This window comes from Bacillus rossius, chromosome 11, assembly GCF_032445375.1.
Source record: "Bacillus rossius redtenbacheri isolate Brsri chromosome 11, Brsri_v3, whole genome shotgun sequence".
NCBI lineage: Eukaryota > Metazoa > Arthropoda > Insecta > Phasmatodea > Bacillidae > Bacillus > Bacillus rossius.
In genome coordinates, this window is record NC_086338.1 from 12,316,723 (window position 1) to 12,605,080 (window position 288,358).

Consider the following 288,358-nt stretch of genomic DNA (forward strand, 5'->3'; position numbering starts at 1 on the left):
AAAGTATGGATGACGTCGCAGCTCTTCACGCAGTGACTTCACAGCTTTGACGCCAGAATGGGGATGAAAAATCGTAAAGTTGTTTTGTTTATCGATCATTGTCCGGCACATCCAGACATTCAGCTGAAAAATGGTGTTCTTGCCAGCTAACTGTACTAGCATCTTATTACCCCTGGATCAGGGTGTGTTTAATTTATTGAAACGGAAATTTCGCAAGATGCTTGTGAACGCGGTAATGAGGAAACTTGCTGCTGGGAAAACTGTCTGCAAGTGGAATGTATTGGAAGCTATTCAGGCTATGGCAGTTTCGTGGGAGATCACGCCGGCAGTGATAGCTGCGTGTTTCAGGCATGCAGGTTTCTGTGAATGTGAAACTGATGCTTCTACATCTGACGATGCATTGCCGGATGGTTCAGCAGATGAGCCCGGTGTTTGGCCTACCGTTGCTGAACAACTGCATGTGCCATACATGTTCCACGGATTTGCCACGGCTGATGATAATGTTGATGTGTGCGGGGAGTTGACGAGCTTGTCTCTTCTAATCAAAACGAAGTGGCGTCTTAAGATGATGACAATAATGACGACGAACCAAGTGACGTATCTGATCCATCGAAAACGTCAATGATGGAGGCACTTGACACAATCAGTCATTTTTATCAGCATACAAATACTTCGACGAAAGATTTGATGAACTTCCAAGAGGTCCAGTCGTTTATTTTGTCCGAAAGTCTAGTGAAATCAAGGCAAACGAAAATTGATTCGTTTTTTAAAAAGTGATTTTTAATTTTGTGTTATTTTCCAAGGGTCTGTATGAGTGATTATTTTTGTGTTACTGACCAATTGCCGGAATTTTTTTTTATATAATTTGTAGGGTTGTCCAACATAATAGAGATTTTTTAAAATTTTTTTTTTGTGTTTGACATTTTTCATAGGTGTAAACGTGAGTAATAATGTGACAAATTTTACTACATCTTTGAGTTTACATATTGTTAGTAAGTATTCAAAACTCCCCAAATATGCACCCGATATCATCAGCTTAGCAGACATGTCTCCAGCAAACCAGCTGCGGTCAAAGCGACAGGAAGCGGCCGGCATGACCTTGCGTGACCCCGCCCGCCCGTCTCCATGTAAAGAAACAGCTGTGCGTCTAGCCACCATGTGCGTGACGGCCTTATCACGACCACGCGGTCTCATATTTCGCAGTCGGAAAGTGCTGATATAGCTTAAAAATGTTATTTTAGTAAGTTTTATGTATATTTCCTTTACTTTTGTTGATAATTTCCATAGTAAAAATGCTACAAAAATAAGGTTTTTTTTTTTAAATTTTGGCTATAACTAAAATTCGCTATAACATAAACTTACGTTATAATGGACTTTTACTGTATAGGAAAAGTAATTAGAACAGAGTGTCACATGAAGAGTTACACACATGTGGTTAATCTTATAAACATTGAGACAATAAGTGCTCCAGAAAAAGAACTTTTGGGTGTGAGGAGTGCGGTAAGTCTGTAAGCATCATAAAATATACTACCTGAAAAAACTTGAAACTTACCAGACAAGTTGTTTTGATCCTTTTAATTGCCATAAGAAAAAAATTACAAAATCATTAAGGACTGGACATCTTACTTTTCAGAAAAAATCAATGAAATTCCAATGCTTGTGAAATCAGTTTCTGGGCAAAGAATTTGTGATGCATGTAGAGACAGAGTACAGAAACATCCATATTTTAAAAATGAATATGACCAAGAGGTGGATTCAGATAGTGACAGTAATCACAGTATTAGAAATTTACAAACATCAATTTCAAAAGAGGAGACATTAGAAACAATTAATACATCATTGGTAGGGACACCTGTTTGTGGTGAAAATTCTTGGTTGATTTCGTCAATTTTTTTTGCTGATTTCAGTGTTTTTTGTCAATTTTTATACCATTTTGTCACAAATTTTGCTAAATTTTAGATTGAGGAAAAAATTGTTAGCAAGAGTATTAAAACATAAGGCTTTTTTAATATAATAATACACTTACTGTACAATTTTCTCATCGAAAAAACCATAAATGATGCAACAAAAAAATTAAACACTAGTTTCTTAGTCAGAAAATGCTAACGTCATCATTAATTCCATGTTACAGGGCTTTAGGTTTACTCTCTTGTCACTCATTATGTTCCCATACATTGAGAAACTCCTTTCAGTATCTACGTTACTGATAGGAACCCACATTGATTTTAGTGCAGCATTAACAAAGTCAGGAAAATCACACTTGAGTGAAAGCAACATTTTAACTATATCAACATCTACATCATCTGTTTGGCATGCATTTACGGCAGTAAACACTCAGTTGGTGGAAGTTCACACAATATGGGTATATTTTTCATGGCTTCGTGAATTTCATGATTTTTCAAAGCCAATTTCAAAATATTTCTGGGATCATAAAGTTTACCAAGACATGAAACAAACTCCTTGGCACTATCGGACGCAATCAAATCATCCAATTTTTTAAGACACTTTTCTCCTACTAACTTTAACTGATATGTCAGTTGAGACTGACTGTGTTGGGATAAATTTGTAAGTAAATCTGATGTTTTTACGAAAAAGAACCCATCTTTCAGTATCTGAAAAATTTTTCTGAGGTCACAATAATGAGAGGAAAGGGTTGGTGCCATCGGAACACTAGAACTCTCGAAATACTCAAGTAACTTGCAACTTTTACGGCAATGTTCGACAAGAGCAACTGCTAGACAATGTATCTTTCCAACTTCACATGCAGTCAGATTTTTGAAGTACAGAACATTAGCACTTTCTTCCTCCTGTGATTGCAGATAATCACTTAGATACTCCACACTCAGAAACCAGGAATTCCACAGCGTAATCACAGGGATAGGAAAAAGTTTGGCTTTCTGTGGCTGATCTTCATACTTATTTCTTAAAAACTCCAAGTAGGCATGCTTCCTTTTACGTGTGTTCAGAAAGGCATGCTTTGCTTGACAGACACAGGTATTCAACTCAACCAGTACCACAAACCAATATTCCCCACCAAATTCAGTTTATGTGCCCAGCACTGTGTGTGCACTAACTTCTCAGAAACCAGAATTCTGATTGCCCCAATACACTTGGTCATGTAGCGTGCCGAATCTGATGTTATTGAAACGATGTTGCAATACCTGATTTCCAGTTTCTGCACATCAACAATGGCTTGTGAATATTCAGTAGCATTAGCATTATTTAAAATTATCACTCCCCCTACATAAAGTTTTTGAGCTGAAGCATCTCCACACCCTAACACTCTAATAAGCACCATGAAAACACACTGCCCTTTCTTGTCTGTGGTTTCATCACACAGAATGGAAACCCTCTGGTCTTTCACAGCTGCCTTGATTCGATCTTCTTCTTCTTTTATTATTTCGGGGACATAGCCCTCTCTCAGTCGCGTTGCTGTTGGTAGATCTCCGGCACCTACATCACATTTTAAAATATTGTACATATTGTGCAACTTTTTTTAGTGACTTGCATAAACGAAATAACTAGAAGCCCAACCACTATAGTACCTACACAATGTTGAAATGAGCAATACAATTATAGGGCAAAATCTCAACTTAAAAGGTTACACACTTTTTTTTTTAGAAGTAAATATCCCTACTGCAAATAGCTACTGGCATAAATAGAGGCAATAATATTGCACAATATAATTTTCTTAACTCTTTGATCAGCTATTTACAGACGCTCCACAAGTTACTGCCAAACACAAAAAAGTTATTTAAAAATATCTTTAAAAATCACGTCGACTTACCTTCAATGTACTTATTCATCCACTCTCTGAGACTAGGATGATCAATTTTTTCGAGCAGAATATTAGCCTCCATGAACGCTCGCGTCGTAGATAAAACAAATTCACGTTTATCGTGTTTTGCCTGTTTAACACCAACTACCTGTGCTAATGAAACTTGTCGTTTGTTGCCAGTAGATGACGATGCGGTTAACCTATCATAATTTTTTTTGTGCGCGACACTATTCTTAATGTGTTTGAGACACGTGTCTTTTCTTTCCCACTCGTTTCGTACATTACAGTATTTGCACACCAGTATTTTCTTTGCCTTATCAAAAATGTAAAAGCCGTCATCTGCAAATTCTCTTTCACGGTCATATATCGTTACAACCATTTTCAACGAACCTCGGGAAATACGTCTCACTTCAGTACCTCGCCGTTTGTTGACTAACAATCCCCCAAAAAAAATAAATGTATTGAAGTCTTTCGTCGCTTTAGCCAACTTGACGAAATTAAAAAGTCATGCGTAATATTGCATGTGATAATTTTAAATTGTTGAGTTATTTGCGTTAACGTATTGGACTACACTGGGTATGCGCTCTGTACAGCGCCAAAAATTGTTTTACCGTCAAATTTCATGGTCGCGCAGCTTAGAAGTGATGCGCACGGGGCCAGAGCAACTGAGTGCAAGTGTAACTGAACAAAAGAGCACTCACGCAGAGTGCCGATTTATCGAGTACGCACCGGTTTCGACTTTCAGGATCGATATATCAAAATAACGACGTAAATAAAAGAATGAATCCAGAAAAACGTTATTTTTTCGCGTATTTCACAAGATCTTTGTTGTTTTGTGAAGTTTATCATTTTTTGTGAGAAAAAGTGAATTTCTTAATTATTTCGTGATTTCGCGCCTCGCGAAAAACAGGTGTCCCTAATCATTGGCAGAATTAGGAGAGTCTCCATTGAAACTTCATTCCATTTCAGCAAACAGAAAAACCTGTATACGCAAAAAAAAAAAAGGGTGAGTCAGCATATTCCACTTTAAAAGTAAAGTTAGCAGAGTTATGGGAACAGAATTGTCTCCATCTGTTAAGGACATGAAAAAACTGCCAAAAGATATAGAACAAAAAGTAAATGATATGGATGTGCTTGTAGATTTACTTAAAGCAAAACTAGGAACTCCTATCACGCGGCGAGAAAAGATACAACTTTTAACGCTTGCTCCTGCTACATGGAGCAAGAAAAAAAGTCATGGAACAGTTCCATGTGAGTGAGTATGCTGTTCGTCAATCAAGAAACCTTCTGAAAGATAAAGGAATTAAGGCTTTACCCAAGCCAAGAAAAGGAAAAACACTAGATGAACACACACTTGAAACGGTGACAAACTTTTACCAAAGTGACAAATATTCGCGAATCATGCCAGGCAAAAAGGACACTGTTAATATGTCGAAAAATGTACATGCTCAATTAATACTTATAAATTTAAGTGAACTGTATTCTGCTATCAAATTTGAACATCCCAACATTAAAGTTGGTATTTCGAAATTCTGCATGTTGCACTCAAAATGGTGTGTTTTAGCAGGGTCTTCTGGCACACATTCTGTTTGTGTTTGCACAATCCATCAAAATGTAATTCTTCTGCTTCATGCTTGTCATATAGAAGAGACATACCAGGATTTGATTGGTTATTTAGTGTGTTCTAAAGATAACAGAGACTGCATGCTACGACACTGCTCTCAATGCCCATCAAATGAAATCTTGAATAGTTTTCTACTTGAAAAATTTGAGGAGTGGGGCCCTGAAGATGAAGTCTCATATAATTCATGGGTGCCGACAGACAGGACACAACAATGGAAATTCACAGTGACATTTGATGAATATGTAACAACTTTAATTGAAAAACTACAGATACTTGTGCCCCATGCATTTATAACTAAAGCCCAGGCAAAATTTTTAAAGAAATTTAAAGGGGGACTTGAACTGGATATACAGCTGTAATTCTTCTAGACATTAGTGAAAACTACACTTGTATCATTCAAGATGGAGCACAAGGATCTCACTGGACAAATGATAGTTGTTCACTACACCCAGTTGTACTTTACACACGTGTCCAACAATCAGAAGACCTACTCGTCTCAAGTACAGTAAAACCCTGTTAAGAAGTTTTTTGAGGGACTGGATGCTTAAAACTTCTTAACAGGGAAAAGTAATTTCCAACACAAAAATTGATTTTACTCAAATGACATGTACTGTATTCACACAAAAATACACTTACTATCATTGGCATGCTGGAATAACGGAATAATGAATGACATATTTTTTATCAGTAAATTGAATTATTAAAACTGTATTTAATTTAATAAGCACATTAAAATTAGTATTATCAAAACACTAGCAAAAAAGCAATAACTAACATTTATTGTTTTAAAAAATATACGCAAATAATTCAAAGAAAGTAATAGCTGGCGGTATATGGTTTACTTTCTTTTCGTCACGTGACTTGAATTGGAAAATTGGTGTACTGATGGAACAGCCTCTAGTCCCTGAGAATGCAAGCAGGTAATTGATCATGTGGCGTGCGGCACAGGTTTCGAAGATCGTTGGGGTTTCTCATTCGTCATTTAAGCCACGAATGGGGAAAATGTTCTGCAGGTGGTACAGCCTCTTAGTCCAAACAAACACAGGCATATGATTCGTCGAAATACACACAAGTAACAGCGTGTGAGGTGCGGCGCAGGTTTCGACGATCGTGCGCGTTTCTCATTCGTCACTCGAAACGGCGCACAGATAGAACAGCTTGTGGAGTGCAGCGCAGGGTTTTAGACGGTCTTGTTCTGTTCAAATTAACTACCGTATTGACCCGAATATAAGGCGACCTGCAGTTTCAGGAGGCTAAAGAAATGTAAAAATAATTTTGGTAGAACTTAATGTGAATATTCATTAGACATACGTTTTGTGTTGATAAATCCTTTTTGCATTTATGTATACCACATTTAACTTTCCGTTTCACTTAAGCTACGTATTACTATTTAGTAGTGTGTTAAACGTAACAAAGAATGCAGCTTGCCAGAACAAAACAAGTAGCTAGCTGCAATGGTGAAGCATACGGCCATGAATAACTTCGGTGACGTGACCGCGAATATTTGTCCATTTTACTCTCTGACAAAGTCTCTGTCCTATGAATTTTAAAGAGTAATCTATGATAATTATGTTGTTTGAAAGGTTTTTACATAAATAAAGAGTGGATTACTGTGAAATTATTAAAATAGCTTTTGAAGCAACATACCAAATTCCTGTGAATATGGTGTCTTCGTGCATGTTCGGAAATGTTTGTTTTACAACAAAGAAATATATTGTGGAAAGACAGTTGGCAGCCGTGAATATCCAAAAATTACATCGGAAATGTTCTTAACATTTTCTGTTTGTAAACGTAAACAATCGTTCTGAAAATAGCTGTGATATTTTAGTACAAATATCTCTGTTAAAAATCTGAAATTAAATTATCATAAATGTTAACACGCGATTGTACACAAAGTACAAATATGAATTGTGTAATAAAAGGTTGCCATTTTGAGATGCTTCAACATTCACATTTTTACTCAAGTACAAATATTTTAATTTTAAACTTTAAACAATTGTGAATTACTGCAATATTGGGTGGATTTATTGTTTTCCCCGTGTGAGGTAACGATGTTTTAGTTAATATAAAAAATCGTGAACATTTTGTTTAACAATGTTTCTACTGTAGCTTTCAGCTTGGAACTAATGTTAGCGGTGCTGACGTCTTGGGTGCGACAATAAGGCGTCTCCCAATTTTCGCATCTGTCGTTTATGTAAAAATGGCTGCCTAATATTCGGACCAATATGGTATTAAACGTTTGGAAATATGTAAATTTTTAAAATTAACCTTAAAAATTGTTTAAAAGCTTAAAGATAAAACTATATTATTTTATTTTTTCCCCACAAACGCTGAACGTTATATGCGGGAAGCATATATAAAGACAAACGTTATGAAAGGAAAATATGGAAGTGATCAAGGGAATAATTTTTTGAACTTAATAAACGGGAAAACGTGTTACGCGGGAACGTCTTAAGCGAGTTTTACTGTATCTGCATCTTGTTTGATGATTTGGAGCATGATGTAGCATTTGTGTATGAAACGCAAAAAATAATCACTCAGTATATAAAGAAAATGTTTCCAATAGTAAAAAATGTACTTTACTTTAATGATGGATGTGCTGCACAGTACAAAAACTGCAAAAACTTTCTCAATCTCTGCCACCACAGCCACGACTTTGCAGTAACTGTTTCATGGGCATTTTTTTGCTACTTAGTCATGGCAAATCACCTTGTGAAAACATATAATTCTGGATGGTTAAAAAAGAGACATTGTTAGAAACACGTCAGCAACTAAATGCAAGGTTCTTCACAGCAAAAAGAATTCAAGTTACATGCAACTTTCACCATTTCATCCCTGTTTCTGAAAGATCGATTGCAGAGCGAATCAGTTTTGATGAAGAATTCAGCACTATTTTCCATTTTACTGAAGAGCAGCTACCTGACACAGTCAAAATGACAGATATATCAACGAACTCATACACTGATGTATTTATGACTCCTACTGGTTTTTCGGCTTAAGTTATTTCAAAACATGAAGAGGAAGGTGACGTAAAAGTGAAATTCATGAACCCTTATGGCCCTGCACCATCGTTTCACCGGCCTCCACAGAATGACATCTGTCAAGTTCCTCTTTGCAACATCATTTGTTCTGTTAGTACTCCCATCACCAAGGGTTCTGGAAGAGTGTACTACTTCTCTTAAAATGAAGTTGATTTCATACAACACAAATACAAGAAGTCACGACAGTTCAAATGAAAAGTTCTTTTAAGAATTATTCCGTAAGTTTAAAAACTTTATTTTATAAGTTATTTTTCTTAATTGGCAACTAACAGTCTATATTTGCAATTTTTCTCCTCTCATTGAAAAAGGCCAATTTGCCTTTTTAAAGTTATTATCATAAAACTTTTCTTGCCATAAACTTTATTAATTTCACAACAGTTTGTAAAATTTAGTAGTCATGTACTATATCAATTTTAAAGTTTCTGTAATGAATTGAAAGTGTGAAGTTACTTCTTTTGCATTGAGATGCAATGTTTTGTGTATGTGTTAAATTATAAGATATAATTTATAGTTGAAATAGCTATATAAGCCATCAAATTACCATCATTTTTCTTTCACAATCTTGTAGATCATTTTTTAAGGTTCAATTTAAAAAAAAATGACTTGGTATTTTTTATGCCAGCTACAATAGTACCAACTCAATAAAACCAAGCAATTGTACTTAAAAATTTGTTTCTTAATTAAACATTAAATTTAATGTGTGTCAAGAGTTACGCAGGATTTATGAAACATTTTTTTCTGAAATCTACATACTTTGATTCATATGGGGAAAAAATTTCATAATGATATGCAAGTTAGACATAGAGCTACAAATTTTTTTCTATAACACAGTTTTGAAAAGTGGTGTCTTTAAACTGTCGCTTACATACAATTTACCAAAACTTTGGAAATTTTTATCTCGGAAACTATGTATCCTACAGCGAAAAAAATTTAGGTCGTTCAAAAACTTGATGGGTGGTCCAGTTAAAAAAAGTTTCAAGAAAATCTGAGTTGGTGGGTGTCATTCCACTGTCGTCCTGCCGATGTTGATGCGTGGCTGGGTGGTGTCTGAGGGCGGCAACTAACCTTTAATGGTGGTGGCTGCTGTGGGCTAGTTCACAGCACGAGACTCCTTTCTCTCGGTGGTCGTGACGTCGCCACGTGGCAGGCAGGAGTGGTTGGACCACACACACGACTAACTTGAAACGTTGTCGGTACGCACACTCACGCCGATTGCCGCTCTCCGCGAGTCGCACACGACTGCTCGCGCCGAGGGGTGAAGGTCAACTCGCGCGTCCTGGCAGGTCCAGTTAGGGCTAGAGTCGATCACCGGTCTCCATGACAATCGACCTACACCCGTTCGAGACACTTACCACCGACCACGAATGCCGACCAGTGAGGCACCGAGGTGGCATAACGACCTGTGCGAACCACCACACTAGAGTTGGGTGATCTGATATGGAATGACCATTTCAAAAAAATGTAATTCCATATATATATATATGTGTGTGTAAACATATATTTGTATGTATAGATTAACTATCTAATATAATTTCCAAAATGTAACATTAATTTAACAATAATTGAAAATATGTTCATAACAATAACTATCTGGCTGTAGAAGAATATGTTTCTCCCTTTGCTTTGTGGTTTTACAATAATAGATGTTTGCACTACAAAACTTTGCTGTAGTCTATTTGCACCATATTTCACTTTGCCAAAACAATTACGTTGAAGTTTAGAAATGAGTAAAGCTAAGGTGTTGGAGCAACAAATTTTGTTGCGAGCTTTAAGAGTTATATGGAGATTAGTCCAGTTATGACACATTTGCAAACAATATATTATATGTATTTCACATTATTTAATTTAATCACACTTGCAGCTTTAAAAATGTTATTATGAAATATGTCATACCTCTGCTCTGCATCTGTACGGACTGCCTGCTTTGGTATGGGCGTGAACAGGTATGGCAACTGTGGGTAACCACAGTCTCCTAGCAGCAGTCCCTGCACACGCCCATCTTAAATTTGGCTTTCACCCCACTGTTGTTAAATATTTGACTATCATGTGCGCTGCCAGGCCAGCGACATACGATATTGAATATTTCCATGGAAGCCCCGGCAACAACTTGCACATTAAGAGAAAAGTATCCTTTTCTATTCCTAAAGCATGTCTAAAAAACAGACAGTTTATTTCATTACATACATTAAAGTCAAGTAGCAAACACTATAATATTTATTCAAAATATTGATTTAAAATCTCAAAGTGTTCTTTATAGTTCTTTCATTCCCTGACGTGATTTGGACAACTATAAAATATACCAAAAAACATTAATTTTCACTAGTGTATTTAGTTATTTTTTTTAAGAACGTTCATATTTTTGACGAAAGTTTTTATTTTCATCACAAATTGTGTATTTCTTACGTGTAATTTATCGATTAAATGTTGTGTACTGTACAAAGTTAACACTGGATCCTAGTGAAAGCATTTTAACTAGGATGGATGCATAACCTAGATGCACACATTACAGGGGCAAAATGTAGATCTCTCTGAAACAAATAAATATCAATAATTATGTTTTGAATAGAAACATAACAAATTACAATTTCTTTGATATAGGCTAATATCAAAACTAGTCAGCAATTAATTTTCAGAAAACAAGTAAAATGCACCTTTAAACACTTTAAGTGCACAATTCACTTTGTAAGTAAATTAAAAGCAATAAAGGAACTCAAAGAATAAGCTAGAGAACATTTAAAGAATATCATAAACACTAATTGTTTTGAACTAACCATGTTTTTCTAGTTACTAGTAGTAAATACAATTGTGACAGCTATTTATATATGTGTATAAAGTATAAACATATACCAGAAAGTGCCACTCCCACTACTGGAATAATTTGGGTAAGGAACATTATGCTTTCCTGAGCAAAGATTGGAGCGTATGTCACACCTATCCACCAACAATTTGATTTTACTCTGAAGAACAGTCTGTTTTCAGAGAAAAACTTACAATTCCACTTTGTTTTTAAATATTTCCTCACATTTACATTTTCTTAAAATCATACTTTCAGAACATACCATTACACCTTTTGTACCTACACAAATATTAGTGTAAATGGTGAGATGAGTTGGTTACATTGGCCATGTCAACAAATCATGAATACAAGTGAACAGTTGGTTAGCTATGTTAACAATGCTATACGTTAGAAAGAATGTATAGTATGAGGTTTAAGTTCTGTATCACATATCCAAGTTTTTCCTTTGATCCTGATGGCAGGATCCTGTATACATTGATCCTTAGATAATTGAAGTTTGCTGATTTCAATTACTACGTCACTAGGTAATGGACAAAAAAAACACATGTCATGTAACAATTAATTATGAAATATTATATATATATATGTATATATATATATATATATAAGTGGATGGGATGAATCCACATTTTGGTCGAATCCTCAGTGTTTGTCATCGAATCTCGAATCCCAGTCCCACACTTAACTTCACCACATGTTATTAAAAAATATCACACATTTATTTTAAAAATTACATAGGCCTATGTATTAAAAAAATCACTTGTGTATTTATAAAATTATTTATTTTAAAAAAATTACTTATGTATTTATTAGGTTCAAATTTTTGTTTAAAAAGGTGAGCATATTTAACCCTCTTAGTGCCAGCCTCTGCTAGGATGGTAGTGCTAATAGTGCCAGGTCATTTTTAACTATATTGCATCTCTAGAGTTTAATTTTAATAACTTTTTAACCTTTACTGTTATAACTATGAAATTTTTTACTGTTTATAGATTAATGTTTTCTTCTGTCACTTTGCATGTTTAAACATAAAAATTTTCATCTTATTTTATTTTTGTTGTTTTTTAAATTAAAAAAAATAATTATTAAATTTTTTTTATGGATTGTAATGTGGATAGGGAGTAGTTTTGACAGTAATATTCTTTGGTTTGAATTTTTTTAAAAATATTTAATTGTTTTTCTATATGATAGTATAATAGTAATGTAATTTTTTCCAATATTTATTCTAATAATAATTTTTTGAAAAAAAAAAAAAACATTGCTTTTCTAACTGTGTACAATACAAATGAAATATTTTCTTAGCGTAACTCCAACTATAAAGTGTATTTTGAATCCTTATAATTTTTTAATAATTATAAGTCTGTTATTAATCTATTTAAAAAGTAAACGATTTAATTAAAAAATTATGCATTGCTATTGTATGTCTTTATACAAATTTAGGTGAAACTGACTTTCAAATTTTAGAAGAAAAATATTGTCTTGGTTTGATCAGCATTTTGCATTATCACATTTTTTTCAATTAAAAATAAAAAATTAATTGGTAGTTCATGATAACAACAACGATAAATCCATCACAACTATAGTCAAATACATATTCACTGGTCCTAGCAGCTGTGTTTACTAAAACAAACACCATGCAATCCTTTATGGCATTTTGCACAAACTGTCCTTGAACGCTTTCTTTTTCCTCCCTGACGTTTACTCGCTACACTGCAAACACAACATTCTTTTTCTTTCTTCAATGGCAGTTTCAGAATTCCTGATGACGCCACACTTTCGTTAGTGTCACCTGTTTGTTGGTGTTGCTGTTCTAGCCACTCTTTCCCGAGACTGTCCACTACAGCAGAGACGAACTCATATCTTGTCAGAATGTTACCATCTGTATTCATTTTGTACAAAATATAACTGTTGAGTACCATACGGCCAAATATATTGAAACATACTTTTTTCCAGTATTTCAATGACCTTCTTTCGTCGAGATAACAATACAGCATCATATCACTTGTGTCTATACCACCCATGTATTTATTGTATTTGTGAATGATTTCTGGTTTTTCACGCACTCTCTCTAGTCCGTGCCGTTTTTTAGTACACTGAACATCTTCTGTTTTTCCATTTGTTGATAGTAAAATTACTGGTTTTGTTTGAGATTTCTTTTCGCGATACGCCAATAACAGCAGTTCATTACTTTTGAAATACCTTTTCTCCCCAACCTGAAATTTATTTTGCCTGTGTGATTCGGCTGGTAGATGCTTCCTGTTCCGCCTAACAGTGCCAGTAAGGTAAGTACCTTCAGAATAGAGTTTCTGTGCAACTGGTACACTTGTAAAAAAATTATCAACAAAAATGTGATAACCTTTTCGTAGTAAATTCACACCTGATAATAGCTTCATTATCACAGTGTACCCAAGACCATATAGTTTTATGCTAGTCTTATCTAATTGATCTTTAGCACCACGGTATACATAAAATCCCATGCAGTAATTGACAGTACTGTCACATAGCATCCAAAATTTTATTCCCCATCTATGGTGGTGTTTGTTGGGAAGGTATTGAAGTAATGAAGTATGGCTCTTTGTTCCGACCAAACTTTCATCAATGCTCAGCATTTGGTATGGAGTGAAGTGGTGCTTAAAAACATTATTTGCGTGGTCAATAATTGGCTTGAATTTTCCTTCTGGATCATAGTTTGATTCGCCTGGTAGACCAAGGTTTTTGTTATCCGATAGGTGGAAAAATTTTAGAAGTAGTTGAAATCTATTGCGAGAAAACATTTTTCGAAACCATGGCATGCTGCGAGAAGGAACAGTAGACCAATATGAGGAAAGTGTAGGCATTTTTATGAGGCCCATATTTATTATACATGCTACAAATGCTTTCATTTCAACAACTGAAGTTTTTTTCCAAGAAATAGCTCTTGAACCTGTACATAATTTACCCTTGTTCTGTGATAAAAACTGCTGAGCATATCTATTGGTTTCCTTTACAAGAAGCTGTAGTAAGGAAAAAGTAAACATTTGCTGGAAATATGCTATGGGCTTCGAGTTTCGAGGGGGTAAATGTTTTGGTCCAGCATTTTCTAAAAACTGGGGTATGTTGTGTTTTGGTGGTGAAAAGTTTTCACAAGAAGACCAGATTATATTATTTACGTCAGTCTGTTCATTTTCATCCGACGAATCACTTGAACTATCGCCTGAATTCGTACGAAGTGATGCACCGGCTGGAATATAATTATCCGCAGCCACAGGAGTAAGTCTCGGTGTGTTTGAAGTAGATGGTAAATGCTCTTCATCAGTACTTGTATCGTTGTCGCTTGTTGTATCACTTTCACAAATATCACTATCGAGCGAATAAAAATAGTCGAGCATTTCTTTGTCATCTTTACCCGCAATGTAACTTCTTTTCCGAGACATTATTATGAAAACGAAAACAAAAGCCTTGATCGCACAAAGTTTCGCGGTAGTATTAGTTTGAAACAGAGTAACATCACTTTCCACTGAGAAATAGGCGGGAAAACGTGTTTACTATGACTACTACAATAATAATTTTCAACGCAGAATAACCAACGGTATAAAATCCTACGCAATTTGTAATATCCACAAAACTAGTAGTTACATATATCGTTTACATAAATGAACCATTGTTGTCACAACTTTGAAGAAAATACATTTGTAGAAATTTCTGGAAAACAGTTTCATGATATTTATAAAAGAATTAAAATAAAGAATTTACAAAAGAAACATTTTTTTTTCAAAAGGAAAAGTGTTTCTTTAGAATAAAAAATGCAGCAAAACGCGGTTTCTTACGCTGTGCGTCTCTGTTGTGAGAAAAAAGAACTAAATAGTAGGGCACATACGCTACCTGTTAACAGAAAAAGGAACTAGATAGTAGGACACTTCATTAGAGAATGGTAGAATGCGCTGCTAGTAACAAAAACCTGTCTTGAAAACGGAAAAAAAATCGGGCCGATTTTTCGGCCCTGGCAATTCTCGCACAACAAGGCAAGGCCGATTTATCGGACTTTGCCACTAAAAGGGTTAATCTCTGTGGATTTTTAAGTGTTTTTTCATGGCAATTGTAGTTCCAGTTTTTCCTCGTGATATTTTTACACCGCACAAGACACACACTGCTTTCGTCTTGTCAGTTTTGTCAAGAAGGAAATGCTGCCACACATCTGACATGTGCGATGGTCAATGGAATTTTCAAATGAACCGAAATCTGAAATATCACATCACTTGTCTATAATAAAATACTAAACGCCTATTTTGTGGCATTCAGCATGAACGTAAACATTAAATACTCCTTGCTAAAAAAATGTTGAAAATAATGAAACTTTACAACATGACGTACATGCTCTTTCAAGTACGTTCAATTCAACCAATCCTACACGCCGCTTGGCGGGCTCTTCCCTCTATGTTCAACCAATCATTTGCTCGCTGTTCTAACTAAATAACGTTCCCCCACATTTATAGTGGCCATCTTGTGAAACATTAACAGCACGCCGCGCGGGCCACTTTACTTTCTGGCGTCAGCGCAATTATTTACTTTCAAGCCAAAATCTGTAGATTACTAATAAATGCAATGATGGCTTAATAGTATTAGTTAATTACGGGCATTCCTCACAGTTAATCAAAGCATCATTTTACAACTGGAAATAGTTAACAAAACAACCATGATCTGATTGGCAGTTGGGTTGGTTTTATTGACAGCAAAAGAGAAAAGTTAGGATTAGAAGCACCTGTTATGTTCGCACATTTAAATATCATACTTAGTTTAATTTATATATTTTTAGATGTAAAGTTATAAGAATAACTTCTGTGTCAAATGTACAGCCCCGAAACAACCGTGGAGCAGCGATCCAAAGAGGGTTTATTGAGTGACAGTTTGATTAAATTTATTATTATGAAGTTATCATATTTGGATTGTTAACACAACTATCTTGTCTGAACAAACTTTTCTGAAATTTGGTTTTGTGAATACATACAGTGTTTTGTTCCATCCTGTAACTACACACTATGTTCAGATGTCTAGTCCATGTTATATAACTTGGGAAAGTTTCTACATTTTTAAATTGTTTAATTCAATTTATGATTTCAGATGAGCCTACCATGGTTTCATAGGCCTCTTAGGGAAACTCTCCATGTAAAAAAAAGAGTTAACGCATTGGGCACTGTACCTCTTGAGACCTGTCTCAAAGGTGATGTGGAAACCAGTGCAAAGCCCAGAAGAAAAGGAGTTCCAGTGGATCATGGAGAAAACTTGTGAGTAACTGTAAGTTTTTACCTTGTGTATAGTTTTCGATTTGTTTACTATGTTCAGTAAGTTTAAAATGTTTAAAATGTTTATTTTTCTTAGCCCTAAAATGTTTCAACCTAGGTTATATTCATTTCTATTTCGTTTTCAATTTCAAGTACATATACACCAGTAATGTGGTTGAAATTACATGTTGTCTAATATATATTTATCTTGGTGGTACTGCCATGTAAAGTAAAACCAAGGGCCCATAAGTGTGTGTTTATATTTTGATTTGTTTACTATGTTCAGCAAGTTTTCAGTGTTTGTTTTTCTTAGCCTTAAAATCTTTAGACCTTAGTTAAATTTATTAATATTTGGTTTCCAATTTCAAGTATACACCTAAATAAAGAACATTCGCTCACCAATAATGTGGTTGAAATTACATGTTGTCTGATACACATTATTATAATACATGTTATATACATATCATATACTCTTTGGTGGTACTGCCATCAAAAGAAACCAAGGGCACATAAGAAATAGGTCATGTTTTTTAAAGCATTACATACATTTGATTGATGTTACGAGTAATTGGACAAATGTTAATCTGAAAAATGTCATTACAAAAATTTCTCATATCTGTACATGGTAAGTTTAAATAATAAGTGTGTATGTACATGTTGTATTGGTATGTTTGTGCTTATAGATATGTATTATAATAAATTGCTTATCTGTGCGATTTTACTCAGTTTCTTAATATAATTTCAATTATATTTACTGTGGTAACACAGTTCTTCTTGCATAACTTCAAGTGTTATTTACAGTATGATGGCAGCATTGCAACATAATTTCCATATTTAATTACTATTGCCAAATGTGGAAAGTCCAAAAGCTAAAATGTATTTCTATATGGACTGGAAAGGTAAAGAGGTGGGGGCAGTGTTCATAAAATATATTTTCTCATTAATTTTATCAATGCAATGTTGTCGTTAGAATAAGGTTTATGCCCCACCTTCATGTAACACCTTGGATCTGCATTTACAAATGCAAATCATATTTCTTATACTTTGGCTTCATTAGAAATGCTGTGTGAGGGCAATATGATGCATCCTGTTGGCTTATGTTTGATTGCTTCATGAACACTGAATGATCCTTTGACATAACTATGAATTAAATACCTTTCTTCACTTCTGTAAATATGTGTGTTAAATGCTAAATGCAGTGGAAGCCCAATTGCAAGTGTACTATTAAATTCTAAAAACAAAAAAGCTACTTACCTACTATAGGCGTGTGGGTTCAAAAAAAAGTGGTTCTAAGTTTAGTATTATTTCAATTTAATTCTTTTTTTTATTTTACTAAACTTATTGTAATTTCCAACTAGGTCGGCCATGGAACGTGTTGCTGATGTTAACTGATCCAACTATATCATCACACATTCCCCAAGTTCCTATCAAAAAGTTATTTTTTATTATTAGGTTTTGTATTTGTTTTATTTTTAAGTAATAGTAGTTCCATGCCTTTTACGTTTGTTATAGGTCACATTGTAAACTAAAGATGGAGAAAAAATAAGCGAAGAGTTACTGATGAAGCCTATGGTCTTTTATATATTTTAGTAAAAAATTCATTTTGGCTGTCTATAGAGTTTTCTTTAAAATCTGGAGAGATCCTCCAGAAAAATATCATTTGGAACGCATATGCTACTTGCACAAGAGATTTTGATTATTCACATGTTTATTGAATGGTAATAAACAATAGGGTGAATTATGGCTGGATGTTTATTCACCATTTAGGTCATTGGAAACTGTGTAGGGAGATGTAATGACAATAGATGAATGTGTGGGAAAAAATGTAAGTACGAGAGAAACCTACCAGCACACAGATAAGACAAACACGTTTTAGGGATGAAAATGTCTTGGTATCCCTTAGAAGTGTCGAAATTCTAGGCCTATACAGTCAAACGTCATTAATACAAAATTGAAGGGACCATAATATAGTCACTTTGCAATAACGAGGTTTGTATTAACAAAACTATGACAAATGTTGATCACAATATTTACATGAATTCTAAATCAAATTTAAATGATGTTAACTGAAATATTTGTATTAACCATCCTATATTACAGGAAATTTTTTACCCATGGCACAAAAACCACATTGTATTACACAATATTCATTATATCTTAAAACGGTATAACTCCCAAGTAATTTATGGGGACTGTGAAAACACTTTGTATTAATGAGCGTTGTATTAACAGGGTTTGTATTAATGTTTCACTCTATTGATACAAAATGGCCTATTTATAGGTTGTGTTCACTGGAAAAACTAATGAATATTGTTAATTATGCAGTGGCCATTTCTGACTGATAAATTGCATCAGCACCGCAGCCGCACCTTTTTAGCTTTGAAGTGTATCACGGCGGATAAACACACTTTCCACTTTATTAGGTCCAACTCCTGTCAGGGGAACCCTATCATGCAACTGGCGGGATGCCTCCAAGATTCAAGTGAACATTCCGAGCACCTTGCCGCTGAAGCAGCAGCCAATCACATGGTGCAGTTCAGAAACTTTGACGAAATAATTTAAAATTTTTTTTTATACAGCACATGCAGAGCTGCCAACCTCAAATCACACCCATCAGTAATGGCAATTAGGTATATGAAAAAAGTACGCGTAAATCATGCACGATAAATTTTTTCTGGGGCATTATAACACACTCTCAAGATAAAACAAGGACAATAATATGCAAAAGAAAAAGAAAAATATGAATACAATGCAAATTAATGAATAAAAAAAATCTATTTGAACAATACAATCATCTGAATATGTAAGAAATATTAATAATTTTACTGGATATTTTGAATCTTCAATTCAAAGTATTCAAAGTTAAACTTTAAAGCAACTGTCTTTTTATTTGCTTTTTTTATCCTGGTTGGACAAGAAATGTCATGTAAACAAACAAGAGAAACACAAGGACTTGTAAACAATAACTGCGTTCGTTACTTTCGTTTCTTCAGATGTAGCAAAAAAACGAAGATATAGATTTATTGCTCGTCACGGCTTTAAAATGTTCTGAATGTTTCTTTGATTCAATATGCCGTCTACAGTCATCCCTTCCACCATGTGCAATCAAAAAGTCACACGAGCATACATTACAAAACTGTGGCGTTCCAAAAATTTGAAAACGACAAGCATGGCCATTCTTTTAAATATTTAAGTCGAAAGTTCTGAATACTTGCGTGTTTTTTTCCCCCCAGATACACATTATTCTGTCACACGCTTTATTTCTAAAACCGGCACTGAAGAACACAACACTATCGAAAAACATAAAAAAATTTCATGTCTGTAGACACGACAAAAACACTATGATGAAAAAAATGGCTTTCAAGAAATAAATTAACACAACACAGGTTAGCCAAAGTACCGTACAAAAATTATCGTGATTTAAGTAGCCTTCAAACGATAAGTCCGAGAATATGTACTAGTTGTATCGTACAACGGACGTAATACCATCCCATTATTATTTGAAAACACGAGAATTAATTTACTTATTTCGACAGTACATTGTACATGCGCACACTTACTAGCTCCGTTATTTGTGCAACCAAGCGATGTATTCAAACTGCGTTCACGAAACAAGCACAGCAGAAACGGAATTTTCTCCGTTACCATGCAGCACAAAGCCTCGTTTCCGTAATAAACCAGCGATGTTCCGTAATTCCGTAATTCAGGGTTAAAATCCGTAATAATTACGGAAAATCCGTAATGGTTGGCAGCTCTGCACATGGTTAGTAAAATCATTCATAAAAGTCTTGCAAATTGTAATTTAACTTAACCCAAACACTTTCACAGTTTAAACCGTCTGTATATAGGCATACACTGCCTGTACCATTACAGTGTTTTATCTCATGGTTATATTAATTACCTCAAAAATATATTCTGTTCAAATCATATGAATGGTTGGGTAAGCTACATTAGAATTTCAGTAAAATCTGGTGGACGGTTAATTGGGCTAATAATAATAAGATTCAATGTACATAGCCCAAACAGCCACACAATTGTTTTTAAAGGTTATTGTGAACCTCAAGATACCATCCACAATATGTATTTTTAAGTTATTTTAGACTACTGGCAGTTAATTGTGAAAACGGATGGTTGGGTATTGTTAGACACACAAAAAATATGAAAATATTTAAACGGTTATTTAGGAATTACCTGTAAGTATTTAACCTAATCTAGTACACAGTTAAAACAGTAAACTTGCTTAGATAATCTTGCTATACATTTTTACATGTTGGTGGAAACATTCTTGATACAGGTAAATAAATATTTGATTTTTTTTATACCAAATTGTTATTGTCCTGAATTAGTATACATGGCACCACAAATTGCACAAGCCCCCCCTCATCCCTTTCATTGTGCAATGAGCAAAGCATTAGTAATCAAGTGTTATTTTTAATTTTTATAAATTCATGAATATTGAATGCAGACATGCTTTGAAAATAACTGATAGGTTGGTAACATCAGCTAAATAATACTTCACATTGCTGTTGGATCTTTTTAATCCATGTAAAAAAAAGTGAATTTTTTTCGCATCTAGGTTTCAAATAACTCTTACTTTTTTTTATTAGTTGCCTTTTTCCCAGTTGCAGTTCATTCCAAAATTTATGTTTTTAATGTTCTGTTTCGGCCCTGAACTTATTTCACAAAATGTGTTTGACACATATGTAGTTAATTATTTAAGACAAATAAAAAATAAGCATTTATACATACCTGTTAAAATATTTTACATATGGTACCAGTAATTTCTGAGCTTGGCAGCTTTTAGGACACAATATAAATAGTTATAATTGTTAGGTCTGCTACATTAATAATATGCAACAGCTTTATTAAACTGGTAATTTATCTATGATTAATTTTTCTTAACAAATCTATACAACCTTACGCTTTATTTTAAATAAGTACAATATTTCCAGTACTGCATACATACAATATATCCAGAAACTTAGCAAATAAGTGCAGTTTACATTAACGGAAAAAAATTAACCGGTACAAACCATTGTCGTGACTTGCTGAAACATACATACTTCAAGAAAAATGCATTGGTTTCGTCACCTTATGAGGCAGGTCTAAATGAGTGTATAAAGGCATTTTTCTTACATACAATGTTTATTTAACATCTATATAATTACAAACCTTATTGTTAAACTTTTAACAAGATTTCAAGTGTTGGTTGTATAATGACAGTTACAATCACAATCACATTTGGTTAGCAATATTTAAAATACTGTAAACTAGTTTAAAGGTATCATTTCACACATTTTATTTTGTCTCTCTTTTAATTGCTAAATTTGTAGCTAGTTGTAAAGTAATGGGAGGTCATGAAGGAAAATGTTTAACACAAATAAAAGTATTCACTGATATGACTTGTACATTTATTTTTGCCTTTGCAAAGACTGACAATTGCCAATAATAAAATTTATATAACAATAATAAATAAATACTAGCAGCAAAGAAGAATTCTCAATCAAATTGGTTTACCTCTTAGGCACAATTTTACTAAAGGTTTTCTGATGAAATCTTGCTGCTTGCAATGGATAGTACAATTTACTCCAAAGGCTTCTCTAGGAAATTCACTGCTGCTTGTGGTAGTCTTCTAATTATCAAAACACTGTTTCGAAAAATTAAAACATTGAAATACCTACCAGTCCTGGGTACAGAGCAACAGCATCTCGACTAAGTTATTCCCACACTTGTAGACCTCACATGACTCGTCTTGCCTCTTAATATATGCTTTCACATCACTGTACATACACTGAACTAAAACTAGTATAAAAGCTAAAAACAACTTTAAGCGACTTTGGCAAAATAAACAGTCACTTGAAATAAAAACGTCAAATGTCCATAATTTTCATAAAACATGTTGCAAATGCCCAGATACTTCTCTGAAGACTAAACAGCCGTTAATTACATGGAACTAGAAAATATAACTATGCATTTTCGATTATGAAAACCTAATGCAGTAAACTTTCGATAGTCTTCCATCCAGTGGTCCAAAATACTAGATGAGTGGGAGAAGCACTCTGCACGGCCAAGAAATTAGTGGGGGCATTCGCCGCTGTCATGGCTTATTCCGAAGTACAGCAGAATTTGGCATTGTTCACAGTCAATTTACTTTTGGCCTGTCATTTTATTATGCTCCAGATAAACAAAATTTATGTCAACTTACATGTGTTTCTACTCACTAATTTTGTGTTTTGTGATTGCAGGAGGTACTGCCTGATAATCAGACATCTTAAATATCCCTGACGTGCCATATTATCAGCAGTATATTAAGACTGTTCCATGCTTAGGCAATCCTGTTTTAATACGTATGAGCATTAACACAATTACTATTTTTAAGTGCCTTACACACGTTACTTTAACATGAAGACATTAATTAGTAGCTTAAACATAAAAAAAACTTACCATTTTTCTCCATGATCCACTGGAACTCCTTTTCTTCTGGGCTTTGCACTGGTTTCCACATCACCTTTGAGACAGCTCAAGAGGTACAGTGCCCAATGCGTTAACTCTTTATTTTTACATGGAGAGTTTCCCCAAGAGGCCTATGAAACCATGCCAAGAAAAATTAAATTGATATTATACTTTAACTAGTATATTTAAAGAACTATATCAATATCAGTTTTCAGTTTTTGCATTTTCTGAAGATGTTCTTCCTGCCTGTGTTTCATGCACTGCACGTGAAGTTCTTCTGGGTTAGCTTCAGCGCTACGAAGTTGTTGCAACTTCAACTCGTGCAGTTCATCTTCACAAGCAGCCTTTCTGGCTGCCCTCACTTGCAGCCTGAGGTGAAGTTCTTGAAGGTTTTGTATCTTCACATCACCCTTTTCAGCGGCTTCGACTCTGGCGAGGCGGCGCTGAAGCTCACAGCCAATTGCACCATCACGACCGAAGGAAGGAACAGTTGATGGGGCACACTTGCGTCTTACACATGCCGGCCTTGTCTGTGACGTTGATGGCGACGAACAGGATGCTGCAGGCATTTCTACGACAACTTCACATGTGCCCACATCTGGCGCAGGAATGCTGTTGGCAAAATAGTCATGATCATTTGAAGCTATTTCTGATATCTTCTTTGATTCAGGTGAGATGACCATGTCAGAGTCTCCAGTATTATGCAAAAATTGTTGTACACCAGCTAGTGCCACCTCCAATTCTGGGTCAGTTAGGGTGTCTTTAATGAAAGGACCTCCTCCGGTGGTCATGCGCTGCCTGGTGTAGGCAGCCAAAATGCGCTTCCGTTTGGCCTTTTCATTTTCCCAACATTTTTTGAGTTGAGGACCTGATCACTGAAAAACAACATAATACTATAATCAGTGGAATGAAGCAGTAAATCCCACCATATAAAAAGTAAACAAAGTAGCATTATTTAGTCACTAGTAGATCCACAAATCAAACAACTGTTAAATCATGTTCAAATCATTTTCAAATGTTCAAATTTAATAAATGTTAAATCATGTTCAGAGTGGGGTGAAATAATAACAGAAAAGGGTGGGTTCAACCATTCTCTATATACATACTTAAATCTCCTAAACTTTAAATTTAAGAGTACTTTCACAATTCAAACTTAGTAATAAGACCTTTGTTGAAGTAATAGGTAAACAAATTACCTATGCCTATTATACCATGATTACTACACATTAAAACATGTCTAAGTATAAACAGTGCACAATTTAATGTCCTTTAGGTAAACAGCAAATCTATAGGGAAGGCATTTTCTTACAATATTGTAATAATTTTAAAATAATTTATTTCACATCCTGACCTGTTTTCCAATTATACCCAAAGAGTGCTTTGCAATACTTGAAGTAATTTAAGAGTACATTTAAATTAATATAAAATATTGAGAATGATTGCTTATGTTAGCTATGAAACCTATAGAATAACTATATACAGTAGGTTGGACTAGCAACATTAAAAACACTCAATAATTATTTGGACATAGCTTAGGTAGTATACTTTTCCACCGTGTGGAAGGTTGGTTTTCTACATTATAAATACTATAAAATTTGAAGAACTATTGGTTAGGTTAGGTTAGCTACATTCATAACCCTACTAGTAAGTTACTTTGACTATTTAATTGCGATACTTTCAGTATGCACAAGTAATAAAAGATCATGGCACTTCAAGACACGCATACAATAGGCGTAATAAATAACCTAATATATAAACTTTTTTTTACATACCTTCAAAACTTCGCCAAACGAATTGAAACGTTTAGCAATTTCCTCCCACGCCTTCTTCTTGGTAGCAATGGTCGAAAAATCAGTTTTCTTGTTTTCTTCATTTGAAAACTCCTCAACTAACGAAAAAAGGATTGACTTCTCTCCGACTGAAAATCGATCACCAATTTTCTTACAAACAGAACCAGTACCAGTATCCATCGTAACATTCAATTCAAAAGAAAGAGAAATGACTGAAATGACAATGCTTTAGTACCGGAAATAGCCGACGTCATTGTTTTACACGATTCCTATTGGTCGGACTTCGTGACGTTTTGTTGACGTCATGGCATTCGGTTAAACTCGACAAGTTTCATTATCTAGTGGGCTCTCACACTAGATACCATTTAATCCCAGCCCGGCTGACACTAGAATATTTTCAACATACGAAATCAAGTGTTAGTGGGCACTACCACTCGAGGAAGTGCTAGTGGCCACTAGGTTTCTAGTGGCATTTGTGCATTCGGCCCAATGTGAAAGTAATTTTCTTATTAGTGAAAATTTTGAGATGTGATTTAAACTTATAAAATTGCTGTAACCTGAATTATATCTGTTTACAGGATTTAGAATAACCAAACTGTAGCGGAGAAATGTTTTATTTGGACGTCTCTGAGGATGTTGAAACCCATTGGCTGAAGGTAAGAACATACAGTTATCCTATTTAGTATAATCATGGACTCATCCCCTCGAAACTCTTTTATGTAAACCTTATAGTTTTAAATAACAATGAGTATGTTTCACGTCATAAAAAATTAAGTAGAGATAGGCAACATTTCTTGTAAATAATGTTTTGGCTTATACTATTTTCTTAACAACCATCATGTAATGCAACACATTTAAATTCCCCTATAATGCTACAGTAATGCAGTCCTTTTAAAAACTATGATCACTGGGCATAATCTATACTATAATAAAACAGTAGTTTTTTTCTGTCTGTCTGTCTGTTTGTACGCGGTGTTCTACAAAACTACTATACGAATTTTAATGGGGTTTTCAAGTTAACTTGAGCGTAGCAGAGAAAGAAATATAAACTTTATTTCATCAAAATTGGCTCAAGGAAAGAAAAGAAATCTTAATTTTATGACATACAATATAATCATTATAAGAAGCCATTAAGTTTTGCTATTGTAAGGAACTAAGTAGAGAGTAGGAAAAAATAAAGATCCTGACAGTTAGTAGTGTCGCCATATTTGTTTCAATTTTCAATACCCTTTTTGTATATTACAATTTAAATTGCAGAAAGAAATCATGTTTCATAGACACATAAATAGTGAGTGTGTGTCAGTTTTCTCCTTGGGGCGAACCCGTCCGCTTGATTTAATAAACAGCTTTTATCATTGAATGATTTCATGATTTAATTCATGAAAATCTGCTCTAAAAAAAAAAAAGTTAGTTTTATAGACATTCAATAAGTGTCTCTCTCGCTCTCTCTCTGAAAATCAATCTATGAATCGTTACAAATTTATTTCCTTTATTCATATCAGGATCTTTGTTTGTTGTGATTGCGTGTTTTTCTGGGAATTGTTACAATATGTAAGATTGTGTTTAGTTGCAAGTTTATGTTTTATTATTGTGTGATTTTTCGGGTTGGTTTCCATCTCTTTAAGCTGCCAGCAAAGATAAGAAATCATAGCTGAAAGGGTATGAGCACGTAAAGTAGGTGTCATTATTTAATTAATAATATAATATATAAATCCTACTATAATAATTAAATTGGAAAGTGTGTTTGTCTGTTTGTGCAACAGAGCAACAGATCGACATGATTTTTTTTGCATATCGATAGTTTAAGGGCCGGAGAGACATAGACTAGATATAATTATGAAATTCCATCTCTGAAGGAGTGAAATGGTGGTAATTTAAGTTTGATAATAGAAAATCATAGGAGGTAGTTCATAAACACACAAACAGTGATTTTGTGCCATTTATCTATGTCCGCCACACGGTCATACATTAAAGTCGGGCAACTACCTTTCCTTCTCCTTGGCGAAACCCATTCGTTAAGTGAAGCTCGCGGCTGCAAGCGAACTTAAGGCACTAATAACAGTTTAGTTTATAATTCGTAAATTGATGGCATTGCCTTTAATTTCTAGCATTCTATTGTTTGGTGCGTCCATCATGTCCTGCTTATATGTCCTTCCCAAAAAACGAAGCTAAAGATTGGCGTCCTGGTTTTACTGATGCGAAGCCTTAATGCACCGAGATTGTGCAATCGATAATACTTCGCAATAAAAATTTCTCGATTTTCAAATGTATGTCTTAGGTCTTGAAACATGATAGTATTGATGTTCCTTATATTGTGATGTTTAGCCCGGGCAACGCCGGGTACTTCAGCTAGTTAAAAATAAATTCAAAATAATAATTGCTTATAACATTTGAATTAGTGATGGGTCAATTCCTGTTTTTTCCCGGTTCTCCGTTCGGTACCGGTTCTTAAAAATCGGTTCTCGGTTCTCGGTTCCTCGGTTCTGACTTAAAAAAATAAAATAAATATTATTCACACATTATTTATGAGGTGTTTTAAGTAATAAACTTTTTACTGTTTTGGCTACAAAAAAGCACTAAAAAGCATGTGTCCATACTTACATCTTCAACAATTTACTGTTTATAACACTGAAAATAATAATTTGTTTGTATTGTTCTGTCCTCAATGTTTTTTATTGTATGCTTACAAAGAAATGCATTGGCATAATGATTCAGTCTTTAAAGAGGCTATCAAAGCAAATTAAAAGGTTTAGTATAGTTTTCAAGCTACAGTAAACACTACAACCTTAATAAAACTAAAATTTACTATATTAATTAAACCCTACTTTAAAACATAAGAATAAAAAGAAAAAGTTACAATAATGTAAATAAATACAATGATGGTGAACTTTCAAAGAATTAGAATATTAAATTGTCCATCAAACTTATTGCCTACATTGAATTCAGTATGTTTGCACAGTCAACAGTAAATTACTGCCACACTTCTGATGCCATTTCTTACACAATTTGCTCTATTTGGCCAGAATAATTATACTTTACAAGTGTCAACAAGCATTTTGTAACTTCCCCCTTCAAAAAAATCCGGTATGTCTAAATGAGAAAGTTACTAGCCATTACACTAGATGGCTGCAGATGCAGTGAACTTACATTCCAAAGCACTGCACAAAAAAATGCATAAAATTTTATAACACCGAACATTATTACGGAAAATTTTTAATCAATCCTTAATTATATTAAACAAATATTCTGTGGAATTTGCAATACACCAGTCACCCTTACTTACGTGTCAACGACTCAATTAACTGCCTATTTTTAAAAACAAATTGAAACAAACATGGCGTCTTTCTGTTCTCACATCTCTGCTGAGGCACGTCATAGAGTTGCACACCTCTATGAACTACATCTATGGCACCTTCAACTGTTATGTTTTGATTGTAAAACGTACTTTGTTTACAGATGTGGCGAGAACATTAAATATTTTCACATGTTATTTATTTTATAGTTAGAGATGAATATTATTCCACGGAAGTCCAAAAAAATAATTCATATGTGGTTTGGACGTGAGTTGAGCCATTTCATGCTACAGTTAAGTTATAGTGAAGGACTATTTTCGTAAAGGGTTTTGCTATACTGCCGGTACCGGTACCGGTACCGGCACCGACATTTTAGCTGCGGTTCTCGGTGCCGGTTAAAATGCTGAGAACCGTAGGAACCGAGAACCGAGAACCGGTACCGACCCATCCCTAATTTGAATACATAATTTTCAGAATAAATATAATTGCAATTCTTAAGTTAAAGTGGTACTATTTGATTGGTAAACCACACTGACCCCTCTCCCCTCTTTTAATAATTTGCATATATGCAAGATACAACCCATTACTCATTAAAAAAAAAATCGTAAACTGCATGTTTTAATGTTGCCGATTCAATTTACTGCTTTACTTACATAAGTAAATATAGCTGTAACAAAGTAATTGAAATTAGCTTTGATGGGGACAGAGGGACTACTGTTTAATTTGACCAAGGTAGATTTTATTGTTTATTTTTTTACTTTTGGAATGATTGAGAAGTATTGTTTTCCTTGCAAATTTAAATTCCCAGGTTTAGTCATAAGTGTTCATTGTAAACTTTGGCTAGATGAAATTGTAAATCTTTAATTAATTTATCGCAACACACATGAATTATTAATGAAAGATAAGTTTGGCATCACAATGGAACATTTCTGGAAAACTAGACATGAAGTGGGGTTGATGTAGTCAATAAGCTCTTCTTTAAAACTATATAAACCATGTTTCAAATAAACCTAGGTTATTATAGAAACATTACAAATACAGTAACTTTTTTTTCACATGCTAGTAAGCTATCTGCAGTTAAGTATAACAGAACATTTGTTGATAGATTCAGAAAAGATATCAGGTTTGTTGTGCACATTCCTTTGTAACCACTTTTTTTAACTATTGTTTTTTCTTATGTACAGCCCTAAAGAATATTTTACTGTCACATAATTAAATGTAGGTAAAAAATAATAAAAAAAAATACTGTTTTACTGCTAAAATGACAAGACAGAGTGGTCATAAAAAGACTACCCCTCTCCACCATACCTGACAAACTACTCCAACAGCTGCAAGACGACGGATACCCCGTGTCGTCCGTGCTCCCCCTCAGAATGCCCCCGTCGCCGACCCCAAGCCCTTCCTGGTTGCCACCAACCACCAGGGAGAGGCCAACCAGCTCATCGCCATCAAGAAACTTGGTGGCTGGGTCGTGAAGGTGGAGCGGTACCGCGGGTCCGGCAGGGTCCCGCAGTCCTACCACTGCCAGCTGCCCGGCCACAACTCTGCCAGATGCGACCGTGCCCTCCGCTGCTTCAAGTGTGCGGGGGAGCACTGGTAGCGCGACTGCACCCTCCCCCCCCCCCTCCCTGAGGCGAGGAAGTGCTGCCTCTGCGATGGCCCCCGCATCGCCACCTCCCCTGACTGCCCCAACCTTATCGCCTTCCATCGCCGCCACCCCCCACGCACACCCGACACCACCCCTACTGCCACCACTGCCCCGCCACCTGACACCACCTCCCAGCACACCTTTCCTGCCATGAAGGGCAACGTGTGGGCAAGGCCAATCAACACCACCCAACCCAGTGCCCCACCAAACCCCACACCGACCCTGACACCACCTCCCTCGGCGTCAACGTCCGAGACATCCTCAACCTTTTCCGCACCTACCTACCCGTCATCCGCCGCACCATGACAGCCCTCTCCCGTGCCCGCACCCCAGCTGACAAAATCGAAGTCATCATACAAGCCATCCTGTCCCTCTTCGATGACTCAACACCCTCCCGTTAAATTCCTCATCTGGAACTCCTCCCGCCTTCCCAAGCTTCCTGACCTCCTCTTCCTGATCCAAACCCACTCCCCAGATGCTGTGTTCCTCTTGGAAACCTGGCTCACCCCCACAGACCAGCTCCACATACCAGGGTACACTGCCCACCCAGTGGTCTCAACAGGTCCCTATTTACCCTAACAGTTCCTAAAAGTCCCCTTTTTAGACTAATGGTCCCTAAAGGTCTCTTTTTTCCCAGTCCAATTAGAATTGGTTTAAATATCCCAGGTAAACACATCAAAAATAATAAATCTATTTTTAAACCGCTTACAAAAGTTTATAGTTAAAGGTGGTAATGTTATTTTTTCTTTAATTTTTGAAGCATTTTCCTGTGGATGTGAAGTATATCTGCAGCCAATGACTGATAATATAGGCAACCTTTGCAATTCAGGTACTGCACATTTATTTATTCTTATTTATTAACTTTTTGTAGACTTATCCATGTATAATTGTATGCTATTGTCAATTGAAAAAAGTTTTACATCCCTAATGAAGCATAACTGAAGGGGCAATCATGCCGCTGCATTCAATAACACAGACAGTTGAAGCATTTCTTTTCAGCTGTTGGCATTGTGAAGCCTGAATCTGACTTGTATTGTTGACACAGATTGTTTTGCGAAACATAGATGTTGATTCTACAGTGACACCCGATATGTAGCCATCAGTTGTGTTTTAGTATTACATAGTTTCATATGGTGTGCTGATTTTTTTTCCTCTTTTTTGGGGTAAATGGGGAAGTGTCATTTTCAAAGTGGCTGGTTGAATAAACAGGACTTTAGTGGATATCTTGTGTCTCAGTGGGCCAGAAAAAGTGATGAAAATTACTTCTTGTGCATTGTGTGTTCTAAAACAGTCAGTATACAGCAACATGCTGAAGGAACAAAACACAAACACAACTGTGTCGATAAGCTACAGTCAACCACAATATTTCTGTGCTCTTCCAGTGGTAAATCTAGTGGAACAATTCAAATTTATAATATTCAAGATTCTGCACGTATTGCTGAACTCACATGGGCACTCAAAGTTGTGTCCTCAAAATATGCTGCTTCTTCTTGCAGTGATTGTAGCGACATTTTTAGGCAAATGTTTCTCAGCTCTGGAGCTGTACCAGAAGGCTTATCACTTTCTCCAACTAAACTCAGTTACATTCTGACTGATGCTTTGGGTCCTTACTTTTACTATGAAATGCTCCGTGAAGCACGGTTATCTTTTTACTCTTTACAGTATGATGAAACTACAAACAGTCCTGGTAAAAAATAACTGCAAGCCAGAGTAAGATTTTGGTCAGAAAAATGTAACAGAATTGTCTTATCATCAATTGGAAACATTTTTCATGACATATGCAAAAGCTTAAGATTTGAAAGAAAATATTTTGAAAGCATCACACAATGCAAATCTTCCACTATCAGACTTGCCAACTTTTAAAATTCTCAAATAGTACAATAAGCAAAAATGTTTAAAAAGTGCGTAAAATGCTCGCGGGAGTTTTGGAACAAGTATCTGTAAAAACTGATGTCCTTATAGAGATGTTATCAAACCTTTTATGGCATCATGACCTGTTGAGCACCGTCTTAATGGCATACAAAATATGTGCATTCAAATAAATAAATATTCTGGAAGAAAAAAAAAAGAGGAACTGTGACAAGTTAAAACTTAAACATACTAAGATATACAACTCAAGTCACACTTACCTTAATTTCCCAGAAGTGTTAAAACTTATAATGGTGTTTGGTTGAATATTAAGTGGATTCTTAGTTAAAGTCAAACAATTTTAAACACATATTTAGAGTTTTAAATTTCCTAACAGTCCATAAAAGTAGCACACACTCACAATACCACTTTAAAAAACTGGATAAAATCACTGCTTCTTCAGAGAAGCTGCAGTAGCTTTCTTCGCTTTCTGTAAAAAGTCATCAGAAAATTTCTGTTCATAACAAACACCTGATTTGTTGCATTTCATAACCAGCAAACTTTCTAGAGATTTGTCTGAAAGCTGAGGTCTGAACTTAGTTCTGTTCTTGGTCACGAGACTGAATACCCGCTCACACTCAGCATTGCTATGAGGAACACTCAACACTGAGAGCATTACTTTTGCTAATCTGTCATATTTTGGCAGTCCATCAGCACCCACAACAGAACTTAATTTAACCCACTTTGCATCAATTCTGTCTTCCTTATTTATGATGGAAGATACATCTTCTAGCTGAAGTGAAATAAATTGTTTTTGTAGCTCGTCAATTGCACAGTCATTACTCTCATTTTCTTTTACAGGCAATATAAAGGAAAATTTTTCCAGGAAAAAATTTATGTCAGAAAATGAAGCCCTTTCAATCCTGTCAACATCTACAACTTCTGCTTTTTGCAACACTTCTTCGTTTAGAGGAAACTTATGTAACATATAGTCACAGGCAATTATCAAATACTTTTTAACTGAAGTGAAAAAAATAATTTTGTCAGCTTCACTCAACATGTCAACAACCCTTGAAGTTTGACAACCAACTACTATTTCTGAATTTTCTAGCTGGTTTCCAGGCAAGTGATACTTTAGTTCATGAAATTGTTTGTTCTTGATTGCTACTGGTTTGACAAATTTGGATAAGAGTTCCTGAAGAAGTCCACAAAGTAATTTCCTGACAACATGTATTTGAGGAGTCGCTGACTGCAAAATGACATTTACTTTATCAAAAGAAGGTGTCACATGAAGCAAAAAATAACATATGGCTTTGTTCAATGGTGAGGATAAAAACATTAATATTTTTTCTTCCCTTGTGATATTTGAATTTATGTTTTTTAAGCTCTGCTTAGCATTACCTGGTGAAGAATCAGTCAAACTTTCCTTGTCTGAATCCAACTTTCTTTTCTTTCCAAATGAAGTCGAAATGTCTTGTGTTTCACGTTTTTTTGCACACAGGCCAGATTTTGATCTTGAAGCTTCAGTTGATTTGGACTTAATTTCCTTCTCATTATCAGGCTTCCTTACATCAGAACTGCATAGACCTACTGTTTTACTGGAAGTGGCAACTAGAAATGGCGAAACTTGTGTTGAAGACGTGGGGATTTTGGGTGCAGCACTAGTACTTTGTTTAGGAATTTTATATGTTTGAAGAGATGAATCACTCTTCTGAACAGTAACCTCATCTTTAAAAACACTTAATAAAGGATCCCACTGATCCACAAAACGAAGAAGACCTTTTCCAAGAGACAACCACCTAGTGCATACGTGTTTAAGAATCTTTCGTGCTTCTTTGTTATGCAACATCTGAAATTTCTGCAGTTTTTCTTTTCTTTTTGAACTTTTTTCAAGATAGTAGTAGACATCTATCAAAATGTCATGGACATTACAAGGGAGGCCAGCAGCTGCCTTCTCCGCTGCCAAATTAATCAGATGACAGGGACACCCAACTACAATAAGCGCTTCTTGTTTTTCCCTTAACACAGAAGCTGCACCATTTTTGCTTCCCAGCATAACTGGAGCATTATCTGCAGAAAATGCAAGTAAGTGTGTTAAAGGGACATTCAAATGTTCCAATTCTGAAATTACTAGGTTACCAATATTTCGGCCAGTGGCATCCCCCTTTAAAACTGGCAACGAAAGCAATTTGGACACTACAGACTTCAAATGTTCATCGTAAAATGTAATTACCAAAGGATATAATTTAGAATTTGAATCATTACTGCCGTCTGTTGCTATCGAAAATGGTACAGACTGCAACAAAGAAATAATATCCTCGGTGGCAGATGCAGCCATTTCTTGCATAATAGCTGTCGACTTAGTTCTACCACAACCGTATCTCTTGGCGGTCTCAGAATTTGGGAACATTTTCCTAAAGAGTGGGCCGGCATGGTCAGAAACACTTAACGGAATGTTATGTTCCACAAGAAAACTTGTGAAAAGACATTCAGCATTTATCACAGCACTGTCAGATTTTTCATTCCTAGCAAAGTAGTCAAGAAATTTTGAACTCGTCTCCTTACTCATAATATTCGAAACATGTTTTGCACATTTTAAGTGAGCATTTATATCACTTCTGCCACCATGTCCGATATTTATGTCACACCTACAAATCGAACAAAACGCGAAGTTTATTCCTTTTCCAGATTTAATCATACACGGAAAATCTTTCGCGTAAACGTCAAGGAAAACTTGCATATACTGTTTTTTCAACTTGGGAGGCATTTCCCACCTGAAGCGTCGTCAACTATCAACAATATTATTACATGAAGGAAATTAAATCTTCGCGGGCGGAGAGCGAAAGTGTGAGCACAAAAATGTAAACCAGATTTAGATACACTGCACAAAAGAACTTTCTACATGAGTTGGCAAAGAAAATATGCATATAAAACCTTAACGATCAACAAAGGCACGCACTGCGAGACGCCATGTTGTTTACACTGACCTGTGCGCGCACAACTGTCGCTGCATACAGCTATCTAAACAAAAGACGGCCGGCCACACAAACGTATTCGTAGTATGTTAATTATCCAAAACTTACCAGTATATTTTCTATTTGTGAAAATATTTGTATTGGTTGGCGGCGAAAAGGGTATGGCGTGACTAACAGTAAATCACAAAAAAAAAAAAAATTGCCAGTAAGCCTAAACATGACACATGAGCGCGAGCAACTAACGTTTCATTTTTCACCAACATACACTACAAAATGCAAAAAATCCGGAAGATTTCCATACGTCCCCGTAAACCGTACAAGTAAGTCGTTTTCCGTACATTGTACGGGAAAATCGTACAAGTTGGCAAGTCTGCACTATCCAGTCTAGTGTCTGTGTCAAGTTATGGGCCAAATTTCATTAAAAAAGTTTTTCGTCTTTTCAATGAAGAGGTCTTGAGCACAAGAAACAAAGGGCTAGTGGACATAGGAACCTGTACAATTCATACAGTTCACAACAGTTTTCTGAAGGGTGTTGGGAAATTAAGAAGCAATTCCTCTGATTTGATAATATCTGTGTACAACTACTTCAATGATTGGCCAGCAAGATGGAAGGACTACGCAAATATTCAGGAAAAAGTTGGTGTCCCATCCCAACGCTTCATAAAGTATGTAACCAGCTATTGGCTTACATTAGAAATGGCAGTAAACCGTTTACTTGAACAGTGGCCTGCTGTAATTGAATATTTCCTGAAATGTAGTCCATCAAAAAAAGAACAATGCAAAATGAATTCTGTAAACTACAAGAGAATTGTAGAAAATCTGAAAAGGAATACCATGAAATGTAAAATAATTTTCACTGTTTCAAGTGCATACATGTTCACAAATTTCACTTAATTTTTTTCTCAGAAAGAGGAGCCATTGACACACCCAGTACACAAAGAAGTGAAAGAACTTTTAGTTTGAATTGCCGGGAGAATTTGTAAGAAAGGTGCTGTTAAAGTCTTTTCTTCAAATGTAGAACAAAACCTGTTTGAAAAAATGTATTTATTTCTTGCTACAGAAGTTGTTATTGATGAAGATTTACACAAAGAAGTATATGAAATTGTCTGAAAAAGAACGAGCATTGTTTATGGTAGATGTTCAAAAACATTATCTGGCTGCGGGAAGTTATCTGTTAGGATTCTTGGCAACAAAACTGTGACGTACCTAAGATGTATGAATCTTAGGGTGAAAAAAGCAAGTTCAGATATGATGTTAGCAAATCGGGAACTATATTGCCAGTTAATATTAGAACTAATGTTCTTTTTGATGTAGATGAACCAGAAGAAAATAGGGTTGATACATTCTGGGCACATTTCTCAAAGAAAAAAAATTTATAGTGGGAAGCTTAAGTATCCGTCTCTAGCAAAATTTATCAAAGATGCCCTCGGTTTGTATCATGGTAGGGCTGATGTTGAGAGAGATTTTTCCCTTTCTGGTGAAATATTATTAGAGAAAAGTAGGGGTGTGCGGGAATAGGTTTTTGTACTGCGGGAAATTTTCGGGAAAAATAAATTATTCCCGCGGGAAACGGGACGGGATCGGGAAAATTAAAAAAAAAAAGCAAATTTTTAATTATAATATGAGAAGATGGCCATTTAAACGTTTCTTGCAAAGTTAGTTTTTTTTTGCTGCTATTTCTTTTGTCTGCTTCACTTGCCCTTTTTTCAGCGGCGACTTCATATTTTTTAGCATCCTCAAATTCTTTTTTTATAGCCAGACGTGCTACCATGCTCGTATCTCAAAACTTTTTTCACACGAGACACACTTTGCCAGGGATTTACTGTCAGACGTTCAAAATACATCCAAACACTTTTAGGTTTACAAGTAACAAGCTGATCGGTTGCGACATCCATTATTTGTAGGTTGCTAGTTTGTTTTAATATAGGAACAGATACTTTGCACAAGCCTTAATAACGTAACGTCAGCCGACAAAGCCCACCAAACTAAACAGTAAACAACTATTTTTTTCTCCCAAAGCAAAATCATAGATGTTTAGATACTCGTGAGCAGTGGTGTAAAACTACGTGATTTCATATTTTTCAAAGTGCCAATACAGTTCTCTACATCGCCACTGCTATCAAGTAATGAGAACGGTTACGCTTCGTTAAGAAACGCAAGTCTAGTATTTCTTATATCTTTGGCGAAAAGATTGGATTGAACATGTGTTTTGTTTGTGTCTAAGGACAGTGGTTTTAGGTTAAGTATTCGATGGTGATGGCAATAACGTTATATAACTGACTATTCACGTATCTTGCAAATTTGTACCATTGAAGAAATATATTTATGAACGCATACAATATTTATGGTACTCCATGTACGTTTTTTATATTCCAATTAGATATGTGTAAACGATTATCATAACTCACTGCACACCATAGCTTTCACTGCACACCATAGCTGTCGCTACGATCGGCATACCTTTAAAAGATGTTTTGCGTTTAAATAGTACGGAAACCCTTCATAAATGTACGAATCCATAAATAATATTGTTGTAAAAATAGTTTGAATTGATAGAAAACATTTTCACATGATTAGTAAACATTTGTAAATTTTTAAAAAATTTCCTGAAAAATTCAGGAGTAATAAAATTCCCACCCGGCATTTAGGGAAGCCTATTTTCCCGACTTTTTTCCCCGAAGCGTCGAGATCCCGCACACCCCTAGAGAAAAGATCTCACATGAAATAAAGAATGCTCAATGCAAGGCTAAATGTAGCAGCTGGTCTGAAAATTTACCATATCAATGAACCTGTGTGTGTACCAATTACCAAAAAAATTGATTTCTTTAGCTAGCATCGCTTACAAGGGCTATCAGAAAGATATTGAAAATGAAAAACGTATAAGAGAAGAGAAAAAGAAGAAAGCAGATGAAGTAGAAAGTGCTGAAAATGCTAAACGAAAAGAGGCTGAAGCAGAAAAGAAAAAAGTTTGCATTCTGGAGGATAAGCTTTAAAAAATTAAAGAAGGATGTAGGTGAACAAGATAAAATTGCACTTAAATTGCTTGATGACTTTAATGTTAGACTTAAAAAAGCACTTGCAAAAGGTGACAATGGAAGCAAAATTAACTCAGTCTATGATAGATGCTGGAATTAGCTCTAACTTGGAACGAAAAGAAAAGGAAGTCTTCTGTTCTGTTTGGTGGACAAAGTTGGTAAAATGAAAGATACAATGATTACAAGATTTTTCCAACCAAAAACATAATGCAATTGCTGGCTTTGGTATACATTTTTTTGTTAAATGTTACTTTAAATCTATATTGTAATTAAAAGATTACTATATAATATAAGAGAATAATGATTACTTATTAGTGTTTGTGTATGGGGAATTGAAAGTTGGTAAAATATTTCAATAAATGTTGGTTACTTTTCTTGATTTGCTTATGATAGAGTTGTTTAAAAAGTGTGTGGTATTTCAATAAATGCTATTTTTTTTATTTGTCGATAAGAAATTTGTTTGAAAGCTGTGTAACATTTTGACTGTTGTTTACTTATTGATTTGTCTAAAAGTGATTTATTTAAATGCTATGGTAGTATATTGGTTTACACCCTTACTTTTGGCATCCATCTTATGTCACAATACCTATTAAAATAATGTAAATTGTTTTGAAATGGACTGATTGGAAAAAAAAAAGTACTACGGTTGATCTACTTTTTATTTTGTTACATGTTAGTTCCTGATTTAAAAAAGTTGTTTCCACAATTAATGAAAAAAAGCTTTAATGTTAAGAGTAAAACCGTCAAATAAAATTTTATGTATGTGTACATTCCTTTTTTTAATTCAGTGACAAAATGAAGTGTCCCTAATATATTTGCTTAAGTAGTTGAGACCACTGCGCCCACCGTGACGGGAGGGGCGGTGGAGTGGCACTCCTGCTCCACTCACGCATTTCCCACCACCGCCGACACATCCACACCTCCCCTGCGACTGAGGCGGTCGCCGTGAGACTACATGGTGGCCCCTATGCCCTCAACTCCTCCGGACCTCCCACCTCTCCCTCCACGCCCCACCAACTACCACCTTTTACCCAGCTCAACAGAACCGGCACCCAAGCATCATTGACTTCGCCCTCTCATCACCTCCGTCACCTCAGACCACATCCCAGTCATAAGCTCTACACTACTTCCCCCACACTGACCCCCCAAAGGCTGACTGGCTAGCCTTTCGCACCACCCTCTCCCACTCCCTCGACCAGACAGTCTCCTTCAACTCCCCTGCCCATATTGACGCCCACACCACCACTCTCACCCAGGCCATATCGGCAGCTGCCCACTCCCACATCCCCATGGCTCTCCCCCGATCACTCATCATCCCCTTCCCCCCACACATACGTGAGGCCATGTCCCTGAGAAACCGCTTCCCCGCGTGCTGGCAGGCCACCAGATTCCCGATCGGCAGGAGAATCTACATCCTGCTGGAGAATCTACATCCTGCTGCGGGGCTGGTGCCGTCGGTTGGCAGCGGAGTGAAAGGCTCAACAGGAGACAAAGCGCCTCACAGCCCCCTCCTCATCCACGGGCTCTCTCTGGGCCTACCTCAGATGACTGAAAGCCACCACACCCATCATCACTACAACAGGAGTGGCAGAAACTGCCCAGGAGAGATCTGAGGCAGTGGCTGCCTACCTCCAAACCACCTTCACACCCGCTACCAACACCTCTCTGTCCCACCACACCACACTCCCCATCCTACGAGAGACTCCACCATTCCCCCTGTTCACCTCAAAGGAGCTGCAGTCCATTATCTCCCACTTCCGACTCAACGCAGACCCGGGCTCTGACTCCATTCCGACCGCACTACTGCGCTACCTACCTCGCAAAGCCCTAGTTCTCCTCACCAAAATCACTAATGCCATGTTTCTCCTCTGCCACTTCCCAGCTGCACACATGAATGTGAGTGTCTCCCTACAGTAAATTGAACATAAACTGCTATTTAAAATGCTCATTTTTCCCTTGTATTAAGGAAACAAACATGGCGTAGTAGTGTGTGCACCAGTGTGGCTAACTGCCGCGGCGGCCATTCTGCGGAGGTAATCTCTGCTGCGACCAACAGCCTGTGTTTTTCTTCTATATAAACTATTTTCGAGACTTAACTGTGCGCGATATTGACTGGGTGCTGAAACATTTTTGTTTATTAAATACGTATCTTATTCTTACCGTATTATTCAGCTTATCAAAAACTAGATACACTTAATTAATAATAATCAAAGTTCAAAAAAAATTTAATTTTTTGTCTTAAGTCTGAATTTTCACTAGTGTCAAGTAATTTATTCCTATGCCCGCCTTTTTAATTTTTCAGTGCTTGGTTAAGTTGTGTAATGGTTTTTGTCATGAAAAATTACCGCGCATAAATACAGAGTTCGCCGGCATCCCCCCAGGTGCGCTGCGCACGCGCCGCGCCCGAGAAAGAGTGCGCGCACTGCTTGGTGCAAATACACCAATAACTATTCTGTAAATTCTTCATTTTTACTTTTCGTAGCAACATTTTATTGACTTTTCAAGATGAAGAACAGCGAGGAGTATCCCTCACTTCCCTCTTAACCGCCACACTACCAAAATATGCTCAAATCACATAAATGCCCTTAACAGCAGCAAAACTAGCATCGCTCTTGGCACTGTTTCACCAACCAGCCATGACAATACAAACACAATTCCGCACCCTGTGACCCAGAATGAGAACCTGAAGTTGCAAACAACATGTGTTAAAACGTGTCGGAACTTCGCCAACTGGACGGTCTGATTCCGTTATATTGCCTCCCGACGACTCTCACATTCACGACTACAACAGTGAGCAGTTCCCCGATGTTCAGTTCCTGAGCACCACCCCGAACAACGACCACCACCAACTACACCAACAACAGCATCAAAAACCCCAAAACAAACAACAACGACCACCACCAACTACACCAACAACAGCATCAAAAACCCCAAAACAAACAACAACAACAACAACAAATCCTAACCCTACTGGACCTCCCCCTTGGGCCACCACCACCAGACCACCACGCACCACCGCCACCTCGAGACATCGTAATGGCAGATGGCTTCATCAGGCACCAGAAGGCCATCAAATGCACCCGGAAGGAGTCACTGGGCTCAACATCATCAATCTCCTCTAGCATCACCACCAGCAACTGCTTTGCCGACAACCTACAACTTGACGCAGCCGACCCGAATGACACACTCTCCCGACGACAAAAGAAGAACCTCCACAACCACAACACCAACAACAACAAAAGCAAACGGTAAAAAAGGACCAACAACAGGCCTCTACCTCCTCTGCCCCTGCCCGATCCTACAATAACCCTCCACAGTCCAAAATGCCACCCATCTCCTGCATCGTCCCAGCCCACGCTCAACCATTCCTCACTGCAGCCCGACTACAGAAAAAAATGACTATCACCCTCACCAGCACAGAAAATACATCCAAAATACATCCTTCTACACTTCCAATGTTCACGACCTCATGACATTTTTCAACTCCCTCAAACAATGAGGCTACCAGCAATTCACCGGACGATGCCCTGACGAGAAATGTGACAGGGTAGTCATCAAACGACTGTCCCTAGCAACCACTGCCGAAGAAGTCAAGGACCAACTGCTCCACGATGGCTACCCTGTCGCACGGGGACCTCCCTGAGGATGGGCCCTGATGCGGACACCAAGCCCTTCCTGGTGTCCACCAACACAACGGGGGAGGCAACCCAACTCCTGAAACTGAAGAACCTTGGCGGCCAAGGTGGAGAAGTACCGTGGTTCTGTAAGAGTTCCTCAGTGCTATCGCTGCCAGCTCCTCGGCCACCCCTCCAGCAGGTGCGAACGCAATATCCAGTGTGCTGGGGAGCACTGGTCCCGGGAGTGCTGGTCCTGACCAAAGAAAATGCTGCCTCTGCCAGGGGGCCCACATTGCCACCTCACCCGAATGCCCGACTCTCATTGCATACATGAAACGCCACCCACCCCACCCCACCCCACCACTGCTCCTACCCCTCCCAACCTCACCTCAGCCCGGTCCTTTCGCCCCCTCAAGGGAAATGCCTGGACCCGACCCCCTACCCCCACCCCTCCCTCCACTAAACAACACACCCCAACCCCCAACAACTCCTCCAACACTGCCCCCACCGATGCGACTTCCTTCACCGAAATCTTCCACACCATTATCACCTGGATAAAATGCTACTTACCCATAATCCGCCGCAGCATGACTGCTCTCTCCCAAGCTCCCACCAAAACTGAAAAGTTCAAAATCCTCCTCCAAGCCCCGTGTGCTGATTACGAACACCATCGACAACTTGCGTTATTCTTCACGCGGCAAGGAAACACGTATCGCATTAGGTGATTACGATCCACCTTGCGATATGCGTTTCGTTATTTTCCACGGTAACGCTAACCTGCGATACGAATCCATGACGTCAGAGGGCAAGCAATATTTGAAAACTTAACATGTTTCTCAAACAGCCTCTTTCTTCAGTCAAATATAACTATTTAATTACACTGAGTACTAAATAACTATGTTTAGTAAGCTTATTTCTTAAAGCATGTAAATGCTTACCTGACACATTTCTTAAAGGTTTGGTTGAAAATTTAGCGCACACGTTGTGGCTAACCCTATGTGTTTACATGCGAGCATCATCAATAAATAAGTTTAATATTAAAAAACAAATGGAGGCATGTGTGAGGTAAGTGTTTTAATTTATTAGTGTTAGTAAATTGAAATAATTCAATAAAATAATGAATGCAACCAAGGAAGTATTTGGTTAAATTCAGTGTACTATTGTAAGATATAACCTTAAATTTAAAACACTAGCGAATGTGACCACATTTAAATTTATTTAGAGTTAAATTAGTCGCTTAAAGTGTTTGCATTCGTAGGAAAAATGGTTTGTGTATCCTAATACTTATGTGTAAATACTGTGAATTGTAGAATAATATTGCAATTGTGAACAAAGTTAACCTAAGCAGGGTTTTACAATTAGTTTCTAAATTATTTTCTACGAGAAAATTATAGCTGGCAAATATTTTTGCTCTTCTGAAATAAGTCTTTCAATTCTGTAAATGGCACATCTGTTTTCAATATCAGTATATATAAAGGCCCTGCTACAATTGACTTGTCCCTTGGTCCGTCATGGCAGTTTGGCCCATGCTCTCATGAAAATGTGCTGCCACAACAGTCATGTCCCAAGTTGTCAAAATGTAAACATGTCAAATACTACCACTAGATTGCAGTAGTTTTGGGAGACATTTTAATGTTACTTTTTTATATTCTTGAAGTGTTGTGGCCGTTTATTATATGAGAGGCCACAAAAAAAAATCCCGGAAAAAATTAATGTTTTGTAAGCAATGAGCATATTATAATCAAAGGTGTTCCGGTAAACCTACATAAGAAATAAAATTACATCTGAATTAGCTATTTATTGTTATAAACCTAACACAAAGGCATTCTAACACAGAATAAACCCCGAGGAAGATGTATTTTTGGCACATTTAATTATGTTCGTGGTTTCTGCATTCTTCTACTTGAAATTTGGGAGACGCAGACAACGGGTCTGGGCCCACCCCCTTAAATTTAACAGCACTTATTAATATCTCGTCCACCTCGTCCGTAGTTATTTCCATTTTAGCTTCACAGAAGTCAATTCACAAACAATTCACAAAAATGACTTTGTTTTTGTATACTATACCACTACTATTTTCCAGTGCGCCTATGTATTTACATTTTTTTTTCATTTCATCGATGTTTGTTTACTTATTGTTCGCATGATTTTAAAGTTCTTTTTCATCTTCCATCATGGGACACATAAATAAGGGACAAAATTATAAAAGTTCGCCAGCTGCATGGGATACGGTGGGATAGGGACGAAGGGACAAGAAACATGACATCACAGGGTCACGTGGACCAATCGGTAAGTAGTGTCCAACGGACATTTGCATGGGACAAGTCAATTGTAGCAGGGCCTTAAGGCCCTGGCAGAATGAACAGTGCTGATGGCTGCTAGCTGCTGATTGGTGGCAGAATCAGCCAATGAAACGGGCAAATGCGATGCTGATGGCAGATCCCAAATTCACTAGGCACATCACGGCCGATGGCTGATGGACAGATTGCCGCATCAGCGGTAGAATCGGCAGTCATGTTGTAATTTCGTCTGTCAGTTGTTTGTTTACAAACTTTGACGCTCGTGTTATCTACTATGATGAAAAAAATCACGTGGACCTTTGTCAACAATTCGAGATTTTTGTTTCTGTTTTAATTCGCTTTAATATAGAATAAAATAACTGTCTAATTCCTTTTACTTACAAGTTTTTCTTATAATAATTTGTTTCATGTCAGTTTTACATGTGTACTTCAGTTTGAATTAATATAACGGGAGGGAATTCTCATAAGAGTAGGTCTTTCAAATTGATAATAATATTTGCGGAATTATATTTAATAAAAGGTTGCGCAAAATAAAATCATTATCGTAAAAATATTAATAGCCTTTGTTTTTGCACAATGGATTTTCAAAATATTGATGATGAGGAATCAGAACTTGCCATTGCCGTTATAGTTATGGGATATGTACTGTTGTCGTATGCTGCCTTGCAACACATGCGGCCCAGCCGCAGATATTGGGTTCACCCAATTAATAGGAAAAGGGACGATGAAGGAGAGTTCGCTACAGGATAGGCCGAACAAGTGCTCGCAAAATTATTTTGGAGACTTGTAGTGCAATATGGGACATGCTTTCAGGAGAATTTAAGATCCCTGCCAGTAAAGAGGAATGGAGGAAAATTGCTGTCAACTTTTGGGAACTATGGAACTTCCCAAACTGCATCGGCGCAATAGACGGCAAACACATTGCTATAAAAGCTCCTTATAACTGTGGCAGTGAATACTATTGTTATAAGGGTTTTAATAGCATTGTTTTGATGGCAGCCTGTGATGCAAGATACCAATTTACTTGGGTGGATGTAGGTGATATAGGTAAGAAAATAAAATGGTTTACAGACAAAAAGTTATAACACATAGTATTAAAGATTCTGTAGTGAAAAGTCACAGCATTTAATAATTCTGATGTAATGTATCAATGGTAGTGTGTAACTACACTTTTCATTGTAATAAAGGATGGCCAGATGACATTATTTACTACAGCCTTTTTTGTTTAAGTGCTTCACTGCGGAACATGAGACACCAAAAATGTTTGTTATTTATTTTAGCCAAACATCCAGCTAAATGTCTGCTCTTCACATAAAATAATTACTGTAATTATTTCTGTGTGTGATTATAGTGTTTCAAACAATTTTTAAAATTAGAATTGTTTTAAAAAAACATTTGTGATATTGTAGGTTTAACTACAAATCAGCTGAAACCAGACACACAGAAACATTTAATTATTGCAAAGTGCAGTTTCAAATACACTAACACAGATATAATGTTGATTTGACAACATATGTTATGCATGCCATTAATTAAAATTGTGAATATATTTCCATGACAGAAATATGTTCAGATAATGTAGGTGCTGCAATGTCAGTTATACTGAAGTGATTTTAATTTTATTACAAATCAGTCAGTCAAATAAAGGTGTGTTTTATATAGATTAGCTGCTGTTATCAAACTTACAAATATATATATTATTTTTATTCACCATATAACTTGATGAAATATGTATATGTGTTATTTCTAGGCTTGCACCCCAACTTTTTATTCCCAGACATATGAGGGGGCTTGAAATCTACAAAATTTAATTAATAATGTTATTGTCAAGTAGACATTTTTTCTGAGCATTTTGCTGACACCAACTCATTAAGTCTTTTGTATTGTTATTTCAGGTTCGAAAAGTGATGGCGGGATTTTTTCTGAGAGCAGCTTTGGTAAAGCTCTCATGCAGGAAAAACTTGATCTGCCAGAAGCATGTCTGCCAGGTACTGACTACAGTATGCCACACTGGTTTGTGGCTGATGAAGCATTCCCCTTGAAGGAAAATATAATGCGTCCATATCCTGGCAGTGAACTGCATGATCACAAAAAAATTTTCAATTACCGGCTGTCTCGTGCTAGACGGACAATTGAAAATGCTTTTGGAATCCTGGCAGCACGATGGCATATTTATCAGGGTAAATTCTCTGGTGCTCCTGAAACTGTCGAGAAACTTGTGTTAGCAACATTTTGCTTGCACAACTTCATAATGGCTTCAAACCAACAAGGTATTGCCCTGATAAATTTGTTGACCATGAAGAAAATGGATGTGAAGTACCTGGGGGTTGGCGAGAACTAGTACATAAAATGCCACATCATAATTTAGGGCGGTTGGGTTCCAACAACCCAACGCGTGCAGTTGCTGCTGTGAGAGACTTAGTATCGAACTACCTGATGGAAGAAGGTGAAGTTTCATGGCAATATGACCATATTAACAAAGGATGGTCATCAACCAGTTAATCTGGTAATGTCCCTGCATTTGACCATGTAATATTAAATCAATACAGGTTTATGTTTTTCATGTGACACTTAAGGTTGGTCCATGTTATTGATTATTTTAAGACCGTTACAGCTATAATAACCTGTATGGAGATTGTATATGCTAGGGAAATATTTGTAACCTTTAAGAAAGTTAGGTAAAAAATAGCCTGAGATTCATTTAAGATTATTTTTAATTTTAGTACTACTAGCATGTCATTAAATCGTAATGTTTTTGTAAGAAATTGAGGTACCATACTTGGCATATAAACTTTTTTTATACTATGGTGCTACATACATTACTTTATGAAGGTATAAATGTTCTTACAGTCCCATTACATTATACAGTTTATTCATAACCAACACCGTTGTAATAATATGCATTGAAATGAGTGAAACACAAGACTAATGCTGCCTTTGACAATATTATATTACTATAACCATAGTTTCAATAATATTTTAATTAAATTTTTTGTGGTTGTGTGGTTAGGCAAACTGTAATAGTTCAAGATGATAAAACCCTTGAATAGCAGAGACTATACTCTGGAAATCTTTAAGGCTACTGGAACAGCACAAAGTAGTTTAAAAACTGAATGATGGTTATCCTCCATCATAGTTTTCCTTGAGGTGCTGAAGGGGATCCTATGAGAAATGTTATTACTAATGTTAGTATTATTACCATTGTAAAAATATAATTACTTCAGCTTCCCTGTGTTCATTGCTAGTTAATAAATGTTAATGTGGCTCTTAGTGAAGTAACATATTATATATGCTGTACTGTTATGTGTTGCACATATGTATCTATTGAAGTCTACAGGATTAAAAGAAAAAAAGTGACGATTTCATGTGTGCTTATGCAAAACCTGATCCGAAACTTTACATAAACACACACCACACAAGAAAAGACACTAGTCTCTGTCTATGTATGACTGAACCATAGTCAAAATTCTGTCTCTTAGTTCATTTTCGTACACTGGATTAACTAAAGACAAGAGCTGAACTAAGTATTGTGCGAAAGCATTACGCCTTGCTTCTTCTGGTGTGGGTGGAGGTTTCATGAACCGCTTAGTCAGCTCACCCAACGCATTCATGCCTGTCACAAATGCCATCTCTACAGTGTCTCTTTTTCTGTTGTTCATGTCAGCAGGAGGGTTTATCTGCCTGCGTGGAGTTACAGGGCTGACCCTTGGCACTGCAGTTGCACTGAAAACTCCATCACTTGGCCCTGTGCTACTGACTGCAGGACCTTTCCCTTTTCCAGATCCTGAAGCAACATCCACTTCAGGGTCTCTTACACTACTAGATCCTGTATGTCAATGACCTGAGCACCATGTGACTCTGAAGTGGAAGCTACTTGAGAATGACTTATGCGGCTAGGTCCTGCAGTAGAACACAGTGCCAGTGAATCATTCAGTACTGCTGCTGCCGCTGACATGGCAGTCACCTCTCGCACAATACATATTTGCGGTGCAGGGGGAGACTGAAGTGTGACTGCAGGTGTTACTGGCTGAGATAGGCCTAATTCAGGTCTCTGTTTCGAAGATGCAGCCAGAATAAGACACATTTTCTTCGTCGGTGGTGCACATACTGAGCACTGGCTGTCTGCCTGCACCTCCTCCAACACTGGTGTGTCCCACAAGCTAGTACTTGTGCTTTGCTTTGTAACTTTTTGTGGGTCATTCTCCTCTGGAAAATTACTTGTAGTTCTATAAAAACCACAGTATCATTACTTTGAGCCACACTAGTGCATTGCTGCCACATGGTTCATTTTAATTCAAACAGTTACCTATTTTTTACATTCCAATATTTTAGATACCACAGCATCTTTTTGTACAATGGTGGGTAGCTAGGATCTTCTGGTGCTCCTGCCCCTGAGTGAGACTGTGACAGCTTCCTTTTATGGAAGCGCAGGAAATTATCCCTGGCAACTCGCCACTGCTTTTGTGCTTCATCACCTGACAAACATTTCATACCCAATAGAGTTAAAGCTTAACAGATTTTACAGGGTGTCTAGGGAAATGATCAGAAAAAATTCCTGTACAATTCCTGTACATTCCTGTACATGTCAAAAATGAAAAGAATACATGTAAATCATACGCGATAAAATTTTACCCCAAAATCATGATAGTACATGCAAAATTGAACAAATGCAATAAATTACTAAATTACTACTGTATGTAATGAGAAAAAGCATTTTAACAAAATGATCATCTAAAGATGCTATAAACATCAAAGACATATGCAGGCCTACCTTCTCACTGGAAATGTTGGAACTTCAAATTCATTATTAAAACATTGGAATTTTTCATTTGTCCTGGTTCGATAGTAATTGTCTTGCAGCTTGTTTGGTCCATAGTCACACTAGTACAAAACTGTGAGAAGTTTAACTGTATAGTGTCATGCAATACACAGCCCTATACTATTTTTTAAGATCTTTCACCTTCTCATCGATGGCAGATACTGCACGCTGTACATCCTCAAGCAACATGAGTTTCTTCGCCTCAAGCTGTTTGATCTCAGTAGCTGCACGTTTTCTTTCTTCCGCTAGCTTGAAAATTTTCTTATTTGCACACTGCTGCTCTGCAAGTGCCTCACTGTACATGGAATAAGCATTCCTCACTGCATGAATCATGGCTTTAGGAATGTCTAGCTTCATCAGTCCACCCGGCTCATTACTAACAAAATCAAAAATACGACGCTGGGCTATGAGTGATGGTTCTTTCAGATTTTCGACTAAAATTTCTTTGTTCACTGAAAATCCTCGTTCGATGTTAGCACTGCGGTGAGACAAAATTAAAAGTAGTTTGACTACTTTAAAGAGGTTCTCATATTCCTTCTTTCCTTCTATAAGCTGCACCCAGAAGGTATCCAAGCGAGTTTCAGACTTAGAGTAGGTTTTCATTTCTTCAATGACATTTGATTGCGAGCAAAGAAACCTGTACTCTCTATCAGCCCTTTCAACAGTGCTAGCTGGCAGAAGATTGGCCGTAAGGAGGTGGTCAAGAGCAGTAGTAAGTTGTTTTACACAACTATCTTTGGAAGAAATATGATAAGGGTTCAAAAAAGTAAGAGCCTTGGTAAGAGAATACTTCAGAGGAGACTTCAGCAACAGGTTACTCACAAAAAATTGCAGGACATTCCGACACTCTTTTCTGAAAATTAAAATATCTTTCTCAGAGGCATTCTTACACTTCCTTAGTGCTGCACGGGTACTGTAACCAAGCTCAACATGTTTCACATCCTTGAGATTTACAAAAGTCTTATCTGCATTCTGTTTGAAAACATCAATTTTGTGAAGAGGAGTTTTCTCAATAATCTCGGTTTTCACAATTCTTTTCATAGCAGTCATTACAATAAATGTCAAACTATCGAAAAGAAATGGTGCCATTGGAGAATCAGACTGGAATTCTACCAAAAATGGTTCAACGTCACTTGCCAGTGCCTCAAAGAAAGCTATTTTCGCTTGCAGGAGTTTGTCTTGCAGGGCTTTACATACAACAGAAAAGCTATTACAAGATGGTTCCTTTGCTGTGGTTTTGACTATGTTGACATATTTTTCAACAAGTGGCAATATTTCCATTGCTCTCCTCGCTACTTTGCCATTTTCAATCCAACGAATTGAGCAAACCCTCAAAGGAAACACGTGTGAGTTTGAAGCCTCTGTATAGTCTCCTCGTCGACTTGGAGCCTCTTTAAACAAATTGTAAAGGGCTCTAAGAAACTCAATTATCTCCCAACCAGATTTCTTGATGCCTGTCTTAAAGGCATTGTGCACTGTGTGTAAACCACAAGAACCAATATCTAGTAACTGTGGGGATTCTGGGTCAGATCTGCTGTCTTGCTGTAAAAGCCTAAGTACTTTGAAATTTACGTTAGGACCATCCATTGATAATTGGATAATCTTCATCATGTCAAATCCTTCCAAGCCAGTTTTCATGGCTTGTAAGAGATCTTCAGCTGTAGCGTGATTCAAAAAGATGGATGTTACATACCTACACATAACTTTATTTACATTTGAGTCCCAAATTCTGACAGACAAGTCCATCTGTTGTTTCTGTGCAATTTTGTTCACACTCTCATCAAAACCCAACACGAAATGTTTACACTCTTTCAAAACACTTTTCAACTTATCATAAAAATAAGGAGCAAGTCCATAAACTATGACATATGAAATTTTTATCTTTTTGAAGTTTCATATTGTTTGCAACACGATCGTTGGGAAACATTCGCTTGAACATGTTTACGCTACTAGCAGCGCTGCGTAAGGAGTTATGATTCATCACCGTTTCAAGACACCACAAAGCTTCGGCACGAGTCACATCGTCTTTAAGAAGAAAATTATCCAAACAGCGGGTTGTAGAAGCAGATTTCGGGATTAACGAATCTTCAGCAGGTAGATTCATACTCGCACCAGGAATAATAGCAGCTGACGAAGGTTGAATTACAGATGAAGATGGTAAAGGTGAAGGTTCAGATGCTTTAGATGTTTCAGGGGCAGATGTAGTAGCCCAAATTTGAATTGGCGCTGTCTTATCTACACTACTCACATTTTTCTTATGCTTGTTTCCACTGGCATGGCTTGTAAGAGCTGTTCTTCCCATGGAAGTAATGGAAAAAGTAGTCCCACAGACTGCACACCTAGCAGAGTGACGATCATCCTTGATGTCTTCAACCCAAGGGAATTCTACTTTCCAATCCGTTTGAAACAAAATTTTCCCTCTCACCCGACGAGCCATTTCAAGTCCCTAAAAATTATAAAATTACTATTAGGTAACTTCAATTTTTCATTACCATATTTACTCGTGTGAATGCTTCATACTATGTCTCTAACAAATATGTAGTGTAATCTTTATTCTTTTTGGCCAAAATGTTAATATCTGTAGCAGGTATTGTCAGGTATACAGTAAACCCTATATATCTCAGACCTCGATGTCCCAGACATCGGGTGACGGACAAAAAAATGTTTCAACAAACCACATAATATTGCAAGATAGTAAATTTTATATAATTTCTGGAAGCTACAAGGCACGAAAATTGCAAAGTTGTGTTTACAATTTGTACAAAAGAAATACAGTATGTTTACCCAGGAACGGGACAAGCGCACGCACGTGATAGCTATTTTCTCCCGCCTATTATCACTATTTCAATTTATTACGTTTATCAATGAGGCTATCAATAAAAGAATTATGTTCACAAAATTACTGACTAGTGAAATGTATGTGCGCACGCAGTTTGATGGAGTACTGTGCCTTCCAGAGTAAACAAAAGAACATTAAAAATTTTCTCTCTAAAATATTTTAAGTTTAGAATGGGGCGTTTACACGGGTAAATAAGGTAACTTATTTGTTGGAAAAGTATTTAATTTTGCTTAGGCATAGGGATACGACCTTTGCAAGGAAACTGAACGCCAAACAACGCAAAGAAATGTGTTTTGTCAATGCATACATTATTATATAGAGACCTGAAAAAAGAGTGGTTATTTTTTCTTAAAAGCGGTGTTATTTTTCGCAAAATTTGCAACAAAAAGCGAGGTTATTTTTCTTTTATTTGCAATTTTATTTGACTGCATATAATTAAAAAAAACTGAACCGAAACCAAATGTTTAAATAAGATTTTACAGAGATTCTGTTTTGTAATTGGTTTACCTTTTAAATTTAAAACTTAAGAGTATAAAAATTCAAACAGAATATGTTTGAATTTACTTATCAAAAGACAGCAACCTTCCCGGACATTTTAAAGGAGGTTATGAAAATCAGCAGCGGTTAAAATAGGCATACGTAACGCTGTTTCGATGCACAACGTGTAGTTTTTCAGCTAAGCTTGGTACGTGACGATATCGGGTGGTTTTGGTGTTGTATTCTGAGATGGGAAAGACGTGAAAATGCACAAATTCATGCAAAATTCGTAGAAATTCGTGAAAAAGTCTGAAAAAATTATGAAATCGCTTTTAACTTCAAAACATTACAACTCGCGTTATTTTTCGAGTTTATCGCGATCGCGATTTTTTCAGGTCTCTAATTATTAGCAACAAATTCCGCCACCTCTGAATGCAAATATTCCACTTTGGAAAATTAAAGCAGTACTTACGTTTTACTGTAAATACTTAATAATCCACATACACGCATTGCAACGAAACACAAACACTGGATAGCGGAAAACGGCGGCAGAATGCTGTTAGACGGCGCCAGACGTCTGAACGAGAGATTGTGAACTGGTGTGTGTGCGTGCGCTCGCGTGGGTGAGTCACACAAGCAGTGTTGCCAAGTCTATCGCGCTGTCTCCGGGCGCCGCATGGACCTGTGAAGACTCGCGTCCCACTTAAAACTTATTGATAGTTTTTAACGGTATTTGTTGGTCAGCGATGATGATCCAGAAATGAAATGCAGCATAACACGTTTTAATAAAACTTTGTTTTTATCCCCGGATTTATGAAAAATTCCTGTTACAATTCCCGGATTTTTCCTGGCAGTTATAATTTCCGTACAATTCCCGGCTTTCCCGGTTTTCCCGGTCACTAGACACCTTGTAGTACCGCCTGTATACAATTCTTAAACGTAACTTGTATTAAATAACGAGATTAGTTGTATTTCTTTGAAATCATTATTTGTTAAAAGGGCTGAACTCCCACGTTATTTGTTAAAAGGGCTCATGTCCTAGGTGAAAATGAGGCTATAAATATATTTTAATGTTTGGAATATAATGCCCTACACCGAGACAAATTTTTAATACCAATAAAAACAATCACAGATGAGTTTATTAGCTGCAAAAGTGTTTTATTGTCTCTCCTGAAAAATGTATGTTTCTGGACATCTGCCTTTTTAACAAGCAGTTATTCAATTATGCAGCACTAGGAAATCTTTAAACTGTTATAATTAGAGAACAGTTTAACTTAGAATACTGAAATTTGTGGCATTTTGTTTAGTTTTGTATGGCATTTCATAAAATATATAACACACCATGGTTACATGAAACTGTTATTTCCTCTAAAATTTCAAAAAAAGATTTTTATAAAACTCAAAAACAGAATTTTCAATTATTTTTAAAAAAAAATTTTTTTTTTTTTAAAAAAAAATATTTTTTTCATAATTTTATTGACTACCTATGTACCAAATTCAATATGGTATTCCAATGGTATCTTACCAAAATTATTTTTTTGTTTATGTCAGGGTGCACATCAATTACTGAAGAAAAAATTGAATGACAGTTAGGATGATAAATACTTTACGTGGACTTTTAACAATTTGTTTTGTATTAAATGGTCACTTTTAATGATCGTTATATCCAACTTAAACTTGAAGTGGGAATTTTTTTCATGCTGTGAGGGATTTTTTGATAGTCTCAAGGAAATTATTCCTTGAAGCCTGGCATCACTGCCTGTTCTGCCATATTGTGTTTAGGGAGAGAAAAAATTGTGTTTATGGATGTTTATCAAGTGCTTGCATTAACTCATCTGTTATGAAGCTTTAGACAAAGATTTGTTGTAGTGATTTTTTTAATTGTGATTGTTTTTTGGGTAAACAATATTGAAATTTTTTGTTGAGTAAACAATATTGAGAGGTTATGTTTTTTTAATACTTGAGTGTAGTTAATTGTGCTCATTCATTTCAGTAAGGAATGATCATTGGAGTTACCATGGATAAAAAGTGGTCCAAATACTGTTTTAATCCTTTAAAAAAGAATGGACATTGGATTTCCAAAGACTTGAGAAATGTTACTTTATGGATGACTTCCTTAGGTTATGGTATTGAAGATGTTATGAAAATTTGTACTTCCTGCCGCTTACTGTTAGGCATGGGGTGGAATCTCTTATAGCAGCAGCTTATATAGAAATTTTAGTACTGTTCACACCTGCCAGAGTGTTTTCAAGAAGTAGTGTTTGTTTACTTCTTCTTCCCACACTTGTAAAAATTTAGCAATGGGTGCAATTTGCAAAAATTTGTTGGAATGCTGAACACGTGAAGTGTATTAGTTTGACGATTTTGATTTTGTTTTCGCACACAGTTTTTTTGTTTGGAGTGTTGTATTTTTTTACAAGTAGTGTAAGAAAATAATAATGGTGCGAAGGAGACCTTGTTGTGTACCCTTGTGTAGTGACACAATTTCTGTGCGCCACCGTTTTCCACTTAAAAACGTAGATGTTTTTGATGTGTGGATTCAGAGAATAAATCCAAAACTGCAAGGCCTTGAGAGGAAAAAGGTTTATGATACCTATCTTGTATGCGACCAACATTTTAACGAGCAGTGCAATAATGCTGGTTCAAAGAGTCTCAAAATTTACTCTTTGCCGACACATCTTCCAGGTGAGTGAATTCTGTAAAAACTTACATTATGTTATTCTTCAGTCTTTAGAATTGTAAATTGTAATATTTGTCTAAAATTTATGTTTTAATGAATCCCACAGGGTCACATTTTATCGTGGTATCCGATCCCCCCACCTTCTCCATCCTTATAACCTCCTCGAACATTGTGTAATTATCAGAAGTAAACCCAAATCAATTGATGTTAGTGATATTATCAGCACCTGGAATGGTCCATACTGCTCCAGTATTGTTTTGATTTGCTTATTACAATAATTATTTGGTGTAGATGTCTAATTTTAGCCCCTTCGTAGTCTGCAGTCTGAAGTATGTATTCACAAGCAGTTTATAGAAAAATGTTGCAGTGAATGAAGTTATCATTGACTATCATGATTTCTTCATTGTCATCATAAAACTAAGAAATCTAGCTTATATCATCCCTTAAAATAAACCAAATTAACTGGTACATAGGCCAACAATTACACTTAGGCCCATTAGTACCAAAAACTGATATTTGTTTTTTATAGGATTTATTATCTTATAATTCTTTTGCATTTTCTAATGAATTAATTAAAATGTGATTTGATTATATTACCTAGGCCCTAATATAAAGCAACAATTTTTATATTAGGTAAAGTAATTTGAACACATGTTACTTATAATACTGTTATACCTTGATTACAGGGTATTTATCTAGTTTTACCCCTCCACCATAAAAATAAAGATAAAAATCTGAAACAATTTATATTTAGTACTAAAAAAATTCCTCCATTTATAGCTAATGGCGCACATACGAAATTTCGACCCGATTTGGAAAAATCACTGTTGATATGAAAGTTTACAGTACCTGTTTGGTAAGGTGCCAACGGACATTAATTGCTATTGTTTCTAAGTCTGTGAGTGTGGTTTTTGAGTAATTACGTAAAAAAATAAATTAAGTAAAAAAATTGATTTATGTATAACATAAATTACGTCAGGTTTCGCACTATCGCGGGAAAAGCGTCAGCGCTACGCTCCGCCCCACCGCTAAAAAATATAAGCATCATGTATAACACACGATCAAGTACACAGGATAATTTTATGAGGCTCTTAAATGATAAAATAGACAGAAAATGTTATGTGAATAAAAATGTAAACAAATGACAACATGGTGACTACCGCATCAATGCTCATGCTTAATAAGTTGTGGTATTTTTATGTCCCTTTTTAAGGAAGAGTGGCCAAACTAGATAAATACTGAATTGAGAAAATAGGCAAGCACTATATTATTATTGATAAATTACCAACAATGACTTTATTGGACTTATTTTATTTTACAGTTAAGTTAATAATTATTTGCTTGAACACAAATGCTTTCAGCAAGTTAAAAAGTAAAATATATTTCTAGAAGAAATGTGGGAAAAGGAATTGATATGGCTCATAGAAACCAAGAAAACTGAAAATAATTTTAGCTAATTTGAAAGATATAGGCTAGCTACTCTTTATTCTTGAAAGTTTGTGCACCAACACTTTAAAATTAATTTTATTTTGCAACCCTCTTGTAGGTACGGTAGTCTTAATTTGTAAACCAAAATTTTTGACTTATATACTGTGCCTATGTATGTTAAAAATAGACTTATGAATAACTGTTGAACAGAATGAATGTAACACATGTAGGTACAATTTGTTACATAATTCATGAAGACCAAATTATGGCCTAACTTATTTGAAAAAACTTTACCACAGTATGCTTAAGTAGTTGTGTGTGTTTTCTACTGCTTGTGAACTGGCACATTTAGTAAGTGTAAATTCTCCTGGCATTTTCAATATCATATCTTTGAATTTGATTTCAGAATTCCATGAAAAGTCTGTGAAGGAAAATTCATTCCTCTATCCAATTGATATCACAGGTAGGTTATTTTGAATACACCTTAATGGTACCTACATATTTTTTGTAATATTTGTAATGTGTAGGCCTAGATTGTCTTGAAACTGCAGTTATTTGTATGTACATATTTTATATCTTTGTTAGATATTTAAAATGACTATCCTGTTTTAATGTAAAATGAAAGTTTATTTTTTTTACTGACTTTGAAAATGTTATAGAGAAGTATCGGAATCCTAAGTTCTTTTATAAAGTTTTAAATTTAAAATGATGGAATAGTTATACTTGAATAGCTTACGTCCTAAGTTATATATATAGTGTGTGTGTATATATGTATAAAACTTAACAGTATGGAGGGATAGTTAGTTAGGTAATGGCTTTTTTTTTTGAGACAGAATTGTCAAGGAACAAAGAGCATAAGTACCTAATGTGCCGTTTCATGTTTCGGCACTCGTAGAATAGTAAAAATATTTTTGTTTTCTCTACCTAATAATTATTTTATATTGAGTCTTATAATGTTTACTTGTGTTTAATTACATTTTAAACTTAATTTAGTTTTTTTATTTAATTTTATTAATGATATTTATTTTAAATTTTGATTCATATTCCATTAAGGACACAATTCTATTTTTTGTTTGGCTTCAGTCAAAACCTTCCATTTGTTCGCCGGATGTTCTGTGCTAGCCTAAGAGTTTTTAGTAACACCCGCCTGTCCGCCGTGTCCCGGCGTGCTGCCCACGTGATTGTCAGCAGTTGCTTGCAGTTTCTCCTCGCTTCTTCACGTGATTTCATATAAAAAATCTGTACTCTAGACCATTTTTTTTTCTGGAGCATTTTTTTTAGTACCGTCCACGCAACCTGGTGGCAGTTCGGTAAGCTTCTGATGCTCCATTGTTTTAAAATTACTTACCCGCTTCGTCCGTTGTTCTCGGCATTCGCCAAGATGGCTCCAGTCAGTGATGGTGGTTGATTAATGTACTTTTTCGCACCATAGTTTTTTTTTGTAGACATCTCACGTAGAAGTGGTGTTTTTATTTACAGGGTTCTTACAGGAACTTACAATTAACTTTCAAGGACTTTCCAAGGACTTTTCAAGGACTGTACAATAATTTTTCAAGGACCACAGTAAAAATAAATTATATTAGCTACATCAAATTTTTACTTAAGTAAGTCAAATTAAGTTTAGTTTCGCAACATTTCTATTTCTGCTTTTGTATTTTTAGTATGTTAAGTATGTTTTTCTACTAAATTTAATCCCTACCTAAAAACCTACGTAACATTCACACAATACCTTAGTGATTTTTATATTCTTCTAACTTCTCACATAACTGTCTGTTTACTTCAGCAAGGGATGCAGATTTTTCTTTGAAGGCTGTTGGACTTTGACACCATGGTTAAACTACCGGTTGCTTCCGCCTGTTCAGAGAACCTATCAGCTGATTTTGTGAGTTCACAAATATCTGCTTCGATTCTTTGTTTCTTGGTCTTGAGTTCATCTATTTCATCTGTGATATTTTTTCGTTTTAACTTCTGCTGTTCTGTTTCTTTCTTGCGCCTTTTCTCTTCCAAAAAGCTTTGCCATTTTTGGCGTGCGCTTGCTGCTGAAGCTATCAGATCATTTGTAATGTTTACATTTGAGACACCACCAACAGATGTAACATGCTGACAAATGATTCTCTGCGAAATTACTGTACGGTCATGCATGTTTTCTACTTCAATTTGCCTGTTAACTGAGAAACCTCTCTCAACAGAGGCTTGTCCATGTGACAAAATCAGCAGCATTTTCATCACACACCATAATCCTACGTAGTTGGAACTAGAGTTTGCACTACCAAATAACAATGAATCCAAACGGTCAGCTTCAGGTTTGAAATTTCGAAACTGTGATGACGAACCAAACTCCAGAATAAAATCTTTGTAAGCTGAAAGTAATGCATCGCAGTCTGTTTCTTCAACTCGCCCTGCATCTACCAAAATTTTCAATACTAATGAAAACCGGGTAGTGCAAATTTTTTGGTCATTCATTTCTCTAGGGTCCAAACAACTGAGGTTCCTAACAACAGAATATTGTAAAGGACACTTGTTCAACAACTTTTTCACAATTTCCAAGAGAAAATCACGACATTCCATTCTTGTGAACCAAATCTTTTACTCTATTTTCTGCAGCAAATCCTAAATAGACTTTGGTTGCTGGCAAATGGTTTTCTTTCTTTGCAACTTCAACTCTGACAAGTTTGCCACAAGAATTTGCATTCTTCATAATATCATCTTTGATAAACCTTTCCATTAGGCTTCGCAGCAATTTCAACATATCTTTCCCTAAAAATGGCAGAACTGGCTTATCAGTTTGATATGCTATCAAAAATGGTTCCACTTCTTTGGCAATTGACTGAAATACTAGCAGTTTTACAGGCGTGAGTGGGTCAGCTGCCGCTTCTTTGATGGCCATGAAAGATTTGGTGTTGGGGTTGGGAACATTTTTGTCTGTTACAGACTTTACATACTTGAGCATATGAGGCCACATTTCAATAGCACGAGCTGCAACTATCGAATTCTCTATCCACCTAACAGCACAAAATTTTAAAGGAAAAAGAGTACTACTAGTCACATTCACATAATCTTCCCTCCTAGCTGGAGAGTCCTTAAAAAGATAATACATACTTGACAAAATTCTCTCCACATCCCAGGTAGATGAAACTGATCCATACTTAAATGCACCATGAAGTATGTGTAACCCACAACTGCCAGTTTGTATCACTGTTTTATTTGTGTCTTTCTTCAGTTGATCACAAACCATGTCGTAAAATTTCCAATTGACATTTGGACCATCCATGGAGAGCTGTAGTAAAGGCATGCTAGGAAGAAAAATTTCAGAACTGAGTTTTTCATACGAACTAAACATGTCTTCTGCAGTTGCATGTCCCAAGAAACTAGAGTGCATATAGCATGAGACAACTTTGTCGGTATCCCAATATCTAATATGGTAATCCAATTGCTTCTGATGAAGTTTTCGGTTAACACTCTCGTCAAAAAGCAGAACATACGAATCCTCCTTTCGAATTTTTTCCATGAGTAAGGACCTAAAATAAGGTGCTATCCCAAAACAACACATATAGGCACACTTTGTTTCTCCCAACGAAAAGCCTTTGGCAACACTGCTATCAGGAAACATTTGTCTGAACAAGGGCCCAATATCCTCACAGGACTTGTATGAAAAATGGTTACTGCATACTTTAAGGGCCCACAGAATTTCTGCTTTTAAAGTGTCCTGGCCATTAATAAAAGAACTAATCAGGCCTACCTGCTGATCTTGAGAATTCTGGATATCTGGTTTCACGACTGCTAAACTTGTAGATTGGCCATCTTGTGAAGGCTGTTTACCACCGAGATATACTTGTATTCCAAGTTTTGGCTTCTCACTTGCCAGAGCGACATGTTTCTTCCCACCCATATGACTCGTTAACGCCGATACACCCATGTTACTGATATCGAAAACACATTTGGCTTTATTTCTGTCAGTCGTTTTTTGTAGCCATTTACTGAATTTTGGGTTACGTAACCACAAATCGTTAAAAGTACAGTTTCCAGGCATTTTGAGAAAAAATGTTAACAGTATCTCTCAAGTTGCATAGGTACATAAAAACACCAAAAGCACTATCAAACACGTTGAAGGAAAATAATAAGAGAAAGTGTGAAAAAATGTAGTTTTTACATACGACAGCCGCAAAAATTAAATCAAAATGCAAACAAATAGGCTATTTGATGCAAATATCAAAGCCGGCAAAAAAATCTTTTTGCAACTCGTAGGAAGTATAAACTAAAAACGAAGTCGGAACTGATATTAAAACATTTCTAGAAATAACACTTTTCCCTTTCCAATCACTCCGACAATGCCATACAATTACAGAAGCATGTAAATCCGGAAAAAGTACAAAGCAAAACCACCATCTTGCATCTAACTTCTTTTGTTTGTACCACATTTACCATACTATACCATATTTATCCTGCATATTTTAAAAATCGATACCACAACTACCACGCGATACCACATTTACTCTTGTGTACCAAACTATATCCAATAACACAGTTACGCAAAGCATTATTACGCACCATAACCGATAAATGTCGTTGCCAATAGAACACGAGAAATTCCCAAATCCATTTTTTTTTTTCACGAAAATTCACTCGGTTATTGTCTGTTCACGTCAAGCAAATTATATTCTAGAAATAAGAAACAAATTATGGTTTTGTATTCCTAAGCTAGGATTTTAACGATGGGAAACTAACTGGAATATTATGTTACCTGAAAATTCAAGGACTTTCCAAGGACTGGATTGAATTCAAGGACTTTTCAAGACCTTTTAAGGACATGGTAAAAGTTCCAGGACATTCCAGGACCGTACGAACCCTGTATTTAGTTTTACAAGATGACGTGAAGTTCAATGTAAATTTCTTCAGCCTCCGATTTCGGTAAGTCACGAGAAAGCATGAGAGAGAGTGAGAGTATTTTTTGTTGTTGCCTTTTTTGATTTAATTTTTGTTTCTCTGCAACCTTATGTTGCAGGAGGTTAACGTTTTGGATCCTCTTCAAGTTCTTTACGTTTTGGGTTATTCTTTAACCTATCTTCTAAAATTATGAATTGAATCTACGTCCTGTCGGCCCGGGAAGCACGGTTCTGCGCCGGCTGCTGTACAAGTTTTCGTCTTGAACATGTCATGGATATTTCTCATCTTCAGCTAAGTCCGTTCCTCTTTTTAGTGAAGTTTTATTATTGCTTTTCGTCCAAACGTTTCGTCACCTAACGCTTACAAATGAAAAAGACTTTCGTCGCCTAATGTTGGGCAAAAGATTTTAATTACGTAATGTTTCCAAAAAGACTTTAATTACTTAAATGAAGTAATTTTGTATAATGTTTTGTTTTGTTCCTGAAGAAGTTTTTAATCTACATTTAAAGTTATAGACTCAATTAGTAAAATATTAATTATGGATATAACATTATTTTTAAATCTGTTATAAAAAATAAATAACTAATATAAAGTATTTTTTAACATTATTAGCCTGTAATTTGGGTGCACCCTAGGTTTACTATTGATAACAAACATTCCATTTTAATGATAATTTTATGACTTTTGTTTACCTCTTCAGATGAGTCATTGTTTTTTTGTTTAGCTTTAAATGTATTTTCTAACTAAATATATCACCACTTATAGATGAAGATACGTATGTTGTTGTCATTTACTAAACTAAGTTTCTCTGGACTTACGTAATTATAATTGATGAGGTGTATTCTGTTGTGAGGCTGGTTTACCCTGACACGTTTCCAGTCAAACATTTTACTTACATTCAAAATCAACTAAATAATAATAAAAAACAACCAGTTGTCACACTAACTTTAAAAACACATTTGTAATGATATTGTGAATATTTACCACTATTGTTCACTAGGCCTATGCATATCATTTACATGCATGTTTCACAACATTTTAAATTTTGGTTTGTTTGTAAGGATGTTTGGACGCATACACTGAAAGTTGCTTATTTGTGAATGTTTCACTTAACAAGTCAGTCGTACAAGTTATTTGACCCATTTTAATATGATGAGCCCCGTTTCGTGCCTCGTATGGCAATGATAATAAGCATTTATAAGAAGCTGGTTCTATGAATGGTTAGTGTGTATTTTGTATGAAGCAGCCTTTCAGAATATACTTAATTGAAATGATAAAAATAATTTTTCCATATTCTCAAGCCTGCCTCACACAGTACCTACCGTATTCCTTACAATATTCAGTAAACTAGTAAGTAAACTAGCATACAATGTTGTACTGTGTGCGGCGGCCTTAAGTTGATGCACGTGATAAATTGTAATGTTGATGTTGTTGTATTACAGCTGGGATAATTGCAAAGGCCAACAACAACAGCAGGACTTGCACAGTTGGAATTGAAGAAAGTTGTGATGGCATACAACTGCTGGAGCCATGCAGTTAATTATCTGTGCGTGAGGATTGTCAAGGTGTGATGAGTTAATTAAACTTTACTACAAAACATAGTGTTGTAGTTTTAGCTTTCCTGCACTTATGTGATACATTTTATTGCAATATTACTTATTGTTTTGCAGTAGAAACAAGAGCAGAAGAAAATATCAGTATGCCTGTAATTCGAGTTGAGGAAATGTTGGATGGCATACAACTATTGGAGTCGTGTAGTTCACCAGCTGTGCGTGAGGATGTCAAAAGTACAGGATTCAGTGAGGAGCCTTCAAAGGAGCTGGTGATCGACCAGAGTTTAATTTAAATGTGATATAGCTAACCTCATGAGTATTTATAACTGCCTTAAGTTGTCTTTTTTCTTCTTTTTTTCCCAGTATTGTATAGTGTAAACACAGTTACAACCCGTGTTATGTACATTACATTTTCAAACTGCCCAGCAAACACATACATAAGTACTATTCCTCAAAGCATTTCATAACATTTGTTCCAGTGAAGTAATATTCACATCAGATTGCTCCATGTTTACTTACACTTTTTCCTTAATTTCAGGTTTTCTGGCAATGAAATTATTGCCTTTACCATTTTAATAACTAATGTTGTCTTGTTTTTATTAAAGTATTTTCACACTACATGTATGCGTAAGTTATAATATAAATTTGCAGTGGTATAGACGTATACAGTAAAATCTTATATAAAAAAACTCTATATTACAAAAACCTCACTATAACCAAATGTGTGTTTGGACCATTCAAAATGGCATATTAAACAAGGTATTTTATAACTATGTGCTTTCCTTAGTTTTCAAAGCTGTATTTCAGAAAAATCTATTGTTTTATAAAACAATACCTACAGCAAATATTAAAAAGAAAATGTTATGTTACTTGGGTGTGCCACACATTTTTGTCTTAATCAATTTATCTAAGTTATTATTATAGCATGCATTTATAAAATAAGTCGTTTACCTATAAGTCTATTACCAGTGAAATGTTTTCAGCAATTTATATAGGATTTAGCAAACAATGTTACAACAGCATTGATAATTTACAGTACGAGTACTTTTGCATTTTTATGTACAGTGATAGGTTAACAAAGTTGAGAAGCTAAATGTGATGCGTAATCTATAAAGAATGGCATAATTCATAGAAATTTGAAACGTAACATAAACAGTTTGGAACTCATAAGCAAATCAGTGTTGTAAATCACACAACACACATTAATTGTGCTCTAAGTGACAACCCAATTTGTAAGAAGCTAAATATTTTCATTTCAACCACAACTTGGTAATTTATAAAGATAGTTTAAAGCACAGCTGGCACTCAAACAAATTTAATTGTAAAGTAATGAAATTATATATCTTAAAAAATTATTGCACCTTCCAACTAAAAAAAACAAATTTGGTAATTATTTATTGTACATAGGGTTTTATTTACTTAACCAAGGCAAATTGTATTGATGTAGATACTTTTTACTTTTATGTTTCAGATGTTGAGCACACTGTTTGCAAATCTTTGTTGAAAAATGTCAGTGTAACTCGGCAAAAAGTACTGACTCCTAAAGCTCGTAGGCTATACCAAGATGCAATTAAACTAAGACACAATAAGGCAGTATTGGCTGGGAGGGTCAAAAACTATAGAACAAGAGTAAAGCTTGCTGAGAAATTTGCTACTTCAAAAATGTTTGACTACATTGCAAACAGAGTTAATGATGTCACGTATCGTTTTTTCTTGTCGCAGCTGAAATCACAAAAAGTGATTCCCAAAGGTAGAAGGTTTACATTAGATGATAAACTTCTTGCCCTTGCACTGTCAAAGCAGAGTAATAAGGGCTACAGGTTGTTATCAAAGTACTTCGCTTTGCCATCCAAGAGAACATTGACAAAAGTTCTGGGAAATTTCCATTTTGATCCTGGTGTCAATGTGCATGTAATGGAGCAATTAAAGAAAGCTGTGGCAAGACTTACTCCGAAGGACAGATATTGCACTCTTGTATTTGACAAGCTGAGTCTTCAGCCTAACATACACTAATGAGAATGGTGATGTTATTATAGGATTTCAAGATTTTGGCAATGGAGAACGGAAACCAGTGTTTGCAGACCATGCATTAGTTTTTATGGTACGTGGCCTTAAAAAACATTGGAAACAGCCTATTGCATTTGCATTCATTGAAGGTTCAACCAAGACCACTGACCTAGTTCGCTGTATTAAAGATGTTGTCACAGCTGTTCAACAGACTGGGCTTAAAGTTGTTGGCACCATCTGTGACCAAGGTATGTCAAACCAAGCTGCCATAAATTACCTTCTAAAAGAAAGTGATGAGATGTGCAAGAGGAAAGGCATAGAAAATCATAATTCAGGAGTGGTAATTAATGGAGAAGAGATAATTCCCTTATTTGATCCTCCACATCTTTTAAAGGGGATAAGAAACAATTTGCTCACCAAAGATACGCTCAAATTAGTCCTTGCTCAAAGCTTACATGTATGTTTTCTGTCGTTTTGTACTAAACGATGTCCCTGGTTCACTATGCTCACAATCTTTAGAGTCTTGCTCGTATCCATCCTCCTCCAACACCCTCTCCAAAGAATCGAGGACGTCATCAACCTCGAATGTGTCTTCTGAGTCGGAATCCGCTACTAAATCGGGAATGTTTTCACATGCTGTCCCATTGCAGTAAAGACACATCACCGAGCACTTTAAGCCAATTTTACGACATCCACATGCTCCTGCACACCCTTTTTTACATTTACAGGATATTGATTTTAAAATGATGTCGGGGGCTGGTTCTGACGTAGTGCGAATAGCATCGAGCCCATGTTTCGTTTTCTGCCAGCCATATTTCTCAGGATCTTTTTCACTATCACACCACATCGCGATTTGGTGGTATGTTCGCAGATAGTGTTATCTTGCAGCATCTCTTGTGGGTGGAAGGGACGCAAGATTAAATTTGTTCTTGGCCACAGATTTCACAAAAGATTTGAAGCGTAGTGAATCCAATGTGTCCTCTGCAGACGATCCACCATACAGTGCCAATAAGAATGTTTTACCAGCTGCGGCGAGAGCCTCTACATCTGCTTCTATGTCTTTGAAGGTTGCTGCAGTGTGAAGCAACGATTCGTTTTTTCCCAAGAGACTGAGGAACTTCAATTTACCTTGATTAAATAGAGCAGAGGTGGTATCACAACCACTGATTGCATGTAAAAACAAAATATTCTTAGCCACATCTTCGTTATATTTCAGGCTTCGTGTCGAATAAAGTGTTTCTACACTTTTGCCAATTGCCAGTTTCAGCAAAAAAATATTTGAATGATTTCTCGCCTTTGCAGTTAAGAGAACCAACAAATCTATATCTGCTCCGACAACAAAAACACGTGTAAATGTTGACGACGTGTCGATGGCGGTCTGAATGATGAGCACATCCGCATCTTCTACTGCCTGCTTCACTGTGAAATTATTTTCTTCAAACTTTGTAACCAACATTGAAATTAAATTCCTTTAGTTAGCATCGCTCGCCAAAAATTTTTCTTGTGAGACAGGCGGAATCATATCTTCACCAAAAATTATATCAGTAGACATATGTGCTCTGGAGCGTCGACATATTTCTGCACTCTTTGTATTACGGCTAGCAGCGTTCGCTGGATAACCGTCAAAGACTACAACTGTACTAGGACCAAAGTGTCTTTGGACATATTGCACGTAGTACATGCATATTGTGCCATACGAATCGTTGCGATGCCATACCACTCGATGCAACAAGAAGCCGCCATCCAATACATGCAAGCTGTCATTCAGTTGTACAGGTTTGTCCACTGGACTAAATGCTCTAAACAGTGACGATTTTGTTCCTTTTCGCATACCATCCTCATTAAATAATGATAGAGGGAATGGTGCAAGTTCATATTTGAAATAATTTTTCAATTCTTCATCACTTTTTTTGGCGATACAGATTCTTTGAAACAACAGCAGTGGATTGATGAAAATAGGAATGTTATCTACTTTGATACTGCTATTTGCTGCTCCCAACGAAAGTACTACATCTTATAGGCTTGAATTTTAAGGAGCCAAAATTGTTGCCAACAGTCTTTGTGACAGCCACAGCACCAATTTCTCGGGCCATATGGCAATTTAATGTTCCAACACCAACGATGCCACTGTTGATGGAGAGTAAACTGTCGACTTGCGGAAACGGATTATGTTGTGACAACCATTCTGTAATCTTTATCACATCGTTCCTGTCACGTTGCATATGTGTTGGGCGCATATCAACATGCTGCTCTGTTGTTCCTGTTCGGATGTTGCTGAATTCTTCTATTTCTTCACAGACATTATGCAGATAGGGCATCCCTAGTGTCCACATGGTTAATACACTGTCCGTCATACCGCGTCCATGTGTCAGACCACCAATGCTCTTCATGGTGCGCATTAGTGTCTGTTCTATGGTCATATCCGACCAAATGCCGGACCAAAATTTATCTGACCGCCTGATGGTGAAATGGCCTTTCTTTGTAAAGAGCTCGTATTCAGCCGGATCCATTTTTTCTTCCAGTGCGAACATATCCTGCAAGTACAGATGACTTGACTTTGCATAAAGGAAGTGGCCGAAAGCATGGAAGTAAGGCAGCATTTGTTGCATAGTCTCTAAATGAAGCTGCCAATTTCCCATATGTTCCGCTTCAATAAACTGTTTTAGTAATGAAACCATGTGTAAGTATTGCACCCAAAGCTTTGCCTTTCTTATATTTAGCCGTATGTTTCTTAAAACCACATGTAAAAACTACCGCACGCATTGTCTACAGGTCAAGTGAATCTTGTTTTCAACAATGGAAGTCCGAAGCAATGGTGCGCGGAGTTAATGCGCATTAAAAAACGCGGAACTCAACTCGTCCTCGGGGGTGGGGTGGAAAAGAGTTGGTAGAAGTAAGAGGTTATTTATTTCTTTATTGCATGAAACGTTTTTTCGTACGCTATTGGGCGGGAAATTGGTGAAACGTAGCTTGTAAATACTGATTTTCTACAGTTTATAACCACTCACTTGATGTTTTGGCCCTGTAACTCGGAAACTTTAGGTCTGACGAAAACAACGCTTAGAAGTAATTTTGTAGAAAATGTTATCTTCTTTGTTTTTTATCTTAAACATTTTTCTCTAAAATCTTCAGGAAATAAGTTATTTGCCAAAAATCTAATTTGGGCACCATTTTTTCAAGATGGCGGCGGACGCAGCGGTCGCAAACTTAAGGTTATATACAGGACACCCAAGTCTTCAATCCTGCCAATTTTCAAAACTCCTCAACCTTTTGCACCAGAATACCTTTTTTATGTCTATAATGAGTGGACTATTGGGAGAAAGGTCAGCAAGTAGCTTTGTGGAGGCATGTTCTCCAACTTTACGAAGTAGACAGTCGTCATCATCGAGATGACTTGAGAGCATGCCCGAAACTAACGGAAGAGCATGTTGTGCTTGCAAAAATCAAGAAAATGAAAGTGAAGAATTGCACACAGGTCTTCAGTCAACGATTGTCGTCTACAATGCGGCTGCTTGCAGAGTGGGTTACGTACTTACATTCTATCCCTCAATATTCATTTGTTGTTCATGTAATCAGAACAGTGTGATAAAAATTCTTTAAAGAACTGCAGCAGATTGTATTGTTAAGTGTTACAGATACATAGTTAAACTTCAGTATAAAGAACACAAAGAAACCCAAATTTTTATTTCTAGAGAAAATTTTAATTGATTGCACATATGCCTTAATTTTCATATTTTGGTTCTACAATTAATACTTAAAAGTTATACACTGTTAAACAGCTTATGCCTTGATAACTAATTTTTTTGGAAATAACCGCAGTAATTACATTTTCTAAAAATAATTTACAATATTAATGAAAGTGGTCAATAAACAAATAACTTTTTATTTCTGACTGTGTTGTAATTACTCCCAAAATCTTCCCACAATGAAAAAAAAAAAAACATTTGGTGAGAAGGGGTAGTACCTTCAATCTGAAAATTGAAGCAATGAAATAAAACTGATGTGAGATTGAAGTTCTCATAAGTGATTGCAAGATCTTACTCTGCCAAATCCCTATGTCATCCACATACAGCATTTTCTAAAACTTGCAATACCATTGTAAAAGTTATTACTTCTGAGTTACCAAAAATCTGTTATCAGCCAGGTGTCAGACAGAAGATATTGGCCAAGATTCTGAATTCTGACACAAGATTAATATCATGTTCTATACACAATCTTCATGAGTGTGTGGCAGACATTGTTAAATTTTATGTACATCAGTGGTGCAACAACATCAATCGGCTGTTAAAGGGAAAATTTATTCCAAAAGTGTTTACAGTAGAACCCCTGTCATACACTTTTCAACGGAGGGCACAAAACTGGTGTATGATGCAAGAAAGTGTATGAAAAGGGAATGGCAATAATAATTTTTTTTTTTCAAACTAGCATACAAGCACAATGTCAGATTAAACTTAAATACATAATGTGTAAATAATTGCATTATATGAAAGATATGAATTCATAATTATATATACATATAATAAAACCACCAGAAATGTAAAATACAGTCCATAATCAAGTAAAGCCGACATGAGAAACAGTGGCCTTACAAAATGTTATGAAGTCCTTTCTTGGAGGGCAGGAAAAGTCACCAAGCCTAAATTAGAAATTAAAAAAAATTAGGCTATTGTAAAAAGAAAATCAGAAATTTATGCATGTTTGTTTCTTTTTACAAACAACTTTATGCAACAGAACAATTTTCAATAATATATTTAACTTGAGAAACGTAAAATACAAAACACTCCGATCGTAAGAAAACAATAACAAACGGGTATATTCAGTTCAAAGATTAATGAATGCACAAATTATGAGATCCGTGCCTTGGTAAAGCGCGTGCACCATTTTCATAATTATTGCTAGTTCGCGCCACTAGTCTCGCTTGGTGCTGGCCATAGATGCTACTAGCGAAGTGCACAGTCTTCCTGATACTATCAATATCTATGGTGGGATAAAGTTATTTTCTTACGTTTGCAAATGTAAACAATGAGCGTTTTTCAAAATAAAAGCATTAAACGTAGTTTATCAGGAGGAATATAACAAAAAAATTGTGAATTTTGGGCTTTTCCGCTTCGTAAAAACGTATGAAACGGGAAATTAATGATTTTATAAGTGTATGTTCCGGGAAAGTAAACCATTGTAAACATAGTACTTTCGGCGGGACCAAAATTAATCGGCGTATGACACGGGAAAATGTATGAAACGGGAACGTATCATCGAGGTTCTACTGTACTGATCCTGTAAAGAAAGCAGCATATTAAAAATACTTGAAATCTCGTTCTGGAAAAAGTGTAGGTAAATAATGTACATATTGTAGGTTCTTGGTGTACAATTCTTGTTTCTCCTCACATTTTTAAATTTATGTTAACATCATGACTTGGGTGAAAATATTATTTTTGTCTGAAAAGCATTCATTTCATACACACACTAAAATTTCAATTGCTTTAATTAATATAATGGTTATGAATAAAATTTTTATAAAATTGTTTGCACAGCATTTTGTTTACATAGATTATAGAAAATTGATGTTATAAATCAGACTACAGCATTTACGTTTAGAATTGTAGTATTAATTAGCATTTATCAAGTTATTAAATATAAAAAACAAATCTTTTACTGTATCAAAAAATTAACATTCAGCATTCAGCCAGTTTTTTCCCTAATTATTTGTTCTTAATAAGTAACATTGTACACTTTGTTTACATATGTACATACCTTTGTTTGATTACGGAAACATAATATAAATGTAATTAATATACACATATTCAGCAAATGTGAAACCAGTTATTTTTCATACGCACTGTTAAATCACAGCTCGTAATGTTTGCAGTTTATTAATTTACTGCTATTTTTGATGAGACTGATCTAAAAAAATTCTGTTATCTTTTTTGTCTCCCGATTTTGTATGTAATACTACAATTGATAGCAGCAACATGCATTTCAACAGTCACTACTGATGAAAAATGTGTGCTGCTTTGAAAGCGTAGTACCAATTTGATTCAAGAATGTACCCTTAAATGCTCGTTCTTGTCACAAGTTATTCCCATTTACGTGTTAAACAAATAATTCCTTCATTAAGTTTGTATAAAATTTAAAATAAACACACAAATAAAGGAAAAATAAAACTTTCTTTTTCCACAAGTTAGTGTAGGTTACAGTTACTGACCTCATATTGCAAAATGTTTTTGGTATGTGCAGACCTTTTGTGTTGCAAGTCATTTCTGTGTGACAGTAACATTTATCTGCTTTTAGGCCTAATTGTTTCCCTTTGTAACATTTCATCACACCTATATAGTTAATACTTTTCCATCATTTCTCTAGATTGAAAATGGTAAAACAATGGTTTCATCACCCTAATGTTATAGATCCATTATGTAAATTGTGGTTTGGTTTTATTCATTGGGAATATTTATATTCCCCCTCAAACAACTCCTTCAGTTTGCACATCATACTTTGAAGCCCTTGAAGATAAGTTTGTGAATTCTGATGTCTCTTTAATAATGTAATGTTGCAAGATTCCTGCCCTCCTAACTAAATGTTTTTCTTTTAAACTATTTTCATTAAGGTAAATATTTCTTAAAAAAGTCTCGCTAAGCATATTTGACCGTTTTTATGTATTTTAGGGTTGATATTTGTACTTGCTGTGTGTTTTAAGAATATACTTTGTATTTTAACAGACATTTTCAATCATTACTATTTTTTATGTAATTATTCACAAATAAGCCGTTGTACTGGATATTTGCCTGTTTTGGCCTACTTTTTCAGGTTTTTCTAAATAAGTTTAATTTTGTAAAGTAATTTGTATTATGATTGCTGTTACATAAGGTTCTAGAACAATGGATTTGGTGTGGGATGTATTAGAGATAGGCATAAGAGGCCTGTAAGTGCGAGTGAGAACAAAACAGTGATTCCCCGGTAACAGAGACAAAAGCTGGGATTCACCACTGGTCGTGGGAACTGAGTGATAACTGCTGTCTCACGGTGTGAGAGAGAGAACGAGAATGTAAAGTCCCTGGCTCTGGGTATATAAAACTGTTTTCAATGTATGTCGCATATACCTATTGGCTTGTGATTTGTAGTGTGAATGAAGCTTGTGTGTGATTGGTCGGTGACGTCATGTGACTAACCTCCCTGCGTGAAGGACACAGTGCCATGATCTCACCAGTCATCTGTCGATCGCTGCACCAGGAGGGCGCGTTCGGTGGCTTCTCACGAAACATGTAAAAATTGTGGAATAGAAAACTTAACGTCGGTAGCTAGAGCCATGCCGTTTAATCATTTGTTGTATTGCAACTTTTTGGACATTTTTTAAATTAGGAATTGCGGCTACCGACGCCGGTGTCTGGCTCGTGGCGAAATTCATTTTCTCTGGGGGCGGCCATGTCTGAGGCCGCACTGATTTCGTTTACTTACAGTGTGCTTGTAATATCACGTTCTCGTATACCACCGCTTATGTTGCTTTGCCCAAGGTGTCGTGGCGTTACCGTCATATTAAATCTTATTCACGCAACGTAATACCAGTTGCTCATCGCTGGGATGCAAATTCTCCTATCACCGAGTAGTTCCGCGGCCGGCGGTCAAACACACACTCCCTCGCTGCAAACAGCTGGCCGTCGCCTCCCCTGCTGACGTCACCCCCCTCCTCTACTACCACCCCTCACTCCGCTAGATCGTTCTGGTTATTTCTTGCAAGTCCCACTCCAGAATAAGAGTACTAAGCGTAAATTAAAACAAATATACGATTAAAAAGTTACAATAAATAAATAGTAATCTACACCATTAAATAATATAAACACATAAATAATGTTATAAAAAAATTAACTCATCTTAAAATAAACTTTACGCAATATAAAGGTAATAATAATAACCAAGACGACTGAGGCCGCCACAAGTGGCCTCAACCACCCCGACAAAAAAAAATTAAGAAAAATATAGATAACTTCCTTGAGCCCTTTAACACTTTAAAGCCCAAGCCCGAGTATGTATCGGGCCTAGGTTAAGTAATGAACGGCCCAAGCCCGAGGCACGCTCGGGCTTACACATTTAAATGAACTGATTTGAACTGCCGAATGATTATCGAGCAAAAGCTTTTCGTACTTTTTCTTGGGTCTCTACTGTATATCTTCTTTATATAAGTGCTGCTATCTGTTGGAATTGTAGGAACTTATTGGCCGTAACATATTCCATTTCTTCGTAACTCGTTTTTCTTTCTGTACTAATGCGTTTTGTTCGCTACTGCTATCTGGTATTCCTTTTTGTAACTAAATAGCGGGTGTTTTTTTACTTGCGCTGTAAAATGATTTTCCCGCGAATTTTAGTTTTATTGGCAAGTGGCGGAATATTTCTGTGATGAAAAATGGATGAATATAATAGTGGAGATAAGACAGTTGAATTTATTTACGATTCTGCTTCGGATGGCGAAGTGGAAGAGGACGATTCAGATGCAGACCCAGATTTTCATTCTAGCAGCACTGATGAAGGTAAGATAAATTATTTGTTTCATTTCTGCTCTGTAAAGAGTGTAAGCATTTGTACAAAATGTTATTTGTTTAGGAATTGTACGAAATGAGTTCTCAAAAGTTAGTAAGTAAATAATTTGCATCATATAAAATAAATGTAATGTAATAAAATAATTCCAGCAACATAGCTGAACTCTCAATTTTTTTCTCTGATGCAGTGTCATAGCGTTTGAGCCTATGCCAATATACGCTATGTAATTGGTATTTTGGAAGAAACAATTATTTCACATTATTATAATTACTACAATTTTGTTTCAAGCCTTGATTGAATTAGTGTTAGGAATAATTATTATTTTCCAAAAGCAATATTTCTTTATTCATATCTTTACTTTAGGCTACATTTATAAAATAAATAACTCCTGCCGATAATTTCTGTTGTAGAAAATGAAAACGACACCATTGTTCACCCGGATATTCCAGGCACATCTGGCACAAACCGGAGTAAAAGAAATCGCAGTAAAGAACCAGGAATGGTCACTGATGCTGAGTTGGGGTGGTCACCTATTGATACTCCCCCACCACTGCCATCATTTCAGGAACACAGTGGTGTCTCAGCACCCCTTGACTGCTTTTTGATTTTCTTTCCAGCACCCGTAGTAAAACTAATCAAACACGAGACAAACAAGTATGCAGCTTCAATTGTTGAAAGACAAAGACGTGCAAATAAATTGAAGAAAAATAGCATGTGGAGTTCTTGGGTACCAGCGAAACTGCAAGAAATATATTTATTTTTTGCCATCGTAATTCATATGTGTCTCGTCAAAAAGCCAAGACTACGAGACTACTGGTCAAAATCTGCATTCATATCCACACAGTTTGCACCATCCATCATGAGCTGCAACCGTTTTAGTTCTATTTTGGCAAATCTTCACATAAATGACAATAGAACTTGTGTACCCCGGAACGAAGTTGGCCATGATCCCTTACACAAAATTCGGCCTTATTTTGATCACCTTTGTACAGCCTTCTCGTCCAGTTTCATTCTGTATGCCAACCTTACAGTGGATGAAGGCATGTGTGGATTTAGAGGACGCATCATATTCCGCGTGTACATGAAAAACAAACCTGAAAAATATGGTATCAAATTATTTGTGGTATGTGATTCATCAACAGGCTATGTGCTAAAAATGGAAGTCTACACTGGGAAAGGTGCTGCAGATAATAGCATTCTTGAACTTTTGAAAAGAATATTAGCTGATTATTTTGACAAGGGATACACTGTCTATATGGATAGATTTTACAGTTCGCCTGTTGTTTTTGACTATCTCTGGCAACGTAAAACTAAAGCTGTAGGCACATGCATGCCAAATCGCAAAGAACTGCCAAAAGATGCTATTGTAAGGAAAAAAATAAAGAAACAAGAAATGGTTTATATGAGAAGAAATCATCTCCTTTGTATAAAATGGAAAGTCACGAGAGATGTTTTAGTTTTGTCAACAGCTCATCAAGCAACATGCACTGAGAAAGTTGTTCAAACAAAGGAAGGCCAACAGACTAAATCAAAGCCCGATGCCATACTGGACTACAATCTTCACAAAACTGGAGTAGACAGAAATGATCAGCTAATAGAATATTACCCATTCAAGCGAAAACAGCTAAAGTGGTGGGAAAAATTGTTGTTCCACCTCTTTGTAATGTCTATTGTGAATGCTTTCATCTTGTTCAAGGAGACACGAAGAGCAGACGACAAAAAGTGCTCCCATCTTGCAACATTCATGCAAGAGTTGGGAGAAGAATTGGTCAAAAAAGGTGGAGCGGAAAATGAAAATGAAGATGTGGGCAGTGCTTCGAACGCAAACAGGCTTACAGGAAGGCACTTCCCTGACAATATTCCTCCTACAGAAAAAAAATCTCAGCCGACACGGATTTGTAAAGTCTGTTAAGAAAAAGGAAAAGCAGAAACAGGAAAAGCAACACGAAGAGAAACATGCTGATGGTGGTCTCAGTGTCAAGTGGCATTGTGTATCCCAGGTTGCTTTAGGCTATACCACACTAAGGGAAATTATGTGAAATAAAAAAAAAAACATGTCTTTTTGGACACGTGAAATTCAGAAGGCATGCAAACAGATGTTGGATCATAGCATGTGTTTTATTATCATCATTCTCGAAGTGTGTTTTGCTGTAAACAGTATTTATAACCCTCCAAGCAGTAATTGATTTTTTTATTGATAGTATCAGTGTTTGAGAGTTTTATTCCACTATATAAATATGTGTTTTTTACAGTGTAGAAAATTACATGTAAAATAATTGTATTTGGTGTGAATTTGATACACTCAAATAGTATTCATTACCCTACAAGTAGTAACTGATAAGGTTTCATATCGAGAACAAAATGTTTCTAGATTATAATATAGTTATGTAAATACATTTTTACAGTGTACAAATTTATGATACATAAAAAATTATTATTTTTTTTTAAAATTATTATACTTGATCTAAACAGTGTTTGCAATTCGCTAGGCAATTATTTATTTTTATTTTAGAAAGTATCAATTCTAAAGCATTTGATATCTGATATCATTTTCTTACAGTGTAAAAAAATGGCCAATGTAAAATATTTATGTAAGATTAAATTTTTTACAATGTAATAACTGTCTAATTCATATTTATAAGAAAAAGATGTAAATACATTGATATAAATAATTTATTTTATTCTTATATAATAATGTCTGAGTTTTCTATAAATACATAAAAAAGCACTTTTTCAAAATAAAATAAAAATATTTTACTATCAAAATTCGAGATAAATTCCTTTTTTTATGAAGTATATAGTCTCAAAGATTTGATAGCTGTAAAGATATTTCAATTCTTTCTCAAAATAAAATTTTAAAATTTTAATGAAAATAACAAAAACTGGCTGGGATGTCAGGCCAAAACAATAACATGATAGCTGGGCTTGAAAGTGTTAACTATCAGGTCCGCGACACGTAAAGCCACCCAAAGAAACACAACTAGAAATACTCGCAAACAGTAAGTAGACTCGAAAGCACAAAGAAAGGGCAAAAAGCACGACCTACAGCCAAAGTCTCAAAAAAGTTTTACATCACCCAAAAAAAACTAAATTCAACTTTAAACGAGAAAAATACTAAATAAATTGATTATTACAAAATAAGAACTTACAGTTTATAAAATCTGGAATTACATTAAAAGCTCCAAAGCTACGATCCTAAAGGGTACTAACTTCCAAAAAACCCATTCGGAAAACAAACCCTTTTAAACAAGAGCTGTAGCAATCCAAAAAATCTTATCAAAAATATACGTATATAAAATGGCTAATGCAAATATAAATGCAAAAGGCAAAACGTATCCTAAACATTACATACTAAAAATCTAAAATTTTAAAACACCAAAAAAGGATAACAATAAGCTTATGCTACATAGTTCCTTAACTTATTAAAGCAAACATTACAATGTAGATCCTTTAACAATTAAAGATACAGCGAGACTCCATTAACCATCTAAAGGCAGTTAAGTGAGATTGTGAACAAACTTGATCAAAATTAAGCTGTCCAACACAAGTTCATCATAATTCCTCTGGTACGTTCCTTTTCCTATCCGCCTTTGCCTTATAACAAAACTTTTCTACGTGGCCTTTTTTTTCACAATAATTACACTTAAACATACTATTGCCGCTATTCGGACAATTTACCTTATAATGCCCTTCCAATTCACATTTAAAACAAATCTTTTTATTACCCCTAGGGCCATTCGATTTACCCTGCACCCTTTCTACTTTATTATCCTTAAAGTTCCCTGAATCACGCCGGGCTTGCCACACATTTTCCACTTCTATAGCCCAGGTAAACAAATCCCTTACTTTTGTAGGCCTCTGTACAAATGAGCATTCCCTTCTTTTGCTGGCGTACATATTTTCAAGAATTATTTCTATTAATTCTTTATCAGTAAGCCCGGTCCCAAATACTCTATTCACGGATAATATACGTTCAACAAATACCCCTGTGTTTTCTTCCTCCCCTTGAAAACGGTACACTTTCTCTTAGATCAGTTTTTCCCTTAATCTACGAGGGAAAAGATTCTCCCACAAACTGGACTTAGTGTGCTCCCAATCCATACAATTTTCTAAACAACGAACCATTATCTGTGTAGCTACGCCTCCACACTTTCCTACTAAACACCTTAACAAGTCCTTATCTTGGTCAAAAATACCCAATTCCCTCACTTTTTCCGTTTCCACACAAAACTCAATCAACTACCCAGCGTCTCCTCTTATAATTTTCGGGATATTGTTTACGTATTCTACCAGTTGATTTTTTTCAATTTGATTCACCCAACCCATTTTTTCACTGATTGACCCACTAATCCCCAGTACATCCTCCTCTCGACCTTCGGGAAGTTGCACACGTAATTTACTTTTCAAATGGGTTGAAAAAATTTTCCTGAGCCCGTCAATGTCCAGTTCCTCGGCCGCTACTAAACCTGCCGCTCGAATATTAGCCAACAATTCAGCTTTGCCTAAATTATATAACCAGCTTACGGCCATAGCTAGGCTGATCATTTCAAGGATACTCAGAAGCACTATCACAGTAAGGACCAACAACAAGACTGCTGAAGCAGAGTTGCGCACTTGTGGCCAACAGCCCTTATACCGGGGTAGTTGCACATGTCCGCACTCGCCACGCCAGTCCCGTATACGCGTCACCACTGCCATACTGATATTGAAAGTGTAGTAAAATTAAATTCAGCAGACGCGCATGGACTGGTGAAACATTTGGCCAGTGCGCAAAATAAACCATTGGCATACTAAATTTACCGACAGTCCTGCATAACCTATTGTGATAGTTATAATAATGAATTACCAAAAATAAGATGCTCAAAATTAAGTACTGTAAAAGGGTAAAGGGATCTAAAAGGTTAATTCGAGATATCATTTAAATTGCTATAATTGAATCAACGCATGGAGCGACATTTGTATACAGACACTCTTACACTAAACTTAATTATATTCCAAAGTCCCACAGAGTCTATTACGGAGGAGGGGGGGGGGGAAAAACGAAATAGTAACGTCCTTCAGTCTAGATAATTCAACCAGCAATTCCCGTCGCCGCACTCTGTTTTTTCAAACACGTCTTTCGTAAGTCATACCAGCCGGGCAAAAGGTACAAAATCCAGTTCTCGCACTTACTTGTTACTGAAGCATACCTCTGTAGTCGGTGGCTGTCGGGGTCGGGTGTAAACCCCACTCACTTTTTAGCGCCTCTTGCATCGCGCTGCATTGGTGGCCCGTGCACTAGGCCCACAATATCACATTCTCGTATACCACCGCTTATGTTGCTTTGCCCAAGGTGTCGTGGCATTACCGTCATATTAAATCTTATTCACACAACGTAATACCAGTTGCTCATCGCTGGGATGCAAATTCTCCTATCACCGAGTAGTTCCGCGGCCGGCGGTCAAACACACACTCCCTCGCTGCAAACAGCTGGCCGTCGCCTCCCCTGCTGACGTCACCCCCCTCCTCTACTACCACCCCTCACTCCGCTAGATCGTTCTGGTTATTTCTTGCAAGTCCCACTCCAGAATAAGAGTACTAAGCGTAAATTAAAACAAATATACGATTAAAAAGTTACATTTTTAAAAGATTTGTGCAATGGGAGTGCATGACTTGATGTAAGTTTTTGGACATACGCCATTGCTAAGAACTTTTTCTGTTGAAGAACTTTTCAACAGAAAAAGTTCTTAGCAATGGCGTATGTCCAAAAACTTACATCAAGTAAAAAGTTACAATAAATAAATATTAACGTACACCATTAAATAATATAAACACATAAATAATGTTATAAAAAAATTAACTCATCTTAAAATAAACTTTACGCAAAATAAAGGTAATAATAATAACCAAGACGACTGAGGCCGCCACAAGTGGCCTCAACAGTAAAATGTTACTGAAGGACTTAATCTACGTTATTTTTCGTTAATTCTCATCGCCCGAGCTGCGAGCAATTTTGACAGGCGGATGTACGAATGGAATGAGTGAGAAAAATTTTGAAAGTGTTTGGATTCGTCGGTGCAATATTCTATTTTGAAAATTAAAACGAAAACTACAATTGGCGTGTAACATCTTTTTATTTTTGTATATAACAAACCGTTATAATAATAATTTGTGATTTTAATGTTCCAGGCATTGACTGGTCTCAACTGCATACCCAAAATATAGTTCAATCAAATATTAATTTGAAAGTCAAATCATTAATCACAATTGCAATCTCATAGAATTATATGTACCTACTAATATTAAAAAGGCTACAAAATATCCACTATGGTATTCTAACCAGCTAATAAAATCTCTTAATAAGAAATTGCACTATCATAAATTATATAAACGAAATCTGAATCCGTTTTACTATTCATTATTCTCAGATTACCGCAAGGAAACTAAATCACTTCTGTGTAGGGAAAAAACAAACTGGCTTTGTAATATTAACAATAAAATTAAGCAAAATCCTAAATTTTTTTGGAATTATGTTAAAATAATTAGAAAGGGTTATAGTCAGCATCCATCAATTAAAATTAATGACTCAATTACGGATAATAATAATTTAATTGCGAATTGCTTTGCTGAATATTTTTCAAGTGTCCATGTAACATACAAAAAAAAAAAAAATCAATATATTTCCCCTTGTAGTTCATACAATATCCCTATGTCTAATATCTTGATTAGTCTAGTCCTATGAAGTATAAAAACCTTAAAATCTATATTGTCCACAGGACCTGATAACATACCAAATTTTATTATCAAAGGTTGCTCCTTAATCCTTGCTCCTCTCTTACAGCATATATATAATGTCAGTATTGTAAATAGTATCTACCCCGACAAATGGAAAATTGCCAAGGTTATTCCTGTAGACAAAAGGGCAAAACTTCTATTGTTTCAAATTACAGCCCTATATCCCTTTTAAATGGTTTGGCCAACATATTTGATAAAATAATATTTAAACGCTTAGCGTTTAATGAAAATAATAGATTGTCCGATTCACAGCATTGTAAAGAAAAACCTTTCGCTCATGTGCGAACTCTTTTTTATCAGTTTGTCTTTGGCGCAATATAAACAAAGCCTACTAAATATTGTGACATTTAATTAAATGAAAAGTGAGAGTGTGTTATGATTATTGTGAACAATATACTTTCTTGAAGAGAATATTATCTAAGTTTGTAAAAATATGAAAAAAAAAACCCAAAATAAGGGCTTTAAATGTTGTTTCTTTCATTAAATAGAGAAAAACAATTACGTCTTAGTTTCATTTTAACAATTAACCAATAATGAAACATTATTATAAAACAACATTTTCTGCAAATATTTCACGGAACATGGAAAAATTGTGGTTTGATTTTGCTGTGAAACTAACAGCAGATGGGAAATCAAACACCATATGCATAACCTCAATAGCTACACCTGATGGGCAGATTTTTGAAATTCCACTCAAACACCAACCTGCAAATATACACCAAGCAGTTACAAATACTCCAAACTATGCCAAGGTCAGTAAATCATTAAATAAAAGACATCAAACACAGAAAATATGGATAAGTTTGACAGATGATATATCAAAAACATATTTGGATAGAGAGCAAAACTTACAGTTTTAGGGTTTCTACCTGGAAGAAATTGAGGAAATAAATAATAGTTTTAAAAAAATCTAAATAACACGCTTTATTTAGAAAAGCAAACTAAAAAAGTAGAAAATAAATTTTAATAAATTTGAATTAAGAATAGTGTAAAAAATTTAATACATTTAAATTAATAACAGTGTATATAATAAGAAAAAAATGTATTTTATTTAAAAAAAAGTGGGGTGCATGGTGTCAATAGTTATAAATATTTTATTTACATATACGAGTAAAAGGATTATATTTCGAAAATATCTTAAAAAGCACCCCACACTTTTTTTTAATAAAATACATTTTTTCTTATAAACACTATTATTCATTTATATTTTTAATAAAAAAATTTACACTATTCTTCATTCAAATTTATTAAAATTTATTTTCTATTTTTTAGTTTTTTTTAAAACTATTATTTCAGTTTACTTAGAATTATAAACGTGCTACAGTTCAAAATATATATTTTTGTGTAACATTAATGTTCATGCATGATCCAGTAATTTAATTTGAATTTCCCGCCACCAAAGCTAAAGCAATTCTATTTGAATTTCCTGCCACCTGCGCATAGCGCTTTGGTTCTGTTCACACCCGCTAGGAGCGCTGAAAACAGTGTATTTGCTATCTAACATGGAATATACCCTTCTATACTTCCCTCTGTATTCTGTGCTGTTAGGTTAGGAAAAACATAGTGTCTCTAATGAAACTGAAAACATTGAATTAGGCATTGTTGAAGATGACACTGAAAAACAAAGTTGTAGTCAAGGTGAAACGAATCATACATGGATGTTGAAACAGGTCTGCATTATTTAAATGCATCTTTAACCTCTATTGGAGAGTCACCTGTTTTAAAAAGTAAATGTAAAAGTCACAAAAGATACTGCAAAGAAAACTGTGAAAAAACAAAATGCAAGATTGATGAAAGTTTTTCTAAAAATGTGGGAAAAGTGAAGGAATGTAATTGCGAAGGGTCTCAAACAGAAATTATAGATCAGCTGAAAGAAAAATTTACAACTGCAAGTAAAAGTGAAAGATTACAAATTTTAACAATTTTACCCAAAAAATGGTCTTGTACCAAAATTGAAAGCAAGTTTGGTGTAAGCAATTACACTGCACGAAAAGCAAAACAACTATTATAAGTGAAAGGGGTTTTGTCTACACCAGATCCCAAACCTGGGAAAATCTTGTCACAAGAAAAAGCAACACTAGTAAAGGAATTCTATTGCAGTCATGATGTTAGTAGGCAAATGCCTGGTTTGAAAGATTATGTCTCAATGGGAAAATATGCTAATGGAAAACCTATTCACGTGAAGCGTCAGGATCGCCACTTCATTTGAAAACCGCCCGTCAGTGCAGGTATCGGCACGTCTTCTCCCTCCTAGTGAGTGCTTGCTTGCTCCTCGCCCCCCTCATCCAGTCGGCGCATGCGCGCTTGTCTCTTCTAGCTTGTCTGGTCTCGTCTTAGTCTCTTTCGAGAGCTCGAGTAGTTTTGTAATACAGCATGTAGTCAGTCAGTTAGGCTTAAAATTGTACGACGTGCACAATCTCGGGGGTAAGAAAATGTAAGTTGGAGTGAGGCGGTGGCCCTTGCCATAATGTAAGGGTTTGTAAATTTTTGTCTATTTTGGTTAAATTCCCTTTCGATCGCCACCTAGAAAATTACGTTTGGATTTAATTTAACATAACTTAATTTAACTTCACTTTGTTGGTAACTGTTCTCCCCTGAGACGTCGACGTACATAAAACGTAACTTTATTAAACTGTTTTAAAAATGTAACTTACGTCTGTAACACAATGTAACACACATTTTGTAGTAGGTTTCCCCTTCATATTGACAAGGTTGTAATTTTGCTGCTTTCAATGCGTCTACCTTGTGACGCCCCCTTTTGATGGCCCGTAATGGGACCGCGCAATGTTACTTGTAACACTAGACTGTTCTCTATTTTTGTGGCCTTGAATATGGCTCCTTCTCTTGAGTGAGTGAGATTGTGGGGGCGCGTCTGCAGCTACGGCCATTAGCACCCACAGATTTGTATGTTGTAAGCAGAACAAAGAACGACAGTTAAAATTGCCCCACAGGGGAAATGACAGGTAAACAGATAAGAACTGGTAAAAAGTCCCCACAGGATAATAATAAACAACATTCAAATAAAAACAGTTAAAAAGTCCCACGAAGGGAAAGACGATCAAATACAAAAGTTTAAAAAGTCCCGACAGGGGTTAGAACAACAATCAAATAAAAACCTTAAAATGCCCCTACAGAGGGAGTAACAATGACCAATGAAAAGGTTAAAAAAAAATCACCACAGTTAAATAGCTCCATAAAATAAAACCAGTTAAAAGACCCCACAGGGGAAATGTCAACAAACAAGTAAAAACAATTAAAAACAGAGACATAGCTACACAAGCAGTATGTTCAGAGAAAAGGTGACAAGAAGTAAAATTACATGGACATCACAACACCGAGCAATCCTGAAAGCGTAACAGGAAGGTTAAAAGTAGAGCGGGCCTAGTGATAATGCGGGCACTCCAGAAGGATGTGGCGTACAGTCAGGGAAATGCCGCAGTGGTCACACTCTGACGGTGGTTCCCCCTGCAGTAGATACCGGTGAGTAAGGCTGGTGTGGCCTATTCGCAGTCTGGTCATGATCGTGTCCTCCCTGCGAGTGAGATGGTCGGCGAAGCAATGGCGGCGAGGTGTCTCGCAGACGGAGCGGAGCTTGTTGTTCAGAGGGAGAGAATGCCACTCCCTCTGCCAGGCAGTCCAAACAATCTCCCGGGCAGCCAACAAAACATCGCATACAGGGACACGGTGTATGCTAGGTGGAAGTCCACAAGCTTCCTTTGCTGCTCGATCTGCGTCTTCATTGCCAGGTATGCCTACATGCCCAGGTACCCACGGGAACTCAACCCGAGTACCCCTGAGTTCCACGTTGCGCAATTTCTGGCGAATCAGGGGAAGAGCAGGGTGCGAAGTCGAGCCAGAATGGAGGGCTGACATTGCGCTCATAGAGTCGGAGCACACCAGATACCGACGGTGTGTGCCTCCACCGATATAACCCAGGGCCTTTAAAATGGCATAGAGTTCGGACGTTAGGACACTACAAGTAGGGTGTAGCCCAAACAAATCACTCTCCTGGCCGGAAATAAAAGAACACCCGACATTTCTGTCCGAGTGGGACCCGTTTGTGTACAGGCAGTAAAATCCACAGAATTTGTCACACATAAGGTCTTGAAAAATTGCTTTGTACACAAAGGGTGGTGTAGATGGCTTTGCCCATGTTGGACAGGTGGTAGCATGTTATGCAGAAGCGCAGTGTTTACCCAAGCGGCGTGTGCTCGAACACACGCTGGCCTGGTAACACGTGGTTTCGCTGCATACAGTGCTAAACAAGGGGGGTGCAGAAACGACATATGGTGGGGATGTGAGGGGTCTGAACGGACACGCGCTCCATACGAGAGTAGCAGGAGGTCTCGCCTATACTGCAGTGGCAGTTCACCAGCTTCCGCATGGAGGCTCACGACCGGGCTGGTACGGAATGCACCGGTAGCGATGCGGATACCAGCATGGTGAACACTCGCCAACTGCTTTAACACAGACGGCCCTGCCACAGAGTATGCCACACATCTGTAGTCGAGCTTACTCCGGATCAGAGCGTGATATAAACGAAGCAAGGTCATTCTGTCCGTGCCCCAATCTTGACTACTCACCAATTTAAGGAGGTTGAGCCCTTTGTCACAACGAACTTACAGGTCCTTAATGTGAGGCAACTAAGTCAGTTTGTGATCAAACATGAGTCCCAGAAATTTAACCATATTAGGGACCGGTAGTACTGAGCCATATAGTTGAACCGCAGGGGCAGGGAAGAGACTGTGCTTTTGGGAGAAATGCGTCACCTGAGTCTCGGCAGGCGAAAACCTGTAGCCTTTAGAGTCCGCCCAGCTCTCCAGCCGCTGCACCGCAAGCTGGATTTGTCGCTCAGCCATAGCGAACGTGGCTGAGCGGCAAAAGATGGCCAAATCATCCACGTACAAAGCGCATTGCACTGGAGGGCGGACGGCAGATACAATGCTGTTGATGGCCACTGCAAAGATGGTGACGCTCAGTACACTTCCCTGTGGGACACCGTTCTCCTGTACGTACACACGGGAGAGAGTAGTGCCATTACGAACCTGAAAGAAACGATGTTGCATGAAATGTGAGATAAAAAGAGGGAGATAGCCTCGAAGGACACTAAACCACCATGTTGTGTCGTAAGCCTTTTCAGGGTCAAAGAAGACAGCGATAGCGTGCTGTCTGTGAAGGAAGGTGTCCTGTACCACTGCTTCCAAGCCAACAAGGTGGTCGATAGTCGAGCGATTATGCCTCAAGCCACATTGGAGAGGTGAGAGGAGCCGCCACGCCTCAAGGTAATACACCAGGCGGTAATTAGCTATTCTCTCCATGGTCTTCCATATGCAACTGGTAAGTGAGATAGGGCGGTAGTTGGATGCCTCAGATTTGTCCTTTCCTGGCTTTAAAATAGATACCAAAATCGATTTACATCAGGCGGAGGGGAAAGTCCCGGATATCCAAATGTTATTAAATAATTGTAATAAAGCAGCCTTTCCTGTATCCAACATATTCTTCAACATTGAGTAATGTACGCCGTCTGGGCCGGCCGATGACTGCCTCGAGTGAGACAGTGCCTTCACCATCTCTGTGAGCGTGAATGGGAGGTTATAGTCTTCCTCGCTAGAGGAGCGGAAGTCCACTCAGGCACCCTCGTGACAAGCTTTGAGGTTCTGGAAGGCGAGAGGATACAGTGCACTGTTCGAGACTTCGGAATAGGCATGGCTGAGTTGGTTGGCTATGTCCAATTCATTTAGCACAAGGGTACCATATATTCGGTGATAAGGGATGTAGGTGGAAGTATTGTGTCCATTTAGCTTCCGAATAGTGGCCCAAATGTGCTGACTTGTGGAATATACATTTAATTGTGAAATAAACTCTCTCCAGGAATCGCGTCTGCTCTCACGAATGGTACTTCGTGCTCGTGCCCTGCAAATGCAGAATTCTTCCAAGCGCTGTTGTGTCGGTCGGGCTGTAAACCGTCGGAGTGCTCGCCGTCTGGCACGGATAGCATCACGACACTGGTCATTCCACCAGGGTGTGCGACGCCGACCGGTGGGCGAAGATTTAGGGATGGAGATCTCTCCCGCAGATACCAACATTATGGTGAATTGCTCCACCGCCATGTCTACATCTGGATGGAGGGTGGTGGGCACATGGAGGTTATCGCGGAATCTTTCCCAGTCCGCTTTTTTAATCACCCATCGAAACGTAAGGTGTGGTGAGTGATTTGTCAGGGTCTCCAGAAAGATCGGGTAGTGATCACATCCACGAAGGTCGTTGTGAACAGACCAATCAAAATGAGTGATTAAAGCAGGACTATAGAAGGACAAGTCAATGTAGGAAGAAGAGCCAGTGTGAGAGGTAAAATGAGTAGCAGAACCGGTGTTTAACACACCCAGTTTGCTACCAGTCAAGATTCCCTCGATCAAACGGCCTCTGCCGACCCTACGCGAGGAGCCCCACAGCTCATTGTGTGCATTGAAATCACCAACAACAATGAACGGTGGTGGTAGCTGCGAGAGAAGATCTTCAAATTCAGCACGACGTAAGCTTTGGGTGGGGGGTATGTACACGCCGCGGACCATGATAAAGGTGCCAATGTAGCTGCGAACCGCCACTGCCTGAATTGGGGAACGGAGAGGAATTGCTTCATGAAATGTTGTGTCCCGTGCAACGATACTCACGCCACCGCATGCTTGGTCAGCCTGCAGGTAGTCCGCGCGATAGAATGTATGCCCTCTAATAGAGGCTGAGTCAGTAGGACGGAAATGAGTCTCCTGAAAGCAGGTAAGCAAGGGTGTGCGCGAGGCGAGAAGCAGGTGCAGTTCAGCGAGGTTGCAGAAGTACCCTCTTCAGTTCCATTGGAGAAGAGTCATAAACATATTGAAGGGGGGTGGGAGGTTACTTATTTGATTTCATTTTCCCCTTATGTCTGTTGAGTACTGGTTTAAATGCATTTGATTCAGTGTCCGTCTCCTCAAAAGGGATGTCGTCAGATACCATCACTGTCTCAACTTCAGCAGTCGAAGGGGTAGGTTGGCGGGATGGTGAGCAGCGGGTCGCCTCCCATTCACCTGCACTGGTACCGGCTGAAGTGGGAGAAGTTGAAACCAGGGTTCGACTTTAACGCCTGTCCGCCTGTCCGAGACAGGCAAATTTCTGTCCGGACAGGTATATAACGAAATGTGCCTGTCCGGGGGGACAGGTTACTATTAAATTTCAATGTAACATTCAGTAGTCCACACAAGTCCGTCAGGAGTACCGTATTTACCCGCATAAGGGTCAAGGGTCGCACATTTCATGCCGATTTATTGAGTAATAAAATATGGTGCGATCCTTCCGGGAGTTTTTTAAAGCGCAGTTATTCTACTCCGTGTTCTTTTCCCCTCCCTTTCTCTTCTACGACTTCCACCGGCGCGGCGCTAGCAAGGCTGTTGTAGAAGGGGGAGATGGGGAAATCTAAAAATAAACCAGCCAGAGAGGCAAAAGAGTGTGTGCGTGTGCGTGCGTGCGGCCATGTGGCAGTGATAACTGGTTTTCCCTCCCTTCCTGCTTCCCTCCCTCCGTAAAGCTCTCTCTTCCTCCCGTCACAAATTCTTCACATGCCTTTGTTCTCATTCATTTCACGTGTGAACTGGCACCCTAAACAATTAATGTGTCTATCTTGACAGGTGTTTATGACGTAAAGGCGCTCAATATTTTAATATTATACATAAGAGTTGTTTGTGCAGCAATGTGGCGATTTGTAAGTGGCGCTTCAAAGCCGCCGGAAAAAAAACTGAAAACTGACGACGACAAGAAAGACTACGATAATCAATATGATAAAAAAGTGCGGGCACGTGAGTTTATTCAGAACTGGTGTACAGAATTTCAATGGGTTCAGTATGATAATGCTCAGAAAAAAAAGTACTGCAAAGTCTGTGAAGTGTATCCCAAACTAGCATTCAAGTCGGCATTGGTAAAAGGATGTTCAAGTTTTCGTAAAGAAAACTTCACGTCCCATGCAGCAAGTAGTTGTCACAGGCAGTGTCAAGAATTACAAAATGTGCAAATGTCCACACCAAGTACATCTATGGCAGAAAAGGCTTTGCAGAGCATAAATAAAGAGGCACTAGCAGAAATGCAGTGGCAAAACATGGATGACCGTTTAAAGACTTTAAGTGGCAATGTGCACTTGATAAACAGAAAGGCCTCGATGTAGGCAATACTTACCTTACAGACAAAAAGTGTAAAGAGTTCATGAGTGTAATTGCTGAAACTGAATTGAAATCATTAAAAAATAATTTGAAAAGTGCAAATAATTTTTCTGTGATGTGTGACGAGTCGACCGACAGTGCTGTGCTTGAGCAGGTCATTGTGTATGTGAGGTACGCACTGGAAGGGGAGATCCATACTGACTTTGTAGCAGTCAGGCATGTCGACAGGCCTAATGCTACTCAGATATTTGAGTGCATTTTAACAGTTTTACATGCATATTGTGGTTATGACAGTGTGAACATGAAAAAACACTTAGTAGGCTTTGCCAGTGATGGTGCAGCTGTAATGAGAGGTTTACGTAATGGTGTACAAGCGAAATTGAAAGAAAACATGCAACCAAATTTAGTTGCTGTTCACTGCATGGCTCACTGTTTGGAGCTTGCTGTAAAATCAGCACTCGTCCAACTACCACTACATTCTAAAATTGACATTTTCTTGAGAAAGGTTTATTCATTTTACCATCACAGCCCAGTTCATCGCAGTCTTCTAAAGAATTCCTGCGAAACACTTAAGATCAAGTTTTACGCGCCCACAAGAGTTGGAGGAACTCGTTGGATTCCACACTTGAAATCATGTGTCACAAATGTAATCAAAATAATTCCTGCTCTTCACTTGACTGCAACAAATCTACTGCAAGACTCCAAATGTGATGCATCCACCAATTCAACATGCAAATTAGTTAAAGAATCGGTACAGTACCTGCCTTTCTTTTGTGACATACTCTGTTCATTGAGTTACTTATCACAGTCTTTCCAGGTCTCAGGTTTGACAATAGCAGAGACAAATTCCACCATACAAGAGACTATTTGCATGTTGCAGAAACTGATTATCAGTGAAGGTTTTCATTTACGTTCTTGGAGAAAATCGATGGAACCGGACGGTAGAAAGCTGAAAGGTATTGCTTTACATTCCTCAAACAAGACTGATGCTATAAATATCATTATTAGATGTCTGGAATCTCGACTCACAGATAAAGACACTGAAATGTCTGAATTACTTGTTGCAACCAATATTTTCAATGTCAAAACATGGCCTTCTAATAACGAACAACACTTTGGTGACACATCCATCATTAAGATGTTACATTTTTTTTCAAGATCCCTTGTGAACATTAATGTTCAGTGTTAAATGGTGGAGCCAGACTGGACAGCTCTGAAAATTGTTGTTTACCAGGATTGTACTCCTGTGTACAAAGCCAGTTGGAGGGAAATAAACACAAGACACAAGAACAAATTTGTTAATATTCTTTCACTCGTGGATCTTGTGTTGTCTCTACCTGCTCACAATGCAGATTGTGAAAGAGGATTTTCTTTGATGAAGTCTACCAAAACGGACTGGCGCAACAAACTTAATGATGATACATTATCATCACTGATGCGTATCCAGATAAAATCAAGTAGTGTCTGTGATTTTGATCCTACCCCAGCTATTGAGCGTAGCTAGGCTGCAGCAAAATGAGGAAGAGGCATCTGATGACAGTTCATCTGATAGTAGTTTAGACACATTAAACCAGTGATTTAGTGCATAATACTTAAATCAATATTTAAAACTCTATTATTAATATTAAAATAGTGTAAAACTGACTTGTTTTGAGTACAGTGATGTTCTTAAGCATATACGTATCAAGTTTATAACCAGTAATTTTTTTAACGTAAGCTGGACAGGTGGAATTAGTTACGGACAGGTAAGTGTCCAACTATACCGGTCCGTTGGACAGTCCAGTTAAATCCTTAAAATCTATCCCTGGTTGAAACCTTTGCGTTTCCAACCCGCTTTGGTTGAGACTTTCCTGTTGTAGGCTTTGTGATGGTCCGCTTGTCCTGATAAGTAGACAGGTCGCACTATGTGCTGACTGTTGCTGTCCTAGCGTTCGGGGGAGGAGTAGTCTTTGGTGAAACTTTCAGTGATCGGTCTGTGTTCCCACGTCTTAAGTTTGTTGGAACGCGTCTTTCGTCAGTGGGCGGGAGGCCACTACCTTGTTAAACGGCACTGATGGCCGGGGGCCACGAAGTGTCTGAAACTTCTTATGTGCATCGAAAAAAAGTGATCTTTTCTTCCACTCGCAGCTTTTGGATGGCCTGTTCGTCTTGGAAGACTGGGCTTCCGTGATGGCAGTTGACACAACTCAGTGTTTTGCTGCATTGAGGCGAGTCAGAAGGATGCTGTGGTTCAGAGCACTTCGGGCAAACCGCAGGGTTCCTGCAATGGGCGGAAGAGTGACCGTATTTCTGGCAGTTGTAGCAGCGGAGCAGAGACGGAACAAACTGTTGAACCCTTACATTCAGGTAGCCTACCTTTAAGGTAGGAGGGAGGTCCCGGATACCGAATGTAAGGATAAGAGTAGCCGTAGGAGACAGAACACCATCAGATTTTTTAAATACTCTGTGAACATGGACTACATACTGGGGTGTCAATTCGTTCAATAGTTCTGTATCAGGTACATCAAGAAGGTCTGGTGTGACACAAACGTGTGTGCCTGTCTATGACTATTACAACTGCGTTTGACACAGCAAACACGTCATAGTTACTTATATTTGAGTAATTACAGATGATATTACGGTGTAGTGTGTTAAATGGCTGGCAAAGTATGGTGGTTGGCTGTACTCGTGTACGGTGCTCGTATATTATTTATTATTATTAATTGTATTTGTACTTTGTATACATTTGTATAATATATTACTTTCTGAGACGTACACGAACCGGCATTGACAAGGAGGACACAATTACAAATCAGCCTGCAGATACAGAAACTGATAGAAATAGTGAGAACGAGGTTCGCGCCATAGAGGAAGCTGAAACCTCTGATTCCGGTGCCGTGACAGGAGGTAACCACACTAACGCAATTACCATGGAGGATTTGATGTGTGCAGCAAATACGATTACCAAACAGTCCCGTCAGCAGGCTCGACAGCAGGCAGAGCAGGTTAAGTTACTATCTGAGGAGGTAAATAGACAGTCGGTTACAAGCGAAACAATTATCAGAGGAGCTTTCCCAGAATATCTCAAAAGAACTCACTAGGGTACAAACTGAACAAGCCAAAATGCAGTCCGAATTGGTAGAAATAGTCGAACTTAAAATAACTGACATAACTAGTTACGTAAGTAAGAGTTACACAAGCTGAATTACACGATATTCGTGAGTCAGTAACAGGAAAATTTGCCGAACTAGATTCACAAATCACAGAATTGCAACAAAAAGTCGAAGCTGCCGAATCCACATCGATCCAAACCGCAAAAATAACTGCGGAAACACAAATTAATTATTACGTACACATCGTAGACGAGCAATTTGCACATATAAATATAAATTTGTGTCAGCACAAGGCTGCTACTTCCGACGACTTTAAAACCGTGTCACGGAAAATTAATTATTTGGAAAACTGTGTATAACGCATCTCGTTGCACGAAACAGGTGTACCAACTGACATCGAGTCTGCGGCCGAGCCATCGCCCGTAGAACGACACACGATTGTGACGTCACGTCCGGACATGCCAACGCACGACACGCAACACGTGATCGCCAGCACATCCCCAGACCAACCATACGTGGTAATGGATGCTGCCACAGCACTAAATCACCTGTCAAGACACTGGTTCGAGGAGATGCCTGTTTTTTCCGCTAAATCAGTAGAAAATCCCCAGAAGTTTTTGAAGGCGTTCACAGAATATGCGGCGCGTTTTAAACTGACTGATGCGGAAAATTTACGTAGTCTAAAAACATGTCTCAAAAGCACAGCTTTCTATTGGTGGGAAGTTCACCAATCCTCCGTCAACTCATTTGCCCAGTTCAGTGAATTATTCTTACAACAATACTGGAGCATGAAAATCCAGGGAAACCTGCGTGCGCACCTACACGGGGAAATATATGACGTTAGAAGAAATAGATCGTTAGAAGCACATATCAGTGATATGTTCGAGCGTACACGGTACCTCGACATCAGTATGAGCGATGATGAGTTTATTGCCATGATTTTGGGTCAACTCCCGATGCGTTACCAACTGCATCTGACAGGGCGTAACTTTGATGGCATCTCCGATTTTCGTGAGCAGCTCCTAGCCTATGACCGACTAGATCGTCAGAACCACAACACCAACTTGCGCGACGAAACAGAGCGGACACAAAATAATAAACAACCACCCATTTATCAGCCGTGGAATCAAAAACGGAATCATAACTCCTACGATAGTAAAAATCGTAAATCACCACAGATGAACACGCTTATTTGTCGCAACAAGGCAGAACATAGACAAAATAGCTGGTACCAAGGCCAGGGCAGCGACAATTTATACCATAGAGGATGGAGGTATAAGAAGTACGGTCGATCGAAATACAACCAGTCTTGGGGAAACAGCTGTAACCAAAAATATTTGTAAAGGGAAAAACATGACAGTAATTCCACGCCTAGGAAAGAGTGGGGTGGCGCTTAACAACCAAGTACTCATTCCTCCCCGCCTAGACGGCCACTCTGGTCGCCGCGCTACAGGGAAGAGTGAAATTCCCTGAGGCATTCCGACTATCATCACGATGACTCTGCGCCAGCATATTTTGAAGGTCAGCAAAGTGACAAGTCGACTTATCAGAATAGCCCACGCGATCGACAGCCACACAAAAAAAATCCACTAACATATCACAAGTCAACCTACTGCAAAGTGACACCACTTGTAATGGTGCTATACAATTTCCCCACATGAAAACCTAACGGCTCAACGTTCGGAGGCCATACCCGCATCCCTGATACCAACTATACGACGAAACACATACGACGAAGAACCGAGAGAATTGAGTGCCAAGTCTAGAGCACAGATAGAAGAATTAGTTCGAGCTAGGTTACATTTAGCCGCGGAGAAACGTCTCAAACACCAAAGAAAGAAGAGAATTACAAAATTAAATATAGGCGACCTCGTATTACGAAGGACCAACCCTATCAGTAAGTTATGGGAGAACGTAACAAAGAAGTTATTCCTCTTGTACGAAGGACCATATGTTGTGTGCGAGCAAATCAACGAGAATTGCTATAAACTCAGGGAGAAAGACAGCGAGAGAATCGTGGGTCCATTCAATATGACGCAGCTGCGGTTGTATAAGAATCTCGAAAACTAAGGACGTCAGTACGCAAATGATTTTTGAGTATTTGAATATTCCGAGCATCCAGTAGTCAGTACTTACAGCAGTAACACTGTTTGGCATAATTTTAACGAGTCAAACTCAATCTTGAAGAGTAGATTAATATGATGTCGCAACGCTAAATCGATTCCGCATCCTATGGCTAACTATTTTATTGTTCACGGGAGGTGATACCTGTGAATTATGTAAGTGCGCACAGCACGTATCGACAATTTGAGTCCACTGAGCTGGAGCGCCAGTGTAGACATTGTGATTGTTCTGTTGATATATATATATATATATTTTGTCACAACCATGCTGTGTGGTGGTGTGATTTGCATCATTTTAGAATGGAGTTATGAATATTCTTAGACGATGCGCAAGCTTGAGTGATGCCACATGTTTTAAAATGAATTTGGAATTTTTTTTGAAAAATTTAATTTTTTCGCCATTTTCTGCTATTAGTCTACGTCTTGGAAGCGCCGGAGCTACGAAGAGAAATCATCCGAGCTACTTGGATGTATAGGTCCTGAGATGTTTTACGTCGAAAGAAGTAACTGTTGTTTGACTCAGCGAGGCACGTCATTGTTACAATCCTTGAGATTAAGGCTGATACAGTATTACACTATCTGCAGTTGACTCATGATAGCACATATGCTCTAACATCTGTTGTCCTTCAACGTCGCCATCCCTATATACTTACTTCGATTTTCTTTTCTTGGCACATAAAGTTCTAACATATAGGTATAATTCTAAGTCTATCTGTATTCGCAATATCCCTTGACATACACATTTATCAGAAGTTGTTTGAAATATATTACCTTACTTCATTAACACACATTGCTAGCACACATAATGCTGTTTAACAATTTTTCATTAATGGTGCACCCTTGATTCAATGTTAGGATGTATCCACCTGTGATTAGGCATATTAGGAATACAGTTTAGCCAGTAACCTAAGCCAGTACATTGAATAAGAGGAACCTAATGACACTTTAAGAGGTGAAGTGATTCTTCGAGTAACTGTACAGCGATGAGTGACATTAGACACCCGAACAACGAAGATTTGAAAGTGAAACGACACTACATCTTAGATTCATATATTGCTGTATAATTGCTGTTCAACACGAATATGTTTCTTCATACTTGTTCAAGTTAATGTATATGTATACTCATTATTTTAACTCAAGATCTCAATCAGTCAAAAAGACATTGAACGTTTTGAATAAGAGAATCGACTGATCATTGTAATTGAGTGTATGAAATGTTTGTTAGTTTTATTCTTTCTTCTATTGTACATAATATGTCAAATCTTAACGTCATGCATAATTTTCAGCCATAATTCAGTGCTTTATGTGCGTATGTTGTTGAAGTGATATTAATTTATAGTATTTCTATCACGTGCACTATGAGTATCACATGGACTTGGAAAGACTTTGTTACACGACAACACTGTGATTGCATGAGAGAGATTCCATTTTGTTAGTGTTATTTGTTATTAAGTTAAAAGGTCATTATGATAATTAAGGATTAATTAGTCATAACCTTTCGAGGGGGCTCTGTAAACAGTCAACCGTTTACAGGTTAATTTCATTATCTCATGTTTATTGTAAATTAATTATTATATTTAAATATGTATTTGTATTATAAGTTGTACCAGCAATCATACTAATATGGAAAGCTAAGGCCAGACAGTATGTTTAGTTTTTGGAAATTGCAGCAGTTTAATAATTTATTGTCTTCATTTTATTATTCTTTGGATGCCTATTCCTTTTTCTGAAAGCTTTACATGAGTTAGACACAGGTTTAATTACCGTACATTGGATTCTACTACAACTGCTGAGTATTTATTCCTGCTAGTTGCGACCTCGCTGGTTGCTACAACAATCCTGGGAAGTTGAGGTGGAAAAGGAAGGAATAGGAGGATTCTAAGACGCCATGTTCGAGAGAAGACGAGCAATGTGTGTTAATGAAGTAAGGTAATATATTTCAGACAACTTCTGATAAATGTGTATGTCAAGGGATTAGTGCGAATACAGATAGACTTAGAATTATAACTATGTGTTAAAATAGGTCCGGTGTGACGCGAACATGTGTGCCTGTCTATGATTATTACAACTGCGTTTGACACAGCTAACACGTCACAGTTACTTATATTTAAGTAATTACAGATGATATTACGGTGTAGTGTATGTTAAGGGTAATGTATGTTAAATGGCTGGCAAAGTATGGTGGTTTGCTGTACTCGTGTACGATTATTACCAAAACTGATAACATTTAATAATTAAAGCAATATAAATTATTAAATCTATATAATTGATATAATTGCAACACATATCTATGTACAACACTTGAAGTGAAAATTATTGATCTGAATAAGTTTGACTAGAAAGATTGTTGTACCAGCTTTTAAATAACCTACCAAATATAGATAGCCAGACATTAATGGATTCGGTCCAGTTTCGATACCACACCGTCATTTATGAATTATCAAAGTTTGCAACTACCAGTACTAGCTCAATTTGTGGTAGGGCAGGTTCTTCGGCCATTCAGGACTCCTGGGTAGATCGGTGGATGGTCGCAGGAACTTGTAGAAAGGGGCGCTGCTATAGAGTTCTAATCCACTAGGACTGCCGTAGGCTACGATTCATCGACTGGATCGGCGACACCAAAATGGTCCTGAAAAACGTGGTACAAGGAAAGTTCTCACCACGAGATGGCAGGAATCAGATGTAGAAGTCGCGATGCTGAAAGCACTCGCGAAACGCCTCGTATATCGTGTTAAGGCGTATACCCTGTATTCTGAGGTAGATGAACTCAGAATTCTCCTATCTGAATACTCCGTTTACACTGTAGTATCTAACTATCTTAGCGGACACATTCTTCTTGTTTCCTTTGCGGGCACCAGGTTTTTGGCGATACATCGCAAGGGAAACATCTTCTCTCGAACATGGCGTCTTAGAATTCTCTCCATTCCTTTCTTTTCAACCTCCACTTCCCCCGGATTGTTGTAGCAACCAGCGAGCTCGCAACTAGCAGGAAGAAATACTCAGCAGTTGTAGTAATAATCCAATGTACGGTAATTAAACCTGTGTTTAACTCATGTAAAGCTTGCAGAAAAAGGAATAGGCGTCCAAAGAATAATTAAATGAAGACAATAAATTATTAAACTGCTGCAATTTCCAAAGACTAAACTTACTGGCTGGCCTTACCTATCCATATTAGTGTAATTGCTGGTACAACTTATAATACAAATACATATTTAAATATAATAATTATTTTACAATAAACATGAGATAATGAAATCAACCTGCAAACGGTTGACTGTTTACAGAGCCCCCTCGAAAGGTTATGACTAATTAATCCTTAATTATCATAATGACCTTTTAACTTAATAACAAATAACACTAACAAAATGGAATCTCTCTCATGCAATCACAGTGTTGTCGTGTAACAAAGTCTTTCCAAGTCCATGTGATACTCATAGTGCACGTGATAGAAATACTATAAATTAATATCACTTCAACAACATACGCACATAAAGCACTGAATTATGGCTGAAAATTATGCATGACGTTAAGATTTGACATATTATGTACAATAGAAGAAAGAATAAAACTAACAAACATTTCATACACTCAATTACAATGATCAGTCGATTCTCTTATTCAAAACGTTCAATGTCTTTTTGACTGATTGAGATCTTGAGTTAAAATAATGAGTATACATATACATTAACTTGAACAAGTATGAAGAAACATATTCGTGTTGAACGAAGTCGTTAGGGCTTCAAAAAAAAAAATGATCTTCTCGTGTTCGAGTTTACACAGCAATATATGAATCTATGATGGAGTGTCGTTTCAATTTGGAATCTTCGTTGTTCGGGTGTCTAATGTCACTCATCGCTGTACAGTTACTCGAAGAATCACTTCACCACTTAAAGTGTCATTCAGTTTCTCTTATTCAATGCACTGGCTTAGGTTACTGGCTAATCCGTATCCCTAATTATAGGTGGATACAACCTAACATTGAATCAAGTGTACACCATTAATGAAAATTTTTTAAACAGCATTATGTGTGCTAGCAATGTGTTTTAATGAAATAAGGTAATATATTTCAGATAACTTCTGATAAATGTGTATGTCAAGGGATATTGCGAATACAGATAGACTTAGAATTATACCTATATGTTAGAACTTTATGTGCCAAGAAAAGAAAATCGAAGTAAGTATATAGGGATGGCGACGTTGAAGGACAACAGATGTTAGAGCATATGTGCTATCATGAGTCAACTGCAGATAGTGTAATACTGTATCAGCCTTAATCTCAAGGATTATAACAATGACGTGCCTCGCTTAGTCAAACAACAGTTACGTCTTTCGACGTAAAACATCTCAGGACCTATACATCCAAGTAGCTCGGATGATTTCTCTTCGTAGCTCCGGCGCTTCCAAGACGTAGACTAATAGCAGAAAATGGCGAAAAATTTAAATTTTTCAAAAAAAATTCAAAATTCATTTTAAAACATGTGGCATCGCTCAAGCTTGCGCATCGGCTAAGAATATTCATAACTCCATTCTTAATTGAAGTAAATCACACCACCACACAGCATGATTGTGACAATATATATATATAGACAGAACAATCACAATGTCTACACTGGCGCTCCAGCTCAGTGGACTCAAATCGTCGATACGTGCTCTGCGCACTTACATAATTCACTGGTATCACCTCCCGTGAACAATAAAATAGTTAGCCATAGGATGCGGAATCGTTTTAGCGTTGTGACATCATATTAATTTACTCTTCAAAGTAGAGTACGAATCGTTAAAATTATGCCAAACAATGTTACTGTTGTAAGTACTGTCTACTAGATGCTCGGAATATTCAAATACTCAAAAATCATTTGCGTACTGACGTCCTTATTTTTCGAGATTCTTATACAACCGCAGCTGCGTCAAATTGAATGGACCCACGATTCTCTCGCTGTCTTTCTCCCTGAGTTTATAGCAATTCTCGTTGATTTGCTCGCACACAACATATGGTCCTTCGTACAAGAGGAATAACTTCTTTGTTACGTTCTCCCATAACTTACTGATAGGGTTGGTCCTTCGTAATGCGAGGTCGCCTATATTTAATTTTGTAATTCTCTTCTTTCTTTGGTGTTTGAGACGTTTCTCCGCGGCTAAATGTAACCTAGCTCGAACTAATTCTTCTATCTGTGCTCTAGACTCTGCACTCAATTCTCCCGGTTCTTCGTCGTATAAGTTTCGTCGTATAGTTGGTATAATGGATGCGGGTATGGCTTCCGAACACTGAGCCATTAGGTTTTCATGTGGGGAAATTGTATAGCACCATTACAAGTGGTGTCACTTTGCAGTAGGTTAACTTGTGATATGTTAGTGGATTTTTCTTTGTGTGGCTGTCGATCGCGTGTGCTATTCTGATAAGTCGACTTGTCACTTTGCTGACCTTCATAATATGCTGGCGCAGAGTCATCGTGATGATAGTCGGAATGCCTTGGTGAATTTCACTCTTCCCTGTAGCGCGGCGACCAGAGTGGCCGTCTAGGCGGGGAGGAATGAGTATTTCGTTGTTTACCGCCGCCCCACTCTTTCATAGGCGTGGAATTACCATCATTTTTTCCTTTTCCGAATATTTTTGGTTACAGCTGTTTCCCCAAGACTGGTTGTATTTCGATCGACCGTATTTCTTATACCTCCATCCTCTATGGTATGAATTGTCGCTGCCCTGGCCTTGGTACCAGCTATTTTGTCTATGTTCTGCCTTGTTGTTGCGACAAATAAGCGTGTTCATCTGTGGTGATTTACGATTTTTATTATCGTAGGAGTTATGATTCCGTTTTTGATTCCACGGCTGATAAATGGGTGGTTGTTTAGTATTTTGTGTACTCTCTGTTTCGTCGCGCAAGTTGGTGTTGTGGTTCTGACGATCTAGTCAGTCATAGGCTAGGAGTTGCTAACGAAAATCGGAGATGCTATCAAAGTTACGCCCTGTCAGATGCAGTTGGTAACGCATCGGGAGTTGACCCAAAATCATGGCAATAAACTCATCATCGCTCATACTGATGTCGAGGTACCGTGTACACTCGAACATATCACTGAGATGTGCTTCTAACGATCTATTTCTTCTAACGTCATATTTTTCCCCGTGTAGCTGTGCACGCAGGTTTCCCTGGATTTTCATGCTCCAGTATTGTTGTAAGAATAATTCACTGAACTGGGCAAATGAGTTGACGGAGGATTGGTGAACTTCCCACCAATAAAAAGCTGTGCTTTTGAGACATGTTTTAAGACAACGTAATTTTTCCGAGTCAGTCAGTTTAAAACGCACCGCATATTCTGTGAACGCCTTCAAAAACTTCTGGGGATTTTCTACTGATTTAGCGGAAAAAACAGGCATCTCCTCGAACCAGTGTTTTGACGGGTGATTTAGTACTGTGGCAGCATCCATTACCACGATTGGTTGGTCTGGGGATGTGCTGGCGATCACGTGTTGCGTGTCGTGCGTTGGCATGTCCGGAATTGACGTCACAATCGTGTGTCGTTCTACGGGCGATGGCTCGGCCGCAGACTCGATGTCAGTTGGTAAACCTGTTTCGTGCATTATGCGTTGTACACAGTTTTCCAAATAATTAATTTTCCGTGACACGGTTTTAAAGTCGTCGGAAGTAGCAGCCTTGTGCTGACGCAAATTGATATTTATATGTGAAAATTGCTCGTCTACGATGTGTACGTAATAATTAATTTGTGTTTCCGCAGTTATTTTTGCGGTTTCGATCGATGTGGATTCGGCAGCTTTGACTTTTTGTTGCAATTCTGTGATTTGTGAATCTAGTTCGGCAAATTTTCCTGTTACTGACTCACGAATATCGTGTAATTCAGCTTGTGTAACTCTTACTTACGTAACTAGTTGTTGAGTTATGTCAGTTATTATAAGTTCGACTATTTCTACCAATTCGGACTGCATTTTGGCTTGTTCAGTTTGTACCCTAGTGAGTTCTTTTGAGATATTCTGGGAAAGCTCCTCTGATAATTGTTTCGCTTGTAACCGACTGTCTATTTACCTCCTCAGATAGTAACTTAACCTGCTCTGCCTGCTGTCGAGCCTGCTGACGGGACTGTTTGGTAATCGTATTTACGGCACTCATCAAATCCTCCATGGTAATTGCGTTAGTGTGGTTACCTCCTGTCACGGCACCGGAATCAGAGGTTTCAGCTTCCTCTATGGTGCGAACCTCGTTCTCACTATTTCTATCACTTTCTGTATCTGCAGGCGGATTTGTAATTGTGTCCTCCTTGTCAATGCCGGTTCGTGTACGTCTCAGAAAGTAATTACCTTCATCGGCGGACATCTTGTTGTAGCGGTGGACGTACTAGCAACAACAATCTACACAAAGCACTATCAGTGCAGTTGGAAATCCTGCGACCGACGATCCCTCGTTGGCGGGCCCCACTGTTGGTCGACAGTTTTTCTGTGACGCGAACGTCTGTGCCTGTCTATGACTATTACAACTGCGTTTGACACAGCTAACACTTCACAGTTACTTATATTTGAGTAATTACAGATGATATTACGGTGTAGTGTATGTTAAATGACTGGCAAAGTATGGTGGTTGGCTGTACTCGTGTACGATTAATACCAAAACTGATAACATTTAATAATTAAAGCAATATAAATTATTAAATGTATATAATTGATATAATTGCAACACATAGATGTGTACAACACTTGAACTGAAAATTATTGATCTGAATAAGTTTGACTAGAAAGATTAGGTTCAGATTATCCTAACGTTGTACCAGCTTTTAAATAACCTACCAAATACAGATAGCGAGACATGAATGGATTCGGGTCCAGTTTGGATACTACAACGTCATTAATGAATTATCAAGGTTTGCAACTACCGGTACTAGCTCAATTTGTGGTAGGGCAGGTTCTTCGGCCATTCAGGACTCCTGGGTAGATTGGTGGATGGTCGCAGGAACTTGTAGAAAGGGGCGCTGCAATAGAGTTCTAATCCACTATGACTGCCGTAGGCTACGATTCATCGACTGGATCGGCGACACCAAAATGGTCCTGAAAAACGTGGTACAAGGAAAGTTCTCACCACGAGATGGCAGGAATCAGATGTAGAAGTCGCGATGCTGAAAGCACTCGCGAAACGCCTCGTATGTCGTGTTAAGGCGTATACCCTGTATTCTGAGGTAGATGAACTCAGAATTCTCCTATCTGAATACTCCGTTTACACTGTAGTATCTAACTATCTTAGCGGACACATTCTTCTTGTTTCCTTTGCGGGCACCAGGTTTTTGGCGATACATCGCAAGGGAAACATCTTCTCTCGAACATGGCGTCTTAGAATTCTCTCCATTCCTTTCTTTTCAACCTCCACTTCCCCCGGATTGTTGTAGCAACCAGCGAGCTCGCAACTAGCAGGAAGAAATACTCAGCAGTTGTAGTAAAATCCAATGTACGGTAATTAAACCTGTGTTTAACTCATGTAAAGCTTGCAGAAAAAGGAATAGGCGTCCAAAGAATAATTAAATGAAGACAATAAATTATTAAACTGCTGCAATTTCCAAAGACTAAACATACTGGCTGGCCTTACCTATCCATATTAGTGTGATTGCTGGTACAACTTATAATACAAATATATATTTAAATATAATAATTAATTTACAATAAACATGAGATAATGAAATCAACCTGTAAAGGGTTGACTGTTTACACCGGACCTTAAATGACGCCCTTGCACGTGTTCAGCTACACGTGGGGCTTGACCTCAACGGGGAACCTGACGGTGGCCCTGTTTGTCATCGCAAGCATCCCACGCGTCTGGGCGGCATTTGATGTCTCCAACAGGATGTACTTTCGGTCATTAATCTATTTGCAGTCTTTGACGGAACCACCAGCTGCACCATCAACCACTCTCTGTAGTTCAAAGGGGGACACCTTTAGAAACGTGTGCCCCTCGAGACCCTGGATAACCAAAAAACGAGGGGTGGGTAGCTTTACAGCGGTCGAGGTGGATTTTCCCGTGTCGCTGTCCGAAGAATCGCTTGTGTCGGCTTTCCGTAGTCTTTTGTTGTGGCTGTTTAGGGTGCCACCCTGAGTGCCTTTAGAAGCCATGGTGAGAGTCCCCCCTAATAGGACTGTCGGACATCAGCCTGCCATTCGGGGGGAAGAAGAATAGAAGCCGGCAGTTGGAATACCCCACGGTTTGTGCCGTTGGGAGGGGGACCAACTTCCCACAGGCCTAAGCTGTACATAGGAGCAGCTCCCTTCACCGCTATTCACTGTGAATCACGGGCCCTGTAGCACATTAGCATGTGCACCGGGCCAAACCAGGGACAAGTCGTACATCCGGGGCGAGGCCGGTTTTATTCCCCTACCTGGGAAAACCTCCCAGGCTCCCCACTATAGAGGTCACCCTAGGTGCCATTTCAGGAGACTTGTGGTTGATTACACCGGCCGCCCCTGCACAGCGGTAACACGTCGCCCCAGCAGGTATGGCTGTGGGGGCAGGTCGGCCCCACAGACCCCCCCGCCAGGGCGGCACCAGTGGTCTACGTGAGTGTACATGTGCATGGATACGGGCTCCGCACCTAAACTTGCCTGCTGGGACAGTGAGAAGGGTTCACTAAACCGTCACAAGCAAACACGTGTGGTCACACAAGTTGGAGGCAGCACTCAAGTGCGAGGAGAGGCCCTCATTAGGAAGGAATACATCGCCCTGGCCTGAGACGATGCCGAGGAATGAAAAGGTACGACGGGACCTGGTGAGGTGAAAAGAGAAAGATGACGAGATAGAGAAGAAGAAAAAGGAATCATGAAGTGAAGATCCGAACACATTGCAGGTCCCGAACGCATCCTGATTAGCTGCCTCGTACGACAAGCACGGGTCGGCTGTGGTGATATTCGATTCCGTACACCACACGGGGCTCCTTCACTTGAAATGTTTGCTGTGTGTTAAGCACTTTAATAGATTTTGTGGACCATATTGGTTGTTGTTAATTAAGTAATCAATTTGTTTTTTTTTGGCCTAATTAAAACTTTATTAATGTTGAATTTTTGTTGTGTAACAAATACCTATCCTCAATCCTTGCCATGCTATGACTTCCCACCCCGCCCTTATGCTTATAGGCATTACAACTGCGCAACTCTGCTGAGGATTGAGTTTAACGTGTATTTGTTCTTTTTTGCATGCACCATGGGGACTCCGGCAACCGGGTGGATATACCGTTTGCGGAGAGACGACCTAATCCAGGTCCTAACCGAGGAAGCTGTTCCGTTCGAGGAGGACGCAACTGTGGCTACCCTTCGTGGGTTGCTTGTTCAGCATGTGCGAGGCGCCTGGGAATCGTCAGAAGAGGTACCGTCTCGGCAAGTCCCCACCCCCGCTAATCCTGTTTCATATAATTCTAGATTTAATGAAAAGGCTTTCTTTGCTAATTTGAAACTTCTCCCTCGTCTTGATTGTTGTGATTTTTTGATTGCGGCTGCACGCTTAGCTGGGTTAAAACTAGTTTGTGAGGCGGAGCTTCTGAAAGCTCTGTTAAACCTCTGTGGCGCGGCGTTTTTGCCACTGCTCACTGACGCCATAAGCCGGAATTTAACTTTCGCGCAGTTCAAGACGTCTGTGTTACAGATCGCCTCTCCACCACGTGTTTTGGAAATGTGTAAACGTGAGCTAGTATTCAGGTTTCAGAAGCCTGATGAGCCCTTATTACAGTTCATTCATTCCGTTGCGGCCTATGCCGAGGTGCTGGAGTTGAATCTCCCTGAGGCTGAATTAACACAAGCTATAGTAGGCAACGTTTCACCGCTGGTGTTACAGTATAGCGCTATGCTTAGCCCCCCTTCCAGTCTGAGTGCTCTCTGCAAGTGGAGCTCAGACGTGGAGAATAGATTGTTGGCTGTTAAGAAGTATCAGAAGGATTTTCCTTCCATGCCTACGCCAGCTAGCTTTGCTTTGAATTCTAAAATTAAATCTCCTAGTTTTCAGCCCACTTTGCATGTCAGTTCTGAACCTGCTCGCGCTGTGCGCGCAACGCGACACGTTGAGGCCGCGGCGAGTCTTGCCGGCAGACGCACAGTCGGCAAATGCGTCCGGCCCATTCTCTAATCGTCCCAGGTGTGCCAACTGCTGTACATTCGGCCACCCGGTGTCTGAGTGCACGCAGCTTCCGTGAGCCGCGAACAGCGAAAATGTTTCCGTTGTAAACGCACAGGGCATTACAAAAATCAATGTCCGGGAAACGGGCCTTGACCAGGCGTGCGAGTGGTCGCCACGGTCGTCGCATGAGGAAAGCCGCTCATCATTTGTACAATAATTTTGTACATGTTCGTCTGTTTGGCTAAATTGTTCCGGCCTTAATAGATTCTGGTGCTACCCGTTCATTTATTAGCTCTGAATTGTTCGATGCATGTTGCATCAAATCTCCGCATTTGCTAAGCCGTGTAAGTGCCGGCTCTGACGTAAAAATTTGTGTCGCCAACGGCGTGATTGTTACGTCAGACGTTGATGTGGAACTTCACTTCAAAATCGCGGGTTTTTCCTGGAATTGGCGATTTAATGTTGTTGCCGGGTTATGTCACCCGCTCATTTTAGGATTAGATTTTCTGGGGAAAACGCGATGTTTGTTAGATGTCGCTAATCAGGAACTAGTATTTGGCTTTCATCCTTCAAAGAAAATTAAACTCATTCATCAGGACTTTCATCAGGACTCCACTTCTGTCATGTCGTGCGCCGACAATTCTGACATCATCAATAGGGACGCGGATATAGCTAACGTCATGAATATGTATTCTGATGTAATTACCAGCCGGATAGGTAGGTGCGATGTCATGCCCTATAAATTCTATCTTAAGGACACGACTCCCGTCAGGGCAAAGGGACATAAAATTTCACCGCCTAAATTGCAAAAATTGAAAAATATCATTGATCGTCTCTTAGATGCAGGAGTTATTGCTCCCTCTGTTTCCGATTTTAGTTCGCCGTCCTTGTTAGTCCCTAAGAAGGAGGCTGGTGATTTTAGGCTGGTTCATAACTATAAAGAACTCAATGATAAGATTAAAGAGGACAGCTACGAGTTTCCAACCGTAGAGAGCGCCCTCCAACATCTAGGGAATGACGCCATATTTATCGTTATTGATTTGAATGCTAGTTTCCACCAGTATCTCTTGCATCCGGACTGTCGCAAATATACTGCATTTTCTACCCCTTCGGGGCAATTTCAATTCAATCGAGTGCCTATAGGTGTGTCTTTTGGTAGCCAGGCGATAAGCCGAGTGCTAGATCACATTCTCGGTGACTTGAAATATAAATCAGTATTTAATTACATTGACGATATTATCATCTACAGTGCTAATCTGGAGCAGCATAAACAACATTTGTGTCCGTTGTTTGACCGCCTCAGAGCCACTAATTTAATGGCAAATCCCGATAAGATTCACTTGGGAAAATATTACAGTAGAGCATCCTGTATCCGTAATTCTACTTATCGGAATTTCTACTATCCGGATGTTTTCCGAGAGTTAAAAAAAATTTACAAAATTTAAAAAAATAGATATATTTTTAAATGAATTATAATATATATTAATATATATTATTCCCACGGAAGTAAATACAGATTGTTTGCGCAGTTCATGCCCCGTCTAGTCAGTCAGGGTGCACTTGATTTTATAAACACTCAGCGAGTTATGATGGAAGCCAAGGCTTACGGTCTCGCGACTGCAGTGCACGGGCGTCGAGCGCATATCAGGAATTGGCGGCAGCAGCCCCGCCTACACGTGAGCGCGCCGTGATAACGCGTTGTAGGGGAGGGGGAGTGGTGTATTGTGTGCGTTCAATGTCAGTCTTGCTTGTGGTGCGCGATCGCTAGTATGTACGTTCCTGCAGACACGTGATGTTTTCAAAACATAAACTTCCTGGTGATGAGGAAAAGAGTAGTAAGCGAAGGAAAAAAGTTCTTACCATTAAAGAAAAGGTTGAGATTCTCAAGAAACTATATGGTGGGTCTTCTGTTAAAAATCTCAGCCAATCGTATGATGTCGGCATTTCGACGATTTACGACATAAAGAAACAAAAGAATGAACTGTGTAAATTTTATTCGGACAGTGATACGAAGAGAGAAATTAAAAACAGAAAAACAAGGTCTGCATGGTTAAATGTAGCGACCTTGATAATGCTCTTTATCAATGGTTTCGTTTGCGGCGAAGTGAAGGTGTTAGCATTTATGGACAGATGCTGATAGAACAGGCAAAAATGTTTCATGCCGAACTGAATCTAACATTCGATTGTGACTATTCGTTAGGGTGGCTTCATAAATTCAAAAAATGCCATGGAATTTCGTTTTTCAAAGTTAGCGGTGAAAAGCTTTCTGCAGATACAGCGGCGGCGGAAAAGTTATTTGTTGAGTTCGCAGAATATGTGTTGGACAACAACTTAACAGCAGACCAAGTTTACAATGCGGACGAGACTGCCTCGAAGCACGCTGTGCACTGCAGATAATCCTCACAGCGGGATGAAAGATTCTAAAGACAGATTGACCGTGCTTGGTTGTTCAAATGCTGCCGGTACCCACAAGCTGAAGCTACTCGTAATTGGCAAAAGCTTGCGCCCAAGGGCGCTAAAAGGTGTTAAAGTGTTACCCGTTGAATACCGAGCTACAAAAACCGCGTGGATAACATCTGCAATAACCACAGAATGGTTTGACAGTTTTGTGCGCCAGAGCCGGCAACACTGTAACAAGATAGGCTTAGACCCGCACTGCAAGATTGTCCTTGTGCTAGACAACTGCTCCGCGCATCCTGTATCTGAAACTCTAGACAGGGATAATGTTTCTGTCATGTATTTGCCCCCTAACTGCACTGCACTAATCCAACCGCAAGATCAGGGAATATTACGCTCCCTAAAATGTCGTTATCGCACGGAGTTCATGAAGCACTTTTTATCTGATCTGAATGGCTGCAAAACGATCTCAGAAATTAAAAAGGAATACACCATAAAGGATGTCATATGGTCACTAGCTCGTGCATGGGAAGGTATGCCTGCGTCAACATTTCACAAGGCATGGTTTAAATTGTGGCCGACTTTGGTTTATCGTGACGAGGTTCATGACAAGGGAAATGAAGCCGACTTCAAAGGTTTTGAACAAAAAAACGTGAACGAACTGCTGGAGTATGCCAAGAACATAACAAATCCAGAACTAGAAGACTTACAATTGCAAGAACAAAACATTGTGGAATGGTTTTGTGTTGATGATAATGTTCCCGTTGTGCATCACTTTTCAGATAAGGAGATATTAGACTTTGTTAAGTGTAACAAAGACGACGGAAACAATGAAAGCAGTAGCGATGAAGATGAACCACAGGAGAAAATCTCGCAAGATGAGTGCCTTCACCACATTGAACGATTAATAGCTGGCCTAGAGCAACGAAGTTATATCAACAACCAGCAAATTATGCATTTGTATATGCTTCAAAAACAGCTGACTGAAGAGAAGCACAAACGTGTGCAGCAACAACGCATTAGTGACATGTTCAAAAAAGCTCCTGTTTCCACACCTGCTTCAACTACGAGTGAGAACATTGACGATCCAACACCTGGCACCAGTGGCACAAACGTAAACAGTTACGTTCAGAGTGACAGTGACAGTGATTAACTTTAACTTCTCCTGTCTTTCACAATGTGTGACGATTTAGGTAATTTGTTGTTTAGCTTTTTAAATTTAAATTAATGCGACTGTTAAACAATGTTTCTTACACACAGACAAGTGGGGCCGTATACAGTGATTATTTCAATGCAGTTTATCTAAGTTCTAGGACATAATTTTTTATTCGCGGGACATGTGTAGCCTACAGTGAGTCATGGTAAGTGTTTTTTTATTTGTAATGTACCGTACCTAACTGTACCATGTGTTATTATTTTATATTTTATTTATGCGACATAAGGATACACCAAATCACTGTACAAACTGTATGTAAATTACGTAATTGTAACACAATTCATTGAATGTCAAACGTCTCGCCTACGTCTGCTTGCTTCGCGCGGACATCATGGTACAGTCACGTAGCTGTAGCTTGCTTCTAGGCAAGGTCTGATAAGTGTGCCCGTGGCAAGGTCACACCACCGGATGTAGCTGTCATCACATTACCCCCACCCCCCTTGCCGTCGTCCTTATCTACAGCTACAGGATGTTCACAAACTTCGGGAGCAATTTTTTTTTTCAATTAGGGGACTTTATAGTGAATTTCTACTTTCCGGAATTTTCTACTATCCGGAATAGTCTAAGTCCCGACCATTCCGGATACAGGGTGATCTACTGTACGTGAGATTTTTAGGTTACATCATTTCTAAAGGTAAATTTATCATGGATCCCGATTCAGTTTCCCCTATTGTAAATTTCCCTCCTCCTAGGAACGTACGAGGAGTTCAAAGATTTCTTGGCATGACGGGATATTACGCTCGTTTCATTCCCGATTACGCTGCGGTCTGTAGTCCGCTTAATAAGCTGTGTAAAAAGAATGTTGTTTTCGAGTGGGGTGACGCTCAACGGAAAGCCTTTGACAGCCTTAAAGCTTTGGTGCCTTCTCCTCATGTCTTAGTTCTACCTGATTTTCAACGCAGGTTCGCACTCCAGGTAGATGCGTCAATCATCGCTGTAGGTGCCGTCCTTGGGCATATTGAAAACGATAGGTTACGCCCTATCGCCTATGCCAGTAGAACACTCACAGACGGGGAACGATGTCTGGGTACATACGAGAAGGAAGCCTTAGCATGCTTGTTTGGCGTCGAGAAGTTCGCGTCTTATCTTGATTGTTTCGAATTTGATTTATTCACGGACAATCAGGCGCTCAGCTGGCTCTTTAACCATCCGAACCAGCTCGGTACGCTCGGGCGCTGGGTGTTGAGATTGTCTCACTTTAAATTTAAATTACATCACATTAAAGGTAGTGACAACGTAGTGGCTGATGCGCTTTCGCGAATGTTTTCCCCGGATGAGTTTGACACACGTGTTTCGTCTGTGGCTGAAACAAAGCCGATTTGTGCCGCTGTTTGTAAAGTATTTCCCGAGTAATTTCTTAGCATTCAGCAATGTCAGCAGGAGGATCCGTTGTGTATTAAAATCCGTAAGGATTTGAGTGCTGGTAAAGCCGTGCCTTACATTGAGGAACTGGGTGTAGTGTATTATATCGGGACATCCGGTAGGCAAAAGAAGGCTGTTGTTCCTGCCTCCCTTCGTCCTATTGTGTTGAAATATTTTCACGACTCCTTGTTTGGTGCGCACTTAAGCATCAACAAAACTTTTCGTCGAAGTAGCGCGCATTTAGCCTGGCCTGAATTGCGAGCTGATGTTCAAAAACACGTGCGATCTTATCGAGATTGTCAAGTCTCAAAGCCCCCGCTGTGTGCCAAAGTCTGCTTGTATTGCGCTGATGCTCCTGTTGCCCCCTGGCATGTGCTTCACATTGACATTTTTGGTCCTCTACGTTCAAAAATGTTTGCTGTGTGTTAAGCACTTTAATAGCTTTTGTGGACCATATTGGTTGTTGTTAATTAAGTAATCAATTTGTTTTTTTTGGCCTAATTAAAACTTTATTAATGTTGAATACCGTTGTTGTGTAACAAATACCTATCCTCAATCCTTGCCATGCTATGGCCTCCCACCCCGCCTTTATGCTTATAGGCATTACACACGTTCAAAAAAGGTTAATATTATCAAACTTGAGAGAAGTGCATTGCTTATCAAACACCCAGAGTTAAAAATTGGTTTCTCCAAATTTGCAGAACTGAGACCCAAGAACTGTGTAATAGCTGGTGCCAGTGGCACACATTGCGTATGTGTTTGCACTGCGCACCAAAACGTAAAATTAATGATTGTGGGTAGAAACTTGCATCAAATTACACTAACTGGGTTGGAAAATTCACTGAAAACGTATCAAGAATGTCTGTCACAAATAATGTGCAACCACCAAGTCAACTGTGCTTCCTTGATGAATGTGATTACTGTCCAATAATTAATGATTTTAAAGAAGCATTAATTACTGTCCAATAATTAATGATTTTAAAGAAGCATTAATAGGTTGTCTCGAGGAAGATATGATTGAGAACATTAGTTATAAAAAATGGGTAACAGTTGATTGTTGTTCTTTTGAAACATTACGTAAACCAAACAATGAATTTGTTGAGGAATTTTGTACCCAGTTAGTACACCTGAAGAAACATGACTTCATTGCAAAACAGCAATCACAATTTTTTGCTGAGAAGAAATCTTCATTGAGAGAAAATGAAGATGTGATAACATGCGACTTCGCAGAAAACTATTCGTTTGTTCTGCAAGATGAAGCTCAAGGGTTCCATTGGAACAACTCCATGGCTACTGTCCATCCATTTGTGGTGTACTACAAGAATACAGACATTGAAACAGAAAAACGAAGTTTTTCTTCATAAAAGTTTTGTATTTATTTCAGATTGTTTAGCCCATAACACAGTCTTTGTTCATGTCTTTCAAAAAAAAGTTATTGGCTTCTTGAAAAGTTTTCTGCCCAATTTAACAAAGTTGTAGTATTTCTCTGATGGCGCAGCTGCACAATATAAAAACAGAAAGAACTTTTCAAACCTGTGTCTCCAAGGTGAAGATTTTGATGGACTCAAGGCTGAATGGCATTATTACACAACCTCTCATGGCAAAGGAGTGTGTGATGGAGTAGCGGGTACAGTTAAGATTTTTGCAGCCAAGGCCAGTCTTCAAAATCCAACAGACAACCACATATTGACACCATTTCAACTTTTTCAGTGGGGAATAAGAAACATACCCTCAGTGACTTTTTTCTATGTGGCAAATGAAGAGTATGTTCAAGAAGAAAAATTGCTGAAAATTAGATTTGAAGAATCAACAGCTGTAGTAGGAAATCAAAAATTCCATGCATGTATTCCTCTTGCAACAGATACACTTGAGGCAAAAATCTATTCATATTCTGACAAATCTGAAGTGCACAAAGTTCAAATTAGTCCTGTTGTTGAAGATGTACCATTTGAAGATATAGTAGGTTTTGTTGCATGCACCTATGATAAACAATGGTGGATGACGTGTCTTCTTTCAAAAAATCAAGTTGAAGAAGAAGTTACTGTTTCTTTTCTTCATTCAAGTGGTCCTTCGTTTTTATTTATGTACCCAGGAGAGGACATTTTGACAGTACCGAAAAACTATATTCTTTGTAAAATTAATCCAATAACAGCCACAGGTAGAACTTACAGTGTCCTCAACAGGAGATGACTACAGCTTCACAGATTCTGTCTAAAAAGATAAATCTCTTATACTAATAATTCAAGAACAGTAACTAAAGTATTGTCTAAGTGATGATGATGATGATGATGACTGTAACTGACCGAAGACCATCATTGGTCAGGATCTCCAACCACTGAGCCAAGTGACTTTGTGTAAGTGACAGAAGACAAATTTTGTGAGATGTAACCATATAACATTTTTTTCTGTTATCTATATTGAGGGAAGTGTTATCAGTTTAGGCATACAACTGGTCTACTAACATAAAAATGTTTTACAACATTTAAGTACCGGTACATAAAGGGTAGCGTACTCACAGGCTGATACTTCCCAATAGAAACACAAACAGGGGGACAAAAACACATATTCAGTTTCAATGGCTTAGCACAGCTTCATCGAGCTGCAAGTTTAGGCCTTAAGTATGCCTGCATATTCTAGTATACCTAAATGAAGCTGGCGTAAGCCAGAAAACGTCGCAACCATGATTTCGCACAAAAAATGTGTCGTCCTGTTTTGTTCCTGTTTGGAAGTGTGAATACATACTCCTGCCCTTTATGTACTTTAATATTGGTAGCCTATCAGCCTGATATTTTATCATGAAGTATTGATAATTAATTTTGAAGACGGTAGTAGATGTATATTTTAACATAATGGTATCTCAACTGTTTTCAAATCATGCCAGTAATTTAAGTGATTTTCTTTGTTACAAAAGTTTACCTACATTAACACAGACAACATTTTTTTTTAGTAAGGTACCATTGGAATACCATAATGAAATTTAGTATATAGGTAATCAATAAAAGAATGAAAAAATTAATTTTTTTTTCAAAAAAATTGAAAATTCCATTTTTGAGTTTTATAAAATAATTTTTTTTTGAAACTTTTGAAGTAAAAACAGGTTTAATGTAACCATGTTGTCTTATATATTTCATGAAATGCCATACAAAACTAAACAAAATGCCACAAATTTCAGTACTCTTAAGTTTAACAGTTTTCTAACTAGAACAGTTTAAAGATTTCCTTGTGCTGCCGAATTTATAAGTTTTTTGGAATTTCATAAATTCATAACTCAAAAACCAACATTACTAAAAAAATACAATTTCACATTTTTCTTCTACTTAGCTAATACTAACACTGTGCCAAAAATAAAGGAAATGCTAACACATCAAGTTTTTTCCAATGGTTGATTTGACATGGATTGTCCCCTAATGAACCAGTTGTAGAATTTATAAATTCCAAGGCTTCGTATGCTGAGGCGCTTGAACTAGGTCTTGCTGAGCCTGACCTTGTACAAACAATATTAAGTAATATTTCACCCTTGGTATTGCAACATTGTGCCATGCTTCCCCCTCCTTCTACCTTGGATGCATTACGCAGGTGGGGTGGCGAAGTTGAGGACCGTCTCTTAGCCACAAAAATGTAGCTAGGGAAACGGTGCCTTGTTGACGGCATGCAAGTAGGGGTCTGATCGTAGACGTAACCTTAGCAGAGTTGCGAGAGAAGGGAGGGCAAGGGTAGCCATTTTGTCAAAAGATAAGTAGTAATGTTGAATTAAAAATGGGATGGCCTGCATCACGTTATTGTTATTAATTTTTTTTTGTTATTTATGTGTTATTTATTAATTTATTAGTGTTTATTTATTTGTGAACTGAGGGTATATGTTAGTAAATAAACTTGTGCCTGAATTGTTTAACTATGTTTTATTTCAGTTCGTGAATCTTCCCTTACCCTACCTGTATAGGTAGGAGACTAGGTCTCGGGTACCTCATGATAGTGCTCTATTTTTTTTTTTCTACCCCCAATGCTATAATCATGTTTTACGTTAGGGATTTGCCGGAGGCCCTGTGGAGCCTCGTAACAAGTGGTGTGAGGCTTGGGGCAAGTCTTATGTAGGGTTTGTATTTTAAAAATTGATATTTCTTTAGTACAGGATGGAAAGAAGAATGTGGCAAGCTGAGTTATTATTTTATTAGTTACGTTTTGTATTTTTGTGTAATAATGTCCGTGTTGTTTGTCACACTTTAAAATTACTTAATTTTTCTCTTACAGCAGCTGGTATTAGGAGGTCCGAATTTAACAAAGTGTCTGCATGTTTTTTTTTTAGGATGAACAAGCTACCTGATTAATTATAATATTATTAATTAAGTGCATGTAATTAAAATTTTGTTTTGTTATTTTAATTAAGTTGGAATTTTTTAGGTTTAAACATAGGGCATTTGTTGTAATCAGGCACAGAGACACATTACCTTACCAGTTATTAAGTGACTTTAAATTTTATTTAACTTGTTGATTTTAATTAATAGGCTGAATTTATTTTTGTTTGGACTGGGAACCGTCATTAATTCTTTTTATGGTTTCACCTGCAGGTGCTAAATAACAGTAAACATTAGGGACTTAGAGATGATTTAAGTTTTAAATTACAAAATTTTAAGGGTTGAGGTATGTCGCAGAGGTTCACCTTAAGCGTATGTGAGGATGATAAAGCATAAATACTGGAAGTAATAGGAAACTATAGCTCTGATGAAGAACCTTTAGTCAAATTACAAGATAAAATACGATCATTACAGTTAGGGAATAGTTGTGTAGAGGTTGAAAACATGGAGGCAGGAAAATTCTTCGTAGACCCTGGTCATTTTTGGGGGAAACAGTGTGAAAATGTGGAAGAGTGTCTAAAGCAATTCAGGAGAGCAGCCAAGGTTAATGGATAGAATAAACAGAAATGCATTTCCTATTTACCAACCTTCCTTAGGGGACCTGCGGGACGTTGGTACGATAGATATGAGAAAACGTTAGAAAATCTTAACAAAAATTGAGGAGCTTGCCACTGCTTTGAAGGCAGCTTTTGCACGAGTAGGACAGGTCGAAGACTTGGAATTACAACTCCGGTCAAGGATACAAGGTAGGGAGAAACCCTTTGAGGCTTTTGTTTATGATGTCTTACATTTGTACAATAGGCTTGACTCAAACATGTCTAAAGCCAACAAGTTTAGGTACTTGTTAAGAGGACTACGTTTTGATATTGTTAGGGAACCTTAGAAACATTGAGGCAGGGCTGTACTATGCCAAGAGGCATGATAGGGAACAAGAAAGCAACAGTAAACCAGAACATGTTCCTATTAGGAACATTAGGGACACAAATAACACTAATAATGCTATACTAGAAAGCACCTTACTTGAATTTGGGAAACAGCTAACCCAGTTACGAGAGGACATGAAAACACTGTGTGTTCAACCAAAACCGCAGGGGGGTTTTAAGCCTAGGGAAGAACATAGACAGAGTGTAACCAGAAACTTTTTTCCACCAAACAATCAGTTCAGGAGTAACACCTACAAAAACCCAACACCATGCTCGGGCCCTAGACCCAGCAGACCCCTGATGGACGACCCATCTGTTTCTATTGTAATAAACCAGGACACATGAGGAGAGAGTGCCCATCTCTACTCAGTAATCAGAAACAGGGAAACTAGACTGGACGGGGTACATTCGGGGTGTCCACCCGTTCTGGGAAAACAAAATGTCCCTTTGCAAGCGTGATGGGGTGTTGAGCCTCACAACAAAAATTTTTGGGACAGAAATCCCAGTGTTTATTGATAGTGGTGCCGTTGTATCACTGTTAGAAAATCGGTTGATGCTAACAAAATATTGGAGGCCGGCAGAGCCCAGAATGTTCTCGGGAGTGTCGGGACAACTTCACCACTTAAAACACATGAGTCGATTACACTTTGGACTAGGTGGGTTTAGGTATTCTCACCCTGTGGGTCTTGTGGAGACCCCAATAAAAGGGCTTGAGGTCTAATGCCGTGAATTGTTTCTTTATTTTTTTTATTGAATTTTGACCAGTTATTCCCAACAAACTCTAATGTAATGGCTTTTCATTGTTGGTGCCTTCTTTATCTCCTGGCAACAACTGTTACATTGCAGGTACTTTATGTTTGTATCTTAATCCAGTCTTTCTTAATTTATTACATGTGCTGTCATATTGACAAATTATTGTCTACTTAAAAATTAGTTTGAAGGCATTTAAAAACTGTTGACTGCAAGACATTGGTTAATATTACATTAAATCACAGCAATCAATCAATCAATCAATCAATCCATCTATTTCTTTCCGTTTATTGCTGTTATATTTATTTCTGGAAGTTGATTTTAAAACATCTAATTTTTTTTTCCCCGCTCGATATGCGACAGTGGGGTTCACACTAGGAGGGGAATGTGTAATGAGCAGTGCGAGAGTGTTTTGCTTGTAGACTGCCACGGGTGCATTTAATTAATTAATTAATTTGTACTCTTGCAATTGGGCTTCCACCCGGTGGCAAGGGTAACTCCCTCTCAACTTAAACTTCTTTACTCCCTGGGCCTCCTCCCTCCCTTCCCCTTTAATACTCTCTCCTCAAGATCATTCCACTTCCGTCCCGTTCTCACCAGCAATGAAATGAAAACAGAGTAAAAACTATGGCACTTTATTGACCTATCATACACACGCCTGTCCAACCAATGGCTGAGTCTGTTGTCGAACTATCATTTCACGTTAAGTCTATTACTAGAGACCCCGAAAAATGGTGAAGCGCGAAATTCACGAAATAACGCGAAAATTTGATACTTTAAACGAATTTTGCGAATTTCCTTTGATTTTGACATAGTCGCGAAATTCACGAATTTTCGCGCGAAATTCACGCTTTTTCGCACAAAATAATGTCCTTATGTTGTAAGTTCTATTTATTTACGCCATCATAAACATAGTCGTGAAATAAACATAGACTGAAAGACTTGTGCCGTGATATTATCTTCGTTTTGACACGTTACTAAAATTCACGTATTTTTATTACTCTGTTTACAAACAGTAAATATTGCCATCGCAAATGAAAACAAAATGTAAAAATTGTCAACAATCAATATGTGCGCACCACCAACATTACAAATTGACTCCACAGTTTTCGTGTTTTGAATAATGGTCGTTTCTGCCGCAAGGCGCACTGGTGTTGATTTTTCTAACCTAATTTAATCGCATCGAGCTAAGATGGCAGTCATTTTTGCGTGCACATATCTATGAGTGTTTACAACTACCGTCCACATTTTGTAAGTTTTGTGATACAATTGAATTTGTGGCTAAGATGCCGAAAACTTCGACAATGTTTGATCGCGAAAGAGAGATAAAATTGGATGATTTTATATTTTTGATCAGCGGGACAAAATTATGATGTGAAAGTTCTGCAACGTGCGGGTTGATTGTACACGCAAAGACACGTGCAAAAAGCATGTGGAAAATGACACACACAAAACAAAACAAAAAAGACAATTATTTTGTCAAGCATTCTACCGTGTCTAAACAAATCTCAATAGGCGACAGCGTGAATAAAGCAAACAAGCTTGAAAGTGCAGAAAACAAGAATTTTTTTTCTGATTTTGTTAATATGATTCTGTAAGTTAACATTCCTTTGGAAAAAGCTGATCATCCAGCTATGAGGGAATGGTGTAACACCCATGTTGAAGGTTAGCCTTATTTATTTAGAAATGTTTTCCCCCTCTAATAAAAGTTCATAAGCATATGTAGGCCTACAATATTATCGATTACCTTTACTTAAAATAAATATGCAAGTACCTCAGATTAACAAACACATAAATAGGATGGATTGCATTGTGAAATGGTGAGCACACCACAATATATTTTTGACTGATTGATTGATGGTTTGACTCTGTAATCCAGCAGTACCTAATCTAGAAAAGGTTAGGTTAGGTTTGGCTAAGAATTGTTTTGAATAAATTAACCCATTAATATTTTCAGCGATAACCTTATAAATGCTACCTATTTATAAGTATATTGTAAGTTATGTATACATTTTAGGGGCAGGGGATTTGCCATCATCAGCCAACACTCTTAGAGAAACTTATGTCCCAAAAATTGGCCAGGCAAATAAGGAAGCAGTAAGGCTATGAGGTTTTTTTTACACCGCCAATGGCATAATTTTTTCACAATTTTTTGGGGTCTCTACTGATTGCTTGTTTTTACACCGATTTTTTGCACCGCTTGCTAATTTTTACACCGTTTTTTTTGCACCGCAATGAGCCAGTTTTATTTACCATTTTCTGGGGTCCTTATCTATTACTCTGACGTTATGCACGGACAGGCTAGAGATAATAAATTCATGTTCACCTGCTGAGGCACCTAGTATGAATAACCTAACTGTTGCAATCCATTCGTGAATGTTTCACAGACAACTTCCATCTCCACATACCCAACTATGTTTTCCGTTTTATTTTATATACATTCCTTTAATTAATTCTCTATCTTACTGTTCTTATATGCCATGTTTACAATCTATTTCTAATTACTGCGCGTTTTGCCAAAATAAAAACAAACTTCCGAAGATGGCCGAAGGTTAACCCTTCGGGCTTCATCGCGATGTTCCTCAACCTTTGTACATTGTAGGCTTCCCATTTTGGGATATGACTTTTTGAGTAAATACGGTGCTGTCATTTCGTGTATTGGAGATAGAAATTTGTCTCTGACTTTGAACCATCCTGATTTGAGTCTCCCCACACGAGGTGCAGAGGTGAGGGAAGACAAAGGCCGTTATCGGGACAAAGGTAAACAGATGGGGCAAAAACAAGTAGATTCGTCCCCCTTCCCTAGTAAAGGCAATCAGCAAGCGATTTCAATGGAACAACTTAACTTAACCCAAATTTAGCCAGAGTAAATAGTGAGGGTAGGTAATGTGTCGGTGTCAGAACACTTGCGCTTAGATGCTCGAACACACCAGTTGGTACCAGTTTATTTCAAGGGAGGGGACCTACCTGATGAAGTTTTGCTTGAGCCTAAAGAGAATGTGTACAGTATATTTTCAGTGTTAGTTCCTCACAGTATTGTAAATCAGAAACAACACATTCACATATGGATCACGAAAACCGCACATCATCCAGTAGTCTTGCATCCTGGGATGAAATTAGGGCACTTGCATGAATTTAAGGGCATCCCCCTCTACATCTGAAGTCAGTAACATTTTACAAGTCAGGGAGAAAAAACCAATTTGACCTGACCCAATTGGATATTAACCCTAATTTACCTCCTGACCAAAAAAAAAAAAAAGCTAACACAACTGTTGTACAAGTACAGGGGCTGTTTTAGTTGGAATCCCACACAAATAGGACACACTAAAGAGGAAGTTCTCTTCCTTGACACAGGGAATAGTCCTCCTACTTCTTCTGTGCCCTACCGCGTGTCTCCAGGAGAACACGAAATAATTAACAAAATTGTGCAAGAACACATAGACAAAAAGATAGCTCTGCCATGTGACACCAGCTGGTGTTCCCCTGTTGTGTTAGTACGAAAAAAGGATAATGATTTCCGCATGTGTGTTGATTACCGCCGGTTTAATGTAGCGCTTAAAGATGATAAGTATCCCCTACCTAGGATAGATGATTTCTTAAGCCGCCTCACAGGAGCACGATATTTCACTCGCCTCGACATGAATGCTGGGTATCACCAGTTGAAAGTAGCTGAAAAGGATAAGGAGAAAACTGCTTTTGTAAATTCTGATGGAACTTATTGTTTTGAAACTTTGCCCTTTCGTCTGAAAACTGCAACTTCTATTTTCCAGAGATACATGGATAAAACTTTAGCAGGATTAAAGTCTAGTTTATCTCAATGACATCCTTGTGGTAGGAAATTCATTTAACCAGCATTTGGGCAGACTTGAATTAGTTTTGAAAAGAATACAAGATGCCAACTTTACTTTAAAACCTTTTAAGTGTACCTTTAGGACATGTAGTTAACAGCGAAGGCATTAAGCCACATCCTGGAAATATTTGTGCTGTTAGGGATTTTCCCCAACCTAAGGACCAATAGGGGGTTATGAGTTTCTTAGGACTTGCTTCGTTATATGGTAAATTCATTCCAAATTTTTCTCAAGTTGCGAAATCTTTGTCCTCTTTATTAAAGAAAAATTAGAAATTCATCTGGGGACCGGAACCGGAAAAAGCATTCCAAACTTTGAAAGACAAATTAACCACAGCGCCTGTTTTGGCCCATTTCCAGGAGAAATTACCCATTGAAGTACACACTGAGGCAAGTACAGTGGGTACCCTGTTGCAACGAGTCGATGGAAAGTTACAACCCATAGCCTATGCTAGTCATACTTTGACAGCAGCAGAAACCTGATACCCTATAACCCACCTGGAATGACTAGCTTTGATTTATGCTCTTGACCAGTTTCGATCATACATCTACATCAAACCTTTTAAGATCGTCACTGACCACCCTAGCCTGTGTTATCTTGATAGGTTAATATTCAATGCGCATAGTGCAGGGAGATTAACAAGACGGGCCTTGAAACTCATGGAGTATGACTACACTGTTTGTTATAGTAGTGGTAAAGCACATGGTCATGTTGATAGCCTGAGTCGTAATGCTGTGAATGAGGGAACCTTAAGTGATGAAGCTAAGTCCTTGAAATTACCGATATTTGTTTTGCAGGATATTGATTTAGCCCAATTACAACAATCTGACCCTAGTCTTGTACCTTTGATCAATGAAATTAAAAAACCTTCTTGACTCTAAGTCCTTGAAATTACCGATATTTGTTTTGCAGGATGTTGATTTAGCCCAATTACAACAATCTGACCCTAGTCTTGTACCGTTGATCAATGAAATTAAAAACCCTTCTGGACTCAACAGTAATCTTAGCAGACAAATCAAAAATTTATCTTTGATTGATGATGTGTTGAACAAAAATAATTCCAACTCGGTTGGTAAAGAAAAGCTGTTAGTGGTACCTGATAATCTGAAAGCTGAGGTTTTGAGTGAATGTCATGATAACCCTATCTTTGGAGGACACCTAGGCGCACCGCGCACTATAGATAAAATCACCCGTTGGTATTATTGGACCAACATGATTAAAGAAATTCAGGCATACGTACGTAGTTGTAGGGACTGTCAAGGGAAGAAGGGGGTACCTCAAAAGAAAGCTGGGCTACTTCAACCCTTACATGTTTGTAAGCCCTTTGAATTCATTGGAGTTGACATTCTAGGCCCTTTTCCCAGGACGATGTCAGGAAATTAGTATGTGTTAGTTGCAATAGACTATGGTACTAGGTGGGCTGAAACGAAAGCCGCCCCTACTGGCAATGCTACAGAGGTAGCTAAATTTTTATTGGAACAGATTATTTGTTGTCATTCTGTACCCAACTCTATCCTTACCGATAGAGGAAAGGTTTTCCGTTCAAAAATTGTCAAGGAGCTGTTTAGATTAATGGACATACAGACTTTAATGACCTCTGGTTATCGCCCTAACACTAATGGTCTTTGTGAACGTTTAAATGGTACCCTAGCCATGATGATGTCTCAGTATGTGTCTAGTTCGCAGAAAAATTGGGATGAGTATTTGCCTTTGGTAACTTTCGCCTACAATTCGTCGAAGCAAGAAACCCTTAATTTTAACCCTTTTGTTCTGATCTATGGTGAAAATTGGGCGGGCGCGAAATCGGTTATTTATGGTGTTTATAATCGTTTCCGAGATTGTGTGCTGTGCTTAACTCAATCCACAGGACACCAGTTCGCCGCACAAATGAAAGTGAGTGTTTTCACCATGTAATTTACTTGTAATTAGCTTTCCAGAATGTACATTTTTCGTGTTCCGAACATAAAAAACATGGCGACTCTCCTTCCCTGTCGCTAGACGACAGTCTAGACACAGGAGAGCAACTTTTTAGTCCGCCTAGCTACTACACCGAAATTGGCCATGTTGCTTTCAGTGTATATTTAATTAATTATTTCTGACTATTCCCAGAGACTTGTGCTCGCGAACTCTTTCATATTATATATTATCTTTATCGTTTTTTAGGTGCCATTTCATGTATTTCATTCAGTTTTAAGTATTCAGACAATAATTCAATATAATATTAATAGTTTTTAACTCAAATTCAGGACAAATTCGGCGAAAAATTGTTTTATTGTTTATTATATGGTATTTAATTTTCTCAGTGTTTTCAAATGACTATCAGCCAATAATTAATCGTTAACATGTTTTATTTCTTATAGATTTAATTTTTTAGTTCGCACAATGTATCTTTTGGAACACTGGTCATAGAAATTTCTTCCAACATGGAAAAACACGGTAACGACTGGGAGGACTTCCCGTCGTTACCGACACTCATGTGTACGCCGCCAAAAAAGACATAAGGACGGCCAAAAACCAACAGTGACGTATCTGACACCAGTGACAGTGCTCCCCCAAACGAAAATAGTGTGCAGACATACCAGGCTCAGAGAGACAACAATCCACGCCCTAACTCGCCTATCGAGGTCACTTCCAGACAACAAACTGCACGCGTCAAAGTGTCTGAACTCCGCAGACTCGACGGCCTCATCCCGACGTCATGCCTACCAACAACCCTAACAAACACCACTATCACCACGTCCAGTCTGAATAGTGGCCCCATATTCAGCTTTTCATCCACCACTGCCACACTACACCAACCACCACCACCAACACCACCACCCTCTCTGATTGACCTGCCACTTGGGCCGTCCACCGCACTCCATGACCACCCGGCTGAACTGGACAACATAGCAACTCCACCACAGGGGCAAGAAAATGCCACCGACATCAACATGAATGACGGTTTCATTGTTCCAAGCGAAAAGGCAAAACCACCAAACGTCGCCGCACGGAATCCAACAGCTCAGAATCATCCATCACAATCAACAACAGGTTTTCCTCCACACTCAGCTTGGATGTCGAGGAACCTGAAACCACCACATTCAACTCATCTGCTCCCCCTCCTCAGCCACAACGCCAAGCCAACAAACCACACCACACAGTACCTCTCGACCACCAACAGCCAAGCTCCTCACGGACTCCTGCCCCTCCACCACCACCCTCACAACCAACCAATTCCCGTATGCCACCCATCTCCTGCATCGTCGCTCCCTAAACAAGACCATTCCAACGTTCTACCCTCGGAGATCAACCTAAGCCACGTGCCGTTGCACTCCGTAATGTTGCATGTACTCAACTTTGTGATTTTTGCAAATAATTTCTTTGTTATGTAAGTTTTGTATTTTAATCATATCTAAATGTAAATTGTGAGAAATGTGAAACCTATTTATAATTTAAAGTGAAGTGCTTCAAGATATTCATACACCAAAAGGAAAAAACATTAATTTAAAGGACTTTATAAAACATACATTTTTGTTTTAAAAACTCATATTTAATTACCTTAATCTTTTCATTTACTTGAGATGTATTAGTGAACATTTTGGAACTAAACCTGTATTGTTTTAATTTTTGCTCACCAGGTTTGACATCTTATGTCAATATCTATGGTGTAGCTTCTTAAGGAGATGATCTATTTGCCTTCCTTCTTCTTCCTAATCGTTGTGTCAATATCTATGGTGTAGCTTCTTAAGGAGATTATCTATTTGCCTTCTTCTTCTTCCTAATCGGTCAGCCATTATGTAATCATCTTTGTTAAATATTTCTGTTTTAATCCGTTGGATTATGCGGTGAATTGACTGCAGCCTACCGCCTTTTGGGTGAGGTAGCAGAGCTGGTGGTTTTGGCATTTTATTTTGTTGTGTTTTTTCAAGTTTAAATATTTTTCTTACCATGGATTAATTATAGTTTTTTTTGGAGTAAATTAACGAATTTTAAGACAAGTTTTTATAGTTTTAACCTTTAAATAATGTTTTATATTTCAGTATTTTCTTTTGGTAATCTAAAAATAATTTCATATCTATAATCTTGAAGAATTGTTTTAACGATTTAATTTAATGGTAATTATCTTTTGATAATCTTTTTGTGGCAATCTATTATTATTATTATTTTTAAGTTTTTTCCTAATAAGGTTTTTTATGAAGTTAGTTTTGTCCAAGAGATTTCTTTATTTGATATTTTGCTCTTGTTGGTTTTAATCGTGAAGTTTTTATTTTCTGTTTTGAAGGTGTTTGTCTTCAGTGACATTAAATCAGTAAGAGTTTTAAACTTTGGTCGTTAAAGTGTGCGTCTTTCATAATATAAACAAATTTGCTGTTTTAAGTTCCTGACTATATTTTATCAGTGTGGTTATTGGTCCTGTTGTTTACACTAGTTGTGTTGTCTTTACCCATGTTGTTTACACTAGTTGTGTTGTCTTTACCCATGTTGTTTACAGGTTATCTTGGGTAGGTTATTCATTATTCTTTTTAAGTATCATTTGTGGCCTTCAGTTAGTTAGGTCATTGTCAAGGAACTACAGCCTAACTATCTGTCCAACTGTTGGCATGTTTTGTTATTTGGGTCTTTGACTTAGTTGATTGTGGACTGATCACCCACATGTCCTAGTCTTTGAGTCCCTCGTAACTTTCGTACTTGAATCATTAATAAATATAAAACCATGGTACTAGTAAGTAAGAATGTTGCAATTTTTTTTAAATATTATTTCTTGGGATAAAGTACGTATAAGGGTGATATTTTATAGCTTGGTTAAATTTAGGTACCGTCAGTTGGGGTAACATTGGCCCTTTGAGGGTAACTTTGGCCCAAGACACAAAAAATGTTAAACCATGTTACAACTCTTCCAAATATTTATTAGATGTGATGATACATATGTTATGTAATAGACAGCAGCACTAGGTCGAATAATTAGCACATTTTTGAGCAGTTTATAATTCTGCCACTGCAGCAGCACTAGTTTCTCTAAATGATCAGCTGTTAGTGTAAATATAAGGTCTTCCTACTTCAAATTCTGCAAAGTGCGAATAATACACTAGAAGTTTGGTGAGTACTGCCTGTTATTCCTTTATTACAGAAGAAACACACAATAATTAACACATATTTCATGTATTATTTGAATTGTTATAATATGTTGGTATTTATCTGGGTGTGTTTTTCTTATAGGTTATGGGGTAACTTTGGCCCAAGTGTTTGTAAGTTAACTTCAGTGGTGTTTATGTTATTGGATGTTTTGGGTGTTTTATGTTTGTAATGTAGTATGAAAATTTATCATTGCAGACATAAACGAGAACTGTGGCCTAATGCATATATGTTTTTTTTTTGTATTTCATAGGGATAATGCCCAGGACTTACAATAGAAAACTGGGAACCAGATCTTATGCAAATTACACTGATGACAAATTACAAGAATGTTTAGAAGCTATTCGTTCTGAACATATGTCTCAACGTGTTGCAGCAGCACATTATGGAATTCCAAGATCTACTGTCAAACATAAGTTGGGTGGCAAACATACAGCAAAGGTAGGCCGTGCATGGTTGTTTACCAATGAAGAAGAACTTGCTTTTGAACATCATCTCATCAAATTGTGTGATTTTAGATTTCCAGTCACTGCATTAGATTTCCGTCTATCTATCAAAGGTTATTTAGACAAAAAGGGAGTCATTATTTCTATGTTTAAAGGCAATCTTCCAGGATATGAGTAGGTAAAATCGTTTTTGAAACGCCATCCTGCCCTCTCAGTTCGAACATTAAAAAAATCAGAGCACAAGTGAATGAAGCTGATATTCACGTTTATATGGATAATCTAGCCAGTGTCATAAAGGATGTTCCACCAAGTCATATTTGGAACTACGACGAAACTAATTTAAGTGACGATCCAGGCAATAAGAAAGTCATTTGCAAACGAGGGGCTAAATATATTGAAAACATATGAAACTTTAGTAAAAGCTCCACGTCTATCATGATTTGTGGCAATGCTGTGGGGAAAACCTTGGCACCGTACATTGTCTACAAAGCTGAGCACATTTGGTCAACTTGGACTGAAAATGGTCCAGAAAAAGCCCGTTATAATCGGACCAAAAGTGGGTGGTTCGATGGAACTACATTTTAAGATTGGTTCGAATCACAATTCCTTCCTGAATTAAGGAATGAAGATGGACCGGTTGTCATGATTGGTGACAATCTGTCCTCTCACATTAACATGAGAGTTTTACAGTTGTGTGAAGACAAAAACATCAGATTTGTGTGTCTACCCCCAAACAAAACTCATCTCACACAGCCGTTAGATGTAGCATTTTTTGGGCCAATGAAAAGACTTTGGCGGGAGATCTTAAGAAAATGGAAAGAATCCAAGTCAAGTTCTAAGTTTCCTACCATCCCAAAAGATCTATTTCCATCTTATGAATGGCTTTAATGAGAAAAATAAACAAAATATAGTCTCTGGCTTTGAAAAATTTGGGATTTGCCCTTTCAACAGGCAAAAGCTTGTTGATAGATTGCCTAATAAGCTGACAAATGTGGATGTAAGCATTGTTGGAGAGGCCTTTTTAGAGCAACTGGAGAACAAGCGAGCTGAGTTTGTACCTTCCTGTAGCACTTCTAAAAAAAAGGAGGAAGAAGTTAGAGGTGCCTGCTGGGAAAAGCATTTCTGTCAAAGACCTTGCAGTACCAGTAGCTCGAGCTGAACCTGGACCATCTTCAAAAACCAAAACAACTCGAAAGAGGCAAAGGAAGGATTTATATCCAAGTTCCAGTTCCTCGGAAGAAAGCAGTTGTGACGAAGTACAGTCGTTATCAGATGGCTTGAATGAATATATTTCTGACAATGAAGTTTCAACAAATATAACGACAGGTAGTGCGACTGAAAAGTTAGACATAAATAACTGTGATGTGGACAATTTTGTGGCTGTACTCTACAATGGAGACAAATACCCAGGAATAATCACCAGCATTACACCAGAAGGGCCAGTTGTTGACTGTATGGAAAAGGGACTAAAGTTATGGCGTTGGCCTACGAAAAAAGATTCACAAATGTATCACTGGAACGATGTGTTGACGATGCTCAAGCCACCTAAAAAAATTTCAAAACGAAACCAATTTTCTGTCCCTGAACTTGACTGTTTTGTTTAATGACATGAAATGTTACTGTAGAATAGGTTATGAGTGATTTAATGATCTTAATTTTAAGTTAATATGTTTAATTTATGTTTATGAAACTTTTTTATTTACATTATATTTTTATTAGCTCATAAATATGACAAACAAGTGTTATTATGTCATATAAATGTTTGTCACAATTGAGCTATACTATATATGGACGGTGTTTTGCAAAAATGAGTTAACCCACAAAAGTGAAAAAAATGAGTTATTGACATAGCTGCGTTGAGAAAATGCCATTCTTTAAGAAGCACAAATGATTTAAGCAACATTCTGTATTGCTGTGCCATCTAGCGGCGCAAATGTCAACCCACTGCCACGATACCGGCCATTGTGTATTAAGCAAGAACCAGTTAACCCTCCTGCTCAAGCTTGTGCAAGTGAAGTGGTGTTTGCTGTTAAACTAAAATCGTTCAACCCATTACGCAAATGTTACAGCACTATAATTGGATAATGGTGGTTGTAGTATTACACAATACATCGCAGTGTGTAGATTTAATTGTTTTTTGGTGAAGGCTGATTATTTTCAAGGTGAGTACTATCACCGAATGTACATGTGCTGTTCTAGGTTAGGTCTATCTTTAGCAAGTGAAGGCTGTGCATGGTTTAAAAACACAATGTGTATAATGTATCTTTTCTGCACTCAATGGTGCAATGTTTAATTATAAATTAAAAGTAAACTTTAGGTGTAATAAAAATAGGTTCCAAGTGACAGTGGCTTAACTCGTTTTTACATAATGTTGTATCCATTGTGTTTGTGGTTTAACTCATACTGGAATAATTATATTTACATTATAATGACACAACGAATTGATTTGTAAAACCACTATGCCTTACTTAAACTGGAAAATCGTTGCATAACAAAAATCATTGCAAGAAAAAGAAAGTTTTCTGTAATAGTAGCATCTCCTATCATAGTCTTCAACCACATATTTTGGAGTAATATACTATGTTTAACGGTTTACAAAATATTTCTGTATTTCAGTCAAAGTAAATATATATGCACATTACTTATAATAGTTAATGAAATTAAACATTTATCATTATTATGTTGGGAATTCGGGATAGCACTTCTCTTCAATGTAAAAACCTAATACAGGCAGTCCTCTACTTTCACGCCTTTATCTTTAAGACTGTCTGTATACTGTATTACAGCTGCTATGCTCTCCACATAAACATATAGCTAAAAGAATAATATATTTACTATTGTGTTAAGAACGTAATATGTTGGTAGTAATTATTAAAATGATTTGTAATGAGAACTGTATTTCATTTCAGATGTCAAGAGGGCAATACTTGGTGGAGCAGGCTTTATAGCTTCTGGAAACAAGTAAACATCTGAAAGTGAATTTGAGAGATAGAGAATTTATGGGACCAAAAGTTGGACAGTCAGTGTTAGATGAGCAGGGACAAAAGACAGTAGAAATAAATCCAGTTCCTGGTAATAAGCAGGATAAAGAAATAGTGGTTGAGGACATGGAGGATATGGTGATTATAGGAACTAGAGGAAAAGACAATGGGGTAAAACACAGCCGTGACTTCATTTCTGATACAGATGATCTTGAATCTTCAGGATCTGATTTTGTTCCAGCTGAATCAGAGAGCAGTACCACAGATAATGAAGAAACTCTGCTCTCGGAAGGCCGACCATCACGTGAAAGGAAACGAAAGCATCTCAACCAGTCAAGAAAAGACAGAAAAAAACGATCTGATAGGAACGAAAAACATTTCAATTGTAGAGGCCAGAAGGTTGCTCCTAAAGAATTTAATGCTGCATTTCACTGTTGTTGCAAACGAAAATGCACACATATTGTACCTGTTGAAGAACGCAGAAGGGCCTTCAATCAGTTCTGGAAAGCAGGGTCATTTTCTGGTCGATGTGGTATTATTAACATTCATGTTACCGAAGTCGAAAAGAAACGAACATACACGAAAAACAAAACGTCAAAGAGGTCGAAAACAAGAAAATATTATTTTGGTAAAACTGAAGTGTGCAAAATTGCTTTTCTAAAAACCCTACAAATCAACCAAAACCGTGTTGATGTAGCCTTGCAAAAAAGAAAAAATATGGATGTTATCTCAGATTTAAGGGGTACAAAGAGTGGTGGTAAGAATAAGCATTCCGAAGAGAAAGTCAAGGAAGTTGTACAGCATATTGATTCCTTTCCCAGATATGTTTCTCATTATTGTCGAGCTGACACTGATGCCAAGTTTCTTAGTGAGGATTTAAATCTGAGTACAATGTATGAATTGTACAAAAGTACATGTAATGATCCAGTAAGTCTGTCATCATATAAATTCCTATTCTACAGCAAGTTTAATTTAAGATTTAAATCTCCGAAAAAAGATACATGTCTGAAGTGTGATACATACATGACACTTAGTAAAACCTATGAAGGTGATAACTTACTTGAGCTGAATAGACTACATGAAGCCCATTTACAAGCAGCGAAAGATTTAAGATGTGAAATGAACAAAAACTTAAAGGAAGCACAGACGAGTAAAGAAGTCGAAACCTTAACGTTCGACCTACAGAAAACACATCCACTCCCAAAGTTGCCAACAAATATTTTATATTACAAACGTCAGCTCAATGTATACAATCTTGGCATTCATGTAGGGAGCACAGGGAAAGGAATATTCAATGTATGGCTGGAACATGAAGCTGGCCGTGGGACACAGGAGATAGGATCGTGTCTTATGAAATATATAAAAGAGAACATTCAGCCACCCACGAAGAAACTTATTCTATGGTGTGACTCGTGTGGGGGACAGAATCGTAGCATAAGGCTTGTACTTCTGCTTATCTATACACTACAGAATCATGTATCATTGGAATCTATCACAATGCGATTCTTGCTGTCGGGCCATAGCTTCCTACCAAACGACTCAGAATTTGGAGATGTGGAATGTGCTCTTAAAATACAACAACGACTGTATACAGATACTGACTACATGAATGTCATGAAATCCTGTAGGAAGAAGAAAAAGTTCACTGTCAACAGATTGAACAAAGATGACATGTATTCAGTAAGCACTTTGGAAGCTGTTATCACTAATCGTAAGATTGATGTAAATAGACAAAAAGTAAGTTGGCTTTCTACCCATGAAATCCATTTGAAGAAAGAAGAACCAACTATGCTGTACATGAAACAAAGCATAGCTCAGGAAGATCCACAAAAAGTTAATATCACGAACAACAGGAAAGGACGAAGGGCATCATTGCAGGGTGTACAATTGCATCATTTGTGGCCAAATGGAAAGGAGTTGTCAAAAGAAAAGATTAAGGATTTGAAAGATGTTCTAAAATTAGTTCCAAAAGATGCACAGAGTTTTTATAACTTTTTGAAGAATGTACAACAAGGAAACTTTGTGGATGACATTGAGGGTTTTGGCAATGACATGAGCTTTGGTAATGGTGATGATATTGGAGATGCAGAAACATATACATCTGCCGAGTAATTTCCAAGACTTCCTATGATGTACTTTTTAAAATAATGTAGCATTTTTTCCTGTTTTGGATGGGATTTTTCATTTTCATTAAAATGTTTGCCTATAACAAACTACTGAACATTTTGACTTTCCTTTGATAATGTTTGTGTTTGAAAGACTATGCCATTACCGTCATTATTACAAGATGTAACACGTATATTTTATTATTAATGTCAGTTATTTAATTTTTAATGGCATGGAAATGTATTAAATTTTAAGTTTCATAATACATTATTATAATAAAATGTGCAGTGGTGGCTTAACATGTTTCCATAATATTCATGATACCTATAATGATGTTAAGCAAAAACCAGTCAACCCTGTTTTTTTATGCCCTCTGTTTGTAACATATTGACATTCACATTGAAAACACGTGTAAAATGTTATACTATGTCCATACTTTGTGAAAATATAGTTAGAAATGTCTAGCCATGTGTTCATGATTTGAGAGATAGGGTTAAACTTTGAACTCAATTTACTCAAATCTATATATTGGTGGGTTGACCTGTTTTTGCATAACACCGTCCATATATTGGTCTAAAATTAGCCCAAACTATTTTGTACCTTGTTAACCATGGATTTATTGCCATGGGCCAAAGTTACCCCAAGTGAGGGCAACATTAGCCCAAAATTTAAAAAATTTCTAGTTGTTATAAATATTTAATTAAATTGTTGACCATCAATGCAAAATATACACTTTTTCATAGTAAAAACGAAAAAAAATATTGTGGGCAAATTCTTTCTAAGCATTTTGTAATTATTACTCGGAGCATACATAAATGTCAAAAAGTGGGCCATTGTTACCCCAACTGACGGTATGTAGAAGTATGGGTATGTATTTAATATTCTTTCAAGACGAGTCATTTTGTTGTGGTCTTCATGTGTTTTTCGTGCTCTTCGTTGCAAGTAATTTAATGTTTGGTGTGTATTTTGGGAGTTGTGATTTGGTGTTCTTGTTAAGAGCATTATATTGCTGAATTTTTATATATCGTTTAGGTCTTGAATTTTAATATTCTCATGTGGTGTTAGTATGATCAACTACAGTGTTAAGGAAGGTATTTAACGATCAGGATCTTAGTGACCAGTATTGGGTGTGTGTCCTGTTGTTTTGCCTTGGGTTGTGTAGTTGAATGTCGGCCCTCTCCACATTTTGGTTTACCCTTGGATTTTGGCACCTCCCAGTTTTTTTTAAGCCGACGGGCATTTTGTTTGAGGTTTCGTCCCTCTTTGTTGTAGCATACGCTGGCTGTCACCATTCTGTCGTGTTTTGTTTCTTCAACTACACACAGATTTATTCTTTAATATATATATATACATTTTTAAAACTTTTGATATTTCTATCAAATATTGATATTTTGCATTCTCGTGCACTTAAGTTTTAAAGATTACCATAGAAAAAATATTTTTTGAAGAGAGTGGGTTGTGCTTTAAGGGGGAGTGTGTGCCGTTGCACTCCGTAACATTGCATGTACTCAACCTGTTGTCAGGATTTTTTTTTTGCAAACTGGACGTCATGTAGGCTCAATTTTGTGATTTTTGAAAATAATTTCTTTGTTATGTAAGTTTTGTATTTTAATCATATCTAAATGTAAATTGTGAGAAATGTGAAACCTATTTATAATTTAAAGTGAAGTGCTTCAAGATATTCATACAACAAAAGGAAAAACATTAATTTAAAGGACTTTATAAAAAATACATTTTTGTTTTAAACACTAATATTTAATTACCTTAATCATTTTTTATTTACTTGAGATGTATTAGTAATAATTTTGGAACTAAACCTGTATTGTTTTCATTTTTGCACACCAAGTTTGACGTCTTGTGTCAATGGTGTAGCTTCTTAAGGAGATGATCTATTTGCCTCCTTCTTCTTCCTAATCGCTCAGCCATTATTATATCATCTTCGTTAAATATTTATGTTTTAATCCGCTGGATTATGCGGTGAATTGACTGCCGCCTACCGCCTTTTGGGTGAGTTTTCTTTCTTGATTCCCCAGGAATCATGTTTTTTATTTATGTGTGGCCGATGTCTTAATTTTGGTGAATTTTTTGTTAATTCCTTTAGCGGTCCTTGTGAGTGGCGTGAGACATCCGGGCCATGCTTGATAAGTCCACTAAGTACGGGACGGGAGTGAGTCTTTTCTCCTCCGCTATTGGCATCAGGATGCAGCCTACTAAATAAGGAAAGTTTTCTTTTTCATCTTTCGGCTTCCAGCATATTTCGGATCTATCGCGTAGAAAAATAATAAAGTGAAAGGAACATTCCGTCACTTCATTTAATGAATAAAGTACATTTTAGTTATTAACCTGAAAAATATTTTTTGTTTTTGTAATTGCCACTGTGGTACCCCAGCCATGTGCTTTTTGTCTTTTAAAGTGTTGTAATAGTACGGGGCCCCAAGCTTGCAAGTTAAATTTAATGTTTTGTGAAACGGAATACTCATATGTTTGTAAGTTAAGTATGAGCATGATATTATTCAAACTATTCAAATTATTTAAATAAGAATAAATGGCCTAAACCAAAATAAAAAGGTATTATTTCATGTTAATTCAATTCCTTTCATAATTTAATGAATATTTGAGGTGTTCTGTTGGTTGTAAGAGCCACGTGATGAGCCAGTTGGTGTATTCTCTCTACTTGTGTACCTCTACACATACAAAGCAGTGCCATTGAGCCTAAGGTCCTGGAGCTTCCCTGTTGTGTCCCCCCCCACGAAGTTACCGTATTTACTCACATATAGGTCGCGGCAATTTTACCAGATTTGATGGGGAAAAAATTAAGTGCGACCTATATGTGTAGAAAAATTTTTAAATTTTTTTTTTTGCAATACAGTAGAATCCGCCGATGCGACCCACCTCTGATGCGTCCATTCCGTTTATACGACCGTTTTTTGAGAAACCGTGAAAAATTTGAGCAGAGAAAGTCGAAAATTTGGGTAAAATCGGCTGAAAAACAAGTCTGTTACACTTTGTTGGGCGCTATGTGTTCATGTTTATCTTGGCGAGAGCTGTACTGTAAGCAGGCAGGCATAGAAAAGATGGCTAAAAATAAATACCACCCCTATAGACTGTCCACGCGGCAGTGTCTAGCCGAGCTCGGCGCGTCCACTATCGCACGAAAAGCCACTGTGGTAGCTTCTGCGAGAGCATAAGAAACTCGTCCGGCCAGGCTGGCGGTAGCGGCGGCTTGACGTCATATGTGATGTGACGTGACGCTTACCTCTCCCATCCCCTGCTAATTCTTCAAGGCTCATCCCTCCCAGAGCCACAAACCATGTAAAAACACCCCCCCCCCCCCCTTTTTCCAACTAATTTTTCAACTCGGTAAAATAAATATTTTTATGGGCTTATACGACTGTCCTTCGCCGTTAATAAATACTTTATAAGTTATTATGATACAATTTGTTTATTAGTCACACAGCAGTTTCTGCTGAAAAATCACTAATACCTCGAAATTTTATTGAATAGAAAAATTTAGCAGGGCTGTAAATATATTTATTTTACTGCATAGTTACTTTTCAATCTGCATTCAAACGTGTTTTTTTTTCTTTTTTTTTTTTTCGCTGTGAAGGGTCGTGGAAAAGATAATTGCTTGAGCTGTCAAAATAAACATCGCTGACGGCAAGGGCGGGAGCGCATCCTGTCAGGTCTGTCGCTGTGATTATCTACTCCAAAAATATGTCACAGCATTTCAGGATAGCATTGTTTTTATATCTTTCGTTTATAGCCGAATGTTTTCCACCTGATCCACATAAGTTCCTTCGCCACGTTTTGAACGAAAACAACAACCAGCCGGCTTGCATAGCCGAACTCGCGCAACGTGAATTCACTTAGCGTGAGTATTTATCGGAACCCATAACAAAAACCGCTGTAGATATAAAAAATCATATTAGGCCTTTTTTATTCATAATTAAATTTACTACAACTTTTATTCTGTGCATTTTTTCAATACAAAGCACTGTTTTCGAGTTATAGTCTACAATTAAGACATTTTAAGAAGTCAGGAATCTAACTTAACTTCAATTTTCTATATTCGGTTATTACGAGTACTTGTTACAACAATTTATCACGCCATTATCAGCTCTCGTAGTAGGTACCCATTAACACTTTCCTGCACGGCGCACCGGCCGTTCGCGTCATTAAATTACCGGTGCAACCTAAATGGGGGGAATCTTAAATACCAAATTCAAGACCTCAAATTATGGGTGCAAACTAAATGCGAGTAAATACGGTAACCTAAACGACTGAACAGCCAACAAGTAGATGAGGACGAGAGTCTGGAGTTGCACAGTCGCTGGAAGGATGCGCTTCGCCAAGCAGTTGAAAATTTGAAGAAACAGCAACAGGTAGACAAACTCAGGTATGATAAACATACACCAGTTGTAAGTTACAAAATTGGACAGGAGTGTAAGTATTTACCCCTATCCGTAAATATGGACATTCCGAGAAGCTTATTCATCGCTGGTTTGGACCCTTTGTAGTGGAGAACAAGTTGTCGGATAACCTGTATCGACTGAAGAAGAGTCGCAGTGGGAAAGATGTTTTTGAGGTGACTAATGTGGAACGTATGAAATCCTTTTATCCATCCTGAGTTTTTTTGTGGTTATTCGGTTGACTCCAAATCTAACCTGACCGTAATGACGTAAGTGTGTGTCTAGATTTTATGTTTGTTTAATTTATTTATTGCAGGTTATGTTCCAGTGTCTCGTTACTAGTACGATGTGTCTAAGCTGATATCAGAGGATCGATTATGCTATATTTTGTTTTGTTTAATAAAAGGCTGTAACTAGTAAAGGACTATGTTTCAGTAAGGCTCTCAGAAGATACTTAAGTTCAAGTGAAAAAGCGACTGATCCTTTGTAACTTGAAGGAATTGTATGCAGAATACCGAACCCGATATGGATCTGAAATAGGATTTTCTAAATTTTGTGAGCTTAGGCCAAAATCGTGCATTACAGTTAGTGCATCCGGGACACAGTTTGTGTATGTCCCATTCATCAAAATGTGAAGCTAATGCTGCAAGCCACTCCCATTAAAGATGACTACAAGTGCCTCATAAGTAAGACAGTTTGCAGCTTGGATTCAAAAGATTGCATGCTTCATCGTTGTGAAGAATGTCCACAGACTGAAGAATTGGTAAAATATTTACAAAAGTGTTTTGAAGACAATGACCGTGAAGACACAATTCTATACAAGGGGTGGGTGCACACTGATAGGGATACATTGGAATCCAAACAGGACACTATTGAAGATTTCATTGAAGCCTTAGTCAGCAAAATTTTGAAACTTTCTTCCCATCACTACATTGCTAAATTTCAAAGTCACCACCTTAAAGCCACAAAAGAAAATTTGAAACCTGGTGAATTAGTTATATTGATGGATTTTGCCGAAAATTATTCCTTTATTGTACAAGATGTAGTTCAAGGTTTTCATTGAGAAAACAGCCAAGCTATATTGCATCCCTTTGTAGTGTACTACAAGAATGCCAACCAATTGCAAAGCATCAGCTTTTCTATTATCAGTGATCGCCTGCAGCATGACACAATCGCTGTGCATGTATTTTTATGCAAGCTAATAGAGTATCTAAAGAACATTGTTGGTGAAATAGTGCACATATACTACTTCAGGGATCAAGTGCTTTTTTATTTCCAAAGAAGAAATTGAAGCAGTTTCCTTACAACAAGAACAAAGGTTTAAAGACTACCGTACAGTAGCAGGAACAAGGTAAAAACCTCACTTTGTACCCATTAATGAAGCTACAATTCGTGTTAGCAGAGTTTCAAATGATTCCTCTTCATTTTTAGCCCATTTGAACCCATCTGCTGTAGTCAACCCACCAACCCTATCAATTGCAAGTCTTCAGACTGGCCAATATGTTGCCTGTATTTATGAAAACAAATGGTGGATTGGCAACATTTGTGAAATTTCACTTGTTCTTATCAACTTCATGCATCCTTATGGAATTGCAAGATCATTTTACTGGCTTCCTAGAAGAGACACCTGCTGGATACCAGAACAGCATATTATTGCCAATGCTACAGCAATGATGCTGTCAAGCATTGAAGATAAATTCCAATCAATTGAAAAACAATAATTACGTCCGCGTTTTCCCATTGGTCATTTCATTATTCTTTACTTGAACAGTGCATCACTCTGGCTTGGCAACCATTAACCCACCACTGGCTTGGGATCCATGGCAAGAAACCCCTGGTGGGCTTGGGAAATCCCATGGTAAAGAGACCCACCCGTGGCTGGCCTTGCCTGGCTATCGGGCGTGACCCCTAGGCGATGAGGATATCAATTCATGCTTTCATTTGACGTCGTACCGACCATGGCCGTTAAGCCCTTGCTTCGCACCGCCAGTACCGTATCCCGTTTTCGGAGCGCACCCCTAGCCCAGCCGGAATGAGTCAAGCGAGCGCCCCGGGCGTGACCTCAATTAACTGAATTAAACATCAGGACACGAAACCCGGGGGCTCGACTACGGAAAACAATTCCTAAACGAGGCATTAAGACAAAATTAATTAATCACAAGCAGTGAGCAAGTGCGTCGTAGAGACTCTGTGCGTGCGCGGCACGCACGGAACAGAAAGCAAACCTCGTTACTAGCCGCAGCGGCTACTGGCCTGTGATATTGGTCTAGCCAAACTAAGGGAATTAAAACCCAAACAGTGCACGTTGAGACAATTTATAGTTAAATTTACAGTTGCCAACTTGGTGCCGCTTTTTAAATTAGTAAATCAATTAAAACAACTGCTAAGCCTTAGACAACTATTTACCAGGTGCTAAGTTTTAATCAAGCACCTGGAGTATGTTTTTTACTCATCATATAATAAATTAGGTTATTATAAGTTTTTCGCGCCGACTCACAAAAGAGGTGAGAGTTGCCTCCTTTGTGAAGCGGCCATCTTTCAGCAGTCTCCAACCACTCCGCGCCGGGAACAGTCGTGTGTCCGTGGGCAGCATTCAAGTTAGTTTCACTGATCATTTTTATTCTGCACTATACCTTCATAACTAAATACTTTTATTAATTCACCGCTGCCCACGTCGACTCGGCGCGTAATTTGCGGAACCGGGCCTATCCCAACTGTCTTCATTGTGATACCGCGCTGCGTATCGGATCACTGAACTTACTGTACTGGCTGACTCCAGCGAGAGTATTTTAATTAAGGACGCCGTGCATATGCCTGCCGGCTGCACTCACGTAAAAGTTTCTCTTAACTTAGGAGCCCTCTCATCGAGCCCCTCCTGCACCCGTTAACTTTCGGCGCTGGCCGTCTCCAGCGAACATTGACCCACGTCCCGCGAGACTGCCGCAGTAATCATTTCAGTGTCGCGTAGTGTTGTGTTTTTGATCGTTTTGTAACTGTAATTGTGTAACCGCTAGATGCTGCCAAGTGTTGGTGATAGTTTTTGTAGCGGGACTGAACTGCGGAGCGAACGTGTAGAGCGTACCGTGTATCCCCGCGGACCCCCGGTGAAGCTCTAAAATTAAATGTAATTCTCACAAACTTGGGTACAATCATTTCCATAGTCTTCTGTCCTCCACACAGCCGAGCGGCCTTCACAGCCAAGGGAAAACCATTCAGGTTAGATTTCAAGCCGTGTACCTGGCGGGGCATGCAGGGGGCAGAGTACCCACGACCCGACATCAACGGCCTAGCAGCCCGCTAGCCTGGCACCCCTCCGGACAACAACAGCATCGCGACGCCCGTAGCGCCCGTCAGGTACCCCCCGGGCCTTTCACAGAGGTTGGGTGATGGCACATTGAGAGAGGCATATCGTTTGGAGCATGAACTGGTAGTGGCTCAGCCACCATGGACCAACGCAAGCATTTAATGTTTATAGTATAAACTATTTCCCTTCACGTCTAGACAATTATTACGTGATAATTATAAAAAAATAGTTTGCTTATGCTTTTATATTAAAATTTGCTTGTATATTAATACCTCATCATTTTAAGGAGTACAAATAATTTAAGAGGTTGAAAATTCACTATCTTTGATGCTGATTTTGTCGCAGCGTTCTATGTCAGGGGCAATTTTTAAAGTAAATTTTCTTACCTTAAACATTGAGACACAAAGATGAAACAAGATGATTCTTAAAGCAAAAAAGCTGCTCTTGCCAGAAAGAACTCAATCAGAGAAGATAGTTTTGTGCTATGTCGGCTATGCTCGGCTAAGTCGGTAGTTAAATGTTCTTTTTTCAATGTCGTCAGCTAACTCATTACCAGGATATGGCCTCATTACGTGTGTTTGTAAGGGAAATGCTTCATCTGCAATGATAACGTCAGGTAAGACTACCTCTGTTCCTGGAATGAATTTTTCCGGAGGTATGTTCAGTTTGTTTTTTTGCAGCTTCTTGCCCCCACGTCACTGTTCCTGCCTAAAGATCCAACATCCACTAACACAAACTTATAATGAGCATTAACCAGAGCAAGAAACACAATTGAGAATGTTTTTTTATAGTTGTAGAACAGAGATCCACTATTGGGTGGTTTGTCAAGAAGAACATGCTTGCCATCCATAGCTCCAATACAGTTGGGAAAATTCCATCTTGTTCTGAATTTTTCTTCAATTTTTTCCCACATAACTTTGTCTGATTCAGGCATAAAATGAGGTTGCATAGAAGACCACATGGCCTTACATACCTCGTATACAATTTTTCTTACAGTTGTCTCACCTAGCCGATAGCTAAATGCAATCGTTCTAAAGGTGTCACCAGTAGAGAGGAACCTGAAAACAATGTTTTCAATGAGAATATTGAACTGACTCTGAAAATTAATTTACTTATTAATTAACCTTTTATAATATCAGCAAAAAAAATTGATCAAAAAATATGGATCGGAATGTTATAACTATTTAGTTTGTTCAGTTGGTGAATGGGGTGAACAGAGTAGGCAAAGTTGTTAAGGGTGCCCACTTGTTATGATCCTCCGTATAGCTGACTTAGAATTATGTATACATTTATTATAAAACAATGAATTGTAAGAAACAACATTTTAATTTTGGTTGCATGCTGTAAAATGTATTACTTGTTATCAGAATTTTTTTATTTGCAGCTGAACAATGCAAGCAGAAGTGGAAATCATTGCGGGAATGCTATAGAAAGGCTCTGAAGAAAAGGGAAACCAAATCTGGCCAAGCACACAAAAAAATTAAACCCTGGCGTTTGGAATTACAGATGGAATTCGTAAGACTATTTTTTAATATTCAAAGAGAACAGGAAAGTAACATTTCTGACGAAGAAACTGTAATTGAGAGGGAAGAGAAGTCTCAAGAACAAGTGAGTGATACCCCAAATGAGAATAATGCAAAAAGTTCAGAAACTGAAGGAAGTATGTCTACTGAAGATGTGGGATCAGCCGTTGGCATGGACCAAAAGCAAATTATCAAGGAATCTGAGCAGGCCACAAACAGTGAGAAGCGAAGTCCCAAATCATTAAATAAAAGACCTACTAATGGGGGATCAGTTTATGTCGGCTGGAAGAAAACTTAAACTATGACCCCTACAGCTGCTGTATTTCAAGAATATGCCAATTTCAAAAAACAACAAGCAAATAACATGTCTATTCAAGCAGGCATGCCTCATGCGGATCATTTAACTAAATACTTCCAAGGAGTAGAAGAAACTGTAAGGACTCTTCCAAAGGAAATACAAATTAGAGTAAGTCTAAAATTTCAAATATTATTCATGCTGCAGAGCTGGAAGCAATTACTCGGCCATCCGCTCCACTACAAAACATTGACTATACTCAGCAACGCCCAGCTACGTCATCAATTTCTGTGCCACCCGCTTCTCAAACACAACTTTTTGATATTCCCCAGCAAAATTCAACATCCTTTCTTCAGATTGGAGATTATGAGAGAACTCAAGAAGAGGCACAATGTTCAGCAAACCAAATTTCTCCTGGATCAAGAAATTTTTCTTCATCTAACATCTCAAGCCCAGCAGCATCTACGTTCCAAATGTCACCTGTGGATTATGACGATAACAATATCAACCAGGACTTGTGAAATATCCTTTGTGGACCATGTGTACTATCTTTGAAGAAGTTGGTGATATTTTTTAACTTTAAGTGTTCATTAAATTAATCAATTAAACTATACTGAAGTGTCATCTCCTACATATTACTATTATTCAAAAACTAAGTATTTTTACTGTGTTATTACTGTATTTTTCTTTTTGATTACAGTTTTATTTTATTTTATATCTGAACATGCACAAATTTGGTAACAGGTGGTAGTGTAGAGCCCAAGTGTGCTGTGCAGAGCTCGCAAAGGACCTATTTTACAAACTATAGGCTGAAATATAAACTATATGAAATATATTGATAAGTCCCTTTTTGAAGGCTTTAGTATCATTAAATAATTTATAAACACTTATGTTGGTTGTTTACTTGTAGTAAAAGGCAGGATATGGAGGTAGGTGCGAAATGTGGAAAAGAATAGGCTAGAGTAGACAAGTGGAGTGGGCGATTAGAGCAGGAAGAAGAGTTAAGCCTAGGCAAGAATTATATTAAAACTTACCTCAAACAAACAGCCAGTCTTTCTTCGGGTAATACCGTTCGTCTAAATGTAGTGTTTTGTTTCTCTATCACAGGTCTAAGCATATCAAGAAGCTCAAAGAATTTTTCCGGAGACATTCGAAACTATTGGAAAAACTTCCGCTTATCTTTAAGTAAATCGGAAAACAGGTGGTGGAATTCCCCGTATATTTCACTCTTCTTGTTAATCGGGTAAACCCACATCATCCTCTGTCTCTTCTCTTCCTCTTCCGATTCCAGTAAACAATATAGAAACATATCTTCCTCCTCAGAACTGCTCATGACTTTGAAATTAAATAGTAAACTAAACCTGAAAACCAACAAAACAACTAAACGGAAGAAAAACTAGCCCCTTGGTACTCCTGTACTGTAGGTCACCACTGAAGGCACTGAGTGCGCGGAATCAGAAAACTGCATCTATAGTGTGCGACCCCCTCCAGAACCAACGGAAATTTTCGCAAGGCTGCGCGGCGCGGCGCGCTGTAGTGTGCGATGAGCTTTAAGTATGTCTAAGCTTGTGGGAGATTTACTGTTAGGTCTTATATGATATATAACACAGTTGACCTTACTACAGGCTTGCTCGCGTATATCTAGGTTGTCCTCATCCCAGTTCGAGACCCAGTTATGACCGAAGATGCAGACCTCCAGCTGGAACTGGCCATCAGCTGTCACGAAGAACACGCAACTGAAACCAGGCATTACCTCTGTGTACTCAGCAGACGGATCAAAAGACATTTTGACCACAGTACACGAGTACTGGGTGAGATATGAGATTCAATTAGCTACTTCATTGCCGTTGTCCTCAAATTTATATCACAGTACAGCATTTCAATATGGCTGCTGGACATGTTATTAATTTGTCAATGTTTAATTTTCAAAATATTCTTTTACTGTAAAAATTAAATGCAATCAATAAATTTAATATGATGAGAGTATTTATTTCCATGCATGACAACATTTATCTGGGAATATAGATTTATATTTTGTATACTTAATTATCCTTTGCACGTACTATGCATCCAGTGTGTGTACTTTAAACTTGTGTGTCATTTGCGTATCTATATGATTTAGAAGCTAACGGAGCAGATGCATTAGTTCTTGTTTTTCTAAGGTGTTTAATGTAGTGAATTTAATATTTTCAAGCAGGAATCGTACTTTATAAATTCATTTTTTTCTTACAGCGATGTTCTTTGTAGAATATATTCTATGCTTTGGAAGAGACTTTCACTGCAGTGTGTGTTAGGACAGGAGTAATCGCCGTTTTGGGAGGGGGGGGGGGAGTCATGTCTCGCCAAGCCACTCAGGGTATTTGTTAAATGTTGTTTGTGACATTCCTGGGCTAATGGAATGTTGTTTGGGATGTTCCTAGGATTTATTTCCATAACCACCGCACCAGCTACAGAATTGCGACTGGCAGCCTGTATTTAACAGAATTATGGTTTGGTTCGACTAGTCTCTACCCGCGCTCCTGTCACCATGACTTCATCCAGCGACAGCGAAATGGACGATAGTAGGGAGTGATCCCGCAGCCCTCTGCATCGAAGAACACTTCCTTCTTCAGAACCTAGTCTAATTTCTTCCCTGGACAGAGAGGCTGAAAATGATGCAGTTTGAACTGCCATTCTGCTACTCAGCAGTGGTAGTGATGATGACGATGATGACGATGACGATGATGATGATTATGTTGACATGGATAATTATACGGAAGATGAGTGGGATGCTTATTTACAATATTTGTTTGCGGAGATAGATGATGAACGGATGGGGAGAGATTCCCACCGCGGCTTGCCCTTCCTTCCTGTGAGACAATGTCCTTCAAATATATCCCAACCAAAACTCCTCACCACCCTTGCCGAAAAGTCCCACTATGTTGTTCACCATGTAAACCTCAAACAGGCCCTTTCCCACGGACTCCGCAAAACCAAGGTGCACAGAGTCCTACAGTTCCAGCAGTCACCTTGGCTGAAACCATATATTGACCTGAACACCGTAAAATGTCAGGCAGCACAGAATGACTTTGAGCGGGACTTTTTCAAGCTGTGTAACAACTCTTGCTTCGGGAAACTTATGGAGAGTCTTCGCAAGTGACAGAAGATGGAGCTGGATGTCCAGTGATGAACGTCTGCGGAAACTTGTTGCACGCCCCACATTCAAGGATCGTACAGTTTACGACAGTCTGGCGTTGGTTCGTCTATCTAAAGATGAGATTTTACTCAACAAACCGATATATGCAGGTTTCGCAGTTCTCAATCTGTTGAAGAGTCTAATGTACGACTTTCACTATGGTACCATGAAGCCCAAGTACCAGGACAACATTGAATTGGCTTACATGGATTCTGATAGCTTTATATATCTCATCCGGACAGTCAATTTCTACCAGGATCTCCAGAACGACCCCAATCTTCTGCGGAAGTTCGACATGAGTGGCTACCCCCTGGTCATGCACTACACTCGACTGCAATGCCAATGCCAAGGTTGTTGGCAAGTTTAAAGATGAGTGTAGTGGGAGGCCCATGGCCGAGTTTGTTGGGCTACGTGCCAAGCTGTACGCCTTACGGTGTGCGGGGGTAGTTACTAAGAGAGCGAAGGGAATCCAGAAGTGTGTTGCCAAGAAGACCATCACCTTTGACAACTATCTGAGGGCTCTTCGGCAGGAAGCGAGGCTGCGTGTCCAGGTTCACACCATCCGTTCACGACAACATGAAGTGTTTTCAGAGTGTACGAACAAGCTGGCACTGACATGGACCGATGACAAACGTATCATCATGAACGGTGGCATCCACACGCTGCCCTATGGCTGTACTGGCTAAAAAGCGATGCTACGATTGTACTAATGTACTTTTTTGGGCATAATATGTAAGGCCTTATCTTCCCGACCTCTTTGCTGTCATCTTTTTGTTGTTTTTCCCTCAATGTTTGCACATATTTACCCTCCCCATGTGTGTTCTTATGGGAATTGTTTTAATTTTTGGCTTTGGGTGGGGGGAGGAGGTGGTTAACACAGCCAGGCATGGCACTTGGAATAATGTAATCGGATGAATGGTTTGTTTGTTACAAACAAATGAAAAGATATGCCCTTGCATTACTCTTCTGGTACCATGCTTGCCCAGTGCCAAGTCAGGGTAAAATGGCAGAGGCATAATTTCTAAGTAGTGTCGAGATGAAGTATAGCGGTTCAAAACTGGCTCCAATCGCTTCCAACTGCTTCCAATTGCTCCACACAACACTATTCAAAACACCCATATTTTATAAATACTCGATCATCAAACCTAAACATATAAAGGCATATATCAATAAATAACAAACATAGTTTAGAATATGGCTACAGGTTCCAAACTTATCTCGACTTGCCTCAACTGGTTACACATTGCATAACACTTGAAGGTTTATAAATTCAAACTTGGCGCCATCCGGCGACAATGTCTTGAATTAAAGATGGCCGACAGTGGCGCCATCCGGTAGCGACTTTATGAATTAAAGATGGAATATGAACGTAGCGCCCCTAGCGGACAACTTGTCAACTATTTTTTGAATTTACCGCGCGACACTAACGGCATCTTCCAGCAAACTTGAGAACCAAGATGGCGGCATGTGATACTAGCGACACCTGTCTGCAGACTCCCTAACTAATATTTGAATTTGGCGCGCAATACTAGCGACATCTACCAGCCAACTTGGGAAACAAGATGGCGCCACCCTATGCCAACTATTTTTTTTTTTCAATTTCAAATGTGGCGTGCTTAGGTATGCATTAAGGAAGGCAAAAACCCTTCCTCACAAACTTGCCGCCAGAACGTAGCATTTATACACTATTTGCTTCCCTATATCACATCTGGTCTCGTGATCCTGTGGACAGAGTATCTGCCTATCACCACGCGAATTCGAGGTCGATCCCACACCACACCCAACAAATAAATTTAAAAAAAATAATAATAATTCCTGCTGCTACCTGGCGGCGATCATCATATCTATATGACGTCACAAGATGGCGGCCACCAGCAGACGAAACAAGATGGTGGCTGATGTTTACATTGAATTTCGAAAAGTTAAAGTTCGAAAAAAAAATTTGTATCTAAGATGGTAGCCGCGACGAAAAGTGCAACGGTGACGTCACAATTCGAAGTTGGTGGAAATTTTAAAATACAAAATGGCGGATGGATTAGCATAGATTAGCATAGATTGGCATGGATTAGCATACAAATTAGCATAGATTGGCATGGATTGTCAAGGTCAAAGGTCACGATGACATCATCCAAGATGGCCGCTGGATTCGCAATCCTCCGCCTGTCCTTGAATCGGCTAATACTATCTACTAAATAGCATTTACATAGTAATAAATTTAGATTCTAAATGTGTTTTGGAGGAATAAAAACAATTTATCATTTGAATATATTTTACAAGGGGCTGTATATCAATTTCGTTTACATAAATTTTTCTTTCGTACTTTTATTAGTGAATATTATATGCCGAAATTAAAGAAAATTATTATTTTCGTAGAAAGAATGTTTATTAGTTGGTAAATGAGTGGTGGCAGTCCTTGTAACAGCTGAGTCATCATCAGTGTGTCCTATATCATGTTGAAGGGATGCTCTCCTGAAGGGGTAATACTAAAATTAAATTACTTGCAAACATGTAAGCTTGTCTCTTCACAGAATTCTGTTGGAGTTTACTCTAAAAGATTATCTCGTGGTATTTTCTCGTATGATATTTTCTCCCTCTTCGAAATGTTATTTGTGGAAGTTTAGAAATACTGTCTGATGGAGGTGGTGTCATTTTACTGATTACAAAAGTTTATAAATTTCTTTGTTGCTAATAATGTATTTAGACTGGGAACTTTGTTTATGATGTGTGCGTAGGATTTAATGTGTACCTGCTGTATAGTATATATAAAAGTTTGGACTGATGAAAATTAGTTTCATCTGATCACGAGTAATTTGTACAGTAGGTATGACTTCGCACCACGGGCCGCCTACGGATGAGTTCAGAGACAGATCTGCGCTGGTACGTACTGTTCATTCTCAAGGAGATGCAGAAGAAGGTGTTCAACCTATGTTGCTGCGGCCCTTAGTGGCAGTGGTGCGGCCGTTTGTGGTGCATCCTCCTCCTCCGGCTGTAATCAATGTAATTGATGATGATGGTGATGGTGATGGTGACGATGAAGAAGAGGGTAATGTGCTACAGGTCGTAAGGGATTTATCAAAGTCGTCAGATACTGTGCTAACAACGTTACTTCACCGAATGCAGTTTGTGCTAGAAGAACTAGGCCGCTTAAATGTAGTAATGCAGCGAGAGTTATATTAGAGAAAAAATAAAAATCTAAAGTATTAATGGAATTTCATTTATACTTAGTGGTGGCTCCATATTTACCGTGTCTTTTAATGTATAGTAGTTAGTGATGGTCAAGATATTTTTTTTAAATTAGTTTGTCGTGAAGTGTGATACATGTTTTTAAAATAATTGTTGGCTTTATATATATATCCGTACATCGTCTTTCCTTTTTAAAATTTTACGTAAACAAAAGTGGTGCTGTGTCAGTGATTTTGTATTAAATTATTTGGGGCTTGTAACTTGGCTTAGTGAAAAGGGTTTAAGTTTAGTTTAGCAGCACTATTTCGTTGACAAATAATTGGTTAGAATCATTTACTATAGTTGGTGATGGAGTGTGTTCTTATAATGATAATAATAAAATACCTATGAACAGTTTCTGAATATGAGGTTAGTGCGACTTTTATTGTTATGAGTTTTTCATAGGATGAATTATTTGAATACTTTTTTAATCTAGATACTTTAATAAAAAAATTTGAATTAATAAATATCTAAAGCTTAATGGTTTCAATAATAATCGAATGTGTTCTAAAAGAAAAATTATCCGTGTGGGGCTTGACTGCATCGTTTGTGTGTGTGTATAAAAATAAAATATTTATTTTGGAAATGCCTATAACAGACTTAAAGTAATGTTTGGTAAAACACTGCTTCTGTTAAGTTCGCCTTTTGTAGATATTTTATAGGTAGGTACTTATACCAATGAATTTATATTCCTTTATGTGAAGGGGTTCATGGATATTAAACTATTTAATTTGTGTAATGTGAAATAGAAATGTTGCTTGATAAATTGGTATGAAGTTTAGAGTATGTAGGTATGGAGAATAATTGGTAGTATCATATAGTTCAGGCGATGAAGGTTCTTTGATGCACTATAATAAAAGTTAATATGAATGTTTTGGTCATAGGTCTTGTGGATTGGTGTTAATGCTTTGTTGATTATTTTAGTTTTGAGCATGTCCATAATAATAAGAATCGATATAGTTGATATTTGAGTAAAGTTAGGTGTGATTTATGTATGTATGTATGCTACGATCCCTCCTGATATTTGTATTAATACGCAATGGTCCCTCCTCCTCATATTTGTATTTGTATGTAATGACTTAGCTTGTGTGTACCCTACTCATATTTGTATTCATATGTAATGACTCGACCAGAATGTCAGATCGGACTTCGTTCATATCTAAAGTATTATGATCAGTTGGTTTTTAAGATTGAAGACGCTACATTAGTATGTAAATGTTGGTCCAGGGACTGGAGTAGGAGTGTGGTGTGTGGTTTGTGGTTTGTGACGTCACGGCGGTCATCTTGGATGGTTGTGACCTTGACCTTTGACCTTGACGGCCATATTGGACCGCCATTATTGATTTGGGCTCCATTTTGTTTTATGACGTATCGCCGCCATGTTGTTTTACGATCACAGCCATTTTGTATTCTGGAACATTCCGCCGTTTTGAATTATGACGTCACCGTTGAAATTTCTGTTACGTCCGCCATATTTAAAATATTTATTGATTATCTGATTTTAAAAAAAAATTTAAAATTTATAAAAAAAAATAATTACTAAAATTTTAATCTTTTTTTTTATATACTAGACTTACAATGTAAAGTTCTCAGTTCGAACCCGACGAGTGCAAAAAATAAAAATGGCCACAGGTTCCTTCCCCCAAGGTGGCTGCTGCCAGACTGACTCCCACCAGTTTAACCATTCACATATATGAACTTACCACCTCCCCCCCCTCAACCGCCAGCGCCCCCCCCCCCCCCCCACGAATTTTTTTTCATGGAATTTTCCCCCACACCTAAATATTTGTTTCTCATAATTTTCCATCAACCCCCTTTTTAAATTTATTATTATTTTTATTTTTTATCCTAATAACCACCACCTACTACTACTCTAGTTGTTCACCCTCCCTCCCTCGCTCTCTTTACCGTCATTTAAAACCCTACCACCTTCACCCCTAATTTGTTTAAGGGCATATTACCGTCTGTTGGGGGCTGTTAAACCTACAGTTTGCCTCAGTTCCTCCTCCTCCGTCAACGCCAAGTACCTACATTGTGCCGCGGAGATGGATTTTTTTTTTCCAAATAATTATCATCATGGTTAGCTTGCTGAAATGCACAAATTCATTGGGGAAATAATTACGGGATACGAAGGAATGTCTTTTGAACAAATTCGACAATCACTAACTGCAACCATCTTAAGTACTCTTGAAGCATTTCTCGGAAGCAAGGAATTCATTCTGTATCTACACCACCACATCCTGTGTATGTTGGAGGCAGGAGCAGCAGCAACAAGAACAAGACTCTGGAATCGAAAAGTGAGGCACCATCGTCGCAGCATCATCAACATGTTGACGACGAAGGCGGCGGGTAACCGCGTCGACGAGGGTCGTCGGAGCCCATCGATGTCGCCATCGTCCGACACATTTTGGACATCTTTCGCAGAGGGAAAGTGGCAGCCGCACGTCCCAAACGAGGAGGTCTCAGCCGTCGTGACGCGACAGCTGCCCCGGAGATCGTCAACGTGGTTCGCCCAGAGGACATCTATCAGGTACCCAGACTTTGTCGATGACGACGAAGATGTCACCACATGGTGCTGGGACCTCTGTCCGGATCCACTCCCTCACAAGACTGAAAAGTGTGCCTTGTTCGACATCGGCCAAGAAAACTATTCCTTCGTACGATCAGGACAGCAGTGGGTTCAATATAAAGTGTTTTATTACGGTACCACGGCCGACGTGTTTGCCACGGACTTGCGTACTTTCAATAGTGTCGTGACGACACGCACTTTAGGCTTCAATGGGATTCCAAGGACCCCTTCGGTACCGTGAAACCTATAATTGCATTTGACTGTATGAACCCAAATTGTGTAATTAAACTATGCCATCCGTATGCGTGTTTTCCGTGTTCGATTGATGAACTAAAGACATCGACAATCAGTAATCATAAATTTTCTACAGTGAACAGTGCGGTGGACTAAAACATTGTCGATACATGTACCACGTTGATTTAGGTTATTGTTCAAAGTTTGAGACACCTTGCTGTCGTGAACGTGTGAAGCTAACTTTAACGTGGCAATGCATATTCATAGGCAATGCAAAAATTAACCATCATATATTTTATAAATATTTTTTGGTGATGTATATATTTGTTTCAATGTATCTTTTTAATCAAAACGTAAATGAAAAATAGCCAAGTTCAAAATATCCTTGTCATCATTCCACGAATCAAACTCAGGTCCATGGAAGAGCCAACGAATTAGGGCCTTTCCATTCTTACGTCGCAACACTTTTTCCACGAGAAAAGTGTCTGGGAAATTAGTTTTCATGATCTCTTCTCCATAAAACGCCCCTGTTATACGTTTCCCCTTCAGATCCTCGAGAAAATAAGTACGTGGATACGTATTGTTTATTCTATATACACGAAAAATTTCACTAGTCAAATTCCCCTTTTAAGGTCTGTGAATAGTTGCGAGACTTTTCGAAATTCACACAATGTCACCGATATTCGCTTTTTTCTTTCGTGAATCTAGTATATTCGTCATGGAGTACACAATTCGAAGCAGTCTATTGTCCTTTACATCCTTCAGCTTGAGTTTCGTTGTAGAATGCACAGTAGAAGTGTATTCTCGTACTAGTTTCAGAAGTAAACCCAGCCACTTGTAATTACAATTGGCAGTGAACAGAGTATACAGTTTATTCTTCATCGTACGAATCACATGTTCTGCTTTGATGCTTTGACACCACTTTGATGCTTTGACGTAGAATAATGTGTAATGTCAAACTTTTTCATCAAAGCCTTTAATGATGCATTGTAGAATTCTTTCCCGTAGTCCGTCTGCAGTAATGAAGGTCTTAGTTTTTGTTTCAAAATATTAGCCATGAAAAATTACCTGTCTCTAACACCGAACGACCTGAGTGCGACCAAAATCGCAGGTTTTGCAATGGAACCCGATTTCAAAATTCCCATCTATGAATCTGGAAAATTCGAAGTTAGCATACCGTTTTCGATGCTTCTCGGCTTCGCGGAGGATTACAAGAAAATATTAATTCAAGCCCGACAATAACTTGTGTTAATTCTAGCGACATCACACCTGAATGCTGACATGGGAGCACCCGGAAACGACCCCAGCCAGTCGCAGTCACCGTCACGAGCACCGAGTGGTTTGTTCCGCACATAACCGTCAGCACAAAAGAAAGGCTCAGACTTTTAAGTTACGGCAAAAAGGACAAGACGGTCGAAATTGCTTTCAGGAGCTGGAATCTCGTAGCAAGCCCCTTACTGACTCAGAATAGATGCAATCACTGGGTCGTCAAGACGTCGAGCAGTACAGAAAAACCTAGATATATAATATTAGCTTTGCAGACAGGCAGACAAATGAACTTGAAAGCCGACAGATCGATGTTTGACAACTGTTTTATGGAAAATGTTAAATTATTTTTAAATAGCGAAAGTTACCCGTACATAGACATTAACATTGATTTTGAAAATGGCGGTATTTCCTTGCCGTATCACATGTACACGCAGTTCCAATCTTCGTACCACGGACGAGAATCGCACCCAATCCTGAGTCCAGACACATACAAATAATTGGCTCCGCTAATCGTATTTGATGTGAGCAAAGAAGATGAATTGATTTGCAGTTCTATGATTGATTGTTGATTGGAAATTTCCACGAAATCTGACGTACCGTCACTCACAACGGCGTTCTGTCTAATCCTACACGATAGAGTATTTAATTACGATGCGATTACGCCTCGTGTTATCATTACTCAAGGCCGCAGGAACCGGCAGAGGACGTGCTTCGTGTTATCATTGCTTACAGATGGGACGTACCTGTAGACTGGCCTCTGGTCTTTAACCGACAAGCCATTATAAACATGCAAAAAAAAATCACACACTTGATATGATCATAATTTTATTTTGCAATTATGTTAATTACTCTTGTGATTTCGTTTTGCAATATGTGCGGTGCAACTATATATAATTATAAAACAAAAACACTGAGTCTTGTATTTAAGTTTTGGTTTAAAAAACAAACAAAAAAAGCTGTTGTATATGTATATATTTATATACACGAAAGTGAGACACAAGTATTATAATTTAATTATAATCATATCTTAAATGTCTATATGGAACTAATAACACTAGTATAATTTACTTCCATCAGCTAAAACTTGTATCCTCCTCCACAAAATCAAGCGATAATGTTAAATGATGATCTAGGGAATGTAAATCTAAAACAAAATCATATTGATTTGTTGCAGACTACTAGTATAAAGTGTGTGTGCTGTGTGTTCATTATGTTTCCTGTGTGTGTCCATAGCATGTGTACTGTGTGACCATTTAAAAATATAATTCTAAACCACTAATCATTTCAAAATGAAAAAAAAATTCAATCACAAATTATGTGCGAGAGAAAAAAAAAAGAATTAACTGATGTCAACTTATACAAGCATATTTGTGTTTTAACCTTATATTCACAAACAAGCATTTGTTGATGTACACTACATTGATCATATGGATAATAATTATCATTATGCACGTATAAGCAAAATGGTTCAGCAAGGTAAACAACAACAAAAAAGCACACAAACCAAGAACCAGAGGTAATGGTGGAAACTGCTATAGAAAACTTAAAAATCTTTCAAAACACACAATTTACTAATCAATATAAGGATACGTTTATTAACTTCGGATATTACTATAACATTTAAAGTTTCTGATCTTGGTGTTATTTCACCCCACCAGCCCCCTCCATGTCGCTCGCCGGACCGTGGGACAGTGCACTGAGGGCAGAGACCTGATGTCCGCTTCAAGGTCACGTGTGTCGGTCGCCACGTGCTAGCAATATATTACAATATTACAAATAACTATTAATATTTTTAACTATAAAGATATAAACAAATAGTTTATTCTAAGTATAAAGTTATAACGAATTAATTTTTACAAGAGAAAATAAATTTTTTTACAGGTATAGTCATAAAGAATTAATTTTCCAAGTATAAATATGAAAATAAATTTTTTTTACATGTATAAAGTTATAAAGAATTAATTTTTCCAAGTATAAAGATGAACTGTTATAATATTTTTTTCCAAGTATAAAGATGAACTGATTTTTTTTTTCCAAGTATAAACATGAAGAGTTATAAAGAATATTTTTAAAAACATTGTGTATAGTGACCTGGGAATTTATTATTATGATAAAACACAAACATTTAAATTTTTTTTCCATTTTATTTTAACTTTTTTTTCTCTCTACGTAATCATACATACATATAAACATTACTCATACATTAGTTTTAGCCCCAATTCCCCCTCCCCCTACCAAGTACCTTCTTCATGACGAGTAGATGTAAATTAGTTTTTTTATATTCATTTGTTTAACAAGTTTTTTTTAAAAGGTACGTCAACAACACAAACATTATAAAGATTTTTTTTAAATTAGTTTTGTAAAGATACATTGAATAAATCTATTGATTAAAAGTTTTTTAAAATTATACATTGAAAAAATTTACAACAGTAAAAACATTAAAAAAAATTTTTAATTAGAATTTCTTATAAAGATACATTAAAAAAGTGTATTCATTAAAAAGTTTTTTTTTCAAAAACAAAATAATTATAAAGAACTTTGCTATTTTTCATTTATGTTTTGATTAAAAAGATACATTGAAACAAAAATATACAACATCAAAAAAATATTTATAAAATATATGATGGTTAATTTTTGCATTGACGGAAATTGCAACGGTGACGTCATATCTCAAAATGGCGGAATGTTCCAGAATACGAAATGGCTGTGATCGTAAAACAACATGGCGACGATGGCATCATAAATTAAAATAGCGCCCAAATCAAAAATGGCGGTCCAATATGGCTGCCAAGGTCAAGGTCACAACCATCCAATATGGCCACCGTGAAATCACTATCCAAGATGGCGGTCGACACCACAAACCACACTCCGACTCTAGTCCCCGGACCGACATTTACATACTACTTACATGGATTTATCCTGTGGCTGAGTAGAGATAGGTTCTCATTTTTGTATGGTAGGATGTTACTGGTTATGTCTGTAAATGGTATTTGACTCAAAATTATTTACTGCACGAAACATTCAAAGAATGAAAGAAAATACATAATTAAATGTTTAATTTAAAGAGTTTGTAAGCAGATGAATGTTGGGTACTGCGGGCTGAGGAATAGGAATGTATGTTATGGTTTGTAGATTTAAAACTGTTTTTTGACTGGTGTTCATGTTGGATTGTTGGGTGGACCTAGTACATATTTAATATGGTGTAGTTAATGTTTGCGTATGTAAATATTTATGGAATTATATTAAGTAGTATTATGGTAGTATTAAATTCTGGCTACTTTAGAACAATGGCTAGAGAGGTGGTAATTGACTGCTTATATAATGAGACGCACTGCTACATATCATTATGTAAGTAGGTTAGGTTGGAATGGTAACTATACGAATATACACCGGATAATATTACACAAATATGTTTGCTTAAGACTGTGATTTGAAATAGTACTAATGATTTATAGTTTCACGTAGATATAGTGGCTGGGAGTTTTGAAATTAAATGAGGCGTGGATAGTCCTACACAGATATTAATATTTAAGAGGATGCTAGGCATTTTATTAATAATAGATCATGGCAGCTGGATGAGATATATTTCCCAACTAGAAGCCAAATTATGAAAAAATTTGCAGAAAAAATGGGGAGTATGCAAGGACAGCAGCTGGCAGCTGAACTGCGATGCGCAGTAGCACTGGAAAAGTGTGCTGCTGCAATGAGCGGCAGCAATTTGGTACAAATAAGAATTGCAGAATCTCTGGACAAGTTGCTTGTATTGTTTATATTGGGAGACAGTTCTTAGTTAAATTTAATGTTTAAAATAAAATGATGAAAATAAAATGATGTTAAGCAAACACTGTTTTTTATTTCTAATTTTAAAATAGTAAATATACTCCATTTTATTATGCTATATAAATTTAGCACTAGTATAAACAACATTTTATAAAGCAGTCACAATTGAAAATTTATTTAATCAAAAGGTGGTGAAAATAGTTTTCGAACATCAAGTTTTTTAAGTTCAACCTGGATAATGTACATAAAGCAAATGTTTGCTGTTTTTTTTTTGTACTGGACAGGTGAAGTCATTTTCATCCATAAGTGATCAAAGGTGCAGTTTTGGGCCCTAGGTTTTTTTTGTAACAAGATACTCGAAGTGTTAAAAGCTCTTATAATTTGTTATTCTATACAAAACTCATTCATTGAACAAACATGTTAGCCTGATAAATGTTTCCATCTTTATTACCTATTTTGATGAGGAAGGAAAAAAATAAGAAGGAAAAAAAGCAGTGTATTATTTGTGAGTTTTACAATTTTAATAATACATTTTAAAAATGAAACACAGGAGCAGAACTATTTATCCTCTATCAGTGTATTATCATTTGGATTATGTAATCATACAGCGCTCAGATATTTCGAGCATTTTTAGCTTGGTATTTCATGTAAAAAAGATTTAACTTAAAATCAATCAAACCATCACAAAATTCAAGTTAATTGTAAGGCTCTGGAAAAATTCACCAATTAATATGAAATTAGCATTTTAAATAAAACTTAATTATAACATACTTAATTTAAGTAAAGTAAGTATTAAAACACACACATAATTAACTCTTAAGTTTTGTAAAATAAAATCCAATTTTTTCATAACTTGCTACATCAAAACCTTGTAAAAAAATTAAAACTTATCTTATTTAAAAAATTGCTGTTCAACATGCTACAAACTAACATGTTATCTTATTTAAAAAATTGCTGTTCAACATGCTACAAACTAACATATTGTTGTGAGTTTAATTCCTAGAATACAAACATTAACTGGATAATTGGGTAGGTCCCATATTTTTTTGTTACTCAGGACACACGTCATGTCACTGAAATTCTACAAGACAGCGTTGTCTTCCTCTAAGTGTGGAAAGATATAATCTTGCACAGCAATTTTGAAAACTGTCAAAAATATGTAGGATGTTATGAAGGATATATTTACAAATTAAATTTAATAGTAATTTAGCTTAAAAAAATAATATGTTTGGAAAATTAACTAAAATAGCAATTTTGTTGTAAATTAGCTAAAATAGCATCTTAAGTGTTTACAGTACTTTTATGTTGTCTATCCAACACAACCATTTTAAAGGTAAACTACTTAAAAGATCACAATGCTGTTTAATACAATCATCATGTTTAAGGAGAGAAAATCAAATATAGAGTTTTCATCAAGTTATTTGTTTTATGAATTAGCCTGACTCGTTAAGGCTAAGATCCTTAGTTTTGCAGCCTCCAAGAAAATTATTTCTGCCATGAATATCGTAGTAGATAAAAAAATATATAAACGGCAGAATTGTAAACAAAACTTTAAATTTTGTAAATATGATGATTAAAATTTTCTCAAAAAATGCTTTCTTATTTAATTTTAATTTTGAAATTTTCAAAACTAAATATTAGGTATATATTTAAACGGTACATGCCCGTTACTTTGCACACAACTTAAAGAAGGTACAATGAACAATTCTGCCGTATAATTTTTTTAATACAACGTACAGAATTTAAATAATCTGAGTACAAAATATTGTGATTTAACTGTCACTTGCCGCACATGAAAGGAACGAGTTCAACAGTTTGCCGCTAGAGCTCCGATTAGTTCCGAGTTTACTCACTAGATGCCTCGAATATCGCAGGAGTTCAGGCGGGAATATTACCGCTTTGAAACGGTCAAAACACAACACTAGTATCATCAATAGTAATCAATGAATTGAAAACCGTCGCACGTTGTCGAAAATTTCTATAGATATATTTGTCAGCTTCTCAGTGATGTAAATTATAATTAATATGCTTCACTTGTCGTGACAAATTTATTCATAGAATATTTTTGATTTAAAATCATCTTACTACAATTACTGAATTGTTTTAGTAGATAGAGATTTATTATAATAGTTGGGTGCCTTAAAAAAACTTATTTTGTAAATATTAAAGTGCTAAATATGATATCTAACCTGTTTCGTTTACGGGCATCTACGTGAACGTCGCAAATTACATTACAACATTATTTCACATATTATCTTAGAGACTTCATTATGTATTTTGATATGACTCTTTACCGTAACACATGAATGAATCCTGCAATCACGGTGTATTAAAATAATAGCAAAATGGTTTCATATAATAATATAACTTCCAAAATCAATTTAAATTATTATTTATACTTCTATTCAAGAAGACAAATATATAATGTTAAAGATTTTATTAGATTATTTCAATAATTATTGTAAAAAAATTGATTTGCAAAATGACAATGCTTTTGTATAAATTTATTTAATTATTTTTCTTTAGTTATAATTTATTTAATTATGTTTCTTTAATTATATTTGTACCTCGACTTTAGCTCTGGTAGTATGGGCTATACCTCTGGGTGTAATGTTACATAAATGAGTTATGATCAAAATATTATTAGATGTTTAAAAAAAATTAGTAACTGAAGGACCAGCCGCCTATGGCAACTTCCTCCCGTAATGATTTAGTTATGTATATAACAATACAAAAATAAGGGACAATCTCTCGATGCTGTCGTTCGAGTATGGTTAACTAAAGGTCGTTTAAAATTACCTTTGGTTATTAACAATGGATTTTTCACTACCCAAGCATTTATTGTATCACTAACCTTGAGCATTTTCGTTAGTTACACAAGTTCGTTAAAAACGCAAATACAAGGCAGTGGCGATTCTTTTTTTTTTTTCTTCTGGGGTCATGTAAAATTATGTTTTAAAACAAATATTGGCCAAAAAGAATTATATATTTTTCAATTTAACTTCCGCCACATTATTTGCAACTATAAATGATCATAGAAACATAAGTTCCACGTGCGCGCACACACGCATATGTATACATGTAAATACTTTTGAACAAGTGAAATGAGGAGTTTTAGCAAATAAACATTCAGGTAATTTTCCAAAATACAATTTTAAAGACCTTTATACTGTGTTCTTACATTTGCAGTTAGATCTATTTAAATTCTTTGGCAAATATTACAATTTAAAAACTTTTTTAAGTATGTCCCGTAATTTTTTTAGGTAATTTTATTTGTGTTTCAAGAAACCGAAGACCTTGCTGAAGTAAAATTATTATGTATATAAAATGTGTTTAAATGGGTGTGTAATACTTCGATGAAATTGATACAGAATTATATGAAATAAAATTCTATTGTTTTACCAGCCTTTGAGCTATCTAGTTTGCGTGAAATTGTTATAATTAAACTTTAGGGCCTAAATTTTGAATTGCTCGAATATGCAAAAAGTAGTTCCCTCGCTCACATACTGGCCAATACAAATTCCAACCCACTGCCAAAAGGGCTGGAAACTTGAAATTTGGGTCGCAGCCTCAATGAAGAAATTTGGGAAAGTACCAATTTTTATTTTATAATTATTAAAAAAATAAAATTAAGAAATAGGCACGCACATTTAAAATCGGTGTAAACCTTCTTTCGGAAGAACGTTGTTGCAGAAATTATTGTTTACTTCTCATGCTTGTACAAATTGAACAGTACTGTAAATGTATTTGATGACATAAGCAATAATAAGTTATTAGCTGATATTGAATACAATCAATTTTTTTTGTGACTAAAAAAAATAAGGTTCTCTGCTTGGCGAGTGATAAAATTATACTAATGTCAAAAATATGTTATCGGGATAAATAAATGAAGTTATTTTATACCACTGATTCACTACCCATAAAATCAAACTGCAAAGTCTTTGCAACTGGTATCTCACACAAGAAATATAAAACATATTCGTGTTTCGTTTTGTATAAAAATAAAACAAATCATATAATATCGGGAGACAGCCTTGAAAATCGTGCATATCACCAACATGGCCAATCAGACTCATAGTAATGTTTATGATGGCAATATTTTCGTGGTAGTTTTACGTTCAAAATTAATACAAAACCAAATCAGCAATCCTTGTATGATAATTTATAATACTACAAAAAATCTTCCATTTCCTTCGAATTGTATTGAGCACTAAAATATTGATTTACTTTTGGCCCAGATTTTATTTGAAGATACTCTGTACAGTTCCGCTTGTTTGCATTGTTTATTTATCAGGTTTAAATCATGGCCAAATTAATTGAACTGTAACACAAATTATTTATATATGTGTGTCTGGGTTGGAATCAGTATGATGTACTGAAAAACTATGTCCTATCAGTGTAATGAATGGTTGTACCCTTATAAGCGTTGAATATTTATGAAAATTTTATTTCTTTGGATTTTAAAGCCGCAGACTTGTATTTTATTTATTTCATTTAGACAACAACATGCGTCCGTGTTTTCTACATGGCACGCTCTGTAATATTTTGAATGTTATAGTAATTTTGGCTTTTTAAAATCTGTGATTTATGTGCAGTAGAGTAATTTGTAATTTTTTATAATTTCTTTTCATATTTTTAATGATCCATTTGCTAATAGTATATATACTTCTCCATTTATTATAATAAACACATATTACATTATTGTAATTCGTTCAGAATGGGTATCACAAGACTACAAAAACTATTCTCCTGCATAAGAAAGGTGATAATACCAGTAAAGAAAATTGTCGTCCGAAAGCAATTACGTCTTATATCTAGGGACACCTGTATTTCGTGAATACATTTCGTGTCAAGGTATTTTACAAAACACTGAAGATTTTTCTTGTAATTATTGGCTGTGGTCGGTGAAGGCTGTTTTCCCGCACTTGACGGGGCCAATGAGGACGTAGTTACCGTACTGCTGCACGCCCGCAATTCGCCAAACCTCTAAGGAAAAAGCTACAGTTATGTGTGAAATAGCCTGACACGAGATGTATTCGCGAAATACAGGTGTCCTTAGTTATATTGAAAAATATTTGATCATTGTATGATAATTTTAAGTATGAAAAGTACAACATACTTTCAAATTTAATACATGGTTTTACATCAACTCTAAGTACTAAAACACATACTGCTTATTTTCTACAAAATAAATCTATACACGGCAACTGATTATAAATCAATTGAGTTTTTTTTATAAAGCATCTAAGGCCTTGATTGTTTAAATATATTGTTGGATAAATTAACTAAACTAGGAATACTATCAAATGCACAAAAATAGAAGAGTTTGATCTTAATGATATAAAGCATAATCTATCTATTTAGCACAGCCTGAATAATTCATTCCCCATTGTCAAGACTAAAATTAAAAAAACCGCGAAAGAAGCAGTATAGAATAACTATCTTATTATCTTTGCGGGTGACTCAAACATCATACAAACAAAACGAAATATTCTTAAACGCAAGAAAGCATATTTTAAACACTGTAAATAACTTAGATTTTAAATCAAAGGATAATTATCAGTCTGTAAAGTTTAGTTAACGATGAGTTGGAAACAGAACATCAAACATATATCATAGGTGTTACTGCCAACAGAGAACTCTCACAAACAATACAATTCCTTTCTGCGCAACCTGCACGCTCCGGTACCTTCTGTAAAAACAAATATATGTAAAACTTTTCCGGAAGTCGTACCATGGTAACGACTGAAATATGAAGCCTTACTTCTAAATCTACTTAGCTAGAGAGCAAATTGTATTACATTATTTTCATAAAATCAACACCTACATACGAACAGAACTAAGCTCTTTCATTAATATTTTTAGTTACGTGATATTTTTTTTTAGTTATAAAGGAATCCAACTTGAACAGTAAAAAAGAAAGGCTTTTAATGAACAAACAAACTAAGTCATTATAGATAACTGTTCAAACCATTTAAGATTCATCCTGTTACATTTTTTTTTATATTTATATACATCTAATGTATAAACAAATCTGAAAAAAAGGCAATAAATTCAGATTGACTTTATTATCGAACTAGAATAAAACACAAAATTCACTTGCAGAGAACCAACAAATATATTGCGTAAGTGTTTCTGCAATGGAATTAAACTTTAAAATTGCCTTTATTATTTCAAAAAAATAATTTAAAACTCCAAGCAAATGTAAGAACACGTCTTCTAGATATAATGGAAGATTATAATGCCGTGTCCGAATTCGCCTGAAGAATATACTTGTAGATACTTTGGAAGTGACTTCGCAAGGCTGTCAAAAATGGACGTGAAGTATGCTATGCAATACGCAAGTAAATGAATCTGTGTAATTCTTGCGTACTTCCAGTTGAAAATACGTTTTCATTTGAAAAATGTTTGGTCATTTTTATGTATCAATTAAATAATTTAAGAGGTCGTAAAATAAATATTTATTTTGTATTTGACTGGTGTTAATAAATAAAATGACAAAATTAATTTATGGATGTTTAAAACGAAGTTTCAACAAACACATGTACATATTTAGCCTACCGATCGTTACTACAAAACAAAAGTACAACAATAATGTAAGTTGCCGTAAATTCACGTGACAGCGATAAAGTGTTAAAAAAAAGGACTAAATTCACATGCGTTTAAAAATAAAATCTAAAAATCTTTTTTTAATGGCTAAATATTGAACCTATCCGGATTCGTTAAAGGCAAGTGAAGACGCAAGGTTGCAAACATGTAACGGTGGTCAACGTTTAACTGTTTGTGTAATACTATACGCACACACCTGTGACAAAATGCGTAAAAAAAAATAAAATTTGTAGAAGCGCAAAACCTTTGTTGTACACATACACAGTTAATTTTTTTTTTACGGGGGCAGGAAAACTACATTACTGGCCAACTTATTTGAATGTAGTGGTTAGCTGTGAACGAGCGTTCTTGCAAAAGGGATCAAATCTGATAGTTTTGGCCACATAATCAACGCAGTAAAACATACAATTTGTATATCGTATATGTGTAGTGCACCAAATTAATGTTTATTATAATTACCTTGGTTTGCACTCGGTTACGTACGGGTTTCTAACTGAAATGTATTAAAAATAGTAATATTTATTCTCTTGCGCTTTGTTGAGGATTGAGTATTCTTGGGTGGGTGTGAGGGACATGGACAGAGTGGCAAAGGGATTGGAAATCTAATACTCGCCGAGGCAGAGTACACCCTTCCCCCACCCCCCTCTCCCTGACCGGTCGTAAATATGATTCCCCGCTGGGCGATAAGAATTCTGAGAACAGCGTCCTCTTTCCCACCCCCCTTCCTTTTCCACCGCGTCGCTACATCGTTCAACCGTACTGCCAGTGCGCTCTGTTGAGGACGTAGATAACTACGCGTGTCTTTGCCTGCTCGCGAGAAACTCAGGATCTTAGCCTTAACAATTACCACAGTTAACACCCCAATTGTGCTAACATATAAATGAATGAGCATAATACTTTAGATTAACAATTATTTACCTAATGATACACCCGTATAACATTCTGACATTAAAAAAAATGTGTTATTAATATAACATAGGGCAGCTACCAATAAAGTGTTACTCAAAGGGATTGTGTCTAACAGAATTTATTCTCTCTTCAACTATTTCTCCTGTTTTAAGAGAATATATTAAGCTATACTATAAAAATCTGCAAATTGCTTTCTGAAACTAGATAAATACATAATTTCCGTCTACAAGCATACCGTTATAACACATACACATGTTGAGCAAATACGTAAACACAAAATATACTCCAACATTCTACTTTAATTTATAGCTGTGTTAACCACGTATTGTGCGTGTACATGAAATTGCTTTTTAGGATAGGATTAATGTAATTAGCTATAACGACACTGCGTTCAAATGTCTATCAAATTTTTTCTCACTTTAACTGTCTCTAAACAACAACAACAAAATGAATGCCAACACAATAAAAATTAAATTTTATGTGAAAAAAAAAAATGAAGAGAAGCTGCAAGTTAAAAAAATGTTTATGAGGCAATAACAACAACACAAACTGTAACCTAAAACAATTGTTTTGTGTTTCGCTTCATTGCTTTATATCTTACTCTAATATAATTAAAACTAAAGTATGACAATATATTTTCGTATTCAGATATCAGAAGGATATTATTTTAAAAATAAATTATATCACATACCTTATGAGCTTCGTATCGCCAACTGATATACTCGCGGAATATAACGAAGTTAAATTGCGATAAATACCGTCTGAAACGTGTGCTCGTACTCACAAATTGCGGTATATACCGTCACAACGTCATCAATATTCAGTTTTTAACGAAAAATGTTGTGTTCGTAATCACGTCGCTTCTTCGTGCCTTATTCTCCACAATCTTCATTGTTCACCGCAAATCATAACGCAAAGTGTGTGCTCGTAATCAACTAGCAGGCATCTAAAGGCCAGGAGGATCGACAAGGCGGGGCTAAGGGCCCTCAAGGAGACACGACCAGTCACCTCCAGGGCATCCCTCGGTGGAGAAAAGTCCCCGAACTGATCAGGCCATTCCCGCCTACTCCTCCCCGGAACCTTCACTAAAGAGGACAACCAGTCAGCCAGGCAACCCCTCTCCAATCACCAGGCAGGAAACACAAATTGTAAACAAAGGGCGTCTCTACTATCCGGAGCTGCCGCGCTGCGCGACATTTTCTTGTAGCAACGTATGTAGATCCACTGCCCGCTGGTTGAATGAATCTAACATGTTTACTGTCTATTGCTCCTATGCAGTTCGGGAAATTGGCATGACTCTCAAAACCATCAGCAATTTTGAGCCATTCTTCATGAGTCAATTGTGGAAAACAGGTTTCATGTAGATGCCGCCAAAGTTTTTCACAGACATCTCTGACAATCTTCACAGCAGTAGTTTGCCCACATCGGAAAGTGTAGAGTAGATTCATGAAAGAGCATCCAGTAGCAAGATATCCGAAAGAAAGAAAGAAAATATATAGGTTATGCATACATGTCTGGTAGTGTTCATCTTGAGAGTGGTAATCTCATTTTAGTATGAAAAACGTTTTTTTTTTAATGTTTTAATTTACTGATTACAAAACATTTGAAAACGTTGGTAAATTGTACGCAATGCGTCTTAACTGTACGCCTTGAAACATTTTTACGTGCAACATCTCGGCTCTCGGTGTATGGCATTTGTTAGGAGTAATTTCGTGAATGGAACGTAAATGTGTTATTACTGTACTGCGGCACATGACGTCAACCAAAGTTTATAAAGCCAAACAAAATGAAACCATAAAGTAATAACCGACTAATGAATTTTAACAATATGCGAAGTATTCAAATTAAATTACTTATCGAAAAAACAGGTCTAAAGCTAGGTTTCATCAAGTATTTTGAACTTTTATGGGAACAGTTTTATTATACAGATTAATTAGAATTTCTGTCTGCAATATAATGATTCAATATTTGAAGTAGCTGCTCTGGCAGCGAATTCTAGCTGAGGATGCGGAAAAAATGTGTGGTTTGTGTCAAGAAACGTTGACAAAACCTTTATCACGCTCAGCATTATTACAAAGAATTATACCTTAAAATATCATTACCGAGATTCGTATTATAAATATAGGCCTATTTGCAATGTGGGAACACATGAATTTGCTCGTTACCGAGTTTAGATGTTACACATCTCTGGCATGTACTATAATACTCCATTGTTTTTTTCCAGCTATCGACCTACAAAGAAGATGGAAAAGTTTGAGAGATTCATTTAGAAGAGAATTGGCCAAAAGTAAAAAAGACCAAGTCAGGCTCTTCAGCAGAAACTGGGCGCAAGGAATATATTTATTTTAACCCTTAACTTGGCGGTGTATCTGTGGAGATACATTAAGAATTTTTTTTTTTTAATATTGGTTTTGATATATTCTATGTACAAGTCAGCATTAAATATTGGCAGACATTTTTTGTTTTGCTTTTTGTTATTGCTAGACATATACAGTTGGTAGCAGTGTTTCTTTAGCAACAATTTTTTATAGTTGCACAAGATGGCGGCTGATGGTGGTACTCCTTCAACATCTCAGGTAAGATTTGTGTTTATATATTATTTTAGTGCAGTTTATTTGAATTTTCTTGTATTGGTTAGGTTTTAGTAGAGTTGCATGCATGAAAATAACATATGTGTGAACTGTAACAAATGTTATGAAAAATTCCAGAAGCGATTGCAATATTAGTATCTCAGAGGATACAATGCCAAGAAATCAACAAGTTTATGATGTGTCCTACAGGATACAATGCCAGCTTGTTAGAAAACTTTGGTTGTATCTCAGGAGATACTTTGCTAGTTTATTGTCATAGTACTGTGTATATTTTTCAACAATTGCATGCAAAAATAAGCATCAGTAAAGTTATGTAAGTTTGGTTTTATTTCATACCTGTTCGAGTATATTTTCAGTGGTACACACAAATATATGTAATTATTTAAGAAGTTTATTGTACTTGTAATATTTGATGCAGTTTTTTCATGAAGTTATCTTGTAACATTTATTTTTTTACAACATATGTGTAACAATATGAATGTTTACACAATTCATCCCTGGTGCATGCAAGATACTACCTGGCCAAGTAAACTGGGAAACTGGGAAAAATGTAAACTACTCAGTCAGGTACTTCTCTCCCTTCCTCTTGTCGAGAATCCTCCCATACTCCCACTTCATCCCCAACAGAAAAGCTACACTAGCATTTTTGTCAGACCCTCCCTGGCTTTGTTAACTTGGTCATGTAGTATTAATTAAGTCTATAATAAAATAATGCTTAATGCCAAATACGTTCTTTTGCAGAATTCACTGTAGTCTTGCATTTTATATTGTTTCATACATTTGTTTCTCATTGTAAAATTCTGTATGTTAGTGCACAGTAAACTAACAACTTATTTTAATTTTTTTTTTTCAGAACGGCAATGCATTTCTTCCAAGAACTAGACGAATAATGGCACTGGCGCAGAACTACACTGTCGAAAACAAAGAAGATGCTGTCATTCTGGTTCCAAACCCAGGTGTTGATTCAGGTGACAGCAGTGATGATGAAGATGCATCGCCTGTGGTACACATCAGTCATGAAGAAGATTTTGTAATGTATTCAGCAAAAATTATCTAGAAAATATTGGTGCCTTTGAAGAATTAGGTGAAGTTGTTGGTGTTCGTGCAAATGAAACTCTGTCAGTTTCTGATACAACACATGAAGATAAGTCATTTAGTATAAGTGCAGGTGTTGTTGATGCACCATGTTCATCTGACTTACATGGTGCACATTCTGAACAGACATCAGAAAATTGTTCTGAAGTAACCAGAAAAAAAAATGGAGCAAGAAAAAGGGCAAAATTAACTGACTATTCATGGACACAAGAAGAATTTTTGTATTCAGTTACATTGCCCAGTGATAATTTTTCAACCCCTGATAACAACCAATCTCCTCTACAGTATTTTACTAAGTGTTTTAGTGAAGAGCTAGTGGAACTTATTGTAAATAATACCAACATTTACTCACAGCAACAAACTGGCATATTGCGAAAGCGACCATGCCGGGGGGCGAGGTTGAGGAACCACCCCAAAAGAAAATCAAGACCAAATCAGACAACCTTAAAAACAACAAGATCGAAACCAAGCCAGCTGCTCAAGGTGATGCTGGCAACCAAGCTGCTGCTGAGCATGCTGCGCTTGATGCTGCGGGACCGCCTGCAGCTGCCGCTAGTGGGGATCCACCTGCGGCGCCACCTTAAGATTAGAAGCACGACAAGGCGTTGTTCATCTGGCTAGTGACAACAACCAAAGCCTTACAAGCCTTCGCTTCACGAGTCGGCCAATGATGATAAATATATATATATACTGAGGCCACCCAATCACAGTACATGACTTGCTCTGTCTGTGATTGACCGGAGCGGCGAACTACACACCCCACCAACAACATCTGGTGGGGTCAGCTCGAAATATTTTACAAATAAAGAAGAAATCAAAGCTTTCTTAGGAATAGAAATTTTAATGGGCATTGTCAAATTACCAGCATATACAGACTACTGGTCACAGAAATTGAGATACGCGCCCATAGCAGATATAATGTCACTGAAACGATACCAGTTACTGAGGAGAAGTATCCACTTTGCAGATAACACACAGACAAACAATGATCGTTATTTCAAAGTAAGACCAGTGTTGGAGATGGTGCGTCAGTGTTGCCTGAAAGTGGAACATGAGAGTAGGTTTTCCATTGACGAGATGATGATCCCCTATAAGGGCACGAGAGCTGGATCAAGGCGTCAATACATCAAGAGTAAGCCCAAAAAGTGGGGTTTCAAGGTGTTTGTTCGCTGTGGAGTGTCTGGTATTGTGTACGATTTCATTATCTATGGTGGACAAGACACTTTCAGTGGATACACGTTTACAGATTCTGAAGAAGTACATGGCCTAAGTGGAAAAGTAGTTCATGCTTTGTGTCAAAATATCCCTGACCCTTCTTGTTCGGTTGTGTATTTTGATAACTTTTTCTGTTCACCCGATTTAGTCCGATACTTACGAGAAGAGAAAGGGATTTTCTCACTCGGAACTCTTCGCACTAACAGATTAAGAAATTGTGAGTTGAAATCTGACAAGGAATTATCAAAGAATGGGAGAGGGAGTTTTTGCCAAATGGTCGACAATGACAAAAAAGTAGTGATAGTAAAATGGATTGACAATAAATCAGTGATTTTGTGTAGTTCATATGTTGACAGCTATCCAACAAGTTCTGTCAAAAGGTTTGATAAAACCACTCGCCAAAAGAAAGAAACTTCTTGCCCACAAATAGTGAAACACTATAATCAACACATGGGCGGTGTTGATTTGGCTGACATGCTGATAGCATTATACAGAACAGGCTTAAAATCGCATCGTTGGTACATTGCGATTTATTCGCAGCTTCTAGACATTTGTGTGAACAATGCATGGCTGCTTTATAGATGAGAAATAACGATCAATGAGGGAGTAGTTGCAACTATGAGCCTGAAAGATTTTAGGTGTTCAATTGCCCAGGGGCTGCTGCTGAAGAACCGTAAAAGAGGTCGGCCTTCCTTGGAGGAAATCAGACCGCCACCCAGGAAGATAAATGCTCCAGTGGTTCCTCGGCCTTGCACAGATGTCAGACACGATGAAATGGGACATTTTCCTACTTTTTCAAAGAAAGGTAGATGCCGCTACTGCACTAACGGACAGACTTCAGTGATTTGCTTAAAGTGCAACGTCAGGCTGTGTTTTGTAGAGAAAAGAAACTGCTTCTTAGGTTTTCACTCAAAGCAATAACAATTTTGCGATTATGTGGTTTATAAAATAAGCATTATATTTTGTGCATGTTAAAATTTTAGGCACCATACCTTTAGTAATATTCAATGAGATACCTTACTATTTAAATGTGTTAAATAAATATTGTATATTGAAAAAAATTTAAATATAAATCAACAAACATGACATTGTAAGAATGATGAATGTTCTAACAAGACTTGGCATTGTATCCTAGAAGACACAACAGTAGATTTTTACCAACTTGGCACTGTATCTCTGTAGATACAATCAAATATATCCCGAAAAAAATATGGCAAAAATATTGTGTATGTTTAAATGTAATCATTATTTGGCAAAAATTCATTTGTCTCTCTTACAAAATTTTTTCCTTTAAATATTTAATGTTTGCCAATTTAAGGGTTAAGCAGATGAGTTTCCTGCTGTCAGTATGTGAAACCAAGCCACGGGAACCAGAAGATGAAATGTCTGTTGGCCAAAAAGTGGATGGAACAAGTGAAGATTATAGGCATTGTTCTACTATTCCTGCTTCGAAGAGGAAGCAATCATGCATGCGCTTCAGAAGAACAACTCTTACGCACACTTTCACAGAGTTTACAAAAGAAGACAGCACAGACAGAAAATTTTTACAGTGACAGACCTTTTTACTGAGCCTTCTGCCTCACTTGAAAGCACTCCCAAATGATGCCAAGCTGGATTTTCAGTTAGAAATCATGCATACTCTAAAAAAGTACAAACAGGCTACATCTTCATATCCCCACTCCAACCCAAGTAAACCTTCATAGAGCATGATAACTCCGCATGCTCTTCCTCTCCAACATATAGGTCTTCATGCAACAACAACTGGGCGACCTCAAGCTCCAGCCATTCCAATCAACAAAAACTCATTTAGTTCACCAGTGATCAAACAGCACGTTCTGCCGCCACAACCCATTTTCAGCAATTTCGACCACCATCAGCAGTAGCATCCCAAGCAGAGTCTGATGATTCAAATATATGTGAAGACTTTTTTTTTTAATTAACTTTTGCAATAACTGCTATAAATAATAAAATTTTCAAAATTTTTTTTTATGCAACGATCACTACATTTATTGTTGTGTTTTAAGTATTAATTTTTGATTGAAAAATTAAGTTTGTTTATTCAATAACTAGTTCTTTATGGTTTTAATAATAATAATTTATATAACTGTACGAATGTACACTATTGAAACTAGGTACAATGGATATTTAATTTTTAAAAAGACTTAGGCTATAGTTTTTAAGTTTTCCTAGTCTCTTAAAATAAATAAAAGTATTCAGAAAAAATATTAAAGCCCACATTAGTGTGATTACAAGTCTCTCCTCGGCAGGTATGCTTCTTCTCATATTGGTGTCAACCTTCTCGATATGAACTCTGAGCAAGGCAAGAAGCTGTGCAAAAGATTCTTGTCTCATTCGAAAATAGTTGAAAAACTTTTAAGTGTCTTCTTGAAGCGCACTCATAACAGTATAGAACTGTCCGTTAGCCAGCCGTTCCGATGTTATAGGGTGCATCCATAGTGATCGCTGTTGCCTACGACGACGCCGACACCTTATGAGGAGAACAATGAGAAGAGCTTCCTCGTCGGAGTCCATGACCAGACTACATTATTTCTCTGTGGCGCTTCTCTGCAGCTTTGTCATTCACACGGGCCGAGTGGCGCCACACGGTGGCTCGTGTGCGTGGGCCCTAAGGGTGTCTGCAAGGACCCGCGCAGCCCCTTCACACGTGAACATCTGCGCTGTAGAGTCTACCACATATCACACCCAATTCCAAGGTGTCCAGACAGCCACTTTAGAGTTTAAGGCTGGTTCACTCCAAAACCACTCTATCAGTCTTCCACATAGGTTGTAGATATCCATGTTTTTATTGATTTTAAGAATCCCTTCGAGCTTACTAGAAGATGTGTACGAAGTCGTTTGTGGATTTTATTAATTAAATAAGTATCAATATACTTCGTCACTTGAATTTCTTGAGAATAAAAACCACCCTTAACTTCATTACCATCCAGGTCAGACAAGTATGTTCTAGGGTAAGTGTTGTGTATTTTTATCTCCTTAAAAATCTCGTGGGAGCAATTTACGAATAACCTTTTGCAAATAAATTCTTATTTCTTGAGATCCGTACATGATCTCCCACACTAGCTTTATGTCGCCTGTGATCTATCTTTTTCACAACATTGTAAACTGTTTTAAGAAGAACCTCACCTCGTTGGGGCCATGCCGCTAGTCCTATGAAATCTGCCATTGTATATTGCCATAACTTTTGGTAAGAGCGGTAGCCATTTATAGTTTCCCTGAGCGAACATTTCCATAAATAAAAGTCATTTTAAACTTCTAATGAAGCGTTCAACGACTGAGGCCTTCAGCTTGCTGTTGGTTGAATAATGGATAATTCCGTTATCTTTCCTCATGTCTGAAATCTTCTGTTATAAAATTCAGTACCGCAGTCTGAGCACACGTGAGTAAAACCTCCAGAGTCCTTTAGAATACATTTCATAGCTAAAGCCACAAGTTCCGCAGTTTTCTTCAATACCTGAGCCGTGTAAGCCCACTTGGAGTAAACATCAATCGCAACCAATTATCAAGTCCGCCATTTTTTTTCTGGCCTCGGCCAAAGTGACACCCTCAGCCCCGGGTGCACCACGACTTGCTACCCGGTCTATGGCCCACAAGGGGTAGTGTCACCACCTGCCCACAGATGGCAGGCAATATATTAAATGAACTTAATAACTCACCTATGAACAACTAGGGCGAGGTTAAATGACATGTACATAGTGATCGGATTATAATAAATTGTATAGTTAAATGTAATGCTTACACATAGGTGTGTGAAGGATATATGTTAAATCTCTGTATAGACAACCATGATGGAAGTGTAGACTTTGTGTATATGTATTCGGGGTCAACCAGACCTGGGGCCTGTTGCACAATGAACTACAAGTTAATAATATTACTGAAATGATAAATCTTTAGCCTTTTACTTTTTTCGCCTTTTACTAAAGATTAAAAAGACTTTAAATATTTTCAGCTTCAAGTTCATGTTTTGCGAGTTATTGTCCCGAGAATCACCGCGAATACAGACCGAGTTCGCGATGCCGCCACCAGGGCCGCGCGCGCGCTGCCGACTCGCGCGCCTCTCTCGGCCGCCTCGCGAACTGAGCGCGATTTAATGGTAAACCAAAACTGTGTGTAAAACCAAAAACAAAAAATTGTGTATCTATTATTTTCTTACTGTTATCTTGCTCGATGTAATCAAATACTTTATTTTCCTTAGTATAAAGTGTAATATGTATTTCGTGTGGCATAGACTTACCCCACAAAGCGCCCACCTTTATTTTTATTTTTAAATTTATTTTAAATTTTTTAATTTTTAAATTTAACTGTATTCTTATTGATAGCCACATCTCAAGATGGACAGCAACAGTGCACTCGATGAGGACTTCCCGTCGCTGCCCAACCTGGCTGCCTCACCCCTAAAAAAGACGTACACCCGACAAAAAGTGAACCCAACCACAGAAACAAAAAACGCTCACGCCACTGTGTTACACTTCACTGCCGACCCCACCGAAACCTTCTCGCGCCCAGTGACGCCCACCGATGCACCACTAAAACCACAAACGGCATGTGTAAAAGTATCCGAGCTCCGCCGACTGGACGGACTGATCCCGATATCCAGCCTGCCTCTATCTCTTACCACAACCACACTTACGACCACCACTGTCAGCAGTACACCAATAATGTGTACTGTAGGGACCACTCCGAACACCGGCCAACAACAAAAAGATCAACAACAGGAACAACAACACCACCTCACGCAACAACAAACACCTGACCCACACGAACTCGGACACCAACAGCAACAACAAGAACTACAACGGCGCCAACTCTCCCAACAACAACACGTACAACAGCAAATACACTTGCAACAACAGGAACTCCGACAAAAACAAGAACTACAACAACAGCAGCAACAACAACAAATTCCTGCCCTGATGGACCTTCCCCAATCGCCACCACCCCCTGCCTCCTTGCACCAGATCGACATGGACTCAACAGGGTTCAAGATCCCAAAGAAGACCAGCAAACGCCGCCGCACCAACTCCATCGCATCAGACTCATCACTCCCCACCAGTAACAGATTTGCCTCCACCCTCAGCCTGGACGACATGGGCGACGACTCCACACCACCACCGACAAAGACAGCACTGAAAACGAAAACCAAGACGAAATGGACCCCCCTCCCCACCTCCTCCTGGGTGATGCTGCCGACGAAGATGCCACCGCCGATGTCAGGGGGGCCGACGGCTAACATCGGTGGCCAGCACCTCTTACAGTAATGCACTGCGGGACAAACCATCTACACCACTGCCCACCCCCACAAGTACCGCTGACCATGTGACCCGGCCGCCAACCTTCAGGCCAGACCCGAGCCAAACGGGCCCGGCCTCACCTACAGCTCTTCATCCCCAGCACCACCAACCAACAATAAAATGCCATACATCACCACCAGCCCCCAAGGACTCTTTTGTTGGAAGGGGCCCAGTGCCGTGTAACTCATTGTAAATATGTTTTGTTTTGTTTCACTGTTTATTGTTATCAGATATTTCCTTCCATGTACATATTTTGTATTCACTCTTTTTAAAATAAAGAGTCATTTTTTGGTGGGGGGGGGGGCCCATTTAAAAAAAAAAAAAAAAAACTAAAGATTCTATGGTTCCGAGTGGTCGCGCCTAATTTCGCTATTTTCGTGGTTTTAGGTCGTGTTCGGTCGCGAAACATGTGTGCCGATAATCGCTGAAATCTTCATCACCTCTGGAAATGAATGTGAGTGTTTTCCTATTATAATTAACTCTAAAAACACTATTTACTTTGTACATTTTTCGCGCTAAATAATGTCAACAATAATCGCCATGTAGCAAAACTGTGTAGAGAGAGTGGTTTTGGCGATAGCCCTGGAGAGGTAGATTTCCGCCATGTTTGTTTCAATTTAAATTAAATAATTATTTCTGACTATTCTAAAAATGACTTATGCTCGCGAACTCTTCTGTTATAAATTGTCTTTATGTTTTTTAAGTGCCTTTTTCATGTTTTTCTTCAGTATTAAAGTATCAGACAATAATTTAATATAATATTAATAGTTTTTATTCCAAATTGAGGACAAATTCGACGAAAAAGAAATTGTTTTATGGTTTGTTTCATGTGATTTAATTTTCTCAGTGTTCAAATGACAATAAATAATCGTTAATATGTTTCTTTTCTTATTCTTATGGATTTAAGTATTTCTTTAGTGTGCACAACGTCTCGTTTAAAACACTGATAGTAGAATTTCGTACAACATGGACAATCAAGGCGGAGGAATTCCCGTCGTTGCCAACACTAACGTGTACGCCGCCGAAAAAGACTTATGGACGGCCGAAATCTAACTCCAACATGACTAGAAACAGCGACAGTGCTCCTCAAAACAATGTACCGACAACGCAGGCTCCAGGAGACAATCATCCATGCCCTGACTTGCCTACTGATGTAACTTCCCGACAGCAAAATGTGTGCGTGAAGGTGTCGGAACTCCGAAGACTCGACTTCATGCTTCCCAACAACCCTGACAACCACGACCATCACCACGTCCTGCCTGAATAGTGGCCCCATATTTAGCTTCTCATCCACCACTGCCACTGTTCAGCAACCACCAACACCACCACCCTCACTGATGGACCTGCCACTGGAACCGCCCACTGCACTCCATGACCACCCGGCTGGACTGCACAATGTAACAATTCCACCTCAGGAGAGAGAACAGGCCACCGACATAACCATGAACGATGGATTCATTGTTCCCAAAAGAAAATCAAAAACCACCAAACGTCGCCGCACTGATTCCAGCAGCACAACATCATCAATCACCATCAACAACAGGTTTTCCTCCACACTCAGCCTGGATGTGGAGGAACCTGAAATCACCACATCAAACTCTGCCCCCCCTCCTCAACCACAACGCCAAGCCCACAAGCCACGCCACACAATACCTCCTGATCAACAACAACCGAGCACCTCAAAGACCCCTGTCCCCCCTCCACCCTCAAAACCAACCAACTCACGCATGCCACCCATCTCCTGCATCATTGCTCCCTCAGCCAGGCCATTCCTCACCGTGGCCAAGCTACAAACAGAACTATTCGGCCCCCTCACCCTCTCCAGCTTGAGGGACAAAACATCATTCCACACTAGTAACAATAGAGACCACCTTTACCTGTTTCAAAAGCTGGCCGCACTGGGCTACCAGCCCTTCACTAGCCTCCACCCCGACGAAAAGGCAGACAGAGTTGTCATCAAACGGCTGCCCCTCTCCACCACTCCTGATGAGGTGAAGGAAAAGCTCGTCCACGACGGATACCCGGTATCATCGGTTGTCCCACTACGTATGGCACCCGATGCAGACTCCAAACCGTACCTGATCACCACCCATCACACCGGGGAAGCTGCGCAGCTCCTCAACATGCGGAACCTTGGCGGCTGGGTCGTCAAGGTGGAAAAGTACCGTGGGTCCGGCCGGGTCCCGCAATGCTACAGATGTCAATTGCCTGGACACCCCTCCTACCGATGTGAACGAGACCTGCGCTGCTTCAAGTGTGCAGGGCCACACTGTTCGCGCGAATGTTCCGCCGGCCCCGACAAGAAGAAGTGCTGCAACTGCGGCGCCGCCCACATCACCGACCACACCCACCTGCCCCACCCTGGTGTCGTACCTGCGACGTCACCCACAGTACCAAGAACCCACTCCACCACCCCAAGTGCAGACAACACCAGACACCAATTCACGACGCACGTTCCCACCACTGACAACCAATGCCTGGACTAAAGCTCCCCACACTGCTCCTCCATCAGCTCCTCCATCTGCACCCCCACCACCTCCAAATCCTAACCACAGCAACTCTGAACCGACACCATTCGTGAAATAGTCACATTTGTCTCCACCTACCTCCCACTCATTCGCCGCACCTTCACAGCGCTATCCCGGGCCCGCACCAGCACAGAGAAATTTGAAGTCATCCTCCAAGCTGTGCTATCCTTCTTTGATGGTCCCACACCCTCCCCTTAAAATAATCATCTGGAACTCCTTCTCCCTCCTCCCTAAGCTCCCAGACCTATTGCACCTGCTCTAAAACCACTCCCCCGATGCCACATTCATCTCCGAAACCTGGCTCATCCCCACTGACCAACTCCAGATCCCCGGCTATGCTATCCACCGCAACGACCGCGATGGTCGGGGTGGTGGGGTGGCACTGCTGCTCCGCTTCCACATATCCCACCACCGCTGTCACATCCAAACCTCCCCTGCGACTGAGGCGGTCGCTGTGCGACTCCATGGAGGCCCCTACGCCCTCACCCTGGTTTCCCTCTACCTCCCACCACAACACCCCTTCCCCACCGCGGACATAGTGGCCCTCGGCAGGCTGGACGCCCACGTTGTGCTTGCCGGGGACTTCAATGCCTCGCACCCATCCTGGGACTGCGTGACTGCCAACAGGTGGGGCAGCTTCCTCCGACAGCTCCTCAGGACCTCCCACCTATCGCTCCATCATCCCCCCACCCCCACCTTCTATCCAGCCCAACACAACCGACACCCCAGCACCATTGACTTCGCCCTATCCTCGGCCCTCCCCCTCATCAATGACCTCCGCACCATCACCTCTGGCACCTCCGACCACATTCCTGTCACCGGCTCTGTGCACTATCACCCCCACTCCAACCCACATCTCCCCCGATTCGACTTTTCGAAAGCCGACTGGTTCGCCTTTCAGAACACCCTGTCTGACTCCCTCGACCTCACACTTCCCTTCAACTCCCCAGCCGATATTGACACCAACACCACCACTCTCGCCCAAGCAATATCGGCCGCAGCCCAGTCTCACATTCCACTCGTCCCACCCCGTTCCCTCATCACCCCCTTCCCACAGCATACGTGACGCTCTGTCCCTCCGAAACCGCTTCCGTGCGCGCTGGCAGGATGGCAGGTCCCCGCACTGCAGAAGGATATACCTCCTGCTGCGGGCCTGGTGCCGCCGGTTGACCGCGGGGTGGAAGGCTCGGCAAGAGACACAGCGCCTCGCCTCCCTCTCCACCACCACAGGCTCCCTCTGGTCATACCTCAGACGCCTGAAGGCAGCCCCGACCACCATCCCACCCATCACCACCTCCACCGGGATGGCGGAAACCGCCCAGGAAAGATCCGAAGCGGTGACCGCCTTCCTCCAGACAACCTTCGCCTCAGCCACCAATGCCTCCCTGTCCTCCGAGTCCTCGGATGACGAGGCACCACACCTCTCGCAACATGCCACCCTCCCCCTCCTTCCAGATCTACCACCCTTCCCCTTGGTCACACCCAGGAAGCTCCAAACAACCATTCAACACCTGCGCCTTGCATCCGCACCTGGTTCTGACTCCATCCCCACACCCCTGCTACGCAACCTCCCCCGCAAAGCCACAGTCTTCCTCACCAAACTCATCAATGCAATGTTCCTCCACTGTCACTTCCCCGCCCCTTGGAAGACAGCCATCATCTGTCCCATTCCCAAGCCCAATAAACCACCCTCACTCCCCTCCTCCTACCGCCCCATCTCTCTGCTACCCATCCTCTCCAAAGTAGCAGAGAAGACCATCCTCAATGTCTCCTCCCCATCATCATCACCCACAACCTCCTCCCCAACCACCAGTATGGCTTCCGCCCACACCACTCAACCACTCATGCCATCGCTCGTGTGGAGCTCCTGGTGGTCCAAGGATTCTCCAGGCGGCAACACACGGGCATGGTACTCCTAGACCTGGCCCGGGCCTTTGACTCGATGCCCCATGCCCAGCTCATCCAACGACTTTCTGCCACACAGATTCCTCCCCACCTCACTCGCCTCCTCTGCTCGTTCCTGGAGGATCGCTCCTTCCGGGTCCGAGTGGAAGGAACACTCTCCAACCCAAGACCCATCTCTGCGGGCGTCCCCCAGGGAGCCATACTGAGCCCACTCCTCTTCACGCTCCACATCGCAGACCTCACTCCCCCTCCCGGAACGTACCTGGTCCAGTACGCGGATGATACATGCCTCCTAGCCTCCTTAGTCAACGAACAACTGCTCGGAGATCGCCTCAGTCGCGGTTTAACCTCCCTTAACACACAGTTCCTTTCACACGGCATCGCCCTCAGCCATGCCAAAACCGAGTCCATCCTGTTCTCCCGCTTCACTACCGATCTCATCGAGGGCGCCGACGACGAAGATGCCGCTGCCGTAGCCGGAGGGGCCGGCGGATGAATGCGTGGACCAGCACTCCGACAAGAAAAGCACTGCGGGACAGATCACTCACGGTACCAACCAGCTCCACCCTGACGCCCGTCAGCAGGATTCCGCCACCGACTACTGAAGGTTGGCCCCTCGCCAAGGGGGGCCCACCCCCGCCTCCAGGAACGATCTTCCAGACCTCCACCCCCGTGGCCCATCAAAAAAATTGATTAACTTCCAAGGACTCAATGAGTTGGAAGGAGTTTTACCGTGTACTTAATGAAATAATTGTAAATACCATGTATATGTTATCTGTGTCAAATGTTACCCTTCATGTGTGTACCTTACCAACTGATCCTATTAAAGGACGGGATTTTTTTGGCAGGGTGGACCCCCTGAGATTGTGTGCTGTGCTTAACTCAATCCACAGGACACCAGTTCACCGCACAAATGAAAGTGAGTGTTTTCACCATTTAATTTACTTGTAATTAGCTCTCCAAAATGTACATTTTTCGTCTTCCGAACATAAACAACATGGCGACTCTCCTTCCCTGTCGCTAGAGGACAGTCTAGACACAGGAGTGCAACTTTTTAGTCCGCCTAGCAATTACACCGAAATCGGCCATGTTTCTTTCAGTGTATATTTAATTAATGATTTCTGACTATTCCCAGAGACTTGTGCTCGCGAACTCTTTCATATTATATATTATCTTTATCGTTTTTTAGGTGCCATTTCATGTATTTGATTCAGTTTTAAGTATTCAGACAATAATTCAATATAATATTAATAGTTTTTAACTGAAATTCAGGACAAATTCTGCAAAAAATTGTTTTATTGTTTATTATATGGTATTTAATTTTCTCAGTGTTTTCAAATGACTATCAGCAAATAATTAATCGTTAACATGTTTTATTTCTTATGGATTTAATTTTTTAGTGCGCACAATGTATCTATTGTAACACTGGTCATAGAAATTTCTTCCAACATGGAAAAACACAGAAACGATTGGGAGGATTTCCCGTCGTTGCCGACACTCATGTATACGCCGCCAAAAAAGACATATGGACGGCCAAAAACCAACAGCGACGGAACTGGCACCAGTGACAGTGCTCCCCCAAACGAAAATAGTGTGCAGACATACCAGGCTCAGAGAGACAACAATCAACGCCCTAACTCGCCTATCGAGGTCACTTCCAGACAACAAACTGCATGCGTCAAAGTGTCTGAACTCCGCACACTCGACGGCCTCATCCCGACGTCATGCCTACCAACAACTTTAACAACCACCACCATCACCACATCCAGTCTGAATAGTGGCCCCATATTTAGCTTTTCATCCACCACTGCCACACTACACCAACCACCACCACCACCCTCACTGATGGACCTGCCACTTGGGCCGTCCACCGCACTCCATGACCACCCGGCTGAACTGGACAACGTAATAACACCACCTCAGAGGCAATAAAATGCCACCGATGTCACCATGAATGACGGATTCATTGTCCCCAAGCGAAAAGGCAAAACCACCAAACGTCGCCGCACGGAATCCATCAGCTCAGAATCATCCACCACAATCAACAAGAGTATTTTCCTCCACACTCAGCTTGGATGTCGAGGAACCTGAAACCACCACTTTCAACTCATCTGCTCCCCCTCCTCAGCCACAACGCCAAGCCAACAAACCAAGCTGCACAGTACCTCTCTACCACCAAACAGCCAAGCTTCTTATGGACTCCAGCCCCTCCACCACCACCCTCACAACCAACCAATTCCCGTATGCCACCCATCTCCTGCATCGTCGCTCCCTCAACAAGACCATTGGTCACCGTAGCCAAGCTACAATCTGAGCTCACTGGCCCCCTCACCCTCTCTACGATGAGAGATAAGACCTCATTTCACACCAGCTATTCGAGAGATCACCAATACTTGTACCAAAACCTTGCCTCACTGGGCTACCAGCCCTTCACCAGCCTCCGCCCCGAAGAAAAGTCTGACCGGGTGGTTATAAAACGCCTGCCTCTCTCCACCACACCTGATGAGGTGAAAGAGCAACTGAACCATGATGGCTACCCTGTGTCGTCGGTAATACCGCTACGCATGGCACCCGACGCGGACACGAAACCATACCTCATCACGACCAACCACACCGGGGAGGCTGCACAGCTCCTTGGCATGCGCAAACTTGGCGGCTGGGTCGTCAGGGTGGAGAAATACGGTGTGTCCGGGAGGGTCCTGCAATGTTAACGGTGTCAGACACCTGGACACCCCTCCTTCCGGTGTGAACATGCCCTGCGCTGCTTCAAGTGCGCGGGGCCACACTAGTCCCGGGAATGCAATGCCGGCCCCGAGCAGAGGAAGTGCTGCCTCTGTGGGGGCCCTCACATCGCCACCTCACCTAACTGCCCCAACCTGATTGCATACACCAAACGCCAACTGACGCACCTGTTCCCACCCCAAGTGCCTCAACCACCCAACACCTCATCTGCTCGCTCCTTCCCTCCCATCAAGGGAAATGCCTGGTCCAAACCTCCCACAATCACAAACCCACCCCTCCCACCACCAAGGTCCACCAATCCACCAACAATTTACTCCACCACCACCAGCACTGAACAAACCTCCCTCACCAACACCATTCATGAAATCATTTCCTTTATCAAATCAGCCCTACCCACAATCCGCCACACCATGACAGGACTCTCCAATGCCACCACTCCCGCAGAAAAGTTAGAGGTCCTACTCCAAGCATTGTTGTCCTTTGAATGAATCCCCCCCTCCCCGCAAACTCATCATCTGGAACTCCTTCTCCCTCCTTCCCAAGCTCCATGACCTCCTTCACCTCCTGGAAAACAGCCATCGGCTGTCCCATTCCAAAGCCCAACAAACCACCTACTCTCCCCTCATCATACCGACCAATATTCCTCCTCCCTCTTTCTCACCAAGGTCGCTGAAAAGGCCATCCTACAGCGTCTCCTCCCCACCATCACGACCCAACACCACATACCTAACCACCAGTTCGGCTTCTACCCCCACCATTCCACCTCCCACGCCATTGCCCGGGTGCTCCTGGTGGTGCAGGGCTTTGCCAGGAGACAACACACGGGCATGGTGCTCATTGACCTGGCCCGAGCCTTCGACTCGGCCCCGCACGCACAACTCATTTGCCGTCTCAAAGCCACTGAAATCCCCCCTCACCTGACCGGCCTCCTCTGCTCCTTCCTGGAGGATAGATCCTTCCAGGTAAGAGTGGAGGGTGTCCTCTCCAATCCATGACCCATCCAAGCCGGCGTCCCCCAAGGAGCCATCCTGAGTCCCTTAGGCTGCGTGTACACATTGCGTTGGTCGACGTCCGTTGCTGCGGTGCGGTGACGGAGAAAAGGAGTAAACACGTAGATATCAGTGTGGCTGTTCCCACACTCGCCGTTGCGTGTTTTTACCGGCCGTTGGGGATTTCCTACCGGCGACTGTCGCGGTGCCAACGTCCACCGCACCGTGATGCGTGGGGGTAGGACACAAACAAACAGACGGATCTGTTCCCACAGTACACGTTCAACGGCCTGCGTCGATACAACTGCCTGCAATTTATTTTTGTCTGCTATGGATTGTGACAAGTTGATAGCATTGGTTCAAGATAATCCTCCACTTTGGGACAAAACTGACGAGTTTTTTAAAGACTTAACAGTTAAAGAGAAGTGTTGGTTGACAGTGGCAGGAGAACTGGTTGATAATTGGGAACAACTGTCTCAATCGGAGAAAAGAACAAAAGGTAAGAAAAACACACTATTTGTATTGTCGTAAATGTTATTATTAGGCCTATATATGTTACAGCATAATTATGTGATATTGTTACAATTGTTTCTTTAATGTATCGTATTTGCAATGAGTACATTTTGTTAATTATTTAACACACACAGATAATTCAGGAAACAGTGTTTGGAACAAACATTACGACGAACAAACTGCATCATTAGACACATTGTGTGGAGTCCATAAAAGGCATTTAGAACATATAGGGCTTTTGGAAAGGGACTGCTCCTGGTCCCATAAAATAATCAGCAAAAAAGTCCCTAACGCCTACACCTTGATCATAAGCATTACGTCCGAAATCACTGACATCCACGAACGTATGTGATTCGGAGTCCTCACAATTAACACCGTCTCATTTGCGCACAAAATTATGCAGGACGCAAGACGCTTTTACTACTTTGTCAATATTGTCAGGATGCAACAGTATTGGGGTGTGCAAAACACGCCATTTATTAGCGAGCACCCCGAATGCGCATTCCACGTATCTTCTGCAGCGACATAACCTGTAATTAAAAACCCTTTTACGGGCATCGAGATTACGCTGTGGGTAGGGGCGAAGAAGATTTGTATGAAGTCTGAATGTTTCATCACCAACCATGACAAAAGGCTGTGGTTTAAAATAGGAGTTTGGCAAACATTTTGCAGGTGGTAAATTCAATGTACCTGAAAACAACTTTTTACCAAGAACAGTATCTCTAAAAACTGTTGAATCTCCTTCTTGTCCATATGCCCCTACGTATATAGCAACAAAGCGTAAATCAGCATCCGCAACTGCCATCAGCACGACTGAGAAGTATTTTTTATAATTAAAGTACTTCGACCCCGATCTGCAAGGTTTAATACACCGTATGTGTTTCCCATCTACCGCACCTGCACAGTTGGGAAAATTAGTCTTCCTGTAGAAATTGTCAGCGATCTCGATCCACTGCTGCACGGTTGGTTCGGGCATTTCCGTGCATTGCAAACAATCCCAGGTTACTTGGCAAGTTTCGGCGACAACTTTAGAAATAGTTGTTTTCCCAACTAAGTATTCAAGTTGTAGGGAAGCGTAGGTGCTTCCAGTCGCCAGGTACCTGCAACAAATATAACGAAATGACTGTAACGTCACATTGAAAAATTTAATTCGTTACAAATCTCTGACACGAAACAATCAGTACGTTAGTTATCTTTATTAGTTGTAGTTCTTAATGGTATCATAATACACACTGTTGACCGAACAATCCTAAATGTTTACGGTTACTGTCCATACTATAGAGGATGCACTACGAACAATGGTTAATTGAAACAATACAATATTTATATGAATACTGGCAATCAAAAATATAGAGCTGATTCAACCATGTGCTTCCTTCACATGTTTCACAAAAATTGTGAGTGTTTTTTTTTCCCCTTTTGTTGCAGTTACCGAAATCAAAAACAAGTGGCGAAATATAAGAGACAATTTCGTCCGCTCTATCAATGCAGAAAAAAGCGGAGCACCGGGAGGGAAGAAAAGGAAATATGTATTTGCCGATGCTCTTCAGTTTTTGCTTAATTCTCTTCAGAAAAGGAGGTAAGTTGAACTATTGCTACGAAATATAAAATTGTAATGATTATTAAGAGGCTCGCCTTCCTAGAACATAACAGTGCAGTAATTCGTATTTCGTATTATCGGATGTTTTCAAAAGTAATTTATATAATACAGATTAAAGTTTACTGTACTACTGCACGTCTCTCGAAAGCTTCGGTATTGTTACAGTTTTTCACCAGGAAAAGACAGTTTTAGAGGCGCAGCTTGCCATTTAAGTACTTAACGAATTAAAATACTTAATGAATTACAGTTAGCTTGCCATTGAAATACTGTATGAAACCACTCAACGAAAATGCTTCAATGTTTTGTCAAATAAGTGCAACAATAAAATCCCGTACAAAACATGGATTACGAAAACACTACACGCAAACAGAGCTCCGCGCTTAGAGGCTATGAAACTGTTGTTGGCACATATGCCAGTACCACCTTTAACTCCGAACTACTTTTTGGCTTAATACAGCGGACGTATCCCTACGAAGGCGGTCCCCTCAATATCTATACGTCAATTTTATTTTATAACTTGTGCTATGCTTTTATTTTCAGAACTACCGGTAACATGACAGAAGACGAGCTGGGCGAACAAGACCAAGACACGCCAACAGAAATCGGCAACCAAGAAACATCAAACGTATCACCAAGCACATCCACTTCTGCCTCCTCATCGTCCGTTCATCGAGAAGAAACTTTCAAACACCGCCGGCCGCAACAAAATACAATAATGACGAAATTTCAAACAGAACTTCTAAACAAACTTAACCAGCCCGAAGATACAAGTGACCCAGATAAAATGTATCTCCTTTCACTGCTTCCCATGTACAAATCGTTAAGTGATATTGAAAAACTCAGGTTTCAACAACACATTATAAATTTCATGATTTCAGTTAAGGAAAAAACAGCGCCTACTGCCCATCCAACATTCCAAACTAGCCATCAGCACACCTTCAACTTGTCCTGACCCTCGACGACATATGAAAGGGCTGCACACGTCGCAACCGCCCCTCCATCACAACAGCTCACCTTTCAGCTTCACCCTTTTCAAAATCCCGTAGCCTCAAGCAGCCAACATGACACTTCACCTGAGTACCGACCCTCACCATCATACAGTGTTTCGGAACCTACACCATCGCCTGATTTCATGTCCCATCATAGCAGTGCAGATATCTGAAATAATCCTTGCAGCTGTAATGTGCAAAATTGTTCACAATCACTTAAATATTAATAAAGTTTGTTACCTACCTTAGTGTTATTGAAAGTCTTTCTTCAGGAGTTAATGGGTTTCTCCAACATGTATCCATCTTGGTAATTTGAGGTCGCACGATTTCCAAAAGTTCGTCAAATGATTTGACTGACATTCTGTAGTAACTAAAAAATTTATCTTCGTGCTTCCTAACTTCTTCAAAAAACGATCTGAACCTGTTAGAAGATGCTCTCTCTTTGTTGTACGGATGCACCCAGTATTTTCTTTTGTTTCGAGGTTTGTCTAGCAAACTTAGACTCTCCGCCAAGCACACTACTCTTACACGCTCCATGACTTACGATCGAATGCAAGCACAACGCTACCGCTGTATGTGGGAACACGAGTACAGATCAACGTCCGTTGGTTTCACCGCAGAAACGGACGTCGACCAACGCAATGTGTACACGCAGCCTTACTCTGCACCCTCCACATTGCCGACCTCACCCCCCCTCCATGCACCAACCAAGTCCAATATGCGGACGACACCCGTCTACTGGCCTCGTCCATCTCTGAGCGGATACTTGGGGACTGCCTCAGCCGCGGCCTCACCTCCCTGAACACCCAGTTCCTGGCTCACGGCATCGGAATCAACCACACCAAAACAGACTCCATCCTCTTCTCCCGCTACCACCCGCGCCAAGACCATCCCCCAAGAATTCTCAACCACCCCATCCCCTGGTCACCCACAGTCCGCTACCTGAGCATCACATTGGACGCCTCCTTCACCTTCCTACCACACCTCAACACAGTCACAACTAAAGCCCGTGCTGTCATGGGGCAACTTGCCCCAGTCCTACGACCAACCTCAGGCACCTCCCTCCACAATCGAGTCACCGTCTACCGATTCCACGTCATCCCCCGCCCCACATGGGCCCACTCCTCCTGCTTCAATATCCGACCCATCACCCGAGCATACTTCCTAGGCACAAGACTTGGCTCCTTGGACTACCCCGTGCCACCCTCCGACCAGATCTCCTACAACAAACCCAACTCCCTCACATCAATGAAATCATCCGCAAAACCACCACCAAATTCCTTCGCAAATGTTCAACAAGCACAAACTCCCTCTTCCGACTCTCCGCCAAACCCCCCCCCCCCCCCCCCCCCCCCCCCCACACCCCTTGACGACCCTCTTCACGACAGACCACCTACAAGAAGAGGCCTCCACAGACGAAGATGACGCCGCCGGAGGGGCCGGCGGATGACACCGGGGACCAGCTCACCCACAAGATGCACTGCGGGACTAAGGACACCACGGTGCCCCCCATCTCCACCTGACGACCCCAACTCATCCATCGATCCGGACACCGGCCAGCAGAGCAGGCCTAGGCCAAAAGGGCCTGCTCACACCCCCCCAGTAATGAAACAATCACCAAACATCACCATCATCACACCACACTAATCATCGGCACCCTAGGACCTAGTCGTCGGGAGGGGCCTCGCCTTGTATATATTGAATTGTAAATATTTTTCTTGTATTATGTACTTACTCATCAAGTGTCACCCTTCATGTATGTAACTTTTTTATGGACTCAAAGTTGAGCCGAATTTTTTGCTGGGGTGGACCCCTGGGGGGGGGGGGGGGGTACCCCATTTAAAAAAAAAAACTAAAGACTTTGTTTTTAGAATTGGGCTCATGCAGGAATCACGGTATACGGTGATAATATTTCGTTTTCGGGTGTTATTCGCGTATGAGATGAAGCCTGGACATCTCCTTCAGCTGCACACATGGATGTGAGTGTTTTAATCAATTAATTCACTCATAAAATGCTTTTTAGTGAAGTTGACTTTTGCTATTAATAACCTCTAAAACAAGAATGGGATAGCTTGTGCATCAGTGTGGCCAACTGCGGCAGCGGCCACTTCATGTGGGTATGGGCTGCTCCCACTAACAGACTATTATTTCCTAAATAATCTATAAACACTCTTGTGTGCTGAACTGCGAACGTTTGGGAAGCCTAAATTTGTCAATTGTCATTTATTTAATTATTTATTTAGTACATTAACATTACTTTGTGTCGTGGATTCGTGGATTATGGGCAAATTTATATTACAAAAATAACAGTTCCAAACCTTTATTTAATTTTTTTTTCAAAAACATTAAATAATATTTTACTTAATAATAATGTGTTCTATCAGTTTATTTTAATTTAATTTAATGTTGTGTGCCACAAACTTCATAAAGTGCTTAGTTTTATTGTTTGTTAGTTTTGTTCATGCAAAATTACCGCGAATAAGAAGACTAGTTCACTGGCGTCACTCCAGGCGTGTTGCGAGCGTGCAGCCGAAGAGTGTATGCTGCTTGCTACGTGTGTATATAGCAAGAACATTTCTTGTAAAAAACATTTTTAATTTTTTTCTATACTAGTGCAGTGTTTAAACAATGGAAACCTCTGGTATAAATTCTGAAGAAAACCCCTCACTACCTAACCTGGCCGCATCACCCGAAAAACGAACATACAGCCGACAAAAACCGAAAAATACCACTAATACCACTGAAACGAGCATCGTTCATGCCACAGTATCACCAGCGAACCCAGACCATACAGAAACACTCTCTCTCCCAGTGACGCCCACTAAGGCTCCTTGAAAGACTCAATCGACATGTATAAAGGTTTCGGAACCTCGACGACTGGATGGGTTGATCCCAACATCCTGTCTACCACGACAGCCAGCATCGCGCCAATGAGCTATAGTGTGCACACATTCCCGAACAGTCAGCAACACCAACTGCAACAACAAACTGAACTTTGACACCAACAACTACAACTACAAAAACTACAACTCCACCTGCAAATACTGGAACAGCAACAACATGAACTCAGACAGCAACAGCAACACGAACTACAACTCCTGCTCCAGCAACAACACCACCACCAGCCACACTAACATCAAACTCAACAACAGATCCCTGCCCTACTGGACCTCCCCCTGGGGGCACCACCACCAGCTCACCAGGCACCGCCGCGTGACGTAGTCATGGCGGATGGCTTCATAAGGCCCAAGAAGGCCATCAAATGTGCCCGGAGGACGTCGTTGGGTTCCACATCATCTGTCGCCTCCACCATCGCCACCAGAAACCGCTTCGCCGACATCCTGCAACTGGACGCAGACGATGCTAGACGCAGACGACGCTAGACGACGCTAATGACACCCCCACTCTCCCGACAAAAGCACGACCGCAACAACCACAACACCAACAACGGAGGCAGACAGTCAGAAAGGACCATCAACATGCCTCCACTTCCTCGGCCCCCGCCCCATCTCACAACCGCCCCCCCCACCTACAGCCCAGAATGCCAACCCATCTCCTGCATTGTCCCAGCCCACGCACAACCATTCCTGACTGCCGCCCGACTGCAAAAACATTTGACTGTCACCCTCACCATCACCAGTATCAAAGACAAGACATCATTTTACACCTCCAACACTCATGCCCACACAACAATGTTCAATTCACAAATTCAACGAGGCCACCAACATTTCACTGGACGACGCCCTGAAGAAAAATGTGACAGGGTAGTCATCAAATGACTACCACTTGCGACCACTGCCGACGAACTGAAGAACAGCTAACTGCTCCACGATGGCTACCATGTCTCGACGGTGACCCCCCCTAGGATGGGCCCTGACGCGGACACCAAGCCCTTTCTGGTGTCCACCAACAAAACAGGGGAAGCACCCCAACTCCTCCAACTGAGAAACCTTGGCGGCTGGGTGGTCAGGGTGAAGTACCGTAGATCCGGGAGGTTCCGCAGTGCTATTGCTGCCAGACCCCCGGCCACCCCTCCAGACTGTGCGAGCGGACTGTCCGGTGCTTCAAGTGCGCTGGGGAGCACTGGTCCTGGGAGTGCATCGCCGGCCCCGACCAGAGAAGATGCTGCCTCTGCAAGGGGGCCCACATCGCCACCTCACCTGAATGCCCCACTATCGCATACACAAAACGCCACACACTCCACTCCGCACCACCGCTGACAGCCCCCTCACCTCCACTGCACCCCCGCTCCACCCAACATCACCTCAGCCCGGTCCTTTCCCCCCCAAGGGAAATGCCTGGACTCAAACTTATACCACCACCACACCACACCTCACTCCAACAGGCAACACCCCCCGGCCCCCACCAACAAGACCTCCCCCCCCCCCACAGCCTCCACCGACGCTTCTTCCCTCACCGAAACCTTCCACACCACCATCTCCTGGATAAAGAGCTATCTACCCATCATCCGCCGCACCATGACTGCTTACTCCCAAGCCCCCGCCAAAACTGAAAAATTCGAAATCCTCCTCCAAGCCCTGCTCTTGTTCTTTGAATGAATCACCCACTTCTCAGAATCATCATCTGGAATACCTTCTCCCTCCTTCCTAAACTACCCGACCTCCTCCAACTCCTCCAAACCCACTCCCTCGATGTCGTGTTCCATTCAGAACCCTGGCTCTCCCCCACCGACCAACTCCAGATCACCGGCTACCGCTCCGACCGTGATGGTCGGGGAGGGGAGGGGGGTGGCACTGCTGCTCCACTCCCGAATATCCCACCACCGCCGCCACATCCAAACTTCCCCCGCGGCTGAGGCGGTCGCTGTGCGGCTCCACGGAGGCCCTTACGCCCTCACCATTGTATCCCTTTACCTGCCCCCACAGCACCCCTTCCCCACAACTGACATTGTGGCCCTCGGCAGGCTCGACGCTCACGTCGTGCTTGCGGGGGACCTCAATGCCACACACCCCTTCTGGGGCTGCACGACTGCCAACAGGAGGGGCAGTTCACTCCGCCAGCTCCTCCGCACCTCCCATCTCACACTTCATGCCCCCCCCAACCCCACATTCTACCCAGCCCAGCAGAACAGGCACCCCAGCAGAACAGGCACCCCAGCATAATCGACCTCGCCCTATCCTCGGCCCTCTCCCTCATCTCAGACCTCCGCACCATCACCACCGGCACCTCAGACCACATCCCCGTCATTGGCTCACTCCACTACTTACCGCACACCAACCCCCACCTCCCCCGCTTCGACTTCCAGAACACCCTTTCCCTATCCCTCGACCTCACCACCCCTTTCAACTCACCAGCCGATATTGACTCCAACACCCTCACCCATGCAATATTGGACACTGCGCACTCCCATGTCCCTCTGACACCACCATGCTCCCTCATCATCCCCTTCCCACAGACCATCAGAGACGCTCTGTCCCTCCAGAACCACTTCCGCGCTCGCTGGCAGGAAACCAGATCCCCGTTCGGCAGGAGGGTATACCTCCTGCTGAGGGGCGGAGTGGAAGGCCCGGCAGGAGACACAGCGTCTCGCCTCCCTCTCCACAACCACCGGCTCCCTCTGGTCCTAACTCAGAAGGCTCAAAGCCACCCCGTCGACCATCCCACCCATCACCACTCCCGCAGGGGTGGCGGAAACCGCCAAGGAGAGATCCGAAGCGGTGGCCGCCTACCTGCAAACCACCTTCGCCTCGGCCACCAACAACTCAGTTTTCTCTGACTCCTCAGACAATGAATCCTCCCCCCTCTCCCACCATGTCACTCTCCCCCCCTTCACCCTCGTCACCCCCAGGGAACTGAAGGCGACGATATCCCACTTCCGTCTCTCTGCGGCCTCTGGCTAAGACTCAATCCCCACCCCACTCCGGCGCCAACTACCCCGGAAAGCCATCGTCTTCCTCACCAAGCTCCTCAATGCCATGTTCCTCCACTGCCACTTCCCCACCTCATGGAAGACAGCCATCGTCTGCCCCATTTGCAAACCTGGAAAGCCATCGTCGGCCCCATTCCTAAACCTGGAAAGCCACCGACCCTCCTCCCCATCCTGTCCAAGGTTGCGGAAAGGACCATCCTACAGCGCCTCCTCCTCGTCATTTCGACCCACAATCTCCTTACCCTCTCATCAGTTCGGCTTCAGACCACAACACTCAAACTCTCACGCCATTGCCCGGGTGGAGCTTGTAGTGGTGCAGGGCTACTCCCTGCGGCAACACACGGGCATGGTACTCCTAGATCTCGCCCGAGCCTTCGACTCCATCCCTCACGCTCAACTTCTCCACCGCCTCTCTGTCACGGCAATCCCCCCGCACCTTATCCGCCTTCTCTGCTCCTTCCTGGAGGATCGCTTCTTCCAGGTGAGGGTAGAGAACATCCTCTCAGATTCCCGATCCATCCAGTCTGGCATCCCTCAGGGTGCCATCCTGAGTCCCATCCTCTTCACCCTACACATCTCCGACCTCACTCCCCCTCCTGGCACCTACCTCGTTCAGTACGCAGACGACACCTGCCTCATCGCCTCCTCCGTCTCCGAGGGTTTGCTCAGGGATCGCCTCAGCCGAGGACTCACCTCCCTCAACACCCAATTCCTAGTGCACGGCATTGGACTGAACCACACCAAAACACAGGCTATCCACTTCTCCCATTATCACCCACGCAAGGACCACCCCCCCCCCCCCAGAATCAACAAACACACCATCCTTGGTCGCCCACCATCAGATACCTAGGAGTCACATTGGACGCATCCTTCACCTTACTTCCACACCTTGACAACATCCACATCAAAGCAAGGGCAGTCATGGGACAGCTCGCCCCAGTCCTCCGGCCTACCTCTGGCACTTCCCTCCTAAACAGAATCACCGTCTACCGCACCATCATTACAACCTCATGTACGCCTGCCCCAACTGGTCTCACTCATCCCTCAACCTCCGACCCATCAGCAGAACATATTTCCTCGGCACCAGACTCATCCTGGGACTTCCCCGCTCCACCTCACGACAACAACTCCTGCAGCAGACCGGACTCCCCCACATCCATGAAATTATCACCAAGTCAACCAAGAAATTCCTTAAGAAATGTTCATACAGCCTCAACTCCCACATCAGACTCAATGCTGATCCCCCCCCTGACTCACCACACCCCAGAAGACCCCTCTTCACGACCGACCACCTCGAAACGGAGGACTCTGAAGAGGAAGAAGACGACCAGGGGACCAGCTCTTCTACAAGAAGGCGCTGCGGGACAAATGATTCACAGTACTCCAGCATCTCTACCATGACCACCCCACCGATTCATCATGCCAAAACCGTCTGTTCAGGTCAGACCCGAGCCAAACAGGCCTGACCACACCACCACATCATCAACCGATGTACAGAAACACCTCACCGCTCACAAATTATCAGCCCCCAAGGACTCTATTGTTGGGAGGGGCCCAGTGCCATGTAATGTATAATAATGTAAATATATTTTTTCTTCTTCTTGTATCAAATTTTTCCTTCATGTAAAATATTTGTATGCTCTTTTTAAAATAAAGAGACATTTTTTGGCGGGGAGGACCCCTGGGGGGGGGGGTTCCCATATTAAAAAAAAAAACTAAAGATTGTCTTGTTTTCGCTCGCGCGCGATTCACGGTTTTTAGTGTTTTCAGTGCGCTATTGGCTGTGAATTGTGTGCGAGATGGATCCTGGACCACTTCGGCAGCTGCACAAATAAATGTGTGTGTTTTCTTGCATATATACGAAAAGAATTCAAATTTTAAAAGTGTATATTTTTGTTTGCTTGCTGAACAACAACATGGCGTAGTTTTGTGTGTAGCAGTGTCGCCAACTGTGCCGCGGCCATTCCGCGAAGGTATGTCCTGCTCCCGATAATGGCCTGTGTATTTCCTTTAAAATGAATTATTTTCAAGGCTAACTGTGCGCGACATCGACTGTGAACTGAAACTTTTCTTGTTTTTAAATGCATATTTCCTTCTTACAATATTATTCTGCTTGTTAAAAAACTAGATACATTCAATAAAAGTCAAAAAATATTTTTAATACTTTATCTTAATTTAAATTATTATCTATCAAGTCTGAACTTTATTTAACACAATGTAAATTAGTCCCATGCCTGCCTTTATAATTTTTCAGTGCCTATTTCGGTTTTGTGATGGTTTTTGTCTCGTAAAATCACCGCGCACACAGAGAGAGTGCTCGCGCTGCTTGGTGCGCATACACCAAGAACAATTTTGTGAATTTTAATTTTTAATTATTTGTATTAATTTGTACTGACTTTACAAGATGAGGAATAGTGAGGAATACCCCTCACTTCCCCCGCTGACTGCCACACCACCAAAGAAGACACAATTACACACAAATGCCTCAAACAGTGGCCAATCGAGCATCCCTCTTGGCACTATTTCTCACACCGACCACGAACATACTGATGCTTCTCCTCGCCCTGTGACTCCGACAAAACACTTGAAAAAGCAAAAAAACACGTGTAAAAGTATCATAACTCAGAGGACTTGACCGGTTAATCCCGACATCATGCCTCCCGACAACACTAACAACAAAAACATTCACAACCACCACAATTAGTAGTTCGCCGATCTTCAGTTTCCAAAGCACCACCACCAGCAATGACCACTACCATCTGCAACAACAAGAACAGCAAATCCACGAACAGCAGCAACATGACCTACAACAAAACCAACAACAAGACCTCCAACAGAATTCCAAGCTCCAGCAACAACACCAACAAAGCCAACAACAACAAACCCAGCATCATCAAATTCCAGCTCTACTGGACCTCCCCCTAGAGCCACCACCACCAAATCACCATGCACCGGCGCCACCGCAAGACGTCACAATGGTGGACGGCTTCATCAAACCCAAGAAGGCCATCAAACGTGCCTGGAAGGAGTCCCTGGGCTCAACTTCATCTTTTTCCTCCACCATCGCCACCAGCAACCGCTTTGCCGACAATCTACAACTCGACGCAGACGACACTAATGACACCCCGACTCTCCCGACGACAAAAGCAGGACCACCACAGCCACAACAATGGAAGCGCACCGTCACAAAGGACCACCAACAACCCTCCACCGCCCCTGCCCCCCCCAAACCTCCCCCCACCACAGCCCAAAATGCCACCCATCTCCTGCATTGTTCCTCACTGCAGCCCGACTACAAAAACAACTAACTGGCACCCTCACCATCATCAAACAAGAAATCCTTCTATACCTCTAACACTCACGACCAGACAACTCTGTTCAACTCACTGAAACAATGAGGCTACCAGTCATTCACTGGACGACGACCAGACGAAAAATGTGACAGGGTGGTCATCAAACGACTGCCCCTTGCAACCACTGCAGATGAACTGAAGGACCAACTGCTCCACGATGGCTACCCTGTCTCGACGGTGAACCCCCTGAAGATGGTCCCTGACGCGGACACCAAGCCCTTCCTGGTTTCCACCAAAAAAAAACAGAGGAAGCACCCCAACTCCTGAAACTGAAGAACCTTGGCAGGTGGGTGGTCAGGGTGGAGAAGTACGGTGGTTCTGGAAGAGTTCCGCAGTGCTATCGCAGCCAGCTCCCCGGCCACCCCTTCAGCAAGTGCGAACGCATCGTCTGGTGCTTCAAGTGCGCTGGGGAGCACTGGTCCCGGGAGTGCATCGCCGGCCCCGACAAACGAAAATGCTGCCTCTGCCAGGGGGGCCACATCGCCACCTCCCCCGAATGCCCGACCCTCATTGCCTAAATGAAGCGCCACCCACCCCACTCCACCACTGACACCCACCACTGCACCCCTCCCTCCCAACATCACCTCAGCCCATTCATTTCCCCCCACCAAGGCAAAATCCCCCGGGCCAACAATTTCTCCACCGCCACTGCCCCAACTGAAGCCACTTCCCTCACCGACACCTTCCACACCTACCTGCCCCTCCTCCAAGCCCTGCTCTCATTCTTTGAATGAACCCCACCCCTCCCCAAAAAATCCTCATCTGGAACACCTTCTCCTTCCTCCCTAAACTCCCTGACCTCCTCCATCTCCTCCAAACCCACTCCCCTGATGTCGTGTTCCTCTCAGAAACATGGCTCTCCCCCACTGACCCTTTTACTAAAGATTGTATGTTCTATGGTTTTCTTCTCGCGCACGATTCGGTGTTTTCGGGGTAATCATTGTGTTTGCGAGCCCGTGTTGCGTGTGAGATTATTCCTGGAGTTCAACTTATCATCCACAAATGATAGTGAGTGATTCTCTTCAGTAATTGGCACAAAAACTGCAAAAAACACATGAACATTTTTCGCTTTGTTCATTGTAAACATTCAACCATGGGCTGAAGTTCGAGTAGAGTGTGTGTCGTTGTGGCCAACTGATTCGGTGGCCACTCCAGGCAGGTATGCTCTGCTACAGCTACTGACCTGTGTTATTATCTATTAAATAAACTATTTTCGAGACATTAACTTGCGCGAAGTGGACTGGGTACAGAAACATTTGTTTATTAAGTATATATATCTTCTTTTTTCACCCAATCATTCAGGGTATCAAAAACTAAATACATTTAAATCATAACAATAAAGTTAAAACAATTTTATAATTAATATTTATTGTTTTAAAGTCTGAACTTTCTCCAGCATCATTTAAATTCATTTAATTCACTCCTATGCCAGTTATTTTAACTTTTCAGTGCTTAGTGGTGTTTTGTGAGGGTTTTTGTCAGGAGAATTTACCGCGAATCAGCACCGAGTTCGTGGGCATCCCTCCAGGGGCGCGTGCGCAAGCGATTGTGTATGCTGCTTGGTGTGAATACACTAAGACCAATTCTGCAAATTCCTCATTCTTTCTTTTTGTAACAACTTTAAGTTTTTTTAAGATGCAGACAAGTGAGGAGTATCCCTCATTACCAGTTTTGACTGCCACACCACCTAAAATGACTCCAATCCACCAAAATGCCTCCGACAACAGCGGAATGAGCATCGTTCTGGCCACTGCTCCGACGAACAATGATGAGTATTCCGACACACATTTGCGCTCTGTGACCCCAAACGAGAACATAAAATCGCAAACATTGTGTGTTAAAGTATCTGAGCATCACAGATTGGATGGACTTATCCCAACATCGTGCCTGCCTACGACGCTCACGACAACCACTTTTATGACCTCAACAGTGAGCAGCTCCCCAATTTTCTGCTACATGACTGCCACTCCAAACAAAGACCACCACCAAACATAGCACCAACAACAACTCCAGGACCAATTTAACCTACAACTCAGACAACTCCAACTTCAACAACAAATACCTGCTCTACTGTACCTCCCACTCGGAACACCACCACCAGCAAACCAAGCACCACCACCACCCCAGGACATCACCATAGCCGATGGCTTCACCAAGCCAAAGAAGACCTTCAAACGCCCCCGAAAAGACTCCATTGGTTCAACAATCTCAAATACCTCCATCACCACCAGCAACCAATTCGCAGACAACCTGCTCCTGGACGTTGACAACCCCGACGATGCTCCCACCCTCCCAACAAGACCAAGACTACAACGACAACAGAAGCGCACTGTTCACAAAGACCACCAACAACCTTCCACCTCCACCGCCCCTGGCCCATCCACCGCCCCAGGCCCATCCACCGCCCCAGCCCAAAACACCCCACCACAGCCCAAAATGCCACCAATTTCCTGCATTGTTCCCGCCCATGCCCAACCTTTCCTCACCGCAGCAAGGCTGCAAAAGCAACTAACCGGCACCCTCACCCTCACCAGCATACGTGACAAAACATCATTCCATACAAACAACGCTCATGACCACGCCATCCTCTATGACTCACTGAAGCAAAAATCCTTTCAGCCATTCACAGGACTGCGCCCAGACGAGAAGTGCGACAGGGTAGTCACAAAAAGACTGCCCTTAGCAACAACAGCGGAAGAACTCCAGAAGCACCTCATCAACGATGGTTACCCAGTCTCAGCGGTGGTCCCGCTGAGGATAGGCCCAGACGCGGACACCAAGCCCTTCTTGGTGTCCACAAACCAGACAGGGGAGGCAACCCAGCTCCTGAAACTCAAGAACCTTGGCGGCTGGGTGGTCAAGGTAGAGAAGAACCGCGGATCAGGCAGAGTACCGCAGTGCTATCGCTGCCAGACGCCCGCCCACCGCTCCAACAAGTGCGATCGTGTTCTCCGGTGCTTCAAGTGCGCCGGAGAGCACTGGTCCCGGGATTGCACCGCCGGCCCCGAGAAAAGGAAATGCTGCTTCTGCAGCGGAGGCCACATTGCAACTTCACCAGAATGCCCGACCCTCATAGCTTACACCAGATGCCACCCACTCCGACCTACAGCTGATGCTCCTACTCCCACCGCTGCAAACCCCCCCCCCCCCCAAACACCTCCTCCGCCCGAACCTTTCCACCCCTCAAGGGAAACGCCTGGACCAAAACGCCCACCGTCTCCACGCCACCACTCCCCCCACCAAGTTCCGCTCCCCCCGCCATGAACTACCCAACCACCCCCGCAAAAGCTACCTCCCTCACCGAAACATTCCACACCATCATCTCCTGGGTAGAAAGTTACCTTCCCATCATCTGCCACACCATCATCTCCTGGGTAGAAAGTTACCTTCCCATCATCTGCCACACCATTACTACTCTCTCCCAAGCCCCTACCAAAACTGAAAAGTTTGAAATCCTCCTCCAGGCCCTGCTATCATTCTTCGAACAATCCTACACCACCCCTCAAGATCCTCATCTGGAATACATTTTGCCTCCTCCCCAAGCTTCCAGACCTCCTCCACCTCCTTCAGACCCACTCCCCCGATGTCGTGTTCCTTTTAGAAACCTGGCTCTCTCCCACTGACCAACTCCTGATCCCCCGCTATGCCACCCACCGCTCCGACCGGAATGGGACGGGTGGGGAGGTGGCACTGCTCCTCCACTCCAGAATCTCCCACCATCGCCGCAACACCCAAACGTCCCCCGCGACTGAAGCGGTCGCTGTGCCACTGCACAGAGGTCCCTACGCCCTCACCCTTGTATCCCTCGGTATGCTGGACACAGATGTCGTGCTTGCGGGGGACCTCAATGACACACACCCCCTCTGGGGCTGCGTGACGGCCAACAGAAGGGGCAGTTCAATCCGTCAGCTCCTCCGCACCTCTCATCTCGCTCTTCATGCCACCCCCCCACTCCCACATTCTATCCAGCCCAGCAGAACAGGCACCCCAGCGTAATAGACCTCGCCCTTTCCTCAGCCCTCCCCCTCATCACTGACCTCCGCACCATCACCACCGGCACTTCAGACCACATCCCCGTCATCAGCTCACTCCATTACCTCCCCCACACCAACCCCCACCTCCCCCGCTTCGACTTCCCAAAGGGGAACTGGTTCGCCTTCCAGAACTCCCTCTCTGTCTCCCTCGATCTCACGACCTCCTTCAACTCCCCTGCAGATATTGACGTCAACGCTCGCTGGCAGGCCAACCGGACCCCGTTGAGCAGAAGTATCTTCCTCCTGCTGCGGGGCTGGTGCCGCCGGCTGACGACGGAGTGGAAGTTCCGGCAGGAGACACAGCGCGTCTCCTCCCTTTCCACGACCACCGGCTCCCTCTGGTCCTACCTCAGTCGACTCAAAGTCACCCCATCCACCATTCCACACATCACCACTCCCACAGGGGTGGCGGAAACTGCCAAGGAGAGATCCGAGGCGGTGGCCGCCTACCTGCACACCACCTTCACCTCAGCCACCACCAACTCTCTGTCCTCAGACGACGAGGCCTCCTCCCTCTCCCGCTATGACACCCTACCTTCCCACTTGTCACCCCCAGGGAACTCCAGAAAATCATATCCCACTTCCGCCTCTCTGCAGCACCCGGCTCAGACTCAATCCCAACTCCAATCCTATGCCACCTTCCCCGGAGAGCCATCGTCTTCCTCACCAAACTCCTCAATGCCATGTTCCTCCACGGCCATTTCCTCTCGTCATGGAAGACAGCGATTGTCTGCCCCATCCCCAAACCTGGTAAACCACCGACCCTCCCCTCATCTTACAGACCAATCTCCCTCCTTCCAATCCTATCCAAGGTCGCGGAAAGGGCCATCCTACAACGTCTCCTTCCAGTCATCTCTGCCCACAACTTTCTCCACAACCACTCCACCTCCCACGCCATTGCCCGGGTGGAGCTGCTGGTGGTGAGGGCTTCTCCCGGCGGCAACACATGAAAATGGTACTCCTCGAAACACATAACGCCGAATCACATTACTTAGAATTTGAATGAGAAGGCGTAAATATTTTAAAAGGACTGTAGTGAGAAATATTTTTGTTTGCACTCCCTGCTTTCAGAGCTGCACTCTTGTGGCTAAATAGTTACTTTCGTGTTCAGTTTAGGTTTTCTCTGTATTGATGGCGCTGTTAGTTCCACACAAAGCTAAATTGACTTCAGCTAATGGTTTGCTCGCCACATCTGAACGACACGTTTTTTTATTCCTGTTTTCAATGATTATGATTTAATTTGTGTTAGTAAAACAGTTTTTTTGTATAGCTATAAAAAATTAAGTTGATTACAGAATGAGCGTTGGGCTAAATTCACGTTTTTAAATAACTACAAGTAAAACCAAGAAGAAAAATAATTGAATTAATTTTCCCGGTTTCTATGACGTCACTGTTGACGGAAATTTAAAACAAAATATATATATACAAATTGAACTTGTATTATCTGAAGTACTTTTGTTGTAGCGTAATTAGGTATTCGTCTCTTGAATGTTACATTAGTGCCATTTATTTAATATAAATTTTTTACATTTTTTTAAATGTAGCATTAAACATAATCTTTAGAATATAAATACAGGATGTATGTAAAATAATCGTTAAAATTTTAATAAGTGAGAAATCACGTAATGTAGAGAAAGCAGAAACATTAATGTTCAGACGCAGGGTAGTTATTAAATCTTTTTAAAACATTTTATATAAAAAGTGTTGCAAATTTTATATATGAGGAACATAAAAATTAAATTTTTCAATTTCATAAAATTTATATCAAGGTACTATTTTCCTGTTGATTTCCGGGGCAATACTGCACAAGAAATGTTTACTGGGGATGCAGAAAACGTTTGGCCAGACAGCTGGTTCCAACATGACGGATAGGTCATTGGAGAGGTGGTAAAAAATCAAGATTCATGAAATGATTTCGAACCTGAGCTTTCGCGTTTGCACTACGTCGTTGTATTATACGTAGTGCATTTCCGAGTAACTCTCATTACTTGATGTGAGATAATGTAGTATTTTTACGGGAATAAGGTTTTTAATTTAAAAGTATATATTTTATTACAAATTTTTTCTTTGTTACTGTGATTAATTTTTTGTTTGCGTAACCTATTTTCATAGTTTTAAAATAAAATTCGATAACTATTTTCATTTAATATACCTATTTATATTTGAATGAGTTACCCGTAGTTATTTATAACGATTTTTGACAAATATTATAAAAATTTTGCAGGGGTATTTTCCGTTTGTATATTAATCATTACTTTGAATTAGTAACAGTTTAGGAAAATTTGCCGTTTCTTTTCTTCGGCTCGTAGAAGTTTCAATCGAGTTCATATTTCAGCGTGACTTATGTCACATGTGGCTGAAAATGCGGGTCGATCTGCTCGGTGTGACCTGCGTTATGCCCTATGTCTAAATCAGAAATTTTACTATCTCTCGCAGACTTTCTCCTCCATCACGTAAGATTGCAGCGTATTATGTCTACAGACTTTTAAGTTTCCAATGTCTTAGTAAATAAGTTGAAATTTACTTACTACGGCAGTTACCCCCCCTTTTTTTTATAGTAAAGTGTTAACAATATACGGTTTTTCATCAATTAATGATGACATTATTTTTTATTCCGTATTTCGCACAATAAACGTAAAAATTTAATATTATGTATTTTAATGGTTCTATGAAAAAAAATTCCTTTTTCTTATTTACTTTACTCTAAAAGTAAGAACTGTACAAGGTGATTTGGACGAAAATTTTAAGCTCTATTGCTTGCAACCAGATAACTATTTACTCAACTTTGAATTAACACTTTCACTAATTCATTGCCAAGTGCGAGTAGGTGATTCACAAATGAATTAACTAATTGTTTGCTTGAGAAAAATGCTGTGACACATTTACTTAATTGAATGTCTGTGGCTTTTTGCCAATTTCATAACTGTAGATCCAAAAAATGTACTAGTACTAGGCTCCAATTTATATATGGGTCAACCGGGCATTCGCCCAGATTTCCAGTTTTTGAGCAGCGAAAGAATTCGTGGTACGAAAAAAATGGGACAAAAAGGTTTGAGGGACGAGAAATAATGACTAAAAATATAAATTACTAACTAAAATAATTTAGAAAAAACTATAAAATTTGTTTAATAGTATACTGTAACTCATATTTTATTACGGTAACTATAACAGCCGCATAAAAATACTACAAGCATTAATTAAATTTAAAAAATACACACAGCCTTTGTCTTTGAACAACCTTAGTATTTAGTTGCATAATATGCTGTTTTAAAACTTATTATAAATAAGCTTGACTTTGAAAAGTTTTATTCTTTTTGCAGGGAACTGGAAAGAAAGGGGGGCGGCTAAAAATTATTTTCCCAGAGCGCTGGCTCCTGAAATCGGGGCCTGGCTAGTACATAATACAAGAGCAACCAAATTACTAAAATAGTTTAAGATCAAATGTACTTATTTTCCACTTTCCCTACAACCAATTCTATAGATTTTGGTGGAAAGTCAAAATCATCCTCACAACGAATCAAGTGAAAGCTTACCATACAAAAATATCTTAAAAGAAATGTTTTGTACAAATAAAACAGAAAGGCTGTTTGCAAAACAATCTGTTATTCACAAAAGCAAGGCTACACACAGTTAAAACATACTTGTTTTTCCAACACTCAACCCACTTAGTATTAAAGAACATATACTGAGAAGTAAAATTAACCTAGCCAAACTCAAGAACTAATTATTCTTAGATGACGCTGTAGGCAATTCGTTAGAATTCGTATATAAGGAGTATAAAACCTTTATTGTAACACAAAAAATTAGGATAGGTTCCTAATATGGTAATTTTTAAAATAGCAGCTTCTTTTAAATAAGGCTAACACAAAACCGTCAAGTAGCAGATTCTTTGCGTAAATTCAGAAGTAGTAATCTTTATTTGGTACGTAAGTAAAACTTTATACTTAATTAATAAAGGCAACCTAACTAACCTTTAACTTTAGTTACTATTCAAATTGTTTTCCAGGAACCGCTACACTGTAATTTTCCCCTAAAACATTCCGATGTGGCATACAAGTAATATATAAATGTATGTCCGGCATCTGGTGCCAGTACATTGTGTGTGGTTGAGGTCCATCATCTTGGATTGTGACTTCACAGCGGCCATCTTGCATGACCTTGACTTTTACCTCGGCCACTTTTTATTCCTGACATCATTTTGTTGGTGTTCTTCCTGTGCTCCTGGTTATTCCTGTCAAAACTTTTGTTGAATTTCTTAGCGTGCTTCTGGTTAATCATTAAAAAGTAGGTAATAATTTCAAGCATTTTTTCGATATGAGACATGCAATTGTATTCAGTTTTACGTTTAGTTAGTGAATTCCTGTTACCAAATTAAAATTAAAATTAAATCAGGTGAAACTCACACATAAATTAGATTTATCACTGAGTCGATTTCTAAGGCTATTCTCCTTCTGCTTGAGGTCTAACAAAGCTCTCCTATTCCGATCGTGAGTGAGCATCCCGCATCTGGCTTAAAACATAACAAATAACGAATGTTTTATACTTGCATTATTATACAAGGTAAATTGTACTAGATGGATTCAGATATATTGTTTAAATTACCAACTCTGTGAGCAATTACATGAGAAGACATCTGTTGGTGAAAAGCAGATCTACTTGGAGATGAATTTTTCAACAAATGTAAAATTAACTCTAGCTAATGGTTTACTGAAATTCCTACTTGAATTTCTGTTTTAGTTTGGAACACTCAGTATGCTTCTGACCACATTTACAGAAGCTAGTATGGATTCCGTAGCGATGTCTGTAGCCGTTATCGAACGGACACAAGTGTAGTTATTGCAGCAAGAAATTTACCTTGCAGTAAATGTTAACCGTCATGAAAGAAGCGAGTGTATTTTGGGACATTACCAAAAATTATTTAGTTGCACTCAGCATCATTTAGTTGACGACATATTTTGAATAAACATCACAAGATCTGTACAACCAAGCTAACTGATGATAACAAGAAAGTGAAATAAAGACAACACTATCCTAGATTTCGTTAATGATTTGAAATTAAATGCTAACGAAGAAAGTAGCATATTTAATGGAAAAAAAAATTATCAATAGCAAATTCAAGACATCTTTGCAGAACTGAAAACAATATAAAAGCATCTGAAGCTGACAAGTTCGAATAACGTGATGACGCACTTGAACCTTTCAAGATCAGAGACCAAGCTGAAGCACCTGAATCTTACAAGATGGACAATTGTGATGAAACACTGAGACCTAAACGATGGAAGCGACATGTTAAAATTATCAATTCTGATCATTTCCGTGATGATCAATGGGACGATTATGATTATAATAACTCTGAAGCTGGTTTTAAAACAGAAGACTATCGAGTTTCTCAGGAAATTGGCACTAAAAGCGCAAAGAAGATGGAGGCAGCAGCAGAAGATATTGATTACACAACATGAGATGATCCTAAAATATTGGTCGATAGGTTAAGACTTCTACTTGCTTCCCAAAATGTTAAAAATATATCCATCACTAAAGAAAAATGTACTATACTTCATGAACTAAGATGTACGTGATAGTACAATAATGCCTTGTTTTACCTGCAAGTGTTTTTTATTGAAAAATAAATTATAATTGGTGTTTTGAAAAAAAATAATTTTTATTTCTTGTATTTTAATTTATTGCCTAAGATTATTTTCTCATGATACAATTTCTAACTAAAATATGCAATAATCGTCACCAAACAAAATAATAAGTAACAAAAAAGCCTTCTCAGCAATCTAGACAGTTTCGGGCTAAATATGATTGAAACCAATTGGAGCCAAATTCAGTTGTAGCTGTTGTAGAGAGTTGGAGCCATTGTAGCCGTTGTAGCCAGTTGGAGCTGCTGTAGCCATTGTAGCCATCGTAGCCAGTTGGAGCTGTGGAAGCCAGAGCAATTTGGAAATGTTGATTAAAATCTTTACGCGGACTGGACAGTAGCAGTCGCAACAACGACGAAGACCTTGATGACGTATGTACCATCACCAATTGGAGGTTCTTCAGTTCAGTCTGACCTATCACCTACAACAACAGTAATGCTGACTATCGTCAGTATAGATCATTGTGGAGGTCTACTATCGTTGTTTACATACTAGAGGAGACTTTAACGGGTGCAGTGTCATTATCAGCAGTAAAACATAAGTATCGAAAACGAATATATCGTGGTTCGGATACGCTTGGCCTACAAGGCTGACATTGTAAATGATCTGTTCGAACAGTAAGCTGAGAACCGGTGTATTAGATCTTTTGGTTCGGGATACTTTGTCTATACCTGAAATGGTACATGAGTAAGGTGAAGGGGTTTCCAAACCTTTTGGTGTGGAGACGCTTGTCATACGGCCTGTTAGAGAGACGTTTGGTTGTAAGGCCAACTATCCAATTGTCAGAAGGTAAAGAGAGGAATAAAAAATATATTTTTTTAGTCTAAAATCCCTTTTTTTTCATCGACCAAGGTTCGAACCAAGGACTGAAATCGATTGATTCAATCGATATATTATTTGGCTAATTTTCTAATATTTTGTCAATTTTTTCTCAATTATTTATTTAATAAGAAAAAAATTTCAATATGGTGACCAAACCTACATCTGTGGCTCACTGGAAGCTGATAGATCAGGACAGTAAATATAAATTTTTTGTATTTTTAAATAAATTAAATTAAATTAAATTTTTAACATAAAACTTTATTTGTATTGGTCAAGTATTGAACCAAAGACTTAAATCAATCGGGTCAATCATTACATTAATGGGAGATTTTTTTTATAATTTATGGAATAATTTCCGGATATATAGGTTTAATAATTACAGAAATACAATATGACGGCTATGATGTCCGAAAAGATGGCGGAAGTGACAACATTGTTGCAATAAATGCTCCTGCACTCTTTCCAACATAGCAGTAGCGCTCTAGTAAACGGCTGGACACTAACGTGCCTGGTGGCAGCGCCCTCTAGCATATGGTTGGTGTACTACGTGACACTCGCGGTCCTATTATTGTGAATTGAAAACAAGTATGGCGGCAGTTCCCTCAAACAAATTCTGCTATTTTTATTTCATCATATTGAAAAAAATTACAAGTCCGAATATGCGACATTTTTTATATATACCTTATATAATTCTCAATCTGTTAAATGTCTCGATGGTCATGTGGTAAAAGGCGTATGTTTCTAATCCAGAGTTCCAAACTGGCATGGTTCGAATCACCTAACTGCCAATGTATACAGTATAAAAAATTAAATTTAATATGTCGTCAAGTGTCATAACCTCATTAGTAAATGGAACATCGAACTTATGTACATGAGACAGAGAGTAGCTGACACACACTAGGAAAAAATTGCAGAAACAAAAATGGTAGACATTACACAATCCAAGATGGCGACCTCCAGTAGAAGAAAGAAAAGACAAATGACAACTTTCGGCAGATAAAAACAAGATAATGAAAAAACCAGATTGTGGCCATAACGAATTGGGGCATTTGATTTTAAGGTGGTGGAATGTTTCAGAAACAAAATGGTATATTCCAATATGGCGGCGAGATCATAGTCAAGGTCATTCAGGATGGCCGCCGTGATGTCACAATCCAAGATGGCGGACTCCAAACCCACTACGCACCGACTTCAGTTTCTGGACATACATTTATACACTTCTCATACGGAATGTTAGAAAAAAAGTTTATTTTGAATGCATACTGGCGTGAACTTCTTATTCATTATAAATACTTTTTTTGTTAAGAATTCTTTAAAAATATATCAAAAGGAGTTTTGTGTGTTTCAAGGGAAAGGACCTACTGTTAAATTCAGCTGCAAAAAAAAAAATAGTCAAAATATGACAAAACATAACAAGTGAATAATGTTCAAATTACTAGTTAATGGAGTGTAGCACTGATAGAATATTATCTTTAAAAATATGATTTTATTACATCCGGTCATTCATATATGCTAATCCTGTATGTAACCTGTGGGTTGTTGTTTTTACACTGATTTTATTTGCAAGTTCTCGTAAAGCAAACACAGTTGTGAATCATGGTAGTTCAAAGTGTAGACGTCCAATTGAGCTAGATTTCAGTAATTAATAAACAGAGTATGCGGTTGTTTTCAACGAGATTATTTGAGAACTTTTAATATGTAGTTCGCTATTATCAGACATTAGTAGTATATAATAGAGGCTACTGGATCAGGCTTCAGGCTGTGGAGCCAGGAGCCGGCCCGCCATCTTGGACTATGAAGTCACTGTGGCCATCTTGGATGGTAGTGACCTTGACCTTTGACCTTGACCCCGGCGGCCATTTTGGATCCGCCATTTTGGATCTGCCATTTTGGATGACGTCATTTTGTTTTCTTGAACATTCCGGCGTTGTGTTTTCCGCCATTTTGAAATATGACATCACCGTTGCAATTTTCGTTACAGTCACCATATTTAAAATCTTTATTTATTATCCGATTTCAATAAAAAAAAATTTAAATTTATTAAAAAATTCACTTAATAAATTTTAATAATTTTTTTATAAAAAAAAATACTTTTACGACACGGAGCTCGGAGTCCTCGGTTCGAACCCGACGAGTGCAAAAAAATAAAAATGGCGAACGATCCTTCCCCCGTGGTAGGTGCTGGCAGACTGACCCCCACCACTTTTACCAACACATATACGAACTTACAAAACACCCCCTCACCCCCTTTCCAAAAAACAATTATTATTTCTCGCACATGACACACCACCCCTCCCCAACCACCCCTTTATAATTTTATTTTCTTTTATTTTTTATCATAATAACCACCCTCCACTACTACTCTAGTTTTATCCCCTCCCTCCCTCACTTTACTGTCATTCCCACCCCTACCCCTTTTACCCCTAATTTGTTGTAGCATATAAATACCGGCTGCAGGACCCGGAAGCCTTCAGTTTTTGCCCCAGTTCCCCCTCCGTCGACGCCGAGTACTTACTTCATACCGCGGAGACTGATTTTTTTTTTACGTAATAATTATAATCATGGTTTCGCTAGCCGAAATGCACAAATTCATTGCGTAAATAATTACGGGATACGATGGAATGTCGTTCGATCAAATTCATCAATCGCTAACTGCAACCATTTTAAGTACACTTGAAGCATTTCCCGGAAGCGAGGAATTCATTCTGTATCTACACCACCGCATCCTGTGTAAGGTGGAGGCGGCTATAGAGCAGCAGCAGCAGCAGCAAGATGCACATGACTCCGGCATCGAAGAGTGAGGCACCATCGTCGCGGCATCCTCGTAACAAATCCAGCAACATCAACATTTCGACGACGGAGGCGGCGGCGGGTGACCGCGTCGACGAGGGTCGTCGGAGCCCATCGATGTCGCCATCATCCGACACATTTTGGACATCTTTCGCAAAGGGACCGTGGAAGCTGCACGTCCCAAACGAGGACGTCTCAGCCGGCGTGACGCGACAGCTGCCCCGGAGATCGTCAATGTGGTTCGCCCAGAGGACATCTTCTATCAGGTACCCAGACTTTGTCGACCACGTCGGCGACGACGACGACGATGATGACGAAGAAGATGCCACCACGTGGTGCTGGAACCTCTGTCCGGACCCATGCCCTCACGAGACTAAAAAGTGTGCCTTGTTCGACAACGGACAAGAAAACTATTCTTTCGTACGATCAGGACAGCAGTGCATTCAATATCAAGTGTTATATTATGGTTCCACTACTGACGTGTTCGCCACGGGCATTACGTACTTTGAATCGTGTCGTGAAAACACGCACTTTAGGCTTAAATGGGAATCCAAGGATCCCTTCGGTACCGTGAAACCTATAATCGCATAACTGTACGAACCCAAATTGTGTAATTAAACTATGCCATCCGCACGCGTAATTTCCGTGTTCGATTGATGAACTAAAACATTGTAGGTACACGTACCAAGATGATTTAGGTTATTGTTCAAAGTTAGAGACACCTTGCTGTCGTGAACTGTGCCCCATGGCCAGATCCAATCTATTGTGTGACGCTAACTTTAAAGCGGCAATGCAAATATTAACCGTCATATACTTTATAAATATTATTTTGTTGTTGTATAGTTCTTTCAGTGTATCGTTTTAATCAGAAACTTTAATGAAAAATATCCATGTTCTTTATAATTATTATGTTTTCGTAAAAAAAAATTAATCTAGAAATTTTTCAATGTATCTCTAAAAAACAAAATTAAAAATCCTATAATGTTTTAGATGTTAAAGAATGTATTAAAAAAATTGTTAAACAAATGAATATATAAAAAAAACCCAATTTACGTCTACTCGTCACGAAGAAGGTACTCGGTAGCGGGGAGGGGAAATTGGAGCAAAAAACTAATGTATGAATGATGTATATATATGTATGATTACGTAGAGAAAATAAAATGGAAAAAAAAAATAATGTTTTTGTTTTATCATAATAATAAATCCCAAAGTCACTATACACAATGTTTCTAAAAATTTTTTCTTTATATCTCTTCATGTTTATACTTGGAAAAAAAATATAACAGTTCACCTTTATACTTGGAAAAAAATTTTATAACGGTACATCTCTATACTTATAAAAAAATAATTCTTTACAACTTTATACTTGGAAAAAAATTTCATTTTTTTCATCTTTATAATTGGGAAAAAAATTAATTCTTTTCATCTGTATACTCGTAAAGAAAATTAATTCGTTATAACATTATACTAGGAATAAACAGTTTGTTTATACTACTATTGTTAAAATTACATTAATATTTATTCTTAATAGAATAATTTTGTAATATATTGTTAGCACGTGGGAACCAGCACACGTGTCCTTGAGGAGGAAGTCAGGTCTCTGCCCTCAGCGCCGTGTCCCACGGTCTGGTGAGCGACATGGTGGGGGCAGAGGCACCTGCATGGACCAGGGGAGAGAAGGGTATATTTTTGCAAACTAAGATTTTCACCACCCCACCCCACCATCGCCACAGCATCCAGGGGATGCCAGGCCCCCCACCACCGCCACGGGTGCTGTGGAGGGGGTAAAAGCCGCCTCACTGTCCCGTCGACCGCGGAGCGTACCGGCCGTGCTCCTTGCTCGCTCCTCGCATGATGGATTTATATACGTACATAAATAAAAAAATACAATTTATTACATACAAAGATTTATTTATACAAAATAATCATTACACACAAGGTTTGTAAAAAAACTTTTTACACAAACTCATTCTTTTAAAATATCCTTTTCATCAATCCACGAGTCAAACTCTGGTCCATGATGCAACCATTGTATTAAGGCCTTACCATTTTTCCGTTTTAACACTCTTTCAATGAGAAAAGTGATAGACGTTTAGCGTCTAAAAAAATTAGGTTTGTAGTGCTCTAATGTTTTTTAGTATTCTTTTTATTTCCATGTTTATGTTATTTTATAAATTAGTATGGATTATATTAAGATTTTAGAAAACGGATGTTTAATATAATGGTTTTGTAGATATTTTCCTTGTTTGTGTTCATGATGTACGGTTGCCGTGTGTCCGCGTGCGTGCGTGCATGTGTGCGTGTGTGTGTGTATGTGTGGGGTGGTTATTGATGCAGGTTTCCCCCTCCTCCGCTATTCATTTCATTGGCGGGTGATCATAAGGGCCGTTAGGGTAAGGGGAAGAGAGGAATGCATACTATATAGACGATTTTCACGAGCGACCTCTCCACAGTCATTCGCGGTCTGAGCTGACAGGATGTCATACACGAGCATGTCCGTATTTGACAGCGAGGAGGAGGCCGCCATGATGGCACTCCCCCTCGAAGAGGAGTCGCCGGAGCTCTGGGTGAGGAGCTGGATCGAGAGTTCACCTGCGGTCGGGGTTCGTGATGCGGGACATCGGCGTCACCCCAGGTCCGTCATCACCGTTGGGTGGATTGGCTCCGGGGCCACTACCACCATTGGCCCAACTGATGTCGCCACCGGTTTCGTCGTCGCCGGTTCCCATTTGGTTGCCACCTTCATCACCAATGGAATTCACCTTCCATGAGCTGGAGCCATCGCCGACGTACTGGATGTCACCGACCCCATCATTGATGGAGGAGCTCATGACATCCCTCAATTCTGTGCCGGGGGCTACGGTTACAACTGTGCAACTACCTTCGGCATCAGAACTGCGGGGTCTAATGGCCCTCCTAGATTCAAGACCGTCTGTGGGGACCGTGACGGCGAGGACGTCGATGGCGGCTGCGCTGCCGGTGGCCCCGCCGCCGGTGACCGGGGCGGCGGAGGCGACGTCTATGGCGGCCGCGCTGACGGTGATTTGGGCGGCGGAGGCACCATCTGAACGGGATAACAACCTGCAAACGCTCCTGGATGCTGTCAAAGAAATGCAGGTACAGCTGGGGATGGCGGTCTCACTACTTCGCGAGATAAAATTGAACATTCAACTCTTTATACATCCTCCCTATAAGGTTTTTAGATAGTCTTTCTCAGTATTATGATGTTCGTGTAGAGTTTTGTACAATTTTTATCGTATTTTTTTTTAAATAATTATATTAGTGTAGAGTTTTGTACCCTTTTTATTGTATTTTTTTAAAATAATTATATTCGTGTAGAGTTTTGTACCCTTTTTATTGTATTTTTTTTAAATAATTATATTCGTGTAGAGTGTTGTACATTTTTTAATGTATTTATTTAAAATAATTATATACGTGTAGGGTTTTATGTACTTTTTTATCGTATTTTTCAAATAATTTTATATTTGTGATTTTTTTTAACTTATTTGTTTTTGTGTATTTTTTTTTAACATGGATATTTCTAATAAATAAGGTTTATATTATACTAAATATGTAGGGATTTATTTAATTGAAGAATGTTCCCTGTTTATTAAGAGGGGGTGGTTTTTATTTTAAACCATCATGTTCTTTACACCTGGGAAGATCGCTAGCAATGAGTAATTGACGTAAGCTTTACATAACTTACACCTGGTAATTAGGTATGTATGTGTTTTATATACATTCAAAGGTTTTGTGTGTATGTCTGTGTGTATGTATGTGAATACAAACATACACGCAGGCGTACATGCAAAGGTTTTGTGTGTATCTCTGAGTGTATGTATGTGTATACAAACATGCACGCAGGCACACGCACGTACATCATGAGGTATGTAGGTCAGGTCCGTTGCTGACTCTGCAAGGCTACGCCTCACCTTATCATTACTCAAGGCCGCAGGACCCGGCTGAAGACGTGCTTCGTATTATCATTGCTTACAGATGGGACGTAACTGTAGACCGGCCTCTGGTCTTTAACCGACAAGCCATTATACACATGCAAAAAAAATAACACTCTTGATATGATCATAATTTTATTTTGCACTTATGTTAATTACTCTTGTGATTTACGTTTTTGCAATATGTGCGGTCAACTATATATAAATAGAAAAGCAAAAAACACTTAAATCTACGTTGGTGAGCGGTCGTTTCGGCAGCGAACTTAGGATTTTCTCTTTACCCTTTTCTTTTTGATGCCTCGGCCTGCCTTGAGAGGCCGTAAATACAGTCCTGCGCCGTTTTCTTTCCCGATGGCAATGGCTTCCATGCTTGCATTATGTCTACGTGCTTCCTCCAACTGCTTTCGCTGGTTCTTGGACGTATTCACGGCCCTAGCAATGTTGGAAGCGGCTGCTGCGATCCCGCCTAGTGCACCTATAACAGGCACCAGCAACGGTAAAAATCCGCCCTTTTTCTTATTGGTTCTTTGTATCTTGCGCTTCTTGGTCTTGCGAATTCTGGGTTTACGAGCACCCATTCCTAATTTCGTCTTTGCTTTCATGATTTTAGATACGCCCACGCTGCGATATTTTCTCCTAGTCCCGCGTCCGGAGATTTGCTTATTTCTTCAGCTTCCTGTGCCAATATCTGATCTGCTCTGTGCCTCGATTACAGATCCTTACAGATCGTGCTACTTGCATTTTTCGTCCAGAGAATTAATATCCACGTCACTGCGAGCTAACCTTTTCGCTAGTTTAGTGCCGGGGCTGCAGAATCTGTAGCCGGGAATGAGTACCTCGAATGGTAGATTGTTTATCAGCGAATTTACGAGTCCCGCGCCAATGTGTTGTTTGTTCCTGCCTCTTCGAGACATTACATGCAACTGACCTAAATTCAATAAACACGATTGCTATTATAGAATTTTGGTCAGTAGCGATGGAGGTAGTCAAGCAAAATGTTTGTTTGCCCGTGTGCATTACGCAGGATGATGAAACTAGCGGTCGTGAATCACGGCATGGCATATTATTACCGTCTACCATACGTTGCATCATAGCAGGACCGTCAAACTGTGGCAAGACGTGTGTTTTACTGAGTTTACTGGAGGAGCTAAACGGTCTTGGGTTCGAGAACATTTACTTGTATTTCAAGTCGTTGCAACAGCCAAAGTACCAGCGCTTGGCCGCTGTTCTTCGCTCGGTGGAAGGACTAGAGTATTTTCCGTTTAGCGATAACACAGATGTGGTGTTTACAGACGAAGCAAAGCCTAATTCCGTGTTTGTTTTCGATGATGTGGCTTGTGAGAAGCAAGGCATAATACAAGAGTACGAATGTCATAGTGCTTTTTCGCATGGGCGAACTTAATTTACGCCACGCTTACGACGATCACGTAAACGCCGACATGTCGTTTCAGGAATTCAAAGACATGTGCTCCTTGTGTTGGAAAGATGAACACGGATTTCTAGTCATCGTAAAGGTCTGGCCGCTATATAAGGTTAGGTACAGACAGGGTTTCGATCAGTTTATCGTCAAACATGAATCATAGCATTTCCAAATTTGGACGCAGCAGTCGAGCTCCACGTACTGAACTATGCACCGTGAAACACGATGCTGAAATACGTAAATACATTTCGCTACTCGGTCAAGAAATAAAACGAGAAAAGACGAAATAATAGTCTACCTCGTAGCCATAGACCAGCGCGTGGAAGCTTTGGATTCTCATATTCGCGACATGATCGAAGTTTCGAATGCACAAAGGCGCGATGACCTAAAGTCGCTTCTGTCAAAACTTAATTCACGTCTGGTGTCTAAAGGTGTTTAGAAATAAAAACTAAATTATGGATGTTAGCATCGATTTGGCTAAGCAACTGCGCGATGTCATCGAGGCCATACGAACAAAATACTTGCTCGCCAAGCAACCCAGATTAAGCGACAAGGTTCGAAGAGAGGAAAAATTGAAGCCCTTGAGTGCACGTCTGGATAGTTTCATAGCCAGGCGAGGGGACGTCGAAAATGAGAAACCGACTAAAATCTAAATAAAAGAAGAGCCGCAAACTATGTCCACGGGCAAACGAAAGCGAAGTCCACAATTAACAGACAATTCCAAAGTAACTTGTAGCGAAGACGAAGTTCGTGTCGGTCGAACTCTTAGGAAGAAACCTCAAAATATAAAAGGTTTCGAAGTCGGTCCTCTCGCTAGCGAGTACTGGCCTCCTATGTGCCACGAAACAGCGACACGACGTATGGCGTGCATAAACGAGGTAGTAAATGGGTCCTTGGTTCAAAGGAAGTACATTTCGTGTCCGTCGATACTATTGAATGTGGGAAAAAGGTAATAAAACTTGCTCGTGGATTATGCAAACTTTTGTTTCGTAAAAAACCGTGGCGATATTCAGAGATGGATTTGCGAAAATATAGAAGATTGCTATATGCTTCCAACGCCGTTTACGCGAAAAATTACCCGAAAACGGATCGATTCAAAGATTATGAACATGAGAAATATCCTTTAATAGCTAGTCTTTTCTTAGACATCGAAGGGGCCGGACTTTATAAACTCGACACTGGTAGAAAATTGGACTATGTATATTATGACGAACCGAACGAGTTGGTTGCTCGTCTTAGACTGCTGCAGGCATCTCAGAGCGTGGGAAATAATTCGCATACCAACGAAATCGCTTCCATACTTGAAGAATTAAGGGAAGCGGGATATATTGAATAGTGATCATGTCAAAGATTGCCATTGCGGGCGAGTTGCATAAACCCGCAAGACGTAATTATCCACGTCAAAAAATAAAAATCAAAGGATTGGACGACAATTGGCAGTCTGATTTGATCGAGATGATTGAGTATTCGCGTGTGAACAAGGGCTACAGGTACATTCTCATAATCATAGACACCTATTCAAAGTTCCTGTAGGCTAGACCCTTAAAAAGGAAAACCGCTGTGGAAGTTACGGGTGCCATGGCGAATATTGTGAAACATAAATGAAGACCTTCGTTACTGCAGACGGACCACGGGAAAGAATTCTACAGTGCATCATTCAAGGCTTTGATGAAAAAGTTTGACATTACGCATTATTCTACGTTTAGCGGTGTCAAAGCATCAATAGCGGAACATGTGATTCCTACGATGAAAAATAAACTGTATACTCGGTTCACTGCCAATGGTAATTATAAGTGGCTGAGTTTACTTCCTGAACTAGTACGAGAATACAATTCTACTATGCATTCTACAACGAAACTCAAGCCGAAGGATGTTAAGGACAATCGACTGCTTCGAACTGTGTACTCCAAGACGAATATACTAGATTCGCGAAAGAAAAAAGCGAATATCGGCGACATTGTGCGGATTTCAAAAAATTGTGGAATTTTTCACAGACCTTCCAAGAGGAATTGGACTAGTGAACTTTTTCGTGTATGTAGAATAAAAAAAAAAACCACATACTTATTTTATTGAGGATCATAAGGGGAAACGTATAACAGGGGCGTTTTATGGAGAAGAGATCATGAAAACTAAATTTCCAGAACTTTTCTTATTGAAAGAGTGATAAAACGAAAAAATGGTAAGGCCTTAATACGATGGTTGCATCATGGACCAGAGTTTGACTCGTGGATTGATGAAAAGGATATTTTAAAAGAATGAGTTTGTGTAAAAAGTTTTTTACAAACCTTGTGTGTAATGATTATTTTGTATAAATAAATCTTTGTATGTAATAAATTGTATTTTTTTATTTATGTACGTATATAAATCCATCATGCAAGGAGCGAGCAAGGAGCACGGCCGGTACGCTCCGCGGTCGACGGGACAGTGAGGCGGCTTTTACCCCCTCCACAGCACCCGTGGCGGTGGTGGGGCCTGGATGCTGTGGCGATGGTGGGGTGGGGTGGTGAAAATCTTAGTTTGCAAAAATATACCCTTCTCTCCCCTGGTCCATGCAGGTGCCTCTGCCCCCACCATGTCGCTCACCAGACCGTGGGACACGGCGCTGAGGGCAGAGACCTGACTTCCTCTTCAAGGACACGTGTGCTGGTTGCCACGTGCTAACAATATATTACAAAATTATTTTATTAAGAATAAATATTAATGTAAATTTAACAATACTAGTATAAACAAACTATTTATTCCTAGTATAAAGTTATAACAAATTATTTTTTTTACAAGTATAAAGATGAAAAGAATGAATTTTTTTTTCCAAGTATACAGTTGTAAAGAATTAATTTTTTTTACAAGTATAGAGATGTACTGTTATATTTTTTCCAAGTATAAACATGAAGAGATATAAAGAAAATTTTTTTAGAAACATTGTGTATAGTGACTTTGGGATTTATTATTATGATAAAACACAAACATTAATTTTTTTCCCCATTTTTTTTTTCTCTACGTAATCATACATATATATACATCACTCATACATTAGTTTTTTGCTCCAATTTCCCCTCCCCCCTACCGAGTACCTTCTTCGTGACGAGTAGATGTAAATTGGTTTTTTTTTTATATATTCATTTGTTTAACAATTTTTTTAATACATACTTTAACATCTAAAACATTATAGGATTTTGTATTGTAGACATACATTGAAAAATTTCTAGATTAATTTTTTTTTACGAAAACAAAATAATTATAAAGAACATGGATATTTTTCATTTAAGTTTCTGATTAAAACGATACACTGAAAGAACTATACAACAACAAAATAATATTTATAAAGTATATGACGGTTAATTTTTGCATTGCTATGAATATGCATTGCCGCGTTAAAGTTAGCGTCACACAATAGATTGGATCTGGCCACGGGGCACAGTTCACGACAGCAAGGTGTCTCTAACTTTGAACAATAACCTAAATCATCTTGGTACGTGTACCTACAATGTTTTAGTCCACCGCACTGTTCACTGTAGAGATATTTACGATTATCGATTATCGATGTCTTTAGTTCATCAATCGAACACGGAAATTACGCGTGCGGATGACATAGTTTAATTACACAATTTGGGTTCATACAGTCATATGCGATCATAGGTTTCACGGTACCGAAGGAATCCTTGGATTCCCATTTAAGTCTAAAGTGCGTGTCTTCACACCACGATTCAAAATTCGTAATGTCCGTGGCGAACACGTCGGTAGTGGAACCGTAATATAACACCTGATATTGAACGCACTGTTGTCCTGATCGTACGAAAGAATAGTTTAGTTTTCTTGTCCGTTGTTGAACAAGGCACACTTTTCAGTCTCGTGAGGCCGTGGGTCCGGACAGAGGTCCCAGCACCCCGTGGTGGCATCTTCTTCTTCGTCATCGTCGTCGTAGTCGCCGACGTGGTCGACAAAGTCTGGGTACCTCATAGAAGATGTCCTCTGGGCGAACCACGTTGACGATCTCCTAGGCAACTGTCGCGTCACGACGGCTGAGACGTCCTCGTTTGGGACGTGCTGCTGCCACGGTCCCTCTGCGAAAAATGTCTAAAATGTGTCGGACGATGGCGACATTGATGGGCTCCGACGACCCTCCTCGACGCGGTCACCCGCTTCCGTCGTTGAAAAGTTGATGTTGCTGGATTTGTTACGAGGATGCCGCGACGATGGTGCCTCACTCTTCGATGCCGGAGTCATGTGCATCTTGCTGCTGCTGCTGCTGCTGCTGCTGCTGCTGCTGCTGCTGCTGCTGCTGCTGCTGCAGCTCTATAGCCGCCTCCACCGTATTCAGGATGCAGGGTGTAGATACAGAATGAATTCCTCGCTTCCGGGAAATGCTTCAAGTGTACTTAAGATGGTTGCAGTTAGCGATTGACGAATTTGATCGAACGACATTCCTTTGTATCCCGTAATGATTTCCGCAATGAATTCGTGCATTTCGACTAGCGAAACCATGGTTATAATAATTACATAAAAAAAAAAAATCCGTCTCCGTGGCACGATTTAAGTACTTGGCGTCTACGGACGTCTCCGCGGTACGAAGGAAGTACTCTGCGTGACGGAGGGGGATCTGGTTCAAAAACTGAAGGCTCCCGGGTCCTGCAGCCGGTATTTATAGGCTAAAACGAATTAGGGGTGAATGGGGCAGGGGTGGGAATGACGGTAAGGTGAGGGAGGGAGGGTGGTTATAACGATAAAAAATTAAAGAAAATAAAATTATAAAGGGGTGGAGTGTCATGTGCGAAAAATAATAATTTTTTTAGGAGAGGGGGTGAGGGGGTGTTTTGTAAGTTCGTATATGCGTTGGTAAAAGTGGTGGGGGTCAGTCTGCCAGCACGCACCACGGGGGAAGGTCGTTCGCCATTTTTATTTTTTTGCACTCGTCGGGTTCGAAACGAGGACTCCGAGCTCTGTGTCGTAAAAATACATTTTTTTATAAAAAAATTATTAAAATTTATTAAGTGAATTTTTTTATAAATTTTAAATTTTTTTTTATTAAAATCGGATAATAAAACAAGATTATAAAGATGGCAATCAACGAAAATTGCAATGGTGACGTCATATTTCAAAATGGCGGATCCAAGATGGCGGATACAAAATTGCAGCCGGGGTCAAGGTCAAGGTCACTACCATCCAAGATGGCCACCGTGACGTCACAGTCCAAGATGGCGGACCGGCTCCCGGCTCCACAGCCTGAAGCCTGATCCAGTAGCCCCTATTATATACCACTGACATTACAGTAGTCTCTCGCTAATCCGGACTTGTCCGGATCGGACCCTGTCCGGTTCACCGAAAGTCCGGATTAACCGTAATCAACTTTAAAATGTATCAAAAATAAGTTTTATTGGCTAAAGAAAAATCTTTATGCTTAAAAATCAACTGTATTTTATTATAAAGTACTTAAAAAACTAAGTACACATGTATGTAACTTATAAATAATACAATACATTAAAATAACAATTAATTAACATTTAATTTTTTTTTTTTTAGTTTGAGCGCGAACGCTTGTAATGTTACGCCCGACAGCGGAACGACTTTTTCACCTTGTTGGCAAAACCAGATGTACAAAGCCTCGTTTAAAGTTTCATTTTTTTTAACGTGCTCCTGTTACCCAGATTTTCTTTACTCAACATTTTGGCAAAAAAATCTTCAATTTCTTTCAAATTTTTTTTCCAATCAGGAATAGTTGGTTTTCCCATTCCTAAATTTTGCGCGATTCTAGTTAATGATTCACCCGTATCAATACGAAAATAAGACTTGTTTTTGCTCCATTGTAACAGTCACTTTCTTACGTTTAGTAGCCATTACGTTGCACTTAATAAGTGCACACAATACAACGCTCGCACCAAATAAAAATAACTTTCACAAGCACCTATCACCAGCACGAGTAACGATTGACTGGAGGGAACAAAACAAAACCACTAGAAGGTATAGAGCGAGTCGTTTTTTGGAAAACAGACGATGAGCGGAAAACTAGCGGTAAGTCTCCCGGCAACTGATGGAAATAGGACCCTCTCTTAGAAATGTATTGTCTTATTATCCTTTGTCACAACATTAATTTTCATCATTTTTTTTTAGTTCCGTCCGGATTAACCGGATGTCCGGACTAGCGGGGTCCGGATTAGCGAGACTCTACTGAATTTTAAATTTGCCTCCAGAATCATTACTTTGTTTTTTTAATTATATTTAATTATATAATTATGTTTATATACATGTGTGTGTGCGTGTAGGCGTGTGTGTGTAAATCATGATTGTGGTTATTTTATCGTAACTCAACAAATTTTCAGTTAATTTATTTTTTTCGTAACCGGAAAAATTTAATCACTTCATTACCATTTGTTAAGTTTTCACATACTGTGGAAGCAGCGAACGCATATTGAAACCTAAATTTCTTGAAGTCCCATTACACATTGTGGAGCGGGCTTGAGCGGTAGATACGTGGCACTTTTCACGTGGAAGAAGTGTGAAATACATGACAATTTAACAATTGGATGTAACTGTAGTCAATTATGTTTAAGAAGTGACCACGGGCATCTGAAATTAAATAAAATCAACAAGTATAATTTGGCTACACCTTAAGGTGTTCACTAGTTGGCTACAAGGCTAATGTTATAAACTTCGCAAGAAAAGCAAACGCACAGGACGCTACATGCAACAAGTGCAATAAAACAGCGGCAATTTATAGGTAAAATATGTCAGATGCTAGACATCGCCGACCCTGCAACTTGAAACAATACAAATGTCGAAACAATTTACATTTGGCTTATTTCTATAAGTAATGTTAATTATTATTTCAAAGAAAGCAATTATTTATAATTTCATTAAAAATTTTCATGTGCTTTCACTGTTTGGTAGTTTCATAAGTGAAAACGTAAAACGTGTAATAAAAATAAAGTCGTTGGCTTCCATACATATAACTTCAGTGTTTTCGGAACACGTTACATTAAATATGGAGGACAGAATTGCAAGATGTCTTGTGTGATTTTTAAAGGTTATTTGAAAACATTGTTATTTACCTTTTCTTGAGTTTCTTGTCTGAAACTGATAAGACTCGGTCTCATTGGGGGCCATCCCAAAATAACGCCACGCGTTAAGGGGAGGGGAGGTGGTCGACGAAGTGTGACATTGTGTGACAAGGGGTAGGAGGCTACATAATCTTCGTGATGTCACTTGACCAAATATAAAATATTTAAATGTGAAACTTTAAATGTAAGCGAAAAACTTATAAATATTACCAACATATATAAAGTTGGAAAATGTGTGACGTCACACCATCTGTGACAAGTCCCGAGTGGTAGTGAGGAGCAAAAAATCATGATTCGTGTGACATAATTTATGGATGGCCCCTTGTAAGTGTACACGTCCATCTCTCAAAGCTCGTTGTTGTATTATCTGAAAGGGTGAAAAAAATTTATGTGTTAGAATACGATTGTAAAAAGTGAAAAAAATGCAGATTTTTTTAAATAACATTATTTAATGTGTTGGTTTAATTTTGGAAGTAACTTGGAACACTTAAACTAAAAAAAAATTAATTTCCCCATAGAACTCAAGGAGACTGTATTGCGTTTTTTAAATATTTTGTGTTTGTGAATATTCTAATTATATTTCATACAAACCAGCACGAAAATCTGAGTAAGTTTCATTCTGTCCTTTGTCTTGAGAATCCGTTTGCCCGTAAATTGTTCCCCCACCACTTGGCAACTTCTCTCATGGGTTTCCTGCCACACCCCATCCCAGCACATTTCAGGTATTCTTCTCCAAAGACCCTACGACCTTGAGTCCGGGATCTCAGGCGCCCCGCTGAGGCATCACAATGACAAGCCATACAGTACAACCTGCAAACATTTCCGTCGACAACAAGCAGTCGCTGTGCTCGTATACACAAGCATAAATATTAGTTCAATCTATTCATAAACAAAACTAAATTAACTTTTTTTATTTTAGCATTTGATTTCGGGAGGCACATATCTAATTTCATTTAAAGAAATGTCAACGACTTAAACAAATATAGGTAAAAGACTATGAAAAATAAACACAGGCCTGTTCCGTTCAATTAGCACTTTTATTTATTCATCCTACTAATATTATAAATGCAAATTTGATTTTGATTGTTTGTTTGTTACGCTTTCACGCCTTAACTACTCAACCGATCATCATTAAATTTTGCATACACATAGTCAGGGGTACAGAAAAGGACATAGGATACCTATATTTCATCAAAGAATAAATTATATTTTAATAAACTAAAAGAAAACTTTAACAGCAAAACTAACTAATATATCGCTGGGTGTAGTTATTTTTCGTTGCTATGAGCAATCTGTTAGCAAGGAGAAAAGTTTGGATAACATAAATAGTATGTATATTTTTTTTTACTGACAAAAAATCTTATCAAATTTAAAAATCCAAACAAAAATTGGCGAAAGGGTCAACGGAATTCAAAAAATGAATAACCTAGAACCACAAACATGCGATCCCGCTTCGAATGGTGATGGTCCCATACCAGTACGTTTAGGCCTAGCGCACACAGAGCAACTGCTTTGCAACCACAGTTGCAAACCAGTTTGGCGAGCAAACCTTTTGGTGACCTCGGCAATGTATTGGAGTGGGGAGACGCACACTGCGCGACCGGTTTGTGACGATTTCAAACCAGTCTGAAACCAGTCTGAAACCAGTCGCTTCCAATCGTGGGCCCGCGGTTGCAGTTGCGTTGCAGACTTCAGTCACACGTGATCACGGGGTGTTGTGTTGTTGTTTTGTTGGTTTTTTGACGGCCGCATATTGTTAAATTAATATGGGTGACCAAGAAATGAACATTAAGCTAGTTGGAGAAGTGGAGAAACATGAAGCACTGTACAATTACAAACTCCCAGACTATTCACGGAAAGATGTAACGGAGAAAGCATGGAAAGAAGTGGCAGCTGAAGTAAATATGCCAGGTAAGAAAAGGTTTTATTTTGTATTTTTCAGCGAAATATTGTTACTTAGATTCAATTTGAGTACAAATCGGTGCAAGGCACAATAATTTTTGAACGGGTGAATGTTTTACTTTCAATTTTACAGTGACCCTTATAAATTAAATTAGTAACCTAATAACTTTACTAAAGTAATAATCATACCATCAGTTTATAAATAACCACATTTTTCGTTAATTTCTTTGTATCCATCACAAATCTATTGTATAGTTTTTTGTAATTTTAGCTTAAGTCAGGGTAGTTACACTGCTGCTTTCCACTGCCACGGTAAACTTGCAGAAAGGAAATGATTGGCCAGATAATTTCTCAGAGCAATCGCTGATGATCCATTGTTTACCACCAAGTCTCTTGTTTCAATACCGGTCGGACGTTGAGCTAGATTTACACGTTGAGATATGTCTTTAGGCCTGTACTCAGCTCCTTCCTGCTTTCGAACAAAGTTATGTAGGATGCAAGCTGATCTCACTATGCTATTTACTGTTGAAGAATCACGACATCTAATTGGCCCGTTTAAGACTGCAAACTTTTCTGTTGCCATTCCAAACACACATTCAATGGTTTTCCTTCCTCGGCTCAACCTGTAGTTAAATATTCGTTTAACATTGTCCAGTGTTTTACCTGAAAAAGGCCTCATAAGGTTCCGAGTCAGTGGGAAGGCTTCGTCTCCTACGAAATAGTATGGGAACGGTATGTTTTTTTCATCATACCGCAATGGTGATGGCAAAGGGATATTATCACCATGTGCCATCCAGAAGTTCATTGAGCTTGCTTTGAAAATGCCTCCATCACTGTTACACCCAGCATAACCTGGCTCAATAATTGTAAAGAGCCCATCGGCATCACAACATGCCAAAAGTACAGTTGAGTGGAAGTGCTTGTAATTGAAGTTTTCAGATCCAGTAAGTGGAAACTTTTCAATTCTTATGTGCTTACCGTCCAGTGCTCCAATGCAATTTGGAAGGTTCCATAGCAGCTCAAAACGATCAGCAATGTGTTTCAACATATCTTGAGTAGGAACAGGCATGTAAATATCCCTCAGTACGTTCCAGATAGCTTCTGAGGTTTCCTTGATAATTTTTCTAACTGTACTCTCACCTCTTGCAAAATATAAGGACACTGCCACAAATGTTTCACCAGTTCCCAAATATCTGCAACAGAAAAAAACATATAGGTTAGGTGAAACCTATTAAAATTATGATAATTTAATAGGTTTTACATAAAGAAAATATCTAATTTTTCATAAGATTTTATCTTTTTTTGTTTCAGTGCAAGATTGCAAAGAGAAGTGGAGAAATCTACGAACCGTCTTAATGAGAAGAATGAAACCTTCCCCTAGTGGTTCTGGGGGGGAGAAAAAGGCATACTACTTAGAAAATGCCATGCAGTTTTGTCTGCCATTCATAAAAACAGTAACTCCCCCCTCTCCGGGAAACTTGCCTCCACAACCCAGCAATACCCAGTCTACAGTTCCTGAAATTGAAGGTTCTGAAACCCAAATTGATGACCCCATTCAGTTGGAAATCGATCCTACAGACGAAGGCCACTTTTCCCCAGAAATGTCTCCCTCAATTTTAAAGCATTCCCAACAGGCAGTGGAAATGCAATCCACAAGTTCAACATCAAGCAATAGGCCTACTCAAATCCCAAAGAGAAAAGCCAAAAGTGCTGCGACCATAGCTGACCAAACGGTAGCGGAGTACTTCAGGCAAAAAAGGGCAAAGCTACTATCAAAACCTGAGGCCGATGATACCAATCAGAAAATTGATCGACAGCAGGAGATCAAGATGTTCCTGCTCAGCTTGATTCCAGAATTAGAAGAATTGAGTGATTTACAAATCAAACGTTTCAAGCGACAGGTGTTGAGAGTGATTGATGACATAAGTTTCTCGGGACACCATCAACAGCAGCCACGGTCCTCATCAGGCCTCACCATCCTCACCTCACCGACGATGTCCGACGCAAGAGATTCACAAATAGACTTGACTCACATGTCGTCTGATGTAAATATCCAAACTGCAGATTTTTATAACGCTTTTTCACAAGGTCTTAATAGCTCAAACATGTAAATACTCAATATAAGTACTCAATGGTCATTTTTTATGTGGATATGTTTTATTCTTATGTAAATTTAAAATAACAATAAAGTTGACTTATTAAACTTACCTCAGAGTGATCAGTAATCTTTCCTGTGCTGGAATACATTCCCTCAGGTGTGTGTCCATCTTCTCCAAGGAAGGGCCAACCAGTCTTGTTAGTTCCAAAAACGTATCTTTTGTCATTCGGTAAAAAGATTTAAACTTCCTATCTGACTGAGACAACTCTCTAGCTGCTACAAATAGCCTAGAGTTCACATTATTTCTTAAATAAGGGTGGACCCAATGCTCTCTTTGTGTCCTTCGCCGCCTTCGGTAAAGATAGTAGTTAATGACATCCTCTTCGTCTGAGTCTGATGACATGATAAGCACAAATTGTCAAGGCAATGCCTTAAAACACAGCGAACTAGGCCTACAAAATACTCCACTAATTACGCAACTGATTCACAACTGACCCGTTGACGTGTGCGGACAGAAGTTTTGTTTCAGTTACAAACTAGTTGCAGATGCAACTGGTTGCCGACTCTAGTTGCAGAACAGTTGCTCTGTGTGCGCTAGGCCTTAGTCGTGTTTACGTGATTGCACCTCAAAGCAGAAGAAATTTCATCATTTATATATATACTAGCTGCCCGACCCGGTTTCGCACGGCAATACTACAGGGAAAAGAAGACCAAATCTCCCATTTACAGTAATAATAAATGAAATGCCATGGCAATTAATTTATTACAATGTTTTTTAATGTATCGGAGAGAAAACGAATAGCACCGATGGTTTCCCCGACTCTCGAGCACGCAACGTACAACTGGTGTAGCCGTACTTCGCTTCGGCAGTCTGCAGGCAGTACACTATTGCGCCGCTCATTTTATATGCCCCTCCTTGTGGGTACGCCACTGCAGCCCCTCGAATGGAAAAACAAAACAAAGCGATGCCCGTTGCCATGGAGACGAAGTAACCACTGTTGCACGGGCTTAACCACCCTTGGGAGCTGATTTTCGGAAAACGTCATCCTGAGTAACATAAGGAACATTACTGTCAAGTTTCAAGTCTGTAGGATACCTATATACTTGAAAAAAAAGAGCAACTTTTTATATTTAAATTCCCCGCAAAATATCAACGGTCATGAGGACTGCACTAACAATGACATAGTCGTTGCCATAGATACGAATAGCCGTTGCCATGGTGATTTTCTACCAATTCATCACAGCATACACCTCTAAACCTCTAAAATTATCAGTTTTTCTCTACTATATTATGCATGTTTTATACATATAAACCACATTCTTGAATCAATCTCTCTATTAAAAAAATCTTATCAAAATCCGTTGCATAGTTTTAAAGATCTAAGCATTCATAATGATAGACAGCGGGAAGCGACTTTGTTTTATACTATGTAAGATATAGATTACAAGCGGAGTTAATAAGGGATGTTAATTAACTGTAGGTAAAATTTTAAATGGAGTGAAATTTTAAATTCGCGACAAGGCAGAACCTATTGCTCTACTAACACAAACTCCACTATTTCTTTTCTTCTCCAACACTTACCCTGATTTATATTGTGTAGTTTTTTTTCTTTTGTAAATATTTAGCCTCTACCCGTATTGAACAACAACCTGAATTAAATGAGTTAATTATATTATTAATTAATTGAATTTAATACTTTTGCTTCCTGTGTCGACCGACAACCTGAATTAAATGACAAAATATACTTAAACGCGAGCTAACCGTGGGATAAAGCTAGGAAGTAGTAAATGTGATAAATATTATTTTTATTATATTTAAAGAAATGAATGTATTATGTATCATTTATTCATTTCTTGTTCTACAAACTGCTGAAAATGTTTTATATATACACACATGTACATACAAACACAAACACTCACACATATTAGGTGTGTGTGTATATATATATATATTCTTTCCTTGCACGCTTGCAGTTGTTAGGCTAATATTACACTATGCTTTTCTGACGCTGCGGCTAAAACTTACACTGAATATATATTACTTTTGACACGAGTAACTAAGAAATTTACTTTATCTTAAGTGAAGTATAAACAGACTTTTGAAACATTTATTTAATAAATTAGCTGTAAAATTCTTTATTTTTTAATTTTTAGACCAGATTTTTCTAATGAAAAAGGTGTGGGACTAAGTAAGTTGTATGGTTGGATCAGATTTAGCATGTTTTCTTTAAAGAAGCAGTACAAATAACTGATATCAAAATGAATGTAAAAATCGAACAATTTCTTATATTTAGTTTTTAAATTCAACTTTATTTAATTATTGCTGTATGAATGTGGTAATAATAACAGATGGACTGGGTTAACATTCAAAAGTGATGTTAACTTGTGAGAATTATAATATATCGATGGTGTTATGCAGTAAGGGCCTTATCAACCAAATTTTCGATTTTGACATTATGGTATCATTTTTCAGGATTTTCCAAGCTGAATAGATTGACAGTAAGGGCGTTATCGTAGCCTCAATAACGTAAGAGATATGGAAAATTTAAAGGGTACTATCAACACAGTTTTATTTTGTCTATCGTGCAGTAAAGGCCTTATCACCTTTGTTGAGGGCACTGTCAAAGTTTGTTTAGGAGGTATAATCAGTTTTATAAATAAAGATTCATTATTTATATTAGTTCTGTAGAAGTTGTTTAACACAGCCCATTTCTTTATCTTATTCTATGAATTTGAATGGCTTGTATACATAATATTGTTTGCTGTCATTTGCTGTAAATGTGTTGTTGCAGAAATGTCCGACTTTAGTAGAGGTCGCTTATTAGTTAACCTTGTGTTAAATCAAGAAGATGAAAATAATTCGATAAGTAACACAGGTAATATTGTACAGTCAGTGTGTGATGATACCTCCAAGCCTGGTTTAGAGGTTAAGAAACGTCTTGCAAATGTGCCAATTAGCAATAGTGTTTTTGAAGGTGAGGGTTCTGTTTTAAATAGAGACAACCGAAATGTTGACGTTAATGTGGTACAATCTTCAGTGGTACTTACCAGCAACGATATAGATAATGCCGAGATAATATTTGATGGGTTTGTGACAGTAACGGACAGAAAAGATGAATACCATGATACTAATCTTTATAGTGTGTCCGAAAATACAAATGCCACAGCCGAAAATTATTTTGCAAGTAACATGCCAAGTGACAATATCACTGAAAAAGTATGTAATAGTGAATTGGTATTGAACGAACGTGTCGATGAAACGTGTACGTTTGGTAGTGAGCGTGGTGACACTGTGGTTGCAAATGAGAATGGAACATTAGATAACGAAGGCAACATCAGTGATTCTATAGGCGCACAAAATGGAGACAACGCATCAGATTCTGATGGAAATGCTAGCAATCACAATGACATGGAAAGTGAAATAGCTATTGGCAGAAAAAGGCAAAGTAAAGAAGAAAGGGGACGTGAGAGACGAAAATACTGTCTTGTGCAGCTCAGGTACAAAATAAAAGGAGATGGACTTCTGACAAATCAAAGCTAAGGGAAACAAGGTGTTATTCTTTCCCATCTAAGGGAAAACGAATAAATGTTTGTTTGAAATTTTTCGTGAAAACATTGAACATCTCTGCAAAAACTGTGCGCATTACATAGGAAAACAAGACTGGCATAAGCACAGCTAAACCAGATGAACGGGGCAAGAAAGAACCTGCAAACAAAACACCTACTACTATTACAAAAGACATACACACTTTCATACAGAAATTGCCAGCAGTGCCATCACACTACTGTCATAGTTCTTCCACAAAAACCTACATACCAATTGAGTACAAGAGCCTAGAAAATGTGTATAGGCTTTATAAGAAAGACTGTCAGGAAAAAATGATCCCCTTTGCTAAAGCTGGGGTGTTCAAGAATGTTTGGAAGGAATTCTACAACATTGGAATACACATTCCGAAAAAGGACAAATGTGTTGTATGTTTGGCAGAAGAACAAAGACGTTTGGAACACGGTGGTATTTCTACTGAAAAGTTTGAAGACCACATTAAAGAAAAAGAGGCAACAAAAGTGCATTTTACGAACGATCAGAAATTAAGTGGCACTGAAGGATTTTTATGTGCTAGTTTTGACTTGCAAAAGGTGTTAAACACACCACATGGTGACAACATGTTGCTATATTACAGTAGAAAGTATTCTGTATACAACTTTACTGTGTATGAAAACCATACCAGAAAGGTTTATTGCTAAAAAAGTGTGAACACACATTCACTCTACTGTGACAGTTGTCCGGGGCAAAACAAGAATCATGTTACATTGAGTATGATAGCTTATACTTTGCAAAATGCACTTACACTCACAAGCATAACAATAAATTACCTTCTCCCAGGACACACATATATGCCTGTAGATTCAGTTCACGGTGTAATAGAACGCAGCCCAAAACACAAAGTGGTATGGGCTCCATCCGAATGGCCTACATGGATAGAAAATGCTAGAACATCACATGGACCATACACTGTGTATGTCATGAAGTACTCAGACTTCAAAGATTGGAAACCAATTGAAAAGAAGTTTTTTCCTACACAAAGGAAAGAACATACATCAGGAGACAAGATAAAGTTTCAGGAGATACGTCAAGTGAAATTTATGAAGACGTTTGAAACAGTTGACATCAAATATTCATTCCAAGAAGGCAGCGAATCTCAAACTGTGACCATTGGCCCCCATAAAGGAAGAGGAAGACCACGACAAGAAGAAGACTGTGAGCTAAAGCAACTTCACAAGGCCAGACATCCAATTTCAGCTGAGAAATATAAGGATTTGTGGCAATTGTGTGAACGCAAAATTATACCGCAGCGGTGCTGGGATGAGTACCAGAAGATACCCTGGAAAGCTTCTGTAAGAGACTGTCTACCAGAGACCCATGAGGAAGATTCTGATGAGTAATTGTAATTAATTTTTTTTTTGTATTGTAAGATGTTAAGTCAATGTATACTTATGTGTATTAGCCTGAAATTTGTTTCAGTTGAAATATTCATAATAATTGTATGTTTCTTGAGTGATTCAATATTGTAAAACAGATGATAGTTTAATTATGCAAATGTGAATGTTTTAATCTATTTAATTAAAAGAACATTGTTTCATTGATAAAGGAATGTTGATGTAAATTTAAGTGCCTGTTCTTAAAATTCCAATATTCTAAATGTTATTGTCTTAATTTTTTAGAATTCATAAAATTTTAACAAAGTTAAAAAAACCTTTCGTGCAGAAAGGGCCATGTAAAAAAATATTTTGGTCACTATCAACTATTCAAGGTAATCTTGCAAGCAGTAAGGGCTTTATCGACATTATATAGTTTGTTTCTATTATTTTTTTGACATTAGTAATTGTGTGTGGAATATGTCATGTCTTATAAAAATACAATAAAATTAAATTTCATAATTAAATATTTTGAGATTTTTATCATGAAATTGTGATTTTTGAGGAAGTTTTTCTGTTCTCCTGAATAAATTACATTTTGTTGATAGGGCCCTTACTGCATAACACCATTGATATCATATTTCAAAAGTACGTGTGCGCCATGTTCCGGTGCAACCATAGTAAGTGAATCAATGAATTATTATTTTAACACATTAAATAGTCATAATTGATTCTACACAAAAATATCACCAAGAATGTATTGAAATACACATTATTTTATTCCGAACTTAAATCGTAACTGAAATTTTAACACCATACATAATTTTACTACAACAAACATATTAAAAATGTAAATCTACTTAAATATTTGTTGTAAAGCCAATTTAATTAAAACGCCAAGGTTTCAACCGAGTAGGAATTTGAATAATTAAAACTTATTGGCAGTTTCTAAAGAGAAATGTGTGTAATACACCAAGGACCTTTCACGACTGCAGTGAAGATAGCATCGACAATGCAATAGCTGCAGTCAGTAGGAATAACACGGAATAGAGACTATACTAAAAATCTGTCAAATTAAAAGTCATGCTACAAAATAAGTATGCTGTTGATAAAAACAAAACCTTTTAAGTGTTTTATAAGGAATTTCCGAATAGAAAAAAAGGTTCATATGAAGAAAAAAATACTAATATAATATAAAGTAAACTTAATATATGCAGAAGAGGCATGTGAGGGGAGTATGTTTAAAATAATAGTTTTATAATTAATGAAACACGAGATTTGTCGCGTTGTCGAGGTGTATATAATGGCGTAAAAATCGTTTAACATGATATAAAGGAAACTTTATTAAATTACCCCCTTCCCTTTCCTCTCTTCCAGAAGAATCTATGTAACAAATTAACGTCTCCGAGCAACGCGAAAGACAGACAGAAAAACTAATTTATTATTGTAATTGACAGAATTGATAAAAATGCATAGCAAAACAGGGTTTAAAATATATGCATTGATCTTAAAAGTAGAGAAACTTTAAAATATATTTAATGTAAAGAAAGATGGTTTGATTAGTTAGCAAAATGTAATTAGGTACACACTGATGGCTAGCGTCTCCCTTCTGAGCTCCGTGTGCGTGGCTGACAGAAAATAAAGACGAGACTACAATCGCATTACTTAATAAGGTGCATGTCAATGAAATACTGTAACGCTATAGGCGTATAAGCTTGACAGAAGCAAGGCACTAAGACTAGGGATTGCAATACAGCTAAGTGGAATCCCGCAATCCCGCGGGATCCAGCATCATCTGAAGGCCTGGGGGATCTCGCAAAATTCAGTCAAATTTGCCATAAAATGCATGCACTTTTGTATGTTGTAAGTGAATCCAATTATATGTACAAATAAGGCGTTTATAAATTATTGATTTTTATAAACAAAAATATGCGTCTTCTTGGTTAGAACTTTTGCAATTTTTTTAATGATGTTACATTACATGACACTTGCGTTGCCTTCTTCTTTAAACAACAACTAAATCAGATTTTTTTTTGTTAAATGGGTATTTCTGTATTCACTTAAATATAGAACAAGAAAACAATGTCTTTAAAAATTTTTTGCTACCTTAAAATATTTTTAATGACTCTTTATGTATATACCATACGTTGACAAACATTTCTAAAAATTATTATTTGCATTAAAAGTTATGAAAGAATTTCATCATATGAGAATAATTGTCATTAATTTTTTTTTTGTATGAAGATTTACCAGCATTCTTTATATTTTCAAGACATGTTCAGTGAGATTGAAAAGTTAAAGAATAGAAAGAGTATTTGAAAATAACAGACTTCCTGCTTGCTGCGGAGGAGATCAGTCACCTAATGGGCTTGGAAGTGTAAAGACCACGGTGGATTTTTTGTCGTCTTCCCGAGGTTCAAATACCGTAATTGAATTAATTGACACTAATAATTTTTTTTCATGTGACTGGTTTCAAATACGTCTTAATAGTTGTCTGAAGAAAAGAGAATGAAAAAAGAATTCATAATTTTTGTAATTTATAAAAAAAATTTTTATTTGAATCTTTTAGTTTCTGGTAAAATGGGAATCCAGGATTCAAATTTCACTCGAAGTATCAAATTCTACCTGAGTTATATAACTTTATTAGATCTGTTATTTTTCTGTCAAAGTAATACGTCAAAGTCAGGTAGAACCCAACTTTAACAACAATAACAACTCTAAATTATGTTTTCGACTCGCCAGACCTTACTACTTGCAAGAATCCAGAAATTTGTTAGTCCATGAAAATGTTATGTAATTTTGTTCTCTTTTAATGTTAAAATATTCAAGTTAACCAACATGAAAATATCTGTTTAAATGCTACTTTCCTTATTCATTTAATTTAAAGGAATTTTGTAACTGGTAAAAATTACGACAAAATTTTTGTGACTGTAGAAGTTACACTAATTATTTTGGCAACCAAAGCCAAGTACAATTAAAAAATACAGCAGTATGAATCAGTCCACCTGGAAATATCTTCAGGCAATATTTAGTATGGTTACGAAAAAATAAATACTTAAATTTGTTTTCAGGCTAATTTTTCATATAAAATTTTAAACAAAGTTTTTAATTTTTATTGAGTCTAGAGAAATTGTTTTAAAATAGAATTCAGAAGTAGGAGCCTATTAAGCGTTAACACAAATAAATTATGGGTAGTAAAAGTAAGCTCAGGAACAGTATAATTAATGTAAGGTTATAAAATTAGTTCTTAAAATAAAGACTCTCTTAAACAATTAACGTTATTGAGTTAAAATAAGATAGGATGGCTGGTCGCTAGAGCAGTATCAAATATAATTTCGAAACACAACTCATAAACTTTGTGCGTGTTTTTGGCATTGTTTTCTTGATAATCCAATACACGTTCAAACTCTATTCGACAATCCGTTTGAAGTGTACAAAACAATGTCGCTAAGATTTTTTTTTTCATTTCCATTAGCCTACAACACAAACTCTAGATGATTTACTTACAAATAAAAAATGGTTGAAGTAATATCTTGTAACGTGTAATAAAACCATTGAACCATCAAGTATATATTTTAAATTTTCATGATTATAAAGCCCTGCAGTAAATAATAAAATTTACATATACAAAAAAAGCATATGAAATATGTTGATTTCAAAATTTTGTCAAAATATAGACCCGTAAGTCTGCTAAGTGTGTATTTATTAGACCAATTTTTAAACTAAAATAATACTATTTAACTGTGAATTGCACATAACGAAAACTTAAAAAAATGTTTCACTGTAAATTTATTGGCTAACTTTCTGTGTTGTATGGGATGATTATGCATTTTCTATAAGACGTCGACTAGCCGTAATCATTAATGCATTTTATTACAAGTAATACTAAAGCGAACAAACATTATTATTGAACATTGTACTGTGACTTAATTTATCCGTTTCACAAATGACCAATAAAGCGGAGCTTTATCAATAAAACGATATAACATATAAATTTAAAATATTTGTTTTAATTACACAGTTTAAAAACACGAAGAGTTATTTGGTGTTCACTATTACAAAGAATAAACAAATCGTATTGTTCCCAGTTTTAAAACCATTCAATCAAAACTACCCATCAAGTTTTAGGCATTGCTAGCTAGTTTAAATGGCCGTTATTTCCATCATATTGGTAATTGGATGATAACTTTATTTTTAACTCAGTTGAAGTAATTTTTTGTTAGATTGCGCTTCAAATAGTTTAGGCTATTTTTTTATAACATTGTTCAACTTTGTGTTTCAATTGGAGATAAGCTCATTTTTTTACTATTCTACAATTAATAATATATAAAATATATTTCTCACATATGTTCTTTGTTAAATGTACGTACTGTGTGGAAATGCCATAGTTAATAAAAAAAGTTTATAAAAATGTAGTATTTAAAGGAACCAATAGAAAGAACTCCTGGTAAAGATGGTTAGGTATTCATCTCCATCTAGCGGGCAAAGTGAGAACTATGTAGGGACTGCATGAAAGACTGTATGAAAACCTTCACCACAAACTACCAACCGAATGTTATCAATTCAAGATCCACACAACTTAGAAAATCATAACTTAGAAGTGTCATAACTTAGAAGTGTCATAACTTAGAAAATTCTAAGTTGTGTGTTTCTAAGTTATGACAGCACCCCCCTGGGGGGGTCACCCATTTAAAAAAAAAAACTAAAGATTTCCGTGGAGGGAACATTTGATGAGTCTTTAAACAACTTTTTGTTGTGCCCAGTGTTTACTGGGCCGGTTACCGTTAAACCACTGGGCCCGGGGGTGAGGCGGGGAGGGGGAAATCTAAAAAATCAAATTGGACAAGTATCGTTCATGGAAATTTTTTTTCTTTTTTTGAACTATTACCATGCACAATTACATACCTTGCTTCCACACATTCAAGCCAGTGGGGTTGTTCGCCAAGGCACCGTAAACTTGAGACCTATGAATGCATTACATACCATACACAGATGAAAAAAAAAATTTACACTTCACTGTACATAATTCTTAACACTACTTCACAACACCTTAGTTTAAATTTTTTCACCGGGACAGCGCGAAAGCAGTCCCGTTTACCAAAAATTACGCGCCCGAGTTACCCACATTTGGGGTAATCGCGGAGGTCAGCTCAACCAAAGTGCAAGGGAAGAGCCTCACCCTGGGGAAACCCCTGATTGATCAGGGTAGCCCCTACGCCAGGTAAGTATGCTGTGCAGTGTTTCGCTTTTCTATTTCACTTGGAGCTCGGACCACCTCATCAACGTGTTTTGAGGTTATGTACTTTAACCTCCGAAACAGCTCTATTCTCAAACATAACACTCCCGTGCCAGATCATTTAAACACATAACACTACACACCAACAATGCAAATACAATTTTTTCCTAAATTACCCGTTTCTACTCGCACCTCGTTTCCTTTGTTTCTGTACCCACGACGACGGTCGACCGCCGCGTGCATTTGGTTACCCGTTTGCCGCGTGGCGGCACTCGGGTCGTCGCGTTCGCCTCGGCAAAAAGGCGGGCACCACGGCACAGTCGAGAGGGTAACTTTTTTCCATTAGCAACATACTTAGGGTTTCACGAAATATCGAGTGCCATGTCCCACGAGGCGATTTTCGGACGATTTTCAGCTTCAGGCTGCACGACCGTACACTATTTTCACCATTAATGGTGGTCCGCATTTGTTTCCTATATAGTCGGGATCTGCAAAGTTTCAACCGTGCTCTGGTTTCCCTTCAAACGTATAAATATTTCGCCTTTTACTAAAGATTGTTCTATGGTTTTTCGCTGTGCAGTGTATATATTATTTTTCCTGTAAATAAGCCTATTTCACGATCGTGACATGTGCTACGACATTCTCCAACATATTCTGCAGCCACAGAAATGAATGTGAGTACTTTTATCATGTAAATAATGTGCAATCGGTGCTTAAATTTTGTGTATTTTCGCCATGTGCTCGGTACACAACATGGCCGCCGCCTTTCCTGTCGCTAGACAGCAGTGATAGTGGCAGGAACGCAACTCAGTAAAGCCTTCTACTACCGACCTTCGGGCGCCATGTTGGTTTCACTACCCGAATAAATAATAACTTTAAACTAATTCCTGAACACAGTTTCGTTTTTCGTGGTGCATATAAACTATTTCTATTTTGTTCTAGTGCATTTTTTCGTAGATAGTGTTTAATTAACCCTTTCACTGCTACAGACGAATATATTCGTACGTAAATTTTGTCCTGTGTGTGCTAAGGACGAATATATCTGTCCTATCTAACTAGCATTGCCTGTGCGAAGGACGACTCGCTACTTTCGCTTTCACTGCTACAGACATATAAGTACGTCTATAAACCAACACTATCTAGTGGCCGTTTCTGTAACTTATGTAGTGTTTATCGATCTTCGTGGCCTGCATTCGAGGTTTGAGAGTATAGATACTGTAACTGTTTTATTTCCCAACAGAGTGTGTACGTGTCGCATCACGTGTGTATGCTCGAGAGAACAGTAGTCGATTGTGTCGTGTTTGTACTTTACAACTCGGACAGTTATTTTTTTTTGTTCACTCATAGATAGCGCTTACTAGTTTTTTCGAGCTTGGGAAATATTTTCAACCTTATTGTGTATGTCTTGTTTGGTCGCAGAAATAACGAAACTCGCGCTGTTTTGAATTCTTTAGGAGTAAACTGAAGGCCTACTTGTTATTCATAGTTGTTTATACCAGTTGATCATGTTTTTGGTTCTTTGAAGAGGATCGTATTTTTAGTGGTTCTGTATAAACGGTATGTGAAATTTTGATTTAGTTCTTTGTAGTATTTACCCATGGCACAAAAAAAATACACAAATGAGGAACTGCTAGCAATGCTTGCAAATAGTGATGGCGACGATGTGAGTAGCATTTCAAGCAGGGACGATGGCTGGGAATCTGATAAATCACAACCTGGACCTTCCACGTTGACGTCACGATCACCAGCGAAGCAAAGATTCCCTAGTTCACAGTCAGAAAGTGAAACGCGCGATGAAGAGCAGGAATACGAACCAACAGCAAAAAAAATAAGACCAGAAGAAATAGCTTGGACACAGGGTGAATTTGTGCCTCATATTCATTACTTTGAAGAAAAAAGTTCTGGTAATCAAACTTGTTTGACTGAAGCTGAAACCGTTAGTGATTTTTTTTACCATTTTTTTTCAAAGTCAGTTATGGAGCATATTGCTACAGAAACTAAAACTGGGAGGAAATGTACACATTTTTAGCTGTCTGCATGCTTATGCCAAGAACAAAAAAAATCAGCATAAATGAGTATTGGTCCCGAGATGCTCTTCTAAAAACACCAGCTTTCCCAGAAATCATGTCCCGAGACCGTTTTCTTTTATTGTTGAGAATGTTGCATTTTTCTGACAACAAAGTTCCTGCGAATGGTGATAGGCTATGTAAAATTCGCACACTTGTTGACAGTCTCAGGGAGACCTTCAGATCTGCAATGAATCCATTTGCCAACTTGTGTATTGACGAGTGTCTCCTGCTCTTCAAGGGAAGATTATCTTTCAAGCAATACATTCCCTCAAAAAGAAGTCGTTTTGGTATAAAAATATTTGTATTGTGTGATTGTGACACTGGTTTTGTGCTAGATTTTATAATCTACACTGGTGCTGTGTCTGACATTGAAGAGGCAGGATTGAACCTAGGAAAATCTGGCAATGTTGTGGCAACATTACTGAAACCATACCTGCAAAAAGGACACACTGTTTATCTTGATAATTGGTACTCAAGTCCTACCCTTTTTGAATGGCTACATAGCAATGGTACAAATGCATGTGGCACAGTCAGAAAAACAAGGAAGCAAATGCCCAAAATGGACGAAAAGCTGAAGAAAGGAGAAGCTACTTTCAGGTCGTCTGAAAAATTATTAGCGCTAAAGTGGTGTGACCGACGAGAGGTTCACATGTTAACAACATGCTATAGTGCCGATATGATGGAGATTTCGCGCAAAAATGGAGAAAAGGTAATGAAACTAAAGTGCATCGTGGACTACAACGAAAACATGGGAGCAGTTGATAGTTCTGACATGATCATCACCTGTATCGAGAGTGTACGAAAATCTGTAAAATGGTACAAGAAGGTTTTCTTTCACCTCCTAGACATTGCATTACTGAATTCTTATATTCTGTACAAAACAGTGACTGGAAAAAATGTAACAATAGCCCAATTTCAGCTTGCTCTCATAAGAGAAATTCTCGAAAAACATTCAAAAGAGAGAAAAACTGTTCAAAGTGGCAGGCGATCAAACAAAGAACATCCAACCAGACTTGTCGGAAGACATTTCCCATCAGTAGAGATGACGTCTAAGAAAAATCCAACAAGGAAATGTAAAGTACGCACAAAGAACAAGAAACGTAAGGAAACTCGCTACTGCTGCAAGACCTGTGATACTTCACTATGTATTGTGCCTTGCTTTGAGATATACCACACAAAAGCAAACTTTTGAAGATTTGTGGTTTATTTTATGTACATATACCTCAATATAAAAGATAACATAAGAACACAAAAAGTTATTAAAATTAAAAAAATTAAAAAATTATAAATTAAAAAAAAAACTTTAATTAAAAATAATAAAATTACAAAAATAAAAATTATACATAAAAAATGTTAACTTCGCCAGTGCGATCAAACAGAAGGATCTGAATTTTATGATTTCATAAAAAATTTGTTCAGCACAAAGGGTGCAACACCTACAAACACAGCTTAGCAACAACATAGTGAGCTCTTACCCTCGTCTATAGCAGTGAAAGGGTTAATAGTGTTCAGACAATTATTATCAGTATGTACAATTGCAGCAAATGTAATTTTAATTTAATTTTCATTAACTTTCTCATTTCTTTTGGATCTTCTCAATTATTTTGGCTATTAATTTATTTCTTTAACTGTTTAATGTAATTTTACAAGTTTTATCCAGTTTTTATGTTGTAAATATTTTAGTTTGCGACTTGACCAACAATGGCGGACAAAATTCCCTTAATAAATGTAAATAGTGTAGTATATTGCAATATAATAATTAATAAGAGTGATGGACAGCCACGTCCCTGACTGGGAAAATTTTTCCTCACTACCACAAATAATAAACTCACCCCCCAAAAAGACCTATGGACGGCCCAAGCCTGCCACAACCTGCAATGACAGACAATCTGAGGGGGAACAGCTACCGCAAGGCCACCCTGAGGCCCGCTCCCGCCCACAGACACCAGCCACCACCAATGCCAAGCCCCAAACTGCTTGCGTAAAGGTGTCGGAGCTGCGCCCTCTTGACGGGCTCATCCCAGCAACGAGCCTACCCACAACAGCCACCACCATCACGACCAGCTCGTGCAGTGCACCAATGATGAGCCACACAGCCATCCCGTCCTTGCTCGACCTCCCCCGACCATGCACTCCCCCAGCAACCAGGGAACCCAACAAGCCGCACCCGGAATACCACCTACAACCACCACAGCACCACCAACCACCACCGCTACGCACCCACCCAGCACCGGGGCGGCCCTACCGCCATGGACCTGTCTGACGGGTTCCAGCCAGTGCGGAAGAACACCGTGAAGCGCCGCCGAACCACCTCCACAGCATCGGACAACTCCATCACCATCAGCAACCGCTTTGCATCCACCTTGACGCTTGACGACACAAATGAAGACGACACCACCGCCACTGACCAAGCCCAGACCTAAAACAAAATGGACCTCTGTACCACTTGACCACCTCCCGTGCTCCCCCTCCCTCTCCACCCTCAACAACAACCACTCACAAGATGCCCCCATCTCCTGCATCGTCTCCTCCACGAACCAGCCCTTCCTGACAGCTGCTAAGCTGCAGAAAGAACTCACCGGCCCCCTCACCATCAGAGACAAAACATCCTTTTACACCACAAATGCACGAGATCATTACTACCTCTACCAGAAGCTCGCCGCAGGGGGCTTCCAACCTTTCACCCGCCCCCACCACGACGAACGACAAGACCGGGTGGTCATCAAAAGACTACCCGACGACGAACTGAAGACACAACTACTACTTGATGGCTACCCGGTAGCATCTGTCCTCCCCCTGCGGATGCCCCCCGACGCAGACACCAGGCCGTTCCTGGTGACCACAAACCACCTGGGAGAGGCCCCCCAACTGCTCAACATCAGGAACCTCGGCGGCTGGGTTGTCAAGGTCGAGCAGTACCACGGGTCTGGAAGGGTCCCGCAGTGCTACTGCTGCCAGATGCCCATCCACCACTCCGTCAAGTGCGACAGTGCCCTCTGCTGCTTCAAGTGCGCGGGGGACACTGGTTGCGCGACTGCACCACCACCCCCGACAAGAGGAAGTGCTGCCTCTGCGGCAGCGTCACCCACATTGCCACCTCCCCTGAATGCGGAAACTGCCCAGGAGAGATCCGAAGCAGTGGCCGCCTACCTCCAAACCACCTTTACACCCGCCATCAACACCTCCATGTCATCTGACTCGTCAGACGACGAGGCTCACCACCTATCCCGCCACACTTCACTCCCCATCCTACCAGAGACTCCACCATTCCCCCTGGTCACACCGAAGGAGCTGCAGTCCATCATCTCCCACTTCCGACTCACCGCAGCCCCGGGCTCCGACTCCATCCCAACCCCCCTCCTGCACTAACTACCCCGCAAAGCCCTAGTCCTCCTCACCAAAATCACCAATGCCATGTTTTCCACTGCCACTTCCCATCCTCATGGAAGAACGCCATCATCTGCCCCATCCCCAAACCAGCCAAACCGCCCACCCTCCCCTCCTCCTACCGACCCATCTCTCTCCTCTCCAAAGTGGCAGAGAAGGCCATCCTCCAATGCCTCCACCCCATCATCAACGACCACCACCTACTCCCAAACCACCAGTTTGGCTCCCGCCCACACCACTCCACCTCCCACGCCATCGCCCAGGCAGAGCTCCTGGTGGTCCAAGGATTCTCCAGGCGGCAACACACGGGCATGGTGCTCCTGGACCTCGCCAAAGCCATTGACTCAGTCCCACATGCCTAATTGATCCACCGACTTGCTGCCACCAACATCCCCCCCCAACCTGACACAACTCCTGTGCTCCTTCCTGGAAGACCGCTCCTTCCAAGTCCGAGTAGAGGGCCAACTCTCCCAACTACGACCCATCCCCGCCAGTGTCCCCCAAGGAACCATCCTCAGCCCCCTCCTTTTAACCCTTCACATTGCCGACCTCACCCCTCCCCCAGGCACCTACCTAGTCCAGTATGCAGATGACACCTGCATACTGGCCTCCTCCGTCTCGGAGCAGATGCTCGGCGACCGTCTGAGCCGCGGCATAAACTGCCTCCAGACCCAATTCCTCGCGCACTGCATCGACCTAAACCCCTCCAAAACCTCCTCCATCCTCTTTCCCGATACCACCCCAACCGCGACCACCCACCCAGAATCCGCAATCACGTCATCCCCTGGACCCCCACCACTCGCTACTTTGCGGTAACCCTCCATTCTAACTTCACCTTCCTACCCCATCTCAACTCCATCCGAACAAAAACCCGCGCTGTCATGGGGCAACTGGCACACGTCCTCCGTTTCACATCAGGCACATCACTCCCCAACCGCATCACCGTCTACCGCTCCCATGTCATATCTCACCTCACCTATGCCTGCCCGACCTGGGCACACTCCTCCCTCTTCAACCTTTGCCCGATCACCCGCTCAATCTTCCTCGGCACACGCCTCATCTTTGGCCTCCCACGCGCCACCCTCCGCCAACACCTACTCCATCAAACCGGCCTTCCCCACCTTCACCACACCATCTCCCACAACACAGAAAAATTCATACACAAATGCTCCACCAACCTCAACCCTCTCATCCAACTTCTCGCTGAACCCCCCTCCCTATTACCCCACATCCCAGACGCCCCCTCTTCACCACTGCCCACCTCCTCCTGGGTGATGCTGCCGCCGATGCCAGGTGGGCCGAAGGATAACATCGGTGGCCCGCAACTCTACGATAAAGCACTGCGGGACAAAGCATCTACTCCGCTGCTAACCCCCACAAGTACTGCTGACCATAAGACCCGGCCGCCAATCTTCAGGCCAGACCCGAGCCAAACAGGCCTGGCCTCACCTGCAGATCATTATCATCATCATCACCAACAACAAAACAATGACACCACTACACATCACCACCAGCCTCCAAGGACTTATTTGTCGGAAGGGGCCCAGTTCCGGGTATTGTAATATATTGTAAATATTTTCTGTTTTCTGTTTTCATGTATCATTTTTTCTCCTCCATGTAAATATTTGTTCACTCTTTTCCAAATAAAGAGACAATTTTTGGCGGGGAAGACCCCCTGGGGGGGTCCCCCATTAAAAAAAAAAACTAAAGATTCACGTGGAGGGGAACATTTGATTAGTCTTTAAGAGTGAGCGTTAGTTAAATTTTTTGCTGCAGATTGGAATGAAATTTTGTCAAAAGTTTTATTTAGCTACTGTTGTTGTCTGTACGTGGTTTTGAAATTTTTCAAAACATTTGAATTGAGATATTAAACCTTAAGTTTTAATAATTTAAAGCCGTCGTATACAGAATTTTAAAAAGTCTCGTGTCTGACACGTTAACTATATATGCATGTAACCTTCTTGTTTACTAAAATAAAATTTCGTTTTAATAGGTGCAATAATTCTATCATAAATTAAATAAATTATAAATCTCTGCATAATGTATAAGTGCAGTCTTTTATGAAATCGCCTCTTACAAGTTACTAACATATTGTAGAGAGATGGGATGAAGCCCTTATAGAGACAAAGCACCATGGATATTTGTTAAGGCTAAAATATGTCAGAGCTATATCTGGGAAAGCCAAACGATGATCAGCTAATATTACCAATTTTTCACACGTAGCGAGTGCAGACGTCTGTGAAACTATTTCCACCGAAGTTCGTATTCGATGAATCAAAATGGAAGTTAAACTATTATACAGTAGGAAAGAATTCTGCATCGTTTGATACCTAACATATGTCTGTGCACTGCCTGGAAACTCTAATCGAAGGTTAGTCGAAAGTCCAATTTCGCGTTGTTTTTGGAATTTTACACGCAGCCGTTTAAAAATAATACGCGCTGAAGAGCGCTGAACAGTGCTGCTAAAGATTGAGCAGCGGGAACTTCCCTAAACCAGGTACTACCTGCTCGTGGTGGGGACTGGCGAGACCGCGGGAAGCCGCTTATCTCTCTTCAAGATCAGGAAAGGCGGCAGCGTATTGTTACCTGCCTCTTTCTGACCACTGAACCATGGAAGTGCAGAGAGTATCAGTGCTGTCGTTCAAGTTCCTTGTGCCAGCTGAAAGAAACTTGCATCAACAGCTTCTATGTTCAAAGAGATAATTAGTAATCTTATTTAACATTAATTTTTATTAACGTTATCGTATTTTTCCCTGTACACTTACAATTTATCTCACACATCTGCCTCCCTACATTCAGTACGCCTTCATGGCCAGTGACAGTAAACCTTGTTATCATTAAAGCCCGTTATGTAATGACACGGAAACGTAATCAAATGGAAACGCATCTCGTAAATGCAAGACAACCATTTACGGTACTTCGTCAGCTCGTTCTACAGTGTACGGATTTCACTGAAACATAACAAAACTTGCGCCAATAAAAATACTGACATCACGCTACATCATTGTAAACAAGCTCAAACGTGAAATTTTAAACATGCATCGGTTTTTATGTTTAGTTTACGTTAAATTGCGCATGATGACTTCTGTTTGATGCATTTAACTAGTCAAGCGGCTTATAATTAGAGACACCTGAATTTCGCGAATAGATTTCGTGAATGGTTGTATTGCATATCACTTTATCTCATATTCACGTAATACTCGCGTGTCTGGGCACTTAAAAAAATATATGTCAAATATTGTACCACACGTACGCTAATGTATGAATAATCACTTACTGTAATTTTTACATCTCAGAATGCATTTATACACAACACATTCGGCTTCATTTTTGATAAAACTTAACAATTAGCTTGTCTGTGTTTCACGGTAAATTCATCAATGTACTGAAATGTCACTTTTGGTTTTAAATAAATAAGTTTTAAATATCACACAGTATAAAAACATAAAATTGTGTGAATTAGCACATAAAAAACAAGGTAAACAACCTACATTTCATAAAATCACTGCTACATCCATCGGTTTTAAAGTCACAATGTATGTAGATTAACCGACATGCCGAAGGCATTACTTGTTGGAATTTCGCGCTTAATCTAGATCTAAAACTAAATATTTCCATTCATTAAAAGTGTGCTACAAATATACTTATATTTGTTTATTGACATTGTTTTTTTTTTTTTTCACTTGAGCCATCGTCGTTACCCAGCCTTTTTTTTTTTTTGGCCGTTCAAAACTGGTATTCCCGAAAGAGAGGTGTACACCAAACTAGACTTTTTTGATATTCCAGACAGAAGAAATGACGTCTTAAATAATAAAGCGGAAACAACTAGGAAATACATAAATATTGTATGGGGAAGGTACCTGAGGGTAGCGTATCGTACCCCGAGTGCAGACTTGTTATTGGGCGCCTTTAACATCTGCGTGCCCTAAGGGACGAAAGCAATGAAGCCCTGCAATGGCGAAGCGCTTGAATGAGCAGGGTGGTGGAAACGAGAGATCCCCGAGAAACCACGCCAACCACGAAATCGGAAAGATTCCTAAATGCGAAATTCCGGGCTTCTGAACCGCTGGGATCGAACCCAGATCGCTTTGGTGGGAGGCGAGGGGTCTGACCTCTCGACCGCCGCGGACCCTAACATGACTATTCAAAAAAAAAAAGAATAAAATGGACATGTATATGGCATACGTAGTGATAAAATAGTGCATTGCTATAAGCTGCATTGAAGAACGCATGCACAAGAGTTCGGCATTGCCCATTTCTCCATCTCTCTTACGTTTGCGGATGCAAATATACAAATATATGTGTACACTTACGTGTGAATGTAGAACGAACTTAGAATGTTTTACGTTTCCCTTTTCGTGATACGTATACCTTTGTGTGTCATGGTCAAACGGGCCTAATCATTACTTGCATAGCCGTTTCATAAATAAGTACTTAGGTACATACTTAAAATTAAATGTACAACTCCTGTGCCCAGAAAACGGCTCGTAACTAAATAGGCACTTCATTAACGATGCTAAGACTTTGCTGCAAATATTTTAGTATACAACGTGTATTTTAGTTAAATTTATTAACATTTCTGAATGCGTACTGCTGTATTTTTGTGAAATTAATACCACACACGTGATGTCATGGAAGTTGTTATTATGGCATAGTTGTAATGCACGTTATCTTTGAAAGATTTGTGCAATGGGAGTGCATGACTTGATGTAGGCTTTTGGACATACGCCATTGCTTAGCACATGTATGTCTGTAGAAGAAAACTACAAAAAACACAAATGAAAAAAAAAAACAAATTAAGCAAAATTTTTTAGCTGCTGTCAGGATTTAAACGCCACACAATACTCCACAACAGGAATATGGTCAACAAAAAAAAAACAAAGAAAAATGGACTAACAGAACGAAAAAAAAAACCACAAATGATGACAGAACAAAAATACCGAACCCAAAAAATTCAGCACAACAGTTGAAACGAGACAAAAACACACCAAAACGAAAAGACGAAACAAACACAATAGTTTTCCAAAAACAAAAGAGAAACGAAAAAAAAAACCACAAATGATGACAGCACAAAAATATTGAAACCAAAAAAAAATTCAGCACAACAGTCAAAACGAGACAAAAACACGACCAAACGAAAAGACGAAACAAACACAACAGTTTTCTAAAACAGAAACAAGCGACCTTTCGGGAACTAATATCTGCTCCCATCCTCAGGCAGAGACGCACATGGTACGGAAACACAGGTGCGACACAGAAGTTTTTCAATGACATCAGGCACAAACAGTCTGTGATGTTTTCGTTGTATTGTCCATATTTATTTTTATTTTCCTTACTGGTTTAGACTGTGTTCGAATAAATCTGACTTGGTCTTGTTGTTCTTTGGAAATTATATTTCTGTTTTTAATATTTTATTTATTTATTTGAATTTCGGAGTTTAATTACATGACTAACAGTACATACAAAACTGCAATGACTTATGTATAAATTACTTCACTAAATCAAAATTCCCCATTGCATTTAACATTCAAAGAACGTATAACAACCATGTGTATACAATCGAGGCTATGACTTGTGTTCGCTCTGAAAAATATTGTTCCAATCGGAACCAAGTTTTAGACAGTGTATATGGGTGAATATCGTACTGATGTTTAATAAATGCTGCTATCACGCTCGCGTCCGTAATTTTTGTTAAGTAGGCCTAGATTTTACTTCCACGAAATGAAGCCAGCTTTTGATGGCATAATTACACCCGGGAACAACCGATTTGTTTAAAGCATTATAAATCTTAGTCTGAATGCTCGGTTCCCACGCTTTGTTATAATAAGTCCTATAGCATCGATCATACAATTACGTATTCCTGTAGCTGTCTCACCAGATGCGCAAACCTAGCATGAGTTTTCAAGAAATGATATAACCACAGAACATTTTTGAAAAGCAGCATAATTATAAATCAGCCCCTTTGGATTACAGTTATTATATTGAGGAAAATACATTTTGTGGGAACATATTTATTTTTGCTGCAACCAATAAATAGTTCGTGACTAAACAAATGTAGCACTAATGAACAGTTCAGTGACTGAGTAAATATTATCAATGTTACATATCATCAACAGCGTACCAAGCTGCTAAGTTGGTCGATATTGTACGATTAGCCGCGCCTCAAAGCTTAGTCATGTCCCGATTAACAATTTCGTGTTATTATGATTGTGTTTTGATGCAGTGTTTCCATATCGCACCATTTGCTGAAGACGAAGCTGAAAAAGAAGAGTTCTCTTTGTCAGGGTTTGGTTTTCTCGATTCATCGACATCACATATTGCAGGAGTCAGCAAGACATATGGTGTTAAAAAACATGTATTGGCACCCTTACAAGAAGAATTGCCATATCTCATTGTAGAAGTGTTCAACAATATTTTTGTTTTAAATTGCAGCATTTTGGAACAGATGTTGAAACTTATACAATTTTTATTTCTATAAATTTAGCAATATTATCTATGCATGCAGAAAAAATTATTTTTTCTTTATTTATAATACTTCGCAATGAAAAATCAAATACATCAAGTCACGGTTAGGTTTTTGAAGGCCTTCTAGGTTTATTATATATATATTTAAATGAAATTATTTACATTAAAAAGATTAATGGATATTATTGTTGGCAAAACAGTTCACAATTATACTGACAAATTGGGACGTCGTTTGACTAAATGGTTTTTGATTTATAGCGAGTTGAGATGACAGATTTTTTGATGCGCGTGAGCATGTACTGCACGCGCAAGCAACTGACGATCAAAAATAGCGGACGCGCATACACACTTCTTGCGCCTTATCCATCTCAGCTACGCCACAGGACGAGATCGCTCCCCCCTCCCCTCGCCAGAAACCCTTCATGTTTTGCTCTTCATAAAGGCCCAAGCCAACCCCAACTGCTCTAGCTAGACACAGTGGCGGCAGCATATCCTGCTTATTTGACAGCAGCTACCCAGCTACGACAGTGCCCTCTATGAGGATATGCTAGAACTGTTTGCTAGGCTTTTCCGTGACCTCGGTGGCTCCTCCACGATTTTGTCATTTCCTCCTTCCATCTCCGGCCTGTCGCTCACTCTTAAACAATTTTTTGTTGTGCCCAGTGTTTACACAATGGGCCGGTTACCGTTAAACCACTGTGACCGGGGGTGAGGCGGGGAGGGGGAAATCTAAAAAATCGAATTGGACAAGTATCGTTCATGGGAATTTTTTTTTTTCTTTTTTCAACTATTACCATGCACAATTACATACCTTCCTTCCACACTTTCAAGACGGTGGGGTTGTTCGCCAAGGCACCGTAAACTTGAGACCTACGAATGCATTACATACCATACACAGATTAAAAAAAAAAAAAAATTTACACTTCACTGTACATAATTCTTAACACTACTTTACAACTACTAAGTTGAAATTTTTTCACCAGGAGAGCGCGAACGCAGTCCCGACTACCAAAAATTACGCGCCCGAGTTACCCACATTTGGGGTAATCGCAGAGGTCAGCTCAACCGAAGTGCAAGGGAAGAGCCTCACCTTTTTTTTTTTTTTTTTTTTTTGTGTGCATGTTCTGTGAGGACTGTTAAGGTTTATTTCTAAATTGGGTGAGCTATGCCCGCGTAAAGCACAACTAGCTTGGGATGTCATGAATAATTTATTTGCTAGGATTCCTAACTATGTCGGGAGACTCTTAGTCCCGACTTATAACTTACCATTAATGTTTACGGAGACTCTTTTGATTTGCCAAATAGAGTTTGCTCCGGGGGTTCATTAGTGCTTAGGGGAGGGCGCAAGTAGGAAACGGGAGAGCCCCGAGAAAAACCCACAATTTATTGGGAGAAAAAAAGTGACCAATTTGGGAATTTGCATTCGGCCTAGTGCCATTTATGGGGCGCATTGAAGATGCAGGGAGGACTGGGTGGCCTCATTATGGCACATTCCCTTCATGGCTGCCTCATTTTGGAATTTTCCATGTATTTGTGCTCCAGGGACAGGAGCTGCTGCAGGTGGTGTGGCAGCTGGCGACAGGCGGCAGCACAGTCGCTGTGGCCGGGCGCCCGCGTTCAAGCAGGTGGCGAGGCCGCGAAGCTCTTGGAGACCGCGCGGCCATCGCTGTGTTTCTCTGCCGGAGGGGGGTGCTGGCGGGCCTCGCCTGCAGGGCCGGGTGGCCCCCGGCGCGTTCCTCGCCAGCTCCAAGACTTTTTTAAGGGGGGTGGGGAGGGTTGGCGGGCCACGATTACAGCGCCCTTGCGGGGCTGTTTCGTGGTACGCCAGCATCTGTACAGCGAAGGGGTGGCGGGAGTGTTATACAGACGGGGAGTACGATGAAGGAGGAAGGGGGGTCGATGAAGGGGGAAGGGGGGGTCGATGAAGGGGGAAGGGGGGGGGGGTCGGCGGTCCACGTCACAGCTCCGCAGAGCGGCCACGTGTTCCGCCTACATAACGATGGATGAGGGGGCGGGGGGGTTTCCGCTCTCACGGCGCTGGCGGCGAGGGCCCGGAGATTTTACACAACGGGCCGGTCACCGTTAAACCACTGGGCGCGGGGGTGAGGCGGGGAGGGGTGGAAAGAAAAATTTGCGCACACGAGTTCGCATTGTTTGCGGCGCACTCATGACACTGAAATGAAAAAGCATGATTAAGGGACGTGGTGTGTGGCGTGGGGGGGGGGGGGGGGGGGGGGAGTCCACACGCACGCACAACGAAGCACGGAACACTTTCGCCGGGACCCTCCTTTACACACCCGGCCGGTTACCGTTAAACCCCTGGGCGCGGGGCGGTGGCGGAGGGGGGGAGTCGTTGGCTATGGTGCTCGGAGTGAGTGTTGGCGCTGGTGCCACGGAGTTTGGCGGCGCGTAGCCCTACACACTGTCACGCAACTATCACCTAGGCCGGCGAGGGCGGTCCTGTAGGTGATAGGTCGTGAAAGGGGGGACACGACAATTCAATATTGGTTCTCCCAGGGCACACACGAGTGGGTTGCGGTGTCCGGGGAGGGAGCGGGTGAATCTGGCCACCTGGTGGGCCACGATGTCGGCGATGGGGGCGATCCCTGCGTCACGGGTTAGGACATGGCGGGGGGTGTTACGGGTCCGGCCCAGTGCTAGGCGAAGGGTGCGATGTAACAGGGAAACACAGGCCTGAGGTGGGTCCTCTTCGCATGGCACCATTGTACATACGCAGGAGGAGCAGCCTGGTGTCACTGTCGAGGGGGGAGGTGGGTTTCAGCACTGTAGCCAGGGCGAAGAATACAGCCCTGGCCTTGCCGCACACGCGCACCAGCTGGCCAGAGTAGGTGCGCCGGGAGTCGAGCATGACCCCCAGGTACACTATTTCCGGCAGCCACGGAACTTCGCAGTCATCCGGGAGGAGGCTGGCCCGGTACTCCTCTCTCTTCCTGCTGCAGAGGAGTGCCTGTGTTTTCCCCGTGTTTATCGCTATCCCCTTGGCGGTAAAGAAGGCATTCACTCGCAGAAATGCCGCCCTGAGCTTGTGGCACAGTTCGGGCTCAGTGTGGGGGCGGTGCAGAGTATCGCTGTATCGTCCGCGTACAGCGATAGCTTCGCGCCAGGGGGCGACGGGATGTTCCGGATGAACAGGGTGAAGAGCAGGGGACTCAGGATCGACCCCTGGGGGACCCCCGCGCGAATTGTCCTGGAGGCCGACGAGTCCTCCACCTGTAGACGAAATGTTCGGCCCACAAGGAAGGACCGGAGCACTCGCAGGAGGGTGGTGGGGACCTCCATGGCCATCAGTTCTGTTACCAGGAGGTTTTTGCCGCACCCAGTCGAAGGCCCGCGCCAGGTCGATCAGAACCAGCCCCCCTACTCGCTTCTTCGCCAAGCCTTGTTCAAGCACCCTGGTCGCCCTGGCGATGGCGTGGACGGTGGAGTGCTTAAGCGGGAACCCGAATTGGTGATGGGGAAGGAGCTGCCTCTTGTCGGCATGGAGGTACAGTCGCCTGTAGAGGAGCTTCTCGCAAACCTTGGACAGGCAGCTGAGGAGAGTGATGGGCCTGTAAGAGGTGGGGGTCGGGGGGTTTGCCGGGTTTCGGCACCGGGATAATGGTGGCCTGCTTCCAGCAGGTCGGGAAGTGGCCGAGCAGAAAAATTGACTTTAATCACTCTGGTGAACAGGACAACAGCTTTGAAGGGGAGGTTGGAGATGACAATGTTTGGGATTTTGTCCGGTCCTGATGCGGTCTTCAACTTCAGGGACCGGAGTAGTTTCCCTAGTTCCCTGGGGGTGACCAGGGTAACGTCTGGGCGGGGAGGGGGGGGGGGGAATACCAACTTCGATGCCGCGAACCTCTGTTCCCCATCACTGTCGCTCGAGTCGGAGAGATCTGCGCATCCTCTTCGCGGAGTGTAGAACTCGTTGCTAACTGTGGCCAGCGCCTCCACCCTCTCGTCGGCCATGTGCCGGAGCACTCCGCCGGACTGCAGGGGGGGAATGACAGTGGGCTTGTCCCTGAGGCGCAGCACGCACGTCCAGACCTGGTCCCTGTTGTGCGTGACGGCCCTGAGCCTCGCTATGTCATTGCTCGCCTGCCATTCCCTGAACTTGCGCCTGCAAGTCCGGCGCAGCACACGATAAAGGGCGTCGTATATCGGGAGGCGGGTGGTCTGCCAGCGACGCCGGGCCTGGTTCCTGACGCTGAACAGGGCAGCCAAACGCCCGGGAAGGCGCGCCCGCTCCGCGTGGGCCGTTTGAGGGGAATGGCTGCCTTGCCGGCCTCCTTGATGAGCGCAGACAGCGCGACAACCGCCCTGTCAAGGTCATCAGGGGTGGGGAACCGGGGGGCGGGAACGCTTCCGGAAGCTGCCTGCCGAGCATGCACCTGGCCCGCCGCGGCGGTGCCAGCTTGCTGCGGCGTTGCCAAGCCTCGGCCGCCGTGCCTCTGCGCACCCAGGTCCGGGAAGTCCGCGCCCGCCCTGTTAAATTCGCGGGCCGCCCGCGGACCAGAACTGCGTGCATGCTGTTGCCAGGCTTCATACGCCACATGCCTGGGGCAGTCCACACTTCCACCCAGGTGGGGGCCCTTGCAGTTGGGGCAGGTTGGGGGGACCGACCTGTCGACTGGGCAGTCTCGTGACCAGTGGCCACCCGAGCACTTGAAGCACACAGGGGACCTGTGGCAGTCCCCTGTGTTATGGTTGTATTCCTGGCAGCGCCGACACTGCAGGGGGCCGCGGGGATTGTGTTTGGTCACAGAGACGGCATACATGCCCAGGTATCGGAGTTTCAGCAGGTCCCCCGTCCTTCTATTCCCCTCCAGGGTGATGTGGAAGTGCCTGAACTTCCTAGGCTCATCCCCACGCCGCTCTATTTGCCTCACCTGGCGGACCTCGTATCCGAACTCCTCCAGGTCGGACCTGATTTCCTCTACCGGCATGTCCGCCGGCAGATTTGAAATGACCACATTCCCATTCTTTGTGCCTGGGAATCGGCGGGTGAACGGCTCTGCCTGAGCCGTAATCAGGTGCTCCAGGAGCTTCTCGTGTTGTACACGGGAGTTCGGGAAGAATGTCGTTTGCTGCCCGGAGAGCTTCACCAGGAAGTCCCCCAGGTGGGCGCGCATTTCGCGCAGGCGGGACGCGAGGATGTCCGCCTGGCAGTAGATGGGCGGGGTTCTGGGTCCGCGGGCGCCTTGCGGCACGTTCGGTGTCGTGGTTGGAGCAGTGGACTGCCGCGGGGCCTTCTTCTGAGTGGACTGGTCAGAATGGTCTGTGGCGGACTTTGTCGGGCGCTTGCGCTTTCGACACTTCACTGTCTCGAAGTCTGTGTCCGTTTCACACATGGAGTCGGTGTCCCCCAGGTTCGACAGGGAGTCGAACCTGTTGGACAGAGGAACAGTGGGCGAGACGAGGCTCCTTGCGTCGTCAGTCATATCAATGGGTCGCGGTACGCACGCCGACGTGCTGGCCTGCGACGATTGGCCGTACAATGTAATTTGCCCCACAGTTTTGGTTGGGGTGTGGGGCGGTCCTGTCGGTGGTGCAGGAGGTGGCATCGGCACATCAGAAGTTGTTGGAGAGGCATGGGCGGGGGCTTGGGTGGGCGCAGGGCCAGGTTGGGTTCCAAGTCCCAAAGCCGCGCGCTGTTGTTCCACAGACATGGCCTTATAACTCTCCAGCCGCTGTGAGGCCTGGATAGAATGCCGGTCCATGTAAGTTTTCAGGTCTGGTTTCCCCGTGGATCGCGTTTGGTGAGGCGGGGAGATCGGCAGGGGCAGCCGGGACGCCTTGGAGGGCGTCTTCGGGCGAGATGACGACATTTTACCAGTCGGCAAATTTAATAGTTCGCGGCACGCAATGTCAGAGGAACACTCATTGTTTGAATCGGGAACGGTGCGGTTCACTTCCAGCACGGCGACACAGGACCCACTTGCCAGTTTACACAGTCCAGTGGTTCCCGTTAAACCACTGGGCGCGGGGGTGAGAGAAACGCCTCGCGCGAGTGACTTAAACACTCCACCAGTTACCGTTAAACCGATGGGTGCGGGGGTGAAGCGGAGCGGGGGGGAAACGCCGCGCGCGAGAGTTTTACACACACCCCCGGTTAATGTTAAACCAATGGGCCCAGGGGTGCGGCGGGGAGGAGGCGCATCGCGCGACCGTAGCGCAGCTCTGTCGGCCACAGCTGGAACTACTACGAGTTGGGGCCAAGAGTTTACACAGTCCCGCGGTTACTGTTGTTTCACGGGGCACGGTGGTGAAGCGGAGGGGGGAGGAAGTAGTTCCGTCTGCCAGCACTGCGCGCAGCACTGGGGAGGATCAATACTCACACTCGATCGCTGCCTTCTGCTTCACGCGTCGTTCCAACTGATTCTAATGGGCATATATGCGCCGAAAAATTTATACTGGTAAAATAACTGGGGGAGCCACTTGCTTTATCAGGGTAGCCCCTACGCCAGGTAACTATGCTGCACAGTGTTTCGCTTTTTTATTTCACTTGGAGCTCGGACCACCTCATCAACGTTTTTTGAGGTTATGTACTTCTACCTCCGAAACAGCTCTTTCCCCAGACATAACACTCCCGTGCCAGTTCATCACACAACATGAGAGTACACACCAACAATGTAATACAATTTCTTCCTACAATTGCCCGTTTCTACTCGCACCTCGTTTCCTTTGTTTCTGTACCCACTGCGACGGTCGACCGCTACGTGCATTTGGTTACCCCGTTTGCCGCGTGGCGGCACTCTGGTCGTCGCGTCCGCCTCGGCAAAAAGGCGGGCACCAAAAAAAAAAAGAGAGGGGAACTTTTTTCCATTAGCAACATACTTAGGGTTTCACGAGATATCGAGTGCCGTGTCCCACGAGGCGATTTTCGGACGATTCGCGGCTTCAGGCTGCACGACCGTACACTATTTTCACCATTAGTGGTGGTCCGCACATTTTTCCTATATAGTCCGGATTTTCAAAGTTTCAACCGTGCTCTGGTTTCCCTTTAAACGCATAAATCTTTCGTCTTTTACTAAAGATTTCCGTGGAGGGGAACATTTGATGAGTCTTTAAACAATTTTTTTGTTGTGCCCAGTGTTTACACACTGGGCCGGTTACCGTTAAACCACTGGGCCCGGGGGTGAGGCGGGGAGGGGAAATCTAAAAAATTGAATTGGACAAGTATCGTTCATGCGAAATTTTTTTTTCTTTTTAAACTATTACCATGCACAATTACGTACCTTGCTTCCACACTTTCAAGACGGTGGGGTTCTTCGCCAAGGCACCGTAAACTTCAGACCTACGAATGCATTACACACCATACACAGATATGAAAAAAAAATATCTACAACTTCACTGTACATAATTCTTAACACTACTTCACAACTACTTAGTTGAAATTTTTTTCACCGGGACAGCGCGAACGCAGTCCCAACTACCAAAAATTACGTGCCCGAGTTACCCACATTTGGGGTAATCGCAGAGGTCAGCTCAACCGAAGTGCAAGGGAAGAGCCTCACCCTGGGGGAACCTCCTGCTTGATCAGGGTAGCCCCTACGCCAGGTAAGTATGCTGCGCAGTGTTCGCTTTTCTATTTCACTTGGAGCTCGGACCACCTCATCAACGTGTTTTGAGGTTATGTACTTCTACCTCCGAAACAGCTCTTTCCCCAGACATAACCCTCCCGTGCCAGTTCATCACACTACATGACAGTACACACCAACAATGCAAATACAATTTCTTCCTACAATTGCCCGTTTCTACTCGCACCTCGTTTCCTTTGTTTCTGTACCCACGGCGACGGTCGACTGCCGCGTGCATTTGGTTACCCCGTTTGCCGCGTGGCGGCAATCTGGTCGTCGCGTCCGCCTCGGCAAAAAGGCGGGCACCATAGCACAGTCAAATGGGGAACTTTTTTCCATTAGCAACATACTTAGGGTTTCACGAGATATCGAGTGCCGTGTCCCACGAGGCGATTTTCGGACGATTCGCGGCTTCAGGCTGCACGACCGTACACTATTTTCACCATTATTGGTGGTCCGCACATTTTTCCTATATAGTCCGGATTTTCAAAGTTTCAACCGTGCTCTGGTTTCCCTTCAAACGCATAAATCTTTTGCCTTTTACTAAAGATTGTATATTCTATGGTTTTGTTGTCGCGCGCGATTCGGTGTTTTCGTGGTATTTATTGCGTTTTCGGACCCGTGTTGCGTGTGGAATGATTCCTGGAGTTCGCCTTCACATCCACAAATGAATGTGAGTGTTTCTCTTCTGTAATTTGCACAAAAACTGCTAAAAACAAATGTACATTTTTCGCTTTGTCACTTGTAAACAATCAACCATGGACTGAAATTCGGGTAGAGTGTGTGTCGTAGTGGCCAACCTCTATGGCCACTCGAGGCAGGTATGCTCTGCTACAGCTACTGACCTGTGATAATTTCCACTAAATAAACTACTATTTTCGAGACATTAACTTGCACGAAGTGGACTGGGTACTGAAACATTGTTATTAAATATATATTTACTTCATTTCCCACAATTATTCAAGTGTTTTCTCAAGTGTTTAAAAATTAATACAATTAAATCGTAGTTATTGTTTTAAATTCTGAAATTACTGTATCATCATTTAAAAATTAATTTAAATCATTCCTATGCCAGTTTTTTCATCCTTTCAGTGCTAGGTGGAGTTTTGTAAGGGTTTTTGTCACGAAATTTACCGCGAATTAGCACCAAGTTCGTGGGCGTCCCTCCAGGCGCGCTGAGCGCGCGCCGCGCGCGCGAGCGATTGTGTACGCTGCCTGGTGTGAATACAGAAAGACTAATCCTGCCTATTTCTCATTTTTTCTTCTTGTATCAACTGGAAGTGACTTTTTAAGATGCAGACAAGTGAGGAGTATCCCTCGTTACCAGTGTTGACTGCCACACCACCCAAAATTACCCCAATCAACCCAAATGCACCCAACAGTAGTTGCCAATCGAGCATCGCTCTTGGCACTGTTGCACCCACCGGACATGACCATACAGACACTTCCTCGCGCACTGTGACTGCAAGTGAGAACCTGAAAATGCAGACCACTTGTGTCAAAGTATCTGAGCTTCGCAGGTTGGACGGACTAATTCCAACATCGGGCCTGCCTACCACGCTCACGACAACCACGTTTACGACCTCAACAGTGAGCAGCTCGCCAATTTTCTCCTACATGACTGCCACGCCAAACAATGACCACAACCAACCACAACACCAACAACAACAGGAACTCCAGGACCAAATTAATATTCAACTGAGACAACTCCAACTACAACAACAGGACCAACAAAAACAAATACCTGCCTTTCTTGACCTCCCACTCGGACCGCCTCCACCAGCGCACCAAGCACCACCACCACCCCAGGACATCACCATGGCCGACGGCTTCACCAAGCCGAAGAAGACGTTCAAACGCCCCCGAAAAGACTTCATTGGTTCACCATATCCAACACCTCCATCACCACCAGCAACCGATTCGCTGACAATCTGCTCCTGGATGTTGATGACCCCGACGATGCTCCCACCCTCCCAACGAGACAGAGACTACAAAGAAAACAGAGGCGCACTGCTCACAAAGACAACCAGCAGCCTTCCAACTCCACCGCCCCTGGCCCTTCCACCACTCCTCGCACGTCCATCCACCCCAGCCCAGAACACCTCACCGCAGCCCAAAATGCCACCAATTTCCTGCATTGTTCCCGCCCATGCCCAACCTTTCCTCACCGCAGCAAGGCTGCAAAAGCAACTTACCGGCGCCCTCACCCTGACAAGCATACGTGACAAAACTTCAATTTATACTACCAACGCTTATGACCATGCCATTCTCTACGAATCCCTGAAGCAAAAAGGCTTCCAGCCTTTCACTGGACTGCGCCCAGACGAAAAGTGCGACAGGGTAGTCGTGAAACGACTGCCCTTAGCAACAACACCAGAAGAACTCCAGGAGCAGCTTGTAGCGATGGTTACCCAGTCTCATCGGTGGTCCCGCTGAGGATGGGCCTAGACGCGGACACCAAGCCGTTCTTGGTGTCCACAAACCACACAGGGGAGGCAACCCAACTCCTGAAGATCAAAAACCTTGGCGGCTGGGTGGTCAAGGTGGAGAGGTACCGCGGATCAGGCAGTGTTCCGCAGTGCTACAGATGCCAGAAACCCGGCCACCGCTCCAACAAGTGCGACCGTGTCCTCCGGTGCTTCAAGTGCGCCGGAGAGCACTGGTCCCGGGATTGCACCGCCGGCCCCGAGAAGAGGAAATGCTGCCTCTGCAGCGGAGTCCACATTGCAACGTCACCAGAATGCCCGACCCTCATAGCCTACATCCGACGCCACCCTCTCCAACCTACAGATGATGCTCCCACTCCCGCCACTGCACCCCCCCCCCCCAAAAACATATCCTCAGCCCGAACCTTTCCACCCCTCAATGGAAATGCCTGGACCAAACCACCCACCACATCCACGCCACCACTCCCCCCACCAAGTACAGCTCCCCCTGCCACGAACTACCCAACAACCCCCGCAGAAGCTACCTCCCTCACCGAAACATTCCACACCATCATCTCCTGGGTAAAAAGTTACCTTCACATCATCCGCCACACCATAACTGCTCTCTCCCAAGCCCCTACCAAAACAGAAAAGTTTGAAATCCTCCTCCAGGCCCTGCTCTCATTCTTCGAATGAATCCTACACCACCCCTCCAGATCCTCATCTGGAATACCTTTTCCCTCCTCCCCAAGCTCCCAGACCTCCTCCACCTCATCCAGACCCACTCCCCCGATGTCGTGTTCTTATCAGAAACCTGGCTCTATCCCACTGACTAACTCCTGATCCCCGGCTATGCCACCCACCACTCTGACCGGAATGGAAGGGGCGGGGGGGTGGCACTGCTCCTCCACTCCAGAATCTCCCACCATCGCCGCAACACCCAAACATCCCCCGCGACTGAGGCGGTCGCTGTGCGGCTGCACGGAGGTCCCTACACCCTCACCCTGGTATCCCTCTACCTCCCCCCACAACACCCCTTTCCCACAGCTGACATTGTGGCCCTCGGCTGGCTGGACGCGCACGTCGTGCTTGCGGGGGACCGCGATGCCACACACCCATTCTGGGGCTGCGTGACAGCCAACAGACGGGGCAGTTCACTCCGTCAGTTCCTCCGCACCTCTCATCTTTCTCTTCATGCCCCCCCCCCACTCCCACATTCTATCCAGCCCAGCATAACAGACACCCCAGTGCAATAGACCTCGCCCTTTCCTCGGCCCTCCCCCTCATCACTGACCTCCGCACCATCACCACCGGCACCTCAGACCACATTCCCGTCATCGGTTCGCTCCATACCTCCCCCACACCAACCCCCACCTCACACGCTTCGACTTCCCGAAGGCGAACTGGTTCGCCTTCCAGAACTCCCTCTCCGTCTCCCTCGATCTAACGACCCCCTTCAACTCCCCTGCCGACATTGATGCCAACACCCTCACCCTCACCCGTGCAATATTGGACGCAGCTCACACTCACATCCCCCTTGCCCCCCAAAGCTCCCTCCTGATCCCCTTCCCACAAAACATCAGAGACGCTCTGTCCCTCCGCAACCGCTTTCGCGCTCGCTGGCAGGCCAACCGGACCCCGTTGAGCAGAAGGATCTTCCTCCTGCTGCGGGGCTGGTGCCGCCGGCTGACGGCAGAGTGGAAGGCCCGGCAGGAGACACAGCGCCTCGCCTCCCTTTCCACAACCACAGGCTCTCTCTGGTCCTACCTCAGGCGACTAAAAGCCACCCCATCCACCATTCCACCCATCACCACTCCCACAGGGGTGGCGGAAACTGCCAAGGAGAGATCCGAGGCGGTGGCCGCCTACCTGCACACCACCTTCACCTCAGCCACCACCAACTCTCTGTCCTCAGACGACGAGGCCTCCTCCCTCTCCCGCTATGACACCCTACCTTCCCACTTGTCACCCCCAGGGAACTCCAGAAAATCATATCACACTTCCGCCTCTCTGCAGCACCCGGCTCAGACTCAATCCCCACTCCAATCCTACGCCACCTTCCCCGGAAAGCCATCGTCTTCCTCACCAAACTCCTCAACGCCATGTTCCTCCACTGCCATTTCCCCGCCTCATGGAAGACAGCCATTGTCTGCTCCATCCCCAAACCTGGTAAACCACCGACCCTCCCCTCATCTTACAGACCAATCTCCCTCCTTCCTATCATATCCAAGGTCGCCGAGAGGGCTATCCTACAACGCCTCCTTCCAGTAATCTCTGCCCACAACCTTCTCCCCAACCACCAGTTCGGCTTTCCGCCCCACCACTCCACCTCCCACGCCATTGCCAGGGTGGAGCTGCTGGTAGTACAGGGCTTCTCCCGGCGGCAACACACGGGCATGGTGCTCCTCGACCTTGCACGAGCTTTCGACTCCGTCCCACACGCACAACTCCTTCAGCGCCTATCTGCTACCGCAATCCCACCACACCTGACCTGCCTTCTCTGCTCTTTCCTAGAGGATCGCTCCTTCCGGGTGCGAGTGGAGAACATCCTCTCAGACCCCTGACCCATACAGGCTGGCGTCCCACAGGGCGCCATTTTGAGTCCCCTCCTCTTCACACTCCACATTTCTGATCTCACTCCCCCTCCCGGTACCTACCTCGTCCAATACGCGGACGATACCTGCCTCATCGCCTCCTCCGTCTCCGAGCAGTTGCTGAGGGACCGCCTCAGCCGAGGACTCACCTCCCTCAACACCCAATTCCTTGCACACGGCATCGGACTAAACCACACTAAAACCAAAGCAATCCTCTTCTCCCGGTGCCACCCACACCACGATCAACCCCCCAGAATCAACCAGCACACCATCCCCTAGTCATCCACGATCTGCTACCTAGGCGTCATACTAGATGCATCCTTCACCTTCCTTCCCCATCTCAACAACATCCGCGCCAAAACCAGGGCAGTTATTGGGCAAATAGCCCCAGTCCTCCGTCCCTCCTCGGGCACTTCCCTCCAAAACCGAATTACCATTTACCGCACCCACATCATTTCCAACCTCACGTACGCTTGCCCCACCTGGTCTCATTCATCCTTCTACAACCTCCGACCCATCACAAGAACATTCTTCCTTGGCACCAGGCTAATCCTAGGACTCCCCCGCGCCACCTCCCGACAAGAACTCCTACAACAAACCCAACTCCCCCACATACATGACATCATCTCCAAAACCACCAAAAAATTCATCAAAAAATGCTCCACCAGCCTCAACCCCCTCATCAGACAGATCACCGACCCTCCCCCCAACTCACCTCACCCCAGAAGACCGCTCTTCACGACGGATCATCTCCAGGAGGAGGACTCTGCTGACGAGGACATCGACCCAGCGGGAGGGGCCGGCGGCTAACCCTGGGGACCCGCACTCCTACGAGAAGGCACTGCGGAACCAATGACGCCATGGTACTGCGCCGCTCTCTATTTGACCACCCCACCGAACGAAGATCCCGACACCGACCGCAAGAACCGGGCCCGAGCAAACGGACCCGGCCACGCCATCACTTCACCACCATCATAACCATTAAATGTAAATAAAACACTCTCATCTCACAAATCACCTGTCCCCAAGGACTTTAATGTTGGAAGGGGCAATGTATGTATGTATTTATCTATGTTTATTGTAATTCTCATTTGATGTAAATGAATCAAGTTTTTCCCTCCATGTGATTACCCTTTGTACTACTCTTTTTCAAATAAAGAGTCATTTTTTGGCGGGGCGGACCCGCTGGGAGGGTCGCCCATTTAAAAAAAAAAAAAAAAACTAAAGATTTCTGAGGAGGGTAACATTTGATGATTCTTTAAACAATTTTTTGTTGTGCCCAGTGTTTACACACTGGGCCGGTTACCGTTAAACCACTGTGCCCGGGGGTGAAGCGGGGAGGGGGAAATCTAAGAAATCGAATTGGACAAGTATCGTTCATGGGAATTTTTTTTTTCTTTTTTCAACTATTACCATGCACAATTACATACCTTGCTTCCACACTTTTAAGACGGTGGGGTTGTTCGCCAAGGCACTGTAAACTTGAGACCTATGAATGTATTACACACCATACACAGATATGAAAAAAAAATATCTACAACTTCACTGTACATAATTCTTAACACTACTTCACAACAACTTAGTTGAAATTTTTTCACCGGGACTGCGCGAACGCAGTCCCGACTACCAAAAATTACGTGCCCCAGTTACCCACATTTGGGGTAATCGCAGAGGTCAGCTCAATTGAAGTGCAAGGGAAGAGCCTCACCTTGGGGGTGTTTTTTTTTTTGTTTTTTTGTGTTCTGCATGTTTAGTGAGGACTGTATTGCTAGAGGGTATGGGAAGAGCTATGCCCGCGTGAAGCGCTACTAGCTCGGAAGTCTCGATAATTTATTTGCTAAGATTTTCTAATTTTGTCGGGAGACTCTTAGTCCCAACTTGTAACTTACCAGCTAGTTACGGAGACCCTTTTTTTTGCCAAATAGGGTTTGCTCCGGGAGTTCATTAGTAGTTTAGGGGAGGGCGCAAGTGGGAAACGGAGAGCCCCGTGAAAAACCCAGAATTTACTGGGAGGAAAAGTTACCAATATGGGAGTTAGCATTCGGCCTAGTGCCATTTATGGGGTTGTATTGAGGATGCAGGATTGAATGGGTGGCTTCATTTTGTCTCATTCCCATTACTGGTATACCGCATTATGGCATAATTTATTTTATTTATACTCCCAGGGTAGGAGTGGCGCTTGCTGTGAGCGCGGGCCATCTCGTGGTGACGTCACTTCCGTGTGCTCCGCGCGCCAGTCGGTGGCGCTGCGTACTCGCTGGTGGCGGTCGCTGGAAGCTCTCCAGTCGCCGCTCGTACAGGAGGGGCGGGCCGTGGCATGAGGCCTTGCAGGGCCCCACATCACGATGCTTGCCAGGGGGTGGGGGAGGGTTGGCGAGCCGCGTCACAGAGCCTGGTAGAGCTCCGCTCGCGTTGCTCGCCTATTGGGGTGGGGGGGGGGGGAATGGTTCTCCGCCATGTTGTCGCTGGTCGTTTAGGAGGAGGGGGTGTCGGACTACGATTACAGCACCCTGTCGGGGCCGTTTCATATCACTGCTGACATCTGTACAGCGAAGGGGCGGCGGGAGTGCTGTACAGATGGAGAGAATGCTGAGGGGGAAGGGGGGTTGGCGGGCCACGACACAGTTGCACAGAGCCGTCTCATGTTCCGCCTGTGGCCTTCCGAGGGTTGGGGAGGGGCGGGGGGAGATTCCCGCTGCTCGAGGCGCTGGCGACGTGGGCCCAGAGTTTTACACACCGGGCCAGTTACCGTTAAACCACTGGGCGCGGTGGTGAAGCGGGGAGGGGGGGGGGGAAGAAAATTTCGCACACACGAAATTTCACAATTATTGGCTCACTGGGGTGAATTAAACTGCTGCGTATGGTTAAGGGGCGTGGGATGTTGGGGAGGGGGGATACCACATGCACGCGCAACTAAAAACTTAGACACTAAGCACTTTTGCCAGGAACCTCTTTTTACACACCCGGCCAGTTACCATTAAACCACTGGGCGCGGGGGTGAGTGGGGGGGGGGGGGGTCGTTTGCCACCGTGCTCTGAGTGAATTGGCGCTGTTGCCGCTGAGTTGGACGACGCGTTATTGTGTAACTATCCTAGGCCGGCGAGGGCGGTCCTGCAGGTGATATGTCGTGAAAGGGGGGACACGACAGTTCAGGATAGGTTCTCCCAGGGCACGCACAAGTGGATTGCAGTGTCCGGGGAGAGAGCGAGTGAAGATGCGTACTTGTTTTGTTATTATGTCAGTTAATGGAGAGATCCCTGCGTCACGAGCTAGGACATGTCGGGGGGTGTTGCGGGCCCGGCTAAGCACCAGTCGTAGGGCTCATGGTACAGGGAAAACACAGGTCTGTGGCTGGGCTTCTTTGCGTGGTACCAGATCGGGGCTGCGTACATGATTGAGAAAACGTAGGCGCGCAACAGTAGTAATACCGTGGCCTTGTCGAGGGGGGACGCAGGTCGCAGCACTTTAGCTAGGACGAAAAGTACTGCCCTAGCCCTCCCGCACACGGACTCTAGGTGGGCGGTGTATGTGAGTTTTGTGTCCAGTGCGACGCCGAGGTACTTTACTTTGTTCAGCTACGGGATTTCACTGTTGACGAGGCGCAGATGGGCGGGATAATTTTCCCGTTTCCTGCTGCAAAGAAGAGCCTGTGTTTTCCCTGTGTTGATGGAGATGCCCTTTGACATGAAGTACCGCTTTAACTAGCCGGAGGCTACACATAGCTTGTGGCACAGCTCCGGCTCATTCTTGGCAGTGCAAATTATGGCGGTATCGTCCGCGTAGAGCGATAGTTTTGTGCCAGTGGGCGACGGAATGTTCCGGAGGAACAGGGTGAATAGTAGAGGGCTGAGGATCGAGCCCTGGGGGACCCCCGCTTGAATTTCTTTGGGGGCTGACGAGTTCTCCACTTGCAGGCGAAAAGTCGGGCCTACGAGGAAGGACCGGAGCACTCGCAACAGGGAGGTAGGGACTTCCATGGCCAGTAGTTCTGCCACCAGGAAATCGTGCCGCACCGAGTCGAAGGCCCTCGCCAGGCCAATGAGGACCAGCCCTCCTCTTCTCTTCTTACCGAAGCCCGGCTCCAGTATTCGCGTCGCCCTGGCTATCGCGTGGGTCGTCGAGTGCTTCGGCCGGAACCCGAATTGATGGTGTGGCAGTAGTTGCCTACTGTCGGTATGTCGGCTGAGGCGGCAGAAAATTAGCCTCTCACACACTTTAGACATGCAGCTTAGTAGCGTGATCGGCCTGTATGAGCTGGGGATGTCGGGGGGTTTCACGGGTTTTGGCACCGGGATTAGGTGGCTTCCTTCCAGCTGGTTGGGAAGTGGCCGAGCAGAAATATTGCGTTCATCACCCTGGCTAGGAGAATGGTGGCTTTAAATGGGAGGTTGCTGAGGACTATATTGGGGATTTTGTCGGGACCGGCGGCGGTTTTCCTCTTCAGGCGTGCCAGTATCTTGCTCAGTTTCCTGGGTGACGTGAGTGGGACATCAGGCCGCTCTGGCAGCGGCGGGAGTGCCACTTTGCCGGCTGAAAACCTGTTTTTCGCGTCACTGTCGCTCGAGTCCGAGAGTTCCGCGTATCCTCTTCCCGGAGTGAATGTCGCAGCTAAACTTCTGGCTATCGCCTCTGCCCTCTCCTCGGTAGAGTGCTGGAGCACTCCGCCGGACTGCAGGGGGGGAATGATAGCCTGTTTGTCACGCAGGCGACGCACACAGGACCAGACACGATCCTGGTTGTGCGTGATCGCGCACAGCTTGGCGATCTCGATGCTGGTCTGCCACTCCCTGTATTTATGCCTGCAGGTGCGGCGGAATACCCGGTAGAGGGCGTCGTAAACCGGGTGGTGGGTGGTCTGCCATTGACGCCTAGCCCGGTTTCTGATGCCGAACAGGGCAGCCAAATGTGGTGGAAGTCACAATAGGCCCATTCGGCTCGCAGGCGCTTGGTGGGAATGGCGGCCTCACTGGCGGTCCTTATGAGTTCAGTTAGAGCGATCACCGCTCTGTCAACATCGGCAGGTGTGTGGGAAACCGGGCCGATAGGTCGATGCCCTCGTTTACAACGGTCTTAAAGAGGTGCCAGTCGGCTCTGGCGAAGTCGGGTCGCGGCTTCAGTTCCTCGTGGATGGGGAGGCACTCGAACTCGCTAGTGATGGGAAAGTGGTCAGATGTGCCCATGTGGTGGACGCGGACGTTACTGAGCGGGATGTTTTGGGGGCAAATAATAAGTCCAGCACTTGGGGAAGTCTGTTGCGGGCATCGGGGTGGTATGTGGGGTGAGTGGGGTGGTAGATGGTGAGGTGATTTGTGGTGATGTAGCGGCGAAGTTGTGGGCCGCGCCTGTTTGAAGTAGGGCAGGCCCAGTGTGGGTGGGAGCCTTGAAGTCCCCGCCCAGGATGATGTGGTCTATGGCATTGAGGGCTTGTAGATCTTGCTGGGGGAGGCGGCGATCTGGGACGATGTATAGGGTCAGGTGGGGTAATTGGGAATCAGGGGTAAATGGGAACAGGCACCACTAGCGCTGACGTGAGGGTTTGGAGAACCAAAGAGCTGTGTAAACTATTAGTTCAATATCTCTATGAAGTAGTAGAACGCGTTTCCGCTTTTTTGCAGTCTTCAGCTGACAGTGCTATGGTAAGGTTATAAACAGTGCAACAATGTTTTGAAAATGAATTTTACGTCCGTCAGTTAATAGCGCCTAGTGACTACGGATTTCACATGTAGGTGTCCTTCACTGTATTAATTGTTGCTTATTAGATCAATTAATAGTAATTTGTTGTGCTTGTGGCTTAGTTATTTTTTTACTACCATCTGTATGGATATTCTCAATTACCCCTGAGAGTTTTATCTTAGGGGTAGTTGAGAACAATTTTTGATACTTTTTTTTCACATCTCAAAATTAATAAAAACATTGTTTTTGCTACAATAATAAAGTGTTATGATAAATTGACTGTTGCAGTGACCAAAAGGATGCCAAGAACGTACAATAGGAAGAAGGCTCCACCCTCTTACACCATCCAAGATGTGACCCAAGCTGTAAATGATATTCTCAACGGCAACTTGACGTACCTCGCAGCTGCTGAGATGTACCAGGTTCCCAAAACAGTTCTTTCCAACCGCATCAAAGGTAGGAAAACCGATGTTAGTAAATTGGGGGCAGGAAGACCTACTGACTTGCCCAAAGAGGTATAAGAAACTCTTGTAAAGTGCTTGATAGCAAGGGCACAAATGGGTTATCCTAGTGATAAAGCTGAGCTTAAAGAGCTAGTGCAGCAGTACATTCAAACGACTGGAATGATCACAAGATTCGTTGATGGGAAACGGGGTGAGGATTGGTATCAAGCATTCATGCGTCGCAACCCCAAGATTTCACTAAAAAATCCCGAACATCTGCAAAAGGCTAGATAGCAAGCCAGAGACCCTTTTGTTGTCTATGATTTCATTGCATCATGAACATTCTGTACGAGAAGTTATTGCATGTTTAGTGTTCAATGCTGATGAAAGTGGCTTTCCCTCTGATCCATCACGGCTTAGAGCAATCGGTGCCAAAGGCCAAGCACTTAATAGAGTGTCAGATGGATCAGGGCAAGAATCAACCACAGTGCTTGCCTGTGTTGCAGCAAATGGGGACTGCCTCCCTCCTCTAATAGTTTTTAAAGGTACCTCGGTGCAACCACGTTGGGGGCTTTCATTTATCCCGGAGGGGTCACAGGCAGCTGGAGCTTGCTGGCCTTGGTAGGTATTTTCATATCGGGAGGGGCGGAAGTCTTTTCCGGCGGCATTTTCACTGAGTTGTTTTCAGTTTCCTCGCTATATACATTTTCATCGTCCAGCGCAGGATGCCACGAAATACCACGCCTGGCCACACTGCGTGCCCTAGTCGGTCGGGGCGGGAGAGGTTCGTTTGTTGCGTCTGGGAGTGCGCGCGCAAATTTACACACTCCAGCGGTTAACATTAAAACACTGGGTGCGTGGTGAGGCGGGGCGAGGGAGAGACGCCGCACGGATTTTTACACACTCCAGCGGTTCGCGTTAAACCGCTGGTCGCGGGGGTGAAGCGGAGTAAGGGAAGCGGCATCGTCCGATCCTTGCGCGGACCTGGCGGCCAGTTCTGGAACTCGCTGCTCAACGCGCGCTGCATTGTTCGCGAGTCCTGAGGGCACTTTGACGAGGGACAAAGTAGTTCCGTCTCCCAGCACAGGGTGCTGGGGAGGATCGATACTTACGCCTTGCAGTCTGGAAGTTTTGATGTGAAGTTAAATGTCATAAGAAAAAGATAAAAGTTCACTAAAAGAATCTAAAATGCAACTACACCTGGTTTCAGAACCCCCTGCTTGATCAGGGTAGCCCCTACGCCAGGTAAGTATGGTGTGCAGTGTTTCGCTTTTCTATTTCACTTGGAGCTAGGACCACCTCATCAAAGTGTTTTGAGGAAATATACTTCTACCTCCGAAACAGCTCTTTCTCCAGACATAACACTCCCGTACCAGATCATCACACCACATAACAGTACACCAACAATGCAAATACAATTTTTTCCTACAATTACCCGTTTCTACTCGCACCTCGTTTCCTTTGTTTCCGTACACACGACGACGGTTGACCGCCGCGTGCATTTGGTTACCCCGTTTGCCGCGTGGCGGCACTTAGTTACCCCGTTTGCCGCATGGTGGCACTTGGGTCATCGCATTCGCCTCGGCAAACAGGCGGGCACCACGGCACAGTCAAGAGAGGAACTTTTTTCCATTAGCAACATACTTAGGGTTTCACGAAATATCGAGTGCCGTGTCTCACGAGGCAATTTTCGGACGATTCGTGGCTTCAGGCTGCACGACTGTACACTATTTTCACCATTAGTGGTTATCCACATTTTTTCATATATATTCGTGATCTGCAAAGTTTCAACCGTGCTCTGGTTTCCCTTCAGAAGCATTAAATCGTTTCGGGGAATTTTTCTGTGCTTTTTGAAGCAAATCCGAGCACTCTTTGGCTAATTACTAAGTGTTTTCATTTCAGCGAATTATGGAGAACCACCGAGACCAGCTGCTGCCTTCATCAGGTTCCTGGGACCTCCACCAGAAGCGCTCTAGTTATAGGTGACTAAGAGTGCTGAGCGCTACCGAATTGTAGCCTGTGGGGGAGGTCGAGGAGGGGTTCTGGAATGGATCCCCACCCGACGACGCTAAACCTGGGCGGAGGCGATCTCGGTCCGAGGCTATCGGCCGAAGCCACCTTGTGTACTGACCGACCGACTCGGACAAAAACCTATGGATGGACGGAAAGTTCCTCATGCTTCACAACCACCTTCGACGACGCCGACCACATCTGGTGGGGTGACCTCCTCCTGTGGCGGGGTGGGGGGGCTCTGCCTTCGCTATCAGCGCCGGCGGGCATTGGCCCCCAAAGCGCCAACATCAAAGTCAGCGACTCCAAGCATCTCGCTGGGATTGACCTGTCTACCATTCCGGCGGTTACCTCGGTCCCTATCTGTCCATTTTCACCACCACCACTACTACTGCTTCCATCACCTCCCCCATTGTGACAGCTGCTCCCTCATTGCCCCTTCTCATCGATGACGCGCCGGCTGACTCCATGGACACCACGGCGCCGGCTACTTCCGACGATGACTTTGGCTTCGTGAAGCCCAAGACTTCCAAGAGGCCACGACGCAGTCCCTGTGGACAACCACTACGGCTCCCTATCCTCGTTGCCGGACACTGACAACGACGATGCCGCCTCCTCTGTCCCTCCGCTCACTGCCAAGCCTCGTCGCGTTCAACACCCGAAGAGACACAAGATTGCTGCGACACCACCTCAGCCGCAACCTTCCACTTCCGTCTCTCCTTCACACCCTCAACCATCCACGTCTCGTCAACCCACTGCCTGTATTCCGCCTGCACCTAAGCTACCCTGCATGCCACCCATTGGCATTCGCTCCACACCAAATGCTCAACCTTTCCTCCACGTCAAGCACCTCCAGTCCTTGCTTACCAGTCCTCTCACCGCCACCTCCATCAACGAGCATACCTCGTTCTATACCAGCAATCCCCAAGATCACCCATTCCCTTTCAACCACCTGAAGCAACTTTGCTACCAACCGTACACCCATCTACATCCCGACAAGCGCACTGACTGTTTGGTGATCAAACGCCTGCCCTCCTCCACCACCGCGGACGAGGTCAAGGAGGCTCTTCTTGACCTCGGCCTCCCGGTGAGTTCCGTCGTGCCGCTCCGCACATCCGCTGACTCGACGACACGACCCTTCCTCGTCAGCACCACCGGACTGGGGGCGGCGACGCCGTTCCTAAGACTCGAGACGCTCGGCTGCTGGGTGGTGGCCGTGGAGCGCTACCGGGGCTTTGGGAGGGTTCCCCAGTGGTATCAGGGCCAGTCCACTGGCCATCCATCTACGCGCTGCGAGAGGGACCCCAGGTGCTTTAAATGCGCTGGACACCACTAGTCGAGGGACTGTACTTCGACGACCAAGAAGTGCGTCAATTGCGGTGAGACACACTTCGCTACTTCGACCAACTAGTCATTCAGGCGTACATCAGGCGAAACCCGCCGTGACCAGCAGACCAGACGATGGCCACTGACGCTCAACGCCCGACTGCTCCACTCCTTTCTGACACTCGGACCTTTCCGGCTCAGCGGACTCCTGCTTGGCAGGGTCACGACCAGCAAACCTCCTATTCCCAGGCCCCCCCTCTTGCGCATCTCCCCTAATCCTCTTCGCAGAGGCCACCCGCCACGTCACCCCCTTCAGATCGCCCCACCGGCACCGACTCGGACGACACGTCACTGGCATCCATGCTCAGGGAACTCATTTCGCTCGTTCGCCACTACTTTCCACTCATCCGCCAGGTCATGACGGCACTTTCCCGCGCCATGACCTCTTCGGGGAAGTTTGAGGTGCTCCTCCAAGCCCTCTTAAATTTCTTCGATAAATCCCGCCCCACCCCTTAGTCTCATCTTGAACACCTCCCTACCTCCCAAACACCACGATCTTTTCCTCCTTCTCCAGGAGCATTCTCCCTATGTCGTGTTCCTCACCGAAACCTCGCTCGACACCCTCACCACTCTCCACATTCCTGAGTACGCCGTTCACCGTGCTGATCATGACAGGGGTGGCGGAAACTACCAAGGAGAGATCTGAGGCGGTGGCCGCCTACCTACCACTTTCAACTCAGCCTCCAACAACTCCCTGTCATCAGACTCCTCAGATGATGAGGCCTCCTCCCTCTCCCACCACGTCACTCTCCCAACTCTCCCTGACACCCCTACCTTCCCACTGGTCACCCCCAGGGAACTCCAGAAAATCATATCCCACTTCCGCCTCTCTGCAGCCCCCGGCTCAGACTCAATCCCAACTCCAATCCTACGCCACCTTCCCCGGAAAGCCATCGTCTTCCTCGCCAAACTCTTCAACGCCATGTTCTCCACTGCCACTTCCCCTCCTCATGCAAGACAGCCATTGTCTGCCCCATCCCCAAACCAGGCAAACCACCGACCCTCTCTTCATCCTACAGACCAATCTCCCTCCTCCCAATCCTATCAAAGGTCGCGGAAAGGGCCATTCTACAACGCCTCCTTCCAGTCATCTCAGCCCACAACCTTCTCCCTAACCACCAGTTCGGCTTTCGACTCCACCTCCCACGCCATTGCAGGGGTGGAACCGCTGGTAGTGAAGGTCTTCTCCTGGCGGCAACACACATGCATGGTACTCCTCGACCTTGCACGAGCCTTTGACTCTGTTCCACACGCACAGCTCCTCCACCACCTAGCTTCTACCGCAATCCCACCACCCCTGATGCGCCTTCTCTGCTCCTTCCTGGAGGATCGCTCCTTCCAGGTGAGAGTGGAGAACATCCTCTCCAACCCCCGACCCATCCAGGCTGGCGTCCCCCAGGGTGCCATCCTTAGTCCCCTCCTCTTCACACTGCACATCTCCGACCTCACTCCCCCTCCCGGTACCTACCTCGCTCAGTACGCTGACGATACCTGCCTCATTGCTTCCTCCGTCTCCGAGCAGTTGCCGAGGACTTACCTCCCTAAACACCCAATTCCTCCCACACGGCATCAGACTGAACCACACCAAAACCAAAGCTATTCTCTTTTCCCGTTACCACCTACACCACGACCACCCCCAAGAATCAACCAGCACACCATGCCTTGGTCACCCACAATCAGATACCTCAGCCTCACACACGACACATCCTTCACGTTCCTCCCATACCTCGACAATATCCGCACCAAAACCAGAGCAGTCATGGGGCAACTCGCGCAAGTCCTCCGACCTGCCTCAGGAACCTCCCTCCAAAACAGAATCACCGTTTACTGCACCCACATGTCACACCTCACGTACGCCTGCCCCACCTGGTCTCACTCATCTCCCTTCAACCTCCGACCCATCACCAGTACCTATTTCCTTGGCATCAGACTCATCCTTGGACTCCCCCGGGCCACCTCACTACAACAACTCTTACAGCAAACCCAACTCTCCCACATCCATGACATCATAGCCAAATTCACCAGAAAATTCCTCCAAAAATGCTCCCACAGCCTCAATCCGTTCATCAGACTCATTGCAGATCCTCCCCCTGACTAACCACACCCCAGAAGACCCCTCTACAGGACTAACCACCTGGAAGAGGAAGACACCGAAGACGGAGAAGACGACATCCCAGTGGGCGGGGCCGGCGGCTAACCCAGGGGACCAGCACCACTACAGAACAGCGCTGCGGGACGAACAATCACGGTACTCCACCACCTCCACCATGACCGCACATCATGCCGAAGCCATCTGTACAGGTCAGACCCAAGCCAAACGGGCCTGACCACACCACCACTCATCATCAACTCAACTTCACCAACCGATGTAAAGAAACAGCTCACCACTCACCAGCCCCCAAGGACTCAATTGTTGGGAGGGGACCAGTGCCATGTTATGTATCATATTGTAAATATTTTCTTTGTAAATTTAACATACTCATCCAGTGTTTCCTTTAATGTAATTTGCTGACTCAAAGTTGAGTGATTTTTTGGCAGGGTGGACCCCCTGGGGGGCCCCCCATTTAAAGAAACTAAAGATATCAATGGTTTTCTTACTCGTGCGGGAATCACAGTTTTTGGTGTAATTATATAGTTTTCGGGCTCATTTCACGTGCGAGATAAATCTTTCACCTTTTACTAAAGATTGTTCTATGGTGTTTTGTTCGTGCGCGATTCATGGTTTTTGGTGTAAATACATTGCTTTCGACTGCGATTTGTGTGCGGAATTGAACATGTACCACTCCCACAGCTGCATAAATGGTTGAGTGTTTTCTTACATTAATTCGCTGATAAACAACTTTCAAAATCACTAACCACAGTGTAAACAATGCTTTGTTCCAACCATGACCTGACATCGGGTAGATTGCATTCGAACATGGCCCGACCATAGAGTGATGTCAGAATTCTCTTTAAATTAGAGTTTTAATTCTCACTTTAAATTAATGGTTTTTTGAATGCTTTAATAAGTTAAAGACTCCATAATCATGCTTTATTCATAACTGTATATATTATTAGTGTTTAATCACCCCCTAGGGACCTGATTAACTTTATAAGTGTTTAAATTGGTGTTTAATTTAAATTCTTTTAAGTGTGACTACTAATGTGAACAATCATATTTGCCATGAAACCACATGTGCCAAACTGGTTTTAAATGGCGAACAATGGACCAGAATGGGAGGAGTTCCCCTCTCTCCCATCCATTTCACCCACACTGCCAAAAAAGACTTACAGTAAAGCCAAACTGCCTGAAGACAAGACAATACCAAAGTGATTTGTTATTTGAGTGCCAACAAAAATGTGACACAAGGGGAAGATCTGTCTCTTACCCTCCCACCAATTGATGGTAACACACCGCAGCAGTCAGCCTGTATTAAAATCTCCGACATGTGCAGACTAGATGGACTCATACCTACCTCCACCCTGCCTGCGACCCTCACAACAACTACTATCACCACCTCAAACCTCAGTGGCAGTCCTATTTTCAGCTTCACATCAGCACCTCCCCACCCCCTCCTTCCATCAGCCCACAGCAACCCCCCTCCCTGCTTGACCGGCCACTTGGGCCACCCACCGCACTCCACGACCACCCGGCTCAACTGGAAAACGTAGCAACTCTACCACAGTGACCAGACAATGCCACCGATGTCCACATGGATGACAGGTTCATTGTCCCTAAGAGAAGCAACAAAACACCCAAACGTCGCCGAACAGAATCGGACAGTTCCCAGTCATCCATCACCATAAACAATAGGTTCTCCTCCACCCTCAGTCTGGATGTTGAGGAACCTGAAACCACCACATTAAACTCTGCCCCCCACCCCTCCCCAATCAAAATGCCAAGCAAACAAACCATGCCGCACAATACCTCCTGACCACCAACAACTGATCTCTTCAAAGACTCCTGCCCCCCTCCACCCCCTCTCAAACAACCAACTCCCATATGCCACCCATCTCCCGCATCGTCGCTCCCTCGGCAAGACCATTCCTCACTGTAGCCAAACTACAAACTGAGCTTACCTGCCCCCTCACCCTCTCCAGCATGAAAGATAAAACATCATTTTATACCAGTAACACCAGAGATAACCTATACCTGTAACAAAAACTCGCCGCACTGGGCTACCAGCCCTTCACCAGCCTCAGCCCCGAAGAAAAGGCCGACAGGGTTGTAATAAAACGCTTGCCCCTCTCCACCACTCCTGATGAGGTGAAGGAGCAGCTCAACCACGACGGCTACCCGGTGTCGTCGGTGGTACCGCTAAGTATGGCACCTGACGCAGACACTAAACCATACCTCATCACCACCCACCACACCGGGGAAGCTGCGCAGCTCCTCAACATGCGGAACCTTGGCGGCTGGGTCGTCAGGGTGGTAAAGTACTGTGGGTACGGCAGGGTCCCGCAATGCTACCGATGTCAGATGCCTGGACCCCCCTCCTTCCGGTGTGAACGTGCCCTGCGCTGCTTCAAGTGCGCGGGGCCACAATGGTGGTGCGACTGCACCGCCGGCCCCGACAAGAATTGCTGCAACTGAGGTCACTGACAAACTCCAGATCCCCGGCTATGCTAGCCACCGCAACGATCGCGATAATCGGGGTGGTGGGGTGGCACTGCTGCTCCGCTCCCACATATCCCACCACCGTCACATCCAAACCTCCCCTGCGACTGAGGCGGTCGCTGTGCGATTCCATGGAGACCCCTACGTCCTCACCCTGGTTTCCCTCTACCTCCCACCACAACACCCCTTCCCCACTGCGGACATTGCGGCCTTTGGCAGACTGGACGCCCACGTTGTGTTTGCCGGGGACTTCAATGTCACGCACCCATCCTGGGACTGCGTGACTGCCAACAGGCGGGGAAGCTCCCTCCGACAGCTACTCACAATAATTAAATAAGATATTAACAGTTTTAACTTAATTTCAGGACAACCTCGGCAAAATTGTTTATTGTTTATTTTATTGTATTTTAATATTGCTCAGTGTTTTTCCAATGACAATATCAACTAATAATTAATAATTAATCGTTAAATATTTTGATTTCTGCTTGATTTAACTTTTTGTAGTGTGCAGAATGTCGCTTTTAGTATACCAGTTATAGAAATTGTATTCCAACATGGAAAAATGCGGTAATGACTGGAAGGACATCCCGTAATTGCCAACTCTGACCTCCACGCCACCAAAACGGACCTACGGTAAACCAAACACTAACAGTGACCACACTTCGGGAAACAAAATGAACCACGACAGTGACAGTGCCGAGACCCCCAGTGCCGAGAGACAACCCTCATTGCTCTTTTGCACCGGGTGTGCAACCTAAACCTAAGACCGCATGTGTAAAAGTCTCTGAACTGCGACGACTGGATGGCCTCATTCCTATTTCGTCGCTACCTTAGGCCTTACCTACCACCACGATCACCACCACCACTAGTGTCTGCACCACCCCCATCATGCCAGTCACTATTCCTTCACTTCTGGATCTGCCGCAGCCCCACACATCCACCACCAGCCACTCAATACCAAACACCGCCCAAGCAACTCCACCAGCTGCTCCCATGGCACCACCGACTGCTCCTGTGAGGCAACCCACAGGCTCTGCACCACCCCACAACACCGCCCCAGCTGCAATGGACCTCTCCGATGGCTTCCGGCCACCATCGAAGAGGACGATGATCAAGCACCTCCAGGCCACCTCGACAGCTTCGGACGCCTCAGTCACGACAAGCAACCGCTTCACCCCTGCACTGACACTTGACGACACTGACGACGACGACTCCACTGCTCCACCAATGAAATTCCGCAAAACCCACGACCAAATGGACCACAGTTCCAATGGACCACCAGCAACCATCCACGTCCCATGCTCCCCCTCCTCCCTCCACAACAACCACTCCCAAGATGCCCCTCATTTCCTGCCTTGTCTCCTTCACAAACCAGCCCTTCCTGACTGCCGCAAAACTCCAGAAGAAACTCACCGGCCCCCTCACCATCTCCTCCATCGGGGAAAAAACTTCATTTTACACCACAAATGCCAGAGACCACGACTACCTATACCACAAGCTCGCCACAGGGAGCTTCCAACCTTTCACCCGCCTCCGCCACGACGAACGACAAGACCGGGTGGTCATCAAACGACTACCCCTATCGACGACACCCGACGAACTGAAGACGCAACTGCAACTTGATGGCTACCCGGTAGCATCTGTCCTCCCCTGCAGATGCCCCCCATTGCAGACACCAGGCCGTTCCTGGTGACCACAAACCACCTGGGAGAGGCCTCCCAACTCCTCACCATCAGGAACCTCGGCGGCTGGGTCGTCTAGGTCGAGCGGTACCACGCGTCCAGAATGGTCCCGCAGTGCTACTGATGCCAGACGCCGGCCACCACTCCGTCAAGTGCGACCGTGCCCTCCGCTGCTTCAAGTGCGCCGCGTGACTGCAAGGCCACCCCCGAACAGAGGAAATACTGCCTCTGCACAAGCGTCACCCACATCGCCACCTCCCCTGAATGCCCCACCCTCATCGCGTACCAACGACGCCACCCCCCACGCCAAACTGCTGCCGCACCCACCACCACCTCCACCTCCGCGCCACCTGACATCACCTCCCAGCGCACCTTCCCTGCCATGAAGGGCAACACGTGGGCCAAACCTCCCTCCATTTATCACCACACCCCCACAACCAACCCGCCCAGCCTACCCACCCCACCATTTAACCCCAAAATCCCACCACCCGCTGGAGAACATGAAACCGCCTCCCTTGCCGACACCATCTGTGACATCATCACTGCCTTCCGAAACTACGTCCCTCTCATCCAACGCACCATGGCAGCGCTCTCCCCCAACGCACCATGGCAGCGCTCTCCCGCGCCCGCACTCCAGCCAAGAAAATAGAGATCCTCATTCAATCTGTCCTGTCCCTCTTTGAATGAATCCACACCCTCCCCTGAAGATCCTCATCTGGAATTCCTTCTCCCTCCTTCCCAAGCTCACCGACCTCCTCCACCTGATCCAAACTCACTTCCCCGATGCCGTGTTCCTTTCCGAAACCTGGCTAACCCCCAACGACCAACTCCAAATCCCAGGATTTGCCACCCACCGTGCCGATCGCGATTGCAGGGGTGGTGGAGTGGCACTCCTGCGTCTCCCACCATAGCCGCAATGTCCAACTCTCTCTCACTCTCGCCTCCCTATACCTCCCCCCACACCATCCCTTCCCCACCGCCGACGTTGTGGCCCTCGGCCGGCTCGACGCTCACGTCGTGCTGGCTGGGGACTTGAACGCCACCCACCCCTTCTGGGGGTGCATCACCACCAACCGGCGGGGTAGCTCCCTCCGCCAACTCCTCAACACCCACCTCCCATCACTCTATCCATGCCCTCCCCCACCACCACACTCTTCCCAGCTCAAAGAAACCGCCATCCCAGCATCATCGACTTCGCCCTCTCCTCGCACTCCCTGTCATCACTGACCTCCAAACTATCACTAAACGAACCTCCGACCACATTCCCGTCATGGGCCACCTTCACTACCTCCCCACACAAACCCCCCCCCCCCCCCCCCCCCCGCTACGACTTGCCTAAAGCCGACTGGCGCGCCTTCCAGAATGCCCTCTCCGACTCCCTGGACCTATCCACCCACCTCCACTCCCCAGCCGACATCGATACTCACACCACCATCCTCACTCAAGCCATCACTTCCGCCGCCCAAGCCCACATCCCCCTGACTGCCCCCCACACTGCCATCACCCCCTTCCCCCAAACCCTACGCGGAACTGCTTCTGAGGCCGCTGGCAGGCCGACTGGTCCCTGCTGCTCAGGAGAGTTTACCTTGTTCTGCGGGGCTGGTGCCGCCGGCTGGTGAGGGAGTGGAAATCCCAGCTGGAGACTTGGGGCCTCGCCTCCCTCTCTGCAAACACCGGATGGCTCTGGTCCTACCTCCCTCACCGCAAGTCTGCCCCCACCACAATTCCCCCCATCACCTCTCCCAACAGAGTCACAGAGACGGCCGCGTTCCTCCACTCCACCTTCGCCCCCGCTGCCAACACCGCCCTATCCTCAGACTCCTCAGACAAGGAGGCCTCCCGCCCCTCCATACACACCACAATACCCCTTCTCCCACCCACCCCCATATTCACTCATCACACGCAAAGAAATCCGGACTATCATCTCCCGCCTCCGCATCTCGGCCGCTCCTGGCTCCGACTCCATCCCTGCGCCCCAACTCCTACACCTCCCCCGCAAAGCCATCGAGCCATCGTCCTTCTCACCAAGATCAATGCCATTCTTCTCCACTGCCACTTCCCCTACCTGGAAGACAGCCATAGTCTGCCCCATCCCCAAGCCCAGAAAACCACCTCCCCTCCCCTCATCCTATCGTCCCATCTCACTCCTGCCCATCCTGTCCAAGATCGCTGAGCACACCATCCTTCAGCGCCTCCTGCCATCAGTCATTACCCACAACCTGCTCCCCAATCACCAGTTTGGATTCCGCCCACATCACTCCACTTCCCACGCCATCGCCCATGTGGAGCTCTTGGTGGTCCAAGGATTCTCCAGACGGCAACACACAGGAATGGTACTCCTCGATCTAGCCAGAGCCTTCGACTCCGTCCCGCACTCCCAGCTCATTCACTGCCTCTCTGCCACCGACATACCTCCCCACCTGATCCACCTTCTGTGCTCCTTCCTGGAGGACCGGTCCTTCTGGGTCAGAATAGAGGGGACACTCTCCCAGCCCCGCCCCATCCTTGCTGGCGTCCCACAGGGTGAGTCTCCTCCTGTTTGCACTCCACATCGCCGACCTCATAGCACCTCCAGGCACCTACCTCGTCCAGTACGCGGACGACACCTGCATCCTTGCCTCCTCAGTGTCCAAGCAGATGCTTGCGGGCTGCCTCAGTCGCGGACTTGACTCCCTCCAAACACAATTCCTTGCACACGGCATCGCCATCAACCCAATCAAAACCTCCTCCATCCTATTCTCCCAGCATCACCCCACCCTCCGAAAATCAGCGACCACATCATCCCATGGTCCCCTACCGCACGCTACCTCGGCGTAACTCTTGACACCAAATTCACCCTCCTTCCACACCTTGACTTCATTAAAACCAAAACCCGCGCTGTCATGGGGAAACTGGCCCCCATCCTCCATCCGGCACCTCCCTACCCAACTGTATCACAGTATACCGGACGCATGTCATGCCCCACCTCACCTACGCCTGCCATACGTTGGCTTCATCCTGAGCAGGTTGAGTGGAAAAAAATTCTGAAACTTGCAGGTTTCTTGATTGGTTATTTATAACTCTATTGTGATTCTTAGATTTGGCATGGCTTGTAAATGCTCCCCTACCCATCATATCGATCTTGAAACTTTTATTGCATATCTTGCATCTCGCACAAGTTCTGTCTTTCGAATCCTCAGTAGCCCATGGATACTCGACTCATAACGACAGGAATACCTAGTAGACATTGCCTCAATGGCTTCCTAACAAACTGCACAGCGTAAGACTAACATTGCTCGAAGACTTGTACTGAACAGAACAAATTAGAACAAACCCCGCGGTGCACGCCGTAGTGCGGTTCATATTCCCTTTACCCCTCTTAGTGACGTATTGCATCTATGAGAAAAGAAGAAACATGGCACGCCTGGGAACACTACAGTCGCTGCCAACATGACACTGTATAGATTTTCTGTGTGATTATCAGATGCCACAATGTACGTCTTATATAAGTTGTGCGCATTTACACTGCAGCATTTGCCCAGGAAAGAAGTAAAATTCCAGACATTTTCCCGGTTTTATCCCGTTTTCCCAGTTTGGTGGCCACCCTGCCTGTCCCTCCGAAACCGCTTCCGTGCTTGCTGGCAGGACAACCGGTCCCCGTACAGTAGGAGGGTCTATCTCTTGCTGCGGGGCTGGTGTCGCCGGTTGACGGCGGGGTGGAAAGCTCGGCAGGAGACACAGCGCCTCGCCTCCCTTTCCGCGACCACCTGATCCCTCTGGTCCTACCTGAGATGCCTCAAGGCCACACCCTCCACCATACCACCCATAACCACTCCCACGGGAGTTGCGGAGACTGCCCAGGAGAGATCCGAGGCGGTGGCCGCATAACTCCAAACCACCTTTGCCTCAGCCACAAAAACCTCCCTGTCCTCTGACTCCTCTGATGATGAGGCCCCACACCTCTCCAACCACACCACCCTCCCTATCCTACCAGATGCCCCACCCTTCCCCCTGGTCACACCCAGGGAACTCCAAAACATCATAGCCGACTTCCGCCTCACAGCAGCCCCTGGATATGACTCCATCCCCACACCCCTCAACTCCATGTTCCTTCGCTGTCACTTCCCCTCATCCTGGAAAACAGCCATCGTCTGCCCCATTCCGAAGCCCAACAAACCACCCACTCTCCCCTCATCCTACCGACCAATATCTCTTCTCCCCATCCTCTCCAAAGTCGCTGAGAAGGCCATCCTACAGCATCTCCTCCCCACCATCGCATCCCACAACCTCCTACCTAACCACCAGTTCGGCTTCCGCCCCCATCATTCCACCTCCCACGCCATCGCCCGGGTGGAGCTCCTGGTGGTACAGGGTTTTGCCAGGAGACAACACATGGGCATGGTGCTCATTGACCTGGCCCGAGCCTTCGACTCGGTCCCGCACGTCCAACTCATTCTGCGTCTCACAGCCACTGCATTTCCACCTCACCTGACCCGCGTCCTCTGCTCCTTCCTGGAGGATAGATCCTTCCAGGTGAGAGTAGAGGGTGTCCTCTCCAACCCAAGATCCATCCAAGCCGGCGTCTTTCAAGGAGCCATCCTGAGTCCCCTTCTCTTCACCCTCCACATCGCCTACTTAACCCCCCCTCCTGACACCTACCTAGTCCAGTACGCGGACGACACCTGTCTCCTGGCCTCGTCCGTCACTGAGCATATGCTCGGGGACCGCCTCAGCCGCGGCCTCACCTCGCTCAACACCCAGTTCCTGGCGCACGGCATAGGCATCAAACACACCAAAACAGACTCAATCCTCTTCTACCGCAACCACCCATGCCAAGACCATCCCCCAAGAATTCTCAACCACCCCATCCCCTGGTCACCTACAGTCCGCTACCTGGGCATCACACTGGACGCCTCCTTCACCTTCCTGGCAACTCCCTCCACAACAGAGTCACGGTCTACCGGTCACATGTCATCTCCCACCTCACATACGCCTGCCCCACGTGGGCTCACTCCTCCCTCTTCAACCTCCGACCTATCACCCGAGCATATGCACAAGACTTATCATTGGACAACCCCGTGCCACACTCCGACAAGAACTCCTACGGCAAACCCAACTCCCTCAGATCCATGAAATCATCCACAAAACCAACACCAAATTCCTTGCCAAATGTTCAACCAGTACTAACCCCCTCATCAGACTCATCGCTAATCCCCCCCCCCCCCACATGCTCTACACCCTAGACTTCACGACCGACCATCTACAGGAAGAGGCCTCCGCAGACGAAGATGACGACGATGCCGGAGGGGCCGGCGGATGACACCGGGGACCTGCACCCCTACGAGATGCACTGCCGGACTACGGAGGCCACGACACCACCCCAACGCACCCACCGATCTGGACACCGACCGGCTGAGCGGGCCTAGGTCAAATGGGCCTGCTCACACCCACCAGAGAACAGACATCATCCCCCACACATCACCATCACACCACACGGATCATCGGCCCCCTAGGACCTAGTCGTCGGGAGGGGCCTCACCCAGTAAATAATAATGTATTGTATTTTTCTCTGTAATCTATGTACTCATCCAGTGTAATAACCAACCATGTAACTTTTTGCTGACTCAAATAAAGTTGAGCTGATTTTTGGCAGGGTGGACACCCTGGGGGGGTCCACCATTAAAAAAAAAACTTGTTACTTGTAGAACTGTGGTGCACAAAAAGAATTCACAAATCTACAAGTTATTAATTGTAGAATGAAAAATATTAGTGAAATACTTGTAACTTGTAGAATTGTGTTGTACAATAAGAATTCACAAATCTACAAGTTATTAGCGAAATGTACAAGCGTCTGTTGCACAATTGATAGGATTTCTACAAGTTAGTAATTAATATATTTTCTACAAGTTTAAGTTTGCCAATAATTTCATATTACAAGTGAGGTTATGTATTAGTTGTTGTTTATGTGTTCCTAAAAATAATACTAAAAACAAAAAACAGAATGCAAAATTTATGGCTAGATTCTTCCAGTGATGAAGAACGTAACAATAGAGTGCTGAATGGACAGAGAGATGTACAAGTTTTTCGGAGAAGAAAGATTTTCAGGCCAAGAGTGCATTTTGATTTTCCAAATGATTTTGAATTTAATGAGAGGTACCAAATGAACCCTGTTCAAGATGGAAGCTTTATTGCAAAAAATTGGTATGAGGTTACAACATCCTACAAACATGCAAGAGTGGTGCTTTATCTAAAAAGCAACAGATATGTATAGCTATGCATTGGCTTGGCAGTGGAGCTCAATTCCACACTGTCGCAGACACGCACGGAGTCCATAAAACTACAGTTTGTAGAACTGTTGCTAGCTTCGTGTGCGCTGTAAAAAGAGAGTTATTTGCTACAGTGGTTTCATGGCCTGAAGATATTGCTAGAGAAATTGATAGTTTCTACAGAATTGCTTCTACAGGATTGCCAACTTTCCACATGTTTGTGGTGTAATTGATGGTACCCTCATACGCAGATGCACCTAGAGTAAATGAAGAAGCTTATGTCGACAGACATGGTGAGCACTCTTTAAACTGTATATGTTTGTGTGTGGTGCCTCATGCCTTTTTTATTATGTTAGTGCAGAATGGCCTGGGAATGTACACGATGCACGTGTTTTACATAACAGCACGTAGCATCGTATAATGGAAGAAAATCCATTATTCCCAAATGCATTACTTTTGGGAGACTCAGCTTATCCATTGAAACAATGGCTAATGACACCACTGCATCACTATCCCAATAATGTGGCAGAAAGGAGATACAATCACTGGTTAAAGGCAACAAGACAAGTGGTTGAACGTTCACTTGGTGTACTAAAAGAAAAATTTCCATGTCAACCACCTTTGTGTAAATCCGACATATGCTGCTTCAATTGTGAAGTGTTGTGCTATCTTTGTAATTTTGCAAGGGATGACGGAGAGGCTAATATTATTCCTATGGATGAAGAGGCAGATGATCTGGGTCATGTCAATGCAGAACATGAGCAAGGAGTTGAAGAGGCAGTCAAATTGGGTGGTCGTTTAAGACAGCAACAGATAATGCAGTTAATATAAGTGTATATCATAAACAATGTGTATCATTCACTTGTAAATTAGTTGTCCAAGAAAGTGCATTTTATTTGGTATTCTTAATTGTATACTCTTTTCCATAGTGCCATGTAATTTGTATAGGAACAGTTAATAACATGCTATACATATTCATTAAAGGCAATATTGTGTAAGTATGTGCTTTTTTACACTTTACTGGTTTGTACATTATTCTAATTTAGGAAAAGCATCTGTAAATTTAGAGTCCCTATTTTGTTTTAATAATTGTATTTAAAGGGGTGTAAATTCCTCATTGTGTATTGAGTTTTTAAGGATAATATTCTATTGTTTCTCAGTAAATATCTGGGTCTTATGCTCGTGTCTGTGCTGTTTGTTTCTTCAGCTGTATAATGATTTTTTTTTTTTATTTCTATATTTAATACAGTCTTTTTCTTTTTGACATCATTAATTCCTATGTCTTTTTTTTGGGTAAATTGAATTGTATTTGATGGTAACTTTTAAAACATTTAAACTTTTTTTTAAGATGGTAGTGTCTGCTTTGAGGGGGGGAGTATGTGCCATTGTACTGTTTGGTGGCACTTGCTCAACTTTATTTACCTTATAATTATTTTTTTTTGTTTTAATGGCGAACTGGTTTCCACACATTTTTATTATTCTATTTGGTGTTTGTTAATTTAATATGTCATATTTAAATAAAGTTTACTACTGAACAAAATGGAAATTGTTTATAATGATTGTAATTAAGTGTAATTTAAAAATTTTTGTAGCACATCAATTTTGTTATTGTGCCAAAGTAACTTCAAACTTATTATGAATCATGATTTATTCTAATTTAATTATTTTAGTAAATATGTAAAAGAGTATTTCATCAATTATAAGTTAATTCATTCTTTTGTGGTAAAATATTGTCAAGTAATAATCAATGCATATTGTATTTCCAAAAAGTATTCTCTACTAGTACTATGTTCTATGTTCTTCCTCGTCTTGCGGTGAGCAAGAAAGAACTTTCCTTTTTCAACACCTTGATGCCATGTTTACATCGTGATAATTCGTACTTGTTGGAGTTTGTGAATTTTAACATGCTTTAAGCATGATTGTCTGTTTCCGTATACTTCATTGCAAAACATCCTGACAGGACATATTAGCGGAACTGTAATGGTGGCAGGCGTAGAGCAAAAAAGGTGGCTTGCAAGTTGTGCAAAAAACATGTTAATATTAAGGATGCGCAGACCGAGCTCGGATGTCCGTCACTGAAAGAATTGAATACAATGTATACGCAATATAATAGCCGTGCATGGCCCGTTACCTCACGTCATAACGCCGCGCTGCTTAGGGTTTGGGCGTTGGAGCATTGCCAAGCAACGCCACACCTTGGTGGGTCCTGTGCCACTATTCAGCATTTGCTGGGTATATGCTCAATATCATGCTTGTTTTTGTTTTTAAAGGCAAACTGAAGAGCTGCTTAATATTTTTATCATTTATATTTACTAATATATTTGTTACTGTAGACAAAATAATATAACTGTTATGGAGGATTGTTTGTAATCTTTTGCTTTATCACATCTGAAATTTGTGATGTATTTCTGAACCTATAATATTGTATGAACTAACGAAATATCAAAAGGTAATTATTTAATGTAGTTTTTTGTAAGGCATTATGCCATAGGTATGTAGGAACACAACTTTTGTTTTGAACTGTTCTATACAGTGGTGACTCTTTGGTCACCTCTAAATTCCGAGAAATTTGCTGTCTTTGCCTTCTTCTTCATGTCTTGGCAGCCATAATGAACATTTTCTAGTTGTAGCTTCTGCTCTATCAAAAAATTATGAAGTAATTCAAGTGCATCTGACCGTCTGAAGGGGTGAGTTATTTCATGATTCCTTTGAGAATCATGTTTAAGGGTATTATTTTCATGATCCATTTATTATTTATGGACTTGCCATCTGTTGTTTAGCGGTGGGCGTCCTGGTGAGACCGAGCCGTGTCTGAAATGAATACCTGATTATTTACTAGGAGTGGATTTCCCTCCTGTCACCTATGCCATCAGGATGTGTATAATTACACAAAACAAAACTGTAGCAGCACAATGCAAGATAACGACATTAGTTTGCAACTGTATATATTTCTGCCGGTTATAAATATTCAAATAACAGTTTTAGGTATTGTGCTTTCGAGTTATAGAAATATATATATATGTGAGAGTGCGGAGATATTTTAGGTTATGAAACACGTTTATGCGAGTTTTATTTTTATTTTTATAGGCATACAATTGTTGTTCTCCATTGTAAAAACTAGCTTATGACTCATTTATAAGTAGTGTGAACTATTATTTCCACTTATATTACCAAACATTTTTCCTAAATACAGTAGTTTTTGTTTTTTAGGTATCTTGCAATTATCAGTATTATGCCTTTTTATTCCATTTAGGTAATTTTATATCTAATTACATGCCTATTTTGTACAGAAAATGGGCGAGAGATACACAGCAAAACAATTTGAGTCTATGAGCCAGAAAGAATTACTGTCTTTCATAAATTCTGTTTCTGATGAAGAGGCATTTGACTCCGAGGCAGGAGGAGATTCGGATGCAGACGATGAGCTACCAGCACTACAGCCGAGTAAAAGTGGGACAAGTAAAATATCTGTGAGAGCATCAGCAGGTATTTCCGACACAGACTTGGATTCTAATGATTCTGTGAACGATCCTGATTTCATCCCTGAGCTACCAGAAAAATGGATGCGACTTTTGGTTCCCTCTGAATCAAGTAGTGATTCTGATGAACCCGATAAACCTTGTGAAGTAATGCGATCATCAAGTTCTACCCATAATTTCCATTTTGTGAAGAATGCAAGGAATGCAAAAGAATTATCTGGTTACAATTTTACACTTCCCTTTGGCCCAAAGTGTGAGGTAAATTTGAAATCTCCTCTTGAAATATTTCTTACATTTTTTACCTTTTCAATTCTTGAAATGATTGTTGACCAGTCAAATTTGTACACTCAACAAAAAGGCATAGATTTACATTTGTCTGTCACGGAATTGAAAGCTTTCTTTGGTATTTTGATAATAATGGGGTTCCACTCTTTATCAACAATGAGACACTACTGGTCATCAGATCTAAATTTCCATGTTACTAGAATAGCAAGTATTATTTCTTTGAGACGGTTTCTGCAAATACTTAGATTTGTACATCTTAGTGACAACAAAAAAATGCCGGGAAGAGGGACATTTGACAAGTTGTACAAGATCAGGCCTTTGATAACTCATATGAACACTGTATTTCTCAATTGTTTCAATCCAGGTAGATTTATAAGTGTAGACGAAAGCATGGTTGGTTTCAAAGTGCGCTCATCTTTGAAACAATACATGCCACTGAAACCAACCAAGCATGGCTTCAAAGTATGGGTTGCTGCTTGTTCAACGACTGGATATATGCTAAATTTCAGCATATATGAAGGAAAAAATCTTTTCAACAATGAAGGTTCATTAGGTGAAAATGTTGTGATGGCACTTACAGCACCTTTCCAAATGTTAGGGTATTGTATATATTTTAACAGATTTTTTACCAGTTTCCCATTATTATTCAAACTGTTATCATGAAACACTTTTGCATGTGGTACAATAAACCAGGATTGAAAACATTTTCCAAAACACAGCCTACAAGCTGACAGAAAAATGAAATTGGGAGAAAGTGATTTTGTAATGGACAGTGATATTTCTGTCGTATAATGGAAAGACAGAGGTACAAAATCAGTATCTTTAGCTAGGAACATGCACAACACATTAGCAAAGACTCAAGTTTCTAGAACAAACAAACAGGTGAAAAGGAAATTTTTTCATGTCCACAGGTAGTTGCAGGTTATAATGCATACATGGGGAGTGTAGACAGGTTCGACCAACTTCTTTCAAGTTATTATGTATCATGGAAATCGCGTAGATGATGCGTCAAGCTTTTTTATTACATATTGGATTCAGCAATTGTTAATTCCTTTACTCTGTACTCTGAAACCACAAAACTTTCAGGCATGAGGGGAACAAAACCCATGTCACATCTCAATTTTAGAAATATGTTAGCTAATGAACTTATTGGTAATTATTGTTCAAAAAAGACACCAGGTCCTAAAACAAGCTAAAGTTATCATATCAAAAGCAAAATTTTCTATAAAAAGCACATGTGATAATAGCAACATAAGAAGTTATTTTGTACAACATTGCGATGTTGGATCTCACATGCCTGCCGAAATCACACCAAGACGTTGCGCAAATTGCAGTACTAAAAAATATCCAAAAAGAATTAGGGTAATTTGCACAAATTGCAAGGTTGCACTATGCGTAAGTTGCTACGAGCCTTTTCATAAAAACTTGTAGGAATAACAAGCTTTCAGAATGACTATCAGAATTCCGACATGTGTGTTACAAAATTTATTCTAGGAATTTCAGAAAATGTTGTTTGATTGTAACGTGTTATGCAATTTTCTTTGGTAAACTAAATATGCATTCAGTGTAACACTTATAAAATAACTGAAACAGTAAAAGTTTTATAAATCTGATTTGAAAGAAGTGGTGTGCATTATGTGTAAGTGGAATTTCAAAATATTTTACTAAATTTTTTCTACAAGTGTTTCAAAAATTTTTGTGTGATTGTAAAATTGTATACAATTTAGTTTGGTACACTATACAAGCATTTATTGTAACAATGACAAAATATCTGAAATTGTAAGTTGTATAACAATTTGATTTGAAATAATTGGGGTACAGTCTGTGTAGGTGGTCAACATAGTGACCACCATCCACTGCATGTGATGTGTTACTAAATGCATGGTGGTTCAATACTCGACCACCTATTTTTCTGTAACTGAAAATTTTGTACGACTTTTTATGTTTGTTGGTTATTTTTCTGTTATTTGGACTAAGAAATAGAGTACAGATAGGGTGGTCGGGTCCGCTACCACCATCTTCGTGCGTCTGCACGGATGTCTGCGCACCTCCCCCCTCCTCCTTCTCCCTCCTAGTGTGTGTTCAATTTTCTCCTCGCCTCCCCTCCTGGGGTTGGCACATGCGCGCTGTGCTGCACCGATTTAATAAAAGCCGCTGTTAGGTTGTAATTTGTGCTTGTTAGCCTGATTTACTCGTCTCGTCTTGACTTGTCCAGTAGCTTGAGTGGCTACATTGTCTGTTGTGGCATGTAGTCTGTTAAACTTTAAATTGTAACGACGTGCGAGAGCGACCTCGGGGGAAATAATGTAAGTGTCATTCTTGTTTGTGAGTGAAGCGATGGCCCTTGCCCTAATGTAACATAAAATTATAGGTTGTCTTGGTTAAATTCCCTTTCGGCCGCCACCTAGAAAATTGTGTTTGGCTTAACTTTACTTAATGAACTTAACTTGTTGTAATTGTTTTCCCCTGAGGCGTCGACGTACGTAAAACATATGTAAAGTTGAGTAATTGTATTATCATGTAACATCCTGGCACGCATTATATTGTTGTTCGCGTATGCGTTTGTCTTGTGTGGACATAATGTCCCTTTTGATGGTCGAATAGGGACCACGCACTGTTAAGCAGGTGTTGCTTGCATTTTTTCTTGGCCTTGAGAGAAGGCTCGTCCACCTCATATTCATCATGTATTTTGTTTGTTAATTATTAATGTCACTATTAAAATTGTCTAACTATTTATGTCATTAATGAAGTTAAAATTGTAAACGTAATTGCAAACATAGTCTGTAATGCTTTTTCTCTTTAACACGTCAGTATTATTTTGGCATTAAAAACAAATGTTAATCGTAATGTATTTCCAGTAATTAAACCTGCTTGCAAACACCTTTCCGCAGTCCCAGCCATGCTATGGCCCTTCCTCCACGCCTTTAAGCCTTTAAGCTTTCACATTTATTAACTGAAACACTCGATTACATGAAAAAATAATTTTGTCCTTTAAAGGGTTAAATCTTAGAATTCTTTACAGCATAAAATTTGTTTGACCATTAATATACATATACATATATACATAATTAAGCACCTATTGTTCTTAGGCAGTATTCAGTCGGCCCCTTTGTGCTTAAACTTTCCCTTGTTGGATGACACATTGTTGAGCCCATGTTCCTTAGGCTTCCTCTGCTCACCTTGCACCAAAGGCGCAAAGTAGAGTGGTAGAAAGTGGTAGCAGAGCTGGTGGTTCCAATGTGTCATCTTGTAATACTTTGTGCGCATGCGTAGATTTGTCTTGCATGTGCCACTGCCTGAACGTGTGGGTGGCAAGTGTCTGGGCTTTGTTAATTTATTTTCTCTATGTTTATTTTATAATTTATGTCTAGTGTTATTGTACCCGAGATTTTAGTTAAAGATGAGCTTCTTTTTGAATGCCAGTTGCCATGTTGTGTAAAATGCTACGCACGGCCCTACAGAATGTCTTGGTAGTCGATGATAACATGAAACGTCTAAACCCTAATGATAAATACAATTTATGTGTGAGCAAAGTTCTATTTTTACAAGAGATGATTTCTAATCTTGATAATGATGTTTCTATTCACAGTACATTGACCAGGTGTAAAAACTGTTTGCACCATTTGAACAGACGTGTCCTATGTTTATTAGAAGTACATTCCACATGTTGTCAGAGGTTCAGGAGGCCTCATTACAGAATATCTCTACCGAGATAAAGAAGTTGTTTGAGCTAATTCATAGTTAAGAGACTGAGTTCTCGCTTTTGCACGGTATAATACCTGCCTCATCCATGCCCCAAGTTTGTGATCAGTTTGCGGCACTTTCGTTGCCAACATCCTATGCCCAATCTCCAAATCCTGCACCCATTCCAGGTTCTTCTAAGGTTAATCTTAACACTGTCCCTGAGTTGCAATGCTGTGTTTCCACATCTAACCTAACCAATGCAACACACAACACTTTGACACAAACTACAAATGTAAATCCCTGTTTTGTTTTTAGCACATCAGCAAGTATGCCACAAGTATCAGAACCACAGTCAACCTTTTCTCTGCCTAATGTGTTTGGCAAACTCACGCATCCTCTTGAAAAAATGCTTAAAGAATTTCGCAATACTGATGGTTTGCATGTACCGAAATTTCTAGAATTTTTGAAAGTTATTGTTATATTGCAGCAGAACAACACTATACATGAGTCTCAGTTGTTAGAGGTGATTTACAAGTTTACATTTGGACCTTTGTCTGAACGCACACAAAATGCTCTTAACCAACAGTTATCATTTGATGTTATCATGAGGACATCCTCAATTTTTTATACCTTCCAGATTACTTGCCCAATTACAGTTGGATTATTTTAATCGACTACAGAAGCCAGGTGAGCCTCTGTCAGTTTTTGTAAATGAGGTAAAGGAAGCGGCAGTTATTTTTTGTCTGCGGGTAACTGAACTGAAGGTGGTAAATACCATCCTGGGTGGCCCATCTTCCGAGGAGAGATCCAGGCTAGTGTTCTCAGACCGACCTCTTTCACAGAGCTAGACAGTATGTGCATTCATTCACTCAATGTTAGGTTTGTAGATCACCATAGAAATATTCAATTTTCTCAACTTGTAGGGTACAGACAACATCAATCTGTTTCTAACACATGTAATATAACACAAAACAAACCTAATTATGCTCAAAATAAATTTCGCTCTTGCGTATCATTATTGTCATGTGGTGTTAGTTTAATCAACTACAGAGTTCAGGAAGGTATTTAACGAACAGGATCTTAGTGACCAGTATCGGGTGTGTGACCTGTTGTTTTGCCTTGGGTTGTGTAGTTGAGTGTCGGCCCTCTCCACATTTTGGTTTACCCTTGGATTTTAGCACCTACCAGTTTTTTTAAAGCTGATGGGCGTTTTGTTTGAGGTGTTGTCCCTCTTTGTTGTAGCATACGCTGGCTGTCCTGGGTATTTGTACCACCTTTCTGTCCTGTTTTGTTTCTTCAACTACACACAGATTTATTCATTAATATATATATATATATATATATATATATATATATATATATATATATATATATATATATATATACATATATATATATATATATTTTTTTAAACCTTTTGATATTTCTATCGTATATTGATATTTTTCATTCTCGTGCACTTAAGATTTAAAGATTGTCATATAAAAATTTTTTTTTAAGAGAGTGGGTTGTGCTTTGAGGGAAGGAGTGTGTGCCGTTTTGCAGCACTTAGCTGGGCGTACACTCGTTTTTGCTTAACTTTGTGTGTCTATATATATATATATTTTTTTTTTGGTTCGGCAAACTGAACGCTGGTTTATTTTTTTTTTGATAATTTTTGTTATGGGGGTAATTTATTTGTAATTTTTGTCTTTAAATGAAGGTATTATTTGTTCAAACCATTTGTACTGTAATTTATTATCACATAATTATGATCTAATTTAAGTGCATCAAGAATCAAAGAAAAGAACTCTAAACAAATTGTATTATTTTAAAGTTTAATTAATTCTTATATTTTGGTCAAGGCGGTGTGCTTAACTATTTTCGGAACTATTCTTTAAATTGCGCATTTGTGACAATGTGTTGTTAACTGTGTAATGCCATCTATGGTGACTTCCTTCTTCTTGGCGACCATCATGTGAATAACAGTGTTAATTATTTGCTCTAATTTATTTACCGCATCCATGCAGTAATTTCAAGTTTGGTTAGCCGCCAATTGGGTGAGTTTTCGCAGATTTCTCTGGAAATCATGCTGAACATTTATTTTTAAATCTTTCATCAAGTAATTAGTCTTTAAACTGTTTTTATAGCGGCCGTCAAGTCATGGATCAGGAGTGCTTTTCCTATGCCGGCCATGCTATGAACAACTTGTAAACCCTTGTTTGGAGTGGAGGATGTTCTCCTCTACCTTTCCTGGCAGCTGCGGGATGCACTCACTCATGAGTTCAGGAAAGTGATTCTTCGTTTTCATACTTCGCATGAAGCATGTTGTTTTCGGCTAAACTTGTGGACAACCTACCAAAATTTATTTTATAAAATTTTCATCGTTTGTTCTTTTTTTTTTTTTTGCTAACATAAATTTATGAATTAAAGTAACGTTTATTATTTTTAATGTTTTGGGGCCCCATCTTTTAAAATTTAAGGTAACAAATGTAACAAGTACCCATGACACTATTTATTGTTTATGGAGATTTTATAAATAATTATGTAATACTGTAATATTCACAAAGTTTGTTTAAATATCAAATATAAATGGTGGTCTGAAAATGAGCTAGTTTCTATTTTTCCTATACTTATATATTACGCCCAAGTTAACCATAAATAATATTTCTTTTCTTTTAATTTTGTGAGATGGTTGTTCAGTCTGCCTACCTTTGTACCTAACTACTTTCCCACCTTAAGGTAAGACACCATTGAGCCTAAGGTTCGATGCAACTTCCACTACTGACCTTTCTCGGAATGGTTAAACCTAGCCAGGCTGGGAAAGGTTGGTAGACCACATGATCTGCCTAGGGTGGAAAGAAGAAGTAATCAGCATAGAGGTCTTGGAATACAAGTGCACTCAATGTAGACAAAAACCACCCCCAACCAGCACCAACTTTGGATGCTCGATACTACCAGAGTTTTCCGGACAAGCACATGAGGACCCGGCAGAATTCTTAGACCAATGTGAGGGCCAACTCATAGAATCAGGAATCCCTCGTGGACAGTGGCTACAATATG

At 40.7% G+C, this 288,358-nt stretch overlaps 1 protein-coding gene, 3 non-coding genes and 1 pseudogene across 4 annotated transcripts; 2 read left to right on the forward strand and 3 right to left on the reverse strand.

The window, feature by feature from the left end:
• Nucleotides 1–40,573: 40,573 nt before the first annotated feature.
• Nucleotides 40,574–170,556, forward strand: LOC134536420 (probable cyclin-dependent serine/threonine-protein kinase DDB_G0292550). The gene is made up of 3 exons (XM_063376132.1): nucleotides 40,574–40,785; nucleotides 164,814–164,964; nucleotides 170,314–170,556. Exons 1-3 carry the CDS (start codon nucleotides 40,574–40,576, stop codon nucleotides 170,554–170,556), a joined length of 606 nt encoding a protein of 201 aa, XP_063232202.1.
• Nucleotides 170,557–231,139: 60,583 nt separating this feature from the next.
• Nucleotides 231,140–231,301, reverse strand: LOC134537127 (U1 spliceosomal RNA). The gene has a single exon (XR_010075943.1). It is a non-coding gene; the product is annotated as a U1 spliceosomal RNA (small nuclear RNA).
• A 12,907-nt stretch (nucleotides 231,302–244,208) lies between these two features.
• On the reverse strand, nucleotides 244,209–244,359 carry LOC134537132 (U1 spliceosomal RNA; annotated as a pseudogene).
• Nucleotides 244,360–250,219: 5,860 nt separating this feature from the next.
• Nucleotides 250,220–250,341, forward strand: LOC134537151 (U5 spliceosomal RNA). Its single transcript, XR_010075962.1, has one exon. It is a non-coding gene; the product is annotated as a U5 spliceosomal RNA (small nuclear RNA).
• Nucleotides 250,342–250,637: 296 nt separating this feature from the next.
• Nucleotides 250,638–250,800, reverse strand: LOC134537125 (U1 spliceosomal RNA). The gene has a single exon (XR_010075941.1). It is a non-coding gene; the product is annotated as a U1 spliceosomal RNA (small nuclear RNA).
• Between the last annotated feature and the right edge of the window lie 37,558 nt (nucleotides 250,801–288,358).

Bases quoted from the DNA above. Each gene is read 5' to 3' on its own strand.
- LOC134536420 (XM_063376132.1), top strand. From the start codon at position 40,574: ATGGCAGATGGCTTCATCAGGCACCAGAAGGCCATCAAATGCACCCGG. The intron at 40,786-164,813 runs GTAAAAAAGGAC...GGCGAGGTTGAG, and splicing joins AACAACAACAAAAGCAAACG to GAACCACCCCAAAAGAAAAT. The intron at 164,965-170,313 runs GTGGGGATCCAC...TGTGTACTGTAG, and splicing joins ACCGCCTGCAGCTGCCGCTA to GGACCACTCCGAACACCGGC.